This window comes from Takifugu rubripes, chromosome 16 (assembly GCF_901000725.2).
Source record: "Takifugu rubripes chromosome 16, fTakRub1.2, whole genome shotgun sequence".
Taxonomy (NCBI): domain Eukaryota; kingdom Metazoa; phylum Chordata; class Actinopteri; order Tetraodontiformes; family Tetraodontidae; genus Takifugu; species Takifugu rubripes.
In genome coordinates, this window is record NC_042300.1 from 3,167,553 (window position 1) to 3,446,225 (window position 278,673).

Consider the following 278,673-nt stretch of genomic DNA (forward strand, 5'->3'; position numbering starts at 1 on the left):
ACTCGGACGTGGACGATCTGGATGATGAAGAGATATCTCTGGGCAGCATGGATGAGGAAGACTTTGAAGATGAGTTGGAGGAAGAGGGAGGGATGTTCATGGATCCTGATGATGATGATGAAGGTCAGCTTGGTTAATAAATTATTAGAAGGATTTCAGCTGATTCTGTTATTAGAATTGGAAGAAACTGTTTTTTCATTTTCATTTTGAGTCGGTGTTTTGTGTAAAATTTAGTGTTTGTGGATCAGATTTTTCTAAAATATTCAATTTTGCAGCATATTTCATTTCATATTTCATTTGTTTACAGCTTCAAACCTTTACTTCTTTCTTTTTATAATTTAGTTCCTGAACTGGATGAAGACGATGATGAAGATGGTGGATCCCTCGATGGTGAGTTAAAGGAATTGCTATCCTTCTGAACAAAAGTGAAGGCAGGATTGTTTCGCACCACAGCAGCATTTAGTCTTAGCATAATTCACACTGCAGATTCTGATGACCAAGAGGCGGTTCCAGATTTAACCCCAAGGAAAAAAGGCAAACGTAAATCCTACGAGGAGCTCGACTTTTCTGGATCTTCGGGTTAGTTTCACTCTGGGTGATGTTTCATTTGAATGGAAGTGGCATCTCTGAAACACCTTCCTCCTCCTCAGATTTAAAACCAGGAAAGAAGAAAAAGGGCACGCCTACATTTGCCTTGGCTGAAGAGGTGAGGCCACGCCCCCTGCGCCCTTACTGGGGACATGTTGGAACTAAAAAAAAAATGTTTTCAAATTCTGTTGGGGTAATTGTTCTTTTGTGATGATTCCCATCAGTTTGGCGCCCTGCTGGACGAGAACGCCGGCTCTAAATTTGAAAACATCGGACTGAACGCGATGGCCAACACCGACAAAGCCGGTAGGAATCCTGGAGTGATCAGACCGTTCATCAGGACATGATTTTATTCATTCAGCTGGATTCCAGCAAAGTTCAACACTTCTCCCCAGAGAAGGAACCAAGACGCAGTTTTCTATCACATTTCCTTGGTTCAGATGATCAATACCAACAATTGAGTCCTTCCCTCACATCCTCTTGTCTCTTCTCAGGTCTGAAGCAGCTGAAATGGGAGGTTCAACGTGACGACTGGATCCAGGGCCGGGACGCCAAGTCCCTCCGCAGGAGGAAGACCACATTCAGGAAGAGGAAGATGGCTGGAGGAAAACACTTTGGGAAGAAAAAGTAGCTGCAGGCGCCGTTCCAGATCTCCATTCAGTCCTGTCTGGATGACCAGGCTTCGTGGTCCCGCTCCCGGATGCCATACACGCCTGCCCACTCATTGGACTTGTAGTAAACTGGGAGAAAAAAGAAAAGAAACTGGATTTGACAGGCAGCCAAAGTGCCGTTTGTGAATGAGAGCTTATTTTCCTCGTTAACAATCCAAATTTGACGTTCTGCCACCTCCTGATTCTTTGAGGAGGCACCTGTGGAGCACCCCACCATTGCCCAATGCTAACTAAATTAGCTTAAACGTTAGCCTGCTTCGATGGACGTTGAAGTCTTTATTCAAGAGTGAATAAGTTATTCTGAGATGGTCAGTTTCATTTTAACTGCTGCATCCTCCCTTCAGTTAATGTCCTGCTCACACGTGATAGTTAAAGGACACAAGGTGCTAAGCATCAGTGCTCATCAACTCTCACACAGATCTGCAGGATGATGCAGTTTAACGGTCTTTACACCTTCATTTTTGTTCACCTCATTACTTCATTGTTGTGTTTTTTTAAAGACATAGGGGCTTCAAGTTAACATTTTGCTTTCTTTACGGTCATTTTAACACACTAAAAGTTCCAGCAATAGGAGCAGAAATAAGATGCACAGACGCATCACCGTCGCCTCACAGCCAAGGCTGCTGGTTTGAAATCTAGGGGGCCAGAGGACAGACATGTGGCCTTTCCAGGGGTCAGTGAGGGAATTTACAACACGATGGTACAAAAGCTGAATTTTCGAGTTCATATAAAAATCAATATCTATGATGCAGTCACGGCGTTTGTGTGTAATATCCAGATTGACCTGTAGGCGGCAGTGTGCCTTTTAAAATTTCTTCACAAAATGAGGAGCATTGACTATGTAGCAACCATTCTTAAGTCTGGTTTGAAGCCATAATTCACGGTTTGTTTTCCACATTAAACTGGCTCCTCTTCTCCCTAAATAACCGTTTCTGCTTTCAAACCATTACTGCCAAAAACCACTGTTAATGACTCCTATACATCAAAATGGAGGATGCACATGGGCTTACCTTCTAGCACAGATGGGAATCTTCTGTTCATGGTGCTCCTAAATTCTGCAAAAGACAACTTCTTCAGCAACAGCGTTCTTCAGTGTATGTCTCGTCAATTGTTTCTTTTGTATCACCTTGACTTGTGTTCATCGTGTGAAAAAGGCTGTAGGCCCCCAAAACACCCAGCAGCTCCAGAGCAATTACTCCCTTCATCAGTTTATTGGCCAGCGGTTTGGAAAGCATCTGAGGAGAGATAAACTCAAAAATGCATCTTCATTTACACTTATGAGAAGTTTCTAGTTCCACAGGAATAAAACAAAATCCAAGTAACCAACGTCAAATAATTCCAATTCAATGCAACTAATTAGAACTAAAAAGTAAGAGTAAAAAATTTTTCGGACCTCTAAGTTATGTTTTGCTGTTCAGTAGTAAATATATATATATTATACAAAAAGGAAACCAAATTACACCCATGTCATTTCTATATATCCGTGTGACTGTCACTGTTAACTGTTTCAGTGCAAGCTGCCAAATGAAATTATAATTACATGAAATGATCAAATAAAAACAACGTTGTCCTAATCTCGGTATTATTTATGCCACGTTATATTGCATCTTCCTTATATTAACATTTGGTAACGCTTCTACATATTAGTGTAAACTGAGGGACGAAAAAGAAAGATAATGTGCATTTATTTAGATTTTTGGTTGGTAGACAAGCAGAAGGGTTGAGCTAAAACTGAGCACGTTCGCGACGTTATTTATGTCATTTTGTCTTCTCTCTCTCTCTCAACTTCCTCGTATCCCCAACTCTAACAACAGTAAAAACAAACCTTTAAAAGTGTGACAGACACCTTTAGAGCGATTTTAATGGACAGTAAACTGCTCCAAACTTTCGTCCTTGTGTTTTGATGAGGCACCTAATAAGCACTTCCGGTATACGGAATCTCGTTGGGCTCAAAAGGCTTCTTAACAAAACGACAAATAATTTTCCATCAGCACGCATGTTAATTACTAGTGATTAAAATGTGTGTTTTGCTAAATAGTTGGCTTTTTAGTGTTTTCCATTTGTTTTAATAAACTCATTTGTATATACTCGTTTATCGTGGCAGCAGGTGCCAGTTGTTCATAAACAGGAGGTCCTGGGTTAAAATCCCAGCAGTGCCTATATCGTCCTGGTAGAAGTTCTAGAAAATAGAAATTCTACAGTCTACATTAATTGTTGTTTCTGTGCTACATTGTTGTTTCCAAGCGCAAATTAAGTCTGAGTTTACTCAGTCGGATTTATTTAACGAATAGTAATCGTGTCCGTGTTTGAAAGCCAGCAGTGTCTCTTTCACGGGATTCGGCAGAGATGTGGCGTCTGAAATGATCCAGTTCCACCGGATAAATCCATACAAATAGCTTTTATTGAATGCAAATAAAAATGAATAAAAAAGGAAAAGTCCATAATAGAAATTAATATATTGAAAAGAATAAAAGAAAGAGGACTATTTTTCCATGACACAGAGATAAAAGATCATTTTATTATCAACATCAAAATTCAATTATATCTAGACAGACCCAGGAAGCTAAAGACTTATGTTAAAAGGCACTGCTGGGATTCGAACCCAGGATCTCCTGTTTACTAGACAGGCGCTTTAACCAACTAAGCCACAGCGCCTCCGATGGCTGTGACGTCACTAACCTGACTCAGCACTACTATTGGGGGGGTATTTGGGAATGTTCCAGTGTGTGGGTGTGGACAGGTGACAACAGGCCTGTGTGCTGAGAGCAGGGTGGTCCAGGGTCTCCTGTGTGTCCCCTGGCTCCTGTCAGAGGACGAGCAGGTAAATACTCACCCACTATAAAAACAGAAAAGACTGTGGAGGAGGAGGAGGATCCTTGAGCTCATCATTGCCACAGAGATCAGGAAAACCCACAAACATGGAAGAACATGTTAGTCCGCCTCCTACATTTATTTTTGTGCATTGTGTAATTTTATCATGTTTACCAGAGTCTCCACATTAATGCACTTAATGTGAATCTATGCACCAAATGTTCTGTGATTAACCTAAAACTCATGGCCGATCACTGCCCCTGGTGATCGACCTCAACAACCATGATATACAGCGGTGACCGAGCACCTTTTTACTGCCCATCGGCTCTTTGAAACCTTAAATCAAGTTTAATCTGAAGCCGCGCTCGCGCTCATCGAGAGGCTGAAAAAGTCACTCGGATCTAAAGGAGGCAGCTGATTGGACGTCGGCCTAAACTGCAGTAGCACGAGCGCAGGTGTCACGCGGGCTGAATCAGATTCTGTCCGGAAACGCGGAGCTGCAGCTCAGTCCCGGTTCTGATCAGACACCGGACACACTGGACCCGGTTCCGCTCACCTGTCTCGTTTTCTGGAGGTCGCGCTGTTTGGGGCGGAAAGATGCTCAGCGCCGTTAAAATGGAAGGACACGAACTTCCGGAGTGGAGCGGCGGGGGTTACTACGGAGACAGCGAGGTCAGAGCGCGAGGAGTCCCCACGGTTCACGCGCACAGCCGCTCGTTCGTTATAGCGAACATATTGTTAGAATTTATTTATTAGCATTTATTTATTAGCATTTATTCAGCTGTGGAGACTTTAGCTTCTATTCCAAGGCTGCCTTTGAACGTAAAGTGCGTCATTTGTTTAGACGCGCTTCCTTAAGCTACATCTTTACAGTTAAATGTCATAAAGTGACACTTTCGACTTTTAACAGTTTCAGCGGAGAAACAGATCATTATTTTTTCAGCCGGTAAAATCAAACTTTTGTGTTAGAATAGCTGACTGCCAGCTTTTCTTTTTTAAATGAGATTTTTTAAAAATATATTAAAAATTAAAATAGCAATAACGACTTCGTGGTTCTGCGTTTTATTTGAAACATATTATATTATTTTTCATAAATTAGATTAAATTAGGTTAAAAATAGAGGTTTGTAATTAGTAGCCAAAAAGAGCGTGTTTTGATTTGTCTATTCAGTGTCCCTTGTTCACCCAATTATTTAGCTGTAATTTGTGTTAAATTTAGGTTATTGTTATTATTGTTTGCCAGCTGAACATTTTATTTGCCGTTGATGGAATCCGCAATAATTTAAAAGCCGTTTTCACATCTTTTACTTTATTCATCGGAACGGATTTAGTTAGTTAGCGTTAGTAAAAATCTTGATTTTTGAATTAAATTTTAATGGAATGAATAAAATTGAATACGTTTCATTGCACTAATCATTTCGTGAGGATAAATCTTGAAAGCGAAAAGCCTAAACTTAAAGAATTAATGAATAACCAAAAACATTCACATGGTTCAAACTGCTTTTAGAATAAAAACGTATTTATTTAGAATTTGACCATCTTAAATAAACAAACGGGTTGAAAAAATAATGATATATATAGTGACATATTGTGCCGGCGCATTTATCTCTACATTCTGTGACGTGGCGCTTTTTTTTTTTTTTTTATCTTTCCATTAAAATAAACTTCTGCGCCGCTCACATTGTAACTTGTTATAAACTTGACATATTTCTGTTTTGTCAGTGTTTCAACATGAACACCTGCTACATGAGCGCGCCTGACATGAGCGGCACAGGCCACATAAACGCGCACTACCTGAACCCAGTGGTCAACCACTCCTCAGTGCCGGCCGCTCTGTCTCATACCTCCGGGTCCATGGTTCCGGCAGGGGTCGGTGTAACAGGCCTGAGCACCGCGCTGCCTCCGTGCATGAGCCCCCTCAGCCCACCGCCGTACGGAACCATCCCGGTAGCGAACCCGGTGTTCGGGCAGACCTGCAGACCCAGGGACCAGAAAGCGCACCGGCGGAGCTACACGCACACCAAGCCGCCGTACTCGTACATCTCTCTGATCACCATGGCCATTCAGCAGTCCGATAGCAAGATGCTGACCTTGAACGAGATCTACCAGTGGATCATGGACCTGTTTCCTTTCTACCGGCAGAACCAGCAGCGTTGGCAGAACTCCATCCGACACTCGCTGTCCTTTAACGATTGTTTCATCAAGGTGCCTCGATTACCGGACAAACCGGGAAAGGGTTCCTTCTGGGCCCTCCACCCGGACTCGGGGAACATGTTTGAGAACGGCTGTTACCTCCGGCGGCAGAGACGCTTCAAGTGTGAGAAAAAGCCCGGTTCAGGTGACCGGGAGGAGGCGAGGAATCCGGACTCGGACGCTGGATCGGGCTCGAGGAGCAGCGGCTCGGACTCCCCGCAGTGCTCCTCTCCAACGCCATCAACCGATCGAGCTGTCGGGCTGGACGCCAAACGGAACCGGGAAGAATCGCTGCCCTCCAGCCCGTTTCGCGTCCCCTCGTTAGCGCACAGCCAGAACCTGTTCGCGACCCAGCAGCACCCGCTCCTGCTGCAGGAGCCCGCACACCCGAGGATCGAGCAGCACCACCCGCAGCACTACTTCGACCACCCGTTCTCCATCAACAGCATAATGTCTGAGCCGCAGCATTATAAATTCTCTCCGGAGGCCATGTACGAGTGCCCGGTATCGGCGGCCAAAGCGGGCCTGGAGCCGCCAGCTGGAGCCGACAGCAGCTACCAGCGCGGGGTGTTCAGCAGGCCGTCGTGAGCGGGCCTGCGGCACCAGCGGTGGTTTTCTACATGTGCGAAGACAGAAAACATTTCTAGCAACGCTTCTGTCCTTTTCTGATAAATAAATGGGCCTCATTTCTGAAAAGTTGCCTTTAATGGATCAAAAATATCTGCATGAATGACAGATCCATCACATGTCGAACTTTGCAGTTTCCATAGAAATACAGAAAAAAAACACATTTCACAGAAAAATGAATCATTTGACAGTAAAAGTCTGGAGTTTATATGACTCTTTGATGGTTTCCTGAATTTATCTTCCTGAAGTTTCCAGCTGACAGAAGATGATTGAGATTAAATAATGAGGTCAGACTGTTTTGAGTTGCTGCTGATTTATTAAAGCGTAAGAAACTTCTATTGTCTCTGTAACTTAGAAAGTCTCCGACGTTATACATGTTGCTGCCCTTTGACCTCTGAGCTCAAACTAGGTTTCAGTAATAAACCTGAAAGAGTTCCAAAACTAGAGGTCTAATTCTTCCATGTGAGAAGAGGAATGTGGGGAAAGTTCCTCCATCAGCTTAGGTATCAAACATTGCAAACCATCAAAAGTGTCCTTCTCTCTTCATCATGGTCACATATTAAAGGTCCTGCCTGAAGGTGTGAGGGTTTTTTTTAAAGTCTATCGGCTGTGCTGAATAATCGTGACCTGAGCAGATCCACGTACGAGAGGTTCCTCCTGACTCCTGAACTGCAGCATGAAGCTGGCGTTAGCATGAATGAGACAGGTTTCACCCATCACGTCTCTGCTCCCTGATGTCGTACTCTTGAAGATGCACTAGATGCTCCTCGGCCCCTGAAGATAATAAATAATTCTGGTTAATAAAAACAGCCGAGAATGAAGGTACCATCTGAGCCACCTGGATCAATCACAGGCTTCCTTCAGCGGATCAATGAGGAGGGTCTGCAGTTCAGAACATCATGTTTGCTTTGAATTAAGACTGAAACACAAAGAAATGGATGACAAGATCTTCATTCAGCACAAAGTTAGTTTAAAATTAAATGAAAGGGTTCACAGATAAAGCCCAGAGAAAAGACGAGAGCAGTCCCTCCCCACAGCTGGAACAACTCCTGCACAACTGGATTTCTTTAAATCAGGAGGTTCTGTGGAGCAATCACATCATTGCTAGAGAACGTCAGCAGAAATTCATATTTTCTCGTCTGACTGGAGGTTTCAGGGGGGATTTAAATCTTCAGGTGAAAATAAGTGATTGAACATTCAAATCTCCCGTCATCCGTTTCCACGTGTGATGAGTCAGTTCAGCTTCTCGGAGATGCTGAAGCTTCAGGACAAAAATCCATCGTAGATAAACAGCAGTTTTCTTTCATGGGCGTCTACAATGACGCTTTCTGAAGGTGAAAGGAGCTTAAGTGTCAATCTGGATGCTTTTCAGCCCCCCCTGGAGGGCCACCCAGAGAGTTGTGGCTCTGGGAGATCAGGGTGGGGATGGGGAGGGACTGGAGGGGCAATGGTCAACTACAGCTAAACGTCACATTTATTGGCCCAAGTGGCTTCATTCCCTCACGTCTGGACCGCTCCCGGCCCTCGGGCCTGACCTTCGTGGTCGGACCTTCCACGCGCAGCATCAAGCAGTCAAACAGCCAAAGAGGTCAGCTGACAGGCCCAGCCTGGCCGTACATAGTCCGGACCGGGCCGACAGCAGGACCGCATCTGATACACCACCTTGATTCATGGGAACGCCGCAGCTCTGCCTTTGTGGCTGCTCCTCCACTGAGCAAATACTCCAAACTGTTCAGTCCCCGCCGGCCTTTTCTCTCCTCCAGCACATTGTTTCTGCCCTCACATTTCTTTCATGGTGCAGGAGAGGGGGGATCGCTGCGAGAGCCACTGAGCAAACAGTGGAGAAAGGAGGCTGCCATCTTTACCCTGTTCCCAGGAGAACCTGCCTTTTTATTTTTTTATTTGAGCCCCAAGCTGTCGAACTGAGCCCAGAGTTTGATGTCAGAAAGCTGAATTAATAGCTTTAAGCCAAAGGGGGCTGGCCACCCATCACCAAACAGGCCCTGAAATGTTTTATTGGAGATTATTAAAGCTTTCCCTCGACAACACAGACAAATATTGGGCAGCCAAAAGCCTCCAGCTCTGCTTTCACTCCTTTATTGATGGTTTAAAGTGTCCCAGACAAAAAGGAGCTGCCTAACCCGGTGTCATTTACTGATTTGATGGATCATGTCCAGATGATTCTGTTCTTTCCAGAGAGGTTCAGGTACCAGAAAAAAACCAAAATACACTCTTTAAACACACCTAAAATAAAGGTGTACTTCATCATTTAAAAGGCTTCTGGATTTGAGTTCTTGGGTCTGTTGTTAACAGAACCCTCGAAACATGACGGATCTTTGTGGGTTCTGTTCATTAAAACCTTTGAAAACTCTGAAAGGTCAGGAGGTTTTGAATGGATGGGTCTGTGGTGTCTCCGTGGAACCCCTGAGAACAGTTCTACTAGAACCAGAAGGACAATCGTGGTCAACAGCTGCTGTTTCTGACCCAACAGGTGAATGTGTTTGTTTCTGCTGTGATCTGTAGATTATGTCTCCTTGTTACCACAGCAACACTCATCAGAAATACTGAAGAACCTGAGAGCAGTGCATAAATGTGACTCCTACGGGGTTAAACATGAGATCAGGCCAGCAAAATAATTTACAAAGTTCCCAAAAATTAAACTTGTGTGCACGTCTGTGCACGTCATCTCTATCTTCGATTCAATAATGTAATTATGTATTTTAATTTTAACAGAAACGGAGTTTGTCAGAACTTTAGCGCCACCTGTAGGAAGAAATTAAACATCACAGCCTCACTACGGTAAAATCCGCCCACTCCCTGACAAAACAGATAGATTTAGATGTAAAATGTCTATAGTTCCGGTGATTTAATAAATAGTGAACATAACGATAGACTGAGAGGAAGTGATTGAATAATCCATTGGATCCGCTCATTATCTCTCCTTCTGCATTCAGCAGCATGATGTCGTCTGTCTGCATCCAACTGGGAATCTGGGGGAGAAATCCCTCCTAAATCTGAGACTTTGAGGAGTGATGCTGGGTGAGATGGGTCGTCATGGCGACCAGCTGCTGTGTCAGGCCTCCACGCTGAGACTTAATACGGGTAATTTCCTGCCAGGCAAATCGGGTAAATTTAATGCCTGACACTGTGAGCCATGATGAGAAACGTGCATGTTCAATTAACGTTAATTACCATTAATCACTTAAATGTGAAGAAGAGAATTTGTCGTACATTAAAAGGAAATTATAGCTTAGAAATAAAACAGAAAGGGCCTTTTTCCATCATGAAGTTGATTATGATGACGTGTGCAATCACTAATTCTTGGCTACCCCTGTTTATAGATTTATATTTATGTTATATTTGGAGAAAACGCAACAAACCTTCCTTTTATCCAACACCGCCCCCCTCTGGACCTTTTCTGCATTACAAGGTATATCTGTCTGTGTAAATTCTCAGTCATCCAGGTCATTGTATCCAAGGTAGTTTTCTCTGTCAACTGGACTGGGTTTCTTCTCTTGAAGACGTTTCGCCTTCTATCCAGAAGGCTTCTTCAGTTCTGAAATCGCTGGGGAGAGAGCTTGAAAATATATAGCCCCTGTGGACCATTAGCATGCTAATGATCTGGGTGGTCACCTGAGAGTCGTTAGCAGGGTCGTTGGTCGGGTATATCTGGCAGGTTTTCTTGAACTTTTAATAAAGTATTATTTTTATTACATTAAGTGAACAAATTATTATTGGTTTCAGCAATCCAGATAATAAGCATAACAACCGTATAAGAGCACAGTTTGATTAGTATTGAATTAAATATTCTGCAGAGCTCAGGAATAAATAATAACCCATTAAACAAATATTCTTTGAAAGTAAATAATAGATCTTCTAACCAAAACTGAATTTAATCAACAATCTTTTTTGTATTTTTTTCATTGGTTGATAGTCGCTGTCATCATCCATCAGGTATTTACTACGTCAACGCGTGGTGTAGTTCATCAGACGGACAACAGGGGGCAATCTGAGCTCAGCTTAGAGCAAAACGCTCAAAAATATATTTTAAAAAAACCAAATCTTTAAATCAAATCAAATTTGACTTTTCAAAATATCTCTTGAATTGACTCAAGGTCTCTCTTTTAGTGCCTTAAGTGTCAAAATTTTTATTAGATGATAAACATATTCACAATTGTAGATGCAATTATTCTCTGATTTTATGCGGATCATTGTTTGACCACTTTGGTGTCGCTCCTCTCTCTTTAGCACACGTGTGTGTGTGTGTGTGTGTGTGTGTGTGTGTGTGTGTGTGTGTGTGTGTGTGTGTGTGTGTGTGTGTGTGTGTGTTGTCATGAATGTGTAAGTGAGCCTATTGATGACAGCAGTCTAAATACCATGACAACAACCAGCAGCCTCACATGTATTTCCACTGTGTGTGTGTGTGTGTGTGTGTGTGTTTTGCATCCTGCTGGGTGGTCGATCTTTGCAAACACACGACGAACTGATCGTCACAAAGACCGCACAGCCTGCACATTTATCCCATTTATTCCAACTGAGCACTTTATAATAGAAGCGCGCGCGCGCACACACACACACACACACACACACACACACACACACACACACACACACACACACACACACACAAACACACACACACACACACAAATAGAAAAAAAGAGTTACACTTTACCTGAATGAAGTTTTCAAATCAATATCAACATCAGCTGTGAGGAGAATAACAGCATCTCTGAGCATAATTATGAGGAAGTAAAAGAAATATTCATTGAAACATTATTCAACAAATAGAATGTTGTGGCCCTGCAGGATGGAGGGATGAACCAGCACCAGAAACTGTTGTTCTTCACAACGTAAGGGAATAAATATTACTAAACCCTTTTGTTTTCTCTCTGTATTCCTTGATCAAAAGTTCAATCATATTTATTAGACACTTCAGCAGATTTAAGAGCAATAAAGTTTCTTGATTTGAATGTCTGTTCCCGGCGAAATTAATCCTCAAATTATTAAAACACACCACATATTTGGCAAAACTGCACAAAGTTTTCAACAGTAGCTAATCAATAACTATATCATAGCGTTAAAAACTAAAAGTAACCGGGTGGCGAATTAGTCATATATTCGCGACCGGCGCCACCTGCTGGTGGACATGAGGAGTTCAGGTCCTCGAGAGTAAAAGAGCAAGAAAAGAATCAAAAAAGAGAAGAATAAAAGACAGATTAAGCCACATGATCTCACAGAGCGCGTGCGTGTGCCCCATCAATTTCTCAGAGTAGTTTAGAAGAGGTTTCTAAAGAATAAAATACTTGAATCCTATTTTCGCCCTTTTAGTGCAGGAATGATGAAACGATTCTGTTTGTTCCGCAAGTGTGAAAGTGTGAATAATCTTTCACTTTAGTGCTCCATCACTTAAACCTTCACCTCCTCCGAATCTCCTCCTTCCTTTCCTTTAACACTTGACCCTTCAGAACCCTCCAGGACCCTACAGGACGCGCCCCCGGACTTTAAAGATGGGCGGAGGAGTCGAGGCAGCTCCGTCTGCTCCGCCTCGCCCTCATTGATGGACCGGAACCCGCCGCAGTCTCCACTTAAACCGCGGAAGGTCCCGGAACTTTCCTCACTTTTGTCCCCGCTTAACGCGCGTCATGTCTGCGAAAACTGGATTCTCGGTTCGTGACATTCTGGAAATGCCGAACCAGAGGGGGGGGAACGGTTCTGGGACCAGAAAGTCGGAAGAGGACGAGACAGAGGAGGCTGCAGAGACGGGGGAGGTGCAGAACCTGAGATTTATGGGCCGGAGTTTAACCGAGCGCGACAGGTGGATCCGCGAATCCGGTAATCTGCCCCAGAACCTTCCATCCATCCATCCATCATCCATCCATCCATCATCCATCCATCTGAAGGTGTTGATGGTTTATTCCCCTCCAGAAAAAAAATGTTTTCCAGCAGCATCTTTCTGTTCTTGTCTTTCGGGTCCAGTCTGTTTAGAGTAATCGGATTTCTCCTCCTGTCTCCCTGTAGTTCAGGCTCTGTCCCCGGAGTCCACAAGCGAGTTCAGACCTCCTGGACTCCGTACAGAGGGGGCCCCTGTCGCGGTCCGCAGCCCAGCGCAGAAGAGCCGCGGCCGGAAGCGGCGCGTCCTCTTCTCCAAGGCGCAGACCTTCGAACTGGAGCGGCGCTTCCGGCAGCAGCGCTACCTGTCTGCCCCGGAGAGGGAACACCTGGCTGGGCTCATCCGTCTCACCCCGAACCAGGTGAAGATCTGGTTCCAGAACCACCGCTACAAGATGAAGCGGGCCCGCGGGGGGCAGAACCTGGACGCGCTTCAGCTGCTGCCGCCCCGCAGCGTCGCCATCCCGATCCTGGTGCGGGAGGGGAAGCTGTTTGACAGACTGACAGCGCGGGACCTGGAGGCGACGCTCAGGTCCGGCCTGGGTCTGCCTCTGTGCACCTTCTCCCCTCTGCTGCACCCCGGGTTCGGGCCGGAACAGGCCGGGCTGCCGGGGGTGCAGCAGCTGGCGCACATGCCGCCGTGGAGCTGGTGAAGCAGGCGCGTCCCCGGAGGACACGAACAGCCAAGTCCACGTTAAAAATGTCTTATTCACGCACTGAAATAAAAAGACACGTCCATGTTTTGGGCGGAGATGCGGCCTGTCGGGAACATTATCGTCCGCGCGACAGTAGGTATTTAAAGCATGAGAACATTTGCAGCAGCCAGAAACTCCTGATTACTTATTTAAATGGTTTCTGTCTTTTTGGTGACGTCACGGTGTTGCTGTTGGTTTTAACGACGAGACGAACGTCGAAAACTTTCTCACAATCTGTCAGAAAAGACGAAAAAACCTCACTTTCTCGTGGGTTGTGTGTTTTCTGTCACTTTAATTGTTACGTTTTATACATTTATTTATAACCTTGAGCACTCAGATGATTTGTAAGCTGGATATTTATGGTTTGAATAAAGGTTTTTGTGTCTGACATAATTTGATCCTGCAGCAGTATTGACGATCAATTTCTGTCTTTATCAAATATTGATGGGAAATGTGACTGACGTTTAACATTTAACATCGTCATTTGCATCAAATTTCAACTAAAATTTCAAGAAGAGAAAAAAATAACGTCTATTTACAACATTAAATGTGTGGATTTGTCAGAATTTGAATCCCTGTTGGAATGTGGTGACTTTCATACTTGAGTTTTACATTTACAGTGATTTTATTATTTTATTCTGAATTTGTCCAACTGTCACTGATCTGAGAGCAGCACAAATATTCATAAGGTTTTATTTACCTTTTATTCGGCAGGAATGAAGGAGGCGATGAAGGAGAAGAAAAATCAGAGGATGTGCAAAAATAAATCACTCACTTTTGTGAGCTGAAGGTTTGATTCAGCTTCATTAAGTTTTTTTTTTAAATGTCAATTATCCGCAGCAGATTCACGCGCACCCCCGTCACTGCGGGGGTGCGCGTGTGCGCGTGCCTGTCGGTGTGTTGCTGTGTGCCAGAGGTCAGCTCATCTGAGAGGATGATGCTGGGGGTCAAAGCTTTGACAGTTATTCAGCGAGGATGAGAAAAGAAGAAGAAAAGGATGAAGCAGCAGAAGAAGCGCGGAGAGATTATCGGACTAATCTGCTGCTTTTATTTCTTTCACTTTACAGAAACTTCAATTATTCATGTGGCAGAAATAATCCGGGTCAAAACATTTATATGAAGGCGGTCGGCGTCCGTCTTTTACATTCATGGAAATAAAAAAAAGACATTGAATTTTTTGTAACCATATAATAGTCAATAGATGAACTGAAATTCGGATTAAAAAAATATCAAATGTGATTCTTAATGGTTTGAATGTTAGAAGCAAAATTCCCCTCTAATAAATGGTGGAATAAAGCCTTTCAGAGAGAAAGAATAAAAGATTATTGTTGTCACACAGCAGTGTAACAGGAGGAATTATGTGGAAGCCAAAATACAAAAAATGTAAGGGTAATTAATTTAAAATTAAAGAAACAAGCAACAAGAAAAATCAGAGGTTTAATGTTCAGAAAAGAGTGACTGAAATAAAGAGGAAATGTTCTCAACGATTTTACTGACGTTGATCAAAATTCTGTACCAAAAATATATTGTTTTTTATTAATGTTATTTTAGTATTGGAAATTCAGCTTAAAGGACATCTTTATGAATCAAGTTTTCCAGTAAAAATCAACACTACACATTTTACGCATCTTTCTTTTCTTTTGTAGATTTGATTAAAATTAATTTCTTTGGGTTATGATAATTATGAATGTGATTATTTTTGTTGTTGATTTTATCATCCTTGATTTATCCAATAATATATATTTGTTCAGATTTTATATATTTACAGACCGGTGGGTCGTAAAGTCGCGCCTGCAGTGACACAGATTCACCTGCAGGTGGCATCAGATGACAAACGGACACCGTTTGGGTTCCGTCAGCAACGTTCAGGTGTTACTCGCAGATTGTTGTTTATTTGAGTTGTTCAGATGGTAAAGTTGCCGTTTGTGGACCGAAGATTATGACTCAATCTGGAAAATAAAGCTCCTTCTTTTCAAGGTCAAACTGTCACATGAAGATGAGCAAAGATAAAAGACGAGACCTAATTCAGCAAATATTCCGAACAAAGGTTATTTTTACAGTGTCTGTAAAAAAAAAAAAAAACAAGAGACTGACCTCCCCAACAGGAAAATCCGGAGGAAACCCCGACCAGGACCAGGTTCATATGAGGGTCCCTCTTGCTGTTGGGGGATAGCAAAGGAGAGCGAAAGGGGGTGAGGGGAAATGACCACTTCCTGTTGAAAAAGACAGGAAGTGTCAGGTGTCGTTTCACCTGACAACAACATTTACGGTTATTTACACTGTAAATCTGAAGTAGACTGACCCCTGGGTGGCGCCCCAGAGCTACCCTGTTTGCACGCCTCTCTCTCTTACATACACACACACACACACACACACACACACACACACACACACACACACACACACACACACACACAGCTGCTAAGTGGTGCTAGGCTGCACACTGATGATTCCTGAAGATCACTTCAGGACGAGTGACCTTTGACCTCTCTCTTCCACTGTAATAGTCAGTCATACAAGAGACCAAAATGGAGAATAAACACGAGTCAGGAGCTGATTTCAGTCCCCGTCTGGCCTGAGAACCAGAATAATATTCATGTTTTTACCGCTGACAAGCGTTAAAAGTTTTCAACAAACTCTAAACCACGCTTAAAGTATCTGAACAGCAAATTGTTTAGGAACATTAATTGGAATCCTGTGGTTGTTCTGCTGCCTCACAGTGAGGAGTTAAAGGACCTTTTTCTGTTTGAGGAGCCAGCTGGTCTGGACTGGCCCCCGGTTTAAGTGGTTGTCCTTTTAAGAGGCCTCCAGGGGCCCCCAGCTGCCCGTCCTGGAGCTCCTCTAGGATTAAAGACAGGAGACACAGGAGCAGCAAAAGAACCCACAGGAGAAGGGTCGGGTCACGCTTCACCTGAGACCAAGGACAAGAACCTAAACAAAGAAACAGGAAGTAAATCTTTAAATCTGGCAAAGGCGGAGGCCCAGAAGGGACAAACCGCGTGGAGGATGTGACTCAACCCGATGTGATCAAGTCTTTTTAAACCATCAACCAAAGTGCAGATCACCAAAGTTTCTAATCCTGATGGAATTCAATCCCTTGAACATCTTATTTAATCTCAAATCAGATTATAACTAACTATGATTCCTGATGGCCCAGTGACCAATCAGGAGTCTCCTCGCCCTGTAGCTCCACCCACCCACAATAAGATGTCTTTGTCTTACTGATGATGAACTTCCTTTATAAGAATAATAACAAATAATGAAGAATCTGTCTCCTATAAGAAATAATGTGGCCAAAATCTAAAAAAAAATCAAAATGTTCTAATCTTTAAAACCCTCCTGTTGTCCTCAGGTAAAAATGACCCGCCACTGCATTAAAAACCGAGAGAGAGGTCTTCTCATCAAAGCTTGCCTTCACGCCCACTCTAGTTTCATACCTCCCAAAGACAAACAAGAATGTGGTTCTTCTGAGCACACTGCACACAGACGGTGACATTAGCGAGCGTGAGGACAGGAGGCCAGTCAGCATCCTGGTGTGAGAGTCTGGCATGGAAACGCTGAAGAACAAAGACTGAGAGTGAAGGGGAGGCAGAGCGGAGCAGGGGCAGGGAGAGCGGAGCAGGGGCAGGGAGAGAGGAGCAGAGGCAGGGAGAGAGGAGCAGAGGCAGGGAGAGAGGAGCAGGGGCAGGGAGAGAGGAGCAGGGGCAGGGAGAGAGGAGCAGGGGCAGGGAGAGAGGAGCAGGGGCAGGGAGAGCGGAGCAGGGGCAGGGAGAGCGGAGCAGGGGCAGGTGGAGCGGAGCAGAGGCAGGGAGAGAGGAGCAGAGGCAGGGAGAGAGGAGCAGAGGCAGGGAGAGAGGAGCAGGGGCAGGGAGAGAGGAGCAGGGGCAGGTAGAGCGGAGCAGAGGCAGGGAGAGAGGAGCAGGGGCAGGGAGAGAGGAGCAGAGGCAGGGAGAGTGGAGCAGGGGCAGGGAGAGAGGAGCAGAGGCAGGGAGAGTGGAGCAGAGGCAGGTGGAGCGGAGCAGGGGCAGGGAGAGAGGAGCAGAGGCAGGGAGAGTGGAGCAGAGGCAGGTGGAGCGGAGCAGGGGCAGGGAGAGAGGAGCAGGGGCAGGGAGAGAGGAGCAGGGGCAGGGAGAGAGGAGCAGAGGCAGGGAGAGTGGAGCAGGGGCAGGGAGAGAGGAGCAGGGGCAGGGAGAGAGGAGCAGGGGCAGGTGGAGCGGAGCAGAGGCAGGGAGAGAGGAGCAGGGGCAGGGAGAGAGGAGCAGGGGCAGGGAGAGAGGAGCAGGGGCAGGGAGAGAGGAGCAGAGGCAGGTGGAGCGGAGCAGGGGCAGGGAGAGAGGAGCAGAGGCAGGTGGAGCGGAGCAGGGGCAGGTAGAGTTGAAAATTCCTGAGGCAGAGGGACAGGAGGGAACTGGGGGAATGGAGCTGTGACACTGTGCTGCAAGTGTAAGAAATATATCTGCAAAAGCTGTGCACTTGCATACTGCCCTCCATGTGCTGATTAATTGAATGGGTTATGTTATTTTTCCTATTTTTGTATTGTACATTGTCTTAAATTGTTCACTGGAGAGAAAAAAAGAAGACAGAAACTGAGTCATTGGGATGATTAAAAATGCATTCAAAACTCCTTTTTGCACATTTTTTCCCCTTTTCTTAAGCTATAGAAATACAAGTGAAGAGGGAAAACTCAGGTATTAACACATTTTGTGGTGAATAACAAGTTGTTTCTTCAAGCAAGATGAAATTTGGTGTTTAAAACTCAATTAAGCTGCTTATATTGAGGATTTAGTGAAGACGGGTCATTTTGACCCGGAGGACACAGAAAACGAGGACAACAGGAGACAACTCACCGGCGCTTCCGGTGTCTCTGAGGCCGAATAAAGACAGACGGTGTCCGAAGTCCCTCCCAGATCCCTAACTAGTGCACTAAATAGTTCACTCAAACCAACCTCTAATGTGGTGAATAGGGAACGGGGCACAGCTTTAAGCGCGCACGTTAAAGTTTCGGGACGCGCTGCTGGGAAAAGGGTCTGTGACGTCATGTGATGACGCGAACAAGTCGGCGGCTGATTGGCTGCTTGAGGGAACCAATCAGAACCTGCAGAAACGCGACTAGTTCCCCAAGTAGAACCAGAGTGGAATAAACGTCGCAAATGTTCTCAAACGTTTTGGATCAAATTCTTTCGATAAATACATCTGGTGGGGATATATTTAAATGTTTCATAAGAAAGAAAATCATTAAATCAGTCTGTTTAACTCACTTTGTTCCACAATATTTGTGTTTCCGACGTTCAAAAAAAAAAAACAACTAAAAATTAAAACATTGATCTAGAAAGACAAACCACATAAAAAAGAAATGTTATTTGAAGATATGGACTGGGATTGGCATTAATACAGTTATCTACTAAATAAAATTTAAGATGCAAAAAAAAAAGTAGCCTTATTTAGAAAATGATTATTAATAATTATTAAAATAGTTACTCTGGAATGGAGTAAAACATTCTGAAAACAACAGATAAACAAGAAAAATAAGATTTTCGTGGTATTTATGAATAAAAAAATAAATTATTTGTGATGTGAAACTTCGATAGTTCCGATTATAAATCCGATAATGAAAACCAAAGTTAATTCAAAATTACGAAACAAATTCTATTTATTTAATGGCCCCGAAGAAATGAAGCGCTTTAAAAGGGGAAAAAAACAATTTAATAACAGGGCAAGGTAAAGGCCTCAGGTGGGAAACATCTGAGATCTCTCAGGGAATTTTCCTTCATGGAGCTGAAGCTTCTATCCAGAAAACCTTGAAACACCAGGTGGGTCCAACCAGGTGAGTTCTGTCCCCCCAAAAGTTTAAGAGAGCAGAGAATAAACACAGATTCCATCACTGTGAGGAGTCGACGCTGCCTCCACATTAAAGTTTGTGGAGGTTTTTAATGTTTGAGTGGGGATGAAATCTTTTTTTTTGTACCTCCAACATCAGCCGCCTTTGTTGGCTGCTGCCCGCGTCGCTCCGCCCCTCCCCAGTGTCGGAGTCCGGCGGGATAAGGACGAGCTGGTCTCCTCCTGCAGCCGATCAGCTGGACCTGTTCAGGGAGGCAGAAGCAGCAAGAAGCCGGAGGGAGGGAGGGGGAAGCAGGCAGAGCCGACCTCACAGAGCCCGGGAGTGGCCGCATCATGTCCTTTAGCCCCAAACACTCCACTCCCTTCTCAGTGTCCGACATTCTGAGCCCGATGGAGGACAGCTACAGGCGGTTCGGGACTATGGATCCCGCCGCAGGTTGCTTCAGCTCCTACCGACAAGCGCAGGTCTCTCAGCCTGGTCTGCAGCATCAGCAGCAGGTGCAGCAGCACCCTCAGCAGCCACATCTCCACCACCACCACCACCACCACCACCTGTCCTCATCTTCCTCCTCTTCCTCAGCCGCCGCCGCTCTCGGACCCGGTGGGGCCTATCACCTCCCCCACGGAGTGCCGCAGTTTTCCGGTGGCTTTTGCAACGGCGGCATCGGGAATGTAGGAGAGCTGCCGTCCTACCAGGACACTGTGCGGGGTGGAGGAGCAGCCTGGTACAGCAACCCAGAGCCCAGATACCCGACAAGTGAGCGCAAGTCCGGCCTCTGACATCTCATGTTGGGACGCTGAAATTAAATTTGACTTAATTTTTTTTTTTCCAAATTTGAGAAGCTTTTTAAAGTTTTTAAATATTTTAAATGTGGTGATAAATATGATATATTAAGAAGGTAATTTTAGGTTAACCTTCTTAAAGGTTACAAAAACAATTTCATTTTTAAATACTTTTAAATTGTAATAGACATCATTTTAAAAAAATGATTACAGGTTCGGTTCAAAATCATGTTGGTAATAATGTCTTTATTTTCCCGTGAAGTTTCCAGATACATGGGGCCCTCAGCCGGGATGAACATGCCCGGGATGGTGGGCGCTCTGGCCGGGATGGACTCCGCCAAGTCCATGGTGACGCTGCACGCCGCGCCGCGGCGGAAGCGCCGGGTGCTCTTCTCCCAGGCGCAGGTGTACGAGCTGGAGCGTCGCTTCAAACAGCAGAAGTACCTGTCGGCCCCGGAGAGAGAGCACCTGGCCGGACTGATACACCTCACCCCGAACCAGGTCAAAATCTGGTTCCAGAACCATCGCTACAAATTGAAGCGGCAGGACAAGGACAAAAGCGCGCAGCCGCTCCACCAGGACGCAAACGGCGGGGGCGCGGGAGGACTTCAGTGTGCGGGGACAAACCGTTCCTCCTCCGTGTCGCCGGTCCTAAAGAAGGGCGCCAGCGGGCCCCATCAGACGGGAAACCGACAGAGCAGCGGCGCGGAGGTGCTGAGCGCGCCGCCGCAGCGGCAGCTGAACACGCTGTCCTCGGCGGATGAGTTGGAGGACCTGTCCCCCAGCCCGCCGCTCGGCCTGCACACCCACATCAACATGACGCAGACGGACGCGGCGCTCATCGAGTACACAAACGGCATGATTAGCTCCAATTTACTGTACGGGAGGACGTGGTAGGTCCGCGGGAGCGGCGGCTTCGGACCTTCTGGCGATTTCTGAGGGAAATAATCCGTCATCTGAAGACTCGAGAGACAAAGTGAACTGTGAGCTTTTAGAGCTCCCAACATTTCTCTGCCTCTTCAAAATTAACAGTTTCAAACGACTTTAGAATCGTGGCTGCGCGCAGATTTAAAGTAGAATTTAATTTGAGGGTCGAGGACGCGCTGAGCTTCCACAAATTAAATTATTGCAGCTCTGTAAAGGAAGTGTTGAAATCTTAAGGTTTCCGACGGATGTCAGCAATTATTTGTTACTCAGATTTTTTGTTTCCAGTTCTGAATAAAATATTTTCATTTTCGACATTTCAGTGTTTTGGTGGTTAAATTATTATTTTTTAAAATAGAAAATAAATTAAGTTTATGGAATATACAGTATTTTAAATATGAAAATTAGCTACATTCCGCACTGGAAAATGTTTGAAACGACATCCAATTTAAATAGTTAAAATATTTAAAATGGAAAATTTTACTTTACAATATTAAATTTTGAAAGATTTTAGTGTTTTGTCATTAGTCTGAAGATCTAAGAAATAAACACAGGACACTTTGTCCTTGACTCACTTATATTTTAACAAGTTTTGTCTTAAAAATCACAGTACATAAACATTGCTTGACCAATTAAAAAAGAGAACAATAAAATGAAAAAACAGAAAGATGAACGGCGCCTGCCCCCCAGGACTTTAATTCCACTTGTATCTCCTGGAGGGTGGAGGGAGCGGGTAACCTCTGGAGCTGTAACCCTGAAGCACACAAACACACAAGTTCTCAGTCATTAAAACGCCCACTGAACTAATTAATTTCCACCTGAAAAATGAAAACAAAAATGTTTTGCATTAGATAATTATCTCTAAATTATCTGAAGCCAAAGGAGAAACCAAAAAAAAAGACTTCATTTTGATGAGTAAATAAAGCAGTGAGCCACACTCCCTCTGGGCCCGGCCGAGGCCGAGGCTGCTTTTACCTGATGGGGGGGCCCTCGGCCATCTCTGCCATCATCCCTGACGTCGTCCCTGCGATCGTGCCACTCGTCTCTGTGGTGATCGTAGCGCTGCTGGTAGCCGCCGCCGCTGCCGCCGCCGCCGCCGCCGCCGCGCCCGCGGCTCACGTTCTGCTGGTACGCCGACTGCTGCGACTGCACGGCCCGGTCCCATCCATGACCCCCCCCGCCTCCTCCATACTGCTGCTGCCTGCAGACACCAGAGCACAGCTGCTCAACACTCAGGAGGTTTCAGACTCCTTCCGTCTGTTTCATGTTTCTCTAAATGTTTGGGAGGAAGCGACGGCCACTTTGATGCTGCAGCAAAGAGAAAGTTTATCCCACAGAAGAAATATTTGACAATTAAAAAAAGACACAAAACCTCTCAGGTTTCTCAACATGTCAGATTTAACTCTGAAAAACAAAAGGACGCAATCCCGATGAAGAGACGATCTGGATCCCTTTTAAATCTTGAGTATTTCCTACACCAGAGCCCCCGGCAGCACAGCTGTTGTTCTATTCACTGAATTTAAGGGTGATTCAGAAATGAATCATTACCGAAGAGCAAATTGTTTGACGTTTTTTGGAGTGTGATGAATATTTGTGAGAATTTAAAATTCTTGAAAAGGTCAAAATAAATTCCAGGATTCATAATTTCATCCGTTATTTTGCCACTAAATAATCTTCCCAGTTAAATTTGGTTTTTCTTGCAGATGAAACTTCTGGAGATTTTACAGCTAATCTAAAGTGGCTTGTTTGAATAAATAAAGTCATTTAGCAAGGAACCGATATTAGAGAACAAAGTTGTCAGTCATGTAAAACCAGAAGAAAGGGGCGCTCAGGCGTCTTCACGTCCGACGCAGCAGATGAGAGGCGGTTAGTGACCTTCTGCATCCTCCCATCCATGCCTTGTTTACTGAGGACTCAAGTTCTCAGAGATAAACCAGCCTCTCCTGTCCGATGACTCCCTCCACTCACGTCATTGACTTTGCTATAAACTCTGACAGATTCACATATGGCTGGATTCGCCCTCGCAGCCTCAGGGGGAGCGGGCGAGCCATCCCGCCCTGGAGACAATGTGTGGGACCAACGGCGGCATTAGAGGTCTCTTCTCGATAACAATGAAGAACGGAGGGAGCTGGAGAAGCAGCCCCATCCCTCATTACTGAACCATGTCACACTCAGGACGGAGCTGGACTTAACGGAGCACTGGAGTCCATAATCCCTCCCTCTCCGCTCCAAGTTTCCTGCTGCATCTCATTTGGTCCCAGAGCAGCTAAAGAAACAGTTTTCAGTGGTCACTAATAACTACTGACCTGTGGCGACATAAGGCCACAATGGGCCTGAAGAGTCGAAGCTGATTAAGACTGTGGAGAGGCTGTGGAGCCCCCATCAATGGGCGGCCTGTCAGGCAGCGGCGCAGGGAACCACAGTCTCCGACTGCATCAGTGCTGCCTCATTAAGCTGCACAAACCTCCTCCACAGAACTCGGGCGGGAAGGAGGCCCACGTCTGCACCGAACCAGGCCCGACCTGGCGTTTGCTCATTTGCACCGTCACGCCGCCGTTCCATGGACCCCGCCTGACGGAACTCACCTTGAAAACTGCGGCTGCTGGTGGAAGGACGGTGGCGCTCCCAGCAAACTGTTCGGTCTGGAATCTGTGGGAAAAAGAAAAAAGGCTGACAGAAACTGTACTGCTGAGATTCTCTCAGGTTCCATCGCTGGAGAAGTGCATTATGGGTCCTGTCATAATTATCAACACACTGTTAGACAGGCACTGTTTGACATCAGGTCACATATTTTAAAAATGTGTATTGCATCTAAAAATGTTTTGGGATCAAGCCTTATAATCAGAACTTTTTAACCTGTAACCAGTAAAAAAAAAAAAAAATGTGCCAATGGTTAAACAATGAGACAAAATACTGATATTTCACTGTCAAGAGGCCAAAAGCCTCCAAATTCCCACTAATCCAGTTACCAAAAATAGCTTTTATTTTTGTCAGCGATTCAGCGGAATCATGATAAACTTAAAGTCTTTTAAAGGGTGGAGCTAAGGGACAATGGAGTGCCAACATTTGCATTTTTCTCTTCAGAAAATGAAATAAGCATTCAGCTGGCAGCTTTGTGGACACCTCAAGTACCGCGGTTCCATCGCCGCAAGCCCTTCAAAAAGACACACTTAAAAAAAATAGCTAACGGTTTCTTCCAGATTCTCTGTTGCCAAGGCGATGACCAGCTGCAGCCGCAGAGGCTGTTTGTTTATAGGGGCAGGTCTGAGATGGGGGGCGAAGGGACAAGAAGAGGAGGAGGCAGAAGGAAAGATCAGAACCAATAAATGATTTTAGACTCAACCCGGAGTCAACACCGTGGGGCCAGAGGTCAACAATAACATTCCTACCAAAGCCCCAACAAGAACTAAACTCCACCATCGACCAGTAAACACAATTTATCAGATTTACTGGATACTTTAACCTTCAAAAGCATACAAAAGACTAAAAACACGAGAAATAAATACCGGCTTGTTTTACTGCCGGAATGGTCCGAAATAAATCGGGTCAAACCTGATGCTTTAGATCTTTATCACCACATTTCTGTCCTGTTATCGCACAAACTTCTGTCCTTCCTGACGTAGACGTGTGACGGGGAAAAAAAAAAAAAATCATTTGAAGAGATGCTGAACCAGAGACGAGCGTGCAGCAGGACCACCGGGAGAGGACACATTTGGGATTTGGATTCAGGCTTTCTGACATCGGCAGAATGACAGAAACCATTTCTATGACCTTCACTGAACCAAACGAGTGAAATCCTGGAGGACAGACAAGGTCAAAGTCAGGGAATAAATAAATGATGCTACTACATGTGTGATGCAGCAGGTAGGACGCGCTAGCAGCAGGGACAGACTGCTGCTTTTCTTTTGCTGGCCCAGTTTTACGTTTGATTATCTCGTCCGCCAACAAACTTAAGTGGACCACCCAGTCGGGCTCCAATTATAACTACGCCGTTCTCTGGCCTTCTTTTCCTCCTCTACTGATGAGTCAAAGGAGAAAATCACGAGTGGACACCTGTCAATCTCCTTAATTAACAATGATCTGAACATGTATAGACCTCCAGTCTGCACCAGACAAAAGCCAACAAAGGATTACGCTTTAAATCCTTAAAACACGCTGCCTGCACTGTATTAACAGAAGGATTACAACCGCGCTAAACAACTAAACGTCTCTCTCCAACCTTTTTCAATTAGATCAGCGACTGTTTGACTGGACTGCTGTCCAGCAGGAGACACCAGCAGCAGGACAGTAACTCTGGATTCAAACACAAGCAAAAAAAGAACCTGGAACCAAAAGATAAAGTAGAATAACAGCAACAATTTTACAGCCCAGATGCTCACCTGACAGATGTTTTCTGACTCAAACATTCAAATGGATCAACTGTTAAATGGAACACCAGCAGATACTAATATATCAGGTGATGTCCATGAGTGTCTGCTCTTCTTTGGTTTTTGATCCAGCTCTTCTTTTTCCCTGCAGGCTGTTTAAATTGATCTGGAAGATCAGATGTGGGGACCATGAAATGATCCCTGGCCTTCCATGACAGAGGTCATGAATGTTGTTGTCACACACAGCTTTACCACCCACTTAAAGAACCAGTTCCTCTACTGGTCAGTGCTCTAAATCTGGTCATGACCCATACCTTAGAAACTTTACTGAGAACGCGGCCGCTGTGACACGCCAGGCTGCATTTTTGTAGTCTTTGTTGCTGGAGTAAGCCTGGCAGCCAGGCTGAGCAGCCATTATGTGCAGTTGTTATTCTGAAGTGGCCCTGAGTTGGGAGGCTTATCAGCCACTGTGGTCGCTGGATGATTCTGTTACTTTTCTGCCCTGGTTAAAATTTGGTGTCAGGACAATAATGGCCACCAGCAGAGACTCCCCGGCTGGTTATTAAACACCAGCTGGTGTGGGGGTCCGCCACAAAGCCCCTCGGCTTGTTTCAGAGGCAGCGTGTTGACTCGTCACTGCAGGAGGGAGAAGCAGCGTCAAAGGGGGAAGTTAACTTTGGTTTCAATCCTCTCCAGAGTGCAGCGCACACCCAATCAAACGGGATCCTCCGGATGCTTTTATCAGAGGGGCCACTGTGTCCAGCACAACCACTCCACAGTCTCATTACAGCCCAGGTCTCCCACCACGTTAATCAGCAACCAACCAATACCACCCCCCCCCCCCCCCCCCCCCACCAAAAAAACCCCACACAAAAGCTCAGAGGAGCAAAGCCTGCAGTGATTACTGGCTGAGCGGAGGATTGGCCCTGAGAAAAGGGTTTCTGGACAAAAGCAGGGCTCTGGGCTCCTGCAGCAGGAAAAAGTCCACTTGTCTGGCCGATCATTCTGGTCCCAAACAAAACAAAAAAGTGAATTATTTGAGCCGATTAAATTCAAACATAACATTTTCGCACAATGAGGACTTTCTGAACACTTGTGATGTTTAAAAAGGCAAAAATGAGCTTAAATTAAATATAATATTAAAGGTACGACATTTTCAATGGGGGCATTTGATGGGGAAAAAACCCTGCGATTGTGTATTATAACCTTGACAAGCAGAATGCATTTATTCCCATTTGATGATGTCATCTCCCCAGCATTGATGGGGAATAAATGTAGAGCAAGCGAGATGATAAAACAATGTCCAGGGCTAATAATTGGCAAGTACAACATTAAGAACGAGCATCAGAGGCCATCGGCGGTGCCATCGCAATCCGGTGGAGCCAAAAAAACCCATTTGCATCAAGTGCTATCAGAATAGCGACAACTCCCCCGCGCGCCATCAGTGGGCCGAAGAGATTATTCATCTACTTGCAAATTAGCAAATCAAAGTCAAACTGGAGGAGAGCTGGCAAAGGACCGCTGGGCCGAGCGTGATCAGGAGCTAGGAATAAGATTCTGTCTCCATGTGTGACGAGCCACTCCAACAGAAGAAGAAAAGCGCCTTCAAACACATAATGTACGCTGCTACATTAAAACAAAAACACCCTTTTATTTAAATACAAGCGTCTCTACTTTGGGATTTTCATGCTGTTTGTCATAAAGTAGTCAGGGAGCGACTAATCATATTTCCCAAACATCAGCTTTTACTGAAACTCCAAGCCAGAATGAAGAAAACATTAAATATAATCAACCTGAACCTCTTCCAACAGTAATATTGAAATCAATGGAAGTAGTGGATGCAGCACAGCCACACGCCACTGTGGAGCAGAAACTGGCCTCATTTGCTGGCTGCCATAACAACACATCCATGTAAAGGAAATGTCAGCCCACAGGGAAGTTTCTGGCAAAAAGAGCAGTAGTAAATCATGATTAGTAAACTGCTCAAACCCAGGTTGGTCAAGTCTGAAGCTCACAACTCACAGCTGAGCGAGATCTCTTCATGCAGCAGTCAGACAGACAAAGTACCCTTATTTACCCTCAAAACCTTCATCCACTCAGACAAAACCACCTGCCTCTGCCTCAGACTGGTTGGCAGGGAGGAAGCGTTCAGGATTTTGTATTTAAACCTCTGATTCACATTAGACAAAACATAAAAACACCCGGAACACCAACTGTTGCAAGGCTGCAATTGAGAGGCAGTTTTTAATCAAGACAAATGTTCAGATGAAGCAACCTTCACCTGAGCCTCGACAAGATAAATACATGTGAAATGAAGGTCTGAATTATGTAGTTATGTATAGAAACGTGCACTCAAACTCTGCCACCGCCGACAGTTCACACCCATAAAGACTGAGGTCACCGTTAAAAGACACCGACTCAACTACCGCGTCTGCATCCTTCAGTGGAGATGTTGGACGGTTGTCATGGTGAATCCAGCTCTGCGCTGGGAAAGCAGGAAATGGGAATTTTCCCACAGCTGCAGATTTTCACCCCGTTTTTCAGCGTTTCACACACGTCCCTGTCGCCAACTTAAAAATACACTCGACATCCCAAAAACCTCCATTTACACCTCACATGGCCTCAGGACACAGGGGAAGAACAGGGAGGTCATCTGAAATGATTCTGCAATCTGGTATCAATCTGTCTGTTTAAGTGAGGATGGAGCTGCTATCCTAGATTTTTGGTGCTCTTATTGGAGAAGGTAACTCAGAGCACCGTGGCACTCGGGCCGTCAAGTCTTCACAGAAATCAGGCTCAGTTCAGGTTGTGACCTCTGTGAGACCTCTAATCTGCAACCTGGCTCGTTTTTCAGCTACCTTCATGATCAAAATCAGAGCAGTCGTGTGCGTGTTCGTGCGAGTGAGCATGCGTGTCTTACGCTGGAACGACTGGTGTCTGCCTCCATGAGGAGGTCGGTAGTTTCCTTGGTGGTAGCTGCTTGGTGGGGGTGCGCTGCTGAAGTGTCCTCTGCCACGTTGGCCCGTGTTCAGATTGTGACTGCAAGAAGAAAAGAGGCCGTTTTTCCTCCAAGAACCCCTGATCAACATTCACTGAATCTAAAGATTGATCATTGTGATTATTCCCATACAGAGATCAGGACATTTCCCCCATTCCTTAAAAACACTTTTCCACCTTCTACCGCAAGTTCTTTAATGGATATCCAGCATTTTCGTTACACCCCCCCCTCCCAGGATCAGATTTTAGACCTTAATTTGTGGTTTTATGTTGATAGGTAGACTTACAACTGTTGGCTGTTAGACTTACAACTTGGGTGTATAATGTTTTGAGAACACAAATCAGTTACAGGACCAAGACAACACAACACAATGCAATTACAAGCCACAGAAGGTTTTAGCAGCTGACTGTTTCATTACAAAGCTGTGCGAAGTAGGAAATTAACGAAGGGATTCAGCTGAGAAAAACAGGCTAAACGCAGTATTTAGATCCGTGCATAATTAATTTACAGCCATGTGACAGAGGCAGATGTTCAGTTGTGTACTCTTGCTTAATGATAACTTGTGGAAGAGGTATGTGGAATCATCATCAGCAAGGTTGGTTCAAGGGGACTGTTTACAACATTTCTACACATTTACCATCTCTCTTTAGGAAGGGCTTAAGAGAACTGGAAAGATGCCATTATTCTACTTTTTATGCATCTTCAGAAAGGGAAAATGGTGAAATTTATGGGGGTTTTGCAAATGTATTGCCCGGGCCTTTTAGGCATTCACTTTATAAAGACTTTTTTCATACTAAAGAGGGTTCAAGTGGACACAAAGATGTCGGGTTCCAGGAAAACTCACCCCAGAGCTCGGAAGGAGGACTGGTCCAAGTGGGCCTGCTGTCTGTTGGGGTTGAAACCCAGCTGGGGCCTCCAGGAACCCCTGTGCCCACCCCTTTCAAAGTCTTCTGGCTTCAGAACATTAGTTGGAATCCTGGAGAGAAGACACAAATCAGAGTTGGACTGAAGCTGACTTTAATGTGAGGACACCTCAGTGATGGAACCCCACCTGAGGAGATCTCTCATTCACCAATAGAGGATCACAAATTGTAACTCATAAGCTGATTATTTTCTGTTATGGTGAACTTGTGGTTCTCTAAAGTTTACTGACTCAAAGCTGACAGAAAATGATTTGGGCTTTTGTAACAAAGGTTAATAATAAAAACTGTTTTGAATAAAAGTATAAAACTAAAAAAATGGTTTAAAATTGAAAGGAAAAACTCACTTAGCTCTGGGAAGGAGTGTGGCCTTGAACACAAATCCATCAGGATACTGTGGATCCAGAAATTTCACCCTGCAAAGAAGAAAGAATGAGCTGCAAGAAAGGCTGCATATTTATTAAATTCCTGAGGGGAAAATCCCCGCGACAGTTATTGACGTGGAGGATTACTCTGAGCGATGGTCAACACTTTACTCTTCAATCTGCCATTTGGCTGCAAACCGTAACAAATTCCAGGTGCGACAGAGAAAAAGGCAGTGGTGACCTCACAGGACACAAACTGCTACACAAGGAATCAAAATAAAAGCCTGAAATCCCTGTAGAGATGTTCAAATACACACAAACACACAGCCCGAGAGTTCTGAAATCAGGTTCCCACTAACCATGAGCTGGAAAACCACATTAGTTTGGTTAATGACTATTTCCCAGAAATCTCTTAAAAGGCTGCTTGTGTCTTCATTTATTCCAATTTGGACTTCTTTTGTCACATTGATCTTTTCAACACCTCAGCCTGGAACAGTTGCTCAAATGAAGGGGAAAAAAAGCTATAATCTCTGTTTAACCTGAGTTTTTGTGTGTTCTTACCCAACTGAGTTGTTCTGTGTGATGTCCCGAAGTGTTGGGATGGGGGACATTACTGCCCTGAAGGAAAAAAAGAAAATCACATAATCTTACATATAAACAGATGACAGTGTTCACTTCTGACCAGCTCTACCTGCTAGACAAACACTGGGACCAAATGTACAAAAAGTAGAAATAAAGCCAGTATTCCTTACTTATCTGGTAGAATAGGGTCGTCATCAAGATTTAAAGTACCTTGGATTCCATGGCACAAATCTGCTGGGATCTCAGTGCCCTGAGGGAGATTAGCACGGAGCAGGAGGGGTCGATGAGATTCCCAGAGTTACAGGAACTATTTTACACAAGTCAATTAGACCAAATCCATACATACACCTACTGAACAGGAAAAGAGCTCAGCGTCCTTTAACTAAGGTAGCTTTAGGAGATTTAAGTGTTTTATCTTCACTTGTAAAACCTGTGCTTGGATACATCAACACAACGTTCCCAAAAAGTCCGACCAAGACACACGTCTGCAGCTCAGACAGGAGAAGAGCGGTTACCTCAGTGGCCTCTGTACGGTACAGCTCTTGGATGAAATCGTAGAGCGGGTGGGCCTTCCCAAGAAAAATGAAGTCGCTGCCGAGGCTGTTTCTCTTGACTGCAGGACAGGAGAGATGGAGGAGAAAACGGTGAAATACTGAGGAGCCTGAAAAGCTGATTTGGCTAAAATAAAGCAACTCAAGGAAGACTTTTATATTAAGATGACAATTTTATGATAAACAAACAGTAAATAAGTCATTTAAATGGAAGTAAAGCAGGAATTTATCAACTTTTCTGTCAATTACACACAGAAAAATCACATGATTTAACGACAGCTAAAATTTATGAATAACACGCGTTCAAAGATGTCAGCATGGAGACGATATATCTCAGGACACATGAAAAAATAATTCTGTTTTAGAAAGATTTCTAGCTGCTGCTACAACACATCACAGCCAACAGTGGTGTATGAAACAACTGGAAAATGAGAAAAGCTGCCTGGAGACTCCGTCCTGTAATTGCATGTATGCAAAAGAGTTTGTTTTTTGAAAACATTTGTTTGCTTTGCTACCTTCTTCAGGTGTGAGGTCGGGATAGACGTCTGCCAGCGCTGCTCTCAGTCGACGTTCATCCACAAAAGGTAAAAGGGCCACGCCTTTAAGATTAAACAAGACCGATTAAGGCAGGTCACCGAGTTTCAAAAGCACGTCCTAAAACTCTTGAACATTCCAGCTCTGTCCAGTCTTGGTCCTGAGTAAACTAAAGCATTGTTTAACCTCAGTGACATATTTCTGGTCACAACACTCCAACATCTGGAAGTGACAAGGAATCCAAGCAGAAATACAGAAAACAGATGAGGAAATTCACTCACCCTGCCACGCATACTTCTTTCCATTGAGATCAATAGCAAAATCATCTGGGTAGAAGTCAATGATGGACGAATCCTACACCACAAGACGTGCTTAGTGAGACAGACGTACAGTGCATATATACTTAAACACGATTCTAGACTCCACACTCACCGGACTGCTCATCAGGTTTCGCCATGTTTCAGGCAGGAAGTTGCCGCTGGCAGCAGGAAACACACTCATCAGTTGCTCCAGTGGTTGGAACTGCACAAAAATTCAAATGAGATCCAAAATTCTCACCAGACAACATCGTAACCAGGCCAGATGCTGTCGAGCCAAACCTCCTATATTTCACCACCATGTACCATAGTTTCATTTCCTTTCACCAAACTAATCAATGTCTAACTGTTCAAATTCAAACACGTTGAACCAGAACCTGGTAAAGAAGATGTTGTGTGGATGTGACACAAGTGTGTCGGTGAATCTGTAGCTGCATTTGGTTAATAATCTCTACAGACAAAAGGAAAAACAGTCACGTGTTCTTTAAACTGATATTTAATATTCATCCTCCCAAATACACGGGGAGGCCTGATTGGGTCTCTCACTGCAGGAGGAGGACAAAAGCAAATAGGACAAAAGCATCTGCACACTGACTAAAATGGAGATGTTTAAAAAACACAACGGCCTTCGGTTTCCCTCAGAATGCGAAGGAAATTAAGACAGAAGTGGTTTCCATCTTACCGGTTTGGTGTCTTTCTCAAAGTCTGTGAACATTCCTTTGATGTCCTTGAAGTCGGAAGCGAACGGAGCGTAATGGAACGGGAAGTACCACTTCCAAGAGGCGCAGCCCTGCAGGGATAATAACATCTATTTATATCCACCTGATACTAAGCAAGTATAGATGTCAATTTTTTAAAAACATTTCCTTTAGCTCAATAACTTACAAAATAACCAACCTGTTTCTTTGAAGGAATCTCTCAGTTCTAAAATAGATAAACCGGCTGGGAACAATTTGGAATCAACTATAATCTAATCTACATGATGCACAAGAAAATAAAACAGCAGCAAGGAAACATTTTGTTCCCTTAATTGCTTTTGGTTTGATTAGTGAATCACAATCACAAGCATCAACATCATGTTGTAATCAGATGCTCTCATATCTCCAAAATGATTCCTCCCCTTAACTCTGCATTTCTGATGAAAAGCTGGGGCGAAGAAGAGCAGCAGACATTAAAGCAGGTAGTCCAGCAGCTCCAGCTTGGCGCCACTTATCCTTCTCTGACAAACAAATGTCAGACCAAAGGACCTTCGCTCCACACAATCCACCTCTGAGAAGCCCTGACACCTCAGCCAGTCTCCCCACACTATTATAAATGATGCTCATTCAAATGATAATATGGGACTTTACCATGATAAACGGGAGAAGATCAAAAATCCTCTGCATTTAAATTATCGCAGATGTTTGCAGCCTTCAGCAGAGACACCAGAAAAACTACATTTACTTGCCGTTTCGCATACGCTGGCAGCACAATTAAGGACATCGTTTTCAGGCTTATTTCCTAATCAGAAAATCGCTTCAGCTTCATAATATACAAACAATTTTAGAATCAATGGCAGAAGACTGAAGAACACTGAGCCCCTGTTGGGAAGGTTTTACGCTGGACTGTTGGACGAGGCTGGTTAGGACAAGTTCTCTGGCTGTAATTAAGAAATGATAAAGGTCTAATTCGTTTTTAAGTTAATGAATCAAATAAAACCTGAAGAGTTTTAAGCTCCAAATGATTTAAAAAAAAAATGCATCAGTAAAAGGAATTACTCTAGAAAAAAGTCAAACTGAACGAGGTGTGAATGGATTTATCCTCTGATCATTTAGTGAGGTGTGCATGATCATAACTCAGTAGACCGAAGCCTGAATGTGCCACAGCATGCAGCAGACACGTCCTCGTGTGCCCAGGGGCTCACTAATCAATTCACCCCCCAAGACAGGCTCAGATGGGCCAACATGTGGAGCCGGAGAGCTTCACTACTGACGCCCAAATCCTCTCTAGCTCTTCTGAAGAGAGCCCAAGGCTGCTGACTTCATTTCAAGATAGAGATCAATATTTCAAAACAATGAAATGATTTGATGTTGTGCAGATACCAGCCTGTAAATGCTGCAGCTCAGCACCACCCAGCAGTCCGATCTGGTTGGAATTCTTCTAAACCAGCTTGTGTCCAAACCCAACAGGAGTCAACGAGTCCCTGACTTCAGCGATGAAACCCCCAACTCAGGTCTAATAACCTGGGCTGTTTTTCCCCACAGTCAAATTCTATTAGAAGCGATTTCTCCTTTTATTATTCAACACTTAAAAAATAAATGATTAAAGGACTCGTAACGAACACACTAGTGATTTTGCCTTTTCAGAACTGGAGTTAATAAAATAAATTAACAGCTTTTATACCTCAGGATGAAGATGGGACCTTTTAATTATACCCATTAATGCCACAGAAAAAGAGAGTGTGGTGGTGCAAAGAGTAGCCCTATTAAAGAGTTTTTAAAGGTCATGAAGACTCAGCCAGGCTGTCAATCATGTCACATCCAGTTTTACTGGTCAGGAAAAACTGGTAACTCAAACAACCCTTTCATTCAGGTGACTGGTCTGAAACAGCCAAAGTGCTTTTTTCTGATATTTATGTTAGCTTCATCATCAGAACAAAAGGACAATTCTCAGTTCAAAGCATTTCAGGTGATTAACCCATGGATGAGGATACCTGGTAATAGTAGCGTAGAACCCAACAGAGACCCTCCACATACGACTGGACCACCTTCTTCCTGAAATCCTCGTCCATCACGTCCACGTCAAACTTGTTCTTGTAATATCTCTGCTTCCAGCCCTCCTCCCAGAGCCTACAGAGAGAGCGCAGGTTTACGCACTGAAGACCAACTTACAGAAGAGTTTAGATTTCTGCAAACTTAACTGCAGTACATTCAATGAGTTTAAATAACCTTCAACTAGACACACAAGAACAGTCCAGCCTCATCTGTCAGCTAATGATTAGCATCAGACTGCTTGCACATTACTGACACTGTAACCTTGAAATGTGAATGTTTACTGGAGCAGACAGCTGCATTGAAACATATTCACCTTAGAAATCCTTATAAAAACTATACGTTGTTCTTCTCTTGAAAGCTTTAAAACTCCCATAACTTCCCCAGCGCTACTGGAAGAGTTTAATGGCTTTGACTTTGCTCACATAATCACGGCTGTCCAGCATCTGTGCTCTGAATCTTTGGAGCGGCCTGTGGGGAGCGGCGCTCCTGAGAGGAAAGCCGCCATGAATACCAATTTAGCCCGATGGATTTAGCAGCTTTGATGAGTGTGTCAGAGGAATTTACTCGAATATTCCTACTTTCCATATTAATGATGTAGAGGAGGAGGTGAAAGCTGCTCAGCAGAGGCGTGAGTGTGTGTTTAAGTGTGTGTTTGTGGCAAAGAGTTAAACAGCTTGTGCTGCAGCGCGCTGGCATTAATGAGTCCATCTCTCTGGGTGCGTTTGTTAAAGCCATCCTCCCTCAACTGGAGCCAGCCTGGAAAGATTTTTTTCATGTTTGCTACAATTGTTTTTACTTCTGCAGATTGTTTTGAAGCAAATCTGTGACAGCTTACCCAAATACTAGTTATTATTTGGCAAAATTCCACTGTGATTACTCTGCATAATTGTGAAATATTCAACATTCTGAATGTCAATGCTGCATATCTGACCAAGCAGGTAAAAGTGGAGCTGAATCAGTGTAAATTAGGTCAAATCTATACAAGTGCTGCTGATAAGCTCATACAAACATAATGGACAGCAGCACATTTTTTCCACCAATTTAATTTGATATTATCAAGAGGGAGTTTGCCCTTGATTTGAGGCCTGCCCATGGTGTGTGAAGCTTTACCTGACATTATCTTCGGGCTCTGGTTCACTGTCGCTGTCCTCGGCTTTTCTCTTTGCCCCTCTGCTCTCTGTGCTGTTGTCTGGGCAAGCAGAGGACTGGAGAGAAAATAAAGAAATGGAATATATTATAAGAACATATAACCTGCAGCCATCATAGCGGGAGTGTCAAACTTGAGCCACTCTGTTGCTGGATATGTTGATTTTCTACATCTGAAGGAAGCTGATGGAAAGAACCCACTACCAGAGCTACTCCGTGTTCCCTTTTTATGAAGCTTTTGTGCTCCTTCATTCATGTGCTAATGTATGGCTGCCAACTGTTTAACACCATACGCAGCTTAACGGGATTTCAATAGATTCATGACCATGAACTGAAGCAAAAGATGACGCAATTGAAGATACTGTTCAGCTACAATTCAACTGATCCATACAAGTGTTAAAACAAATAACATAACGCCACATTTAACAGATCCACGACCATGCAAAAGGCTTGAGTCTTCATGAAAACACTGCACCAATCTTCTACCAAATTGTAGAGAAAATGTATTTTTCCATTAAAAATAATCAAGCACACATTACACTTACATTGCCCCCATTCCTCATGGCAGCCTTCAGTGACTGAGCAGCATCCTACAGAAAAAAGCATCATCACTGTTACACCGAGTCTTTCTCCCTCATTTCATCTGAAGGCACAGCGGGAAATCAATGTGTAACCACCATATGCTCAGTAGTGTTTATGCATGTCGCCAAAATTGGATCCAACCTTCAAAAAGACTGCTTGCTTATTCTGTAGAAACCAGATAATCACCAGGAGTTGTAAGTGGATCAGTTCACGACAGAGTCCACGGCAGACCATTATTTCATTGGAGTCATTTTTAACAAACCACAGTTGCTCATTCAACCTTTTATTTTTATCTTCCTTATTGTATTATTAAGTCTCTGATCTCGGCAGGGAAGCCCGGACCCTCCTACCAGGTCGTCACACAATACACACACCACACATGCTAAATCTAAAATGGCTCCAGCATGTCCGAACGTCTGCCCCAGCTAAAAAAAACAAAACAAGAGTCTTGGCTGCACCGAGGACGTGCACAGACCCCTTCTACTGGGATCACTGGATCCAGTGGAGCATCAGCTCTTCACTAAACTGCTGTCTGGACTGAAAGTGACATCTATTTGAACTGTTTCTTACAACACATTATTATACATAAATGCAATGCAGGCTTAAATACCTTGCGAGATAAACATGTGGTAAAAACAGATTAGGCATAAAGCAACTGTACCTTGTTGTTCCGCTCCATGGACTGCTTCCTCATCTCATAGGCTTGGTGCCGAGCATTTTGGACCGCCTCGGGTTGATTTCTTCCCCCCAGGGCGTGGGGAGTAAACTGGCCTGTGGTCAGGTAGGCAGGGCCCCGTTGCTCCATCTAAGACATCACAGTACTCTTAACCAGTCACTGTCATCGAAGCCTTCATAAAATAATATGATGTTTATGTACCTTCATTCTCTTTTTTTTCTCTCTCATTCGTCTCTTAAAACCTTCCTGATAAAAACAAAATAAGAAAATTACAGAATTACCAAAATAGAGGTTCCAACAAGAATATAGGACTATTATAAACTAAGTGGGATAAAACATCAGTATTTTAAAAAGCCTGGCACGGTCAGAACCTTCTGAAAACACAGAAGAATGTTAAGTGAGAATCAAAGTGATTAATTAATTCTATCCAGGTCCCCAGAAAACTGGAAAAACATGTTTCTTTACTACATGTAAAAACATTGGAGGTATTGTCATGTAAATTAAATCTTTTTTCTAGACCTGCTTATTCAACTACAATGCTTTAAAAAGAAAAAAACAAGACGTAATGACAACATATGTATCGCCCTCTAGTGGCACTGTGTCCACATAACTTGGCATCTTTACAAACAGACTTACAGCTTGATCAGCACTATAAAGTAGATAAATTACTGTGTCGCAGTAAACAAAAACAGGTGGAGAACCAACTGAATTTGAGAAGGTTTTATTCCCCAAGGCAACACAAATAACTGACATTTCCCCTCAAACTTTAATGTAAGGACGGTGTTAAAACTTACATCGTCCTCTTTGCGTTTCTTAAAGATGTTGTCCTCAGCCACACCCACTGCCTGCATGATCAGTTCAACTCGCTCCAGTTTGACGTAGCCGTTCTCTGTCAGATAGCCCTACGTTCAAACACAGAGGGGAGTTAAAAATTTAAAAAAATACTGTAATAGCAGAAACCAAATGAGAGAAACATGCCGTTAAACTCACTCCAGTTTTGTGCACAACATCTTTGTAGATGCCGACGAGTCGATCAATAGCTCCCTCTCTGTTAGGAAACAATAGAAGTGTTTCAGACGTGAAAGCACCAACAGTTGCTGATTTTGTCTCCATTTCACAGACCTGATTTCTAAAGATGGCAGGTGCGGAAGAAAGTCATTTCCAACAAAGAAGCACATGAAGACCCAATCGTCCACACTCCTCTCAAAGTCAAAGGGAAAGGGCAGGCTGGCCATGGTGAGCTCTCGGGCAAGGTACTAAAACAAGGTTCATTAAAAAACTCTGAAGCGCTGCATTTAATTATTTCAATAAATAAAAAACTGTAAAATCCCTAGAATGACATTAAATAGTCCACAATAGAACAGAAATGCCGCTGATAAAAACGTACCTCACGCAGCACACACAGCCGGATAAATATGAACTCCTGCTCTGAAACTGGCATGGAGTCTGCAAACTCATCGTGCTGAAAGACAGAAAAACTTGATTTTAGCTCACCTGCGTTATCAGAATATCAGCATGAACAACAGATTTGGGTGAGAAGAGCTCACTTCTCCTTGCTTCTCTCTGGCCGTGCCCTGACAATCCTTGATATCATGGCCCAGTTGTCCACAGAGTGCACACGGTCGGGGTTTGTTGGGTTTAAACTCCTCTCTGATGATGGTGAAGTTTGGCTCATGGGTAGCCAAGCCCAGCATAATCAGATCAGCTAAAATGAAATCTCTTATTTTAGCCATGGCTGATGATTGTTGGCTTCAGGCATTATAAATGTATTTTATTAGAGATTCTTCATTTCAGGAGTTAAAATCTCACCATCGGCTCCGCACAAGCAGTGGTGTGTGTTGGGGTCGTGGTTAGGTTGAGCTGACAATATGAAGAAACATTAATCACCATTGGCAGTGGAAACTACATTCAAACTGGCAAATAGGAGAGAGATGCGTCAGATTAAAAGCATTTTATGTGAAGAAGATGAAATTGCTTCTTACATGATACGTGTTCATAATACTACATTATCGTGTACCTCTCTGTCTGCGGATGAAGTCCATGATCTTGTGCTCCCCCTCACCAGGAACACTGGCATCAGACAGGAAGACCTGGGTGAAGGTAAAAGGATTGTAACATACCACAACATATTCAAATTTGAACTGACAATAGCCGAGACCTAAAGAGAAAAGAGCATTTTCTCTAATAGTCTCATCTGTACAGACAACAATAAGGTATCACTGCATCCAAATGCTCTCACAGTAACATTCCTCCATCCTGGATTATTGTTGAGTCTGTCAGCAATGTAGTACCGAAGACATTTGGCCAGGTTGTCCATGAATTCTGTTCCCTAGAAAGGCAAGAGTTTAAATACCGTAAATCTGCAGCTTTAGGCAACTACACAAATAGAATAGAAACAAGCTGTGGTCATAATATATACACTGGTATTTCTTACATGCCTACTTTTATTATGGTGACATCCACATTGGAATTACCCTACAATTTTTTTATATATAATTTAAGAAAACAATTTTTTTTGTTAAGTGAATGTGGTGCTGACCATACGTACCGGAGTGATGCAGTTACTGTCAAACCTTTCTTTAATCTCCTCAGGTGGAAGATAACCACCTAAAGACAGAAATGCTGGTTTTAACACTTCATAAATGAAGACAAACAAGCTCTAAACTATAAAATGTTTTACTCATACATTCTACAACTCAAAAATGCATGAACTAATTCTAAAATGATCAATTGTGATGTAAAAATGTACATCTGGTTGAGTGCAGGTGCTTATTGTTAGGTTCAGGTGCACATCTGAGTGCAGACCACCCACCTCTCTGGATGACCTCCTCCCTGATGCGTTTCTTATCTTCAACTAACTCTGCTCCTTCTTTGGAGGCACGGAACCGCCGTGAGCGCTGCTGGTTCATTTTGGCGCGTGGAGCCTGGTAACAGTAAAATGGTGCAAAAATATTTTTTACTGGGACTATCAATAAATCAAACACACATAGAAAAGCTCTTATGCTGAAATTTTCTGTTGTGTTAAGTTACTTACCACTCCATCGATGGCCATATAAAGAACTCTCCTGGGCCGCACAATGTTGAATAGCCGGTCAATATACTCAAAAATGGCAACCATCATCTCATCTTCATTTTTGGGAGCAGCTCTGTGGAGAACACAGTTCAGAGTTGCAAACACACTTTAGTCCATTAACATAATTCTATTTCATAGAATTATTTTTCAAGATTAATTCAAATTATCATGGCGTTGCCTGTAATTTATTCTCATCTCTCAAATTCTCTTGTTAAGTAGAAACAAATAGGATTCAGCTGTAGGTATATTTGCCTTGAGAGTAACTTAAATTTCTGACTGAAACCTCAAAAACCCTCACCAAATATCAACACTGACCTCTTGCACTAGGGGTGGCATTAGGAATTTATCTCCTTTCAGCAGGTAATAGTCACTGCAGCTTTAGTATCAAGGTCAAGTTGATGTATACAATGTGGCAGAGACCATAACCAAATACATGTGTTTTACGTTAGTATTAATCCATGAAACTGTTCTAGTCAGTGGAGTTTTGAAGTACACAAACTGCTATTATTTAACAATATATCCAATTAACACATTTAAATCCAAAAAACCCCAAAACAACATATGGAACGTGACCAAAAACATCCTTACTTGTCTTCTGGATGTGTACATGGATGGATGATGCCGTTCATGTCCAAGTACAGATTATCAAATTCCACCTCATTGGGGTTTGGTCTGGTTGTGTCCACAGGAATCCGGACCCCATTACATTCCTTTCCCTGTGAAAACAGATATTTGTTTTTGTGAAACCATCTAAATTTCTGCCACAAAGGTGTCCCAACCGTTACGCATAAAGAAAAACATATCATTACTTAAGGAGAATCTATGTTACTAACTTTGTTCGGAAAAGGGATAGTCTATGACTCTGCTAATTCATTCCTGTTGTAATGGCACTCCATCTTCAATTAACGTACCATTTTTAAGCTGCAGACACAGTAATTCTTCACTCGCATGACATGAGATGTAATTCCATTTTAAGAGTCTTTATATGAATTCCAAACGTGGTGGTAAGAAAACTTTGTGCTCCCGTATCTAATGCAGCTCACCTGGACTGACGCTGCGCATGCTCTCTAAGTCAATCTCAGGGAGCGTCATCCAAAACTTTACATCAACAATCCTTTTTATATGAGTTACACAATAACATGTACCATGCATCAAACAAATACAAATTGCAAACATAAATTGCACGTCATTGCTCTATGGCTCTTACACCTGTACAAAAACACTTACAAAAATGTTCAGCATATAAAAGGACCGACATCCATTAGCCAATGTAGCATTTATGTTTCCACATCGCATTAGCTTCCTAAATGTGTTTACTGCTAAAATTATCAGAGTCATAACTCCCGAATACAATGGTGACGAAGGTCTAAACGTTGGGAAGGCTCTAAATCCCCCGCCTGCACAATGCTTTTAAAGCAAATAAGTACCATAAAACTATGCCTGCTATCGCTAACCGACAACCATTTAGTAGCTACCTTGCTACACACTTACCTTCTCCTCAACACAATGTACGATTATTGAAGGATATTTGCGGCTTAGCCAGCGGAAAAACGCAGGGACCCCCATGTCCGGCGATAAACCGGTAGAACAGTATCTTACAATAAAATACAAACAAGTAACCAGAGGGTAAAAGTTATTAATAAAATCAAGAAAAATCTCTGCGACACTATCCAAATACGTTACTGCATGCTGTTAGCCAAGACTTGTGTGTATCATTTCCGGTTAGCTGTGGAGCATTTCCGGGGCACTGAAGATGGCGTTATAATATTTCGCAGCGACCTTAGTGGCCACGAAAAGTACTGCAAGCTTAAAATATGGTTCGAAAACGTAAGTTTACGCCTGATAATATTTTTGTATTTCACTCTAAAACACCTATAAGTCTTTTTCCATTTCTATTTTTAATCTCCAAATTTCTTTGTTCTCATGCGGAAAAAGAGCTGAATTAGGTGGCAAGAATATAACTACTAGTGACCCGTGCACTAATATGAAACATCGAGAATATATTTTTAGAAAATATAGTCATAAATAATTTTTCCACTACTTGATGTTAATAGCGTATCCGACCAATAATCACGTGAGTGCTCATAACGCATCACATAATACTCCTCTACTGTGGACATTCTGAACACGTTTCGACCCTGCAGCGTCAGATTTAAGGAAAATTAGAGGGTGGGGGCCATTAGCCCCCCCACTTCAGTCTGTGTGACATGCACACTGCGATGTTATTGCTGCAGAGAGCCGCTGATGGAAAACACTTAGCCTGCTGAAGCAGGTCATTTCCATAAACATTTACACTGGAGCAGCGGGTAATGACACCAGCCGCCGTTTCTCTGTTTGAGGAGATGAAAATGGGAAGAAATCGGATGTAAATGAAGGAGTTCCGCATCCTCCCAGCTCAGGAATGTCTACTGATCCTTTTATTATTTTATTTGTGCCGATCTTCACCTTTGCACGATTTTTTTTTTTAAATTCTCTGAATCCTTCTTTAAAGTTTATGAGCTAATTTTTGCCGTTCCTCGAGGCAACTGAAGTTACCCAGAATGGAGAACGACCCCTCCTGGTTGGTTTAGGACATTACATCAACCTGCAGAATACGTTTGTTAAGCTATTTTTGTCAATGTTATTATTATTTCTTTTAAATAAACGTTTGATTCTAAGACAGAACGAGGTGCCATGACAGCTGCTCTACACAGGTCAGTGTCTGTTTGAGACGTCAAAACCAGCTGTTTGATTTCACTCATCTAATACTTTGTTTTCCTTTTCAATCGGGTGATCATGACATTCTTTTATGTCACACAGGAAGACTGGAAACAAGTGAATGTGGGTTTGTCAATGTTTATGAAAGAAGCATCAGGTGCACCCTCGCGTGTCTTTGACCGGAGGAAACAATATTCCAAAGGTTTAATCAATGAATGACGATCATATGTGATCGGAAAATAATCAGCAGTATGTTCATGACTCAAGTTCAGTGACAAACAGGAATGAAAATAATCTTTTCCAGCTGTGCTGCTGCAGCTTCTCACTAACAAAGATGGAGGCTAAACACCCATTTGATTAGCTGCTGCCTTCTGCCTGCAAATCAAAAGCTCAGCAGGAAGTCACATGGTTTACTACGTAAACGTGGGTCTCCTGGGTCGTGATGTGTCCATGCCGAATGTCTTCGTATCTGAGCCTCTTTGAGTCGGTTCCTACCCATTGTGCTGGCGGAATAAAGACCCACCAGGTTTGCTTTATTTACTCCAGTGAAACATGCAAACTAGATCTGCTCTTTTAATCCACCTGCAGTTTACAGACGCTGATGTTTCTTTGTGGAAATACTTTCAAACGCCGCCCCAGGAACAATTTACTCTTCCCTGAATCATCAACTGTGGATAAAATGTTAATGAACTCAGCTTCAATCAATTAATCGCCTAAAACAACTGTGTTATCTATGAAAAAACAGCACGTTCCAGAAACCAAAAACACAGAACTGGAATAGATTAAAACACACACACACACGCACACAAAATCCTAGTTTCGTTTCGATTAGTCGCGTTTTATTTTAAATGACGGGTTCGACTCAGATGCAGAATATATGTTGCTAAAACAGAAAGAAAACTATTGCTAATTAATTTATCTTAAATTAGTTTGAACGGTAGACGGACAGACACATAAGTAGCCAAAAGCTACTTATTACAAGTTAATGTTGAGAACTTTTAGAGCCGCAACCTTCGCGCCGCCGCTCGGAGCGGCTCAGATGTCCTGTCTCGTGCTGCCACCTATCGGTGACCAGATGAACTGCCACCGAACGTTTGCTGGAACGATTCCGTTTGGTTGTCATCTCGCACCTTTCTTTGTTTTTCTACTCATTTTTATGTGTGACGTGGAGTTATAAAGATATTATAAACTCACACAGTTGCCAGGACAGGGTGAATTATTCTGTTAGACGTATCAGAGGATACAACCTGTCATCAGAAAAGCATCAACAAAGAAATGAGTTAATAACTGTTGATACTGGGCAAAACTCTGACCCTTGAACCTGAATTTGGATTTCATTCTTTTGTTGAAATTGAGCATTTAAATCCCAGAGGCAACCACAGTGAGATGCACAGAGTGCACATTAAAATAAAACACTCCATCTAGCAAGTTCAGACGGACATATTAATAAATTGATTATTAGGGCTCATTTTTTTCAGACTCCTGTCTAGAAAAATGGCCACAGATTGACAGAAAACCCTCCTTTCAAGTTTTCATTTGATTGGAAATAACCCTGCAGCTCTTTATGCGACTGTTGACGAATGTAAAAATGTTGCAGTCAGAATGGAGGAAAGTTGCTCGAACTTCCCTCTGCAGCGACGGCAGCAGCGCAGCCGTTTTGATCTGTGCTATCCATCCGCCCCCTGCTGGGACATTCAAACAGAGCTGCCCATCATTAGTCTGGCACATCTTTGGCTGCGACATGAAAGCCGTCTGACTGGCGGCAGCGGCCCCCCGGGGAGGAGAGCTGATGGCATGGCAGCACTGTTGGACATGCGAAGGTCTGCCACCGTCGCCACAGCTCCTCTGCTTCCACAGCCAGGAGGGTGTTCAGCAGGCGAATTACAAACGAGCGGGCCGCTTCTCGTTTGAAGTGAGGCGGAGAGGGGGCGTCTTTAACAAGGAGCGGGGACCCGGTGCTGCTCACACAGCTCATTACAGCCGACAGAGACGGGGGGGACAAAGGGAGGCAGGGAGGAGGTGTCACTAATGAGCACAGAGAAGATGCTAAATGGAGGAATTACCAAGCTCCTCAGCAGCTTCTCTGCTCATCATCTGCCTCCACCAGAGCAGGAGGAGCTTCACCTGATCACAGACCTGCAGGCTCACGCTGCATGTGAGAAGTCCACGCTCAAACTTCTCAGCTGTGGACACATCTAAGGGACTGGGTCAACACAGACCTGAAAACTGCCACCTGTGGTGGATCAGAGGAGACCTCAGCATTGGCCACCAGAGCAGCTCAGGTATCAAAGCTGTCCTGTCAGCATCAACAGCAGATGAGATGAACTCAAGTCGTTACTGGAGTCTCTTCTAGCCTGAATGTGGACAACCACAAACCTAAACCCAGCTTCATTCCACTGGGGACCCTCAGGAAGACACACGGAGACGTCCATGTCCTGCTTGTTTCCTCCGCGTGTCTCACCTGTGTATCAGTGATGATGAGGAGGAGAAGGACCTGTGGCTAGGTTGTCATCTGTTGGAACATGCTGCAACATCTGCTACACATCTGGACTACAAGCAGAGGAGGGACAAACAGGAACTGAAGAAAAGCCCAAAGTTTGCTGGAGTTTGTGCCTCATCTAGATGAGATGTGTGTGTGTCTGCTGAAGAGATGTTAGAAGAGACAATAACGAGCCCTGAGCTGACCCAGGGGGTAGGGGTGGGGGGCTTCTGTCAGGGACTCCTTCACTCATGGTAATCAGGCAGGAAGCTGAAAAATCTCCATCATCTGTGATGAACTTTAAACATTTGTCCATCTGGCAAGAGTTTGAACTTCTGCAGCTGGAAGAGACTTTTACTGTGAAAGATGTGCACAGATCAAAGTCCAACTTTGTCCCAGTCAAATGTAATTGGCTCCTCACAGCAGGGGTCCGGCAGCAGGAGCTGCTGGGAGTCATTAACAAACAACCAACAATAAGGCCAATGCTTCCAGGGATGTTGGTGGAAATGGAGGAGAGTGTGAGGAACAGCATCCTGGATCTCTAATCATCTGGACCACATGAAGACGCTGTTTAAAGAGATGGAACCGTGTTGAGAACGTCTTTAAATCAAAAGGATTTTCACTCCAGAGTCTCACTGCCTTTCAATTTATCAGCAATGAGAACTAGGGGGGCGGGAGGGTGGTGGGGGGTATAGTATATGTGTGGGGGTGGGGGGTTAGGAGGGCTGCAGGGACCACCAACACTTTCCAGCCACCACGCTGAGCGTTCACAAAAGCCCAAAGCTGCCATGGCGGACTTTGTTACCCTGCTCTCATGTTCTGGTCCAGTTCAGTAGAACCTCATCAGCAAAATTCAGCTGAAATTTCAACAGTCTTCATCATCTCTGCTGGGCTTCATCGTCTCTTCAAGCCAATTTTCAATTTTCCTGTATATATTTTTGATTCGTCATTGACCTCATCCACTCTATCTGCTAACTCAACAGAAATCTCATTGATCATTTGGGTTCCAGTTTCCACACCAGACACCAGTCTGCTCCCAGAACTCTTCTCTACATCCTGTCCGTCTCAACACCATTAGTTCTGTAGCTCTCAGTGAGGTTAGTTGGTTCCTTTATACTTGTGTCAACATCTTGCTTCGGGCGTGGCACGCCTCCTATGGCCTTCTGCACATCCTCGTCCTCTTGTCCTATTGTCCAACGTCTCAATTTATGTCCCTCAGTCACTTTGGATAAATTCAGTACAACTGAGGTTGCAGGAAGTGTAGAGTTCAGTTTTGAGGAATTAAAATAACTAGCCGGAGACTTCTCTGTGCCTCAGTCCATGCGCTTCTTTTTAAATTTTCTTCCCCTTCTCTTCTCATCACACACACCTGCCTGCAGCGACCCCCAGGTTCACACCTGGATTATAGAACATAACAGGAAGCTTTAAGTCAGCCAAACTGGGGTCGAGGGAATGGGTCAGGGAGATCTTGGAGGTTGGCGAGGACAAGGAGGAGGACAGGGCATTTGTCCCAATTGTCCATGTGTATGTCTGTCTGCCGTCATGTTGTGTTGCTGTCTTCTCTGCCGCCCCTCCTGTCCACTCCAATTTTGCACAACATTCTGTGTTTAATTTACCATTTAAACAAAGTCATTCTTCCATATATCCAAATGTTCCACGATAATCAGCTCGGCCCTTCGTAAAGTTAATGTCCCAGCATTAACTGACAGGGGGACTTTGGCTCTGCAGGGTCACTGATTGGTGAGCAGACTGTGGAAATTGTCTGAATCAGATTTTTTCCATCTTCTTCTTCTTACATATGTCAAATCAAATCAAATCAATCTTTATTTATATAGCGTCTTATACAATCAAAATTGTTTCAAGGCGCTTTCCAGAATCCCAGGGCCTGACCCCAGACAAGCAACAGTGGCAGATACCATCTAGAGTGATCATGTGATCAGCATTATCTGAAAGACATCTGCTATAGTAAGACTGAGCTCTGAGCATAGAAGAATCCTTAATCATAAATGTAAAAGTGATCAAAGAATGGTCTGACAGGAGTGGGTTCTGAGGGAACACTGACACATGTTCTACCTCAACACCATAAGTCAGAACTAGATCTAGGGTGTGGTTGAAGTTATGAGTTGGTTGGTTTATCTGCTGGAGGAAACCAACTGACTCAAGTAATGAAATGAAGCCATTTCTAAAGCTGTCATTTACAACGTCTACATGGATATTAAAGTCTCCAATGATAATGACTTTGTCCGTTCTAAGGACCTAGCCGGCTGCTCAACTGCTGCCGGGGGACCGCTAGCTGTAGCTACGCTAGGCGGCTCCGCAGCAGCTAGCTTCTCTTGGCTACCTGACGCAACTCCAGCTAACTCCAAGCTGCGGAACCGCGTCTCAAGCTCGCTAAGTCTCGCCTCCATAGTCGTAAATAAACTACACTTTCTGCACCTATTCCCTTCACTAAGGGAGGTAGAGGAGTAACTCAACATTTCACACGCTGAACAAAGACACCGGGTGAAAGACGGTAAGGCCATGCTAATGCTAATAGTCGGCTGAGCCCTGTATTTGTTTAATATGGGTTGTTTCTCACTGTTGTTATCAGGTGACTAGAATGTCCCAAGTGTTCAAATTTTAAGTAAAGTAAATACAACACACCAAGTGTTCAATATTAAGTGAATACAACACACGGTGCACAATGCAACCAACGAACGATTGAGGAGACAGGAAGTGACGCAATACGTTACGTCGTTATATGTGTAACCATTATTGACCAAAGCACGTTGCATTCACAAAAAAATGCCAAAAAAGATGACAATTTAACCTTTTATTCAAACATATCCTGCGCTCTAATAACAGCAATGTGCTCCGTTAAAATGTGCTTCACTGTCTGTACTTGAAGAGCTATTATTCAGCAAGCTCTTAAATTGGCTGGTATGCAACCACGTTGCTCCTTCAGCGATCATCACACCTGTGTGAGAAGCTTGTAGCACCTGGTGTGGACCCTTCCAGCCATTCCTTTTCCTGGTGCTCAGAACCTTCACCATGATCCAGTCACCTGGCACAATGTCATGCAGCGGTTTGGATGCAGGTGATGGGAGCTCTGCCTGAGACAGGTCAGAAGACACATTTTTATAATGTTTATCTTCACAAACTGTAAGGGTGTTTTTGTTTTTGCATTCATAACAGTACAGCAGTTCTCCCACTACAAAAACAATGATATTTTAATAAATTAAAACCACAAAATGTAATTCAAAAAGAGTCAATAATAACTCCTGAATAAGAACAACATCACATACAAGCTCAACAAATATTGAATTTGTGTCATAAAAAATATGTTTTGCTGTATAAAAACATGAAAATCTGCAATTTACCTCTGGAATTAGGTTTGGGAGTTGCCTTGGTAACGACACCTGCAATTCTTCCCTTTCTCCGGACTGTTGAGCTGGAACCTGGACTGTGTTCACCACAGATTCCCTGTTTACATTTATTGTGTGGTACATAAAGTCAACTCCAGAAGGTAGTAATGACAACACGGATGCACCATTGTGCAGAGTTGCATCTTTGGCATCATCGCGTGTGTCATCCAGATTGCGACGGTCCCTCCACCTCTCATTCAGATCTTTCTTTCTGAGGTCAAGGTTCACACCGGGTCTCGATTTTGGAACACATCTCCTCAGAAGGGGAAGAAGTTCTGGTTGGTTTCTTTGGAAGTTGGGGTGGAAATAATGATGAACGTTGTCTCTGTTTAAACGCTGGGATTTCCTGAAGCCATACAAATTTAGCTGGCGTGTAAAACTTGAGAATTTGGAGGTTCTGAAGCCATTTGAAGACAAGAACTCATTGTCGATTAGATTCCCATTGATGACGATCCCGTCTCCTTGGTGGTTCCAGGTGATGGTATTAATTTTGCTGTCATTGATCAATCGCCACAACTTTGTTGGGAATTTTTCATTCAGTGAAACTCCCAGTGTTTGCATTTTTGATCTTTAAAAAGATAAAATGTTGCAATGAAAGAAAAGAAACATAAACTGATTAGATTTAAACTGCAAGATTTGACTTGTTTGGAGTGTTCTGTCGCCTCTTAGGTGCACAATATTTGTCTGAACCTCATTTTCCAACCTCATTAACTGTTTTCTTTGAAACATCAAAGAATCAAAGGCATCTTACACATTCTTTAATCTTCAATGCACAGGCTTCTGTTTTTGTTCAGTTTTCCTGCTGCCTTTGATTCTTTAATGTTTCAAAGAAAACAGTTGATCAGACAAATATTGTGCACATAAGAGGTGACAGAACACTCCAAACAAGTCAAATCTTGCAGTTTAAATCTAATCAGTTTATGTTTCTTTTCTTTCATTGCAACATTTTATCTTTTTAAAGATCAAAAATGCAAACACTGGGAGTTTCACTGAATGAAAAATTCCCTACAAAGTTGTGGCGATTGATCAATGACAGCAAAATTAATACCATCACCTGGAACCACCAAGGAGACGGGATCGTCATCAATGGGAATCTAATCGACAATGAGTTCTTGTCTTCAAATGGCTTCAAAACCTCCAAATTCTCAAGTTTTACACGCCAGCTAAATTTGTATGGCTTCAGGAAATCCCAGCGTTTAAATAAAGACAACCTTCATCATTATTTCCACCCCAACTTCCAAAGGAACCAACCGGAACTTCTTCCCCTTCTGAGGAGATGTGTTCCAAAATCGAGACCCGGTGTGACCCTTGACCTCAGAAAGAAAGATCTGAATGAGAGGTGGAGGGACCGTCGCAATCTGGATGACACACGCGATGATGCCAAAGATGCAACTCTGCACAATGGTGCATCCGTGTTGTCATTACTACCTTCTGGAGTTGACTTTATGTACCACACAATAAATGTAAACAGGGAATCTGTGGTGAACACAGTCCAGGTTCCAGCTCAACAGTCCGGAGAAAGGGAAGAATTGCAGGTGTCGTTACCAAGGCAACTCCCAAACCTAATGCCAGAGGTAAATTGCAGATTTTCATGTTTTTATACAGCAAAACATATTTTCTATGACACAAATTCAATATTTGTTGAGCTTGTATGTGATATTGTTCTTATTCAGGAGTTATTATTGACTCTTTTTGAATTACATTTTGTGGTTTTAATTTATTAAAATATCAGTTTTTGTCGTTGGAGAACTGTCGTACTGTTATGAATGCAAAAACAAAAACACCCTCACAGTTTGTGAAGATAAACATTATAAAAATGTGTCTTCTGACCTGTCTCAGGCAGAGCTCCCATCACCTGCATCCAAACCGCTGCATGACATTGTGCCAGGTGACTGGATCATGGTGAAGGTTCTGAGCACCAGGAAAAGGAATGGCTGGAAGGGTCCACACCAGGTGCTACAAGCTTCTCACACAAGTGTGATGATCGCTGAAGGAGCAACGTGGTTGGATACCAGCCAATTTAGGAGCTTGCTGAATAATAGCTCTTCAAGTACAGACAGTGAAGCACATTTTAATGGAGCACATTGTTGTTATTAGAGCGCAGGATATGTTTGAATAAAAGGTTAAATTGTCAGCTTTTTTTGCATTTTTTTGTGAATCCTTTGTGAATCCTTTGGTCAATAATGGTTACACATATGTAAGAAGAAGAAGAAGAAGAAGATAGAAAAAATCTGATTCAGACAATTTCCACAGTCTGCTCACCAATCAGTGACCCTGCAGAGCCAAAGTCCCCCTGTCAGTTAATGGTGGGACATTAACTTTACGAAGGGCCGAGCTGATTATCGTGGAACATTTGGATATATGAAAGAATGACTTTGTTTAAATGGTAAATTAAACACAGAAAGTTGTGCAAAATTGGAGCGGACAGGAGGGGCGGCAGAGAAGACAGCAACACAACATGACGGCAGACAGACATACACATGGAGAATTAGGACAAATGTCCTGTCCTCCTCCTTGTCCTCGCCAACCTCCAAGATCTCCCTGACCCATTCCCTCGACCCCAGTTTGGCTGACTTAAAGCTTCCTGTTATGTTCTATAATCCAGGTGTGAACCTGGGGGTCGCTGCAGGCAGGTGTGTGTGATGAGAAGAGAAGGGGAAGAAAATTTAAAAAGAAGCGCATGGACTGAGGCACAGAGAAGTCTCCGGCTAGTTATTTTAATTCCTCAATATTGAACACCGCATTTAGGCCGTTTCCGTGCCCTTGCCTGCTCCTTTCATGCCGTGCCCAGGTGAACCTGTTATTACTTTTACTAGGTAGCTGAAGTAAAAGTGAGATTCTGCCTCTTACAGACACAGAACAGCTCCCATTCTAAAGATTCTAAAGGTTGTAAAGCACACGAATAAACAGAAAATCAGGTTCAGGTTCCAAACAGAAGAACTCATTTTATTTCAAACATTAATTTGGAAGAGGAAAAAACTGTGTGAACAGTCCCCCCAACACACACACACACACACACACACACACACACACACACGGATGACGAGTGTGTGGAGGTCAAGGTTAATCCTGTGGCTCTGACTGGGGGGTCAAGTTAGTTTAACATCTATATCCAGGGACCCCTACCCCTGCGAATTTTATTCTTTTAGATTATTAATCTCATTTTTGAGCTGTGACTTTAATCAAAGAACATTCTGAACTTTTCTTGAAGATTTATTTCCCTTTCTTTTTGAGAAAATATAATCTTTTGTGTGGAACTTTACAAAGGGTCAAAGGTCATTTGAAACATAAGGGGGAATTGTCTTCTGTTCTCATCTCTAAACTGGGTCCAGAAGTGGACTAGCAGCTCCTGGACACCTGTCCTCTTGTCCATCCCTCTGCTGCCCTGCAGGTGGACCCCCTCCCCACTGAAACCCACCTTTACTATGGTGCTCCTCCTTAGTATGTAGTGATGGCCCATTGGACCATTGCCCTGATGACAGCACCCACGGACCCCGACCGAACCGGGCCGCATGGACTTGCAGGGACGAGCCTGCTCATGTCTGACAATACTCACGCACGCACGCACACACGCACGCACACACACACACACACACACACACTCGACTGGGATTGTTCTGATCGGAACAAACCCAGTTGAACCCACCCACGAGCAGGCGCGCTCGTTGACTTGTGAATTCCTGGTCTTTTGGTGCCACCTGCAGGCGTGTTGCTGCAAAACAATTTAACAGGATATTCATACTTCAAAATTTTCTCAACCCCAGCAAAAACAATAAAATAGACTTTTGTATATCTCGTATTTATAAACAAAACCAAGTTAAAACTGATTTGACAATGTAAACAGTTGTTATTCTTTAGTGAGTTTAAATAGATGCAGTGGCCCGAACCTGCCGCTAGATGACGCTGTGGGTTAAAAATAAATCTGTAACGTCTCATTTTAAACATGAATGTTTCTAAAGGAAAGTCTTAACGGAACATTGTTAGAGACACAAGCCGGTTAAATTCAGAGTTTTCCACGATGAATTCCGTTAAAGCATCAAAATACTTGGCTCCAACGCTGAAGAGCCTGAACCTGAGCTGCAGGACTTTTATGTTCTGGAGGAGCTCAGACGGTCTGAAAGGCCTGAGGTTACATCTGAGGGTGGAAATCACAGATTACCCTAAGACCTGTAGATGTGTTTTCTCCATAATGTTCCATGCACCAACGAGCAGATTAACTCCCTGTTGACTCTCAGGTTACAGCATCCATGACAACAGCCTCCTACAGGAGAACATCCACGTACAGCAGAGACTCACACTGAGGACCCGAAGCTCCACATATCTGGGTGGGAACCAGAGGGTTTCTCCTTGTGAGGGAGGGCTTTCAAAAGCTGAGCACAGACCCATCGCCCTCCAACTGCCCTATTTGTTCTAAAATGTTACTAAAATCAGCCAAGTCAACATTTTCCAAAATACAATGTTGTCGGAGAGTTAGCTACTGACATTAACATGCTAGCTGCAGTGAAAATGTGTGACTTTCTTCGATTGTAGGTTGGGGGGCAGATCCCATAATTATTCAACCAGAACTCACTGATGAAAAACACGGCTCCCTGCTGTGATCATTACTGTGATGAAACTGGTTCCCTTCACCATCAGCAAAAATCCTGCTGCTTTGTCTTTGGTTAAGTAAAGCTCCGCCCACTCACAGACACCAAAAATTGAACCTTATTAAAATGTTCTTCAACTACAATTTAGAACTGAACAAGGATGAAATCGAACTTTTACACTGGATTGTTTAGAGAAGCTTCCCTTTAATAGGATTTGAGTATTTAATTACTTCTTTGGCTTGTGTGTGTGTGTGTGTGTGTGTGTGTGTGTGTGTGTGTGTGTAAAGTAATTAGGACCAGAAATGAACCCAAACTGTGGCCGCATCTCCAAATGAAGGGGCAACAATAGCCGGCTGTCAGAGCCAACACTGTCATGCATGACAGATGTATGTGGACGCACCAGACAAAGACACGGCTGGCCGATCGTGTGTGTGTGTGTGTGTGTGTGTGTGTGTCCAGGGGTCAGCTTGCAGAGGAAGTGTCGGAGGACCGCTGGTGGCTCAGCTGCAGCTTCGGAGCATTGTCTGCGTGACGACGCTGATGTGGTGAAAACACAAACTACACCAACGCCCATAAAGTTGGAATTGAAGTTTCTTCTGATGAATGTTCCTGAAAATACACTTATGTTTATCTCCGTATACACTTGTGTGTACGCGTGTGTGCAGCAGAGCTTCATGAGGGCTGAAGCTGCTTGAGCGCCCCCTGCTGGGCGACTGCAACAAGAACACAGGCTCCTCCCAAGAGTTGAATCATTTTATCAAAAAGGTCATCGTCTATCCATCAGGTTACAGGCGGCTCACTCAGGGTGTGTCAAGAAAGTCTTGAACAAGCTGTTCGAGGAGTTCAGCCATCATTGTTGCTGCTGTCAGTGTGTGTGTGTGTGTGTGTGTGTTGGTGATGTCAGCAGAGACACTCAGCAGCATGTTGGAATGACATGTATGGACATGTCAGCAGCTGCAAGTGTCAGGTGCATCATGAGAGCTCTGCGTGTGTGTGTGTGTGTGTGTGTGTGCGCGCGAGCGTGCGTGAATCTGCGTGTGCACGTGTGTGTCAGGTCTCTCTCTGAAGTCTCCAGGTTGTCCAGGCTCAGGAATGTTTGGACACTCGCTATAATCACCTCTGGCACTCAAAGGTCCAGGTCCTCGTGGGGACGTCTGATTAAAGAGCAGCGCTGCTGTTTTGTTGTGACAGCTCCAGCCTCTGTCAGCCTTCACACCTCCATCTCCTCTCACAGATCAATCCCTCCTCGATGCTCTCCACCCTCACTGGAGCACTGGGGGGCTTTCAGGCTGAAATGATGTGCTGGTGCTTCAGCCGCTTCACATGCAGACTTGAGGGTGTTGTCATCCTCCCAAATTGCTGCTGGGATTGATGCACTATTAGCGCTCCTCTTGGTGAAGACTCCAGCCATTAAGACTCCAGGCGGGTGGAGCGAGGACGAGGCTGCAGATAGGGAAGATGGACGATGAGCCTATTAGAGCCGGGTGGGCTTCAAACTCCCCCACTGCAGGTGAGCTGATGGGCGGAGAAACACACTGCAAAAAACACACCTGGAGCCAAAAAGACTGCTGTTGGTTGACGACAGAGTTCCCTTAAAAGTACTTCAAAGCTCATTTAAAAGGTAGAACCCTTTTTGAGAACCCTCATGGATGGCATGATCCATCCTCACGCTTGTCACTCCTGGATTTTCACAGTTCCTTTTCTGCTTTCAACTTTTCTCATTCCTTGAAAATCCCTGTGACCTTCTCTGGCACCTCCTCAGATCATTGTGGCGACCTGCAGGGCTGCACTTGTTCTGAGCTCAGCAGCCGAACATGCTGTCAGGCCTGCAGGCTGCGGAGCTGCAGAGGGCGTCGACGACCTGACGACGTGGGGTTGAATCAGAAAATGTCTGTTTTTAGCCCTCGTTCCTCCCATCCTCTGCCTCCTACCACCAGATGAAGGTCCGTGAGCAGCCTGGGCTGATATTTTTTGCAGTGTGTGTGGTGAGAAGACGCGGAGCAGCTGGTCAGTTAGCGGGCCACATCAGCGTCAGGCCGCCTCACTGATAATGGGATTAGTTAAAGCCAGGATGGTTGGGTGGGGGGGAAGTGTGTGTGTGTGTGTGGGGGGGGGGGGATGAGGGGGCTCTGGGGGGGCTCACTTCCCCCTGAAACCCCACAAAGGCCCCGAGAGTAGACTGCAGGTATGCCAGCCATGTTTGGTCTCATCAGCATCAAGATGGAAGAGCTGTAGACGCATCTTTGTTTGTTTATTTGTTTTTTGGTTTGTTTGTTGTCTGTAAACTCAGAAGCTGTCGCCTTCAGGAAATGCCACCAGTAGCCATTAAAATGAAACAGGAGAGCGAGAGTGTTTCCTGTTAGCTGGAGGACAGCAGCCGTCGCTTAGAACCCCCCCCCCAACACTGGGGCTGTGCTGGTGATGTCAGCTGTCCTGTGGCTCCACTCTGAACCAACTCTGATTAATAATTTATGGATCTTACCATTATTCCACTTTACACAGTTCAAAGGCTCCACATTTGCATCCCAATTTGTTCACTCTGCTATAAAGACACGCTCAGGCTTTTTGCATCAGTATTCCTCTTAGAAATGGAATTTGGGACAGTCTGTCTTCACATCAGCGGATAAAGAAGATTAAAGTGTGGGCATCCAGCCACCCCCTCATCTCCTGCGTGGCTTTGATGGTCTCATGGTGCTTTGATGAAGGCAGACATGAAATACAACAGTTCCATCAGAGGACAGACGTGTGCAGCATCAGGTTGTGGAAAGTTTGTTTTTTCCCTTCATTGGTTGAAAAAAGGAGAGAAACTGAAAGAAAAGAGCAGCTTCTTGGATCAAAGCAGCTTCTTGGATCAAAGAAGCCTTCAAACAGTGCAGCTGATTTATTTCCCAACTACAAAAGGACGTTTCTTTAAAACAGGAAGTGAAGCTCCTCCTTGCTGGAGGCTGATCAACCTGACGGTTCTCCACTCGTTTTATTGGTATTTCAGGCTGTTTGGAGGCACCATCAGGACAGACTAACGGCCGCGCCGCTCCGTGCATGGCTTGGTGCCGCTCCGCTCCCTCTGACATGGTCAGATATGTACAGTCTCCCTGGCTCATTTCAATTGGCCTCCATCTGTTTTGTCCAACCATGAAAAGGTCTATTATGATCCTCTGCTCTTTGTACAAATGGACTCCTAAGAGGATAGAGACCCCCACCACGTCCTCCCTACAACCCCCCCCCCCCCCAGCCTGAAACATGAGATTCCAAGGAGTTTGTGCCCTGCTCCTGCTTTAATTATCCATCGCTGGTGGAGGGGGGTCTTAATTTTAACGACTTTTAAAATGCTCCGCCTTCAGATTCACAGCAGAGGAGGGGGGGGGGGGGGGGCACTCTTTATTAACCCTAGACTGACTAGCTAATGTGATTGAAGTGGAACCACCTGGCGTGGGGAACTGTACCGTCAGCTGCTGCTGAAGGCCGACCAATGGGGAGGACCAGGTGCTGCAGCCTCCTGATTGTTGCCATGTAATAGTTTGCTTCAGTGCACAGTTTGGCTTGGGGCTGGGATTAAAAAAGCTGCTGCTGCTAGCACACAGAAGTCCATTTTCATACAACTAAACTCCTTCAGTGGGAATAAAGAAGGGAGAATGTGATGAAAGAAGGCCAGGAGTGCTGTTGTTCTTAGATGAGGAGACAGGAGGAGCCCGGAGGAGCCCGGAGGAGGCCATCTGATGCCGTCACTATGTGTGACACACAATCACTGTGTGCAGGTTTTTGTGGACTCTGTCTGCTTCCGGATGAGAAAAAAAGCTGCAGGATCAGGGAGATGTGTTTGTATTGAGTGGATTCAGTGAAACCAGATGGCCTAAAGAAACAAAACCAGGAGAGAGAAATAGCAGCAGCTAAATACTCAACTGTACCAAAACACACACACACACACACACACACACACACGGCATTTGTAGTGTACAGAGTGGAATGTAGATAGTTCTGTATCAGCAGGTTCCTCTGGGTCACTTTAACAGCGATAGTTCTGTGGACGTTTCAGCTCCAGACTGCTGAGCTGATTCTCCTGACTGAGCCACAGATGCAACCCTGCGAGGATCAGCCTGAGCCGACTGCCTTCAGGGACGTTCAGCCTCCGCTGGCTGCCAGGTAACCAACCACAGGGGCCTGATCTCCTGCAGGACCCAGGGGGCCGGGAGTGGCCTGGTTGTGACTGAAGCAACAGCAAAGGGATTATTGCACATCCATGAGAGTCAAATGTTTGGCAGAGACTATCATTTCATTTTCAAAGTGAAAAAATAGTGAAATAGTGATGATGAAAGTCAACAAAAACACTTTAAATGCCATAAGAGGGTTTTTAACACTGAGTTTATGAGTGAAATGATGCAACAAAGGAGCAGAAAGGAGACCAGAACTCCCATCAAATGTCACCTGAACCTTCAGATGAACACATACTTTTGAGAGATGAATGGAGGGAAAACCACAACACGGCACCTCATCCTGTTGGCGCTCAGCTGCCTGTGAGGGGACGCAGCTATAAAACCTCTCAGGTCCGGCGGGAGAAGAAAGGCTCTGTGCTAATGCGGCTCAGATCAAGGACTGAGCAAGGACCAAAGTGGACCAGCGCACCGGCCACTGGGGAACATCCTCAAAGTCTTAATGCAAAGCCCGTCTCACATTATCTCCCTTTAGTTCAGGCCCTGGCTCATAATTCCATGTGGTGCTTCAGGTCTCCGGCTCGCTGATCCTAAAAACATGTAGAAATGTTCAAAGAAGAACTTGGAGAACGTCTTTAGTGATTCCTGGCTTCTGAATCATCATGTCATCATACAGTATTATGGTATTAAACTTTAAGTGACATATTTGATTCCTGTATGGTATTGTTTTATTTCCAAAAATGCATCATAGATCCACACTTCCTGGGGGTGGGGGCAGAGGCGGAGGTGAAGGTGGCGTTGTTGATGACTCCATAATGGCGCTACATTTAGCTTGAAAATGGAGTCGTTTGGTGGTTAAACTCAAGCACAGCAGCCCAGGAGAGTGTCTGGCAGATTTGTGGGGGTTGTGCAACCATCTGTGACCCCCCCACTCCTCACCAATCAACCGGCAGGTCCCATGTGGGCGAGCGGGTCTGCCGGGTGTCACCCTGTTGTTACTGTTTTGTTGATATTTATTAACAGGAGCCGACAGACGAGACGAGGAGGCCGAGGTCGGGCTGCTGCCAGCAGACATCACTGTCAGTCATGTGACTGCTGAGTTTGGCATCAGGTCAGTGTCCGGTGGAGAGGTGGTGGAGACAGAGGGCCGGCAGGACGAGGCCATCTGTGGGACAGACAGACGGACAAGCGCTGCCAGACACAGAAGCTTCCATAACCTGAACCTCAGAAAAGAGAAAGCATCACATCTTCTATCACCTTGTTGTGGAAGAGTTCCCCAAATTCTTCTTTTATAGTTGCACTTCTGCCACAACAAGTATAAGATGAAGGTGGAGCAGGAATGGTTCCACCAATGAAGGACAAACTGAAGAGAAAAGATGAGAGATGGTTCGATTTATAATGAGACTGAAGCAGAAATAACCTGGAACAAACAACCCTGCACGATGAGTATGTGATGTTGAGATGAGAAGGAGAAAGAACCATCTGTAGGTGCACAAATCCCAACCACAACACCACAACATGTGACATTTTTGTGACAGCTGACATTAAACCCGACGACCCTTTTTGTATATGAATGTATTTTGAACGCTGATATTTCTGTTTATCGGTGCAGAACTGGGACCTGAGCATAATATTGGTGCAAGTGTTGACTGGAGCACCTAGAGAGCCTAGAACCCAGAACCACCCGGCTGCTTTAAGTTACATCCTTTTTGAAGATAATTGATATGTGTTGATCTGATAAATTTGTAGAATATTTTGGTAGTTCTCTGTTTAGAATTCTTTCTTCTTACTGGATAATCACACGTTAGCCAAGAAAAACTAGTCATTATAATAGTTTTGATGTTTGAGGGCTCTAAAGAGCATTAGCGCACTTGTAAATATCCTGAGAGCAGGATGCTCACGTAAGAAATCATTAGATCATCGTGATGAAGGAGCACCTACAGGATGTACCAATCAGAGACAGTGAGAAGGTGGAGGAGAACTTCTCTAGAAACCCACCACGAACACCTCCAACGTCAGCAGAGCAGAATGCTGATGCAGAGTGTGAGAATGTCCCTCAGGTTCATTTAGAGAGCAGCCACAGGTCGTCTCAGCCTTGATTAGCTGCCCGCTGGAGCAGACGCTCGCTCTCCGCAGGCTCGGTGTGGTCACTGGGTTGTGTTAAAGCTCAGGGAGATGTGCTACCATCCTCCCCAATGAGCCAGCGCTCTCAGAACTCCGAGGCGCTGCCTGTGATTGGTTGATCCAGGGTGCGCACATCCCAGCAGCCTCTGCACAAACATTTCCTATCGTTGGCACCAGGGTGGTTAATGAGGGTGTTGGCGTGTCCAGACAGGGAGGATCAGCAGCAAGCAGAACCCCAAGGACGAGTGTTGGGTGTTGAGCTGCTACCTCATCCGACTGTCGATTCATTTCCTGTCTTGATGATGAGTTCAGGATGGATGAAGGTCACAGACCTCCACACAGGTTACTTCAGGTGTTCTATAATTATATAAAAGTCATGTGAAAATGTTCCTGTTCCTGGGTAGATTGTTCAAATCATTACTTTGTCCTTTATTTATTAACAAAAGAAAGAAATCATCCAACAGGCCTCATGTCTCACAGCTTTTTCCAATGCCTGAATGCAGATCAAAATCTAATTCCATCAATTATTTGGATAATGGAGATGGAAAGTTGATTATTCCGTGCCTGAGCTCGGACCATCTGGGACGCTTGGAGTTCCAAAAGACCAAAGATGAAGGTGGACGAGCGAAACGTTGTAGGTCTTCTAACGGCTCCACTGCATCAACAGAGGGTTCTGGAAGAAAAAGACAAACCCAAAATCAGAATACTGAAGGGCAGAATTCCAACAGAGACAGTTTGCAGACGCGATGGAGGTGGTGGAGGTGCTGTTTCTTTCCTTCACAGGTATCGCTTGAGTTGGGAAGGTGCTGCCGACCTCTGCTCCTGAGAGCCCCTCTGCCTTCATATTTACCCAGCATCATCTCTCTGAGGTGGGGTCTGTGTGACCGCAGGCGTCCATGTTGGTGAAGGTCAGCATCATCAGAGGAAGCTAATTAAGCAACAGCCGAGCCAGAGACCTTGGAGTGCCAGTCAGCCGGCACTTTAGCCATCAGAGGAATGTCTCCTTGCCTCCAGTCAAGGACGTCTCAGCTCCTCCAAGCGGAGTCTGAGTCCCAGAGCAGGCTGGAGCTTTTGCACAACCACTTCTTCTTGGATGGGACTGCTCATTTCACCAGCTGCGTGTCAGCAGCTAAAAGGAGGCTGGAACAGGTGCCAGATGATTCAAGGACGGGGGAAAGAGAAGATGGTACCGACAACCCCTCAAAGGCAGGGCTCTCCTCTCTGCTTGCGTTGTCTTTGGAGGAGAGCGACTTCTCGTCATGGTCTGTCATTGCAGTAATCCCTTTGCCCGCAGCTCCATTAGGCGGTGAAGCATCTTGTCCCACTGTGGTTGGAGAGTGTTAATCTGCCAGCAGCTCCTGGAAACGGGCTCAGCTGCCATCCTCCACAGACCTTTTCAAACCTCTGACAGTGTGTGGGGACTTCAGGCGAGACTTTTTCCCTGACCCTTATTGATCCGGGTCCGCAGCCTGGCCTCTCCACCCCCACCCCCACCCCCACAGCCTGTTCGGAGCCCCAGCCCTCCAGCGCCGGGGCGCCTTAACGTTTCAATTACTGATGGATGTCATTGTTGGGACATGACAGGAGGAATCTCGGGGAGCCGCCTGGCTCGACGGGCCGACATCAGCAGAAAATAAATCTTTGAATCGAGCAAAATGTTTTGACTTCTGGGTCTTTGCTGCTTCGGTTCAGCAGAGAGCTCAGATCAACTATTTAGCTGCAATGTCATCAGGTGAAGAAGAAACAAATCCAAATTCTGAGGCAGCTGGATGGTTTCTGACAGCAGAGACAGGAGAACAGATCAGTTCTTTGCAATCATATTCAGTTTTTAACTTCCCCAAACCACATGGGATCATTTCGTTTTAGCTTCAGCGGAACCTTCAATCAAATCGCATCACTTCCTGCGCGGTGAGTTTGCTCAGCTGCTACCTGAGACGATCGCAGCAAAGCCTCTGTAGGACCCTCAGAAATGCTGTAAACACAGGCCGGAGCAGCAGGACAGGACTGGACTCACTCAGTCTGAGGGGCCTGGTGGACTTTCTGCTCCCCCCTCACCTGCTGCTCCTCCATCCGACGTTTGTGTGCGTGTGAGAGTGAATCAGAAAAGCTCCGTTTCTATGGCAATCAAGGACCTGGGTTCACTTTCAACCTATTGCATCAGTTACCTGCAGGCATGAGGGGAAATATTCCTCTAATTGTTATTTTTAATACTCAGAAGGTTCCACTGTTACGCCTGAGCTCTTCAGATGACTCAGGACATAAAAAACAGAACCATGATGCATTTCAGCTCGGTACAGTGATCTTTTTGTTTTGGAGTGGGCGTCCTTTTTTGGGAAATGGTAGTGTGTAGGGTCCTTTGGGCTTTTTATCTAATTGAAAAACGTTTTAATGCGCAACATTTTTGTGTGCAGATGAATGAATAAAAGCTTCAGCGTAAACCTCAAACATCTGAAACATCAGCAAGGACAGACCAATGACAAGGACCTGCAGGGACTCCACAACCATCAGAAACAGTCCAGAAGGACACACACTCACAAACACACACAGAATTTACTCACTCTCACTCACTCATTTTCTACCGCTTGTTCCTCCACTGAGGGTCGCGGGGGGACTGGAGCCTATCCCAGCACAATGGGCGGAGGCAGGGTACGCCCTGGACTGGACGCCAGTCAATCGCAGGGCTAACACATATAGACACACAACCATTCACTCTCACACTCACGGGCAATTTAGAGTTTCCAATTAGCCTAATCCCCAATCATGCATGTCTTTGGACTGTGGGAGGAAGCCGGAGTACCCGGAGAAAACCCACGCAGGCACAGGGAGAACATGCAAACTCCACACAGAAAGTCCCCAATCAATCCCAACCGGGGATCGAACCCGGGGCCTTCTTGCTGTGAGGCAACAGTGCTAACCACCACACCACCGTGCCGCCACCCCACACAGAATTTAGAATCCTAAATTTAACAGATTTAAATATAATGAAATATGTGTTGATGCTTCTAAACGGCCTCCTTCATTTCTGTGTTCCGTGTCAGGATCTTCTGTCTCAGACTGTCACTGGCAGATGGTGGAGATCAGAGAGGATCCTCATCAAAAACCACCACAAAATGTGCTCTTTTTTTTTATAGCTAAATTAAATCATGACTATAATGGAGAATATTGATGGCTTTTTGTATGCCGGTGTGTGTTTGGGTCAGCAGATAGTCGAACCCCTCCCTCTTTATTTGGTCACACCCCCTGGCCGTCGGCTCAGGTGCTTCTCTGCGGCCTCGCTGAGGTTTCTTTCACCGATTTGTCACGCGTCAGAACAGGCTGCTGCGCTGCAACGTGCCAAGTTTCCAACTCACCAAGGAGCCACAGACCTGCTCGCCAGACAGCCTGGCTGGTCCGACAGCCTGCTGCTGTCTGCCAGCGGCCCCGGAGTCACCATCAATCCTGGCACCCACTCCCTGACCCACCCCCAGCACTGAGCTACACAATACAGCAGCATCAGGCCCTCAGTCAGCTCCTTTTCTCTGCAGGCTTTTCATTAGCTGCAGTCATCAGAAGGTCACACACACACACACACACACACACACACGCACACACACACACACACAGACATACACACAGCTGTGTCAAAGTGATTAACTTTATTGACCAATCAATACACAGCATTTAAGGTGTTGGTTTGAATCCCCAAAGAGCCACTCAGATGACTAAACAGAGACAATAACTGTAAAAGATTATCACAGAACACATTTCAGACCGAGGGTGTTGCGTGAGGGCTGGATGCTAAGGCTAAACTGCGGGATGCTAATGCTATCCTCCCGTTGGAGGAGAAACCTGGTCGTTCTCAGGCCTGGTGGTTTCTGAAGCTCCTAAGGGCTGCTTAGAATCACTGGTTCTGTTGTGGCTCAGTGTTTGTTAGCAGAACTTCACCAGAATCAGAACCAGTGAGAGGCCAGTTCGTTCATTAGAAATTCCCTCTGAGAAGCTTGTTGTAATCTTTGGCCGCTGGATGTCTGAATAGATTTACAAGCATTAGGGTCCAGGCATTGTGCGGGGCATGTGTGGAGGAGGTCCTGCTCCCTTTGTGCTGCCAGAGCCCTCGACACAGCTGACCCCACCCCCAAACAAACACACACACACACACACACACACCACACACAGCCTGCCCCACCCATTACTTCAACCTGGTGAACAAAGAGAGTGCATGGAGGCTCTGCAGGTTTGCAGGAATTACAGAACAGATGCAGAAATCTGTGGGCCAGGTTTGCTTCTGGCGGGAGCCCTGTGAGGGGCCCAACTTGTCACACAGTCACTCTGTGTGAGTGCTGGTACAAGAGATAAACTACAGAATCCATCCAAAAGGCTGACGTTAGTCAGTGTGTTTCCTCTGGAAATGAACCTGTTCAATATTGTTTCAATGCTAAATATAAACCTCGATGTTCCATATAGGATCTTCTGAACGTGTTGCAAGTTTCCTAAAGGTAGGGTAAGGTAGGGTTTCCTAAAGTGGTAAACTCAGTGGTTTCCGAGGACAGACGGATTTCATTCGAATTCATTTCGTCTTTTTTAAAGATGTAAAACCAGACCTTCCAACAGCTTTTCTGCTGACTGTCTCCATCTGAGCTAATTAGCCGTCTCACTCAGAGAGCTTGTTAGGACAAGATGATTACGGTCTGACGTGATCCTGCTAATCAGAGGAGATGGTATCACAGCCAGCTGCGTCCTGGTCCGATAAGCTGATCTCCAGTCAGCTGCAGACCCTGACCTTGGAGATGACGTCACTGCTCAGACTGTGTGACACACCAAAAACGCTCATCGATGGTCTCCAGCCAGGAGAGCCCTCAGCGTTGAGCAAAAGTGATGATTGACCTGTTCAGCAGTAGCAGGTGAGCACAACTGACAGGCGCTGAAGCTTAACCGGGACTTAACACACACACGTGGACGTGCGCCCACACACACGCGCACACACAAAGGTGTGTTTACCTTAGTGCAGCCTACAGAGAGGCTGTGTTTACGCTCCCTGCGTTTCTTAGCTGCATCGTCTTTGTTTGAGAGTGCTGGAGATAAGAGACGCGTGCAGAGAGGCCGTCATGATGTCGCGTGAGGAGGAAGAGGAGGAGGAAGAGGGTAATTTAGCAAGTTAATGCAAGAGATGATTGAAAAAAACTGCCAACAGCAACCAGCATCATCATGATGAAGGTTGGCAAGTGCTGTTACTGAATACCTGCAAGTGGGATGATGGGAAATGTAGTTTCCAGGGTGTTTATTCTACTTTGCTTTTCTCTCGTGGATGTTCAAAACCAGCAGAATGAATAAAAACGTAGAGCGCTACACACATGTGTGTTCTCACATGGCCCAATCCTCTGAGGTAAATGGATTAGAGAACAGCTGAGGCCTGATTAAGCCAGACAAATTGAATCATCGTTTCACTTTCATGTCTGATAAGTGGAGCGACGTGAAGAAAACGCACGGCAGAAACTGATGAGGAGGCATTAATGTCGGCCAAGACGCTGAACATACGTGATCAGAACAATCTGCCTGTTGTTGCCGTGAGGAGCGGTGATGTCAGTGTAACATGGTAAAGAAGATGATGACGCTCAGATTTCTGAACCACCAGGCAATATCTTGATAAGGTGGACAGCAGATTACACAGCTGATCAAAATCTAAACTGGTTAAACATTAAAACTCTTTGGTTCTGGTTTGTGTTTTCTGCTGCTTTTACTGCAGTCGTCTTCGGTCCATGACGGTGTGTGTGTGTGTGTGCGCGCGTGTGTGTGTGCGTGGGTGAGTGTTATCTGTAGCTCTTATCTGCAGCCTGTTGTCCAGCTGGCTTACACCTGTCCCTGTGTGTGTGTGTGTGTGTGTGTGTGTGTGTGTGTGTGTGTGTGTGTGTGTGTGTGTGTGTGTGTGTGTGTGTGTGTGGTAAAGGGTGACGGTTCCAGAGGAAGTGAGACAAAAGGTTTGTGTCCAGATGTTGCAGCACATTATGGAGGCTGAGAGCATCAAGGACCAGTTAACCATGTGACCATCTGCCTCCTTTCACAGCAGAAACGATTGAACAATTTGTCTTCCTGATGAGAAAATCTGTTTAAATCTGTTGAAAGGAAATATATGAAGTCAAAGAGTGGAATGAAAAACTATCGGTTGTTTGTTGAATCTCTGGTTTAATTTGAAACAATTTTAATAATAAAGTGTTCCCGGTAAAGCTGCAGAAGATCCCGATGTCACCACACATCAGGAATGTCTTTGACAGGCCGAAATGTTTTGTCTTCTCTGGTGACCTTTGACCCCTGGTAAACACACGCCGCTCACACGTTAACCCTGTTACACTGAACACTTTGGACTAATCAAATTTCTAGTCAGGTTTGGTGACGTGAAGCTGGTGGAAGAAAGGAACAAACCTGGGTGGAAAATCAGGTCCTCACATCTTTTGCAACTGTTGATTCTGAAACCGATCGGATGAATAAATGTTTTAAATGATAATGAAAATGTCAACCTCTGAAATATAAAAGACAAATCAAAATATTTTCTCAGTTTGGTTTTTATTGTTTTTGGACATTTAGCAAAACATCCAAAGCAGTGTAAGAGCTAACGGTCACACTGGAACAAAGACACCAAAGCAAAAAAGAAGAAAAAACCCAATAAATTAAAAATGATTGCATTCGTTTGCTGATCAAACTCACTGATTGCTGTAATGTCACATTTCTTACATCATATAAGTTAAAGAAATTGCGCTACATCGTAACAAAACACAGATCACAAAGCACACAGAGCAATAATTTACACAGATAATTTAATAAATACATAAATAAATAAAAACCAAATATATTGTATAATGTGATACAGGAGACTTTGTAGAAAATAAGCATTATAGCCAGCAATAACCTAAAACAATCAGGTCAGTTTAAGGCAGTTTTACAGCAGGAGGGTCTAATCCAAAGGCAGTAACGGCTAATCTACATTTCTTTTTCATTTTCAGGCAACAGCTACTGATCGGCGGAGCCACGTGCTAAGTTAAAGCTAATCATAGTGATGAGAGCAGGCCCGTGATTGGTGGGTTGATCTGGGCTACAGGTTGTCCCCTCTTAGGTCTAGAAGCTAATAGCACTTGTGCAGAGATGCTAGAAAAATAAATGAACAGTCTAAATGTTGAAGGATGATGTCAGAATCCTCCGGACACACACGCAGGTACGCGCGCTTGCACACGCGCAGCCTGCTGATGTGTCCACGAGCAAGGCACTGAATCCCTGCTGACCTCAGGTGAGTCATGTTGTGTTGCTGTGAGTTTTACTGCAAAAACACCAAGAAGGCGTTTAAGGACAATAAAGAACAAAAAATAAATGTGAAAACAGGCAAATGTGTAAATATTCTTTGACTCTTTCACCATCGTCCAGGTTTCCCCCACCAGTGTCCTCAAAGGTCTTCCAAATATTTGATCCAAATCTGTTGAAGTGATTCCTAAAAACATGAATGTGACCTGGCCCTGGTCAAATCTGATTAGCCAGTTTTTTGTTTTTTTTTAAAATAACCTTTTAACTGATTATTACTTTGAACAAAAAAAAAAAATCAAAACTTGAAGTGAATTTTCCAGAAGTGCCACAAATTGTAGCGGTTGATTTTAGAAAAGCACAAACCATTTGAATGTATGTCAAACCGAGATGTTTTGCAGCTGAACTCTATAACTGCCCCAACCGAGCATGACTCGCCGGTGGAGACGCGGCCGAGGGTCCCGGATCAACAGGCGGGGCGCAGCGGCATCTGCAGCAGGATCACCTGCCGGTTCTCGGACGGGTGGCATTTGTTGATGTGTCTGGTGAGTCCCGGGGAGCTGTAGAAGAGGGCGGGGCAGTATTTGCAGGGGTACACCTGCGCGGAGTGCAGCAGGCGGACGTGGCGCTCCTGGCTGCCTCTGTTGGAAAAGTTCTCCCCACAGATGGGACATAGGTGGCAGGCGGAGGCGCTCAGATTGAGCGGCGCAGCGCTCTGCTCGCACGCCAGCGCGTCCTCGTCCTCTTCGTGCGTTGGGGACCCGTGCTGAGAGGACACGTGCTTGCGCAGGTACGCCTGTCGCTTAAACCTCTTGCCGCAGTGGTGACAATCATACAGCCCTTCTTCTGACCCGGCTTCGGAGGGCCCGGGGCTGGATGTGTCCCTGTCACTAGAATCCTTCGCGTCATCCGCGCTGCCGGACGCGGCGGCTTTGTCGCTCTCCGTTGGCGCGGCGGCGGCGGCGGGGGCGGCGGCGGCTGCGCTTTGCCCCTTGGGCTTGTGCCACCGCCGGTGCGAGGCGAGGTTGGCCGGGCAGCTGAACACCTTGTCGCACTCGGGACACCTGTATTCAACCCGGACTATCCTGGAGCACTTGTGCTGCGCCAGCGCGAAGGGGTCTGCGTACGCTTCCCGACACAGCTGGCACACGAACTCGCCCAGCGGGTTGCTGTCACCACCGTGCGGCTGCGCTCTGGGAAGCTTGTGGTCCAGCGGTGCCTCTTTTATCTTGAGTCCGAGAACGGGGGACGTGGTGACATCATCCTCAAACTGCAGTTTCCGGATAGCTTTGGTTTTCTTGGACGCTGGTTTCCCTTTACGGTCGCTCTCGCTGGATGGCCGCTTGGTGCCGACAGAGGGAAGGACCGCGGGGGACGCGGTGCTGCTGCTGGAGCCAATTTTGAGGTCCACCGGGGCGAAAAGGTGGTCCAGAGAGGTGAGCGCTGCTGGTGTGGGGAAGGACTCCGCAGACACCGGTGATCCGAGATTGAAGCGACTCTCGAAGCAGGAGCGGTCGTGGTCCTGGCTAACAGGGCGGGTGGGGCTGTAAAGAGCTTTGTACACCGCCTCTGGGTTCCCGAACTGCACGGGTTTTGCTTCACGCCCCGGAGCAGTAGCCGCCGCCCCGCAGGTAGGTGTCGGCGTCAGTGCGCGCACCGGGAGGCAGGCGAGGGGCGCGTCAGCGGACAAGTGCTGCGCTTCTGCCGGCTGTTCCGTCTCCTCGTCCTCGGAGCGGACACGGTACGAAACCAGGGTGGTTTTCTTGTTCCGTTTGACCAGAAACCCCCTCGGCATGTTGGTGGCTGGACGGAGAGTTGAAGGCACTTTGGACGCTGCTGCTGCTGCTGCTGCGGGAAGTAGAAAAATTCCACTTTCACGCAAACATTTGACGCGTCTTTTAGCCGCCTCACTCTTGATCCCCTGCGTTGATCCGGAGGTGCTTTCACCGCAGCATAGCTGCACTCTTTTTAAGGCGATATGATGACATTGTTCTGACCCCCCCTTGTTGTCTCCTACTCGTCCAATCAGAAGGAACCGAGGTCTCCCGTGGATTCGAAGAGTGAAGGGTGTGGGAGGATAGAGAGGTTGATGACGGGAGGGGTGATGGAGGGCGGATTTTCAGATTGCGAAGCAGATGTACCTGAGGGGTTTTTTATCGCTGCGCCCCCCCCCCCACCCCACCCACACACACACACACACACACACACACACACACACACACACACTCCCTTTTCTCCTCCTCGCCTCCACCCAGGCACACGCCAGGAGCCTCCTGCTTTTACGGTCTGATGAGTTTGTATAGAAATCTACACGTGTCTCGGCTTTATGTGTCTCCTCCTTCGGGTAGTGTTGCTACTTTGGGTTGATGGGGGCTTTGATTTCTCCATAAAGGAGAAATCCATCTGCCTCAAGAAAAAAAAAATCCAGACAAATAGGGGGTAAATAAATCAGGGAAAAAAATAGTAGATCAGATTAGAATTTACACTAAAGATTTTTCCAGCAGACACTTTTAGAAGTTGAATTCTGCATCAGGTCTGGGGGGGGGGTGTTAGCAGGAGAATTTTAAGAAAAGATAATATAAAGTGGGGGGTGGGGGGGCATGCTTTACATCACAATGGCTGCATTTGTGCAGCTCAGTCATGATTGAAAAGGAAATTGCACAGAAAAAAAGAAGTGTGTGTGTGCATGTTTTGGAGGGGGCACAGAAGCAATCTGGCCCCCAGATATGCCGGCGCGTGCTGTGCGTAATCAGTGGGCCCTTTTTCCTCCTCGGCGTCTTCAAATGGGGGCAACCCGAGATTATCTGCGCGTTAAAAACAGTGAAAACCTCAATTCGGGTGAGGTTGGGGTCTGACCTGGACAGGCGGATATCAGTGTCTGTCTGTCTGTCTGTCCTCCAGCATGGAGGGTGAGGGACGTCAGGGTGGTGGGTGTCTGAGCTCCGGATCAGACTCAGTGATCTCTTCTCACTGCTGACGTGAACAAAGGAGCCTGACATCTGAATCACTTTCATAGTCCAATGTTGCGTTTTTAAAATTGAATCTGAAATGAGTGTTTGTCAAGTTTGTGACAGAGGCCACAAAATCAAAGAGCATTTGATCTGGTTAAATAAAGGTGAAATCAAAAATACGCAATGATAATTCGGTTGTATAGTTTATGCTCTGTTAAGGGGTCATGTGTCACACTAACCATATTCTTCAGTCTAATTGTATTATGAAGAATTTTATTATATACAGTTACATTTCAAAATCAAAAGATTGTTCAAAAATATAAAACATTGAAGTCCATAAGGGGAAAAAAAGTAATAAAAGTTTTACTTGCTTAAATTGAAATTCCCTTTAGATTTGAAGAAAGACTGTGACATAAATTTCTGTTTTACAGAGATTTGGAACTACAGAAGAAGAGCATCAGCCTTAAGCGCTGAAGATGGCTGATCATATATTGTTACACTGAAAAACAGCTGCAATCTTTTCTCTCAAATTTTCCTGGGAATGATCGTTCGAACATCTCTGAATGTGGAGAATGTGTGTTGGACACCAGCCGTCCTGTCAGCCTGCAGGCTGTTTGTAGGTGCCGACATATGCTGTGGTGTGTGCGGTTATTTTCCCAACAGGCAGCAGCCTCATTAACATACAGCTGTAGGGTGACACCCTCCTCCTCCCCCCCCCCCCCCCCCTCCTCCTCCTCCTCCTCCTGGAGGCTTTTATCTGCAGCCGATATCCAGGCTGTGTGATTGGTCACGCTGCCAGAGTCACTGAGGTCAGAGTTCACACTTACAGTTGGACATGCTGGGGAATATGAACGTCCAAAACTGCTGTTTGCATCAAGATGATGATCAGCCTAACAGAGATTATTATATACAGGTGAGGTAAAGGAGATGCACCTGTCTCATGTTACCAGGTGACCTCACAGCTGATCCACAGAGGGAAACATGGGCAGCAGGTTTCTGTTGAAGGACAGAAATTCCACAGCTCGTCTCTTCAGAGTGTCCACATGTCTGTCCTGATGGAGGGAGCGGAAAAGGAGTCCAAAAAAGAGCAAAATCACAAAGACGCCAATGCCTCGCCTTCAATTTGCTGAATTGTCGGTACTTATGGTTCTGTTTTGATAGTTCTCACTTTCAAATAAGCTCTTTCAAGGAAAGAAAGAAAAGATAAATGCACAAACCGTAGATGAAGTGGTCTGCTCCAGCTCCTTCTCAAAGTCAGAGAATCGGTCGTGATAAATGGCCAAACACCAACTCTGTTTGAAAAAACTGCAGGACACACACAGATGTACACACACATAAATAAAGACACAGTTATTACTGCTCGATTCCAAATATGAAACAGTTGCTCTCACTAAACACTCAAAGACTCGAGGCCTCCGTCGCTCATCGACTCTCGTTTCCTCTGCAGGTCTACTCAGATGTGACCAAAGATGTGCATATTTACAGCAGCCTGAACAAAGACGCATGTCTGCACGACTGTTATCAGACAGCTGAAATGAGCCTTCAAATAGAAGCTGCCTGGATCCATCACAGCAGAAGCTTTGCTAACGGTGTTGACTGAATAACCTCCAGCAACCACTCGGTCAATCAATTATGCTAACAGCCACGATGGCCCGTCAGCCTCTACAATGACTTTATGAGTCAGCTCAGCGAGTGGCGTGACGGGGAATGAGGCTGTCTCTGTGGCAGGGAGGCTCGGGGCTTTGTCTTGGCCCACCGTGGCCACAGAGACAGATTGGGGGGCTGCATAAACAGATTAGGAGGTGGAGGACAATAGACGTTCTATATCTGGGGGTCATTTGTGTTGGAAGCTCAGAAGCAGGTCACCCGCTGTTTGGCAAACATGCTGCAAAGTCACCTCAGCCAACACACAGACCTGAGGAGGACAAAGACCCTGAAGAGGGGAAGCAACCGCCCCACACGGGAGCCTTGGTCAGAGAGATGATGGGATGTATGTTCAACACATAAGCCCAAACTAAACGCATCTCCTTCACTATAACTCAACAGCATTTGTTTACCTCCTGAGACACTTTTTACATTTTCTTCTATGACCACACAGCATGAATGTTATGGTGTTAAAGCATGGCTGTAAATTTATTATTACCGCTAACATTTTCTCTTTGACAGGCTGTAGTAAGCATCAATATTCTACTGACTGTTCTAATGAGCTGAGAAAGTGGAAGGCTGGTTTGGACCCAGATTTTCTAAAACCTTGTAAAGATCAATGCCAGACTTGGCTGTAGTTCTCTCTCCCACCTATAGAGGTCAGTGATCAGGCCCTGTTGATAGCTGCTGCTCAGCTGACCCAGGAGCTGCTCATGTTTGCCGAACAGACACAGGTAGTTGGACACAGGTAGGGCTGTTGCTGACAAACAGGTGAGCGCCCCCACCAGTTTGTACGAGTCCAAACGTAAACAAAAGTAGTTCCCAGTCTCCACTCCTCCTGTCACAATGACGTCCTCCTGCATCAAAGAGAGCACAAATGTCTATCTAAAGTGGGTGAAAATATGAAGTATTGATTCTCCAGAGAGTAATGATTCTCATATCAAACTACAGTAACGTTTGTCATGCATATGGTGGCTTCATATGGTGAGGGACCATAGGATGGAAGCTGTTTGGTATGTCGATAAATAAATCATTATTTACAGTACAGACATGAGTTCATTTCAATAGGAGGATGCTGGTATCTCAGTGTAATATATGTGTATTTTAACAGGAAAACCTTACTTGATCGGCTGTAGGAGGTTGGTTGGTGGCAGATGGTTTGGAAACGTGCAGGTAATGATATCCTCCAGGTAGCTTCCCACCTGAGGGGAGAAGAAACCTTTATTACATCAGAACGGAAAAGAGAAATCTGGCTCTAAAAATCTTTGGAATCATCTTTCTGAACACCTTCTCCACCCACAGAGGTGCCCTCCGGGGGCTCTGTTCCTTTACAATTGGTTTAGAATCTACACAAGCTTGTACGTCAGAGCAACATGAATGACCTTCACAGCAACATGAATGACCTTTAGTTGGTGCTAGGGCTGATTGTAGGGTAATGTTTGTGACTAGTAACCCGTGGACAGTGGGTATTGAGTCATGAACATCAGTGAATTCATTAGAAAAAGAACAATTCAAGAGATTATGAAAATACTAGGAAATGCTGATACTGGTGTCACTGGTAAGAGATAGGGGTTTTATGACAGGCAAATATGAGCAGGTTCATCCTTTCGGTACTGGAAAATGAAGTGCAGACATCAATACTGAGGCGACAGCAGCTCATAATGCTTCACTGTCAGCATCCAGGCAGCTTCCAGAGAATGAACTCAGATGACAGCCGGTGATATGGACATTGAAATTCCTCTGAAAAGTTCACGTGTCCTTCAGCTCACCGAGAGTGAAGCCGAGTGCCTGTTGTGTTTACGTAACCTGCAGATTGGCCTTGATTCATGAATACACGGCGGAACAATGCAGCAGCATCACGTGTCGGTGAGGTCTAAGTGTCCGCTGCAATAATGTGGTGGGATGAGACACTGGATACATTCCACAGACAAGAATTCTAATGGAAACGGGATGAAATCACCGTACATACATAACATTACTGTTGGTTTCATCACAGTCGGATGCAAAACTGACAGATAAGACATTAAATGGTGTTTTTGTTGTCGATTCCTTGTGTTGCTCTTCAGCGGAGGCCACATCTCCACGAGCCTCCTTAGAGAAAAGGACACCATTTTGCCACATGTAGCTGGAAAAGAGGCTCCACACTGTGCTTCCCCCAGGAGGAGCAGCAGGCGTTGGATCCGACACAGTGGGCAAACTGTGTAATTAAACTGTCATGTGCCGCCCACTGACCCAAGATGTCCCATAATGTTGGGAAAAGGCTCAATCGTTTGTTTGTATGCCTGAACTGCTCCGTTCGCTCTGATACCTTCAGGCAATGTGTAATTTAATCACGTGGATCTAATGCTGTTAATGCTAACGATGCAGGGGTCATTGACGTCGGGGGCTACCAACCTATTGGTGTTCCTTTGAGCAGTGTGAGTCTAGAACGATGGTTTAGCTTTGATCAGGAGAGAAGTGTGAAATGCTTTTGTGACCATAACTTAGTCACATGATTATCTAGCTTTCTAAGTTGAGGAGCTTTGTTTATTAAAGTGAAAAGTGAATATTTGTTTTCAAACCTTGAACTTTTGCCTGTCTGTACAGCGGGACAAGACGATCCAAACCAGGCTCTGTCTCTGCTGTCGGGTCAAACAGAGGCAGCAACGTGGCAGCCAGTTCCTGACCCACTTCTTTGGAGCTGAAATGGGCGTGTGACCACTCGTCCACGTGGTAGCGGAGGGAGAATTTGGTGAGAGGACCAGCAGCAAAGATCGAGGCGTCATTGGTGCCAAAACTGTTGTTTATGATCAGCCTGTTGTCAAAGACCAGGAAGGAGCTGTTGATGCTCTGGAAAGCATCGTAGTCAACTCCTTTGTTGGAGAGGTTAATGAACACCTGAGAGAACAAACCCAAACACAACTGATTCATTATTTGTTACAACAATAATTGTTACATTATTTGAGGGAATTGCTGCGGGAGGAAAAAAAACAAACCCTGATATCAGACACTTTGAGTTTGAGTTTTTAAGAAATCCTACTAACTAACGAGCACGACGCGTGTGCACGAATCACAGAAGCTTCGACTCACCCCACATGGAAGATGTAGAGGCTCGCCGCTGGTGGTGAATGACACAGAGGTGAGCTGGACGGGTCGTGGGTCTCCCTGGTTCATGAGGGCCAGCAGGCAGTGATGATGAACCTGAACCTCAGCCTTCTCCAAGGCTGCCATTACCACCTTTTCCACCTCCGGCTCACCGAAGCACAACACGCCGGGCTCAGGAGCAGTGAGGACCACATGGATCCGATGTCCCTGGACACCAAGTTCCTGCAGCGTCTCCACAGTGGTGAAAACATCAATGCTGTTGCCATAGACGACGGCGTTATCTAGACCCAGACAAGGACCAGTGAACAACATGCAGCGCTGCACAACTTCAGTCTACTTTAATCTCAGCTTTATTGGATACATTAAAAGTGAGTTTAAATATAAATTCTTAGCATTTTAAACACAGGACATTATGTGAAGTGAGCATGGAACTGATATAAAAGAGAACATGAGGTGACTATCATTGAAGTCATGGGGGTGAACTCTCAGTCCTGAAGCAGACGTGCATGCTGGGAAAAACAACTCATTTAAACACTGAATCTACATTCACGAAGCAGTCTGTTGTGTGACGATAAAGACAGTATGTGCTGCTCATGTGCGCTGTTTATGAATTTATATTTGTTTTTGTCAGTGCGTTTACTCATTTAGTCACTTGGAGCTTTTCCAAGGCTGCTTGCTGAAATAAAGCAGCGCATCCACTTTAAAAAATAACTGGAATTACCCATGTTTTCAGGAGAGATCTTGTCTCAGTCTCATCTTGTTCAGGAGGATCAAATGAGGCTGCACAGAAAATTCTTCCCATTTCATCAGAAAGCTCAGTTGTGTGTTATAAGGTAAACACTCATCTGCCCCAAAACAAGGGAGTAGATGAGTAACAAATAGTTCCCTTGCTATTAGGAATCTTGACTGTTAAATTAAGATATGACGAATTTAGCACCCCCTGGTGGCAGGCAGCAGATGACATAAGATTATCTTGTATTATAAATCAGATCCCAAAATCTTTTCTGAATGTATTGAGCTTCCCTGTAGGAATTTAATTTAATAATAATAAAATAATGATAGTTTAAATTTACAAAGTGCCTTATGTAGTGTAAGACGTTTAACATGCACACTGGTGGACATTGTCAGATGCAGAAGGGTTGTGGTGAGGTTCAGATTCCTGAGGTCATCCCCAACACTCAACACATTCCAGCTGAGGCCTTTCATACAAGGCTGGAGAGACTAAATCTGTGGGAAGCTAAACTCACTATACAGAAATGGACACCCAGCAGGATTAATGGGATATTTAATTTCACTACAAGTTCTCGAGGAACTCCTTGAGGACTACAGTGATGCTTTTATTAGACTTTGGATGTATTTCTTTAAACCTTTGCAGAGGGATTTGGTGTCTTCCTGCCTCTGTCCATGGTGCTGAAGCAAAGCTGTGCCTGAACCAACCAGGCTAGGACCAAAGGATTCTGATCATTAAATCCTTATTTTGCTGCTACTTCATCTCCTATGTCTGCTGTCCCCACTTAAACCATCCAAAGAAATGAGTAGTTTATTGTTCAACAGAGGATCCTGAATGAAGCAAGCACCTTCCCACGTTATGGTCCTGGGCTCCTCATGGTGATCAGTAGCCACTTTTTAGTCATGTGGCTGCTGGGGGAGCTTCAACATTCACAAGGAACCATTTTGATCATTTTTATGCATGCAGAGATGAAGAGGGGGTATTTCCTCAAGTATAATAGGACTGTTTACCAGATACTCCAGGTCCTCAAACTCTCATCTGTTAAGGCCTTTTGTTAAAAACTAAAACTAATACATTTGTATGTATGTCTCTCCCTCCCCCTCTCATCACTTAGAAGAGATCCTAGATGAGTACCGAGACTGAGACAGATCATCACCGGTATCAAATAATCTCTACGTATAAAAGCTGTGCTATTATTCTGAGAGCAGAATAATTGTGCTTAATGACTGTGTGTGTGTGTATGTGCCTGTGTGTGTTTATCTACCCTGGAGTTGTAGAAAGTGGGCGCACAGCCAATCACGTGCAGCCATGCAGTCCGTGGGGTCATTTAGTGTGAAGAGGTTGGCAGGAATGGGCCCAGTGTATCGGTGCCGAGCGTGATTCTGCAGCTGGCTGGTTGTGATTGGTTGGCTCAGGTCCACGCCAGTGGGACAGGTAACCTACAGCAACGTAGGATTTCAGTGCTGGAATTTACCTGCATGCACTCAGTCATGCACGAATACCTTCAGTATTAGAAGGACTTGTAGTACTTCATAAAGATAGCACTAAAGTATAAGGTTACAATAAACATTCAGATCATTACACTTCTTCTGAAAATTTAGTTACTCATTAACTTAATTTAGTTTCAATTTAAAATGTTTTCCATGCATCTGAAATGTCCAAAAATGGTGAGAACCCTGGTGGACAGGTAAAGCTAATCTGCCTCACCTGGTACTGCAGGCCTGTACACAGGATCAGGTGATCATAGGACACGCTCCTGCCCCCAGACACGCGCACAAATTTGGACTTCCTGTCAATGGCCACCATCTTTCCGGTCACCGTGGTGACGCAGGAGTGCAGCGGCAGCTGGGCCAAGTCTCTACGGCTGTAAGCATGGCTGAACAGAGTGAGGAGAGACTTTCATTAAAGAAAAAAAAAAACCTGCTCTCAGGATTCGAGTCCATTACCTTTGTTTTGGTTTGTTGAGAATTTTGATTTTTTACACATAGTGAGTGATGATACCTTGTTGACAGGAAGCCGACGTCCTCCCATGTGTGTTCGCTGGAGAAACCATGTGTTGAGATGAGAGTCAGGTTGTTGAACTTCAGATGAGGGCTGTGAAGGAACACAGAGAGGAGGACACATTAAGGACAGTGTGTGGATGTTCTCAGGTGAAGAATCTCAGCTTTCACTTCATGGAGAGGATCTGTTGGAGAGGATCTTGTACAGAAACTTATAATCAGGTGTTGGAATGTTCACACTGGTGATGTCAGTGTTACTGATAGATGTGAAAATGTGAAAAATCACCCATTAGGTCAGTATGATCACCACCTCCCTGAAATCAAGTCAAGCTAGCCAACAATGCAGACAGATCCAGGCTGAATCCCACATCTAAATCTCTCTCTCTCTCTCACACACACACACACACGCACACACACACACACACGTCTGATCTCTTCAGAATCTAGATACCTCAGTCATTATCATCATTATCGTCAACATCATCATTATCACCATCAGCAAAACTCCCTCAGCACATACTTGAAACAACTGAGCTGCAGTTTGTGAGGACTTTGTTGCTCTGTTGTGTTGCTGCCCACAACACACAAAATCTGTTGTGATGCAAATGGGTTCTTTTGTGCTGTGCTGTAGGAACATCACAGAGCTGATAAGAGCAGCTCCAGCTGCAGTAAAGAGCAGAGCCTCTACCTTCAGCCTTATCACACCGACGCCTCCGCCCACCTCCGCTGCTCTTATCTCAGTTCCTGCTAAATTAACACCCACTGACACACATCTATAATACCAGCCAATAGTTCGAAAAGGGCTGTTTTCTATCACTACTGGAACTAGAAATGACTGAAATACAGATCCCATGAAATCAAACCACCTAAATAACAACACACATATGTGTCTTCAATTTTATGAAGCTGGGGGGTAAAAGAGGGGCCTCACTGCTCGTTACTGCATCATTGGCTGATTCTGGCGTGGTAACAGAAACAATAAGGACCTAAAGTTCCCTTGTTAATTTGTGCCAGAGGCTGAATTTATGCCCCAGCACTCCGACATGTTGCCTTGGACCCATTATTGGTGTCTGAATGTAACTAAGTGAAAAGGGATGGATTTGTTCTGTTATCAGCTGGTGACAGACAGCCGTGGTGACCCTGCAGTCTGACCATGGCAAGCAAGGGGCCGCGCTGGCCCAGACTTCTTTATCTGTCTGGCCCCATCCCAGTCAGGAACAGAGTTTTGGGGGTGGGTTATTGGTCCTGGCGCTGCTGAAATGGATTCAGTGAGCACATGGAAATCTTTGCTTAGGTAGGGGGCCGTTGCAGCGGAAGGGGGGGGGGGGGGTGGCCTTTGGGCAGGGCTGATAAAGGGGGCCTCAGGAGGCCTCAGGAAACTGACCCACTGCTCACCCTCTCCATGCGTGGCCACCCGGCCATTAGTTCAGTGGAAACTAACAGGCTCATTAGTCAACTCATTAGTGACAGCAAACAGCAGAGATGGCTGACGGGGGCACCAACAGTGCAGTGACTAATTAAAGGGGGCTGACACCGGCCCCCACAGAATGCCTGGCCCCAGACAGCTGCGTGCCCATCATCACCACCGTGCCAGCCTTACGCGCCAGCCTTACAACACGGCTGGTTGCCTGGATGCTATCAGCATCAGTAGCAGAACGGCACTTATTATCTGTCACAGCAATTAATCCCACAAAGGACAGATGAAGGTAAACCTGTAAAAGAGTCAGGAAAGAGTCAAGTGACATTTGCAAAGCGTCCATGGAACAAAAAGGGGACACAAATGTTTATCTGTGGGATTACAGGAGACTAACTGCAGAAATATTAGATTTTAATGCTCCAAACTCAACATTTGAACAGCGATTAGAAACATGTTTATTGATTTCATGTTACGCTGGAAAAGTCTCCCACATCTGTAAGTTATCGGAATCTTTTTTTTTTTGGAATCATGGTTCATGTTGCTGGATGGATTCAGTCCACAGATGCTGAATATGTAGGAGAATCTGAAACAACTTACCAGAAGCTCAACACCTGAAGGAAAGATAAACCTGTGTCTGATGCCCCCACCACCACTATCCTGCTGTTCACCACAAGCTTTGGCTCCAAGCTTAATTTCCTGCTGATGAGGCTGAGAGCAAACGGGGCCTGTGAGGAGAAGACGGATCACACATTCTAGAGACACAGATAACAGACTGGCTTTTCAGAATTCAGCAGATGGAAATCTCACAGTCCAAACTCAGGTTATATTCTGTTATCAACTATTCTATTCAAGAGAGAAGAGTTTGATCACAGCAGTTAAAACAGCCTTTGTAATGTTGTGGAGGAAGGTCGTAAAACTTCGGACAGAGTCAACTCTTAATGCTGACTGCTCTAAATGGAACCTTTCGCAACACCCGATGGGCGTGGCCAGAGCCAAATCTGTAACCACGCCCCCCCCAAACAGTTTTACACATTAATTAGATCCCTTTCACTGCAGAAAATGACTTTAATTCAACGTTAGAGTCTACACCTTTCATGTTCTACTCAAGGTCGATGAAGGATGAAGCTTCTGCCTACTGATTAAGAAAAACGAAATGTCTGTGGAAAATGTCTTGTTGCGCTCTGTATTTCGCTGCACATGACATATACAAAGCTCTCACCCAAAGTACTTGTTTATTGAACTGTATTTATGATTAAATTGTGCTTAAATAGGTGCTTGTAAGGAAATTAGAAATTGCAATAAGAGCTGCTTGAAACTGTAATGAGATGAAAACAGGGATCAAACGTGTGACTGAATCCCATAGGAATTAGCCCAATGCTGAGGACTCATTTCCCATTCCTCCGCCGGCAAAGCATCTCTGTCCTTGTCCTGCCATCCCAGGCAGCTAATGGCTCCTTCATCATCTATAATTAGGCAGATTGGCCCCACAATGCACCTTGTTAGATGAAAACAGCATCGAACAAAAATTGGGGGGAACCCAAGGGTGAAATTAACCTTTGTGCAACATTCAAATCATTTCCATGAGGGCTGGCGTGCCCGACATCTGTCCCATCCTGTGAGACAGCGCAGCTACAGGAGAATAAAGAGCCTCTGATGAATGAATGAGTCCATCCGTGCATCAAAAAACCAAGGTGGTTTTTAAAAGCAAGCATTTTTGACAAGCGCACATGTTTCATTTGTGAGCGAGAAATAAGAAAAATGGCCAAATCTCCCAAAGTTCTGATGGTGCTGTATATTTTTATCTTTCCTGTATCTCTCATCTCAGAGGATTTCAGAATTTCCACAACCTTGTAAATTACCCTCTGAGGCTTAAAGGCTCTTCATTTGCATCATGCACAGATGATTGTAAGGTCACGTGAGCAAGCTCAGATGATCAGAGGATGATGCCCTTCCTGTTTTTACTCTTCTCTAAACTGTCTCTGACAGTATTAATGAACAAATTTACCCTGGTTGCAGCAAGAATCCAACTGAGTTCAAGCTCAAAGAAATTAAAAAATCTAAACGTCACTGGTGTCGTTTCTTCATGTCCTCTACAGCAACATATACTGTATTATTACCTGTTACTGGAAAATATCGCTGATGACACGACAAGTCTTTGTTTGCATCAAGAGCAGATTAAACGCTACATTTAATCCACGTGAATGCTATAGGAAACAAGCAGATGCAGCCTTCAGGTGAACAAAGCTGCCATCTGTATGATGGAGCAGGTGCTGCAGCTCTTACAAGGCCTGCAAACGCCTCACCTTCACTGAGGACAATGGCTGCAGGAGCCTGCGTGTAATATGATCCAGTATTGACAGAAAGCCAACAGGTGCTTTAAATTTGATTAATCAACCCAAGGCCGACATCAGGAGGCGCAGCTCTTATCTGCACGGAAGCCTGGAAATCATGAGTGTGCCGTTACCAAGGCGAAGGAGGGGTGATGGAGGGAAACGAACGTGTGGGCGTACGCTCGGGTCCAAAGAGCACTTCTATATACGTGTATTTGAATGGCTGGACATTAAAATAAATCACAGCAACTTTAAGATAGGTAGGCAGGAAGTAAGCAGCTGCCAGATGTGAGCCTCAAAATATCCCAAAACTAGCCACACTAGACAGAATATAGTAAAGGTAGAGTATAGTACTCTCATTAAAGTAATTACCACGGTAACGGGCATATGTACATTTATAATTGACTGTTTCAGCGCCACAGGATTACTTACACTACTACTACTTTACGTAGTAAATATGTAAGTCAAGAAACATCCAAACATGTTTTGGTGTTGCAATCTGAAATTATTACTTGTTACAAGGAGCAACAATCAATGACATGTTTGACCGACTTGATAGTGACGCCTCAGTGTTTGGGCTGTTTCTTTTAAAGCAGCGCCATCTAGCGGCCACCGTAGGGTCCTTGCAGGCGGTCAGCCAACTGCTGCCGAACGCACCTGGTCCTCGGTGATCTGCCTGGACGGGATGTTGATGCCAAGCTCTTCCAGTGGGTAGATGATCTGGCGCCGTGGGCTGACAGGGACCACACAGTTGAGGACAGAGTCCAGATGGTGGATGCAGGAATTCTGGAGAAAGAAAATGGGGGCATGTTGTCAGTAAAGAGGCTCAAGAGGGAGGGAAGAGCTGGTAGAGTGATAATGAGATGATGGAAGGTTTCTGGAAGACAGCACAGGGCTTCAGGCAGCACCTGATCAACACTAATTCTCAGTTATCCTCAGTCATTATTCTGTTTGCACAGGCTCGTCTCCCAATCTGCTGCTTGTTTGTAGAAGGTAATTAGCAGAGGAAGTGGAGGCCTCTACATGTAGAGGAAATGTCTTATTATGGCATGGAGAGGTGGAGCTGGCAGCGCCGCTGGCACCTGCTGCCCCGACCCCGGGGAACGCAGTCTGCTGAGGGCCAGGCTGCAAACAATGACTTCCTCTGTCTGCCTGACATGTTGTCCTCTTCACCCAGTCTATAATTTGAATATTCAACTGCTGAAGGTTTGACGATAACCTCTGTAATACTGAAGAACATCCAATAAAAATACTAGATTTGCTACTTTTTGTAGTGTCGAATTGTGACACTAATGCCAAAGTGTGTCTGAGCGGACATGCAAGGATGCTGGGCCAGTAGCTCCCAGTGCACCCACCTCCTGGCTGTGTTGGGGGGGGTACATCCTATAGTACAGGCAGGATTTGTGAGACAGCCGGAAGACCTCCTTGAACAAGTGCTTGGTGAAGTGCTGGAAGGGGTGTCTGAGGACAAAGTGGCGCATCCGTGCGTGCCCTTCGTAGCGGTGGTGGCTGAAGTAGATAAAGTTCTCGATGTTATAGTGGGCCCGAATGTACTCGATCTCCTGAATAAGACAGAAGCACCAGAGTGAGCACCAGGGTGAGGAAGAGCAGATGCTTGGTGAATACAGATAGGGCAGCTATATGTACATACATTCACTTCATCCATATAACCGTCTAATGAGTCGATGCAGTTTGGATTTCTAAGGACTCCCTATTGATCCATACAGTAACAGGATACCTACCTGCTCATCTTGAATGATTAGTATGCCCACCACCAGACCGTCCACCTGGGCCACGAATGCCTGCAGCGACACCCTGTCCTGACCAACAGAATAAAGAATTAGGAGAACATGTGAGGTGAATCTGCTGCCATGCATACTCATGAAGGGGCTGCATTCTCATTCCAGAGGTAATTATCAGTTCTGGAGCTGCAGCAGTGACAGCTGGGGCGTCAGTTAGAGAGAGAGAAAATACATTCAACCCAATTCTCACCAATCTGGTCTCTGGCAAATGGGAGATATTACTCATTATTCCATGGAAATCACTGGAAGCTTCAGTACAAGACTGTTGCAAAAGTCCAAATAGACCCAGTTAGGATTTCACTCTCCACATTTTCCCGTATATTGTTATCCAAGGTAGTTTTCTTTGTCAACTTCTTTGTCCCGCTTCTCTTTTGAAAGAGAAGAAAAACAGTCCAGTTGACAAAGTAAACTACCGGTACCTTGGATAACTATGACCTGGATGATTGAGAATCTACACAGACATCATGTGTATTGTTGTTGCTTTTAGACGACCGTCTGCACTGGCTGTCTTTTTTACCAGGCTTTTAAGGGTCAGGTTAGCTTTGGTACGACTCTCCTGAGTGGGTTCTAAAGAATGCCCTCCTAAAAGCACCTTTATAAACAAGAGTTTGCGTGTTTGGGACGTTGTCTTTTTCAAACTTATATTGTATAGTTTATTTTACAGTCTGTCATTTTTGTTGTTCTGCTGCCTTTAACTTTCTTGTCCCTGAAACACATCAAATATGTACAGACTCACCAGGTCTCTGCATGTCTCATAGTAAGCGTCCAGGTCACGGAGGAGGGTCCCACCGAGTCTCAGCCCTGTTACCAGGTCAGAGACTGCCGTTCGGTCTGCAGCCACGGCCCATCTCACCTCCACGCTGCTGCTGCTGGAACATATGAAGCATGAACACATGGCTGTCAACGGCTGTCAACTCTGTCACGTCATAATGTCACACCTGAGTCCGGAACGGTGGAACACGTATCCCTCCTGGAACTGTGAGTTGGATTCCAGCCGGACAAAGCTCTGCAACAGCTGGAGCTGCGGGGATGCTGTTGGAATGGTGATGAGGCAGAGGTCTCGCTCCTCAAAGACACCACACAGGCCAAAGGTTAATGGCAGCATTTCACCAGTTTACACTGGTGACATTCTGTTCAAATGCTTGATGGCAGCTGAAGGAATCTGATTAGTGTCGGTTTTATCATGAATAGTGACCTAGGAGTTAAAGCCAGACTCTCTCCCTAGATAAATGGTGACAAGCACAGATGATACTCACAGGGAAAAGGCTGAACACATATGGAATAAAGTCTGTCGATCTAGAAGGGAAAGAAAAGGAAGTGAAAATATGTCTGTGCCAGCATCAGAAATGCAGCCAAATCTTCTGATGACTGAAGATGAAAGCGCTGGCCTAACAGTCTGGCTGCCACCTGCAGATCAACGTCTCGCCTTCAGCTTTGTCTTGCTGTCGCTTAAGTAGAGCTCTCATTAACAAGGCGCTCAGTCCCAGGAGGACAGAGCCCAGCTTGATGTGCAGCAGCAGCTGGGAGGTAAGTTGGATGTGAAGAGAGCTCAGCGGGAGCCAACTAACTCTGGACAGCTGCCACCATAAACGCCTCCAAGACTTGCAACTCTTAAACACTGAGCACTTTAAAGTACATCATGACATAAGGCACGTTTCATTTCTCAACTCTGCAGAGCACGTGTTGAATATTATAAATCTAATTACTGCAGAGAAGGAAACTGGTGCCATTTGTAAAACAACTGTTTGATTTTAAGGGGCTTCTTCTCACATTTTTAGTGTCCTTTTTCTGACTGGGATAAATCAGATTTGTATATTAATCTCTTAATTTTGATCTCTTAACTAAATTAAATTCAAACTCTCAAGATTTGGTACATATAGTGTGTTACTGTCTAAAACTAGACAGTAACATATTTCTTTTTTCTCTATGATAACACTGACATAAAGGAGCGGGACGCCATCTCCCGACAGTTTCTGGCAGCTCGATCACACCAATGTTACCTCAACTCGTGATTCTTGTCAATAACAAAGAGCTGAATTCGGAAAATGGTTTTTTCAAATGGAAACTTTCCTGGTCTGGTCCTTTGTGTTTTCACCTGTTGGGAAGACGATGAGAGACCTGCATCACGTTTTTCCACGTGAAGAGAATGTTTTCATGGTGCAGTGGGGTTACCTGTCGTCTCACTCCTGAGATGCTGGATTTCATCCGTTTGTAGAAGCGATCAAACTCACTGAGATCAAAGTCCTGCAGCAGTTTTAAGTCCACGCCACAGGTGACGCTGATGAACCCAACGATGACTCCGTCGCTCTGTGGAAAGACGCCATGAGCAGGTCATCCTGCTGTCGTCGTGGTCTGTGACAAATGTTTATTCCTTCACAGGCAGACGAGGAGCCTCTTTACTGATACAGGAGACCTGCCTGCCAGGCCTCATACAGACACACATCAGTTGTGGATTCACCTTATTCTAAATAATAATGACCAATTTGGAAGATTTTAGTCTTTTTTAATTCAGGAAATTCTGTCAGCTGATAACAAAATAACTGATTTGAGTGTTAGAGAGGATCTGCCCTCTGAGTGGAGAAAGGTTTTAAAAATCTGGACAAACCTCACAAACAGCCATGTGATTCTGCTCATTCTGTGCTTCCAGGAGCTCTTTCCTGATGGTTGAACCATCGAGCAGATCGGTGAATTGTTGATTTGTCTGCTCCTCCAATAAACCCACGATGTCCCCGTGATCTTCAGCTCTGTCAAGACAAACAATCAAACCACCTGAAGGGACCTGAAGCGACTCTCTACACCAACCACATTACCCATATTCGGCAGTGGAGCTACTTTTCACTGGGAGGTTTAGATTCACAACATAATTTTCGTGCTTGTTTTATTTTCTGCATTTAACCGCGTGGTTGAATCGGTTCTGCTTCCTTTTACCTTTACATGTGTAAAAGATGGTACTTCTCGATCTAAACTTCTCTGAGCACCAATAATATCTTAAGAATTCTACAATAATGATAATTATAAGTGCTTCTGTAATCCTGTGCGTTACTACACCTGGCTGGGCGTATGTGCAACCTGGGGCAGTGCTGCTTTCTGTGGCAGATGAACGCAGAGCACTGAGGTCCAGACTGGTCCAGATGCTGCAGAGGCTCAAACGTCTTGCTCAAAGCCGGGTCTGCACAAAAGCACCTCAGACTGGTCAACCCTGCGGACGGTCAAACTCATCTAGGAAACATGTGTTAAGCAGCTCTTCACCTAAAACGCTTGTGTTGGTGTTGGGAGTGACCAGACAGATAAATTCAAGTTCTTGGACTGCATTAAAGGCTACCCTGCAAAAAGAAAAGGGAATGATCACTCGCACGCACACACACACACACGCGCGCGCACACACACACGTATTTATAATACACACACCCACAGTAAACATTGATCTGTGTACCTCAGAATTTCATTTACACTTGCTGTAGCAAAATCTGGCTGTGCCACAAAAAGGTGGAGGAAGAGCGTGTTCAGAGGCTTTAAAGAGAAGGAGAACAAGATACAGTTGAAACTGAATTTTGAAAGTTATCAGGGCATTTATATGAGATTATAATGAGCTATGAAAGATACATTTTTTTCCTAGATTCTTGCTGACTTGCTCTCCTGGAGCAAACATCATCATAGCTGGATCTGTTTCAGCTTACAGAACATTTACAGCAGTACACATTCAATAGAGACAATTTAAATTAATAATATTCTACATGGGTAATATTGTTACATGTACTTTCCATTCTTGCCAAAGTCATTTTTTCCTTTAATAATAATGATACGTACCGTACATTGTTGCACACCAAAGCTTTTCTTCAGGAAGGTTTCCCACTGAGACTGATCCACTAAACAAGCAACAGGATGGTCGAAGAAGGAAGCGTGGGCCACTATGTTATCCGTTTCATTAGCCAGAGTCACGGCCAGATTCGCTTTCTCTCTGCAGGATAAAGGACAACAAATGGCATGAGAGGACTTTTGCTATAACACTGGGAAAAAATGATTTAGCCTTGTTCTGTTGTTCTGTTCATTAAAATCTGTAAATAATCATTTGAATTTTATTTGTTTTCAGTCAGGGATTGTTCTCATAGTCTAAAAATCCAGAATCAATTTGAAATTGTTACTGTTTTCTCAGGTTTCTAAGTGTCTAATATGCTGGCTTTTTTCTTAGAGGTCAGACAGATGATAGAACTGTGACTCAGGCTGGAATTAAGAGTCCTCAGACATGAAAAACCCAAGTGTGCAGTGAAAGGCTGCAAAGATCAATTACTGTTCATCTTCTACTTTATATAAGCAGAAAACATTTGGGTTGAAATCGAAAATCGAAAAGTTTATTGGTAGTAGATTGTCATTGGTTTAGAAGAGTCTCTTCTCACAGAAGATGAAGAACACAGACTCTTCCAAACAGAGCCAGAGCTGCTGGGTCCATGAGTCTGTCGATCCCTGGAGCATCTGCTGATTCGCTCCGCCTGGTGATCACCGTTTCCTCTTCACCACTGGATGACGTTAAAGTCCTCATCTGTACTGGGAACTTATGTCAACAGAATGACAGTTTCATTCATCAAACACACTTTCACACTGTCAAAGCTTAAGAGGTTTTAAAGGGATTTCAAACTTCAGCTATAATAAGATGTCCCAATTTCACTGACGCAAAAAACTTTCCAATTTTCTTTATTTGAAGCCTCATAATCACAGAATTAGCGAGGCAAGTCCACAAAAATGTTGTCAGTGTCTCTGGAACCCGTCTACACCTAACCTCTCACCAAACCTTCAGTTTTCAAACAAACCTTAAATCAAAACTGCCCAATATGATTCTTCCGCTCTGTATTCGGGGGCATCGACTCCGAAACAACCGTAACAGGGTAACTATGGAAACGGACGCTGCACTAGAGCATGATGGGAGTTCTCAAAGCATTGTGGGTAGTGACATGGCTGCCGGAGGTGGACGTGTGTAAAGACGTATGATTAGCCGCTACAGCTTTGTCGTGTCAAAATACTTTCATTTCGTCGGTGAAGTTTAGAGTAAACCAGTCGGCAGGATGGCGTCCACGGCTGCGGGGAAACAGCGGATACCAAAAGTGGCGAAGGTAAGAAAAGGTTTTGTAAGAAGAGAACGATGAGCTACTTCGGCTAGCAGCATCGTGCTAAAAGAGCGCTAACTTTTGCGGAAATCTCTTGGAGCAAAATTGCGGTTGTATTTTCCCTTTAAAGTATTTGTAATGTGCTTTAATATCTAGGTCGTGCCAGAATCTTCTTCTAACTCTTGCTTTATAAATTAAAGTCCTTGTCCCAGTCAAGTTCTTATGTAAATAAGAACTTGTCTTTTCTGCGTGATTTATGAGAGCAAACTTCTTTTCTGATGGAAATTATTACATTTTAATATTACTTTTATTGATTCCCAATGTCTGGCAACGTAGGGATGATCTAACATAGTTTTCTAATTCCCGCAAGACTTAGACTTAATCAAATGTATTTTTTTGATGGCTTTTACTTTTTAAATTTTCTATTTTAAGGGTCATTGATGTGTCGTTCTGTAATTCTGTTTTGAGTAAAAAAATAAATTATGTATATATATATTTCGCAGCTAAATCTTCCATGAATCAGTTCAGTCCATGACTTGACTCAATAATGAATACAAACTAAATGACTAAAGAAATATAATTAGATCTTTAGTCCCTCAGAAATGTCTAGTTTATGTTGCTTCTGTCTGGAACTAAGTGACAAGCTGTTTCAGGTGAAGAACAAAGCTCCTGCAGAGATTCAGATTACTGCTGAGCAGCTGCTGAGGGAGGCCAAAGAAAGAGAGCTTGAACTGCTGCCGCCACCACCAAAACAGAAGATCACTGACAAAGAGGAGCTGAATGATTACAAACTGAGGAAGAGGAAGGTAAGGGCCACGTGTCTTCATACTCTCCAACATCATCACATGTCCAGTTTAAATCACAATATCTACAACTAAGAAGCCTGTTTGACCTGTTGCCAACCAATGTTCTCTTTCAGGCGTTTGAGGACAACATCAGAAAGAATCGAACTGTTATCAGCAACTGGATAAAATATGCGCAATGGGAAGAAAGTCTGGAGGAGGTCCAGAGGTATCGTCGCGAGTTAGGACTCTTGTTGCCAGAGTTCCTACAGGAACACGGACTCACTCATAGATCTTCCTCCTCTGGTTTCAGGTCTCGTTCTATTTACGAGCGAGCGCTGGACGTCGAGCATCGAAACGTGACACTGTGGCTGAAGTATGCAGAGATGGAGATGAAAAACCGCCAGATTAACCACGCACGCAACATCTGGGATCGAGCTATCACCATCCTCCCAAGAGCCAACCAGTTCTGGTACGACTGGCATTGTGTTGCTGAATCACGTGACTGAGCTCCGTCTGTTAGTGGTGATGTGAGGACGGATGAAACGCAGCTCGCTGCATGTTGCTACAGTGATCAGTGAGTGGACTACAACTGTCTAATGAACAATGGGTGTGTTTTATCTGTGAAGGTACAAGTACACATACATGGAGGAGATGTTGGGGAACCCAGCAGGTTGTCGGCAGGTGTTTGAGCGTTGGATGGAATGGGAGCCTGAGGAGCAAGCGTGGCATTCCTACATCAACTTTGAGCTGCGCTATAAGGAAGTGGACAAAGCTCGCACTATTTATGAGAGATATATCCTATTGTTGACAATGCTTATACCTGAGGAGGTGTCTGAGACAAACTCTAATTTAATCGAATGTTTCCAAATGAATTGCAGCATCAGTTACTATGGCGATGAATGATGAGCTCTCTGCTTTGCACTGCAGGCTTCTGTACCTCTACTTTGTTTTTCTGTCTCAACTCCTAACTGTTAATTCCTTAACTCTGCCATACTTGTGATGGTGCATCCTCCAGTTAAAAACTGGATCAAGTATGCTCGTTTCGAAGAGAGACATGGCTACATCGCTCATAGCAGGAAGGTGTATGAACGGGCAGTGGAGTTCTTCGGAGAGGATCACATTGAGGAGAACCTCTTTGTGGCATTTGCCAAGTTTGAGGAGACCCAGAAAGAGGTTTGAGCACAACAGAGATCCCGGCTGTACTCAAGACAGTGCTGTCCTGTCCTATTGGCACGAGCCTGAAACTGTCTTTAATATAGCCGGTCTGAAACATTTCTAAGAATGGAGGTCAGAACTGAGGAGAACTTCAATAATTGTCTTTTTCTCCACAGTTTGAACGTGCTCGCGTGATCTATAAATACTCTCTGGACAGAATCCCTAAACAGGAGGCACAGGAGCTGTTCAAGCACTACACCATGTTTGAGAAGAAGTTTGGAGACCGCAGGGGGATCGAGGACGTCATTGTCAGCAAGAGAAGGTTCCAGTACGAGGAGGAAGTGAAGGTAAACAATGACGAGCTTTCTCTGGGGAAGTCTGAAGCTTGTACAGCAACACCGACTGTCTTCTTGTCTATCCAGGCAAATCCACACAACTATGATGCTTGGTTCGACTACCTTCGTCTGGTGGAGAACGACGCCGACCCTGACACGGTCAGAGACGTTTATGAGCGAGCCATCGCCAACATCCCACCCATCCAGGAGAAGAGACATTGGAGACGATACATCTACCTGTGGATCAACTATGCTCTGTATGAAGAGCTGGAAGTCAAGGTCACACTTAGAACTTTAATCATTTCTAAAACAAATGTGAATAGCATTTTATTTCAACTTTCTGTAGTTTTATTTTTGTTTCTAAGCATATAAACCTCATTAATAATGTAATGGTCATGTAGAAAGGCCAGATCAGTAGCACCAGTCTGCATTTCTCCAAATGATGGAATGTATTTTTTTCTGAATATCACTAATGGAACATTTAAATGTCATGTATCAGGACCCGGAGAGAACACGGCAGGTGTACCAGGCCTGTCTGGACCTCATCCCCCACAAAAAGGTAACGTGGAATTGTTTCTCTAAACTAACAGTTCAATAAGATGACTGGAGTAGTGCCAAACTCTCCTGTGAAACTGCTCCTGGCATAAGAATGGTCGGCTAGATCCTCAGTTCTTTTTCCTTCAAATGTAACAATTGTGAATTCTGTTTCGTTTCAGTTCACTTTTGCCAAGATCTGGCTTCTTTATGCTCAGTTTGAGATTCGGCAGAAGAGCCTACAGGCAGCCAGGAAGACTATGGTCAGATTCCAAACTACCACATCACTTTTTGACACCGAGAATCAACTCTGAAATGTTGAAACTCCAGATTTTTGCTAAGAGCTTCTTCACTGGACAGGGAATGGCTATTGGCAAATGTCCGAAGAACAAACTACTGAAGGGCTACATCGAGCTGGAGCTGCAGCTACGAGAGTTTGATCGCTGCAGGAAGCTGTATGAGAAGTACCTGGAGTTCAGCCCAGAGAACTGCACCACGTGGATCAAGTTCGCCGAGTTGGAGACCATTTTGGGAGACTCGGAACGAGCCCGGGCCATCTTTGAGCTCGCCATCGGACAGCCGAGGCTGGACATGCCAGAGGTGTCAGAAATAATGATCTGTTATATAATATCAGAGTAGCTCATGCAGTAAAAGCAGTAAACCGTGGAACTAAAATCATGGTGCTCTTTGCTCTGGATTTTTCAGGTATTGTGGAAGTCCTACATCGACTTTGAGATCGAGCAGGAAGAGTATGAAAACACCAGGAATCTCTACAAAAGGCTGTTGCAGCGCACTCAACACGTCAAGGTGAAACTGTTAAATTAATGCAGAACTCAAGCAACTCTGAAAGACAACGTCTAGTTCTCTGCTGACTGCTTCCTGTCCCGCAGGTCTGGATCAGCTCTGCCAAGTTTGAACTGTCGGTGGAGGACCCAGAGCGGCTCCAGAGGTGCCGCCAGGTCTTTGAAGAAGCCAATAAGAGCCTGAGGAACTGCGAACAGAAGGAGGAGCGACTGCTGCTGCTCGAGTCCTGGCGAGACTTTGAGAGAGAGTTTGGCAGCGACGCCACGATAGAGCGTGTGAGAAAACTGCTGCCAGAGAAGGTGAAGAAGAGGAGAAAGCTGACAGCTGAAGACGGGGTAAGAGCAGTCCTGTTCTGTCAGACTACTACGGGATTTAAACCAATATTGGAACTTTGGCACCTCATGAAAGCTTAATGCACAAATTAAATCATGTAGAAATATAAAGCTATTCCAGAAGGATCACATTTAAAGTAAAATTTTGATGAATGTGGGTTTTTGTAAAGTTTACAGTCCAATATTTTTTTTAAAATTCTAATTTGAGTCTGTGGTTCTTCCAGTCTGATGCTGGTTGGGAGGAATACTACGACTACATTTTCCCCGAGGATGCAGCGAACCAACCCAACCGAAAGTTGCTGGCCATGGTGAAACTGTGGAAGAAGCAGCAGATAGAGGAAGATGCTCCTGAAACGGCTCCAGAGGAGGAAGAAACATCCACAGCTGCTGGCAAACAGGCAGCTTCCCCGGACACGGACACAAACGCAGCACAGGAACACAAACCTGAGATAACGTACGATGATCGGGACGATGAGGGCAGCAGCAGCAGCAGCAGCGAGAGCGACAGTCGTGGTGAAGATGGCGGAGAGAAGGAATCCAAACCGAGCGAGGACGTACAGAAAGACTAAACTTTTCAGTAAATGGCGTTTTTCTACAGACACAAATGGCAGCCAGCGTCTTTATTGTACGTTTCCTTTATCTGTGCCATTAAAACAATTAAAGGTTCATTTGAAATTTACAGGAAATCAAAGTGGATCCTTTTATCATTTGGGGAAATAAAAATGAACTGAATGTGCAGAAGTCAGTGGCTCTCTGAGATTACGGTAGAGATTATGTACAGTGTCTGACTCGGGGCGATCAGAGAGCCACCAACTGCTGTTATTCGATGTCCTCTGGTCTGACGGGGTGGGGCAGCGGGATGATCGACTTCTTCTCTGTGTCCCTGGACAACGCCTTCCTCATGTCTGAAACGGGATATACACACGCTCAGCTGTGCTGGTGCTATGGCGCCCCCTACTGCCCCCTTCGACTAATGCAGGGATCTTTCAATAAGGTGCAGCTCAGAATCCAAAACTTTGCTTCATATATTAATGAGCAGCACAGATGATTCATGTCTCAACTGAAATTCAAAACATTTGTAAATAAATTGACAAACTTGGGCTCACTAAACTCGTATGTACAACAAATTGTTGCCATTAACAACATTACCAACCATATTCCAGCCACCTAATCTGACTCACCATAGGCGTCTTCGTCTGGTTCTCCGTTGCTGGCTGAATAATACTCGATGACGGTCCTGTAGACGCTGTAGCCCAGACGTTTGTACATGTTGACCGCTACCTGATTGGACACTCGGACAAAGAGATCCACAAAGAATCCACCCTTCCTAAGGGACGAGGCAACATTCAGAATTTTTTGAACTCATCAGAGGAAGTGGGGGTGTTAATGGATGCCACACAGCAGATGTTACCCATGTTGGGAAGAAACTCCAACACAAGGAGTAAAACTATGAATGATTCTGAAAGATCTGGACCTAATTTACAATATGAAAATAAAGGTATTAATCTGCATTTGTTTCATTTAAAGAAAATCTTTCTTAAACAGTATGGAAAACATGGAACGCTAAATAATGACAGCACTTTATATATTGATATTTGTGCCAGTAAAGAAAGTATATTCTGCCAACCTCTCCGAGATTTCTTCCAACATTTCCATCAGTTTGGCAGCGAGTCCGAGTCGCCTGAACTCAGGGGCCACTGAGAGGGCAGTCACATGACCGTGCCACTCCTCACGAGCCACAGATCCCTCCGCCTTCCCCATGACTGCATAAAAACAGCATCAAAAATAAATGTCACTATCTAAAAGTAAATAAAACACTTCATGCTTAAAAGTCCCACAACTTAAGGCCTTTTCCATAAAACACAATGATTAAGAAAGGGTATCAAACATTAACGAAATGTATTAGAGCAGAACTTACTGTAGCCCATCAGTTCACCACCCGGAGCCTCGGCTACAATGAAGTACTCCGGCCAGTGGGCCAGGTACTGCAGGTAAAATGGGATGCCATACTGGAGGTCAAAGGTCAAAGGAAACTGCACATATCTCATATAACATATCTCAGCATTTATGTTAAAGTGCATCAGTTTTAAAACTGCATCTTATGGCTACATCACTACAAAGGATACAGTTTCTGTCAGAGGATCCAGGTTTCTGTTTGGAAAAAAGATAGAAAGCAACACTTTTCACTGTCCACATTACTTAAGAAAGATAAAGAACAATTGTGACATCAGAATTCTTTACTGTACAATAGTGAAGTAGATTATATTAGATTAGCCCTTATTCTAACAGCAATGTGACAGAAACGTGATATTACATACCAACAGTACATTTGTACAGTTAAACAGTACAGTTTAGTTAGTCACAGTTACTAGCATGGTAGCACACCTTTAAGCGTCTATATGCTACATACAGTGGTCTGTGGTTAGCATGCTAGTGCAGCTAAACACCATCTAAAACAAGCAAGTGAAAATTCGCAAAAACGGAAAATTGCACACGAAGAGTTATTGAATAAATGGGGAAAACCCCCACTCACATATTGTTGAACTTAAATAAATCATCACATGTAAACGGTCTCAATGTTGTCATCCTGGCGTGTTGCTGGGGATCCTTTCGCCTCACAGAGGAAACTCCATCAGTCCAACTGAAAAGCGTTGGCGCCCCCGTGTGGACAGGAGGACCGACACGCGTTAGACAAGTCACCAGCTTTGAGACTTTCGATTTCGCAGGGTCGTAAATGCCTTTTAGGTCCTAAAGACATATATTTACTCACCAAATCACCCTTAAAAGCTACAGTTTTTTATTGGTGGTTGTTGTGGAGGGGGGAACTCGTAGTGATGGTGTTATGGGAAATTATCTTCTATCACTAATGCGACATGAATATCATTATTATGATACAAGAAAAATAACGTGTAATTAAGGAATCAGGCCCAATTATGCTGCTGACTGTGTTTGTTTTTGATTGAGCATCTACCAAGCTGGCTTTCAATCCTCTGGGTTTTATTTTGATTCATGCAATTAAAGCTAAAGGTGTTGAATTTTGATTGTTAAATGGTTTTCCTGCAGTACAAATATGTTAAATATTCTTATTTGGGCTCAAATTTACTTCCTCCCACCTTCTCATGCATTGCCCCTGTGTTAGTCTTTCTTTACATCATGTTTGGCACAAATTTCAGGTGACATCATAGAGAGCATCGATGGCTTTTCTAACTATGATAAAGAAGAGAAATCCAATATGATGGAGAGAGAAATCCAATATGATCTAGCAGCAGTCGTCCGCATTCATGCCAACAATGGTCAACAAAAGTGCTGCCAGCTGCGTTTTGTAGCTCATTGACAGTAAACTATTTGTAATAAAGAAAAGATCTAATCTGCTTTTATGTCTTCCAGCCGCCGGACCCCAACGCTGAAATGTTGGATTACAAAATGGCTCCATAAGGTCCAGATTACTTCCTCTGTATGTCCCTCTTGTCAATTTCCCACAATTTCTACTTTCAATAAAGACACCAAATTTATTTTATGAATTGTGTTTATTTATTTGTAAAAGCATCGTGTTTGTTTGTTGTTTGAAAATTTTGAAGATCAGGTGCTCCCCTCTGCATCTCTATGCAGTCTTTCCTTTCACCTCCAGGCTTTGCTGGATCCAGTCAGAGAAACCAGAGTCCACGTCTGTGATCTCCAAACCTGAGATAACGTTCTGATATTTGGGCTCCTCCATGTTTCTGTCTGTAGGCGACACAAACTGAGCCTCTGAAGCTTGTCCTTGACCTACAAGGGACATTGTACATCACAAAAAAGGATCCTCATTATTCAAAGTTAATGTGGAATCTTAATCACATATTTATCCAATGGAGGACCTTTAAATGTCCAGGGTGGAAGAGTTTAAAAATTAATTAGAAACCCCTGACACGCTTGTTTAGTGCATAATTTAGTGCATAATTCAATCAAGAACGTCTGAAATATGGCCGTGAGCGTTTGAATGTTGGTTAGTTTAGGTTGATGCAGCCTCGATTCTCTCCTGCCGCCAAAGTTTACACACCAACATCAGCTCCCCACATGATGCAGTTTAAAAAAATATATATATATTAGAACAACTTTTGAAGGAAAAACCTGATCTTGTCCTGCAACAATTCACTGGAAAGTGCAGAACTCAGCCATGTCTCCAAAGTTGTTATAAAAGCGGAACCCGGCGTGGAGGGGCTGAGTGAATTCCATCTGGATCCTGTGGAGCAGCGTCATGGTTTGGGAGACGCTGTAGAAAGACAAAATTCCGGCGCTGTGATCCAGATACACCCCAATCCGGTTGGATCCAACCCCAGACACGGCATGTGGGACACTGTTGTGATAGAACGTGCACGTGCCTCTCTCACACAGCAGAGCCCATGAATGTTCATTTAAGCCAAATCCGCTTTCCTTGATGCATGCCCCTCGGAGAATGGAGCCGTACGACATCGCCACGTACACTCTGCCCTTCCTGGACACCTCCCAGTAGCAGCGTCCAGCCATCCTCTCTCTGCTCAGGACCTGGCAGCAGTACAGGAATCTCTTGAAGTGACTGTCGCATTGCTGAGCGTAGGACATATAGGTAGCTCTTCTGTTGTAGTCAGATAAAACGATCAAGGTGTGTGCCGAGTTCGGATCCAGGGTCAGGTTGCAGGAATACACCAGGAATTCTGCTCTGCTCTTGGGCTGGGGCATCGGTGCTGGCGAAAGCTCCGTCGTGATCGCCGTGGCCGTGTCTGCAGTGTTGGACCAGTCCTCACCCAGAATTCTTTGTAGCTTCTGTTGGACCTTTGACAAACCATCTGTCAAGTCCTCAAAGCACTTCAGAGGGCAGATTTTAGTGTTGGGTGAATCTGCATGTTCTCCGGATCCTAGCAGCGATGGGTATATGCGGAGAAAATGGTTGTGGTCCTCTGTGAGGACGAGTTCCTTCAGCTCATCGTTCCTCTTCTTCAGCTCGGTGATTTCCAGCTGCAGCTTTTCCTGGAGCCCTCTGGCTTGGCTGACTTCGTTGTCCTGCATGATTCTGACCTGCCGCCTCCCATCAGAGCATCTTTGGTCCAGAATTCCGAGCAGATTGGTGAAGAATCTGTCGATATCTTCCACCGCTTTCTCAGCGGAGAGATTTACTGCCTCCACCTCCGCCTCGAGGACCTGGAAGTCTTTCTCTCGCTCCTGAAGTCTCTGCTGAATGTTCTCCTGGACCTCTATCAGTTTTTTCTGCCTTTCGGTTCTCTCCGCCGCCGCTGAAACAGTGTCGTGGCCTCTGTGCTCTTCCACCGGACAAATATAACAGATCAGCTGCTGGTCGGTGCGGCAGAACATCCTCATCACCTCGTTATGATGAGAGCAGATGTTCTCCTGCAGCGTCTTGGACGGCTCCACCAGCTTGTGTTTTTGAAAGGTGGCTGATTGGTAATGAGGCTGGAGGTGCTTTCCACAGTAAGACACCAGGCAAACCAGGCAGGACTTGATGGCTTTCAGCTTCACCCCAGTGCAGACGTCACAGGCCACATCGGTCTCTCCAGCGTAGCTCCCATCGGGAGCCTGGCATCCCAGCTGTTTCAGCTGCTCCACCACAACCGCCAGCATGGTGTTTTTCAGCAGCGTAGGCCTCGGTGTGAAGGCAGACCTGCACTGAGGGCAGCTGTGGATTACCTTCTCCTCCCAGTAACACTTGATGCAGCCCATGCAGTAGCTGTGTCCGCAGGGGATCGTCACCGGATCCTCCAGTAGGTTCAGACAGATGGAACAAGAGAAACTCTCCTGGTCCAGCTCGACGGCTTTCTGTGCCATTTTAGCTCTGTGGTGCAGCGAGCGACTTAGTTTCACTTCTGCGAAAACAGTGCAGGAAGCAGGAGGAGCCATTGCCTCTGACCTATTCCTGGAAGAGGAGGGTCCTATTTTTGTTTTTACAAACACGAATCCAGATATCTGAGACGTCGTCACAACAACCAATAAACACCCATGGGGGGAAAAATCATAATGAGTAATTAGATAAAATTACAATAAAGAATGAAATAGTCTATCGAATAAAGCGGGCGTCTACTGTCTGCGCCTCATCTATGGCGCCTTTTACCGTTTTTAACTTTTTTTATTTATTAATTTCCTTGTCACGATCCCACCTCAAACCGGCTGCGATGCTCTCAAGCCGACAGACTTGGTCCTCGGTCCGATCTTCTGTGTTTGCGGCAGGTTTCCTTCCATGGCGCAGCTCCGGACGCGCCGCCTCAGCGCGTCCTCCCGTCGGAGCCCTTCCCCGCCCCAGGACCGTCCAGGGAACCTTGGCCAGGACGTCCTGCCAGGGCTTTCTGGACCGATCCTCGATGAGTCGTCGGTCTGTTGTGCTGGACCAGAGATGGATCAGTTGATCCAACAGCTGATCACCTGTCGCAGTGATCCAGGTTGCTCCACTGGACGTTGGATCTGTTTATAATGAAACGTCTGATTTTGCACACTTATTTATCTTCATTTCTGAGTGAGAGCTGGTCTAAGTATTGAAGGTGTTGATCTCCACATTGAGACGTCCCCATGATGGCCAGCTGGTCCTGTTTGAACCTTGTCTCCAGGTCTCCTTGTGTCCTTAAAGGACTCTGCAGGACAGCAACATCACTCCTGTCCTGCAGAGACAAAAACCCTCCTTGAAGTTCTCCAGTCTTGCACAGTCCTCCAGGAATTAGTGATTCAAACCGTTAGATCCTTTAAAAACATTTTTTTTAAACTTTCATTTTCCTTTTGTGTTTGTGAGTCCTTTCTGTGAGATGTGCTGTATAAATAAACATTATTATTATTATTACTATTAGTAGTAGTAGTAGTAGTAGTAGTAGCGTTTAAGAATGTGAAAAATACAAACCAGAATTTGTAATTTTGTAAGGTTTGAATAGGAATTATTTATAATTCTTGACTTGACCAGTTGCATTTGGACAAATACCTTCAAAATCATAACATTTGCTCAACCCAGAGTTTAATTCAGTTTAGTTCTTACTTTAGTGTCTCTCCTGAACAATAAAACAAGCATAAAGCATAAAACTTATTCTTTAGATCACTGAACATTAGATTAAACTGATTTAGAGGAAAATGCATTTTTAGTAACCACATTTATCAACTACACTATGATCATTAACATCTTTGCGCCAAAAATCTTCAGACATTAAATGAAAACACACTTAATTTTGTCATTTTATTTGATTACCTGTGGCATTCCTGTCATTTATCACCACTTACAGCTGAAGCTGTGAATTACAACCATTTTCTCTGATATTTAGAAAAGAGATAAACGGGAATCTTTTATTCGTTAAATCCGTTCAGAACTGATTGTACCAAGTTTTATGATTTTAATGAATGTTTTTTTTGTTTGTTTGTTTGAAAAGAGCCTCAGATTTCAGTTAGAAACAAAAAAACCTGTCAACTGGAAACCTGCAAATCTCCCAACACACCCAGTTTCAGGTGCTAAACAAAGCCCCCCCAAGGGCTCAGGTAAACCGACACAGGTGATGCTCTGGAGGAGGAGGTCAGGTGGGCGTAGCCATGTAAAGGTATGAAGTCTGCAGCTGTCAGCAGTTTCCAGTGGTGAGCTGCATCTCCACAGGTGAACTTCACGATGACGAGCGTCCAGCTCTGGAGGCTCCTTGGCTTCATGGCGATCACCTCCACCAGGAGCATCACACACAGGTAATCACACCTCAATCATCCTCACGCTGTTATGAGTTGATTATGTTGTGGACAACCAATATTTGGTCTTCACAAACAGTTTAACATTCAGATCTTTAGGTTCCATTTTGTCTTTTCAGCCACAACCATCAGCCCTGTTACCTGCTGCTGGCCCCCACATCCCTCCACCCTGGCGCCCACACATCCATATCAGTCACCATCCTGAGCTCCTCACCCCACCTCGTATCTGCTGACATTATTCATGGAGACCAGAAGGTGGCCATGAACTCCACCACCATCAAAGGAGGTCAATGCTTCTCAACGTCATGAGCCAAACACAAATACAACATTTAACTATTTGAAACTAAATGATGTTGTTTTATAGGCTCAACCCAACTGTTGACTCTGCCACCAGTGAGTAAACCAACACAACCAACACCTATGATCAGAAATAATCATATGTATCCAGATCTTCCTGAACAGAATGTTGTCCATTGTAGATCCAGCAGAGTGAGTTCAGCCACAGTATTCCTTACTACCTGAACGTCAGAGGTTACGTCAACAATGTTGAGGTTTTCTCCAACAAGACGGAGCTGCACTTCGACCCCAAATGCGTCTCCACCTTCATTCAGATGGACAAACCCAGCTATTGTCCAGGACAGGCGGTCAGGATCAGAGTGGTGTCCATTAAACTTGATGGGAAACCCAACAATGGCTCCGTGGACATCGCAGTCAGAGTGAGTGGTAAACCAACATGCACAAGTAGGCTCCAACATCCTGTCAGACGAGTTTCGATTTAACTTGAGAAGTTCTGCTGACGTGTGTCAGGATCCGAGAGGAAATTTGCTCAGACAGTGGTTGGATGTGGAAGGCGTCCACGGAGTCGTGTCCAAAGAGTTTCAGCTGTCTGAAAACCCACCTGTGGGTCCGTGGAGCATTGCTGCCAACGTCGCAGTGAGTGTGTCGCACATTTGAGAGCCGAGTCTCCAATTATGGCCAGTACAAACGAGCATTCATCTACAAAGAGCTTTTTTCCCCAGGGTGTTTGGACTGAGAAGCATTTCACAGTGGCTAAATATGGTGGGTTCCCTTGGAACTGACCTTTGACCTTTGATCACAGATAACTACAGATAACTAACCTTTCCTTCATCGTGTGATTACAGTTTTGCCAGAGTTCAACGTTAAAATAGAAGTGCCAAAACGGGTTCACCGCAACGATGTTCTGAAGGGCTCTGTTCACGCAAAGTCAGAACTCATTTTTGTTTTTATTAAATCTTCTTTACTTTTATGTGATGGTGATAATATTATGGTCTGGGCAGGTACCTGTACGGTGAAGCTGTCCGTGGACACGTGAACGTGACCTTCATCTACCATCTTCATGGTCGCGAGGATGCCTTTTACGAGCACATGCAGGTACCGGTGTTTAATCTGTGGTAGGCAAACAGAAGCAGACTGATGATCACAACAGTCTGAAATTAAGGGTTTTTTAGATTGACGGAATGGCCGACTTCATGTTTGACATTCCGGCGCACCGGCACATGGAAAAAAGCCACCTGGGAATGGCGTTTTACGATGGATACACAGACGATGAGGCTGTGATTGTCGTGGTGCACGTGACAGAACACCTTACAGGTAACACATCCAACATCTGTGTATGTTGTCTGTTTCACCATCAGGTCATTAAACATCCCATAATCAGACAAACCATGATCTTCTTCTCATCTTTCAGGCTTCACGTGCAACAGTGTCACAACAGTGTCCGTTGCAAAATTCAGATATGAAATTTGCTTTGAGAGTTACACCAAGATATTAAGACCAGCTCTGAACTTTGTTGCCACGGTGAGCACAATGTTAATCTTTGTCATGTCATTGTACAAATTTAGCAGTGACATTGTGGTATTAAACATCTGTAAATCAAATCCTTTCTCTCATGATTTGTGATTCACTTTCCAATCAAGAGATACTTTAACAACTAATCTTCAGTTTGGAATATAATATTATCCTATCATGGACAAGAAAATGGATAAGAGAGTGTCATCTGCATAGACAGATTACATTTTGCACATTTTCACCTGTTTTCTCTACTTTTGTAGCTGAAAATATCTACATTTGACAACAAGCAGTTGTCATTGGAGGATCAACAGAAGTCTGTTCGTGTGTCAGTGATGCAAAAAATACAAAATCCCTGGAATTGGAAGGTGGATGAGATGGTGGAACTGGGTGCTCACACATTGAACTCATCAGTTCTCCCTTCTCCTATTGAGGCAGAAGAAATGGAGTTTCCCATCTCCGCTGATGGACTTATATACCTGCATATTCCGATCAAAAACAACACCGAAATGCTCACAATTGATGTAAGATTACTTTTTAAAATCACATCAGTCTCTTTAGGCAACTAATTGTAGAAGAGTGTATAATTGGACCACCTGCATTTACCTCCGGAAACATGGTCAGTCACACACATGTTCCTTCTGTGTTCAGGCTTATTTTGAGGACAGTCACAACAGCCTGCAGCTCTACAGGACCTACTCCTCCCCCAGTCACTCATATTTGCAGATTCAGAAGCCTCCCACACCTGTGCAGGTAACCCAGAGAGACTCCTAGGAGACCAAAGAGCCCTTTTATGATAGCCCTGTTCTCTATCAGGTAGGCTCACCTGTCACCTTGCACATCGAAAGCAACTTTCCAGTGTCGGAGATTCACTACTTGGTGAGTAACACAGTGGCACTCTGAAATCATTCTCTCATTTAAATAAAAGGAATAAATCTTTTATTTGTGTATCCTTTCATCCCAAAATAATCAATGTTAAAGCCTAATATGTGGGAAAAGGGCCAACTTTGTGTGTTCTGTGTGAAGGTCAAGGCCAAAGGTCAGGTGGTTTCTGCTGGGACAAGTACTGCGAATGTATCTCTGGTCCCAGAATTCAGCTGGGCTCCGCTGGCCTGTATCCTCGTCTACTGCGTCCATCCAAGTGGGGAAATTGTCAATGACGTGATGCAGCTGCCCATCACTCAAACCTTTAACAAGGTGAAAGGTACATTTTTCACCACCGACCTGAGATCAGCTGTTGATAGATCGTCTGCTCCATGACCGGCAGGTGTCTTTGAGCTGGAGCGACACTGAGGTGGAGCCTGGAGAAGACGTGGCACTGAGGGTCACCGCGGCGGAGCCTGCCTCTCTAGTTGCGGTACTGGTGGTTGACAAGGCAACAAAGAGGGAGGGTTCACACCACAACATCAACAAAGATAGTGTGAGTCGTTGTTTGCTGACCTAAGCTAACACTAATAGCGTTGTCGCAATGAACATGTTATGTTGAAAAATTAGCCGAAGCTCTTCTTCAAACATTTCCACACTTGCCAATAAGAGTTCCCAGCTAGCTAGCAGTCCAGCTAACTGCCTCGCCTGCTGCAGCAGGCTGTGATACCAGTTTGACACAGCAGGGGTTTGGATCCTCAATTTAGCCCAAAACATACTTTAATTCCACAAACAAGGTCTAAAAACACAGCTGGGTCATCAAAGGAGGGTGCCACCAAAGAGAGACGACATTCAGAGGCATGAAATGATTCCGAACAAACCAGCAGAAGGTCCCCTTTGGATGCATGAATCAACTGAGATGTTCCCGCTGCTCTCCTAGGCTGAGGAGGATGATCAGCAGCATCGTTTACAGGGTGGAGTGTCATTGTCCCACAAGCTTCTTCAGGCTCCTCTGGGTTTTATTTTTAAGAGTAATTTTCCTTTTACGCCCAGGTTTTCCTGACAAAACGTCCCCAACAGGTTTGTGTGAAACCCAGTCTGCATCCCAGTATCAAGCCATTGTGAATGTGGCGGGCTTGTATTTCAGCTGGGTCACAGAGGTTTTCAACAATAATGCTTTACCGCTCTGTTCAGCTTCAACAACAGATGCTGCCATAACGCTGGTGTTGGTTTCACAGGTACTTCAGGAGATGGCGCACTATGGGCTGCCATCACTCGAGGCTTATTTCGGTTTCAGAATGGGTGATCCGTACTCTGTGTTCAAGGTGGGTTCTGGGTTCTGTGTTCAAGGTGGGTTCTGCAGAAACATCCTTTCGATTGGTTGTTTGTCTGAACCCGCTGAAATCGTCTACTGTGTTGTGAAACCTGTGCAGATTTGTGACCTGGTGGTCCTCACTGATGCCACTTTGCACGCACAAAATCATCGCCCGAATCCCGAAGTGTTGCGTAAGTCTTAAGGATGAACTTTCAAATGTTTCAGTGTGATCCAGCAGTATTAAAGATGAACCTTCTCGTCCTCTGAGCAGCAGAGGATGGACGAGTTCACAAGGAGGAAGGAAACGGTATGGAGGAAGATGAGAACATCTGGGGACACGTTCAGGAGACGTGGATCTGGACGGATGTCAACACAGGGTGCAGCCTCCATGATCAAAACCTTAGAAAAGCCTGTCAGCTGTGGTCATATTGCTCCTGTAATGAAGAACATACATTTTGGGGGTTGTTTTTGCAGTGATTCGGTTTCCTCAGCCATCCAGGCGATTGTTCCAGACAGATTGACCACGTGGGTCGCCACTGCCTTCGTTATGTCTGAGAACCTCGGTTTGGGATTTGGGGAGGCGCCTGTGGAGGTATTTAATCCTGCTCTAGATGAGCTTTTCGTCTATTCTTCTACCTGCTGAGGTGGTTTCCTCCTGCTTTTTCTGCAGCTCACAGCCTTCAAGGATTTCTTCCTGTCCTTGAATCTTCCTGCCTCCGTTATCCGAGGAGAGGAGCTGCTGCTGGGGGTGGTTCTGTTCAACTACCTTCCACATGACGTTGAGGTTAGTCTAATAGTCACACTGCTTCTTTTAATCGGCACAACGACTGAACTTTAGCCTCTGCATCTGCAACAAGAGCAGTAAAACTAGAAATCCTCCCTCCCCCTCTTAATTTGATATTTAGTTACAACAATCAGCTTTTGTGTCCCTCTCTACCATCTTTGTGCAGAAAAACCTGCATCTCAGGTGATGCGGGTGGATTTTCACTGCCTTTGTTGTCAGGTCACAGTGATTGTTGCGGAGAGTGACGCGTTCCACTTCGTCTTCCCGGACCGCGACGGCCTCACCGCGCCCATTGTTAACCGTGTGTTTGTGGAGAGTCAAGGCGGGGCATCCGTCCACATTCCCATCAGACCGCTGGTCCTTGGAGAGATTCCCATCTCTGTGAAAGCCATGACGCCGACAGCGTCCGACTCTGTCCGCAGGACAGTGACCGTCAAGGTGCCTTTGGAATTACCAGACACAGTTGTGAAAAAGTGAATAATTCAGTTCAAAGAAGTGTTGAAAGGTGTTGTAAATGGCCAATATTGCTGGAGGAAATCTCATCTCTCAGTTTGGTTTGCACCAGGAGTGAAAATATTTTGGAACCGAAGCACGAAATAAAAAGGGAAATTTGATGTTTGCAGCTCTCTGACAGGCATCTGTGTTGGGTTTGTGCAGGCTGAAGGACTGGAGCAGTTCTTCTCCACCTCCCTCTTGTTGGAGGTGTCCTCCTCACAGCCCAGCCTTTCCAGACACGTGACCTTCAACTTTCCGGCTGACTTTGTGATGGGCAGTGACAGGGTGTCAGTGACGGTCGTGGGTACGTTCACAGTGAGAAAGAACCAGATCCACTGAGATCTTCTGTCCTCTTGGGTCTGTTGGACTCCAGCGGCTTTCAGCATGTCTCAGTCATTACTGTTGCCGTCGGCAACACTGACGTTCTGCTGGTAAGTTTAAGTCTAAGTTTAAGTTTAAATCAAATAAATTGTGGTCTGATTTGTCCCAAAGGCGACATTCTCGGTCCATCCATCAATGGCCTGGAGGATCTGATCCGGATGCCTCACGGCTGCGGGGAACAGAACATGATCAACTTTGCCCCGAACGTCTACGTGCTGCAGTACCTGAACGCCACAGGGACGGCGGATGCCGAGACCACAGCCAGAGCCATCGCGTACATGACCTCAGGTCCTTCTCCTGTGCAGATGATTTTTTCCGATGCGTTGTCCACATCCGATGACGCATGCGTTCCTCACCAGGTTATGAACGAGAGCTGACCTATCAGAGGGCCGATGGCTCCTTCAGCGCCTTCGGCAACAGCGACGCAGCTGGAAGCACCTGGTGCGTCTCACACGGTTGCACCTGTGGAAAAACACCTGCGAAACACTGACCAAGGGTCTCTGCAGGCTGTCGGCCTTTGTGCTGCGCTGCTTCCTGCAGGCGCGGCCATTCATAAGCATCGAAGCCAACGTGCTGGAGACGGTGGCAGCCTGGTTGATCTTCCAGCAGGGAGTCGATGGCAGATTTGAAGAGCATGGCAGAGTAATCCACACAGAGCTACAAGGAGGCCTGGACGGTCCCGTTTCCCTCACAGCCTATGTCTTCATCGCTCTGATGGAGGACCAGAACATCAGCGTGAGGAACACTTCATCTTTATTCATGGGCTGTATCTTTACAACATTTACAACGTCTTTACCACACAGGAGAGCTTCAGATAAATCAAATAAAGCCTCCAGCATTTAACCACAGAGAGAAGTTTCATCTGGAAGCTGTTGGACCTCACAAACCCGTTTCCTGTTCTCACCTGTCAGGGTCAGTATGGTGCTCAGGTGACTGAAGCTCTCATGTTCCTGGAGACCCGTCTGGCACTGGGCATCACCAGCAACTACAGCCTCAGCCTGGTCGCCTACGCTCTGGCTCTGGCCGGCAGCTCCAGCGCCGAGACCGCACTGCAGGACCTGATCGGACGAGCTGAGCTGAAAGGTAATTATGGGCTGTCCATTCCAGATTAGTGGCTCTACTTTCCCCAGTCATCGGGATGTGCTGTTACATTTAAAGAAGTAATTCCCAACACGAGGTCAATTCTCTCCGGTTTTGTGTGGATGCAGATGGCGTTCCCACGTGGTCTTCCCCCAATGCAGGCGCGTCGTCGTCGTGGCAACCTCGCTCTGCAGACATCGAGATGACGGCCTACGTATTGCTGACCCAACACAAACTTGGTCTGATCGCGGAAGGCGTGAAACTCATGAAGTGGCTCAGCCAGCAGCGCAACGACAGGGGGGGCTTCAGGGGCACTCAGGTGAGACACGGAAACCCGGAACACAGACGCAGACCTTCCCTGGAAGAAGAGCAATCGTGGGATTTAAAAAAGAAATGTAAAGATGGCAACTGGGGTTACCATGGCAATCCTCTGACTTTCTGTTGGTTAGGACACGGTGGTGGCGCTGCAGGCACTGGCCACGTGGGCAGCACTGAGCCAGTCACATGACATCGACCTCACCGTGAGGGTGGACACGGATGAGGCCGCCGCTGTCGCCGTCTTCTACATCGACCACAACAACTACCTGCTTCATCAGAGTCGGCAGGTCAGACCAGCTGCATGCCCCCAAACGAGGCCATTTATCTCAAATTAGCTTCATTCTCTTTTAGATCGAAGCGGAGGAGGGGCTCCACCTCCAGGTGACTGCAGAGGGGCGGGGCCTCGCTCTCTTTCAGGTAGGACAGAAGAACTTTCAATTGCGCCGCCTAGTGGTCAATATTCACGTCATCGTATCTGCATAATCACTGTGGTGACAAGAGATTACATGACCATTTAATTCAAATTACATTTTGATTGTCATTCTTGTTTAGAAATATGCTTATATGTATGGTTTTTACTCTCATTATTTTGGTTTTATTCCCTGTTTTCAGCAAAATTAAGAATTTAATTCTTGTTTGCACATTGTGAATATGTACATATTTGATAGCATTGTGGCTTTTTTCTTATTTATCCTGCCAGCTGAACGTCTTTTACAACGTGTGGAGCCATGGGCTAATGAGGAAACGGCGAGACACACATGAAGCCGAGGCCTTCCATCTGAATGTGAAGCTGTTTGACTTGGACTCACATGCTGCTCACCTGTTCATCTGCTCCAGGTTTGATCTCTGCTATACTGTGGCGCCACCTCAGGACACCTGACATGAGCTAAACTGCTGATGTTTTGGCTCAGGTGGCAGGTTGAGGATATTCTGTGTTTCATTCTGCCGGGTTCTGCTGGTACTTGTGAAGAAGCTGAAGACATTTTCTAATTAATGTTTAACTTAAGCGGTGTAGCGTTGTCCTGGTAACCACCTGACTGACATTATTTGGAGTCTCAAGTGGGTGATATTTCTGCTTGTTCTCTCGCCTCGGCAGTCTGGTCAAGGGTCTGTCTCTGAATGCTACTGGGATGGCCCTCATGGAGGTCGGACTGCTGAGCGGCTTTGTCTTGTCCCCAGACGGAATTCAAATCAACGACATTGTTAAAAAAGTGGAGACAATGCCAGGGAAAGTCATCGTGTACCTGGACTCTGTAAGCTTGTGGATTTGTGGTCTGTCTGTCTGTCTGAGTGAGTGAACAACCGAGAACAGCGCGAGATGCGTGTTTCCAGGTAACGACTGAGGAGATGTGCCTGACCCTCCCCCTGATCATCGAGAACAAGGTTGCCAGAGTCCAGGAAGCCAGCGTGATCATATATGATTATTATGAAACATGTAAGGAAACATTAATTCTTTTCAGATATCAGATATCAAAAATGGCCTCAAACGCTGGATAGATTGACATTTCCTTAAGAGTTTCAACTTTACCAAAGTATTTTATGTTAAAGCTTGAGTGGCAAGCTGATCTTTGACCCTGTCTGACAGCTCGGAGGACAACGCAGACGTACAACTCAGACTGGAGGAAGGAGCTGACCTCCAGTGACCTCTGCAGTGAACTGGAGGACGACTGCACTGGAAGCATCTTTGATGACGCGGCGACGCTGAGCAGACACGGCATCCTGCTCAGCTGTTTATGGCCCGCTCTGTTCCTCGTCTTCTTCAACTGCTAGATACATTTCAGAAGTGTAAACTAGAAAAAAAAATTCACTTTGTTGGTCGAAAAGAATCAACTGATGAATCAAGATGAAAATCAATGGATTGATAGATATAGATCATGATTTTAAACTGGCACAGCTACCAGGAGGAATTCATCCACAAATTACAAATGAACAGCCTGATTAATACACAGCAGAACTGAAGCCTCTTAATTGTTACTATAAAAAGAGTTTTCAGTGTTCTGCTTTGATTCTGATCAGTTTTACCTGACACTAGAATGTTGAATAAATATATTGAAATTGAACATTTTACTTGGTATAATCTGTTTTTCATGGTGTTTCCTTAGTTTAAAAGAAACTATATCTATTTATTTTATTTCTTTATTCATTCATCTCCCCCCCATCCCGAACAACAGCCACCAGGACCTTTTCTTAGTCAGAATTGTTGTGTCGGCATTAATCTTCTGTGCGTATGACAATTATCCGAACGCATCAAGTTAATGGATTAAAATCAAACAGGGTGTTTATGAGCAAACCTTCAATATTGTGATTTACTCTCCCCATGTTTAGCGCATGCAGCAACAATTAATGAAATGTATTCAATGACTTGTCGTAAAGGGAAATCTGGTGTCATACCAGAGTTGGCCACCAGGGGGCATTTGGAGCTACAGCCCTGCACAACATACACATTATATGATTTTGTGTTGGAAAATGTGATGTATTTCAGTACTGATCTGAGACCCTGCCACAGTCCACAGCAATTCTGCTGACTGAGTCCACAAAGCAACCGACTAGAGGACAGAACCTGAGTTGCTCTGCAGCAGGCGGGCCCAGAGCGCACCAGTGAACACCTGTGTGTTACAGGTTCAGCAGAATCCCCATCAGTTCATGCTGCTGCAGAGACGAGGTCAGAGGTCAAGCTGCCCGCCTGATGTTTGCTGAGAAGTTAGGTGGAAGTTTCCTGTTCCTTGTGTGACTGTGTCAGCCTGGGCCTGAGAACCAACTCTTGTTTTCCCTGTGAGAATGGAGATGGTTCAGATGATTTGGGCCAAATCAAATGTGAAAGATCAAAGCTGCAGCAGTTCACTCATCGTTCAGCCGTGACAGAATGTCAGAATGTTTCATCCTTGCGGATTCGTCTCCAAACACGAGCCACACAGTCAACACATGTCCTGCAGACTCATGCTGGTGGACATCAAAGGACGCAGGAATGTCACGATTACACAATGTTGGCCACAGAGGCAGAACCTTTGGAACCTCTGGTACATGAGTCAGAACCTGTAGCTGCTGTCATCTGGGTTTGATCAGCTGAAGCTTGTTTCTCTTGGACCTGAATCTGACAACACGCTCACAGCTGCTGAGGACTTCCCACAGTTCCAACTGGGAAGAGTTTGATTTTATATAGATTTTTATGTCAGTAGAGAAGAGGAGGTTCTCCTCTTGTGTCAATGTTTCCAGGTGTTTAGAACCCTCCCAGAACTGCAGAACAACGTTTTCAGGAGTCGGCTCAATAATTTCACATGTTTAATGACCTACAAGATCACCCGTGTTGGTGTGTGATGATTATTAGTACACACAAACAGGCTACAATAAAGTCGTCGTTGACCTCGACTGACACTCCTGCTGACATTTAACCTTTTCACCTTCAAGTAGGTTGTCCCTAATGTCATCCCCTACTTCACCAGCAGGTGGCAGACTTGCTTAGTGCAACGAGAAAGGCCCCCCAAACCTTCCTCCAAGCTTTCCAACAACTTTCCATGACAAAAGGCAACAAGGGGAAACTTTTTATGGAGGTTTGAGTGAGCGCCTGGCTGCCACTGTTAATGGGAGTCAGATGGACCTGGAGCTCCGGCTAATGCTAATGAGGGAAATATAGAATCAGTGTTTTATCTCACTTTCTGCCATGAAGGTGTTTTTGTCCTCAGAGGAAAAGACTCGACTCACTCTGATTTGATGATGTGAAAGTAGAGATGGTCACCAGTTTCAGTCAAAACGATGGAGAGTCTGTCCCCCTGGTAACCATCTTTGCTTGTTAAAATCAACGTCAAAGGTGTTTGTGTGAGCTCCGTGTTTAGGGTGGATCCGTGTCTGAAGTGGCTCCTTTCTTCTCCCATTTGTGTCTCAGCGCTAAATTCCAGCAGCCAGCAGCGATGATGTCATCTGAGCAGATGAGCGCCGGTCGACGGTCAGAGGTGTCGGCGGTTTCGGGAGACCTGGATCGGACCGACACCGATGAGTCTCCGGCTGCAACTGGCCTCCGTTTGTTTTTGTGGGGCCAAGCTGGAGAGGAAAAAGCGTCTCTGATCCTGAAACCAAAGCTGTGTGTTGTTTGTCGGAGCGTTTGGGTCATAGCATCATCGTTGTTGGTTGGTGGTTTTCAGGAGCCAAAACAAATGTGATTCCTGCTTGTTGAGGTCAGGATGGTGGAGAAGGTTCTGGAGAAGTGCTCTGCTGGTGGGTCTGCTCTGTCCCTCTGAAGTTCAGGCTGAATCTTATAATAACCAGCTGACGCTGCAGAGAATCACCTGATGGAAACTTGGGCTCGAATCTGAGGTTTACGGCCACATTTCAGACTCTCTGCTTGGTTTCTGGGGGTTGTTCTTCTCCCGTTACATCCAATCAAGCTTGATCAGGTTTCAGCTCAGCTTGGAGGTGCTGCTGGAGCACCTCCATCTCCCCAAAACAGGCAGCAAATACACAAGAAAACGCTTGAGATTTAGATTGTTCTAATCTTTGATGGATGTGAAGAGTTGTGAGATTGTGATCTCTGAGTGACATCAAAGGGTTTCTGAGGAGACCGCATCACGCTGATGATCTGCTGCGATGCTTCACATCGGCCAGAGAAGATGAAGATGCTCAACTCCTAGTAAAACACAACAGGCTGCGATTTATTAGCTGTTCTGGCAGCAGTCGAGGGACTCTGGGACAGTTCCCCACCATCAGACACTGGAAGTCTGTCTGGACCCAGCAGGCTGCTGGAACTTCCTGTCTTGGGTCCAGAAGAGGCAGGTTTGAAGACGTTTTGGAGCTTTGCTTTCAGACGTTCTCAAGTCTTTCATTTGCATCATTACTGATCTGTTATTCTTGTCAAGATACGTTTAAACCTGAAACTGAAAAGGTTTGATCTGATTATTTTTAGAGCCATTGCACAGCAGGTAATTAATCAGAGACTTGATGGTTCTTGATGATGGTGATGATGATGATGACGATGAAGGCGTTAACCCCAAATGGTAACAGATGGTCTCCAGACATTCCGGCTCCTCATTGGCTGCTGTGTTCACGACGCTCGTAAACAAATCTTCATGCTCCAGGTCGAGGGGTCTGACGTCAGTGTTTGGTCTGGCGGACGGACACATGGACGCCTGTGAGCTCCTGCAGGTGTGCTGATGATGGAAGGTTCCATGCGGGATCAGAGCGGGGGCCACATGTGAGGGATCAGATGACAGAGGAGCTGATTGGTTTGAGTGTTTCTGTTTGTTCAGGTATGACAGCAGGAATCTATAGTAACTCTTGAGAAATGCAGCCTTTAAAACAGGCCTGTAGTTCAGAAGGTGGTGGTTTCATTCAGACTCCGCCTCCTTGCCATCCCTGAGTTGGACTAAACTAATAGCCCAGACCAGAGAAAATAAAAGAGAAATAAAAACAACCCATCATAAGGTTACAAAGATTACTGCCTAAAATCCACGTAAACCCACTTGGCATCTTGATGAACTTTCATAACGTTTCTGAATGATTTGAGTAAAGGTTTGGGATCATCTGAAAGCAGACAGATTCAAGGTTGAGGTGGGGTAAATCTGGTGGTCATCTGACAGGCGTGACACTGTTGTTTCCTACCTGGTGTTCTGACCTCTGTTGGTCACGTTTACAGCGTAAAGCAACCAGGATTCAAATAGTCTTTTCTGAATGCATCTAAAATTGTGGTTGTCTGGGATAACGTGTAAAAAGCCAACAGTTTGTCCCCCAACAGCCACCGTAGTTTTCTGTGGCTCCTGGAAACATCAGGCTCCAGTTTGAGAGCCAGACTGTTGAAACTGAACTTTCTCTTGGACCTTGAACAGATTTTGACTTCTGTTAACATGGAAATATTTCAGAATGACCATAAAACTTTTTTTTCTCCTTCAGCAAAACTTTAAGTTTTTAAGAGTTTGTTGCAACAGACAGACAGAAACTTTGGTTTATTGGAAGTGTCACCAAAACCTTTATTATTATTTTCTAATGTAAAAATCATTTTCCCTTAAGGCAGACGGCAGAATTCCACGAAACCGCCTATGATGCGTTTATGGAACGAACTTTGCTCGACACTGGCAGCGTTTGTGGCCCTTCCCTGTGGCATTACAATGGAAAAGTGTCTCCCGGGGGGACGGGCTGGCGTCCATTAACCTATAATCCACTGCAGGGAAGAATAAACATTTTTAAACGGTCTCAACTCAAACCTTCAAAGAATGTCGACTGGTAGCCGTTATTGTAAAGTCAGCAGACGCTGAGGTCTGATTTATGAATGAAGCTGTAAAATCCAGAGAGCAGGATAAAACCTGCAGCTGACGGGGTCAAAGGTCAGGCTCTGGGCTTCCTTTTAATGTTGGCCTGAACAACGAGCGCGGGTGGTGCCGTTGGGATGAGTCCACCAGCTAATGTATGAGGGTGCAGTTTTGGACTGGTTAAGGTTAGAGATAGATCGAGTTTCAAGCATTTAACTGGTTTAATAAGAACATTCTCAAGCCTAAAAGGCAAAGAAGGGACCAAATTTGACCCGAATAAACACTTTTTATTCTGTCCGAACCTGTCGCACATTTAAAAAGCTGGAATTCTGCGGACTTGGGTTGGTTTAAAGCAAAAATACCAGAAATGCTTTCGAATTTTAGAGTTTGTTACAGTAAAAATCATATTAACATTAAACTTTATCTGGATGAGTTTTTTTGTGGGATGATGAATGAAGATTTAGAGCTTTCTTGTGTGGGACCGAATAAACGTGCGCGGAGCTGAAACACTGATAATCTGGACGGTCCAGAGAAAGAGTAGCTGGTCAAACAATGCAACCAGAACCATGAGGTGAAGCTGGTTCCTCCCCTTTGTGGGGGTCAGGTCAAGAGCCTTCAGCTCTTGGGTGAGTCTGAAGCCATTCATGAGGATGGATGTTAGAAGAAAAGAAACAGCATCATTGATCCTTTGAGGCAGATTAATGGAGAAACCTGCAGACGTCTGTGGAGAACCTCCAGGTCCAAACATCTGAGTGTTGAAGGTCATGACAGGAGAATGTTGCTGGTTTAGGCTCTAAGTCTCAACTGTCCCCTCGTGTTTTCCACCTGTGTCTTCGACTGGCCTCACCTGGGTGGAATTGTTCCTCAGGCTCCTGTCGGATCTTTGTTCTCTGAGTTGTTGGAACGTCCTCCCTGCTGCCTTGTCTTGCATTTGATCATTTGTTTTCAACATTGTTGGTCTTTGGTTCTGGAACTTTCTGCGGCTCCATTTCTCGGATTAGAACCAAACATTTGGACTCAGGCTTTGGTGAAGCCGACCGTATCTGGATGATTCTCAAATGCTGAGGGTAGAAAAATAAATGCCTGTAGTTCCCATTTTGAAAATCCTCGTAAATGTCAGAATTGTTTACGAGTGTCCTTGAGCACAGATTATCTGTCCTTTTTGTCAAAACATCTGTTGATGGAAGACGTCAGAAATCTATTAGCAGCAGAGCCAGAGCTTCCATTTATGTGGAACCGTGCATTTCAATAAAGATTTATAGATCAGTAATGTAAAGCAGCACTGCCCTGGTCACGTGTCACCAGTCTGTTACTGGCCGTGAAGAACGGGGTGAAAATGGGTTCAAACAGGGACATTTGCTGCTGCCGCCTCCACCCATCTGTCCAGATTTCCAGTTGAATCCCAATTCTCAGTGGAGATTGAAGCTTTCTCAGTGATCAGGAGGTCAAAAAATGTGACAAAGGTTCAGGAAAACAATGTTAAAGCTGACGTCTGCGTTAAAGAAAGAAGCCCAGCTCATAAGGATTTTGTATAATATAATAAACAACATTTAAAAGGAATGTAGTACGTCTTAGAGGTCTTCAGCATCATAACTGTTTGACAGGTTGAGAGGGGTGAATGGGAATTATTCATTTAGCTCCAATCATTTGCTTCCTCCCACAGAAGCTTTTGGCTTTTTTTGTTGATCTCTTTACCTTATTAGATGGATCGACCTTCGTCTTTCTTTATTTTTGGATACAACTCAGACAGTCGCGTGCCGAATGTCTCCCCATAGAGCTGAAAACTCACCTTAAAAAGGTACGGGTGCCCTTTGAAGACGAGCGCAGACCTGGATGCTTTAGTTGCTGTGACGGCATCACGAACGGCATTTCAGAAAACAACAGGGAACGGGGACAAGGAGAGATTAATGTGGAGGTCAAAGGTCATCGTTTGGAGGACAAAAAGCCACCAGACAGAGCTGAGTCATGTCCAGCTGAAGAAGCTGCTCAGTTTCATCTTTGACTTCTTTACACTCGTGAGTTGCTGATAAGAGAGAATGTTTTAAATTTTAATCTCTGACAGAAATGAGAAGATCTGGTGATTTCCTCCCTGAGGTGATGGATCTCCTCATTATTTGATGCTCTTTCATCCGGGGCATCTCCTGCATGTGTTTTCCTCTCACCACCTGCAGAGGAAACCTTTGCCCCGATGGTCTCTGAGACCTTTGCAAGTCTCCATAATTCACCTGTAGGTGAACCAGCTGGAGGTCGGGCGCTCAGTTAGGGTGGTCATCCGGGGGTTGTGATGCTGCGGGGGTTCTCTGATCTTCTGGACACGGTTAGCCACAGGAGGGTGAAAGCGGCGAGGACTTTTGTTTCTTCATTTTTGAAGCACAGATTTGTCGATAAAAAGTTGCTCGCTGTGTTTTTCTTCTCCTACCCCGAGTGAAAAACGCTCGGCAGCGTGCTGACTGAGCTTCAAGACCGCTGGAGCCACAAATTGATTTCACAAACACACGAGCGCCATGTGGAACGCTCGTTTTCCTCCCGCCTGAATCATTTTCTTCCATCAGCAGTGACTGGAGGCGTGCCACAGGGCTTAGTGATGGAACCTCCAGCCAACTGAGGATGAGCTAAATCTCATACGTTTGACGTTTTGACGTTCATGGAAAGTGAAAAATCCAATGTTTATTGGTGGAGGTGCAACTTCTTCTCCCTTCCCCCGGTAAAGCTACTGAAGTGTTTCATCACAACCAACACGTATCCCCATGGTTCTGTGAGAGCTGAGGCTCCTTTAAAGGGCCAGAGATCCTGAGCAGAGGCTGCTGCGTCCCCTCCAAATATGTTCGAATTCCTCCTGTTCTGCCAGGGTCGGGCCGTCAGACGGACCTTCAGCTGTTCCAGTCTGTGCTGGTTCCAGCAGCTTATTATTGACCGGCCAGTGGCGTGAACGTGCACGCTGCTGCAACACCAAAACTCTGGGAACGTTAGTACGCTTATGGTTTTATTTGTGAAGAAAGCTCGACGGTGTTCTGGGATCATCCTGAATCTCCAGAACCATCCATTTCTGACTTGCAGAAGACAAAGCAGCAGCGATATTCCTGAGAAGGTCGGGTCTGCAGACTCCTCCAGGTCAGACATGAATCCGGATCAGACAGCCGATCTGGGTTTTGGGTTCTGGATGATGTTTATCCGCCAGCACCGACTCCAGGCTGGAACCACCTGTATGAAATCCTCAATGAAGGAAAACTGGACCTATTTATTTACCACATGATGTGTCACATGATGCAGGAAGAAGATCTCCAGCTGAGGAAGCCGGCGGGAGCTCCAGGAAGACGAGACGTCGGCTGAGACTGAAAACTCAACGACCCGCCATTAAATTATTACATAAAACCGCTGACCACAAAGCAGCTGCTTATTATTTGTGAGTGGCTGCTGAGAGGATGGTAAATGAAGCCTTTTCTACTTTCAGTTTCAGCACACATGCTGCTCTCCCCCCAGAGAACTCATCAGTGTTCGGTCACATGACTCAGCAGTGACAAGCAGCTTAATTCAATACTGTTATTAATGAAAACAGACATTCCAGACGCTAAAATTCATCCACAAGAGGTGGAAAAGTTTGAGCAGAAGTGAGTAACATCCTGGAAAAGCTGTGGGAGCTGTAATCTGTTTACATGCAACACAAACATGTGACCCCTTCAGTCCCACCATTAGCCCTGAGTTATTATTATTAATATGATTATTATTATTAGTTCCTGTTGTCTGTCATCATCCCTCACAGTAGAATCTCTGTCAACATGATGAACACAAATGACGTTGTGCTGCTGAGACATGCTGGCCTGGTTTAGGCAGTGGATCTGTTGTAAATCTGCTCTGATGGTTGGTCAAAGACGTTCTTCATGTGTGGGCTCTGATCTCATCTTTCTGGGGTTTGTTTTTATTTACCGCACATCAGCATGGAACTCTGCAGCTACATAAAAGATCTGTTTCTTGCGTTTTAACTGTGTGACGCAGGTATCTTCACTGAAGTTAGCAACGAGCATGCTAAAATGCTAAAACGCTGGCGTCTCCTGGCGCCTCTGGAGGCGCTGCAGCCTTCAGCCAGGCCACCAACTCCACAGAGCCGAGCTTCACGTCGGTGGTCACATAAATCACAGCTCAGTATTAATGAATCTGGCTGGATTTAGAGATTCAAATGAGATTTAAAACAGAAGAGATTGTCCAACTTCCTGAAGTCTTCAAATCTTCCCAGTCCAACTGGGAACAAATCCAATTCATGTAAATTTGTCCCTGTTATTTCCATAATCCCACCAGGAGGGGTTCATAGATCCGAGTCTTTGCTGGTATGAGAAGCACATAAAATATCACCTGGTCGTGTCTAAATCTATCACAGCTGGGGCCTCAGCAAAGCTGCTAAATCACCAACTTCACTCATTTCTTATCAGTAAAAAGGTTAAAATGGACATCTGGACATTCCATCACACGGCTGGAGATGAAGCAAAGCTACAAAATATTCAATTATCTCCAGGCAAAGTTTGATAAATGATCATGGAACTCTTAATGTATTCACACATTCACACAGTATAACCATTCTTTCCCTCCCAGCATAACCAGTCCATGAGGTGTCATTGTGGAGGGTTTGGGTCAGGACATTTTCTCTGGAACTGGTCACCATCAGCATCAAGTTGCTCTGAGCTCCAGGAATCCACCTGGAATCTCAACTGATTTTTCTTCTGTGTGTTTTGGGTCAGGATGATCCAGACTGGACGAAGATTAAGACCTTCAGACCGTCTTCATCTTCCAGGAAGACTTTGGAGACGACATGGAAACATCAAATGTGTCTCCAGCATCACTGTGGTGAGTTATGTAGCTGAAAAATCTTGGAATTCGGTCATTTCTGATTTGATCTTGGAACTCTGATAGATAAAGTAGTCGGCAGATCTGATGTCTCTGTTTGAGGTCAAAGGTCACATAGCTCCACGTTGGTCAGGCGACTTTAAGGTGACGCCAACTTGACCAGTGAGATGCTTCAGTCAAATGTTCCTCCGAACCATATATGTGATTCAGGCCAGACTGGAGCACCTGGTCTGATCGAGAAGGATCTACTGAGTCGGACATTAGAGTTGATTTAAAATAATTCAGTGTGGGACGCACAGAACATCACTCACTAGATCTTGATGAGAACACTTTTATTTTGAAGACACATCTGTGTACTGAAGGTCTTGCAGCAGAAAAGTTTAAACCAAACCCTGTGGGCAGAAGATGTCCAGAGCTCAGAGACTGGACTATACAGAGGATTTGAAGAACTTTTCTGCTGCTCTCAAGATTCCCAGGAGCTCAGTGGCCTCCATCCTTCTGAAATAGAAGAAGTGCCCAACCAGGCTGTGGAATCTGGAGAAAAGAGGATGTGGTCTCTCTGAACTCCAGAGATCCTGTGTGAAGATGAGAGAAGCTTCCAGGTCAACCATTACTGCAGCACTAAGCTGAGCTCTCAGGAAGAAGTTTGCTGAAGCTTTAATCTGAATCTTTGCCCTTTCTCACACTCTCCATGAACAAATGTAAAAAGATTTACTCCCGTTCCTCAGTCAGGAACCTCCATTTGGACCTGATGATAAAGTCATTCTGACAGAATCTGGAGGTTGTTTTCCACATGACGGCGGCCTGTAAGGGGCAGCAGAGCTCTCTACAGCGGTCCTAATCTTCATTTTCCATCAGTTTCTTCTAAATCCACATCGCTCCAACAGGCAGCAGCAGGACAGACGAGGCAGATTTTTCCACTACCCCATTTCACCTCAGGGCGACCGCATCTGGAAAGACGATATGTGCCGAGAGGTCACCAGTCAGAGCGAGCAACACTTACTGTAACCATGGAATACCGACGAGGAGGGAGAAACCTTCCGAATGAACATGTGTGGAGAGAGAACCTGTAGAAATCCAAACATCCAAACAATTCTGTTCATTGACTGGTGCCCCTGCAGGATGCAACTGGAACACAATTCATCCTCTGTTGCCAATCAGACGTTCCAGACGCTCAGAGGAAGGATGACCTCAGTGGAAGGACAGATGTTCCAGCGCCTGACCTGGAGCTGATCTGTTACTGACAAACGTTAGAAACGCAGAACTGTTCAGATGTGATAGTAAAGTTCTGCAGCATCATCCTGCAAACCTCACCTTTGATGGACAAACACCTTTTCACATCAGGATACTTAGGTTAGCTCATATCCTGGCTGTGAATGGGTAGTGCTACACACACACACACACACACACACACACACATCCACTGTGTTGGAGACCCTTTTGGCATTAAAAGGTGATGAATGCTGGAGTCCGTGGAGCTGAACCATCTGCCTCCTACTGTGTGTTCAAGTCATTTAATCAGTATGAAGTGATGTTTATGTTGGAGGGGCAAAGGCCACTGGTGTAAAGGAGCCTCATCAGCATGCGGGACCAGCTGGATCTGTGACATCAGAGATGTTCTCTTTTTTGATTCCCCATCATCAAATCTCATTTTCCTCGGGGCGTTGAATGAAGCCTTGCAAAGTTATCTCTTAAGTTTGATGGGAAACTAAAAATTTGAGGTGACGCTGCAGTTTGTCTCTTCGAAGGCTCCCAATTTTCCCCCAAGATGGTTTGATTTAGTGAAAAACAGAGGAGGGGCTTAAAACATGTCGACTTTAGGATATCTTCGTCAGGAGAAGGAAAATGGTTGTCTCAACAGAACTGGTACTATTTGTCCTCTGAACACATGAGACTCATGTGTTTTAAAAGTCTGCTTCCATCCGGGTTGATTTATTCACGTTAATAACACGCGCAACCATAAAATAAAGAGGCCTTTTAGCGCTGAGGGATGTTTGCAGACGTCACATCTGTGAATGAGACACAGACCAGACACACAAAACACAACAAAAACACAAATATAGGCTACATGTGACCATAAAAACAGCTTTATCACCTTTGGAACTGCTCTGTTGCTTAATTAGCTAAATGTTATGCTAATGCTACCATTAACGTTGATTCGAACTCTAAAACTTGCATCTCGTTTTTCATTCCCTCCTGACAGCTGACTTTTGCTGTGGCTGGAGGCTCTCTCGCTGTTCTTGGCGCTTTTGTGCATATTTACTATCGTTATCGGCTGTGGCTCCATCAGGAGACCAGCACGTCTTTGTTCTGGAAGGTTTAATTGGAAAAAGCTGAAAAGGGAAAATCAAGCAAACGTGTCTGCGGCTGTGAATGTGGCAAACGTCGCAAACAGCCTCATGTGAAATATATGTTTACTGACATCTAATCCTGGAGCAGTAAACACTGCGACGTTCCATCATCCTGGAGCGAGATGCAGTAAATCATTTGTTAGCAGTAGAATTCTGCTGGGATGGGCACTGAGGTGAGGTCTCATTAACTGCGACACGATGACGAAACCGTGGCGAAGGTCTGCAGCTCTGCTCCTCAAGGCGGCAGAGCTTGGGAAGGCATTGGGAATTCTTTCCATCTGAAGCAGGGGATGTTCTCTGGTGTTTGCCTTCAACCATCTGTCTCTGTTTTCACTGTCGGTAAAGCTGATTTATCCTCGGCAGCTTAATTCAGAAGGTGTCTGAACTCAGGACCTCAGCGTGTTTTCTGCTTTCCTCCATGGAATTGGTCCATATATTCAGAGGAACCCCTGGAAACTGCAACTGTCGTCCACAAATGCTTGTTGTTGTGTGAAAAAGGGAAGGAATGGGATCCAACCTACATCCAGACCCACTTCTCAGAACATCAGGTCTTTGTTATCAGTTGTGTTTCTGAGACTCCAGAAGACCCAATGGATTAACTGGTCTTTGGCTGCAGCAAAGCGTCCCGCTCTCGGTCATCTGACCCCAGAACCCCCCCCCCACCACCACTACTACCACCAGCTGCAGCACAGTGAGCTTCTCAACACGTTCTCCAGCACAGTGACAGGACCCCGTCGATGAAATAAACATTAAGTTCAGATAATCTGGTTCTTATGTTCATCTGTTGATCATCTGATGATCCTAAAGATGGTTCAGCATGAAGTTAAAATGATTCTGCTCTGCCTCGTCAGCAGAAGACGTCACGGAAACAAACAGGACATCCTCAGCGGGAAAATAACAACCAGGCATCAATTAAAAATTACAGGTTCTTCTAATATCGGCAGCCATGTGGCGCAGAACCTGCTGTGCTGAGTCAGTTGATGTTAAAATGAGGAAGACGATGTCCTAATTCACCGACAGGCAGCTGCTGATGTGTCTCGGCTCCACAAACATCTGGACAGAGTTGATCTGGAATCAGCTGGTTGCTGGGTGGAGTTCAGCTCTCCATCATCTTCCGCCTTGACTGACTGACGGCTGTGAAAACAACCACCTAAAACACGTCATGAAAGATGTATTTGACGTTTCTATTTTGGTTGCTAGCATGAAGTGGGAGAAGCTTCAGAGCTGTTTTGCAGTGTGTATTTGAGTCATAGTTGCAAAATCCTGACTAATGACCTCAGTATTGATCAAGAACACACATTCCTCTTGCATGAGTCACACTTACTCATTAGAAAAGAACAAGTGTCATGAATATTAATGTCCCACTTTAAAGCCCATTACCAGCCGCGGAGCTCCAACCTTCTCTGGGGTCCAAGTTGAGAGAATTTAGGGCTGAAGCATCTGGGAACTTTTACTTAATGCTGTCACAAACACACTAATGAAGACATAAACATGGGGAGCTCTCATTAACTTCCCTTTATCTTCCTTCAAACACACAACCTGCAGGAAAACAAACACAGAGCTGCAATTTCCTTTTGTCATCTTCCTACATGGTGCAGAGCTTCACCACGTGTGGCGTTTTCTTCATTTACGTTGAAGCTGTGGACACTTGAACCTAACTTGATCTGCTTTGTTCTCATAATCTTAATCTATGGTTTTCCCAGGAGAGACTCTTCTTTGGCCACTATTATTACACAGTTATTAGTGTTTAAGCATCTACGGAAGCTGAAGAATTTAGCATTAAAAAACAGATTTTTAATATTTCGGACCTATAAACGACCTCCTCGGACTCAGTCCCAGATTTCAGCTTCTCCTAACAGCTGAATAGAAGCTCTTGATTTCATCGTTTACATCTCAGCAGCTTCACAGAGTTCCCGGAATAAACCAGGAGAACAGGCCAACGTTCCGGGGCCGGAACCTTCATCCTCTGCACGCTGACGCTGTCCAGGAACTCCACTCCTGATTCTGGAATCTTTGACCTTCAAATCAAGCAGTTTGATAGCAACACTGGGGCAAGAGGGGGTGCTCTGATCGGCTCTTCAGACAGGCAGAGAGACAGACAGGCAGGCAGACAGACAGGCAGGCAGGCAGGCAGGCAGGCAGACAGACAGGCAGGCAGGCAGGCAGGCAGGCAGATAGATAGGCAGGCAGGCAGGCAGGCAGGCAGACAGACAGACAGACAGGCAGGCAGGCAGGCAGACAGGCAGGCAGGCAGGCAGGCAGACAGACAGGCAGGCAGGCAGGCAGGCAGGCAGATAGATAGGCAGGCAGGCAGGCAGGCAGGCAGACAGACAGACAGACAGGCAGGCAGGCAGGCAGGCAGGCAGGCATTCAGACAGACAGACAGACAGACAGACAGACAGACAGACAGGCAGGCAGGCAGGCAGGCATTCAGACAGACAGACAGGCAGGCAGGCAGGCAGACAGGCATTCAGACAGGCAGGCAGGCAGACAGACAGACAGACAGACAGGCAGGCAGGCAGGCAGGCATTCAGACAGACAGACAGACAGACAGGCATTCAGACAGACAGACAGACAGACAGACAGACAGGCAGGCAGGCAGGCAGGCAGGCAGACAGGCATTCAGACAGGCAGGCAGGCAGACAGGCAGGCAGACAGACAGACAGACAGACAGACAGACCTGTGCACCCTCACTGATGCTCCTGTGGTCCAAATCAGTTTTAACATCTGGTGGAAAGACTGAGGCTGCAAATGAATGTGTGAGGATTTAGGATCACATGAGTTTATTCACGTGTCCTTCACCAGGATAAATGCTGACGTCGGTTTTTTCCCGAGCAGAGACACCAAACGCAAACTTTATTTCCCATTAATGTTTAATTTAGACTTTCTAATGTGGGACTTTAAGGAAACCCAAGTGGCTGTTGAGGAATGTTTTCTGGGTCGTTTACAGAACTGCCGACAAAAACAATGCAACTTATTTAAAGAGTTTCTCATTTTATTCCTAAATCTGCTGGAATAAAATGACAGAGGATGTTGGAAATACACACCCTTTATGTTTGTGTATTCCTGCTGACACGATGAAGCTCCTCACTCAACATGGTCTCTGCTGCGTCACTGTTGCTCCGCTTTCACACCAAACCTCTCATCAGTGTGGCTCTGAGGTGAATGCGGGATCTCTGGACTCCACGCAGCGTTTCGCTGAATCTGCATTCATGGAAACAGACCTCAGGGTCCCTCAATAGGATTCTGCTCATTCAGACGCCAGCGTTGGAGCTTTGGGACACATTTCAGTGCATCAAACACACCTCAGTCTGGACTGGTGTGTGTGTGTGTGTGTGTGTGTGTGTGTGTGTGTGTGTGTGTGTTTCTCGACATCACAGAGTTAAATAAAAAAATGACATCATGCTGCTGATAGATCTCAGGCGTAAACATGCATGAATCACGTCTCCACCGAAGCCCAAACTGCTATCACAATAAGCTTCCTGTTATATCCATCATCCATCGGTGTTTCTAATTATCGACTAATAACCCAGCAGTTATTTTGCTTTATCTGTCGGCTGAAATACAATTTCTTGCACAGAAGAAATCGCTTCATGATGGTTGAGATAAGCTGCTGGACTTTTCCTGCACGTGTTCCTAACGTGCAGCTCGCAGGCTTTAAAATCCACTCACACATCTGAGCTACTGAGAGCCCCTGAGGAGGTGACCCCTGACCTTTCAGGATCCCAGAAACGATTGAGCGGGATTTCCTGTGCCTGAAGATGATCCGTCTCAGTCCTGCCCTTAACCTCAGGTCTCCCACAAAGCTGTTTTATGGAGCATAAACCTGTCACCTGCCACAGCTCCCCAGGTAACCAACAATCACTCACCTTTTTCATCAACTCTAATTTGCATATGAATCTTGGTTTGGACTGAAAAAGTGGTAAAATGGTGTTTGCCATTTTTCAACTGGATTTTTTCTGTAAATAGATCTAAAACTGCAGACCGACTGGAATCAACACAACACAGGCGCGAGATCCAAACAGCACAACACTCTATGAAGATTAACGACATTTTCACCACATAGGCACATTAATAACTGTGATGGATCAAATGACCAAATGACCTTGACCAAGCTTCAGCTGGGGGGGAGGAGGAAACCCCTCCGAAAGGCCCATTTGCTACAAACGTCACTGTTTCCACTGACATCATGTCCACTTTGAAAGTCAGACGATCTGTTTCCACCATCTTGTTCAATCAGCCTCACTCGTCGGGCCGATGTGAAGCAGCTGTTGGCTCGTCGGCCCCTCTGCTGAGAACCTTTACCGCAGGTCCAACCTGTAGGTTGTCGTCAGGAAAACGGCTTCTCTGCACAGCAGCCAAAGAGGCCCAACGCAGGAATAATGAGCTCATCATGTTTGCTTCCGTGTGCAGGGACCATAAATCACAGCTGTGACTGGACTGTGATACATAGATAACACGGGTGAACTTTAAACACGTTTCTGACACACACGCTGAGGGGGGGGCTTTACACCACATGGGCCAGAAAAACAAACCTTGCTGAATCGTATGTCATTTATGTTTCATTACAGGCTTCACAAGTAGGAAAAACACCTCTTGTGAAGAAAAAAAAATCGTATAAAAGTCCAGATGACACACTTTTGAGTTTTATTCTGCAGATGATGTCATGGACGTGGCAGGACTTCCTCCGTTTATGGTGATTTATTTTGGCTGGCTAATTATAAAGACATTGTGCTGTGTGCTTTTAGGAAACAAACCATTTATAGCAGACTTCGCTTGCCAAGCGTGGTAAAGTAACTCGGAGGTGTTAAACAAAACAAAGGCTTGAAATGAGCTCAGCCTTAAACACCTGCAGCACATTAAATGAAACATACTGACACATCTGTAGAGTAAGAGTCGTTTCTGAAAGTTACTGGAACGGTGCAACATTCATGTCTCCACGAATGACGTTTGCATATTTAAATGACAAACTTTATTAACCCATCTAATTAGTTCGCTACACACCTTCCGTGTTTTTTTTTACTTTATTTAAAGTGAACAGCCACCAACGCCTGTTTGTCCGATACCGCCTCTAGTGGCGAGGCGCGGTATCGCGACTGGTCGGCGTCTGCCAGGTAAGTCGTTAAGACCCTAATTACGGCCCAAAAATAAGTGAACTTTATGTGTGTGTCCTGCCCTCAACCTCAGGTCTCTCTCTCTCTCTCTCTGTGTGTACATACACACACACACACACACACACACACACACACACACACACACACACACATACATACATACACATAACAGCTTAAACAACAGCAGTGTTGTGCTGCGGCACTAATTAGCAACAATTCATTAGCTGATAGCACCGCAGTTATGAAGGGATCAAACTGGGCCGTTTCAGATGGATGAACGTAAAGATGTGGACCAGTTAACCTTTGGAAATCAGAAAGAACGCAGGTCGACAAATGTGAGTAAAGTCAGAGTACTTCGTGGTTGTTTAAATAGTCCCCATGGCGATGTTAGCTAGCTTATGAGCATTGGCCTTTGACCTTGAAGTGTTCTTTGATGCTTCGATCGTTTTTCACTACTTCCTTTGTTCGTTAATGTGTCTTTGCTCAGCATCCCTGTTTGTACAGTAAAGCTTGTTTAATTAATTTGTTGTTTAGTGCATCTTAACTTTGTGGTTAGGGGTAGTTTGGTCTTTAGAGAGATCATTATTGCCATCATGCAGCTGCAGACAACAACACAAGCTTTATTGGATTTTATACGGATTTTTGATTTTGTTATTTGTGCTGGCAGAATTGAGGATGTTTGTGTGATTCATTCCATTCCAAATGTCATAGGGTTATTATGATGTTCTGTATTGGGTCAAATATCACATGTCTGTCACGATGAAAGGTTTCCGTGCTCTTTTCCTCCCCCAAAAGGTTTATTTTTCTCATTAATGGTTTGACGTGAGAGACCAAGGACGGAGAAGAGACGCCGTCCACTGAGGGAACGATGAGTTTGGCCTCCAGAAACCCTTCTTGTAAGATTTAAGCTGCAGTTTAGTGTGTCATAAATAATGAATTCCAAATGAAATCACTTTCCCATTTTGACAGTGTTTGTTTTGTTTTGGCTTAAATTTGTTCTGGGCGCCAACGTTGCTGCTCTCTTTTCTGTTTCAGGCTCTTCTTTGGTTGCATCAAACGCCTCGACGGTTCTTCCTTCACGCTTCAGTTTTTACGTCGGATAAAATAACAAGTGAAAGAAGAGACAAAGTGCTACGTGTGTGCGTGCTGACGAGGGTGTGTGTGACACTTCTGGGTTCCGTGGAGGTTCTGCAGCAGGTCTGTACATTGATAATGTGGTTAGCGTTCCTAAACGTTTCAGCCTGCAGGTGTGTTGATGACTTTAATCCTCGGGTCTTTGTGACGGCTCCTCGCTGAAGGCTTCAGTTACATCAGGAGGTTTTAACCTCGCTCAAAGCCACATTCCTTCAGCTGTTGCTTAACTGAGTGGAGCGGCTCAGTCCCGCTTCTCTGGACCGCCCCTAAAAATGACCTCATGTACACATGGGCTGAGGCCCGGTTCTGCTGCCACAGACATGTGGACGTCGTCTTCGGCAGCATTTGGATGATGCTCCGAAAGCGCCTCCTGATCTGGCGTGTTTGTAATCTGTCCATCACAGCAGGATCTCAAACAAATCGGATTATTAACTGCAGCTTCTGGCCGAGGAATAATGCAATAACCTCTGCTTTGGCACTACAGCCAGACTTGGATCCCTTAAATCTGAGTAAACTGAGGCCTCTGCAGTCGTAGATTTGAAGTTTTAAAGCGTTCGCCAGCATTTCCTACGAGTGTTGAACTCGGCGAGAGCACGTGTGGCTCTTGTGAGGGGCTGAGAACCAATCAGAGCTCCGCATGACTCGGGCCACCCTAGAAATGCAGGAAGCCCAGATATGAGCAGGACAACAGCTTCCTGCTCTTCGCTCGCGCTTTGTTTGCGCCTGGCGAGTTTGGAGCGGCGCTGGTCGGCTGCATCGATACGGGTCACACACGCCCCGGTCTGGGCCCGTGTTCTGGCAGCCAGCTCTCCCACCTGGTGGGAGATGTGTGTGCAGGACAGAATATGTGTGCACGTGCGGACATGTTGATCAGGCAGGTGACACGAGTCCGAACGGTTTGGGCAGGTACCAGAACTGGACCTGAACCGACTGAGTCAGTGATGGACCAGCCCTGTTCCTGAGCTTGTTTGAGGTTTGGATGAAGAAAATGTCCCAGAGCTGGTGGCCAAGTTGATACAGGTCCAATCAGGTGGGAGGAGACGAGCACGTCTGCACGTGTTCCACCCCAGCAGAAGCTTCTCAGAACTGACCCTGACTGGCGAATCTCTACTCTTTGGGGCTTCGGTGCCTTGCTCAAGGGTATCTTGGTAGGTTCTGCTGACCGTCCAAATCCAGCCCGTCGGGTGCTTTGGTCACGCCGCTGCTCTTTGATGGGATGTTCTTCTCCATCAACACTTCTGATTATCAGATTTCTGAGTCTTTGCTGTTTCGCTTCCAAGACTAATCGTGAAATAATGTTTCGTCATCGTCCAGAAATCGAGGACTTTGATGATCAAAGCTCCACTTAGCTGAAGCCTGTTAGCTTAATGCTAACGGTCATCGGGATGTCGTTTCGTGACAGAGGTGCGTAAATGTTGCAGTTTCATGTTGGCAAATGTAGATTTTGAGGCGGTTTCATGAACATTTTCTGGAGGCAACAGTTAAATTAGTGTTCTTCACCTGTTTTTATTTGCACCAACATCAACCCCCCCCACGCTCTTTGACGAGGTCCAGACCCACTTCAAAGCTGCTGATAAGCCGCAGCGGTCAGAGCCCCTTGGTTTTAATTAAAGTGCAGGTTTCTCAGCTCGCTGTGTTTACGTGACCACCATGACCGAGACGCTGTGTTTCCATGTTGACGGTGTTTTCAGGAAAAGGATATCTCAGGAATTTCTTCAAATTTAGCACATATGTTCACATGGCGCCATTTTGAACAAGATGGTATCTACAAAGGTTTTTGGAGTAACTTGAGAACTGGCTGATGAACATTTATATCCTAAAATGTCAAAGGTCAAATGCCATATGATATCCAATTAAAAGGAGGCGGAGCCATAGATCAGTTCTGTCGACCTTGAACCTGAGGAGATTGATGTGACCATGACCATGTGACCAAGTCTCAACGATCCACAAACAATAAATGTGTATAATTCTTTTAAAAATAACAGGCCCAAGGTCCAAAAAACAAAGACCATAAATTAACTGTTGCCTCTGTGAAAGTGCGCCTCCTAGTGGTCACCTGGAAAGGAGCAGTTTGTAGACTGAAATCTCAAGTTTGGCGTTTTATCAAGTTGGTAATTTATTTTAGTTGGTACATTATTTTTAGTAATAAATCACATTTATTTCAGTGCACCAGACACCTGTTCCATCTCAAAAGGTTTTTAATGTCTTCTGTTTGGTTTTTAAGTGCTAAAGTTGGTGCCAGTTATGTTGTTATTGTTGGAACGCTCTCTCCTCTATGCCCCAGTATAACCAGTCCAGTCTGTGGTAGTTGTATATTATAATACATTAATGCTTTGTTGATTCTGTTTGTGGGAGTAGTTTCTCATCGTGGCGACGTCCTGAACCTTGACCGTGTATAAATTCAGGTGGCAGTAACACTAATGCTAGTGTTAGCCTAGCATGACATTAGCATGAGCGTTGGATTAAAGTAAACCTTTAATGATTGGCGATTCTTGTAAAATGGCTGACCGTGGACGGTGGGGAATGAGACAAACTGCAGTTGCATATTTTCAGTAGTTTTATTGAAAAATGCCTCTTCTGTTTTAGAAATAAATAAGAAATGAGTGTGAGGCTGCTGGAGTCACAAACTGCAGTAAAACATGAGGCAGCAACATCATTTCTGTAGCACGCTGACGTCTGACTGCATATGGAAACAATGACAAGTATATTCTGCTTAAAACAAGAGCAAAAAACTAAATATACACCAGACATGCAATTCCACGTTTGTTAAAATGAGCTGTGACAGAATAAACAGATAAATGTCACGTCTGCAGATACAAAATGGAATTTCTTTACTGCTGAAACCATCGATTATATCAAAAATGATGAATCTGGCGGACAGATCACAGCTGCACGCTGCTGAAAACGTGTTGCAAATATTTACAAGCAAAAGTGGGAAAGGAAAGCTCACAGGTTGATTTAAGCCCCGCCCCCTCCCCGACACACCTTCTCCCTCGCCACATAAATATTCACCAGGTTTTCCTGCTATTTTCTGCTGAATTTGAGGTGTGAAACCCAGAACGCCGCTTGTCTATGTTGCCTTCCTTGATAGCGATCTCTTTCGGCGCCGGTTCTGTGACGCGGTCTGATCCTGGCGCACCGGGACCACTCGGGTGTCAGGTTGAGGCGGATATTGACCTGCTTTGAGAGAGCGTTTGGGTCCGATTGAGTTGACGGTTCGGTCTCGGCATGCACAAGAACGAGACTGACGTGAAGCACTGATTGGTTGTGAGCAGCAGGGGCGTGTCTGCAGTCGCTAAAGTCTAAAGACTGGCTGAAGCTAACGCTGTTAGCTCAGCTGTGGTCAAGGATTGCACCAGACGTATTTGCTGTGTGGGGTGGTTTGAGCAGATTGAGTGGGAGGGGCCAGCCCTAGACACGCCCCTGCTGACTGTTACGCCCACTTTCTCCTAACAGTTAGAAACGCTGGAGTTAGTCCAAGTTTATTTATATTTAGCATTTAAAAACATGACCCCTCATTCCTCTCGAGTCCATTTGACCCTGAGCAGTTTAGAACAAAGACAGAAGAATAAAAAAAAAAATTAAAGTTATTTGATAGCATGCAGAAAGCTTTAATTTGCAGATGTTAAATTAGGGACTGAACATCTGGTATTAGTTCATTTACACTCCAGTGAGTTGCTGTTGTTGCTGTCCGTTAGTATTGTTGTTTGCTGCATGCTGCTCCTCTCAACACGTTTCTTTGGCCTTGATGAAGCGACCAGGCTGCCAGTCCCTGTTAGTTTCCCCTGGACGTTTATCCGTCAGTCAGCTGTACGAGTGAGTAGCGTTTGTTTTTCAGGGAGTCAGTGAAAGCAGCACAGGTGCTTTAAAAGTGCTACAGAGAACCTGGAACGGGCCAAAGAGGAGGTACGGAGTCAGTCGGCGAGTGTCAACATTCCAAACATGCGTTCAGCTCTTCAACATGTTGGGAAATCCTCGTTCCTGTCTGAAGGCCCATAAACACTCTGAAATTCCATCCAGCTATTCAACCAGTTAAACAGCAGGTTGACTTCAGTTGTCCTGAACTAGATTTACTGCGGCTAAAACAAGCTTGGATGTTAAATTAGTCCCTTTTAACGAGACTTTTTTAGCCTCATCACACACTGACTTGTCTAAAGTGGATGAGTGCTGATTAGTTCAGTGGATATGGGCCCTTGTTCTCAGGTCATGTGACTCCAGTGGCCACAGGAACTGAGAGCATCGGTCTATTTTCTCGTGTGTGCGTACCTCCGTATCCCTGCCCGTTGTAAGGAATGCCGACACACTGGGAGGAGTCACAGTATCCAGGCGGTCCGGGAGGACCACGGACACCGGCGTACCCTGGACGGCCAGGAGGGCCACGAGGTCCCGTGGAGCCTGGAGGACCTGGAGAGCCTGTCCTGCTTTCTCCTGGTGGACCTAAATATCAAAGATGCGCCACTTACGATCCAGACAGATCGTTTATTGATGTCGGCTCTCGTGACATGACGCGAAGTCAGGACTCACCAGCAGGTCCTCGCGGTCCTTTCTGGCCCACTGCCGACTCGCCTCGATCTCCTTTCTCTCCTGGAGGTCCTGGAGGAAGGGTGCGATGACATTAGTTAGATCATCAGCAGCTCTGAAGGACACGTGCTGGTCGTATCACGTCCTGGGTGCTCTTGTCGAGCGTTCCCATGTCAGAATTTCCCATTTTCCCTCTCACTACTCATAAGAGCTGTGAAATGTTTGACAGGAGTGTGGTGGGAAATGACCCGAGAGGTGGAATAATCCCATTTTTGGTGTTTGCAGACTCAGCTGTGAAGGGAAAAACAACCAACAAAGGATTCCTGGGATGCCTGTGGGGCTTTTTAAGGTACCTCTGTCTCCCTGCTGTCCAGGTAAACCAGGATTACCAGGGAAGCCGCTCCTCCCTGCTGAACCTGGCTCTCCACGGGGTCCTTGCCTGCCAGGCAGTCCAGGAGGCCCCGGGGGCCCTGGGTTGTTGCTGGAGTACATGCCGCTGGGAATCTGATTCAGTAAGGAGTTGACCCGGGTCATTTGTGCTGCAAAGGCAGATGAGAGGGAGCAGTGAGCGGAGTGTGAGGCCAGCGGGAGACCAGGCGCCGTTCCTGCTCACCGCTTAAGAGGTTCTCACAAACTTGTCTGGCGATGGCGCGCATCATGTTCTGTGGGGCGAAGTCACCCTGAGGATGGAGAGAGAGCAGGGTTAGGGTTAAGAATCAGGACAGAAGCAACGTCGGAACGTCCGGAAGCCGCCGTCGTTGTCAGGAAAGATTCTTTGTTGGTTCCCAGTTACTCACTCGCTCTCCTTTGTCTCCTTTTTGGCCAATGCCTCCCTGGAAGCACAGGACCCACATTCAGTTGCTAAAAATGCTGTGAGCTTGGTTTGTGACACCACTGTGACGACACTTACAGGAGAACCCGTGTCTCCGGTGTTCCCCGGTTTTCCTGCTGTTCCTGGAATTCCAGGAGTGCCTGGAGGTCCCTGAGAGGAAAACAGGAGCCTCAGTCAGTGATGGGATCTCCCTCAAACTGCTCATTATTCCAGCTTATCTGAAGCCACATGACAGCGCTGAGTTAACCAGTCAGAGCTCACCATGGGCCCTGGAGGGCCTCTGGGGCCAACTGCACCATCCTTTCCTTGAGGTCCCTGGAAGCACAAGAAGCGTTAAACTCTGCTCACATTTGAAACAAAAGGTTGTAAAAGCTGGCTCTGGTGGACCCACCCTCACTCCAGCTGGTCCAACGGGGCCGACGGCACCGGGAGCACCAGGTGAGCCCTGAAAGCACAGCAGAGCTCAACAACCCCTCTTCTCCGCTCATTTACCCCATTTGCGGTTTTACGGTCTTTGATGCTTTGGTGAAGCATTTACAGGGAACGTAATCCATTCCAGATTTGTTTTATTGGCCATTATGAAGCAGGAACTTCAAGTCATTAAATGCCTGTTGCCATGGCAGCAGCTGCACAGTGGTCACCTGCAGCCGTTCTGCTCCATCAGCACCATTCAGTCAGAACCAGCAAGCTCAGCTGGGGCTGAAGGTCCTTCCTCTGGCTCTAAGTGCTCCGGGTGAAGCCAGGATCTGATCAGTGAGCAATTATCTGCTCTGTGCGTGCTGATGTTCAAAGGCGTTCAAATGAGATGCTTAAAGGGATGTGGCATTTGGATGACACGTTTCCAGGATGTGAGGAAAGGCAGGGTTACAGGATTCTGGATCTGGTTCCTGAAGCGTCAATATTTGACTGATCGGGCTCCGGTGTCTCGTGCTGCGTTCAGGAACTCGGTTTAGGTGGTCGGCAGAAATTTAGAAACTAAGGGGAACTGGCAGTTTCGACCGGAGCTGCACCCACCTTCTGTCCAGGTAAACCCCCATCACCGACGTCTCCCTTTGGTCCAGGACGGCCCTGAACAGGGAACACACACCAGCAGGGTGTCGTTATTACAGCTGCAGCAGAACTGTCACCTGTGCACCATCATGACAACATCCTGCGGTGTCTCCTCCCCACTGGGTACCAGTTAACCAGAAGTTGTGACTGTGTGTGTGTGCGTGTGTGTGTGTGTGCGCGCGCTCACAGGCTCTCCTGGAATCGACAGTCCGCTGGGTCCTTGAGGGCCAGGCAGACCCATGGGTCCTGGTGGTCCCATCTCTCCACGTGGTCCCATTGGACCCTAAAAACACCACAGTAATGTTTGTTTGACCTGCAGATGATCATCAGCAGAGAAGAAACTGGAGGAGAAGCTTCACTGAGTGAAGTCAGATGTTCGAAGACGTCAGAAGATCTGCACGAGAAACTGGAATATAAATTAAAAAGGAGATGGTGGTTCATGTACTTACAACAGAGCCTTGCTCCCCTCTTTCACCTCGGGAACCTTTACTGCCAGGAGCACCCTGAGGAGGAGGAGGAAGAATCACATTTTCACCAAACACAGCAGCAAAGCAAACACGTCAACGCCCCACCCAGAACTTCTAAAAGAAAATTAAATGACTTATAAAAAGCTCCGATGACAGATTGGAGCTGTGTGGGACGGATTCTGAGATAAGTCACACATTTGTTCTTCAATCAGGCAAAGTCAGACTTCACATTATGACAAAGTATTAAGATTAAAATCAGAGGGACCATTTCCTCACCACTGGTCCCTGCGGGCCCGGCTGGCCGGAGGCTGCTGAGGTACAGGAGCAGGCGTTTGGAAGAGCTGGACACTTCAGCTCGTCTCTCTGGGAAAGACAATGATTATCAGGCACAGCAGTGGACCAGCGCGTCTGAGGGGGGAGCAGGGCCGAATATGAGCGGACTCAATGGTGCGGAGGGGCCCCGTCGCCGCTGCTCTCAGGACGAAGCTCTTGCTGTGTTACAGTGTCTCCAGAGATCAGCTGAGAAAGTCCAGAGTCCTGAAACTAGATCCCTGCTGCTGCTGGTCGCCAAATAGTTCAGAAACAGCAGAAGTGTTTCTCAGAAGAGACGATGTGGCTGCTTCTCCCGCCTCTTAGCCAGAGAACAAGCACCTCAGAGGACCTACTCCACTCTACCAGCAGCTTATTTTAATTAATATAATGTATAATATTACGCTCTACTTAGTCTCTCCTCTCTCTCTATCCCCCTACATGAGCCTGGTCCTGCTCAAGGTTTCTTCCTGTTAAAGGGGAGTTTTTCCTTGCCACTGTTGCTTGTTGGGGGTCAGGCCCTGGGATTCTGGAAAGCGCCTAGAGACAATTCTGATTGTAACAGAGGCTATATAAATAAAGATTGATTGATTGATTGCTCAACTGATGGAGATAACCAAATGAAAGATAACCAAAAAAGTCGGGATGGGAGCCAGAGGTAGCGTGCTGTCAACGCCAACATAGCTGCTCCCCTCTCAGATCTGATAACATCTGACTGAACTTTGAACTTCTATCTGACCAGTCTCAAATGACCCCTAGAGGTCACTGATCTTTAACCTTTTCAGCTCAGTCAGTTTGGGTCATGACTGGCAAAAATAAGCTTACTCATCATTAATGGTGCATTTTAACTGGTCTGATCCAAGTTCCAGTGTGAACATCTGGATTCTAAAGTCAGCGCAGCTCATTTCCATCAGTCGTGTATCGGTTATTGATCATGTGAGCGTGAACCAGCTGCAGCTCCTTTGAACCTGGCATGTTCTGCATTGCTGGGATGCGAAGCAGCTAAAGCTCCTGCTCATGTGCATCCCGCTGCTGGCGCTGAGTCAGCCCGGTGCTCTGAAGGCTTCGACGGGGGTCGGCCGCTTTCATGACGCAGGAAATAAATAACTCACATGTTCTGTGGCCCAGAATACATCCAAAGTTAAAGAGTCTTTTACCATGGATGGAAGGTCACAACATCTGTCCCTGCTGGTCCAGCCCAGGCTGCAGACGATATCAAACATCTGGAGCTGGAACTGTAGAGACATGAAGACGTACGTGTGTGTGACAGTGTCCCAGGCTGCTGAACCACACACACACACACACACACACACACACACACACACAATAAAGGGCCGTTTGTTTCACTTACTGTTGCAGATTCTCCTGTGGCACCTATGGATTTGGACATCCTTCCCAGAACCTGGTACCCGTCGCTGGACGTGTTTCCAGCAGCCTTTATTTCCTTCTCTGCTACTTCCTGGCAGTCAATGTTGAGTTTGATGCCGGTGGAAGAAACCAGGATGTGGAGCTTTGGAAAGAAAAGGAGGAAGAAAATAGATATTTATGGAATTTCTTTGTTCTGGGCCCAACTGTTGTGTCTGGTTTTGATCCTGACAGCCTGGAAATAATTAGATCCAAGGCAGTTCTGCTGGTAGAACCTGAGCTGATGTGTTCCACTGGGTTAATGACGGAAAACTGCCTTCCAGTTCAAAGGTGTTCTGTCAGGTTGGACAGGGATGTAGATGATTTGGATGTAAACAGCTTGAATGAGGGGAATGAAAGGCACATCCATTTCCAACACCTGCAAACTAAAATGACTTTCCAGATCAAACTTCCCAAGGGTTATTGCTGAGGTTACAAATGTGACCAGCTCAGAGCCAACAGCTAATCACTCCAAGCTCCACGTTACTACTTCCTTATAAAATATCCTCCCAACAAATGTTCGGTTTCCAGATGAAGCAGGATTAACTCAGGAAGTCATGGTTTGTTCCTTTTGGTGCAGCAAACGTTGGGAATGCTGCCCTGTTTTTACGGTGTGGTTGGAGTGGAAAAGAGCTCCGGACCCCCCGGTCTGGGCTGGAAATGTGTCACGCACGCACGTCACAGTGACAAACTGAACTTCCCAACAAGTGGAAAGAAAAACTGAGATTCTGCAGTTTTGGCTGAACAATCGGAGCTTTTTCCGCTCATTTGGATTCCAGGATTCCACACATTCCTTTTCTTTCCTTATTTGACACACTTGATGCTTTTGCAGGCCATTATTTGAGCGCTTGAAGCAGGAATTTTGCAAAGGAGATTTAGATCTCTGAGGTTTAAGATCTTTTTTCTTGATTACAGGAGGAATGAAACCTCTTCTTTAAAATGAGACGGCTGAAGGTGATGACGGACGGACACAAGACTCCATGTCTCCAGCTGTGGTCCACAGGAGCTGCTGATGTTGACAGATGCATTATGAACAATGTTAATGGTGATCCTGCAGCGCTCTGATGTGAGATATTGTCACCCTGAAATGACTCAGCAGATCAACCAGCTTAAGTGGGAGAACGTCAATCCTGAACAAGTCTGCAGCTGCCTGGAAAACCAGAAGTCATCTGTCAGGAACGTCTCCTGAGGTAAATCCACTACTACAAAGGCGATGCAGCAGGATACGATGAACTTCAGTCCCGTCGACGGGCCTTTAAATCTACCTCCTGATTCACGGCCAGACTGACCTCTGACCTTTCTGATTAGGGGCAGAGCGAAGAAGAATTTTACCCCAGGGTTGAATCCTGCACGGCTGTTCTAAAGCAGGACCGCGGCATTAGACGCGAGGCGTTCAGGTGCCGCTCAACAAAGAGCAAACGTCCGACATCTTCCAGCGGACGTCATGTTTCCACTCTCAGCAAACAGTGGGAATGGTAGCGAGGTCCTGGAGGAGCTGTCGTCAGGGAGCAGCAGGCCTAAATAGTTGGTTTTTGAGGTAAAAAACAACCAGACATCTGCTACCAGAGTGGACCGTGCCAAAACAAACGACCCCCCGCTGAGCAGAGAGCGATGAAGCTGGAGCTGATGTCATTGTTTAACGGTGGTGACCCAGGATTTTCCAGCTACGCCCTCAACAGCAGGATGTTGTCAGCTGGCTGGGAATCGTCCAACTCGGCTTTTCTGGCCGGGACCCTCAAACGTCCAACTCATCAGTGAGCGTCAACAATGAGAGGTCGGTCTGTGAAACGCTCGGCTCATTGTCATCATCACACAACTCCGCAAACGTCTCCGCATCTCCAGGAATACTCGAGACAACAGATTATTGCTCCTACTGGGCTGTTGTGGTCATCTCTAAAATCTGAATAATTCAGGGGGGTTACACGACCGCAGCCTTTAACGCTATTGTTGCGCTGTCGGAGCCGCTTCATTCCCTACAGCGTTGCCAACATTTCTGAAATTCCCTTCAAAGACATTCCTCAAGATTCCAGATAAACTACTGGAGTTTGAATCCTAAAACGACGATTAAAGGAGGAAGATCTGAGTCTGATGTTTATACGACGTTTACATGTGGAGCTCTCTCTGAAACATGTGACCTCCAGACGACCATAGATCAAAGCAGAGAGCCTTTAATCTCAGGAGCAATAAAATAAGTTCCTAATCCAGCTGTTAAAATGTCTGAGCTCAAACTTTTACCTTGTGGAAACTTCCGTGGAAGATTCTCTTGACTTGATCTCCGTCGAATACGACCCTCTGGGTCTCGCCACGTTCATCTTTGTTGTAGAAGGAGATGGTTTTCCTGGAAGCTGCGCACAGCAACAAAGGCTTTACAAACCCTGGCAACTGGTTTGTTCACGTGTTTCCAACACTGTAAATGCTTCAACACAACCGGTACTCAGAGATTTCCAAAAGAAGAGAGGCGGCGCTTACGGTTGATGGTGACGCCGGTCTCCGGTTTGTGATCCTTGCTGGAAACCTGCCAGATGTCGAAGGCCTCGGCGGGAGATTCGGGCAGCAGGCGGAACATGAGGATGATGGTGTAAGCGTGAGGAAGGCCGTCAGGGTGGATGTCTCTGCTCAGAGGGAAACGGAGGCTGCGTCTTATTATTCTGCATCCAGCAGTCAGAAAAGTCCAACTTTAGAGGAGACGACGGAGGAAGCTGAAACTAATCATGTTGGACACTTTACAGCTCTGGCTCAGAGGGTTTTACTGGGTTGGTTACTATTGAAACCAACCCACAGAGATAAATTTCAACTTTTATGAAGAATGGCAAAACCTAATGATCCAGATTTTACTAGATCATCAACATCAGAAAAAGAGTTTTGTGATTAACTCAGACACGACAGCGTCCGATAGTGTTGTTAGTTTGAGCTGTAGTTGATCCGTACGTCTCCGATTGTTCCCTCGGGAGTTTTTCCTGAAAGGACTTTCATTGTTTTCCCACCTCTGGACTGTGCGTCAGGGGGAACAAGAGGAACATTTCTGGTTCTCCTTTTGAGCCTTTTGGGGAGACAAACTTGGCGACGCATGAGGTGATTTCATATGGCTGGGCGGAGGCCAGTGTTAACAGTCTGTGGTCAGGCTTGGGGTGGCGGGGGGGGGCTGTTTTTACGGGCGACTTTGCAGAGTGCCATAAATCTACTGACCCAGTTAGGAAGGGAACAAGCGCGGCCCAGTCTGGACACAGCTGGAATCTGCAGCGTCACCAGGAAACCCAGAATTCAGCTTATTGTCTGCAGATTTGAACTGCAACTGATGATTTTAGCAATCAGAATTAAATCTGAGTGTGAGGAGAACCCGTGGTCCCCTAAAACCACTCGCCCAGAACCCAGTAAGCCCCCATCTCCCCGCCCCCGGTCTCCCTTCCTCCCACATTTAAACTACAGTGATGGAAATGAGGGAAGTCAGGCGACGCTCACGTTGACGGCTGCGTCAGGAAGGCGTTTTTGTGAATTCTGTAGGATGTGAAGCTGTTGAAAGAGCCCGGCTCCATGGAAACGCCTTTGGCGTAACTGTAGGTCTTCTCCGTGAGGTTGAACGCCTCCAGCATCCGGAATCCTGCAAAGCATCAACATCCCATCAGTCCTGGGTAATTCCTCCAACGTTCCGCCTCTTGAGCCGTCACTCACCGGGTGAGGTGAACCCGTTCAGGAAGATCAGCGGGCACGCTGCGGAGCAGGCAGAAACCGTGTTAACACAAACAGCTGATGGATCACGTCACCGGCGTCCTGGAAGTTTAGCCGACTTACACGAGGTCGCCGTCTCGCAAATAAAATTGATCAGATTTTCTTTGATGGTGTCAAAAGCGTCAAAGTCGTCCACCACAAAGACGTGCCTCTCGCTGGGTTTAGTGGCGATTTCCTGTAGCTCGTTGAAGTCCACGTCGGCGACACCGATGGCGAAGACGCTGTAACCTGGCGACGGCAGGGATGAGCGCTGTAGCCAGGTTCTGCAACCATTTCTCCTCATTCGGGAAACATCCGTTACCTGCTTGCTGCAGCTTCGCGGCGCTCTTCTTCACCTCGTCCTGAGAGCGTCCATCCGTGATGGCGACCACCAACTTCGGGACGTTTCTTCTCATCCCGTTTCCGACAGAGAACGCCTTTTCGTACGTGTGTTTGAGCGCCATTCCTGCTCCGGTAAAAAGAGCTTGGTAAGAGAACTCGCTGAGGTCGGGCTCTGCTCAACGCTGTGTAGGTACTGACCCGTCTTTGTGTTGCCTCCCTGGTAACGGATGAGATGAAGCGCTGCCATGGCAACGCCTTTGTCCCGGTAGGAGTTGAGTTTGAACTCTGTCTTTGCGTCGTCGCTGTACTGCACGAACGACACCTAATTAAAAAGAAGAAGAAGAAGAAGGAAGTTGGATCTGAGGGACAAGAAGAGTCTGTGAAACACTAACATCTGTTAAGATTTTTTATTTACTCTGTTTCTGATTTAAGATGCTTCTGCTGTTGTCATGTTTATGATTACACTTTAATCTTTTCATTGGGAAGCACTTTAACGAGCTACACGCTCAGCTTTATTACTGTATGTTCTCAAACACGATGCTTTAATCGTGCAAATGAAAGAGCAGCTGGGCCGTGATGTCAGAGCGCAAACGCAAACCTGCATTCCGGAGGGTCCGACGATGTCGAAGGCTCCGATTATTCCCGACACAAAGTGGATGACTTTGGTGAAGCTGTCCTCGCCGATGCTCCAGGAACCATCGATAACGAATACCAGGTCAGCTTTGGCACCTCTGCAGACTAAGAGTTGATGAGTCAGCAAAAAACAAAGTCCGGACAAAGAATTAAAGATTTCACACATCGTCGGCCAAAACGGACTGGGTCTGAATGACACACAGATGCCCTGGACTCAGTCTGATTCTGGTTCTGATCTGGAGCAGCAGCACGTGCGACAGCTGGCTCTGCTGCAGACAAGGCCGACCCAGGAGGGATAGCGTCCCTCCAGGGCGGAGCTGCCGCTTCGCCTTTGCTCAGACGTCCATGCTGAACCGTTGCGTCTCCATTTGTGGTGACACTTACCTGCCCAGGCTGGTGGGATGGTGGGTGGAGGGCTCGGCGTCGGGGGGAGCGTTGGAACTGGCGTCGGCTTCACCACTGTGACACACAAACACAAAGGTGTGAAGTAATCCTCATTTGTGGACGTGTCCAGATGTAACGTCAGCCATGCTCCAGCTCTCAGACACCTTTAAGGTTTGACTGCGTGCTAAAAATGGGCCATGGTGTTTCCTTTGATGAGGCGAGGGTGTCAGAACACAAACATTTGACTTTGTCCGGTTTAATCTCTCACATACGAACACTTGGACCTGGATCAAAGCTCTTACATGTTTTTTCCCTGATGCTGACTCCTGGACCCTCTAGGTTGGGCGTCTGCACAAAGACAGTGGCGTTGTATAAAGCATCAGAAGAAAGCCCATCGAAGCAGTACTGAGGCAGCCCGGCGGAGATGGTGATCTCCTGCTGTCCTCTACTGGAGGCTGCAGGAGCGAGAAGACGAGCAAATTAAGGACAATCTCACAAACAATCTTCAGCCCAGTACTTCGGGGTCTACACAGGTGATTTTAACTCTAGATACCAAAGGAAATTCAATTCTACTGCCTTTATCAGCCCTTCTATGGTTGAGAGCAAAGCATCCGAATATAATTGGGTAGATGGAACCACCACAGCAGTACTGTCGTCGGCTCAACTGCCGCCACATAAATAAACCTTGATGGCCAGAACAGTTTATTGTTCTTCACAAATGAAGCCCAGTTAGTGCAGCAGGAGGACTCTGGTAATGGGGAGGACAGATGATCCTGAATGAATCTGTCAGAGGCCTGAATCCAGCAGCTCTGCTGACGCAACCTGCTAATGTCAACAACTGAAGATAGAAGTGGCTTCACTTGAATTGCTGGGGGAAAACACACAACCCTGGGTCAGCTCTGCTCCAGAACAGTGGCTCTCCTTAGACACACAAAAAAGTTTCCCTGATGGATATCAGATGTTTATCAGATCAGAAGAATTATTGTTTCAGATTTGAGGCTTCGCTTCAGATACAATGTTGTGGGGAAATACCTCTCCTCCACCTCCTGCTGCACCTCTGAGTTCTGACTGGACTTCTCAGAAGGCTGTTGACTGGAAGGATCATAACAGCCTTGGGACTTACGGTTCACGGGGTTCAGTTTGATCCGGTATGACGTGGCCGATCGGTGGGGAGTCCATTTGATGCAGAACTTGTCATGGTCCACCTTGTAGGTCTCAATGTTGGTCACGTTCAGGTACACTGCAGAGGATAAAACAAAGTGTCAGAAGTCTCCCCCTGTCACAGGCCCCGTTTGGTGACACCGGTTCCACGAGCAGAGAAACGGCTCCAAGTGTTTTGAATGTGAGGGTAACGTGGGCCCTCACGTGTTGTTCCCTGTCCAGCCAGCGGTCCACTCTTCCCTCCCGTGTACTGAGCCACCGCCTTGACATCGTATGTGGTTCCAGGCTGAAGATTGTGCAGGGTGTAGGAGGTGATGTCACCCACAAACAGATCCACTGGTGGGCCTGCAGAACCTGGAGCATCAGAAGAACATAGAGGGAAGTGTGTGTGGTGAAATCCACTAAATGAAAGCTTCAGGACTTGGGCTCACCTGCAGGGGAATAAGATAATCTGTATCCCTCCACCGGAGCCGACACCGGGTCCCAGGCCACTCGGAAGCGGGTATACCACTCGTCTGACACTCGGAGGTTCCTCGGACTCAACAGAGCAACTGTGACACAGGAAACATGACGGAGACAAATGTTGTAATGGTCAACGTGGCTGCAGGTCCAAATAAACACATTAACACATCAGGGAAAGGTCCAGAAACCAGGCGACAACTCCAGCAGCTTGATGCTGCAGTCGCAGCAGCAACAGGCAACACAAGAAGAAGCAACTTCATCTGTTCTGACACCCTATTGACAAAAATAAACCCCCGACTGAAGGGAAAACATCTTTTAGTCTTGTTTATTGTGCGTGACCATTCCTGAATCTCCCATGTACGTGCGCGCACAGATGCAGCTGCAGCAAACCTTGATTTTGCTGCGTGTAGAGCTCCAGTAAACATTTGTATCCAGTTGTCGAGTATTTACTGCTTGTTTTTCTGCTCCTCCGTTCTCTCTGATGTTTGTAAGGAAGAATGTTGAGTGTGAAGAATGTGATGTTTGTTTTCACAACCTTGAAGATGTGCGTATCCTTGAAACGGTGACGGGGTGTATCTGACTCTGACCTGTGCGGCCAGTCCCGCTCAGCTCCGCCCCAGGGCCCTCCAGGTAGAGGGGCTCCACCGTGATGCTGTATGGAGTGTCGGGCAGCAGGTTCTCCAGCCTGGCGTTGTTTCTGTTTCCAGGAACTGAAGTCTGAGGATCACAGCCTCCGTTATTATCAGTCCAAGAAACAAGAGAATGTTGCTGCTCAGCTGACTGACAGCAACTTTTATGAAACATTTGTTGGCGCTGCATTATAAGGACTGCATTGTTTAGCGGCTGGTAGCTTCCTCGTCAGCATGAATCCAGAGAAATTCTTTCATCAAGGCTGATTCACACTATAAGATGAAGAATGAGGAACCACAGCTGGACCCAATCTGGCCTCCAACCATGCTCCCACCCTGACTGAACAATATTAATAACATCTTTATAGAGGAAACTGCAACATTTGAACTGAGAGAACCTAATTCACACACAACATTCTTGCCCATTGGAGAGGATAAGAAGGAAGTGTTGATTTTTAAATGTCAGAGGACGACCAGCCTGTCTCGTTTCTAACAACGATCATCTGATGACTCACAATCTCCACCCTGCTGTTGGCGTCTCCTGTCATGGGGCTGTAGGAGATCTTGTACTGCCTGACGGGACCCTCAGCATGGTCCCAGCTGAGGGTGAGGCTGCTGGTGGTTGGATCAAACACACGCATGTTCCTGGGACCAGCTCGTGGCACTGCAGCAGAAACAGGAGCTTATGAATGCTCATGTTAGTCCAGCTGTTCTGCTCACATCTGCCCATCTGGGCTTTCAGCTGCTTTGATTTAAAACTGCGATTTATTATGGATGGTGAACAAGTGCAGGATGCTAACCAGCGTTCTGTCCACATCCTGCCATCAGTATGTTACTTACATGTTTTACCGGTGTCTCTGACTGGTGACCCCTCCCCATCAGCGTAGAGAGCAGACACACTGACAGAATACGGAGTATCGGGAATCAGGTTGTCCAGGAAAGCACTGCGAAGATTTCCTGGAACCAAAATCTGTTCGAAAAAGAAGTGTTAAAAGTTTAAATCCAGCGTTGTCACTTTCAGAGCTTCATTAAAGATTTATTCATTACAAAGTGAAAATGTACACAACCACAGCTCAACACCACATCTCCCTCTGCCAGAGATTCCTTGGAACCAAACAATGATGTGTGTGTGTGGGCACCAAATCCCTGAGTAAGATTTAGTGTCTGCAGTCTAATCACATCCCTTTGTTTGTCTGAAGCTTCTCTAAGTCAACCCAGGCTGACATGATTTTAGCAGGAATAAATAAACTCAAACCACAACAGCAAAGGCCTGATCTGAGGTCAGATCTAATCTGATCCTGATCTAATGAACTGGGTGTGACGAGGTTATCTAGCTCTCTCCTGAAGGCACAGCTGATCCACAGACTCGGTGACTCAGGAGAAACAAGAGCTGCAGGGTTAATAAAGCTCAAAACTTAATTACATGTTCAACATTTAACACACAAATCTTAAACTTCAGCCCTGCAACAGTGGACGCACAGCTGAAACATCTCACTGATCCACCACCTGGATGATCTCAGATGACCACAGCTTTAATGACTCCACTGCTTAATGAAGAACCGTTCCTTTCTGACGCAGTAAATATCTCTGAATCCTCTTGCTTCGGGCTCATTTTTCTCTTAGTGACCTGGAGTTCCACTCACCGACTCGGGGCGAGCGGTTCCTCTCAGGGCCGAGTAGGCAACACGATACTGCTGAACCTGGCCCGAGGCGGGCTCCCAGCGCACCTTCAGGCTGTCGGGGGTGGGGTTGTACACCTGGATGTTCCTGGGTGGCGTGCGTGGAACTGGAAGGTCACAGAGGTTAGGAAGTAAAGTGAGTGAGGGATAATCAAGATATAGGAGGCAGAAAATGAGCAACATACTTTAAATGTGTAACTAAAGTCAGTGGATCACGTGATGAGTGGAGTGACTTTACAAAAGAACGTCATGGAGAAGAGAAGAGAATTTTGGGTTTATGCAAAAGCCTTTAACTTCCCTTTTAAACCAAAGCAGATGTGTCTTTGGAATTTAAAGCTCCAACCAATAAAAAAAAAGAAATGGATGCAGAAGGTAGATGCAGCGAAACCTTCCCTGTTCACGTTGTATAACCCACAAGGTCTCTCCAACAGTCTGTCAGGACCTTCAGAAAGAGAACCTGAGCCATCCCAGGTTGCACAATCATACGTAGACAGAACTGACTGACTGGGTTAGAACACCAGACAAGTTGACTGAACTGGGAATGGACAGGTTTTAGCTGTGAGCCGCTCTAAGCCAGAACAGCTTTGGAAAAGGAACAGTTGGACCTTAATAACTCAGGATAAGAAATTGATTAATGCTCAGGGGCTGTGTGACTTGTGATTCCAACTAGTTTGATTTTAGATTTTAGTCATCGAAATTAAACTAGTTAAAAGGTCATAACAGAGCTTCTGTGCCCAAGGATCAGTAATCAATAGCCAATAGTGACCAGAACATTGTAAATGACAACAATCAAGTTCATCCGCAGCACTCAAGTTTGATTTATGAACTTTCCATGCGGGATGATGCTCACTTGTTAATATCTTTGCCTAAAACAGATGATATGAGTCTTGTGGGAAGTTCGTTTTTGTAAAGCTGGGAGGAGTTTTAGATATTTCTGCCACGTCCTCAGACTGTCAAGACATCTTCAGTCTGTCTCTGAGCCTCTGTGAAGACAATGCTGGACTCACGTGTCTTCCCGGCGTCAGACTGGCGTAGGCCCTCTCCCTCTGGGTAAACTGGGACCACAGTCACGGTGTACGCTGTGTCAGACAGAAGGTTCCTCAAGACGGTGCTGGTGGTTCCGCCTGAAACCTGCTCCTGTAGGGACACACAAACTTATGGATCCTCATGTCACAGGAAACTGGACGTGGTTCAGCAGGACTCTCACCATGTCCTCGGCACCGCCGGCTGTGGGGACGTAGAAGATGCGGTACTGGCGGACGTTGCCTTCCGCTGGGTCCCAGCGCACCTTGAGGGAGCTGGTAGTTGGATCAGTGACCTGCAGGTTCTTCACCCCTCCCAGCGGCTCTGGCAAAAACACATGAAATGATCGCTTCAACTCCTGTTGCTCTCCTTAAAAACGACCCAACAACCCATTGTGACATATGTCGGTGCGTTTACTTGTTTTCCCATTGGCTGAGGAGCGTTTTCCTTCCAAGTCGGTGTAAACGGGCACCAGTGTCACTGTGTACTTGGTGTCTGGCTGCAGGTCTCTCAGCACTGTGCTGGTGGACATTCCTGATACCTGCATCTGTAAGACGCCATAAAACATCCATGGTTTGGTTTCTCTGGTAATGGCGATCCAAAAGCTGCTCCAGGCAGAGAACACACCGCGCGCTCTGCGCCTCCATTGGTCGGGACGTAGAAGATGTTGTAAGTCCTGACGTCCCCCTCGGCTGGCTCCCAGCGCACCCTGAGGGAGTTGGTGGTGGGGTCAGTCACCTGCAGGTTCTTCACACCACTCAGAGACCCTGAGAGAAGCAGAAGCCTCAGCTTGATCACACTGGTTCACTTTTAAAAAGAAATTAAAGTGCTTGTTTTGTTCTCTATATTCGCTTCCTCCTTGCGCCTGTTTCTCATTGAGGTTTTGAATCGAAGCGCGGCTCTTCTATTCCAGCAACTGTCTAAACTTTCTGGTATCTTATTAGACACAAACATCCCTATTAAGAATTCTTGGGGGGAGTTTCACGGCTGTGAATAATCTCCCAGCCATTGTTTCATCCTGCGTCGCAAATCTGATGGGTGGGTTTTCCACATCGGTGTCCAGATGTATCGAAGGGTTGTCTAAACTTTCTGGCATTTACTGTGTTCTTTAGTGAACCACAAACGTCCACATACAGCAGGTATTCTCACTCTTCAAAGGTCACACATGTTTGAGCTCATTAACTCAGGGCTGCATCTCACTTCCTCACTGGCAGCTTCGTGATGGACGCCTCAACGTGTTATTTTAGCTACATTCTGCTCAGAGGCTGTTTTCAGAACTGTCATCTTGGTGGTGAGAAGAGAAACCACAAAACCAGCTGATGAGGAATGCAAATTCAGCAGCTGCTCTTGTGCCAAACCTCCAACTGTAATGCAACGGGACACAAATTTCTTCTGCTGAAATGTTGAGCCAAAGAGCGAGCTGGGCCCAGAATATAAGCTGCTGTTACACAAAACATAAACGTGATAAACGGCAGCTATGTTCTGACCAAAAAGGAGCCACAACCATTGATTTACACTTTCTTATGGGCCTGATTTTCTTTGACAGCCATAAAAAATGCAAATGAAAACAGACCTCTGCATCTGTAGTAAGTTGTAAAACTGATAAAGGCAGCTTTATGGCAATAATAAAACAACTTCTTTAGAATAAAATCATTATGCAAAATGTTCTCAATCTCAATGCAGGAGCCTTTTTCAACACGTTTTCAGGAAAGTCACGCACGCTCGAGAGGAACTTCTACTGCAGAATAGAGCAGAACTTCTGTTTCAACAACAGCTTCTGATAACACAAAAGGCCAAAGATAACACAAATATTTGAAGGTTTCTTCCAATGAAGTCATAAATCCTGTTCAGTCCTGCAGGGCTCCACACATAAGGGACACATTTATTTAGGGATTAGCTCAGTGTTGGATTAAATCTGGATTTCTCCTGTCAGACAAAGAGAAGCACACACAAGCTCTTTTAACTGCAGCTCTTATTTTCACATGTGAGACTCACTGGTCTTTCCCTTCTCAGCCTGTCGGATTCCCTCCACGTCTGGGTAGATGGGAACTACAACCACGTCGTAAACGGTGTCAGGATCGAGATTCCTCAGGGTGGTGCTGGTGGTGCCTCCTGATACCTCCTCCTGTTCAACGAGATGTGAGCATGATTCTGTCCCGGTCTGTCCCGGCTGTAATAAAACCTGAGAAGAACTAAAAGGCTCCCCACCTCTTCCGTCTCACCGTCTGGATTGGCTGTGTAGAAGACTTTGTAACTGCGGACGTTTCCCACCGCAGGATCCCAGCAGACCTTCAGACTGTTGAAGGTCGGGTCGACCACCTGCAGGTTCTTTACTCCACCCATAGGATCTGAACAGGAGGAGGGGTCACGTCACTCAGGATGAAAGGACATTTTAACAGTTTTAACAGCGGAAGCGGTTCGTTTCTCCACGGAATCTCCATGGAAACGTGAAGAAAGATCACATCTTGCCGTCCTTCAGCCCCTTGTAACACTGGGGTGAGTGTCCAACTGAATCAGGTGCAGTCAACTCACTGGTTTTCCCTTTTTCAGACTGGGATATTCCCTCCATCTCAGGATACACCGGCACCACCGTGACTGTATATTCAGTGTCTGGATCCAGGTTCTGGAGGACCGTGGAGGTGGTGCTTCCTGACACCTGCGTCTTTAAGAACAGACCTCACGTGAACTCAAGGATTCACAGAACATCTAAGCGGGACATGTGAGTGTCATGTGATCAGAGTCTCACCACGGTGGGGTCTCCTCCCGTGGTCGGCACCCACGTGATGACGTATTCCCGCACATTTCCCTCTGCAGGTTCCCAACGGACTTTGAGTTTGCTGGAGGTGGGATCATAGACCTGCAGGTTTCTCACAGAGCCTCGTGGCTCTGAGCAGACACGTGACACGGGAAGTCAACGTCAATGCTTGATCTGCTATCTAGACAGACCTGACTGGTGTCCAGGAGGATGACTGAGACATGAGAAGCTTCTCTTGGACCGATTCTCTTTATTCGATGGGGTCGAACTTCATTTTAATAATATATTTGTGTAACAGCTGGATCTCTGGTTTCATCGGGATGGTTTTCATTTGGAGGATTCAATAATAAACCACATCACAAAGGTAGAGCGCTCCTAAAAATAACGAGCCTCCACAGTGTTAACCACAGGTGTGGAGTTTAAGACTCTCCCCTCTCGTATCTCACCTGTCAGGACTGATCTAGATTACACCGTGTACAGTTTTGTTCATGTCACGGTGAACGATTGATGTCTGAGCTCTCGCATCTTCAGCCATTTATCACCAGAGAGCAAACACATCAGTCCAACCTCTAAGAAAACATGTAGATCTTTATCTGCGTTCCTGTTCTGCCTTTGTTTTTTCCTCCTCTGTTCAGCAGCTGCGCCGACACAACATTTGAGGCCAAGCTTGTTATTATGACCAGTACTCACTGGTTTTTCCAGAGTCGGACAGACTGGGGCCGTCTCCCTCAGCATAGACGGGCACAACGGTGACGGAGTAGCGGGTGTTTGGTAGAAGGTTGCTCAGGACTGTTCTGGTGGTGCTCTCCGACACCATTTCCTGAAAACAAACCATATTTTGTTGTTTTAATCCCGTCTGCACAACTTGCCACGCTGCCATTATTGAAATGAGAAACAAATGAAGCCAAACATGACCAGACAGTCCATCCTGTTTTAGCACCTCCAGCAGAAACAGAACACACTTCAGATGATGACTGCACAATAAACCATCAAAGCATCTTTAATTGTTGGCAGGCTCCCTGAGGAATATAAATGTTCAACTGTCATCAATTTTTCTACACCACGAATGAAACACCGTGAGTCAAACTGGGTTTAATATAATCTAATTTTCCATTTTAGCTTCTGAATAAACCTTTCAAACCCAAATTATTCCAAAAAATGCTTCATATGGACAAAACTGTAAACTCATGCTAGTTTCCCAGAAAATCCAGTTAGTGTGCGACTCGTTAGTGATTTTCCTGCCTCTTGTGTGCAGTCAGTCGCACCTTTGCTGAACAGAAGTTCACTGAAACAACTGAATGTTTTTGCCTCACAAATTTGCCTAATACATTGAAGGTGGAATTTTCCCCTCAAAGGAGACAAACAGGTAAACTTGAGCTGTTTTTCCTGGACCGACACTCTTCTTCACAAACATGCAGCACCAGAATGAAAAGGTGCTCTCAGCCGTTAGGAGCTCGGTGATGTGATGATCCTGTCAGAGAGCATCACTGGAATCCTGCTGAAGGCTCTGATCCTTCTGAACAACAGCTTCTTTATTAACGTCTTTCAAACCTGTGACAAAACACGTCTGTCTGACAAATCTTGTCTGGGGAGAACCAAACCTTAGCTAAAACCTCTTAACACATCTGTTCCCAAACTCTGTCATACAGCTCATTTAAAATGTTTAATTTCTGTTATTTGCAGCTTTGGTTGGAGTTTGGAAGCGAGAGAACAGATAAGAGCTCACCACTACTTCTTCTCCTCCATCTTCTGGAACATAGATGACTTTGTAGCCTTGAACGTTACCGTCAGCAGGATTCCAGTTCACAGTCAGGGTGGTGATGGTCGGGTTGGTCACCTTCATGTTACCAACTCCACTCAAAGGCACTGGTGGAGGGGACACTCCAGGTCAGAGGTCTCGAAATTTGGTCCGTTTAAAGTTCTACAAGCCCACTCACGCGTCCTGCCCATCTCTGACTGGCGTTTTCCTTCCCTGGCTGGATAAACAGGCAGCACAGACACTCTGTAGGGAGTGTCAGGTGATAGGTTCCTCAGGATGATGTTGGTGGTTCCTGTAGGCACCTGTTCCTGTTGGCAGCATTGAGAATGAAACAGGGTGAGATGGGTTCCAAGTCTCAAACAGGAATCAGAAATTCTCACCATCTCCTCCAGGCCTCCAGTGACGGGCACATAGAAGACTTTGTAGAGCCGTACAGCTCCATCAGCTGGGTCCCAGTTCACGGCCAGAGACGTCATAGTGGGATCGGTTACTCTCAGGTTCTTCACACCAGCCAGTGCTCCTGAACGAGACCATACGTCAACCCGCTGGCTCACATTCATTTGTTTAAAAGCACAACAGGCAACTCACTTGTTTTTCCATTCTCTGATGCCGTCTTCCCATCCCCCTCGGCATAAACAGGCACCAGAGACACAGTGTAGACCGTGTCTGGCTGAAGGCTGCGCAGGATGGTGCTGGAGGTTCCTGCCGACACTTTTTCCTGTTGGATTAAAACCACACCTTTAACTGCATCCAAACCAGATACGATAAAGAGGAGAGGAGAAACATTTCTGAGCCTGGGCAGAGGACAGTGACCCTCCCCCCCAGTCTTACCACGCTCTCTGCTCCTCCAGCGGCAGGGGCATAAATCACTTTGTACTCTTTCACACGGCCCTCGGCAGGCTCCCAGCGCACGTTCAGGGTGGTCATGGTGGGGTTCAACACCTGCAGGTTCCTGACTCCACCCAAAGGATCTGACAGGGGTTATCACAGAGCCCTTTAGGAGCTGTCTCTAATGAGACCTTCTCTAACACTGAAGATATTTGAATTGTTTTAGACACTCTTACTGGTTCGTCCATCCGTTGAGATGTCTCTGCTCGCCCCAGAGGGATACAGGGCTGCCACAGAGACAGAGTACCGAGTATCGGGCTGCAGCTTGGACAGAACCACGCTGGTCTTCTTTCCTCCTATCTGGAGCTATCACAGAGGCAGGTTCAAGAGTCAGAGTCACATCATGTTCACATGTTTATTTAAATGGGGTTCTTTAGCTTTGGGAACCCGTCTGAGCGCTCCGCCCCTCTGCCTCTCCTCCTCATCCTTCCCAGCTGAACTAGTGAGTTCAACAAACATTTGGTGGTTTCAGAGGTTTTCTTCTCATCTTCTCTGAGGGATTTGCTGAAACTGCATATGTGCAGGCAAGAAGACGCATCAGGGTTTCCCATAATGCTTCTGGAGTCAGTAAGTAATGACTGGGAGGAGTGGGATGAAGAGAATGCAAGAAAGAGTCTCTATATTCATCATCTGGGGTGATGGAAGCTCATAAAAATGCACCTAATATACAGAAGTGCATCAGAGGCCCCAGGGACAGAGAAAGCTCTGCACCTCCCTTCTTAGACTTCCAGAGGGTGAAACCAGCCGAAGAGTCTCCAATAAGTCTTTAAGAAGCTGATAACTGTAAATAAGCGATGTCTGCTGTCATCACCGTCTCCCAAAAGCTTAACCAAAAGTCTAAAATGAGCAATAATCCAGAGTGTGTCATTCTTTTGGAACTCAATCTGCTGTTACTGACGACTGAATCAGCAAACCATCCCAGGTATTTATTTATGAGAGATTAAAGCCCAGTGGGCCTCTGGGAGAGCCCAGGAAACAGGCTGTAAACCAAGAGTCGCCTGACGAGCGTCAGTGGTATCACACACACGATGTTTGTTTATGGGAGGGGCTTAAACACGAGCCAATAGAGCAGCTGGTTGTATTATATAAGCGTCGTAAACACCAAGTCACGCAATTCACACATATTAAAAACACTTTAACCCTTTCATGGAAATCCTGTTTTCACCCTCTTTTACAATGTTATAAAATCTCAAATATAACTTGGATTTTACGAAGCTTCAGTTCTGGCCACTTTTTGATTGATTTGATGATTATTTTCAAAGGCTGAGTGCTTAAATGTAACCACCCTGAACGGGTCAGCGCTCATCACTCGTCCCAATCATCACACCAGCGCAGCTCATATTTTGAGCCTCATGAAGTGACCAACGAGAAAACCTTGAACTTCTCAGGGAATGACAGCAGGCCAGATGCTCTCAGTCGTCTGACACAGGAGGAGAATTAAAGGTCCATTAGGCTGAACCCTGCCCCCACATCACACGTCCACCCTGACAGGCTGTTTGAAAGAACGCTGCCATAACATCTCAGGAACACGATAAAACCTGAAAGTCTTTGAGCTGCTTCCCGTTTGGATGACCTTTGGAGGTTTTTCCAGGGTTAGGAATGCAAGGAGGAGAAGGAAAAAATAAATCTATCAGCAACCTCTGCCGCATTTATTAACCTTCTTTAATCTCTATTGTGGTTTCATCAGGGAAAGTGTTGATATTTTAAATAGATTTTAGAAGAAATAGGAGATTCAATCAATATTCAAAGGTGACGCAGATGCCCAAGTCCAGGTTATGGACAACCTGATCTGTGGGGCGAACACCAAGCCAGCTTAGCAGACTCGTCCCTCGTCAGAAACAGAATACTTTACTCTATGGAACCCCAGAGTAGTGGATTCGTTTGGACCTGGCTGTGCTTCTTTCAGCATCTCTCTATGAGTGGGCTTGGCAGTTTTCCACATTTAGGAGAGAAATTTAATGACATATTTAACAATTTGGGATGAAAATGACAGTAAGCACACTGGGAATATTTGGATTTATGGCATCCATCAAAATGACATTAATACATTTGTTCATTATCCAGTGACGACAACCCAGTCCAGATGCTCCCAGGGGTCCAAACACTCCTCAGGCTTCATCAACGAGTCCCAGAAAGAGAAGAACAAACCCTGACAGCTTTGTTTCTGGCTCATGAGGATGTGCTTCTGCTTAATCTCTAATCCATAAAGCCAGAAGAAAACATGCCCAGTCAGCGACGCTATCTCTGGCTACTATGTAGAGCCAAGTGTGTGCTATTCATCGTTAATTATCATTCTTTTGTGATTATTATCCAGTAATTCTTTCAGTTTGAGGGGCATCTTCCCATGTTTATATCTGAATATTACTGCCATCAACACGTGAGACCATATGAGATCTTACCATGAGAGGCTCTCCTCCAGGGGCGGGCCTGTACGTGACCCTGTAGCTCTGGACAGGACCGGGGGCCGGGTCCCACTTGGCCGTCAGCGAGGAGGTGGTGGCATTGAAAACCTTCAGGTTTCTGGGTGGTGCTGGAGGTACTGTGGGAAAGAGGATCCCAGTGAGGTGAATCTAAAAACAGGAGCGTGCTGATAATGACCATGGTGAGGATGATGATGAAAGCAGTGATGATGACCGTCCTGCAGGTCACAAAAGCTGGATGAAGATGTGAATGAAGCAGGGCTGGAGCTCATGATGGAAGTAACAACCTGCTTCTGTTGTTCCAACTTATGGAAACTTGCATAAATCAGAGGGTGTCACTGGCTGACCTCCAACCCTTGGCTGGAAGTGCAACAAAAACATGCAACAACCACCATCTGAGGCTGGACTTGGATGGATGAGCGATGAAGGGGACAACAATGGAATGAGGGCAGGTTACCATGACGACATGACAAAAGCGATGGGCAGACATTTACATAGATGATGGTTCATGGAGCGTCGCATTACAGGTCACCAGAGCACACTTTTGCATTCAGAGCTGCAAATCTAAGTTCACACCACAAAATTCTCACGCAAACTGTGTTGCCTGAGAAGTTTGAAGTATCTTCTGTAATTTAGGCCCAGAGAAAATTATTGGAAAGACTTTCTTAAAACATTCGGGATGAATCGAAAGGAAGTCTTTGGATCGTGGTCAGGGTGTTATTGATAATTAAATATTGCATCGGATTTATCTTTTCCTGCATTTACATCTGTGGTGTGAACGCAGCTCAACACAGAAACGCATAAACATGCAGAAAGGTTGAAAAGGCTTTTTTTTTGCCAATTATAACACGTTTAGATCATCATGACAACGACACTGGAGCCTCTGATGCCACCTACCCTTTGCAGACTTCAACACTAAAAAAGAAACAGCAGCATTAATTTAAAGTGGTTCCATATGTGACTTTTCAGGGGATTCGTCTCACAAAGAATTTGATTCCTCCACACGGCTAACTTACATGTGCGCGTGATACCCAGCAGGTCCTCGCTCTCCGCCTCGTCGGAGTAGATGGCCGTTACCTTGACATCGTATTCCGTGTCTGTGTCCAAGTTTTCCAGCTCGTAGGAGGTCTCGTCGTTGTTCAGGATGGCCTGCGAGCAGAAGAGCCAGAGCGTGAGCACGCTGTTGCCATAACAGGGAAATGTTTGTGGAGGAGATCCAGCCCGCCTCATCTGGTCAGAGGGCTTCCGTTTCAAACCTCAGGACCAGTGGGAACTTGGGGACTGGGCCATAAACCAGCAGGTCCTGCAGAGGACTCGGGAATTCTAATTTCAGGAAATTGCCGCAGTTTGAGCTGTGAATGTGAAGAAAGCTCATCCTCGATGCTCAACAGAGACCGGGATTTCCTTGAATAAGCCAAGTTCACACTCAACCTTCAGTTCAGCCCATCGACTCTTATGGGTCATGGTCAACCTTATCGACACGCCTCAGGATTCTTGCTTGGTCTCGCCCCCCCACTCTCTCTCCCACTCACATATTGGTAGTCGTTCTCTCCCCTCTTAGACCAACTTAGGCGGTAGAGGGCAACATCGGGGGCTCCGTGCTCCCAGCTGGTTCTGAAAGAGGTCTGGGTCACCTCAGTGAACTGCAAGTTCTTGGGGGCAGGAACCACCTCTGATCACACACAGAAAGTGTTCAGTTGAGCAGAAGGAAGGACACATCATCAAACTTCTGTTTCAGGAAATTTAAAAAAAAAAACAGTTGAAGGACAAAAAACTGACCCGTGATGGCATTCCCCAGCATCGGCGTTCCCGACCCCCCTGTGTAGACCGGGGTGACGGCCACATCATACTCAGTCTGGGAGATGAGACCAGACAGGTCTTGGGTGGTGACCTCACCGCTGACTTCAACCTGGAAGATAAGCATCAGCATTTAATCTTGGACAGGGCAGATTTACACCTTTGTTAGTTGTTGGATTTTACTCTGGCATAAAGGGTGAAGTCAGAGGAGGCACAGTGGGTAGATAGTTAATGAAGAGCTGGAGATAGAACAGAGCTACGGACTCAACAGGAGGGCGAAGCAGCGGCAATCCCTGAGCAAGAATTCAAAAGCAGGGATGCTTTTATATAATTGTCGAAAAAGCCTGGAACCTGTTGCAGATGATCCGTCAAAGCTTTCTGAAAACATCTGACAAGGTTCCCACTGAGGAGTTATGCTGGTGGGATGATCCAGACAGGCTGGGTTTGTGGTCGCAGCAGAAATGTGCTTTTCTCATAAAGATCAGCCAACAGAGCTGCTGTGAATCTGCCATTTTCCTTCCTTCCACTTTTCCAGAACAAAGATATCATTGCTGACTTAAACTCCCCCCTCAGAAAGCTCTCAGGGAGGTTTTGCCGTTTAAAAGCAGTTTTGATTGATGTTACATAGAATGCACATATTTTCTAGCCTGTCTCTGAAGCCTGAGTGAGGGATTAGAATGAATCAACAAGCTGGGAGGGATTCAAACACTCCCAGAGAGACTTCAAATACACAGAAGGTTGAAGCCAAGCCGCAATAGAGCCTGTGAAATCTCACACAAGTGCAACTGGATTCAAAAAGTAATCTGACAAGGAAAAGGTGTTTAATAACCACAAAGACAAAGAAGATGTGTAGCAGAGCGTTATTTAACAGGAGATGTGCGTGTCACCTCCTTCAGGTCGCCTTCATCTGGTTTGTAGGTAATTATGTATTTGCTGACTTGTCCAGGAGCTGGATCCCAGCTGAGCTTCATCCGGCTGTGGGTAACGTCACTGATTCTCAGGTTTCCAGCTGGAGGCACGGGCACTGACGGAGGACAAGAGAACCATTCAAACAGAACACAGAGCAACAGAAGATCTAGCCTCACTGGCCATGTTTTACAGCAATTGTAGAAAACACACTGACACACCGACATTTTGCTGCCAAAGCTCTTTTAGAATGAACAGAAGCTGATTTAATTCCTGAGTCACGGCTCCTGACTTGATCTGAAGACAGAGCAGTTCTGCAGCTCACGCACAGAAGCTACAGCTAAAGCCCACAAAATAAAAGTGAAAAACGAGCAAAATAGACTTGTGTGGGTCTTAAAGCTAGCTGATCCAGTTCTTTCAGTGGAAACACTGAGGGTCAGCAACAATCAGGAGGAAATGACATCACTCTTGGTGCAATGCGCCTGATTTTGGTGTGCAATACTCTCCTCGATGGCTGTATCATTCTTTCCACCATAAAAACGTGACAGTTTTATTTGAGACGTCTGAGGTTTTTTAACTGTAAAACAGTGGTTCTTCAGTCTGACTTTCAAATGGGGGTTTGATTAAATCAGACAAATTGACTTCATGCAGTGAAATATGTGAACTGTTGTGTGCTACTTACACGTGAGTCCCTTCCCTTCCAAAGGGTCACTGACAGCTTCCTCAAACAGAGCACGGAGAGTGATGGAATATTCTGTTTCAGGTGTCAGCTGCTTCAGCTGGATGTCAGTTGCATCCCCCCCAAGTCGCACCTACAGAGGGCAGCAGTGAAGCAGGGGTCAAAGTGCAGAAGAGGTTTCTCAGAACAGCTGGTAACCAGCGGTGCCTTTTATCTGTCCCGACCTCTGAGGACACATGCAGAGGCATGGGAGGGGAGGAACTGGAACTTTTATAGCGATTGAGGAGGACATGGTAATGTTAATGTGGATATCATCAGCATTCGGGATGACTTGATTGTGCATGCTTTGGCGCCAGTTTGAGTTTCAAACAACAGGAACTTTCTTATTTTCCACTGGTGCATCAGCAGCTGCTATTTGACCCTCTTCTGCTTGTAAATAACAGTGCCTGAGCAGAGAGAGAATGTTCCAGGAAATCTGAAATATACCGTTGGTTTAACACCTCAGAACTGTAGGTGACTTTACATTACCCCCAAGACATCATTCCCCTAACCCACTGGTTCTACGGAGCCCGGTCAGAGCTGGAGTCCATTTCCTGCCCATTAAATCTTTCTTGCCCTCTTTCTCAGTGAATTCTGGCTTGGTGGTAACCGATCAAGCAGCTGGATGTAAAAGCAGAGAAGGTCTACCTCTTTCTCAAGCTGAGGCTCATTGATGGGTCTGTACAGCAGCACATAGCCTGTGGCGCCCTCCACACTGCCCCATGTCACCCACATGCTGCTGGAGGTCTCATCGTAAACATTCATGACCTTCACTGAAGGCAAGGGCACTGAGTGGACAGACACACAGATGATCCGTTAACTGGAGATTAGCTCAATGCAGTCAGCATGTTACTATGAAAGAGTCACATTTTCAACCCAAGAAGATACTGGATTAAACAAAACTTCCTGTATTAAATGTGATTTGCCCAATCTGTCCGTTTAAAATAAAAAAATACTGCAAAACAGAATTTTACAACATGGGAAAAAATCTATAAATCAAGATCTGGCAGGGGAAAAAGATGCCATAAATATCTAATTATACGAGAGATCTACTGTTCAGGCTCAGGTGGGAGTATTCCCCACACCCCCAGTGCTTCTGAGCAAAGGAAAATGACGTCTCTGGAACTTATTTCAGGAACTTGTCACTGTGGTGGAAACAAACCAAATCCTTCCAGAAGCTTCTCATTCTTAGGGAAAGTATGCGTGATGGAAACATGGATGATTAAAACTCTAGTTCCCTGGCTCTACATCCACATCTCTGAATGATAACGGACTAACAAAGCACAGCTAAACAGGATGGAAACTGTAGTTTGCTCACAGGTGACGTCGATGCCCTTCAGAGGTTCACTTCTCGTCTCTCCAATCACGGAGTAAACGCTGACCTGGTACTCAGTCAGAGGAGTCAGACCATCCAGCAACACGGTGCTCGCCGAGCCGTCCACCACCAGCTGAAAGACAGACGGGATGTTTTATAGGCATATATGTTTTTTATATTTTGCTGGGGTTTTCCTGATTTAGTCCTTCCTAATAAATATTTGAGTGGGTGACATCTGTGCTTCTTTCAGCCCTGACCGCCTGTGTTACTGGCTGGAGATGCTTAACGAATCACAGCTGCAGTGAAACACTAAGGATGAGACCTGCGTTAAACATCCAGATTTCAGGTGTCACACGCTGCTCTGCACGTATGTAAACAGGTGTAGGAGACAAGGGCCCAGTGGGAGGTCTGTAACACATGCAGTGGAAACTCTGCTGGGCTTTCTGAAACCCAGATTATCGTCGCAGTAACAGCCAATAAAAATACAAAGGATGGAAAAGGCCTGTTGTCCTATTTTCAGAAATAGATCTAAACTAGATGCAGTTTTACCAGAGCAACTGGCCTCCAGATTTCAGCTGAGAGCCACATGCACTGAATAAAAGCTGCACCTGCAGCTCTGGAAAGACTTTTAAGAGCCCATTTAGAGCACAACAGAAAACCTGTCATTACTGAATAAAGGAGAGTTACAAACCAAATGAGAGCTGATGTGAAACCGCTCGGTGGTAAAAGACTTATCAGAGCAGAGAAACTGTTCATTTAGTTTTTATATTAGTTCTAAATGAGGAACTTATTCAGTGACATCAGACCTCTTGGACGGGTCCTCCAGCAGTTTTGGTGTAAGTGACCAAAAACCTTTCAACATGACCATCGGGTGTCGTCCAGGACACGTGGAAGGAGTGGTGGGTTTGGTCAAAGGTCACCAGGTCTGAGGGCGGCTCCAATTCACCTCCTGTAAAGTCAGGGAGAAGAGCAGCAACATGATCCGACATGTCAAAGTATTTCACACCCTGAACTCTGGCGCCAGAAATCTGAAGGTTTAGTTCAGTGTCTGCCAGTACAAATGGACAGAATGACCGTCCTGTCAACAAATCAGACGTCCTGGAAGACGCACGCACAAGTGAAACCTGATGCAGTACAATTCTGATGTTCAGGCTCCCAATCTCTGCTAAACCAGTCTGACCATCATACCTGGACCCTTGACACTGTTACACAGGTTGTTGGTGACGTCGTCAACGATGTCCACCAGAAACTTGAAGTCGTTGACGTTGTACATGTGGATCTGATCAGGGTCAGAGGCAATGGACCTCAGCTCGTTCTCATCAGCGTTCTTTATACCTAGAAGAGAGATGCAAATCTCTCACAGCTATGCAACAAATATTTACAAAAGGTTTCCCAAAAACACAACTGTGAGTGTGGTGGGTTGGGAAACACAGCCGGACTCACCGATGGCGTACAGCTCAATGCCGCTGTCTCTCAGGTTCTGAGAGTTGAAAACAACGTCATCCTGGGACTTTCCGTCGGTTATCAGGACTCCGATTTTGCGGGCTTCTGGACGCATCCCAACGTTGGTTCTGAAGTTGTTCTGGAGGATGTAGTTAAGAGCCATTCCTGTGCATCAGAAACAAAAACCCAGTTACTCCTACTGGGAACTAGAGCTTCGCCCCCCCTAATAATTAATACAGTCATTGCTAAAGGAAAACAAAGCAACTGGGAGCAGAATAACCAGGTCAATGTTCAACATATTCTTGCATAGAACTTGCTCTTTTTTGAAATAATAAAATCTGGTAGGAGGAAGTCCCATTAACTGGTTTGGCCACCCTTCTATCACCTGTCATAGTGTTGCCCCCTTTGTACGGCAGGTTAGAAACAGCTTTGAGCAGCGACTCTCTATTTGGGTGGGCGTTGAGGTGCCACTCTGTCTTCGGGTCTCCGCTGTACTGAGCCAGACCTGCAGAAACAAAGATTTTAGACGATAAACCAGAAAAATCTTTTTATTCAAGGCTTTAACGTGGTTCATCCATTAATGCCAATCAACAGTGATGGTGTTGGTGGCAGCGATGAAAGATGATTACCGATCTGGACTCTTTGTGGGCCGATGTCAAACACGCTGACTGTGCGAGCGATGAAGTTGCGAATGGTTTTGAAGTTCAAGCGGCCGATGCTCCAGGAGCCGTCCACCAGCAGAATGATGTCTGCCTTCGCATTGGTTTTACAGCGAGCGTCTGCAGAGACGCGGGAGGAACGATCAGACAACGTTCAGCTGAAAACATCAAATAAATCTGCTGACAACAGTCACATTAGCATGGATTCGAGGAAGATTAGCAGAGTTAAAGAACACAGGGGAGATACAGCAGATTTACAGGATGTTCATACAGCACAATATGTCACAGAAACTTCTGCAGAACAGTTCAGTGGTAACATCTGGATCAAGAGCTCTTCCTCAGTCCTCAGATTTTTACATCTAGCAGCAGCCTCCTGCAGGTCTTCACACCTCCCACCTCAGGTGAGATAAACGTCCACAGAATTACTGCACATTCCTGCCGGAGTCACCTGTGGGTGTTGAAAAATGTCCCTCCTTCCTGTGAGTGTAATTACAAATATGTTAAGAAAGGAGCCGAGGATGGAGGCAGCGACCGTAGCCTCAACCTGCTGCTCCTAACTGCTACCGGTGGCTGGCTTTACTGCTAACATAGTTAACTTAAACAACACTTGACACGGTGCAGGTGGCACCCTAACATGCATGGAAGCGTGTTATAAAGTTCAGATTTCATGGCCAGCTGTCATCACGTGTGATGGATGACGTCATAAAATATTGTTTTCACTGTTGAAAGATAAATATGATGTTTGATAAGAGAAGAAGCATACAAGCAGCAGCTAAAGGTTGCTTCATTCTGATTTTTTGCATTTTAAACACAGTTTGTGTCCTGTCAAATACGATTACGTAAAACAAAAATGTCCACGCTCCAGGCTTGTAAAGGTTCTGGTTTTACCAGAATAATCAGGAAAAGGTGGGTCAGGAGCATCAGAGAGGGTCGTCCTCTCCTCTCCTGCCAGCGGCAAGCTCTGCCCTCCTTCAAACATCCCAACCACAGCAACCGAGTACTTTGTTCCTGCCCTGAGAGCAAAAAGAAATAAATCAGTTTTCGAGCAGGTGAGATATTGACAATGTAAAAATATAAAAAGAAACAATAATTTAACTGCAACTCAGCAGCTGCAGATTTTTCTGTGACATTTATTTTATAAAGGTCAGACTTTTAAGTAACTATTCCAGTAAAGGATTTACAAGGGAGAGGAGATGTTTCTGGCTTTGATGACTGAAATGTGACTATTCGATCTTGATACTCTTGTTCTGGTGCTTCACTGCAAAAGATCTGCTGGCTCAGGTCCCTCGGAGGACCAAAACACATTAAAATACATCCAAAGGTCGCTGAACCTTACCGGAGCTCCTCTAGAACAACAGTGCTATCATAGGGGCCAACCAGGAGTTCCCCTAAATCCACGTCATTCCCCATTGGGTGAAAGGTCACTTTATAGCCTTTAACATCTCCAGGTGCTGGGTCCCAGGAGACTCTGAAACTGGTCTTGGTGGGCTCAGATGTATGGAGGTTTCGAGGTGCCTTGAAGGGAGAGACTGAAAAAACAAACAAGAACTTAAGACAAATTAAAGCATAAAACCACCCTGAAAGAAAACACCCCCACTCCAGCTCCTCATTAGTTCATAATACTCCCAAACCAGTGTGTTAAAGCCAGTGTCATGCTCAGATTAGTCATGGTGAGAAATGAACAAGCCTGTTCCCTTAAAGATGTATAAAATATCAGCATCAGCTGTTAAAGTGCACGCAAGCCTGTTTATTGACCCCTGTGCAGCCAACTGTGGCTACCGGAGGTCATAAATAGATCGCTTCAAGGTCACCTGTTCTGGACCAACAGGTGAGTGTTTAGTCCAGTGTGAACTCACCTGACGGAGCAATTTCATTACAGCGGAAATGTGATAAATGAGAGGAAACAGCACGGTGAAAAGCTTGTGTAAAGCCAGAAGGACTGTTTGTCGGCAGGCTGGAGGAGATGTGTGTCTGTGGTGGAGGCTCTGTCAGACGGTTGAATTATGGACCAACGTACGTGTCGTTCCTACTCCTTGCCTTGCTTTTCCTTCCCCGTGTTTGTAGATGGGTTCCACGGTGATGTTGTAGGTGGTGACAGGCTGCAGGCGCTTCAGGACGGCAGAGGTGACACTTCCAGGAACCTTGAGGACCACTTCCTTCCCCCCACCACCGGGGACATGTTTCAGTCTGTAATGGCTCACCCCACCAGGCGCTGGTGCCCATGTGACTTTCATGGTTTGTTCAGTCTCGTCTGACACAACCAGCTTTTTATGAGCAGCAGGGGCTGAAAACAAAAGTAAATGATCTGGTCAAACTCACCAGATTAGATGAAACATCAAACTGAAAAAAATGACAGGACAGACGCAATAAGCCGTTTTCTTCTCCTTAACCTTTGACCTCTGTCCTGCATTCACAGCAGTGTTGGCATAAAGAGGAACAGCTGATTTTAAGCAAATACAGTTTCAAGTGACAATGAGACAGATTTGAGGTGATACCATCAGTGGCCTCTCGTCCCGTGAGAGCTTCGCTGTCTCTGTCCTCATAGTTGGCGACCACAGAGACCTGGAACAGAGTCTCTGGACTCAGGCCCTTCAACGCGGCGTTTGTAATATCGCCCGGCACCATCATTTCTCCGTTCTCCTCAGAGAACATCGACTTCCATTTAACCTGGTACATCTTGACGTTCCCGGGAGCAGCTGTCCAGGACGCCGTAAAGCTGGTGTCCGTGACGTCGCTGGTGACCAGGTTTTTGGGTGGGCCCGACGCTGAGGAGGCGGCAGAGACATGAAGGTTAGTGATGATTCTTTAGATGTGAGAATGTTTATCAGTTTATTAAATTAAGAAGACGACCAGAGGGGCCCAACATGCTTGAAGCTACTGTTTGTTTGTGCTTCCTGTTTTTTCCCAGGACTCTGTGGTCAGTTCCCACAGCGTGACCTCTAAATCTGATAAACACTTGAGAATAGCTGATGGTGCTATTTCCTCTGCACCCCCGCTGGCCAAAATGTAAACATCTGACAGGCCCGGTGACATTTCTTCTCTTGGCAGCCTGCAGGACACTCCGCCGGCTCTTGATTTCATGTGCCCACAATAATCCTGTCTAACTTAAAACTAAAAACGAGAGGTCATACCATCAAAGATTCCACAGATGTAAAAAGAATTTAGACTTGAAAAGAACCTGAAGCCTGACCATGACCCAGAAACCCTAAATTCAACCCGTGTGGAGGTGACCTCACCTTACAAAAATATGCCATGTGAAACTGCAACAAAGGCATTTAATCAACAACATACACAGAGTTTGAGCGTCTTCTTGACCTCTTGCATGACTAAACCTCAGTGCAGTTGATCACAGCAGCAGACAGAGAGGAGGAAGAGGAGGATTATATTCAATTATGATCAGATCCAGTCATGAAGGTGTGATAAAGACCAATTTTCCACTGTTTAATTACCACAAATCCGATTCAGCTACATAAACAACACTATGACTAAGAAATAAATCATGTTACAGATCTGACTGAGCAGTGAAGACCAAAGGAAAGCTCTGACATTTCCAGATGTTTGTGATTGAAGACTTTTGCATTCTGATTCAAAACAACAGGATGCTTTGTTCAAGTCTCTGCACACATACACCTGCATGTTGTTAATTTCAACTCATTTGACTTGGTATCCAGGAAATTGTCAATTAAGATCCTCTGAAATGTGGAGAGCACGTGTGCCAGCAGCAGAAAGCCGCTCACTCAGTTTCTGCCCACAACCTTGGATGGATTCTACTGCGTTTGAGGCGAGTCGAAATTTATGTTGTGACTGTTCTTTTCACCATCATCAACCACCCAGCAGTCCAGAGACACCACTGCATCCGCCATCAGCAGGAAGCCAGGAGCTCTTGATTAAAACCAGAGGCTGCGTTGAAAGAGGAGCCACTCTTGACACGTTCTGCATTCTGCAGACGTTACCTCACAATTTAGTTTCCACAGGAAACCATTCAGAGAAATATTAATGAACCTATAAATTGATCCGCATACCTTCAGTGTTTCAACATCCTCTTCACAATCGCAGAGTTCGAAATTTATGAAGCCGTTAAAGTTTTTTGAATAAATGTTTATTTAGTAGAAGAATTCAAAGCTGAGAGGGAGTCAAACATTCTGATTTAACCAGGCCTGACATCATTAATGTGAATCACTTTACACATTAAGTTTTGATGCAAACAACACATGATGGTCCCGTCCTGGCGGGTTGAGTAAAGTGTGCGTGGAAAAAAGGTCCGAAAATCACAGGCCAAACACGACACGTTGCTGAAAGGCTAGTTTCATTTTAAAAAGATTCCAGATGGAAAGTTTGGAGAGCCGACCAAGACAAAAGGGAGCTGATGTGCACATCCTGCAATGATTTCCACTAAAGCGCGACATGTTTTGGGTAAAAGACATTTTTGCTGATGTTAGTGAAGATGCTTGTATTGAGGTTGGGTTAAACAGCAGTGACAAAAACAGGTATCAAGCCTGGAGGGGAAAGGAGAAGCTAGGGGCCGCTCAAGTCAAAAAAAGAAAGGAAACAGCGTGAAAGCTTTCCAACAGAGAATTCAAAAGACAGCAAGACACTGACTGAAGGGGTCACCTGAACAACATCAGCCTTTCAGCCAAAACAGGGGCTGAAATGGAAAGAATTACTGAGTTAAAGTGATATTTATGATGAGCTACAAAGCCAAAGGTTTCAGCGTGTACTCTGGAAGAGAGATCGCCATCTTTGTCCAATGTGTTAACAACTACTTTAGAACAGCAGAAGTTACACAAATGAGAGGCCATCCCACAGCCAAAGATGGACTGAAGCGTCCTCAGGACAGAACTGAGCCAGTCCCTGAATTATCAATGCTGGGCCAGAGTTCTTGTGTTTTTTGGTCATTTCTGCTTTGAACCCCTGATCCAGCTAAATGAAAGACCCAGAAACATGGACACAGCTGGCCGCATTCATCACAACACCACCACACCCAAAAATGTGTCCTCGAAATAAGACCATCATTTATAAAATAAGACATGATCCTGCCCAGTGACAGCGACTGTGAACTTATTAGGAGTTTCAGCCCTGGATGAATCATGACTACAGCCCATTCAGTTCCCCTAACAGTTATTAAATCTTTATTCAGTCATTATTTGGCTAAAAAAAATATGTTTCCACTTTAAAGTGAGCAAAATCAATGAGGAGAATCACCACAGGAACACTGAAGGAAGCAGTTTCACTGAAGCCAAAACCTTGAGGCTTGAACGAGAGAGCTGAGCAGAGTGCAGGAAACAACCATACATGAGGGTGATGCTCCCAACTGGGCAGACGTGTTGGATTCAGTCCTTATTTATTCATTACATCCCTGCTCGGCTGCCCAATGCATTTAATCCTAACTGAAAACAAGCGCACAAAGTGGCCAAAAAGGTGTTAATGCTCTGAGTACAAGCAGCACCTCTCTTAATTTAAAATGTGTGGAAAATCTGCAGTGATGCTGCCAGAATTGTGTGAGCATTTATCCCGCATGAGCCAGGAAATGAGGTTTTAGTTTAATGGACACTTGGGAGGACGTTGAGCCGAAAAATATGAAAAAATAGGACAGAATAATTGTTTGGGAAGATTCCGCGGAGACACCTCATCATTCATCATTTTATGTCCTTGATTCTGGCTCTGGATCTCTGGAAACCAAATGAAATTAATCTATTTAAAGATGCCCCATCATCATTCAGTGTGGCAGTGTTCCATCAGTCCAACGGTAAAGATTTTCCATCCCAGCATCACCCTGAACAGCTACAGCCCTGGTAGTTGTCCCATTACTCGGACTTTCCTCAACGAGCAATAAACCCGAAGGAGCAGTTGAAGGCGGCCAAAAGCAGCTGCAGGATATTTACATTTATTACATTTATCGACTAAAGGTGGGTGAAGAGCAGCAGATATGTTAATAACTGAGGACCGTGTCAGAATCAATCCAAACTTGAATAACACCCAAATGCTCCGACCTGGAAATTTAGTATATCCAGCAGGAAATTTATTAGAATTCCATTTATGGGAACTGAAAATCTCCCAAATTTGGAGTGCTATGAAGCATAAAGACACCCTACTAGCCTGACTGGTTTTAAGGTACATACAGAGCTGGTGTATGACCATCAGTCTACAGTGGATCTGATGGGGAAGCATGTGTTGATCCACTACAGATCAAAGACGGTTCAAAAAGAAAGAGGAACGTAGATGAAAGAGACGTGGTGAAGGACGGAATTCCTCCTGATCTGTCAGCTCAACTGCACTAGGCTTGTATTTATATTCCTCACCTTGCAGGATAAGTGGCTACATGCTGTGTCCATGGAAACCATGTGACCAACAGAGCCACAGATTCATCTGAGCATGGCCTCTGTTAGCATAGGCTCTCCAATTCCAACAGCAGCTCCTGCTGATCTACTCCCCACTGTAAATCTCTAAGATTAACTAACCAAATATTTAAAATGACCTTTGGGGATCTAGTTGTTTTAATACATCCATCAGCTCTGGCTCTGTTTATTAACACGCTGCAGGAACAATAAGTCCACCCTCGAAGCCACTTTAGATACCAAGAGGGCGATCATTTGTATTAAACTCCTGCTGATTGTCTGGTTGTCTTCCAGGGTTTGCTCAGAGAACATCAGGTCAGACCTGGAGCACTGATGGTGCAGACAATCGAACAGTATAATGACTCTGGATGCATCAACGGGGGACGGAACACCAGCAGTAAGAGGAAATGAATACCTCGCGCTGGAGCATTTTAAAGAAAAACACTCTCGACATCCATTCACATGTGGTCGAAAGTGTTCCTTTACAAACTCGGGTCACTCGGCTTCATCAAAAGCAGAACTTACCTCCTAAGGTGGTGCCTTGCCCAGTCAGAGCCTCGCCCAGTCCAGAACGGTATCGTGCACTAACAGAAATGTCGTACTCTGTGCCCGGCTGCAGCTTCTTCAGGACAGCAGCCGTGTTGGTGCCCTTCACAGACACTTCATGCCTGGGGCCCCCGCTGGAGGGTCGGTAGGCCAGGCGGTACTGGAGAACATTCCCTGGTGCTGGCTCCCAGGAGACCTTCATGGAGGACACAGTCTCGTCAAAAACCCTCAAGCCTCGTGGGGAACCTTTGGCTGAAAAAATAAAAACAAAACACAATCATTTACCCTGTTTAGATCCTGATTTTACTGTTGAATCCTTTCCTTCCAGTCACATATGTGACATGATTCCACTGGTGTTAATGTCTAATTCCCTCTGCTTCATGACCTGCTTTCATCTGCAACACACTTGAGATCTTCCTGCAGAGTCACCTGGATGTGTAATGTTACTAAGGGCCAATCTGGGATCCAAGCTGCTGCTTTCAATAAACTATTGGGGGGAAAAAAATGCCTCGAGAGGAAAAGCAGATGGAAAAACCAGAAAAGAAAGGCTGCGCAGATGCCATCACTGTGGTGCTTGTTTACGCCCTGGTGTGTCTCTGCTGTTTTGCATTAAGCAGGTTTGTAAATACTTCCAGAAATGGCCAACATCAGCAGCACCAACAACATATCTATGAGGGTTTTGGAGGGTTGTTGCATCCTCTGGCTCTATTTCTTCCACTTCTTGCCCCCCCCCAGTGTTCTGTGCTTCCTTCTGTTTCTCATTCCTTCCCCTGTAAGGCAGGATGGTTCTGATGAAGGGCTGCAGGTTGCACTAAATCCCTTCAGGTCAAAAATGCTCAGAGCTCTTGGCACTTCCAGGAAAGGTTGGAATGAAAGCCTGAACTTGTTTAAATGAGGCTAACAATGAAGGAGGATGTCGAGACCATTCATCGCTCAGACTGACGTTTTTACTGACCCACTGAACAAACACAATAGTCGTTTGCAGCACCTGCTGCTGATCACAGAGCAGCCTTTTGGGGATTCTTCCAGAAAATGTTTGGAATTAAGTCCATTCTGACTTCACGACCTGTGAATTCCTAAACGTCCTCACAGATTATTGTCATATTTGGGCTGATTAGATAATGTTCCTGTGATCCTTTCTGAAGATGCTCTGTGATGTTTTCTAATGCTCCATCATCTGCTGGTAATGGTGAACTCCCTGAGTGGACCAGGGATCTCAGAACTCTGGGTGTAGGATGCAGCTGCACTCACCTTCTGTAGTGGTGCCATCGGTCTGCTGCGCTACTCCAGGGCCACCTTGATATTCAGGGGTGACTGAGACACGGTAAGTGGTCTGAGGTAGAAGGTCCTGCAGCACAACTGTCAACTCCGGGCCGACTGTGAAGGTCTCCAGCTTTGAGCTCTCGTCACCAGCAGGCTCGTAGGTCAGTTTGTAACGAGCAACGTCTCCTGGAGCCGGTCGCCATGACACTCTGAAGCTCTGCGCACTTTCTTCTGTTACTTTTATGTTCTGCACAGAGCCTCGTTCTGCAGACGATGGCAACAAGTTCAAGATTCAGAGATTCAAAAAGAGGTTCTTGTAAACGTTGACTAGCATACCTTCTGTTGTAGTCCCATAGCCCGTCACAGGTAAGCTGGTTCCACTTGCATAGTGAGCGCTAACAGAGACTTCATAGCGGGTCAGGGGGGTGAGGTAGGGGAGGAGAGCAGTGGCGACGTCCCCGGGTACAGACATGGACACATAGTGGGTGTCTTCCCCTTCCGGCTTGAACTGGACCAAATAAGATTCAACATTGTCGGCGTTGATCTGCCAGGAAGTCCTGAAGCTTCTGGGGCCAACATCTGAAAAGGACAGATCCTGCGGCTGGACCAGGCCTGAAGGGGGGAGAGGTAAAAACAAATATTAATGCTAACCCGAAAAATGACATATTTAGAACAAAACCAAACCGAATCCAGCAAGAAGGTCTTTCTAAAGCTTGACTGGAGCCCTCCTGTGCTAACATCAAGTGGTTAGCTCTGATTTACGCAGACACACCCTGACTGCAAACGGTCTCACAGCAGACAGTAAAAAACCAGGAAGTCTCTCCAAAGGTTGTGTCCAGTCAAAGATCTGGAGGAGACTATAAAAGCATTCCCAAGAGGTTCCCAAGAGCTCACTGACCTCCGTCCTTCTGAAATGGAAAAAGTTTAAAACAACAAGGACTCTTGCAACAGCTGGATCTCCCACCAGACTAAGCAATCTACTAACTCCATAATCACTCTTGCTGAGCTCCAGAGAGCTGCGCGAAGATGGAAGGAAGCTCGAGAACTTCCAATCGAGGTGAAGGAACATCTCAAAGATGATCTAGATTGCTCCTGAGGACTCCAAAGGCTGACATTTAAGTATGCTAAAATAGTCTGGACACATGTTCAACAAAAAGGATGAGTGAAGAGACATTTTCTAAAGACCATCTCAGCTCTCACAATGACTTTATCCTTTTAAAAAGTGACTCTTCATCTCATAGAAATCCAGTACTTCTCATGTGTGTCAACGCAAAGTTGTAGTAAAATCACAGTGACGTGACAGTAACATCTTATAGACGAAGCTGCTGGGACAAAGTGAAACCACAGTTGTGATCGGCTCCTGTTGTTGGCTTAAAATAGACTAGCAGATGTTTTTGGGAGGCCAATGACTTCACCAGCAAAACACAAAAAGTCCACTAGTGTTTACAGACACATGAAGGACAAAGATCTCCGCTCTGTGTCCCGTGCTACTAACTGAGCCATATGGTCTGCAGCTCAACAACAGCATTACATAGTGTTTGACCCAGTTTTTATATTTCCATGGGAATCATCTCCAACTTGCAGAGATCAAAAGGTGAACATCTGGAAAAGAAAAAGGGGGGGGTTTGAAGCAGACTCACATGGAGAGGTCCAGGAAATAGTTTAGTTCATGTGGACAATTGTCTGGAAGTCTGCTTCCACCCTCAAGTTCTAAAAATCACTGTTCCTCCATACCAACACTTTTCTGAACAAGTTACTGAGATATGGCACCAACGTGCACATCTCAGCGCAAAAAACGAGGTCATCCCCGAGGATTCGATGGTGGCTTTTACAGAATGAACTTAAAACAATGGCAGCAGCAAAGATGAGTTCTACTCACGTCTCTGGTTGATGAGCTGGAGTTCCTGCTCAATCCTCAGGCAGATGGACTGTGTGAGCTCTTTGGAAATCCTCTGGAAAGCATCAAAGTCTTCCACAGTGTACACGTGGGTCTCCGCGGGTGCGTTGGCGATGGCCTCCAGCTCGGACCGTACGGCATCCTTCACACCCACAGCAAAGATTTCCACATCGGTATTCCTCAGATTGGCCGCTGGCTCCTGGAAGGTGTCGGAGGACTTCCCGTCTGTGATGAGGATGGTGACCCGGGGAACGTTTGCACGCGCCCCTCGGTTGGTCTGAAAGACCGTTTTCCTCACATAGGTCATGGCCTTGCCCGTGTTGGTGGACCCGCCCCGGTACGGGAAAGTCCTCAAAGCCGTGATGACAGCTTCTAGGTTGTTATGAGTGTTCAAGTAGAACTCCGTGTGGGGATCCCGACTGTACTGGACCAAACTGATCTGGACTTTATCTGGCCCGATGTCAAAGGTGTTCACCAACACCTCCAGGAAAGCTCTCACCTTAGCAAAGTTAGCCAAACCAATGCTGTAGGAGCCATCGACAAGCAGGACCACATCAGCCTGAACATCCACCCCGAGGGAACATTCTAGATGAGAAAAATGAGACGTTTGACTGAGCCATCACAAACACGTGCACAGCTAATGTGTACCTAATGCCTTGATGTTATCCATCATTGAACGTGATCAGTTTGTGGATTTAGGCCAGCTCTCTTTTAAACGGAGGTGGGGAAAATGAGGAGAGACGCATCCAACCCTGATATTTCCTCACCCAGTGATACTTTAACCGGCTCCGTCTTCTGCATGACTGTGATGGGCTCGCTGGGCGTGAGGCCCTTCAGGGCGTACAGACTGATCTGGTACTCCACATCTGGAGAAAGGTCTCTGACCACCACCGAGGTCTGGCCCACACCCACGTACACTTCCTGCCGCTTGCTGTCAGCCATCATAGGGATCATCTGCACCTTGTACCCGGAAACTTGTCCGATAGAAGGATCCCAGGTCACCCGCATGGACTTTGAAGCAACCTCCAGGACCTGAAGGTTCGACGCTGGCTCAATAGCTGCAGAAAGCAGAATTTTAGTATGAAAATGAGAATGTGTGAGTGAGATATGTCTCGCTACCACGTCTCTCACCTTCTTCTCCGCTGACAAGCGAGTTGAGTTGCTCTTCAACACCTGCACACACCTGTGAAATGAGCTCCCGCTGCACCTTCTTGATGGTGTCAAAGGTGGCGACGCTGTAGATGTGATTTCTGTAAGGTGTGGAGGCAATCAGCTTCATTTCTGCTTCATCAGTCTGTCCGACCCCTAAAATTAACAAATTATTGATGACAACCTTCTAGCCCTTCGTTTGTTCTGAGCTCAAAGAATCACGTAGGTCAGGATGATGTTCTTCACTGACTGAAGTTGGAGACATTCCCGAGTTAAGCATTCCTACAACATCGTGTACTGCACGTTGTAAATGTAGGACAAAAAAATGTGACCACGCACCGAGGACAAAGACCTCCACCCCTCGACTCCGGAGCTTCTTGGCGTACTGCTCCACTGGATCCTCTGATTTACCATCTGTGATGACCACCAGCACGCTGGGAAAATCTTTCCGGGAACCGGCCTCTTCGGTGAGAGAATTCTCCAGGAGAAAGTTAAGGGCTTGTCCTGGGAAAGGGAAATGGATGAATGCTGTGATGATACTCAGATGCACTTTTAACCAAATTTCCATTTTTAACTGCCAAGTTTTCAAATTCACACATATAAATGATAGATTTCCCAAGTCGGAATAGAGTTAAGTGTTGTGGGAGTGATGCTGGTTACCTGTCATGGTGTCTCCACCCTTGTACGGCAGAGAGCCAATGGCGCGGAGCAGAGCTGGGCGGCTCAGGTGGGTGTTCAGGTTGAACTCCACGCGAGCGTCGCTGCCATACTGGACCACGCCCACTCGGGTTTTGTCCTGCCCGATCTGAAAAGCGCTTGCTGTTGCCGAGATGAAACTGCGGATGTATTTGAAGTTGGCTCTGCCCACGCTCCACGAACCGTCCACCAAGAACAGCACATCGGCCACGGTACCAGCAGAGCATTCTGGGAGAAATATGGAGGCAAACGTGGAAGAGAAGGCAGTAAAAACCATGATTAAATACAGCAAAGTGGAAGATTCTAAAATGTAGCCAAGTATTTGAAATATTCTGCTCCCAAAAACTGAATTTTATCTGATTCTTTGGTTAGATTCTGCGGTTTTGAACTCTGCAAGGCTGAGTGTTGGACTCTCAGAGGCTCAAGGCTCTCTGCAAGTGCTGCTCTGACTTTCTTCTCACGCAACAGAGGGAAAAAACAGTCCGCATTGGCTGGTTGTTGTGCACGACCAGAGCAGCAGTTCTTGTAACTGAGCATCTGGAATAGTTTGGTCTGCTGTGAGCTTGCCCACCGAAGACCCCCAGACTGAGCATGTGCAGGTTCCTCCATGAAGCTGGGAGGAGGACAAATTGAAGACCAAAAGCTTCAGAGTTATAAGAGCCCTAATCTCAACCTAGCTGTACAGGGGGGGTGTTGGGTAGTGATGGACACCCCCCAGAAGGAAAAGCTGAGGTACAACAGTCCACAAATCAAGACATATGACTCAGTATCCTCAGTAAGATCCTTCAGTTAAGGCTTTAATACACAAAAGATGAGGAACTTACTGATCTGATCCGAGACGTCTGGTTTCCGAGACGACCCCCTGGTGCTGCCCGCTGACTCCACTGAAAACAAGCAGCAGGCAGATCAACAAAAAAGTCATGACAGATCTTGACAGACTGTCAAACTGATAGATTAGGATGGATCCCTGCTGCAAAAGCAGAGCAGCTGCCAGAGAAAGGCCCAGTAACTCACGCGTGATCTGGCCGGAGATCGGCAAACTCTCCTCGGATCCAGCAAAGGCAGATATTGTTACAACATAATCCACATCTGCACTCAGATCAGAGATGGAGGTCTTTGTTGCAGATGGTGGCAGTGTAAATTCTTTTGTTGGTTCTTCTAGAAGAATTCAGAGGGAAGCCATTAGGAACCTGTGGCATGGCTTCAGCCAACACCAGGTTGAAAACCACCAACTGTAGACTGGACTGGTACCATGACTACATGATGCCAGACCATAAACTCTGCAAATAATAGACAAATATTCATCCAACCCTTCTATACCTCACTGACATATAGGCACGATGATGCTCTGCAAAATAATGTCAACTAAAATGAGCAATAATGAACCTATCTGATCAGACTGGACTGGTAAGCGCAGTAGAAAATGTTATCTCGCTACTATCAAAGGCTTTGACATTTTTAAATAACTCAGATATTACTTATGCCAATAGATGTTCTAATTTATTGGCTGTTTCCTCTACACTGGCCAGATAATCTTTGAATAATGTAACCAAACGAAGGCTCTCAATGTTAAGGTGGATAAAATAAACTCCAGATGAGCTTACACCGAAGAGTATGTGTCCTTTTAACACTCACAAATAAATAAAATACAGATAAATACCAGCTGCTCGAAAAGAAATAATAAATTTAAAAGAATCACTGGTGCATGGCTAGTGCTAACTGCTAGTTGGCTGGCTAATTACACTTGCTAACAGCACGAAACCTACAGGAAAACCCAACGTTTGAACGTCATAGCAGCTAATTAACTGCTCTCTGATCTATAATCTTCATCTGTCAATCTTGTACATTATGGATCTCCAGCATTTTCGCCGAGTTTGATGGTCTTTAATGGCGTTACTGTAATTCGGAGTAGTTGTACATGAAGTTGAATGATCTATATGTTGGACTCATTGACCTTTACAGCTGGTTAACAGACCATTTCCATGGTTAATTAGGTTTGACAGGTCTTCACGTCGGATTCTAACTGATTCTGACAGCACTCAGAATTTGCTCTTTTCTCGCTTTTACTAATTAATGTTGGCGCATCCAAACGCGCGTAAAGCAGCCCGGTGTCGAGGCTTGCCCCGCGCGCGCAGCCCTCAGGTGTGATGACGCACTCACCTGGACCCCCGCTCACTTGTATCCGGTAACCCTGAATCCTGGAGCGGGGTCTGTTCCACGACATCTGCACCGAGTTCTCCTTTAAAATCTTAAACCTCAGGTCTGACGGTGGTTCCACTGCACAGCACAAAAACACCACCGTTAGTTCCGCAACACCTGGAGCGCGTGTATGTCAAAGGAGCCCCCAACAGTCTGCACTTCCGGGTGAAGTTAGACGCTGAACTGTTGGAGGAAGAGCTCAAAACAAGGTTAGAGGAGTCATTTTTCTGAGGAAAAATGACTGGTGGTGTTAAAAACACAGAGACAAACACAACAACAACAGCTTCACTGACCTCAATATTCAAGGAAAAACAGGTGATATTGTCTTAAATTCCAATTGTAATGAGGCTTTAGAAGCCACTACATCCGATTTGGATCTCAGAATCTGACACGACGATCCCAAAGAAAGTGAATTGAATTGATCCAGTTGAATAGATCAAAGAAGAATTCATGTGTACATGAAAAGTTTCTTCCATATTTGATGCTCTTGGTGTTTATAGACGTTTCATATTTAATCCCAGTGAAGACACATGGACCAACTGTCCTCCAGACTCAATCCAACACAAGAGGCTGAATTGATTGAACACACGCACACACACACACACACACACACACACACACACACACTCACACACACAGCCTGCAGAACTGGTCAGTATTGATTACACAATGGACAACGATCAGGTTGATCCTCTCTGTTGTCTCCATTGTAACCAGGGTGTGAGTGAAGGGCTGTTTGGTGTGTTGAGGGTCCTGACTGGTTTAGTGATGACAATTATGGCGTGAAGACACATTCCAGACGTTCACTACCGTCAGTGGTGCTCGGGGGGGGGGGGGTCCATGCAGGGTGTGTACATGAAAGTTGTTTACAACAACTTGGAGCAAAACAAACAAAACAACTCATGTACACAAAAAGACCAAAGGTTATTGACGCTGTAAATATTTGACAACGATATTCTTCAGGTTGGAGGTCACAAACATCTCACATATTCACCTTTAGTTCACAATCAAAGCATCTTTAGGTACATCCGACATTTAACTTTAGCTCAAACACTGTTGGACCACAGGGGGCGGGGCTTATTTAACTGCAACACTGCTGCGCCAAACCCTCCGCGTTAAGATAACCATTAACTAATCCGATCTAGTTTGACCTAGTCTGATCTAGTCTGATCTAACCTGACCTAGTCTGACCTAGTCTGATCTGATCTAGTCTAACCTAGTCTGATCTGATCTAGTCTGACCTAGTCTGATCTGATCTGAACTAGTCTGATCTGATCTGAACTAGTCTGATCTAGTCTGATCTAACCTGATCTAGTCTGATCTATTATGATCTGGTCTCATCTCTGATTCTAGATTCAATGTTAGTAAAACATTCAACATTCCCTTTAATCCACCAACCAGTTTGATCTGTTAGTGTGGAGATGAAGAATATCGTTGTCAAATATTGTGGTAAAGCCTCAACTCGGGGTCAAGGCTTGACTGGACGGACGGGGGGACAGGATGTCAAAAATGGAGGGACACCAACCTGGTGAGTCATATGGAGAGTCAAGGACGATGCTTCTGTTTCCAGAGGGCCAAAAATTCATAAACAGCTTCCAAAAATAACCAAGAGGGGCTGACACGCACGCACGCAAGCACGCACGCACGCAAATGCTAACCTGTTGATTGATTCCATTCTCTGTTTCTCTCTAGCAGGTAGAGCAGTTCCACATTCACACTCTCCCCCTCTCTCTCCTCCTCCCCCCTCTCTCTTTCCCTCTCCCTCTTTCTCTCCTTCCCTCTCTTTTTCCCTCTCCCTTTCTCTCTCTGTCCTTCCCTCTTTCCTCTCCCTTCCCCCTCTCTCCCCTCTCTCTTGCTCCTTCCCTCCCCCCTCCATCCTCTCCCTTCTCTCTCCCCTACCGTCTCCTTCTCCCCTTCTCTCCCTCTCTCTCCCCTACCCTCTCCTTCTCCCCTTCTCTCCTTCTCTCTCCCCTACCCTCTCCTTCTCTTCTTCTCTCTCCCCTACCGTCTCCTTCTCCCCTTCTCTCCCTCTCTCTCCCCTTCCCTCCCTCTCTCTCCCCTTCCCTCTCCTTCTCCCTTTCTCTCCTTCTCTCTCCCCTACCCTCTCCTTCTCCCCTTCTCTCCTTCTCTCTCCCCTACCCTCTCCTTCTCCCCTTCTCTCTCCCCTACCCTCTCCTTCTCTCCTTCTCTCTCCCCTACCCTCTCCTTCTCCCCTTCTCTCTCCCCTACCCTCTCCTTCTCCCCTTCTCTCCCTCTCTCCCCTACCCTCCTCTTCTCCCCTCTCTTTCTCTCCATCTCTCTCTCCAGGAGATCTTATATCAACAGTTTGACTTGCTGGAGAACTTCTCATCTACAATAACTGAGGCCACACTGTTTTTGCTATTCTGCTCAGATGTTTTTTCTTTCTTCTTTCCTTTCTTTAGAGAGGTTTGAGTGAATTTATCTGCTGGAAAATAAGGTGAAACTCATATTTTTGTCTTTCCGTTCCATCAGGAGAGAGGACGCAGGGAGGAAACTTGAGCACGAGCCATCTGGATTTTTCCTTTCTTTAAAAAAACAGTTTATTACAACCGGTGAACGACAGCGGCCTCCAGTGGTCAAACGGCAGGACTACAGGGGTCGCCTGAAAGTCACCGCACAGACTGAGCTGAATTCAGAAAAAGTTATTTTGTCTCTGTACATTATTCCTACAAACCAGAATGAAAAACAATTAAACATTTCTCGAATTTCTAGATTTTTTTTCCTCTGCTGGTTTCATTTTTCTTTTTCTTTCTCAGTTCAGAAGAGCTTTGGAAAGGTTCAAACTAACCAGATCTGTTTTAATGTTCAAACTGTATTTCTCTGGCATTTGTTGCCTGAAATATAGTAAAAAACAAAATAAATTGTAGGCCAAAAAAAGTGTAAAGTTAAATGAGTACAAATCAATCTCAAAATCACACACGTTGGCTTTTCATTATGTGATATTTTTATTCATATGAAGGAAGGAGGGGAAGTGAAAAGAGATCAAGTGTGAAGGTCGCAGAGCAGAGATGATGGGGGTGAAGGAGGAGTGGCTTTACCTTGATCCTGAGCCCGTGAGGAGGTGGAGAGCAGCAGCGCCAGCAAGGCAGCCGCCGCCAGAGACACCGTGCGCTTCATCTTCAGCTCCGGCGGCTCAGAAGCGCATCAATAAAGCTGCGAGGAAGACGAAAGGTCCGGTTAGAACAAGCAGATTCACTGCAGGCCGAGTCCTCAAAACCTTTCCGAAACCGAAATCCCTTGTGTCATCTAATTGGATTTTAGATGTTCATTTTATACATATATATTAAAAAGTTGGAACCAAAGAGCCAGGCCCCAAGAACAAATAAAACGCACCAATTTAGAACTTTAGAAGCCGATATGATTTTTGAAAAGTGAGAAAATGTAGATCAAAAACGGCTCTTGTCTGATCAGCTCGAGTTATTCATACAGCGGTGGGTACTGTACTGGGTTGAAAATGATCCCAATCAGAGCCAAACAGCGTTAAACGAGCTGACGGTCATTCCACCCTTAAGAATCGCAGCGCACCTCCTGGCGCCGTGCGTAATTACGCACCGTGGTGCCAACAGATACTCCACGAGCGTTTGGCGAAATATCTCCATGTCAACAATAACCAAATAATCAAAGCTAAAATTGTTCTGATAAATCAAGTTCCATACATCACAAGAAACAAATATAAATTCATGATAATATATAACTGACCTAGTTCGGCTGAATTATTAACATTAAACCAAAATGGAAAGTGAGATGGTCCGGTGTGGAAGTCAGGGAGCTCCGGGGGGTTCTGGTCTTCACTGACGCGTCTGCGAGCCTCTTTCCAAGTGGGAAGACTCCCCACACCATCCGCTACTTAACAGGGGGCTGCTCCCAGCTCCGCCGGCCCCGCCGCGCGTTCATACGACACCACCCGGGAGCGAATAGTGAAGTCTAATCTCTCCGAATGCTCGCGCGCGCGCACACACACACACACACACACACACTCACATAGAAAGCTAAATAGTTTTCAGCATTCCTTTCCGGTGATGGTCACGACGCGTCTCTATGCGAGGGGAGACCGCAGCGCAGACCTTTTCGCGGAAAGGGGGACCATCGGGGACCCCGAAGGTGGGGGTAGACAGAAGCTCCCCCGCCTTTTTTTTTTTTTTTGAATTTGATGAATCAACGAGGAAACTATTGCGACGAGGAGTAAACTGAACCCTTATGTCAGGCATTTCTTTTGTAATGCATCATTCCACTTCCTGTACGCACATTTCTGGGGTCTTCGGCGGGGTCTGAATGTTGAACAACCGATATCTTTGAATGTTGCCGGCCGTCCAGGTCAAAAACGCTCCTCTTCAGCTTGATCAGGTCAAATGGACTTTGCGGATCCTTGAAGACGTTTCGCCTCATCAGTGTAAAAGCTTCAGCGCTTCCCACCAGTCAGAGAAACGTCCTCAGGAGATCCACACGGAAGCGCAACTGACCTATTCCGAACTTTGTTGGATTCAAGTGTCCATCACAAAACTCCTGATCTGAGTAAAAACAGGTTTTAACTGGAAGGTTAAGGTTTACAGACTCATGATCCAATGGTGGAAGCACTAAAATCTAAGGGATACAATCACAGGCACCCACATTGAACCGAGGTGATGGCACTCTTGACTCTGGGTGTGGTTCCGACGCTACTTCTCTTTTTGAATATATCAGGAGGTCTGCACGGAACTTGTGTGAATGGGACTGATCTACATGACTAAAGTTTGTGGTCTCTGGTCACCTGGTGACCACTGGCCCATTCCGTTTAACGATACCAGCCCATGGACGGCGAGGGATGGATTGCGGGTGAAGTGATGAGAACAGGCCCAGACGCGCTTCTGTCCTCTGCCATTAATCCAATCCTACCGGATGAGCACGAGTTATTGGCAGGATCAAATATAATCACTTCGGTGTCCCTACAGAACCGACAGCAGTGATTCCGGTCAAATACACAAAGAATGTGAAGACGTGTTCGTCGGGGGTGGATTTATCGGTAAATGGCGCCCCCTGGTGACCATCGACGGATCACACAGCAGCAGGTTTTACACGTCATATTTACTGTAAAGGAAACACAGGTAACAATGTCCTGCAGGAGTAAGTCATGAGAAAAATTTATTGATCCCCAAGTCATCAGAGATTGTACGGAATAAACGTTGATCCCATGAACACGACATCCCAGTCAAACAGGAAACAGAGGGTGAAGAGTTATTATTGGTGGTGGGTAAACAGATGCAAGGTCATCACTTCTTTTGAGGAAACGCCGCTTTCACCAGCTCGTACACGACATAACCTGCACCTGAGGAGAGACACAAGTCCAGGGTCAAGCACTGTTCTAGTGTGGAATGTTGCATGTTCTGCCGCTTCAAACCACAACAAAAGTATCTGAAGTGTTCTTAAACTTTGACACTCTAAAATCAGCAAAGTGAGGGAAATGTAGTGGAAATTTGTTTAAAGCTGGTAAATTCCACCAAACTGACAGCCAGTTTCCAGCCCACCGTAACAAGAAAAACCCAAATATGACTGACATCAGCGCTCTGTTATAAAGCTCAGCCATGGTTGACCTTCTGGAATCTTCTCTCAGCCAGTCTGACCACCAGGCTCTTGTTCACATCTCCTTTCCTCAGTCTGGTTGGACAGTTGGTTCTGAGATGTTGTGGTTCTTCTAAACTCAGAATAATGAAGACCACTGTACTCTGGGGATCCTTCAGAGCAGCAGAACCGTCTCCTCCAGATCCTCCATACAGCCCCATCTCTGAGCTCTGAGTCAGTTACTATACACTCTGGTTTGCTTTTAATGGCGGATGATGCTGCTTCTGTAGACTGGGTGTGTCTTTATAAATTCGATCAAATTAATTGTGATCGCAGGTGAACTCCAAAAGTGAACACAAAGGCTCGTTACTTTGGCTTCATGGTGACATTAACTCAACATCTGTCCCAGCTCCTCACTGTCCAAACCAACCGCAGGACTTAATCCTTACCAACTGAACCTGACATGGTGGAAATTTGTGAATGTGCTTACCAACGATAGTAAGAACCATCGTTGATCTGTAGAGCAGAGCATCAGCGGGGCCTCCTTTTAAATGAACCGGCATTCCATTGTCCTCCTGCAGCATGCAAGGACATATAATATAGATATTATTATCTCAGATATTTATTTATCTATATCTATCTCATTAAGTTATCTGACATTTTGATTCCTTGATTAATTAAAAGCACTACACACACACACACACACACACACACAAGCCATTTACTTTTTACAGTTTTAGAGTTTAAAACATCCAGCCTAAAGACTGTCTTAATGTTTGGATCCAAACAGACATCCTTTTGACGGCGCAGCTTTTGATTCAAAGAGCTGTTAATATAAGGAAAGCAGAAATGGAAAACTGGATGGACTTTTCAAGTGGGGGAAATAAGTACATTATAATACAATCAGCCATTTTAGGTTCCAAACCCTAACCATACAGTAGTTGGTTCTGTACTGACTGAAAGGAAGGTTTAAAGACCAGGCCAGGCCAGGACCGTGCGGTTTTACCTGAAACAGCTTCTGTTTCTCCGGGACTTTGTTGACTTGTCTGGGAGCAGAGCTGGAGATGGTGCGTCGCGCCACCTGCTGGAGCGCCTGGAAACAGCATCAACCAGCAAAGTCACCACACGCAAGACACCGACCAATTTCCCAGAAATGTTACGCACAGTAATGTTTCGCCAAAAAATTGTAAAGGAGAAGCTGAAAGAATAGATAACAGTGACAGCAGCACTGAATGAGGCGGTTGGGAACTCCAGTGAATTCGGAGCTGGTTTTTAACCCCGTTAGCCGGTTAGCTAAAAATGTTGCTGGTAATGTCGCTGGTCTATGCTTCCTGGGACATACGTAGGTATTTGAATTAAAGCACCAACAGCAAACAATGAACAAACTCTTGAGAAAGATCAAACTTACAAATATGTGCCTGTTCATCTTGACAGTTTCTCTTCGCACAAGGGCACCGGAAGTCTATCTACTTCTGGTCAACCGTCTTCTTCGTTGGGAAAATTAGCGTCAATTATTGTCTCTGTTTTGCTCTCTTCTGCCACCTATTGGTTATACTGTTTTCGTCGCTACACATTTTCATCATATCAATTTATGATTTTATTTCGTACCATTTAGAAATCCACTATTTTATTATTTCATTGTCTGATTTATGCCGATAACACTTATCTACATTAATATATGTAGGTTGATATATTCTTAATTTACAATGTAAAAATTGGCCAACCCAAAGAGATTTAACCTTTTCATCTGGGTGACCTCCAACCCACCAGCAGATGGTTGTAGCTAAAAGTTGAATGAATTATCAGAAGCTGGTAAAATTGAGGTCAGTTTAAGTTTTTGCTTTTGTGTCTTAATTTCTCAATCCATCCATCTTCCACCGCTTGTCTGGGGTCGGGTCGCGGGGGCAGCAGCCTAAGCAGAGAGGCCCAGACTTCCCTCTCCCCAGCTACTTCTTCCAGCTCATCTGGGGGGATCCCCAGGCATTCCCAGACCAGTCGAGAGATATAGTTTTATTTCTCAATGTGTTCAAATTTGTAACCAGACAATAGTCCAAAAAGGGAAGCTCAAAATAAACTTTATTATCTACAAGGGAAAAAACATTATTTCTGACCCGATGTACATGATAAACAATATTTCAAAATCAATCACAGACAAACTGGTGAGGGAACAAGAGTAAAAACATATTTAATATGCTGATGGAGCAGTCATATTTAAAATCTGCTGGGTGTGCATCCGGACATAAAGGCTTGTCTGTGCCTGAAGGTTCTGACCCAATACAGTCTAAAGCTGCCATTTTTTAAACAATTTGTGAAAAGCAATTCAAGTCTGCATGTGAAGACGAGTTTTTAAAGCAAACCCGTCATAACTGAGGCTGCAGCCCTGCAGGTCTATCGATACCGTGAAGCAAGATATCACAAAAGGACTCCAGGTTACGTGTTCTGTAGAAACGTAACCTGGTGAATCTTGATTTTCACTTAAATAATTACTGATTAGTAAAGCGATCCTCTCCCCCACACAAACAGTGGATCACCACAAAGCAAAGAGAAGTGAAGACTCTGTTATATTTTGTGCCGTTGAAAAATTCTGAAACATATTTATCATATATACTGTTGTGTTTGCAATAGTTTAATCATGAACACATGTGGTGAAAAATGCCGTTAATCCAAATGCAGTGTTGTCAAGTGTTGAAGTTCATAACACATTTAAAATTTGCCATTGCAATTACAGTCCTCCCTAAAGGGAGTCAACCAGAGCTTCAGGGTCCAGATGGAAGTTTGGCTGCTTCAAGTTTTCCCTCCTGTTGTGGAAGCAGAGCTGCAAACTTTCTGCTTCCTCAGCTCAATCTTCATGGAGTGGTTCTCAGCCCACGACTCTCTGGACACGGACGAGACGCCCAGAACCGTCTTGCTGCCGGGTCTCATCCCTCTTGACAAAGGGATGCGTGTGGAGCTGCTCCTGGGCTGCACATCCGAGCATGACTGAGAGGAATGCATAAGATTGTTGGTGATCACCATCATGTCCACTGACTCTGTGCTACGTCTGAACGTGACGAGTGCGTGTCAGCAGGTGTAGCGACTCACCGCTGCCCGTGTGGGCCTGGAGGCTGCAGAGGTGACCGGCGTGATGGTGATGCTGCTGGTCATCTTGCTCGGCGTCGTCTGAGTGGTCTTCCCTGTTGAAGACTTGTGCGTCTGGCGTATAACTGTTCCTGTTGAAGCGTCTTTGCTGATGTCAGGTCTCAGGCACAGCAACGACATCGGACCGCCGCGACCTTCGGGCGGCCGTTTGAACTGTGGACCCAAGTGGATGTGGATCTTGTTGTCCTCTGTGGTGACGATGTTGCTGTCGTGGTTCCTGCAGGCTGCCTGTCCAGCCTGTTTGTCCGGAATGACCTTGACCACGGTGCGGCCTGCGGTGCCAGAGTGAGGTTCAGGTGGAGCGCACGCCTCTGCCACAGGTGTACTGCTGACTGTGATGATGGACACAGGAGACGCAAGGCTCTCAGAAGTGGTTTCATCAGGACACTTGGTCCTGGAGATGGTGGTTATTGTGACTGGAGACTTGGCCTGAGCAGGACCTCCTGCTGTGGTCACAGATGTGGGCTTGGGGACTATCGTGATGCGAGGGTTGTGGGAACCAAGAGTCGGGATGATGGTTGTGCTGGAGAAAAAGTCTTCAGCTCCAGGACTGGTGATTTCCAAGGTGGCGGTGGACTTCCCGTTGTCTGGAGTGACTCGAATGCGCAGAGGATGTCCATGCTTGGGGGGCGTGTTCATGTTGGGCAGGCTGAGGAGCGACGCCCCGCTGGTGTTCTGGTGGGAGGTCTGAGTGAGTGTGATGGCGTCCTTCCTCCTCACACAGGGGATCCAGGATTTCCCCGTCCTGAGTTCTGCTGCTGACGGGGGGTATCTGTCAAGCATGGAGGGCACTTTAAGACCTTGTTGCTGCCTGAGGTTGCTCATTAGGTGGTTTTCCTCCAGGACAGATTTCCTGATAAAGCCAGCCGTCGTATCTTCCTCAGCAGCCATCAGGTCTGTCTGCACTGCTGTGGAGGTGACTGGAACGTTGACCATCCTGCTTCCGTTCATGCTGGGCCTCAGGCTGCGGCTGTAACATTTAGTGGCCTCCAGCTCCATCGTGAGGTCGTCAACGTCCTGGCTCATCGTCTTATTTCTCTCCTCCTCTTTCATGAACCGTTTCTGAAGAATTGAAAAATCCACCTGCAGCTGAGAGAGCTGATCCTCCTTGTTCATCAGTTCATGGATCTTCTCCTTCAGGGCCTGGACATCTCCCTGCAGCTCTCTGCTTTTGGATTCCTCCATTTGAAGACGAGTTCTCAGCTCGGCTTCCAGGCTTTTGACCTCACCTTTCTCAATGGCTTTGTTTCTTGCAATCTGACTCTTTATTTCTTCCAGCATCTGTGACAGAGCCTTTGCTTTATCCTGCTCTGTTCTGAACTTCTTCTCCAGGAGGTCATACTCATCCTCTGTTTTCATTAAATCTCCTTCCACGACCTCCAGCTGCTTCAGCCTGTTCCTCAGTCGCTCTATCTCCAACGTCAGCTCTTTGACCTTGTTGTCCTGGTCCGGATTTCTGTCTTTGACCCACTTTCTCTGCATTTCTTTCTCCGACAACTCAAGTCCATCAATTCTCATTTTCATGCTGTTTACTTTGATCTTTAGGTCTTGACACCTTTCCTCTTCATCTGCGGCTTTAGTCTTCAACTCATCTCTCTCCTTCATCAGATCTGCGACTTTATCCTCCATTTCTGATTTGTACTTGAGAAGTTTTTTGCTCTCGTCGATCAGCTTCTCCGTGACTTCAGTGACCTTTCCTTGTTCTACTTTAAACATCTCACTTAAATTGTCACTCTTCTCTTCCTCCTGTTTGAGCCTTTCTTCCATATTTTTCCGCTCTTCCACCAGTATAACTGTGAAGGACTTCAGCTTCATGAGATCATCTTTTAGGGTCATTTCTGTCTGTTCAATCTTTGACTCTGAGCTCACAATCTCTTTCAACTGCTTCTTCACCTTCTCTAGTTCTCCAGCCAGATCTTTCAAGGCGTGTTTTTCCTTTTCCAAGTTCGTCTGAAGCTGAGAGCATTCGCTTTTGCTTCGACTGAACAATCCCTCCAGTTTTTCCAGGTCAACGATTCTCTTTTGCAGTTTGTCCACCTCCAGCCTCAGCTCCTTGCCTTGGTTCTCTTCATCCTGCAGCTTCTTTCTTAGCTCCCTGCACTGATTCTCCATTTTTGTTATCTCCTCGTCCTTTCCCTCCATCTCCAGCACCTTCTTACGGAGATTCTCTAGCTCAGCCATGAGCGTGGAGTTCCCACACTCGCCTTTGCTAATCTTCTGCCTCAGCTCCTGCAATTCCTCCTCTGACTGATGCAGCAGCTTGTTGTGTTCCTCCAGCTCTTCAAGCTTGCAGGACAACCCCTTCAGCTTCAGCCTCAGCTGCCTGCTCTGGGACTCTTCATTGGCCAGTTTGGTGCTCATTTCCTTGTGTTCCTGTGCTGACTTGGCTGCTCTGTGCTCCATCTCAGTCTCCAGCCTGAGGATGGTTTGGCCGTCCTCCTTGGCACCGGCTGTGATAGCTGCCAAACTCTGCTCCCTCTCCTGCAGTTTCTGACTCAGATCCTGGATCTTATGGTTCTGGTGATCAATCTGTTCAGTGTGTAGCTGGTGCTCCTCCACCAACATCAGGGCAAAGGACTTCAGCTTAACCAGCTCCGCCCGGACCTTCTCCAGGGTCCTGTTGTGGTCCTTGTCCCTACAAGCCTGGTAGACCTTCTCCTGCTCCAATAGCTTCTTGAGTCTAAGAAGGAGAATGCAGAGAATCCAATTATTCATTATCATATGGACAAAAGCTGCATTTCAATACACAAAGGGTGAGTCAGACGATGAACCTGTTTAACAATGTCTTCAGTGGTTGAACCAGGAAACACTCACGGTAGCTCTACTATGACAGAATAAACCATCTGACTCTGGGATAAAGAGCCCAGGGGAGTAAAAAGCAATGTGGGATCAAGCAAAATAACAATCCAGCAGACAACAGCTTAAACAGGAGTAATTCTGCCTGAGATCCGACCCTGCAGCTCAGCGAGGAGAAATGTGGCTCAGGAACGCTACATCCAGCTAAAGTCCCAATCATCTCCGCTCCATCTCCCCACACAGACGACCGAGGGAACCCTGTTTTCCCGGTGAACCGCATACACTCACTGCTTACAGACATGAAAGCTCTTCTACTAGGTCAAACATAATGATTGCCCGTGTCAGCTGTGGTCCACCTGCAGGTTGATGGTTCCTCCTCCTGCACCGTCACACCAGGCTCATCTCCATCAGACAGGTTTCAGTCCACAGGTCTAAAAAGAGTCCAGTCGATGCTTCTGCTGTTGTTGCTCAGAGTCCAACTCCCCCATCAGCTGGAGGGCAGAGCAGGTGGAGCAGCTCTGTAATCTGCTCGGACTCTACTGGGAACACACCAGCAGAATAGAGCTCTGAGCAGAAGCTTTCATCTGCTGATGGCTTCCAGCCTCCCATACGGGGGGAAGAGGAAGGGGAGGGGGAGGGGGGAGGAAGAGGGAGGAGACGGAGGCGTGACCCAGAACAGAGTAGAGGTCCACAGGAGGCAGCAGGTACGACTCAGCTGAAAATGACCTTTAAGTCCAAATATACGTATATGTAAACATAAGGGGCCTGAGAGCTGCCAGGGGTGTTTCCAGAGAAACAAGAAAACCCTCAAAGATGAGTGTTTTTGTGGGCGAATCACAGAGGCTTTATGATCATAATCCTCCCGTTTCATGCAAAGAGACCAACATGGATGAAAATCTTTAATCCTTAGTGAGCGCGTGTGTGTGTGTGTGTGTGTGTGTGTGTGTGCGCGCCGCAGGGTCGGCACATTCTACTGCTTATTCAACAAGTTTACACCATATTATTGCCATAGAGCCACATCAGCAGAGAACCTGCAATGCTCCAGCAGTCAATCAGCGTTTGTCCTCTCACGTCTCCAGAGTCCAGATTCAAATATTCAGATGATCAGAAATTCAGATGATCAGAAATTCAGATGATCAGACATACAAACCTCAACAGCCATATAAAGAGATACTCTGTCCTGTTTTAGTTCTTTACAGGTGAGATGTTCTTCAGAGCTGTTCCACAGAAAAGTGAAGATACAGAACTCTCAGGATCTGAACTTGTTATTAAAAATAAATATAATATAATCTCATATAATATAGATATAATTTTTATCCAAATTTGAGAATTCCTTGATTAATTAAAAGCACACACACACACACACACACACCTCTCTCGCTCCTGCTCCAGCAGGTTGGTGAAGTCGTCACTCTTGTTCATGAAGTCCATGTGCTTGTGCTTCTCCTTGTCCAGCTCCATCACGGTGCGGCGGTGACACTTCTCAGCCAGCAGCAGCTGCTCCAGCATCCGTCGGTACGTCTCCTTCTGTTTCAGCTCCAGGCGGTCCAGCTGTAGCCACACGCCATCACGCCACCGTTACCGACACACATCCAGGCAGCATTTTCACTCAAGGAAAAATAAAAGTTTTCTTATGGGTTGGACGTTAGTCCCAGAAATAAGATTTTCTTTTAATAGAAAACAAAATATTTTAAATGAAATTGAATCCACTTTATTCTCATATCAAAACTGTCAGCTCTAAAATCATTCAAATTGTTATTAGTTATTCTCTTCTTCCTATTTTCCCCATTAAAACAACTTGTGGATTTATATGTGCTGCAGCTTGATTGGACCTCCTGTGTTTTAAAATGTTTAAACAGCAAACTTTGTTCATTACCATGACAACCGTGTCCTCTGTGTTAGAAGTACAGCTGTAGTTAGTAGGGGGGCGCGGGGCATAATAATTTCTGCAAACACTCATGTTTTCCCACATTTTAGCACTTGGAAATTGGAGGTTTTTCCTTCCAGGAAGTAGCTGATGGAATACTCTCAAAGATGCAAACACACAGCTAAGAGCTCTCACTCTTCACTATTTTTTTTAAATTATTATTATTATTATTTTTTTTACCATTTTACATAACCTTTTGACCCTATGGGAGCTCACCTCAGCCATGGGTACCTCGTACACATCTTCAATGTTTTGGGGCCCAGCAGTCAGGAGGCCATCTCTCTGCAGGGCCTGCAGGGGTTTGATGGGGACAGAGGAACCATAGTGGGCTTCCAGGGTCTCTGGTCCAGTTCGGTCCGACTTCAGCAGCACAATGACGTCTTCTCTGGCCTGGTGGGAAACAACACAGATCTTCTTGTTTGGGGTTTTCAAACTCTAAACATTGTACCAGTAAAGAAAAGAGGTTCTTCATCTACACAAAGACTTCCAAGTTCAGACACAGTATTAATAATGAAAGATTAGTTCTAAGAATTTATTTCTAAAATGTTTACTATTTAGTGTAAATTCTAAGTTGCAGGGTCATATCTTTACCACAAGGTGGCGTCCCATCTTAACAAGTGAGTAAGATGTGTGTGTGAGGCTCTTCCTGTAATCATCGGGTGGTCTGGCTCTGGTGGACGTGGCTGGTTGTTACCTGGACTTCTCCTTCCATGACTCCCAACAGGTGCAGCAGGTCCTTCTTGGACAGATCCAGGAGCTCCTCCATCTTGCGGGACCTTTTCAGATCTCTCTTAACTGATCCACATGGGTTTTTCTTCTTGTCCTTTTCCTCCTGGGGAGCTTTTTGCCTCTTCTTCCTGAGCTCCGATGTGTTCTCCTCTCCCTGTCTGATGAATCCTGTAGTGGGCTGGTTGCATCCCTCATCTGGACCTTCCATGGGGCAGTGTCTGGAACGCATTCTCCTTTATCTGTGTAAGCAGACCAAAAAAAATATTCATTCATCTGTAGATAACATTGCCCTGCTAACACACACACAGAGTTTAATAAGTGTGTTGCTCATGGTGACCACAGGTTCTGGTTCCCTCTCTGAACTGGTCCGTCCCTGAGGATTGGGATTATTTACGGAGCCGTTTGGTGACAATTTACAGGATCAGAACACAGATAAACCTGCTAAAGAACGAGAGGAACTGCTACCTGACAGACAGCTGATCATTATGGGCTGGATCAGATCCGATTGTGAGTCAGCCGGGGAGAATCCTGGCAGTGTGTTGCTTGCAACACTGTCTGTTATTAATAGTTGTTTTGGAGGTGATGCCCGAGCTCCTGCCACCACAGCTGATATGCCGACCCATCATCTGAACTGTCACACTGAGGTTCTGACGTCATAACTGATCAGCTTTGCATCATTCTGAATGAACATTCAAATATTCTGCTAGTGTTTAACAGACGAGATGAGAGGAAGAACCTTTGCAGGACCTGGAAGAATAATATCTGCTGCTTTGCCAGCAATCCTCAGATTTAATGTACCTTTTTTTTAAGAAAACAAAGATTTAAGAAACATCTCCATCTATGTAGAGGTGGAGAAAAGAGGGACAAAAATAAACCCAGCTGGAAAACTGAGGACAGAACATCTGTAAATACAGATGTTCCACTTCCAGTTTGTGTAGAAGTCGTCGTCCTGGTTGGGCCGAGTCTCAATGGGAGCCTCAGATAAGCAAATCAGGACTGAGTAAACAGATGTTGACAGAGTGGCCGGACTGGAGGAAGAACACAGAACAACTGATGGGAGTGCTGGAAGCTGCAGCCTGTGGTCACCACAGGGGCGACCAGCAGGTGTGCGTGTTGGCTCTACTTGTTTTCGGAGGTCCATTCCAGCATCCGCTCCTGCTGAGTCTTGCCTGTATTTGCATGATATCTGATTCTTTCTGAAAATCAGCTTCACAGCCACACTTTGAAGGATCCTTTATGATCTGAAGGGGTTAAAAAGTCTGTGTTCCATGTTGAGGGCCGCTGAAATAACTATCACGTCAATGAAATGGCCACCCGATAATGTTTCTTTGAGCTATTTCTGGGGTGGAAGCACAGCAGATGCAGCTGTTTGTGGGCTGAAGTGTTGGTGTATTTTTAGCTCCTCGCTTGTGTCCAACGTGGGGAAACTCCATGGATCATTTAACCGTCCATCAGCGACGTCACGAATGCAGCACCTCCATTTTCCTCCCACCCAAACATTACCTGCTGTAAATAAACAGCTGTGAGAGTTGACCTGGTGATGGCCTCATACGGTTGATCCCACAGACAGAAACACCAGAAGAATCTTAGCAACCAAGTTCATGTTTCCTCATCAACACTGTTAGCATATTGTATCTTTTGACACAACTGATGACAAAACGGAACCACGTTGGCCTCTAATCATCTGCGAAGCCCTTTGAATCAGTGTCGTCTGCAGCTCAATATTGAAAAACTCCACAGGAATTCAGACCTGCTGAGGCCGGTTGGAGCTAACTGAGATGTTCAGCCGCGGACTCGTGTATCTGGAGACTGATTCCAGACCAGCTCAGGTTGGCCAACGTGTGCAGAACGTCTACTTTCAGCAGCATGATCAATCGATCTGGAGGACTGATAAACACCCTCCACATCATTTCTGGACTTTCAAAACCTTCCAGAACCTTGACATTACAGCTTGGGACTGAGACCTACACCTGCTGAAATGATAACAAGATCATTTGTGTCACCTCATCTCACCGTCACAGCTGGAAATGCTACCATCCACTAAAACAACACACTTTGAGGGAATGCTTAACCTCTGGGTTACCTTATCGATGACTATAGTTAAACCAGAGTCTTAGATCATCTTTAAACACCTGCGATTGGAGTTTAAAGCAACCTGAAGACAAACAAAACAACAGCAGCTGATGGGAAATGTGTCTCTAGCTGATATAAATGACAGGAGAAGCAGGTTTGTAGTCAGTGTCATGTTGCTCAAAGCCTGCTCCCATTACCTGCCTCCTTATAGGGGGGTCTTAAGCTTCCACAGACCAGTGAGTTGCAGGGTGGCGAAGAGCCTGCTACAAAAATAGAGATTACATGTGGAGATCTTTGTAAAAACGGCACATGAAATGTAAGTGAGGGGTCATTTCCCAGAGCTGAACACACTGTAAGTGTGCACACCAGTGGGTTCTGTCTGGCTCTTTGGCCGGTTCTGTGCAGAGTTGGGTCACAACAGCCAGTTTCAGAGGCTTTTGCTTGTCAAGCTGCTCCCATTTTGCGGCGGTTGACGAATCGATGGTTGTAACCTTCGTTAGGCTGAAGCATGTGTGGTTAGCTGGGCACTGCACACACACACACACACACACACACACACACACACACACACACACACACACACACACACACACACACACACACACACTGTTGGGTGCAATTGTTTGCTTCATTAAAGGCTTTTTGTAGGAAGCTTGATGAAAACCATCAGAACACCAAATGACTCGGTGCAAGTCTCCTCTGGTTCCGACCGTGTCCCTCCACCACGTCAGGCAGACGTTCAGGCTGAGCCCAAGCAGGTTTTTATCCAGCCGGTGGTTTGTGAGAGCTCTAATCAGCGGTGACCGGTCCAGAAGGCTGACATCACTCCCAACATGAGGCTGACCAAACTGCCGGGTCTGGCACGCCTTTCAGATGGAATGAGCATGAAGTCACTTCCCTCATAAACTCTGGAGTGCAGGGAGGAGGCCAGGCCAGGACCCTCTGACCACAGCTTATTGTCATTGTACACTTTTACAAGCTATTTACGTGCTCCTGTGGTCAGCCTACCAGGCATTTAGCCCATCTCTGAAATGATCCATGGAGGAAAATGGTTGGAACATCCCATAATAGACCTCAGAGGAGTCTACCCAATAGGAACTTGGTTAGTGCTCTGTTGTTTGGGGACCATGCCATCACCCCTTCAGCCTCTCTGGGTTTCTTTCTAAGTGCTGAACTGAACCATGACAGGATGAAGCTCCAGCAGCAACGAGACCACCTCCTGGACTGTTGAACCCCCCCGACTGTTCAAACATTACTCCACCCTGATTCCTGCCTAAAAAAAAATCCTCTGACTTTCCATCGTGATGTTATCAACAGCTCGTTCTGACTTGGTTGGAACACAGAATGTCACCCAAACACACGCCCTCTGCTCTGGCCTGGCTGTTATGCTGCCATGGAAACAGCAGCCAAACAGGCAGGGTGGGGGTGGGGGGTCCCAGTCCCACCATGAAGCTCCCAGGCAGATTACTGAGCTGATTTAACAGGGTGACCTCATGGTTCCTGTCTTATCTGCTGGCCTTGGGCTGGAAGACACGGTCACCCTGTAACAGAGCAGCTGCTTCTATTTTTGAATCTGGTCTCATCAGAACACAAAAAGAATCATTTTTCACAACAAAAAGTCAAAACAAAGTAAGAAAGCCCACGAGGCCTCGTGTCCCAGAGCAGTAGAGCAGCATATTCTGGAACGCTGCCACTGCTAAAGACATCAGACCGTGCGACACAGCGAGTCCACTGCGACCACCTGGAGCTGATTTCCTTCGCTGGTTTCCATGTTTTCTGACCTGACGTTTGGCCACTCGCTGACATCATTAAGCAGGAAATTAAAAAACGTTCATCAGCTCATGGTGAGGACAGACATCGTCCCAGACTAAAGGCTGTTGTAGTTACACTAACAATCGTGTACACATGGACAAAGGTCAGACGGGGAACAACAGTACGATCATTTAATTGTGAAACGTTCACACAGCATTTGTACTTGTGATATTTAATCGGAAAATGCGTCATTTCTGTTCCTACAGCACATTGAAATCCAATAAGAATCTCATTCCCAGATCTGGATCCATCCCTAACCTTTTGGCGAGACAGACGCAACGGACCAAAGTGCTGACAGAACGTATGTTTGGCCGAGACATTCACCCCAGCTGGTTAGCATGCTAACCTGTGCTAGCAATCTTAGCGCCGAGGCTAAAGGAATCTGTATTTTCATGGATATTGAGTCCTTCAGCTGAAACCAACTGAGACAACAGCTGAAACAGCTGAATGAGGGGCTGTGACCTCCGTGAATCAGCTGGCACTCTGGTTACAGGAAGTGATCCACCTTTTGACCTGCGTGCTAAAGCTGTGAAGCACCACCACCAAGAGGTGATGATGATGATGATGATGATGATGATGATGATGATGATGATGATGATGATGAATCTATCTGAAACGTCTGGGAGAGAACGCTGGTGTGTGTTAAACGTGCTCCGTGACCTTCAGGGGGTTTTTCACTGACGGATGATTCAACCTTAATTTCATCACAGTCACCACATCTGCCAACAACATCAGCTATGATGTTTCCCAGATGTAAATTCATTGAATGATTTAATGGACAATGAGCAAATTCCACTGCAGCAGATCATTCTGAAAATGGGACTTTCACAATAAACCATTTCTCTTTTCATCAAATGGACTTTTTGTTCTGGCCTTAATTAGAATCCTCATTGAAAAAGATGATGAGGATGTCAGCAGACTGACTTACCTGCTCTCCTCAGGCGTCTCCTCAGATGTCTGCTCTGGTGTCTCCTCAGATGCTCCTTCGGCGTCTCCTCAGGTGCCTCCCTAGATCCTTCCTCAGGTCCTTCCACAGAACTCATTCATGAGATCTTTTGCCACTCCCTCCACTCCAGGATGGTTCCCTCGGAGACCATCAGATGTCCTCTCTGCTCTTCTTCTGGACCGTCTCTCTGTACTTTAACTGTGGACGCAGATCGACTGAGGCTTCAACAAACGCTAACAGCTGAAGAAGAAAAGACCACTCCCCTCCTCTCTTCCTCCTCCTCTTTCTCCTCCTCTTTCTCCTCCTCCTGCTCCCCTTTTCTTTCTAAAGATTTTTTTCTTAAATTCTTTTATCCAATTATGAAAAATGTAACAAAATTTTGGAAAAAAGACAAGAAACTGACGTTTATAATATTTCTTCAAAAACACATTTATTTATGAATACTTGAGATTTTACAATAAAAGTTTGACCTTTTTCCTGCTCTGGCCAGTCTCCTTGTTGGTAAAGCCCTCCTCTAAAACTCTGTGATGGTTTCATATCTGAGGGAGGTTCCTCCTGGATCTTTCCTGCAGGTTCTTCTTCTCCTTGTCTTGAAGTATCTCCTCCTCTTTCTGTCAGGTTTTCAGTGAAGCTGAATGATTCATGTGTCCTTCAGCTCCTCCTTGAGTTGATCACTGCCCTTCTGAAGGTTCTAAACATTGAGAGAATGCTGGTTTCTTCAGTTCTTCTACTTGGTTCCTAATAAAGAAATGTCGGCCTGGGGTCACATCAGCAGACACAACACAGCTGAGGTGAGGAGGACCCAGCCAAGCTGGCTCGTGCTGGAGGTCACACTGCTTTCTGCTCCCTGGAACTTTTTGAAGTTGTGAATCGTGATCTGAGATGGGAAACATCTGCTGGACACACCCACACCTCATCATTGAAAAAGAAATAAAACTGCTCTGTGCATGAGTTCCTATGAGACAGGACAACAATCCCACATCCAAACCTCCGCCAAGGTCGGAGCGTCCCCCTGAGGACTGTATTTAAATTCCTGCACCATTAAATCATTTCTTGGAATTGTTTTGTTTTCAACTCTGTTCATTTTATAAAGTTTTTTTTTTAAAAGTGTCTGTTGATTTGCGCTGCTAACAACTTACATTTAGCATTTCCGCTGACTTATTTAATGTATCCTGATACAAACACAGACGAGTTCCCTGATGGAGACACTTTTAAAATGTAAAAAAGCAAGATTAAAGCATTTACACACAAGCAAAAAATAGTTCACAAACTAAATAAACATAAAATACACAAATAAATACAAATAAGAAAAGTGGAAGAAAAATTGAATGAAAAAAATTCTGAGTAAAACTGAAAAGCTGATAAGGATTTTTGGATATCTTCTACATATTTCAGGGACTCAAGTTAAAATTTCAGTTCAGTTAAATATATAATTTACCGGCTGTTCAATGACGTCACCACACTGCCGTAGTGTGGAGGAACAGCGCCACCGAGTGGCCACTACTGTCATCATTCATTTATCGGCCTACCACAACTGCGGTCACGTGATCTCGGCATGGTTCAAAATATTGTGAAAATCTTCTGCATAAATTTGTGAATGAATCGGCTTTTTAAATATCTTTAAATTCCTTGTTTGTTATTGATTAGATACATTATCAGTCCAATTAGAAAGTTAACGTGGTTAACAGAGCTTGTTTTGAAAGTTCACTCTAATCACACCAATCAATTTCCGAAAATAAACTTCAAAATAAAAATAAACTTATATGTAGCTATACATAGACACCTATGTAACTATTTTATCATAAGGGGAATTTACAATGAGAGTAAAGATACCGAATTTTTAACTATTTTTAAATCAGCTCAAGCTCCTTAGCTCCAACAAGAAACTTTTATGTTTGAAAATATGACAGCGCGAAATATTTATTTTGAAGTCGAAACCCTTTTTCCGGTAGCGCGTCGCGTTTTTGCTGATTTCCTGTCAGCTCATGTCGGAGCAGTGGGGCCGTTATGTTGAGTCGTGGCGGCCGCCTGGGTGACTGATAAGCGCCGCTATCATCCGCCGAGGACCATGGAGTGAACATGGACGACAATAGGAACTTTTTCTTCGATGGTAAGACGTTACATTGCGCTCCACCTGCTCCACCTGACCAGCAGCCATTTTAGCCGCGCGCAGTCTTCAGGCTCGGCCGAGGCACTTTTCTCCTCCTCCGGTGTTAAAAACACATTTGCTCCGAAATATTCGGGATCATAACGGGGACGCACGCCTGACGACCGGGCTAGTGTTCACCCCAGACTGCCTGCTGAGCTATCAGCTTTTTCCTCAGCCAGCCGGGGATGAGGCCAACGCTGCCAGGTCGGTGACGGGGCTTCGGCTCCGAGGCGAAGATCCGAATCCTGGCCCGAAGGTCCGGTTCGGGACATTTGTTTGCGACGTGCATCTTTGTGCTGACCGAGCTAGCTTTGTTAGCCCCGATGTTAGTTGGATGGAAGCTGAGTGTTGTAGCAGAGTCGGGCCTTTCTGCCATTGTAGCTCCCTGACTGATGCTTAATGTTCATACACCGGTCAGATAAACACACGTCAACACTTGGACCTCACACAATATGTAAACAAATGGATAGATACAACTTTAATTCTATCTTGACAGCTACCTACTGCTACCTACTGCTACCGACAGCTAGCATGCTAACGTCCTAGCATGAATGAGGACTGGCTAACTTAAATGATTAGTTTGTCAGTTCTAAATCTTTGACGTCGTTTCTGTCAGGCCTTTTGTGTCGTCTCTAAATAAATGACACCATATAGGAGCTAAAGTTGTCATATTGGGGGCACGACGGTCATTTTAAAGGTTCAAGTTAATATGAAGAACTACCTTGCTCAAAGGTAGCAGGACTCTACAGTCAAATCCTGTTATGAGTTAAACATGAATACAACAGAGAAGATATTGCTGTAGGAAAACTTGATATTGCCATGGCAACAATCACTTTTGATCAATGAAATGGCTTTATATCTGTTTTTATTTACATATTGGACATGTGAAGGTTGTTAAATGACAAGCACTGAGCCACAATATTGGAGCTACTGATGTTTTCCTTCACGCACACGCACACACACACACACACACACAGCTAGTACTCAGGCATTGCGCATCTCTAAGAGGAACCATTGTGTCATTGCTAGTTATTTGCTTCGGCACCTTTGTTCTTTAGTTCCGCTGATTAAACTGCAGCAGTTTAGCCACCAGCAGAGCCTCTTTAGTCATTTCAGACTTTTTATGTGAGATTTCCTCCTCTTCTCATCATGAATGTGGACAAATGTCCAATGCCACGTGGTGGTGGTCCCTCTGCTTTGAGCCACATCACAAAGATGAGTCTGGTTACAACATTTCTACTGGTTAGCTACTGGTTGCCTGGAGAGGTTTATGACGAGCCTTTAGCCTTGCGGGGTAGAAACGTTCATCTTTAGGGGTTTGTTACTGGGATGCTCAGCAGAAGTTTCCTGGCTAAATGTTCTGACTTGGCCGCTGTGTTTGCTGACTGACGTGAGTCTGGTTTATCGTCCTCTTGAAGCCCTGGGTAGGTCAGAGACCAGGCGGGACAGAGGGTACAAGCACTGGAACTTCTTCTCTGATGACAGTGAGGAGGAGAAGAGACCTGAGTAAGCACCTCTCCAGCCTCGCTTCCCTTCTTTATCTTTGCTTCAAGCTTTGCATCAAAGACCCCGTCACAGCCCAGCCGATGAACATCTGCCCCAGATCTGAGCGCCCCCTTCAGGTGGAGCCTGTTAGGGTTGGACCGATATGTTGTGTCCTGAGGACCAAATCTACGGGAGATAGAAGGATTGTCCTCTACTGTAAATGTTTTAATGCTGACGATGTCTCCCGAAGGCCGTCAGAACCGATAATCTGGCTCTGATGAAGCAGCATTGAGGGAAATTTACATTTATTCTCTCAGGAATGTGGAAAATGGAGGATTCTCCTCAGAGCAGCCGACCAGTGGGTTTAGGGCAGATGTGGGAGATTTGGTTGGTTTCTTGTCGAATTGGTCATTTTCAACGTTCAGCAAAGTAAAATCACTAATCTCATTCTCATATCGGTCAAACTCTACGGCCCACTTCATATTTTTCCTTTATTTTCCTCCAGCATGGATACAAACATGTTTCCATCAGGAAGGATGCTGTTTTTATTTTTATGTGTATTTATACTTTTGTAAATACTATTGTCATTATTCCTGTTGTGCACTAATTTCATTTTGATGCAAATCTTAATGACAAAGACTGTCTATGTCTAATATTTAACACACACACACACACACACACACACACACACACACACACACACACACACACACACACACACTTGTCCGACCTCTTTGCTTATTTCTGTTTTCAGTGAGAGTGTGATGAGTGTGGAGGAGATGGAGGGGCAGCAGCCCACCTCCCCGGGGGATAAAAAGGTACCACAATGCAGCTGTCAGCACTCTGACCGCCCGCCCGCCATCGACCAGTTCATTTACACCATGTGTGACGAACGCTGAAGGAATTAAGTGTGTGATGTCTGACAAATGGGAGCTGTAATGACATCGCCGTCCGATAGGGGCAGCAGCGTTCAGGGTTTTGCCTGTTACATTGAATGTACCGTAACCACAAAAATCCGCTATTTAGTCTCTTTGTTTTCCACGTCTGCAATGTTCTTGTTTGTTTCTCCTCAGTATTCAGGTCTACGGCACCTCGCCTCCGAAACTCTGAGAACTTATGAAAACAGGCCACATATCAGGTCTCTGAACAAGCTGACACCAAAGAGGCTCAGGTACATCTTCTCCCCATTGATTGATTTGTTTTACTGTATATTGTGTCTCTGTAGGTCTGCAAGTATAGTGTGAGAGGCTGAATGTTGTAGAGTTTCCCTGAAGAACTTTGAGTTTTTATAGATACACACACAGTATTTGAGTCGTTATCTGTTGCCCCCCCGCAGCGGTGCGCCGCTCGCAGTGATGACGCCCTCCCCCGTCTCCAACTATTACATCATCAGTCCAGCACCGACGCAGGGGATCGTTTTACAGGGGCGGCGTTTTCAGCACGCACAGACGCCAACAGCTGCTCCGGTCCAAAGGTCAGAAGCCGTCACCCTCACGTCCATCCCTGAAATCTTCTCTGTCGTCACCATCAAAAACAGATGATTTATTCACATTTAAGACCCGTGGTTCCTGGTAAACGACTTCCTGTGTTGAGCTGCTCCAGTCAGCGGTGGTTCTGCTGACTGTGCATGTGAAACACTGATTCATTGGTTCTGACAGATCCGATGCTGGTTCTGGAAACTGGAAGGTTTGGATCTGTTGCTTTAGACTGATCAGCTTATCATGATCTGATCGAAGTTTACACTTTGGCCTCGGAAATGATTTAGGTGGCTTTGAAAGTTGAGTGGCTTCTGTTTTCTCTGTGCAGCCTTGATTTGAAGCAAAGGTGAGTAAATGGGACATTTATGGATATCGAACATTTATTCATCAGTTTGATCAGTGGTTCACTTTCTGTTTGGGCTTCCAACATTGAGCCCAAATGTCCACGATCAGTCCGGATATTGATCACCTCCCCTTCACTCCAGTATTTTCATACTGTTGTAAACAAACACGGGTCCACTGACCTTTGACCCACGTCTTTCCAGAAGTCTAAAGGAAGGATACCCGGTTAAATCATTTTGCACACATTTTCATTCTTTAAAAGAGAATCTTTGTCTCTGTGATAGCTCTGTTATCTCATCAAACATTGCTGTGGAGCACCAACAAAGATGTCATCCTCATCTTTTACCTACTTGTTCCTAGACCGTCCAACTGGGTCTCATTGGTCAACAAACCTCTCTGACCTTTTTTGTCCGCAGAAACGATTTCTCCACCAAGCAGGAAACTGTAGAGGTGGAAAAAATCATCCTCACCTGTCCTGAAGTCCCAGGTAGAGTTCACAGGTGCACACACAGCCTGCCTACAACAGCAGAAGAGCGTGCGTTTGTCATAAAACTGTCGGTGCGACATCCCGGGAGGCGGCGTGTTGAGTAAATCCCGAAACGTGTCTTTCAGAGGAGGAGACCCCGAGCATCAAACGGCGAGTGCAGCAGAAGAGGAAACCGGAGGACTGCTGCACCTTATCTTTGCGAGCCAAAGCAGCTGAGGTGGGCTCGCTCACCCGTGTTTGTCACATGCTGTAAAAACATTTCATCTCATTAAAAACATCAATGGATGCTGGAATGTGGAGCTTCCACTGAGCACAGACTCATCAGGACACAGTTGCTGACTCAGAACCACCCATAAAGTCACCTGACAGCCGCGCCTCCGTGGTTCCTGGTTCTGTCCTTTTGATTTGATTTGTTTTTCCGTTTGCAGCCTGTCCCTCCGACAGTTTATCAGACTGTTTGTGTCAAGTGCAACAAGCCAAGAGAGGAGAGCAACAAGTGCCAGAACTGTGAGAGTGGCGCCGCACTGCTGCCCTGTCAGCAGGTCACATTGTCATCGCCGACCCCTCGGCCGCCGATCCGATCCCAGCCGTCACCGGGACCAAACAGCTTACAGCAGAACTTTTACAAACCCGGCACGGCGGTGAGGGCGACTCGCATTGACGCCCTGCCAGTACGGATCGCAAACACTCGCGGAACCCCGCTGCCGCTGATCAACGGTAGAACCCCTCTGCTCGCTGGGACGTCGGGCTGCTGCGGAACCAGAACCCTGTCGAAGAAGAGGACGGTGGCCCAGCAGCCTGAACTCAATGACCCCAGTGAGTAAAGCCAGACAAGGACTCCGCGCTGAAGTCCTCCCAGGACCGGCTTTAACCATCAGAATTTTGCTGTGTCCTCCACAGTTGTCCTGTCAAGTGATGAAGAGGAGGATGCCGATAACGCCAGCACAGGAAGTGCCAACCAGCTGGACAGCGTTTCCCCCCGGCCTGCAGATTCTGCTCACTCTTCGCCGGCTCCCTGCGGCTCTGGAGGGAGAGTGGAGGCAGCGGTGAAGGACACCCTGGAGCAGGACGAGTTTGGCGTGGAGTTCTTTGAAGACGTTAACTTGAAGGTGACGATACCACGGCGAGCTCGGATGAAAGATCAGGTGAGAAAATATTCAGTTGATCTTTATGGAGAAGAGAAGTCACGAAATACTAGCGTTGATCATTTTTCGCAGTTTGGAAATCAACCACCCGAGCAGTGTCCCTCAAAGACCAAGAAGCCCAAGCAGCAGCCCAGTAACTGTGCCAGCATCATACTGGAATGTCGGAGTGTCCGAGTCGGAACTCTGCGCAGGATGGTCAAGAAGCCCGTCATCGTGAGTAAACCACTTTGACTTCCTGCATATTAAAATGTGTCTGTCGTATCTCCAAAACATCTGCAGAATTCAGACACTTTCATTCAGCAGAAAGTAAATTTAAGAGAAACAATTAAAGTCACACCGGTTCCGTTTGGTTGTTGCAGTTTTCCATCGATTACATCCAGCTGGAAACTGAAGGTATGAACCGATTTAAAAACTCAACTGGGATCAGTTCTGTAGGTCAACCTTTCTGTGGTGCCCTCAGGCTGTATACATATTATTAAAGGGGAAGCAGAGGAGAGAAACATACCAGATCTCAGAGAAGGAAAGGTTCTAAAAGATGTTCTGGGCTGTTCAGGTGCTGAGCACGACACGTTGGAGAAGGTGTGTCTGCAGTCGTCGGAGCTGATCGGCTGCGAGTGGTGCACCGCTCGGAAACTCCCGGTCTTGTTCTTCCAGACGACGGAAGAGGAGTGCGTCCGTCTGCGCTCGCAGCTCAACATGAGCAGAGAGGACGGCGGCAAGTGGTACGACTGTGCTGGAGACCGTAAGTCCGACACAGCAGGAGAAGAGCACCCGCGCGAGACGTTCACTGAAGGTGGCTCCTTTTGCCCGATCCAGAGTCTGATGAGAAGTACATCGTGCTGATCTTCGAGAATGGCCTCGGCATGAACGACCACATGATCCTGGAGGGGATCCTGACTGAGATCGGCAAGAACAACAACCTTAGCGGCTTCCTTTCCAAGTTGCACTTCGACGAGGCCAATGCGCGGCTCGTCAGCTTCAACAAGGCTTCCAAGCAGAAGGAGGAGAAGGTGAGTGTGAGAGGCGAGCGGAGGAGCCATCGGATTCCTCCTGAACGCCCCCCCCCCCCCCCCCCCCTCTGCAGGTAAAGCCAGCGCAGACCCCTCCCAAAGGAACGCAGGCCGCCTCCATGAGCCCGGGCTCCATGCAGGTACGCACACGGATGGCCACGCGCCAGCAGACCGGCTCGTACTTCGAGGACGAAGACGAGGACATGACCGACCTTCAGCCCACCTTCTCGGGACCAGTCATCAAGTGGGTCGCCTGACCAGGACCGCCCGGATGACGTATTTTCTGTGGTTGCAGCCCAAGAGTGATGCCGGTGCTTCTCTTTCAGGTTAATGGTCTACCCTCCTCCTCCTGCCAAAGGTGGAATCACAGTCACGAACGAAGACCTCCACTGCCTTAACGATGGAGAATTCCTTAACGATGTCATCATAGATTTTTATTTAAAGTAAGATTTTCACCTTAGTTTTCCTTCCTTTTCCTATTGTATGAGCACTGAATGCTCCTCTTTTCTCAGGTATTTAGTTTTAGAGAAATTAAAAAAAGAGGATGCACTAAGAATCCACATATTCAGCTCCTTCTTCTACAAGAGGCTGAACCAGAGAGAACGGAGGAACGTTGCAGATGCCGCCAACCTGCCGTAAGTACCCCGGTTACATCAGGACGCGCAGCGATGGAAGGATGCTTTAGCTTTTTTTGGTTACAAATTTCCAGAATCCATAAAAGGAAGCACAACCGGGTGAAGACGTGGACTCGACACGTGGATCTGTTTCAGAAGGATTTCATTTTTGTTCCCATCAACGAGGCGTGAGTCCTGAAGTCACTGCTGAGTCCTGCGTCCATGTGCTGTGTCTAACTGCTGGTTCCGATCTCATCAGAGCCCACTGGTACCTGGCCGTCATCTGTTTCCCGGGACTTGAACATCCAGTGTTTGAAAAAAATCCGCTGTGCTCCAGTCCGGTTCCAGACCTGTCATCTGAAGACTCCATCCCAGACCACTGCCGTCCTCTGTCCCCAGACAGAGACAGGCTGGCCAGCTCAGAGGACCCCTCCCCTACGGCCCAAGGGACATGCGCAGACCAGGCCAACGGAGACATGACCAAGGAGGACACCGTCTTCCGAGAAGGGGTTCTGGAATCTCCCTGTGCCCCCACCGGCCAGGCAGAGATGGAGCCACAGTACACCAGTGAGTCACTGAGCAATGATGCCTCCCACATGCTAACGTCATGTACGCCAGATTCTGTGAGCAAAACATGGGAATTCACTGAAGAAAAGCGCTTTTTGACTGATTTTGCAGGCGAGTTGCACCGAATCAGCGTCTGCTACGGTTCAGGAAAGGGAGATGAGGACACATGCACCTTCTCTGACGACCAGAGCTCCTGCCAGGTGACTTTACTCCTCCAGCCTGTGAGGGAAGCCCATGAAGAAGTGGTGGATGAGCATTGTGTTGTGTCTGCAGGATGACTGCAGCGAGGACGGGACGCTGGCTGAGGACAGTCTGAATTGTGAGGCCGTGGCCTCTAAACGCGTCTGCAGGCAGTGAGTGGAAGCACTGTCCCTGTTTGCCCGGTAGGGGGCAGCACTTCCCTGCTGAAACAGTGTTGTCTGTTCCAGGCCCTGTATCCTCATCATGGACTCTCTTCGAGGTCCAGCCAGGTCGACTGTGGTGAAGACGCTAAGGGAGTGAGCATCCGATGTGTTTTTAGGTGTGTTTGAGGCATAAACTAACACCTTTTTCTGCTGGTGACTGTGAGTGTGTTTGTTTTAGGTACCTGGAGGTGGAGTGGGAGGTGCGTAAAGGGACCGAGCGGAGTTTTGGGAAGGATGTGATGAAGGGCTCCAGCCCACGTGTGCCTCAGCAGGACAACTTCAGCGACTGTGGAGTTTATATCCTGCAGTATGTGGAGAGCTTCTTCGAGGTGAGAACTATCAGGGTGTCGGTCAGGAGGCCGTGGAGAAAAGACGTGAGGGGATTGTCCTTGATGCTCTCGCTAATCTTCACAAACTGCGCCTGTGTGTTTCAAACAGAATCCGATCCCCAGTTTCAGCCTGCCCATCAACCTGTCTGACTGGTTTCTGCAGCAGCGGATGAAGACAAAGCGCAATGAGATCAAGGAACTGATTCTAAAGATCCAACAGCAACAGGAAATGGACAGGAAGGAGCCCAAGAAGGCTCTGACCAGCTCCCCCGAGGAGCCAGAGATCCAAGAGACTTCCGAATCAGCAGCGCCAAATCTCCCAATTGGCCTCTGAAGCTGTCCTATGCTGCTGGTTCCACTGGGACTGGGTCTTCACTGACCACAGAACTCTTTGAATTTGTATGAAATAAACATGAAGTGTAAATATGTTGGAGTTCCTCCGCTGCCTTTGTAATTAACTTTACTGTTAACTTATGTTTTCATAGACGTTATTCTCTCCACGAAGATCCGTGCAGGAGCTATTGTTCTCACACTCTTGCCTCCTTATTTTTTATGTTTCCTAAGTTGTGTTAGAGAAGACAAAGCTGTCAAAAAGAGGATTTAGAAGAACATGCTGTTTGTGTGTTGCGGTTCCACCTGCCCTGGAGCTGCAGACCTCCAGCTCATGAGTCACGTGTGTAGTTCAGTGCGTGTTGTCTCTTCCATGTGGAGTGGAAACATTTTCAGCATTAAAGAGGAGCTGAGATACAAGAGCACTTCCTTTGTGTCCCCTCTTTATTAAATGTCTAAACACATTTTGAGCGTGGGGTGGAAAGATCTGGGTTCCTGGTGAAGACGCACAGAGGGATTTGACTGAGAATGAATCTGTCAGCTCCAAAATCATCTCGACGCTAACCAAATTAATTAAAACGTGGATTTATTTGTCACTGTTTGTGGTTATGAGGGAGGAGTTCTGGGTGTTTAGTTACAGGACACTGAATCATTGATGAACTCTAAACTGTCATTATTAACCAGCTCTTCCAGTCTCAAGACATCATTTACTCTGTTGTTTTACAGCGATCATATGTCAGGACAATGTCTTCTGATAGCTTGACAAGTCTGGCCAACTTGAAATGTATAGGAATGAATGAATTTCTTTATGGATCAGCGTGTATTTAAAGTTTACACGTAATCCACTTGTTCAGATGTTTCTAGTGTTCCTAGATTACAACAAATCAGTTGATGTCTTATTCTAAAGTAGTTAAAAGTTAGATATATCCAACAAGAATGTACATTTTAGCGTTTTAAATGGCACACAAAGAGCTGAGAAAAAAATGCAATTCACCTAAATAGCCACTAGAGAACGCCACATCTAAAGAACTGAATACATAATTCACACCAAAACACGTAGAAAACTTTCCTCACCTCAATTACCTTATGATATAGAGCTAGAATACTATAACACTATAACTAGAAAACTATGACATATACTTTGCGATATATGCGACGTATTACGTGCATGTGTGACGCTTGTATGAACAAATTCTGTAAAGTACTTTTCGTTTCGATGTGTCTGAGTTTCACAAGTATTTGGCCGTTTTAACATTTTACTCCAGTCGAACCGAGGGAACGTGAAGGATAAATATTGCAATAAACCACCTGCAACAGACGGGGTCGCAGCGGGGGGGCCGCGCAGCGCCCCCTGTCGGCCGCCTCCCTGCGCGCCGCACGATTTCTCCCGGTCGTGACGTCACGGGCCAATTTCCCAGGATTGTTGCGGGGAGTCGGAGGCTGCTGGGCGGGGAAGACTGTGGCCCAGCCTGCCGGACAGGACACCGATCATCTGCACACCACTCGGCTCGGCTCCGTTTGGGACTTCCTTGGTGGGATTTGTTTTTCGTCGGGGATCCGCGAGCGAGTGTGGAGAGTTCCAGCGCAGAGAAGGTGAGCTGTCCGCCCTCCGCGTGCATCCACCGGGAGCTTTTCCCCCGACAGCGTTAGCTAGCTGCCGGCTACAGGCGGAGCAGCTCCCCGGTGCTAACAGCGCCCGCCGCGGCCGCCCGCCGCGCACCTTTGACGGCGGCTGGAGCCCGTGACACGGTCGGAGGTGGAAGCGTCCCGCCGGAGACCAACACCACCTCCATGTTGGCGTCTTTCCTCCGCTCCGCGGGGTGAAAACGCACTGTTTTATCCCGCAGCGTGCGCAGGTCTGTCCGGCTTTGTTGCCCACTTCCATCCAGACACCTGCACGTAGAAGTTCCTCGATGATCGATCGACCACCGGTTTGCTCATCAGTATTGTTTTAATTACATTTGACTTCCATTCAGGAGGTAAGTACTGGACTTTACCCCGTTATTGCAACCAGGCGGAACCGGTTTCGCCTCATTACGACTTTGATGGCTGCACCAACAGCGAAAAGAACCTTTTTAACTTATCTCTTTGGACCAGTGTCTAATCTTCGGGTTCCGATGGATGGAGCAGCCCCCCCGTAATCGGAAGAAGTGATGATTCATTGTCCTGGGGTTGGATGCGAGGCTCTGAAGCCGTTTCATTCCGAATACTCAGGTTTTTCAGGGCGATTCGGTGACCGAACATTAGGCCCAGTTTAAACTGGGCAGGCTGGGCAGAACCCACCGGACCCACTGGTGCGGACATGACAACGAGAGGCAGCACCAGTATGTCAGATCTCTCAGTGCAGCTGCGGCCTTCACACTCACACACACACTCACACACACACACACACAGAGCTGCTGCTTAAAGAATCAATGAACATGAACAAACGATGCTGCTGCTGCTATTTCTGTTTCTTTGTGTGTAAAATCTCATCTCTGCGTCGCACCGGGAGCATCGAGGGCCTTGCTCACGGGCCCACAATGGTCCAGGGATGCCAACCAGTGCCTCCGGGCCAGCACTCCGTGACATCTTCTGTGGTTCCATCTGTGTTGCCGGTTACATAAGTGCTCCCAGTGCTGGAGCTGCTCCGGGTTTATGAATGGAAATGTCATTTGATGCACTCAGAATCTGCAGGAATCCTCTCAGTTCTGGGGTTTGTTAGCCCATTTCCGCTATTTTTAGCCGCTGATCTATAAATGTGCTGCTTGCTGCTGAGCTCGGGGAGGAGGACTTTGACTGTTGCTCCCTCCTCATCGCCGCAGGCTTTTATGGCCGTGTTGACTCAGGTGTGCGGTGTGGTCACACATTTAGGTCCTATTATAGCAGGTGGGATCAAAGTCCACTCTGATTCAGGCTTTTCTTCAAGTCCAACAGCCGTACGGGAAGGTCCATCTTTGTTCCCCTGAGGTACTGATGGGCGCTCCTGGAAATGGTCGTGATTCAACCGCACTACAGCTGTGAACAGGAAGTGGCTGCAAACAAAGTCGAGGAATTCCTGCAACATCCAGGAAGTGTGTTGAGAGTGCGTGAAAGCAGGCGTTCGATGAGACGGGGTCGATTTGTTTACTGCAGCCCATCAGAAGGGGGCAGTAAACACACTTTGGTTGTTGATTTAGCAGCTAATGCTAACCGTGAGGCAGCGTCTGGTGCAGGTTGGGGTCATGGGTGTCGGTTTACTGGCGGCGCTGCCTGAATGGAGGTTACGGAGCCTTTGTAATCTGGGAATGTGAGCTGAATTAGTCGCCCTATTCGCCGCGCCGCGCCAGGCACAGACGTCTGTTGGTGCTGATGAAGAGTGTCGCCTTACAAACCCTCACACACACACACACACACAGAAGCCAGGACTCGGCCACTTTCATCACTTGATGTCAGATTTTATCAGGTTAAACTGTGTCGTGGTCGTCTCCAAATCTGCAGCCTCCTAAACAGATGACATCATCAATCGGTCGTTGAAGCGCAGCCGTCCGTCACAGAACAGGAAACGTTACAATAATCACGTTTGTCCCGATGCGTTTCCCTCCCGCCTGTGACTGACGGCATGTCGGGTGGCGTCAACGAGCAAATGACCCGTCTTTACAAACGGCGAAGGCTGTAGCCGTGGTAACAGAGGGCGCAGTCTTTTATCCACCGATCTGGTCATGATGGTGCGCCGCTGACCTTTGGAGCCTCTTGGTACAGAACGCCGGCCGCCATCGTGCTCACGTGGTCGAGTGAACCTGTAAAGCTCACAGTTCGTCTTTCATTCCAAACAGAAGATCATTTGGCGTGTGTGTGCGTGTGTGTGCGTGTGTGTGCGTGTGTGTGCGTGTGTGTGTGTGTGTGTGTGTGGAGGGGTGCTCGTTAGCTTGAGCCGCGGCTTTACTCCGAGAGGACTTTGACCCTCGTTAATCCGGCTCTTTCGCACTTCAAATATTGGAATGACTCAGGAAAGCTCGGAGCTGTTGGCGGAATTCCTCCTCGGTGAAGAAAAAACTGTCCATCGCAGAAATGATTCCTTCAAATTCCTGTTTGGTCAGTGGTGGTGAACACAAAACAAACGGAATTCCTCCCAGTCATACCAGTTTATCCTAAAGCTTCTCTTCCAGTTGGACGCCTCCAGCTTTAGTGGGCTGGGTGGTTAGCGTCTGCTAGCATCAGTTAGCATCAGCTAGCATTGCTGTAACGCCTGTCTGGCTCAGGTCACAACGGTTACGCAACTGTTGCACTCTTCAGACTTCTGCTGCACATGAAAGCATGTGGGGTTTTCCCATGATGCCTCAGGAGGAGTGCTCTGTCTGCTCTTTGAGTGTCCAGAGAGGACGTTTCCTCCTGTCCTGTGAAGGGACACAGACTCCTGGACGGACCTGCTCTCAGTTTCAGAACCATCGTAGAGTTCACCCTCGCAAAACCCAGTTTTCTTCATCTAGTAGGTCCAAATTAGGGCCAAGCAGGACGAGGACAGGCCTCAGTTGGTTTATTATCTGACGCTTTCAGGGCTCCTGCCTCCTGGATTTTACGTTTCTGCTGTTGGGACGTTTTTGTAGGAGTCGAAATCTGATGCCCACAGTGGTGGAGCCGAAGACCCTCGGGGGTCTGAACGCCTCCAGACCACAGGAAGTGCTCGCACGGCGGTTTGAGACCTCAGCGGAGGGTTGACATGTGCACCTTTAGCAGCTCTGACACATTTTATAGAAGTTAGACTTCGGCTCCAGGAGGATGACTCCTGTCAATCTTTAATCTGAATTGTGGCGTTTGTGAAGATCAGCACTTCAGGAGAATCCTGCCTTTTTGCTGAAATCATCAGGGTCATATGAGCCTCTGCGTGTGTGTGTGTGTGAGTGTGTGTGTGCGTGTGTGGTCCTCAAACACACCCTGCCCTGGTTGGGTTGTGTGACGGGTGCGGCTGCAGCTTCAGACGTTGTTGAGACCTGAAACACCTGCGCTGCAGCGCATGACTCGTCACTTCCTGCAGCAGCAGAGCTCTTAACCCTATCATGAGTGTTTGAATGTGCACTTTCCTGCCTGTGGATGGATTTTAGTGCTTTTAACGTCACCGCCAGGCGACTGCAGATGAAAACGCACATTTATTTGCTATTTGTGGCTTTTCCAACCATGTGACATCACCTGCTTTATGAAATTGTACCGCCCCCTTTCAAGTAAATGGAGATAAAGCTTTTACTTTGAAGGAGGGCGATATTTTCTTAATATTCCCATCGGAACGTGCTGCTCGTCGACCGTCTGCCCCCAGGCGGGGTCATGTGACTGCGCCGAAGGAGGCCGACAGTCGGCTCTCAGTCGGCGACCACGCACGTCCAACAATCGACCGTTTGTGCGTCCCGGTGGGCCCACCTCATCTCAGATTCATCTCAAACCTCTGTAGGACGGTCGTGGCTGTGAGAGGCCCCGTCTGTGGGGCCACGCTGACCGGGAGCCAGACGGTAGCACAATGCTAAGCTAGCCTGGATGGTTCCTGCACTGTTTCTGATCATAAGGTTGGATTAGCAACCGCTGTCCTGAATCAGCTGTAGGCAGCAGGTGTTGGTGTTTGGGGGGTCTGGTGGGGCTAACGGACCGGTACCGCTCCTCAGCTCGGCCTTGCTAATCCTTCCTTAATGCGCCCGCGTCCCCGAGGAGGCTGACGGGCGTCGGCCGCTTTTAGCGCTCGGCTGCAGATGGATGCTTCTGTTTGAGGCTGAGAACATTTTAATGAGCGGCGCTGTTGAGGATCAGCCGCTGGGTTCTGTGTCGGGCCCGGCGGATCAGCCCGGGCTGGATGTCAGAGCAGACGGGGGAACTTTTTACACGTGGTGAGGGGGGAAAGTAGCGAGGCCGTTTTAAAACGGGCGGCTTGACCTGAACCAGTGGGAAGATGTGAAGTGATGGAAAAGCTTTGGCGCCGGGTCCGACCAGACCCGATTAACACGCCGTTCATGTAAAGACAGAAGAGGAGGGGTTAGAAATGAATACCCTGCTGCCATGGCAACCTACAAGCCAGATGATGGAAATTAGACGCTCCAACGTCCCGGGACTGTAGTTTGATGCTGCTGTCATCGTCAGCCTCTCCACTTAGACCGGACCGGGGCTGATGATGTCATGATGAGCGAGCGGCCGCGCCGTTGCCGTGGTTATTGGGTTTGAGGTCTGGCAGGAAGCTGGCGCGTGAAGAGGGGAAGCTGCTGATTCCCTGCTTGGCTCACCGCCTCACATCTTATTGGCAGTCGGGTTGCTGCTGGGTGGCGTTGCCCCGTTCTCACTGGGATTAAGCCGGTTTCCGTGGCAGCAGATTGATGTTTGATGCCTCGTCAACGTCGCCGTTGGAGCAGAACCACGGCTGAGAGCTGCAGCCGAAGGCAATCGCCGCCCCTCTGCCACACGTGTCTCCCTCGTTGTCTCCCTGTCCGTCACCGTGGAGGTAGCAGGAAGTCCCGCCCCCAGGAGGTGTTCCCTAATGTTCCCTCCGACTGCTGCAGAAATGCAAATATCTGCCGCTACATTTGCATGTTTTTCTGAATCTTCATCTTCTGGACGGACGCCATCTTCCCGGTGTTTTGTTTATTACACATTAATATTTGGGTGCAGCTTGAGGAATATAGAGCCTTCGTGGCAGGATACGGCGGCGGCGCTGGTCCAGTTGTTCATCCCTGATGACGGACGGTGTGTTTCAGGGCCGTCAGAGTGGAGCGATGGAGGATGGGAAGCCGGTGTGGGCTCCCCACCCAGCAGACGGGTTCCAGCTGGGAACCATCGTGGACATCGGATCGGACAGCCTGACCATCGAGCCGCTCAAACAGAAGGGAAAGGTAAGCGGGAGAGCCGGAACGCCGCGGTTTCCTAGGCTGAGACATTTCAGGTTTGTCCTGGTGACCCAGCTGTCCCGTCTCCGTGATCCACCAGTGGTTCTTCAGAACCTCTGTCTGCTACCAGGAACCTAGCTGGTTCTGGCAACCTTCAGGTTTTGGCATGATTCCTGTCACGCGTCTCTGATCCGACGCCTTTGATCAGTTGGGCTGAAAACACGACCTTTGTTGGCCACATGACCTCTGGTGACCCAGCAGAACCGAACCTGCTGCAGAGATTCTGAATTCTGAGTTCAGGCGTAAAGATTAGCCTGTAGAGCTGATTGTCATGGGTGTGAGTGATCCCTCGTGACAGTCAGAACAACGTTCCGTCCGTCCGGCCGGTACCACCGTCTGACGACACCGATGGACGCTGTCATGTGTCCGTCACAATGGGCTCCTCTTTGTTCTCAGATGTTGATTTATCTGCCTCGTGTGGAAACATCTGGAACGTTAACTGATCCGAACCAGGAAAAGCCAGAACTGAATGCAGGAACATCGAGCTGAACCGCTTGAGTCAGTTCCTGATAATGGTTCTTGTGTCGGAACCACATTTGTTAGCGCGTTAGCATGTTGGCAGCCGGCCACAGCGCGCCACAAAGGCGCCGATGAGCTGGGTGTCACCTCCTCCTACCTCCTCTCTGCTCGCTGGGATCTGTCCAGTTTGGGCTGAGAATGCTGGACATTCCTCCTCTGGAAAGACTGACTGGTCTTCACATCGCCGTGGCAACACAGCCGTGGCAGAAATGTCAAAGCGGAGCTCATGCAAACCTGAGGCGCTGAAGCAGAGCATGAATTAAAAGAGTCAGTAAGGCGAAGGCAGAGCCGGTTCTGGTCTGAGCCTCCAAAGAACCTTCCCAGTCCCAAACTCCAAGAACAGAAGGGAAAAAAAGATAAAGAATCTAGACAGGGAAGATGATTGAGTGGTTGGTTTCTGTTTTATTTCTGGCCAAACTGTTTAATGACGACTTATTTATTTGTGTTCAAGACATTTTTGGCTCCGATCAACCAAGTCTTTCCTGCAGAAGATGATGTCAACAAACACGTGGAGGATAACTGTGAGTTTCCACCTGGATTCAGATATCGACCGCGGTTGCCGACCGTTCCCTCATCACCTTTGTGTCTCTCAGGTTCTTTGATGTACTTGAATGAAGCGACGTTACTCAACAACATTCGCGTCAGATACAGCAAAGACAAGATTTATGTGAGTGCGCGGCAGAACCTTCTGATGTTTTACAGCACACACACACACCTTTGTTCACTTGTACCCACACAGTTAGCATAGACTACATTAGCATCTTGGCTTGAGCCTCTGAGTTCATTGTAAAAAGAATCCTGATGCAAAACTACAATTGAATTACAGTCATCTTATATCCGGAAAACACTGCACCTGGCATCTGATAATGATAATGCGTTATTATTAATATTACTGCTGATAATACGTGTGTAATAGTAATAAAACAGTAACTGTACAACACTGACACCTAGTGGTAGAGAGCAGAAGTGTTCGAACATTCTGAAGCTCAGTGGAACTGAAGCTGCATCAGATGTGAAGAATAAAAACAGGAATAAATACAATAAAAATGTTGACAACAACAGATAAAATGCAGAATTATGTATAAAAGGAAGCATCAAAGCTCAAACTGTTTCTAAAACTTCCAGAATACAGCGGTGAAAATACAATAAAAACAAAGAGTATATTTTACTGGGTATTATTCATGAATTTGGGTTAATTAGAATCGTGTTATTAACGAGTTCATTTGAAAACCCGACTTATTTTTGACATGTCAAAATTCCAGTTGTATCAAAACTGTTTATAGAAGGGCTGAGGCTGAGACCAGATGAAGAACATAGAACCTAGAATGTCCCAGTTCTGCCGTTCTGTTGCTGATGTATTTTCTTCTCTTTCAGACATTTGTAGCCAACATCCTGATTGCTGTTAACCCGTACTATGACATCCCCAAGCTTTACTCGCCAGACAGCATCAAAAAGTACCGGGGCCGCTCTCTGGGCACGCTGCCCCCGCACGTCTACGCCATCGGTGAGTTTTCCTAGCTGCAGGACCAGTTTGAAATCTTCTGAATATTATTATTTTCCGTCTTAATTCTTTGTGGATTTTCTCAGTGCTTTACTATTGTTTTATTTGTAATATTATAGACCACAAGACGCATCAATTCTCTCATGCAGTAAAGTTACAACGAAATGGTCACAATTATAAAAAATAATATATAAAGTGTTCAGGAGCGTTTGTTGCAGTGCGTGATGTGTCCACCAGGGTGCAGTCAGTTCTCGATATTGGGCCGACACTCGGCTCGTGAAATTTGAATTTGTGGTCAAACTGTGTGTGTGTGTGTGTGTGTGTGTTCTAGCTGATAAAGCCTACCGGGATATGAAGGTTCTGAAGATGAGCCAGTCCATCATTGTCTCAGGGGAATCTGGTGCCGGGAAGACTGAAAACACCAAGTTTGTGCTCAGGTGAGGACGCGTCTTTGTTGGAGCTGACCTCTGACCTCTGTCCCTGACCCGTGACCCCACTGATATGAGCGGATGAGTGCTGATGACCTGTTGTGATGGTCCTGACAGATACTTGACCACATCCTATGGAACGGGCCAGGACATCGACGAGAGGATCGTGGAAGGTGAAATCCGACATTCTGATGTTTAGTTCCTGTCATCAGTGATGTCATTATTCTGGTGGCTGATTTGGTGTTTTCTGAACCGGCAGCCAATCCTTTGCTGGAGGCGTTTGGAAATGCAAAGACTGTACGGAACAACAACAGCAGCCGCTTCGGGAAGTTCGTGGAAATCCACTTTAATGAGAAGGTGTTTAGCAAATGTTTAAGGCTGCATCTCAATCAAGACTTTACTGCACTTCTCTCCTCATACATATCAAATCCCATTTCATTGTCATAATGTGAATAGACGTCAGTTGCTTGGCTGGGTTTGGGATCGTAATCAGTGGTTTCCTCTCCTGACAGAACGCCGTCGTGGGCGGCTTCGTGTCGCATTACCTGCTAGAGAAGTCGAGGATCTGCACACAGAGTCCAGAGGAGAGAAACTACCACATCTTCTATCGCCTGTGCGCCGGAGCGCCGGAGGAAATCAGGCAGAAGTTCCATCTGGGCTCCCCCGACACCTTCAGGGTACCAGCTGTTAGATGTTCTTTGCATCTGGATTCAAACGTGTTTGTAGCAGATTTCTGCCATCCATCCTCTGTCACATCTTGGGCTTAGCCACAGACTCCTGGTATCCATAGCAACAGCCATGTCGCAGGTTTAGCCGACGCGACAGTTGGACTCGGATTCACTTCGTTTTACATCAGATTAAACATGTTGACTCGTAGCGCTGCCTGTGGCGGACAGCAGGGGGCAGCACCGAGCACCGACGACTGCTGCTCGGAGGTCTCTGATGCGGTTTTGTGCTGAGGAAGAAACAGACTGAGGAGGGAATTAGAACTAGAAAAGAGGCAGAAGAGTTGACAGAATTGAATAAAATGCCATCTGCAGTCTGTCGGGGATGGAGAACCTTAAAGCTTCTGTCCATCTGCTCGACCACCAAACACACCTTCATCCAGCCTCAGCTGGGAGCTGTGATGGTTTAGTCCCGCTGGGGGCGGCAGGTGGTGGAAGCCATTAAAACCACAGCAGGTTTCTCTCTCACAGTCTCACCAGCAGGACCTCCAGTCTGAACTCTTCGACCTCTTCCCTGTACTGGTGGTCATGTGACCTTCCTCATCCTTTCTTCTTGTGTTTCAGTACCTGAACAGAGGCTGCACTCGATTCTTCGCCTCCAAAGAAACTGACAGACAGATTCTGCAGAACCGTAAGAGTCCAGAGGTACGTCCCATCCTGCTCTCTGTCCCCCTGAAGCTGCTTTGATACTTCCTCCTCCTCTTCCTCCTCCTCTTCCTCCCCCTTTCACCTCCATTACAGTCTAAGCTGGTGACCTCTATAGTCTCTCAGATGGATGTTTTGTCCCTCAGCTGAGCCACTTTTAGTGTTTTTGATACTAAATCTGATCCGATAAAACAATGAACTCATTTTATTCTGTTTTTATTCACAACATTTAAATGATCAGCCTGACAGAAAAGCTCCTCCAGTGAAAGGAGCTCGTTCCTGCAGCTCTTTATTAACGATGCTATAAACTCCATCACTGTGGCCGGGTGTGGCGTCGTCAGCTAGTCTGAGCGTTACCGTGACAACAGAGTGCGTCTCTGGTTCACACTCGGAGCTCGTCGCCTTCTGAGAGACGAGTGGTGACAAATATTGATCAGAAGTCGGACGTGTCCATGGAGGAGTGAGTCTGACCATTAGTGTTGAGTGTGTCACTGGGTTTAAGTTTATTACTTGGGCATTTCCTCTTCCTGCTGAATGTAGTTAAATTGTCACACATTCGAGACCTTCAGATAAAGAAGCAGGAACCTCCAGATGATGTTGCGTATCGGGCGCCATCCCTGCAGGGCCAGGAGACGCGTCTAGCTGTAACGAGCAGAGATTTGTCCTGGGAAATTAACCGGGAAAGTTTGTTTGGCTCTGCCTTACCGTGGAGGCAACTAACGTCATCCCCATGGAGATGGCGGGTTCCAAAATAATATTTGCTAACTGTCGTCTCTGTGCTCTCGGCCTCGTGGCCGAGGAAGGGGGGGCCTCTTCGGCATGTTACCATGGCAACAAATTCAGACAAGATGATGAAACAAATATGAGGATTTGGTTTTCCCTCCATCTGGTGCCTCGGGGTGAAGAAAACAAAGGCACTGATTTTGTCCTGGCAGCACATACGTGTTGACCTTTGACCTCTTCATAAGAAACACTTCTAGTTTCCTCCTCTCCGTCACGCAGCACATGAAGTCTGGACCCCTGAAGGATCCCTTACTGGACGACCACGGCGACTTCTCTAGGATGTGCGTGGCCATGAAGAAGATCGGCCTGGACGACACGGAGAAGCTGGATCTGTTCCGCGTGGTCGCCGGCGTCCTGCACCTTGGCAACATCAACTTTGAGGAAGCTGGAAGCACCTCAGGTGAGCTGTGGCAACACACACTGAGCAGTGTAAATACCCCAGCCTGATTTCCCGTATTTTACTTTCAAACAGATTTGGAATGTGGTGATTTAGCATTAGCCTTTAGCGTTGTTAGCGTTAGCCCTAAGCTACTTTCTGCAGAGGGGTTTTCAACCTTAGCTGAAGTCATGAATCTGCATGAGCAGCAGACGCAGGTGTGATATCCTCTCCCTGCTCTGAAGGATGAGTTTCCACACGTCAGGAACCATCCCTCTCACTGGCTTCTGGAATTCTGAACTGGCACGGCGTCTGTACCAGAGAGACGGACGCCATTTTGATTCCGTCGCTCTGGAGTTTGATTGATGGCTGTAATATCGAGGTCCGGGCTCGGTGCAGTCAGAGATAAATGTATCTGTAATATTTGGGGTTTAGTGGAGCCTGAAAAGCCCTCGTGTCCGTTTGTTTTTCATATGTGATTAAAAACAAACTTGGAACCGACGTGAAGCGGCGACTCTTCTAGAACTTTATGGTCCAGAAATGGAAGCTTATTTTCTGCAGATGAGCCAATCAGAGCTCTGGGCTGAAGATGGCGAACGATCACAAACATCAGAGTCATCCAGACATTATATATTCTCACCATTGGGGGGGGGGGATTCACAGTCTGGATTCACACTTCAGGGGTTATTGTTTTAGGTAGTTTTTAGAGACTGTCCTCCACAAAGTTCGACTCCATCAGGTCATCCGGACCTTCATTAGTCATCTCCCATCAGAGAAGGTTGTCAGATAAAGATTAATCCAGATGATCATTAAGTCCCCGGCTCTGCTCTTTACTCACACAAATGATCTGATATCACTTCATTTGGCCTTCAGAGAGTATTGATCCTCATCATTGATCGTCTGCCCCGGTGTTGTCACCAACAACCACCCAGGCTGATTTAATTTTCCATTATTGAGCCGCTCCGGGGCGGTTTTCATGTTGCCCCCCATTTTTCTGCGCCACCACAGTCTGCCAGCAGAGGGCGCCCCCGCGGCTTCACGTTATAAAACGCTCTGATGTAGAAGTTAATTTAATTTGTGCTCTCTGCTCCTTCAGATGGATGATTCTTTTATTATTTCCTCTCTGCTCCTCCAGGCGGCTGCACCATCAAGAACCAGTCGAGCCAGACACTGGAGCACTGCGCCGAGCTGCTGGGCCTGGTGGAGGATGATCTGAGGGTTAGCCTGACCAGCAGGGTGATGTTGACAACAGCAGGGGGCGCCAAAGGGACAATCATCAAGTAAGACACTTATGCAGGCTCACACACGAATCCTGAAGTTCACTGCAAAGGCTGCGTCAGCGCCAGCTCTTTCACTCATGATTCTGCCTTCAAAATCTTCAAAGACAAGCAGATGGTTGATTTTCTCGTTTGGGTCTCGATCTGATTCACATCTAAAACGGTTCCTCATTAACTGCCAGGAAACAGAATATTCCCCCATCTAATGCGCTCGTGTGTTTAGTAGTAAACATTCGAGTTGTTTCCCCTCCTGCATTCAGTTTGAACCCACTCGCTCTGGAGCTGCAGTTGCTGCGCAGACAGCTCGGCCTCCGCGCCCGCTGCGCACGCCATCTGAATACCAACGCTCCCCTCCCACGCACGTTCGGATCTCCTCCGTCATCCGAAGGTCCCGTGAGTCCAGCGCCGCCTCTTATCTGCGGCTGTCACATGCGACTCGTCCGGGCGCCGTCAGACTGCCGATGATGTCACCGCGCCGTCACGTGCGTTGTCCCTGACACGTGGATGTTCAGCTGACGCTTGACGCCAAGGCTGATGGGAAAATCACTTCTGGAAAATGCGGATTCAGCAACTTCAAAGTGTTTTTGGGTCTTAGTGATGAGCCTTTTCCCTCAGGCTGATATTGAGTAGTTACGGGAACCAGCAGGGGGCGCTGACGAGCACGTGTGACATGAACGCACGCAGCACAAATGTTGTTGGATGTTCGGGCCCAGCACGCTGCTCGTCCTTCCGTTCTGAGTTTTCCAGAATCCCCAGAGTGCTCTGGGAAAAGAGGTGGACTTGATCCACAGTAGGTCAGTTCCTGTGGTGGGGAAAAGACCCAAGAGACCAGGATGAGACACGGGAACAGCTGACAACTGTACCCCCCCCCCCCCCCACACACACACACACACTCAGACCTGAAAACTTGTTACTTGTGTGATCAACTCCTGAGATCCAACAGGTGTGTCGATGCTACTCACGGGAAGTTAATAGATGTTGATGTTAAACGCAAAAGGACGTGTAATTAATGTGTAATAACGCAGACATATTTTCACCATCCATCAGGGTCACATGCAATACAAATACAAATACTTTCAGGCCCTGATTGTCAACAGAATTCATGAGTTTGTCTCCACGACGACGTCTTTTGTTTCTAAAGAATCAGCCGATGCATTTATTCATTACCAGACGTGACTTTTCAGCTGCGTCTTAATAGATTATTCATTGATTTGTTACACAGTTACACAAGGTCACAGTTGTGTGTGTGTGTGTGTGTGTGTGTGTTTTGGTGCAGAATACAAATAAAATCCTGGAGAATATTCAAGTGGGGAATGAAAACAGAATGTGAACTCGAGGAGCTGTTATTGGGAGTTCTAGAAGGGTGTGAGTGGTACTGGTCCGCTAGTGAACTGCTGTTGGTCTGAAGGTGATGCTGGGGGTCAGGGGTCAGTGTCAGGGGTCAGCAGGGTCGTCTCGCTGCCGCTGTTTTTGTTTGTAACACAAAATCTGCTGGAGGCAAATTGGTCACAGAACGGCAGGAGTTCTGACGGGTGTGTTTCCACTCCAGAGTTTTCCGTCCTGGTGCTAACATGACTCAGCTAAAGCTAAATGCTTGTGTGTCTTCGCCAGAGTTCCTCTGAAAGTGGAGCAGGCCAACAACGCTCGTGACGCGCTGGCCAAGGCCGTGTACAGCCGTCTGTTCGACCACGTGGTGACCAGAGTTAACCAGTGCTTTCCTTTCGACTCCTCGGCCAACTTCATCGGCGTCCTGGACATTGCTGGATTCGGTTGGTATCAAACCTGGGTCACGGTCAAGTCATGTGACTGGATGTTAGCTGCTACATAGAGAACTTTAGCAGCTCAGCTAGCAGCTAGCAGCTGTCTGTGATGTTTTGGTAAAAGAAGAGCAGATTTATGATATATGAGCTTCACGTGTGGAAACTATCCCCATATAAGATTTTAAAGGCTAAATCTTGTGCTGTGGAAGGTTCTACCCGTGTTCTGTGTGCTCTGCAGAATACTTTGAACACAACAGCTTTGAGCAGTTCTGCATCAACTACTGCAACGAGAAGCTTCAGCAGTTCTTCAACGAGCGGATCCTGAAGGAGGTGAGAGTCAAAGGAGGCGCCTGATGGAAGCACTCTCCCTCTGGAGTGTGACGCCTTCAGGTTTCTCCTCTTTAAAACGGAAACGATGGTTTCGTCAGAAAAGGTTGGAAGTCCTCCTTTTTTTAAATCGGCAGCCGTCGTGTTAATTAAAGACGTCTCATGTGAAACCACGACACCCCTCGACCTTCAGGGGGGCTGAAACTGCCACATGCAGCATCAGAGTGTCTGAATCCTTTAGCAGAAGATGCTCATTTAGCTTCAGACTTGAGGGATCTGAAACAGCCTCCAGGCGGAACCGTGGCTTCCTTCTCAGATCTCATCAGCTTCAGCTTTTTCATCAGATCCTTCAAGGTTCTCCTTTTAAAATGCTTCATTTGCATTCCAGGAGCAGGAGCTGTACCAGCGGGAGGGGCTGGGAGTCAACGAGGTCCACTACGTGGACAACCAGGACTGCATAGGTACGACCCTGAAACCACATGACTTTGACCTCTGACCTCTGCTCCTGCAGACGTTTGTCGTCTTTCTTTCTGTTTCAGTTGGTTTAAAATGGCATCAAACGGTCCGATTTTTCGGACTTTTTGTTTATCTTTGTTCATCTTCTGAGGCCTTTAGCGCCGGTCTCCTCTGGGCTGAACTAAACCTGATCTTGTTGAGGTATTGGCGAGGTTTAGGAGCCACGAGCATCAGCATGCTGCTCATTATGCTCCCCGATGTGTTGTTGGCCTCCAGCCTTCAGGTTAGCGAGCGCGGCGCTCCAGTTTCACCCTGGAGTCTCAGCTGTTTCATCACGATGCGCTACGTGACCTTCTGTGCACGCTGGAACGCGTCTTGATAAACACGGAGAGACGAGAGGTGAAGAGGCTAATTATGCTCTTTGCAGATGACATCGATAATGGATGTTTGGCTGCAGCAGAGCCGGAGTCAAACAAATGCCGCCTTTCCAAATATGGGTTCTCTTCCTGTTGCGCAACTTCTCTTTGTTCCCCATCGAACCGCAGAAGATTAAAATGACAGAAGATCAGAGCCGCGGATCCGTGTTAGCCTGCTCCCACCCTCTTAGCCTCCTGAGCAGATGCAGGAGGAGAGGTTGAGCTGGAATCAGCAGCGCTGACGTGACCTTCTGCTGCCACGGTTCTGTTTGCAGACCTGGTGGAGGCCAAACTGGTTGGCATCCTGGACATACTGGACGAAGAGAACCGTCTACCTCAGCCCAGCGACCAGCACTTCACTGACACTGTCCACAACAAACACAAGAACCACTTCCGCCTCACGGTGAGTCTGGCAAAACATTGCGGTTATGGGCTCTAATCCCGTCCTCCAATGATGACGACGTCCACATCAAAGAGGATCTAAACCCGTATGTGTGTGTGTGTGTGTGTGTGTGTGTGTGTGTGTGTTTCAGGTGCCCAGGAAGTCCAAGCTGACCGTCCACAGGAACGTGAGGGACGATGAAGGTTTCATCATCAGACACTTTGCAGGAGCAGTGTGTTATGAGACGGTGCGTCCAGGTGTGGTGAGCCAACATCTGGGGGAAACGTCCGACTTAATGAATCCCCACCTTGAAATCTTCAGACCAAATTTGTGGAGAAGAACAACGACGCCCTGCACATGTCGCTGGAGTCTCTGCTCAGCGAGTCCAAGGACGCCTTCATCCGAGGTCTCTTCCAGAACTCCAACAACAACAAAGACGTGAAGCAGAAGGCGGGAAAACTCAGCTTCATCAGCGTCGGCAACAAGTTTAAGGTAAAAACCCACGAAGAAGAGCTTTGATCCCGTGGAAACGAAGGAACGGCAGCACTGGTGTACAGGCGTGTGTCCGTTGCCATGGCGATACTGTCCACATGCTATTCTGCCTTTGAATCAAATCCTCAAAGTCTGATCTGGACTGTACTGGGTCACCTGACCGGCTCCTTCACTTCCTGCTGCTCCTCAGTCCCACAGGTCAGAATCAGAACCAGTCTGAGCTTCTGCCGGACCAACCTTGATTCCTCCTCAGTCATCTTCTCTTAGTTGACGCTGAAACCCCCTCACCATCTTTTTACGTCCATCCTGTAAAGATGAGGATGAACCGGACACCAGAGGAAAGATCAGTCCTGCAGGACCTGAGCCTGGAGAAGGAAACGTCCGATTAGACAGATTCAACGCGCTGCTGCTCGTCTGTCAGCTTCTAACCTTTGTCTGGACGTTCATCTCCTCCTTTTCTCCTGCAGATGCAGCTCAACATCCTCCTGGAGAAGCTGCGCAGCACGGTGGGACTTCTTCTCTGGTTCTTCACTCATTTACTGGGATGTTGTGGAAACATCAACACTGTGCTCATGCTCCCTCCTCTCCCTCTCCCTCTCCTCTCCTCTCCTCTCCTCTCCTCTCCTCTCCTCTCCTCTCCTCTCCTCTCCTCTCCTCTCCTCTCCCTCTCCCTCTCCCTCTCCCTCTCCTCTCCTCTCCTCTCCTCTCTCTCTCTCTCCTCTCCTCTCCTCTCCTCTCCTCTCCTCTCCCCTCCTTTCCCCTCCTCCCCTCTCCCTCTGCCTCTGCCTCTCCTCTCCTCTCCTCTCCTCTCCTCTCCTCTCCTCTCCTCTCCTCTCCTCTCCTCTCCTCTCCTCTCCTCTCCCTCTCCCTCTCCCTCTCTCTCTCTCTCTCTCTCTCTCTCTCTCCTCTCCTCTCCTCTCCTCCTTCACTCCTTCAGGGCTCCAGCTTCATCCGCTGCATCAAGCCCAACCTGAAGATGGTCAGCCACCAGTTTGAAGGAGCTCAGATTCTGTCCCAACTTCAGTGTTCTGGTCAGTCAGAGCGGTGACATCACTTCCTGTCTGCCCTCATCATCAGACAGTGAACTCCAGTGTTGGTTCTTTGCTCCTGGGATTTTAAAGCCAATCTGGTGGGTGAAGCTCCGCCTCTTCCCCTGCAGGTATGGTGTCGGTGCTGGACCTGATGCAGGGCGGCTTCCCGTCCAGGGCGCCGTTCCACGAGCTCTACAACATGTATCAGAAGTACATGCCCCCCAAGCTGACCCGCCTGGACCCCCGCCTCTTCTGCAAGGTCAGCCCTGCCTGATGGACGAGCTCCTGGCCTCCGTCTCCATCTTCTTCACTCGTCTCCTGCTCGTTTGTGTTCCAGGCTCTGTTCAAAGCTTTGGGCCTGAACGAGAACGACTACAAGTTTGGACTCACCAGAGTGTTTTTCAGACCCGGAAAGGTGAGACTTGACTTTAACCTGCCGGAAAACACACATTAAATGTCGATCGGGGTGATCTTTGATAGATAATCTGCCTGTATCCGTCTGGCCGGTTCAGTTTGCAGAGTTTGACCAGATTATGAAATCGGACCCGGACCACCTGGCGGAGCTGGTGAAGAAGGTGAACAAGTGGCTGATCCACAGCCGATGGAAGAAGGTCCAGTGGTGCTCGCTGTCTGTCATCAAACGTAAGGAACCGCATCAGCAGAGTGGATAAAAGTGAAGGAGGGAAACGTGAACACGCCTGTCTCACCACATGAGAGGGGACGGCACCTCCACCAGCCTCACTCACCTCCTCCTTCTCCTCCTTCTCCTCCTTCTCCTGCTTCTCCTCCTGCAGTGAAGAACAAGATCCTGTACCGGGCCGGCGCCTGCATCATGATCCAGAAGACGGTGAGGATGTGGCTCTGCAGGAAGAAGCACAAACCTCGGTGGGTGTGGTCACAGAAGCACAAATAATCACAACACATGTAATAATGTGAGAGATTAAACAGATTACAGATGTGAAGCTTAATCAGATGACTTTTAAACTGGACGTCCAGTTTCGTCGCTGCCGTGGTTGAAAATGTTTAGCCGCTTCTCTGCATGTGGGGTTAAAATCTCTGAAGCTTCATCATTCAGAGAAAGGATCGTTAAACCATCGTTTTAATTCTCATTTGATCATTTGATTATCTTTAAAATCAGGCTTGTTCCGCCGTTGGCCTGCAGGGGGTGCAGTTCCTCCTGCAGAGTTTGGTGAATTTAAAGGTTAAAAAGTGTTTTGAGCAGATCAAATTAATTTTCCATATCAAGGTCGGGTGTGTATCTCCTCTCCCATCTGAGTAAATCAACAATGATGCCTTCAGGAGCTTCGGTTGATCTCGCCACCCTGACCTTGTATGTTCCTCGGGTCCGTTCTCAGTCTCTCTGGACTAGAGTAACAAGTGAAATAAGCGTAAACACGTGGGATTATTCTCAGATTAGCCTCATGGGATGAACTCTGACCCCTCTCTGTTACGCACGAGGGTTGTTTTTCTAAACGCCGGTCCGCGTTCTGGCGCTCTTGTTTCTTCAGTATCGACGGGATGGTGAAGGTGAGGAAGCTGAAGAAGAGGATGGACCGTTTCAACGAGGTGGTGGCCGGCCTGAAGGAGGGCAAACAAGAGATGAGTCAGCAGGTCCAGGCTCTGGACGCCGCCGTCGACTCGCTGGTGGTCAAAATAAAGGTGCGTGTTTCAGGCGAGGAGTGAGACCTCCTGTCGGGGAGCTGTGACGGATCCACCAAAGACAAAGATTTTACCATGTTTCATATAGTTGGTGAATCATCCAGACTCATGATCATTAATCTGGACGACAGCTTCTTTAATCTGCAGCGTGATGTCTCGCTCCTAGTCCAGGTTCCGTCCTGAGCCTCCTCTTTTTGTTCTGTTCCGACAAACTGTGCATAAAGCTGATGTTACGCTAGCGTCGCTAACGGTTGCTCCTGTGTCCAGGGCACCCACATGGGACGCATCGACATCGACCACGAGTTCCAGGCGCTGGTGGTGCGCTCGGAGCAGCTGCTGACCGCCATGCAGAACAAAAAGAAGGAGGAGGAGGAGCGCGAGCGTCTGCGGCGCATCCAGGAGGAGATGGAGCGGGAGAGGAGGAGGAGGGAGGAGGAGGAGCAGCGGCGCAGGCAGGAGGAGGAGGAGCGTCGGCTGTGAGTGGCAGAGCTCGGTTTAACTTTGCTAAACCTCAGCAGGGATTTCCTAAACCAGATCGGAACTCCCATCTCGGAATCGCCGCCGCCGTTACCATAGCAACGGAGTTCAGCGTGTCGGTCCAGCAGCAGGGCCGTCCACCTCGGCCTGGTCCTCCTCGGGGTTTCTCCCTGACCAGGTTTGCTCTTCTTTCAGGAAAGCAGAGATGGAGATAAAGAGGAAGCAGGAAGAGGAGGCGAGGAAGAAGAGAGAGGAGGAAGAGAGGAAGATTCAGGTGAGGGACGGACACGCCCCCTTCGCCGGGAGCCGCGTGTGTTCTGGTGAGACCTGAGCCAGATGTTTGAGGGTCGGGGCTAACGTTAGCGGGCGTGTCGGGGCAGGAGGAGATGGAGCTGCAGCTGCAGATGGAGCGGGAGGAGGAGGCGGCCCGGCAGGCGGTGCTGGAGCAGGAGAGGCGGGACCGGGAGCTGGCGCTGCGTATCGCCCAGAGCGAGGCCGAGCTCATCCCCGAGGAGACCACCACCGATTTTGGCCTGCGCAGGTACAAACGGCTGCTGGTTGCCCGTCGCTCTTAACCTTTGACCTTTGGCTTTAATGCTAGATAATCAAGTCAAAGAGCAGTAAACCGTGTTTCACACTTCCTGTCAGTTTCTCGCCAGACGCTGACTCCGCCCTCTGGGGACGCGGAGGAAGCCCACGTCCTCGCGTCTTTAACCAATTTTTCTTCTTCTTTGTTTTTCTTCCTCTCAGCAACGGCTCGTCGGTACCATCGTCCCCTGAGAGAGCAGCGTAAGACTCGAAGATTTAATCATGTCATTCCTTCCCACGATCCCCTCTTGACCTTTGACCTATGACACCAAAGCTGCCCTGCATGCTCAATCAATTTGCCAGCACCTTCCTTCTGTAAACACTAACAGGCGCTAACAAACTAATTATCAGTGACCTGGAACGTATTTTCATCCTGAGTGACACCAGTTTTGACCTGATTTACCGATGGACGTTCATATTTATCAAACGTTTGACAGCAACAAAACTCGTGGATCCTCTTGTTAAGACTTTCAACTTGCCCGAATTATATCAGGTAGTTATGTGGATTCAGTTCAGGTCACTGAGGGATATAGTGAAACCGCAAAAGGTTCAGTCCCAGGGTAGTTCCTGGTTTAGTCCCAGGGTAGTTCCTGTGGTTCACATTATGTTATAACTGCCTTAATCTCAGGGTGGTTCCTGGTTTAGTCCCAGGGTAGTTCCTGGTTTAGTCCCAGGGTAGGTACTGGTTTAGTCCCAGGGTAGTTCCTGGTATAGTCCCAGGGTAGTTCCTGTGGTTCATGTTAGGTTGTAACTGCCTTAATCCCAGCATAGTTCCTGGTTTAGTCCCAGGGTAGTTCCTGGTTTAGTCCCAGGGTAGGTACTGGTTTAGTCCCAGGGTAGTTCCTGGTTTAGTCCCAGGGTAGTTCCTGGTTTAGTCCCAGGGTAGTTCATGGTATAGTCCCATGGTGGTTCCTGGTTTAGTCCCAGGGTAGTTCATGGTATAGTCCCAGGGTGGTTCCTGGTTTAGTCCCAGGGTGGTTCCTGGTTTAGTCCCAGGGTAGTTCCTGGTTTAGTCCCAGGGTAGTTCCTGGTATAGTCCCAGGGTAGTTCCTGGTATAGTCCCAGGGTAGTTCCTGTGGTTCACGTTAGGTTGTCCCTGTGTTAGTTTGAGGGTATTTTTCTTGGTAGTTCCTCAGGTTACTCCACAGGAAATTCCAGGGTCATTTCATGTGAAAGTAGCTTCAGTGCTTTACCTGAATAATATGTTTTCTTGTGCTGTTGCCTAGCAACTGTAAAAGGACCTTGATATAAAAGGCTTGTTTTTGAACAATCTGACCGATGAGTCTGACAGGAAGTCAGTTTGCCATCGTCTGATGTCGTCCGTTGGGTTCGGAAGCCTGAGCAAACGCCTTTAATCTGCTGCCGCTCGGCAGTTTGATGGATTCTTTGCTCTGATCTGAGGTCAGAAGGGTGAACGGAGGGGCCGGCGGCGGGTGGGGGGGTCAGCTCTGCTCCCCCTCCTCCTGGTTGGTTGGTTCTCCAGCCTTTGTAATCCTGTATTCTTTCTCCGCAGCACCGCGGGAGCAGCAAAATTCCAGAACCTGAGCATGTAGGTGTTCTGAAACAGCGCACATGTCACACTTATATTTAGACGGTGAATCACATGCACTCCAGCGCACGGCAGCGACCCCATGAGCTCGCGGCGGGGGGGCGGGGGGGGGGGGTCGTGCCTCCTCCGCTCGTCTCTCCGACGCGGCTGGAGCTAACACGCTAACGGCGCTGGAAACGGAACGTCGTAGCCTCTTCCAGCGCTCTAAACATGTCCTCACTTCCTGTCCTCACATTTTACCTACGTTACTTTACTTCATTAAATGTAAAAGTAAAGTATTAAATGTAAAAGGACAGGTCCAAGAACCTTTAGGGATGCCGTTATGATTCGTCACTAACACATACAAACGGAGTTCACTTCCTGTGATGCTAATTTAGCCTCCATCTGTGGTAGGAAGTGATGTCATGGAGTCACATGACACCACAGATTCTGGCTGCAAAAACAAGAAAGCTGCGTTCACGTCGACACAAACTAAAAGTTGTAAAACTTTATGAAGAAATCGTCTTTAATTATGTTATTATGCCCAAACAAGTGAGACTAATGTGTGAAAACCCGGCGTCCTGTTTTCAGGGAGGAAATGGCGAAGGAAATGACCGAACTGCTGGCTCGGTGGGTAAAGTCGTGCTCGCGGTGACCATCAGTCACCTCAGTGTTTTGATTTAAGATGAAGAACAAATCATCCAAATGTCAAATTCCCTGCTGATTGAGATGAAACGTTCGGCTCGGCGCTCCACGCCGTCGTCCTGGCAACCGAAGCGCGATGTCATGATGACATCACCGGCCTGTAGCTCTGCCGTCCTCGCTGTCTAACAGCTAACCTGACTCCCCTCTTCTTCCTCACTTTTACCTTCCACTCCTGCAGCGAAGGTCGCTGTTTATGGGATGGAGCTCTGGTGGGCGGGGCTTACTTTGAACTTACTGCTTTCAGCTTTGATGTGGCTTTTTGATTGGCTCAGTACTGTATACATCTGGTTTGTTGTTGTCTAGTAAGCCCCGCCCATCTACTTTCTGCTTGGTTCTACTTCCTCCTGTGCATCAGATCAGTCTGACGTAGCATAAGAGATCAAAGCCCTGTGGGAATCCCATAATTCTTTGTGCCTGTCTTTGTGGCTCACGTTCTCTGTGCTTTGGTGTCCTTCCTGTCTCAGAGGTCCGCAGGTTCAAGCCTCCAAAGCGGCCGCCGGCGCCAGGAAGTACGAGCTGAGCAAGTGGAAGTACGCCGAGCTGCGGGACGCCATCAACACGTCCTGCGGTGAGTGTTTGAGTCCGGCGGGACTGGCGCCGCGCCGTCCCGACGGGTCAGCGTGGGAGAACGGCCTTTGATTTCGATTTTTCCAAAACGCCGTTTCCGTGCCGCAGCTGCGCTTTCTCAAACGTCCCCAGAACGAAATCACAATTCCAGGCGTCCTTTGGTTCCTCCTGTTCCGCTTTTCCACATCTTCGGATTGTTGATGTTCTGTGAAGGACACGTCTGTCTCCTGGAGGCTCCCGCTGATGCGGCAGGCAGGGGGCGGCGCCGGCCCGCCGGGCCCATCCCGCCGCTCCGCGGCTGCTCTGCTGCTGGCGTGCAGCTCCGTCAGATGGAGGCTGAATACTGATGCCGTCACGTCTCATCGTGCTGCAGCGGCTGCCCGCCACACGGACGCCACGCCTCCAGCCCCGCCCCTCCCCGCGGCTCTCTGGCGCCCCAGTTCACCGCCACCATAATCATAATTGAAAACCTCTCAATTGTTTCCATCCGGAGAAAAGATCCGGCTAGGTTCGGAACGTCGGGCTGGTCCTAATGCTGTGGCTGCTGTGTGTCCGCAGACATCGAGCTGTTGGCCGCCTGCAGGGAGGAGTTCCACCGCCGCCTCAAGGTGTACCACGCCTGGAAGTCAAGGAACAAGAAGAGGAACACGGAGGCGGAGCAGCGGGCGCCCAAATCCGTCACCGACTACGGTAGTGTGGAGAACCTTCTGATCCCGCTCCGTCACGCGCGCCAGCGTTTCTGTGGCGGAGCTCTGCGGTGCATTCAGGGTCACCCGCAACTTGTCGGGTCATTGTCAGTCCGTTCGTGCGAAAACCAAGTGTCCCAGTTGTCATGACAACAGAGACCTCTCGTTCTGCGCCACGAGCGCAGCTCAACTCTGATCAGCTCTCGGATGAGAGTCGCAGTTTTGTTTTCCCACAGCCCTGAACTCATCACATCATCTGGATCAACCACACGTTTGACCTTCAGTGGTGAGAATTCCCACCCCCAGTGAAGGCGTCGTGAGGAGTTCAGGGTCTGCTGGACACCAATTAAACCATGTTGTTTTTTGGTTGTTTTTTTTTTTTTTTTACAAACTCAGGCAGCTGTCGAATAAGTAAAGGCAGAAAATTATTTCAAATTGGGAAAATTTCAGGTGCGGCCAGGAGTCGCCAGCTAAGACGAAGAGGGAGGGGCTAAGACACGATCCACCCTGGATTTGTGACCTTTTCTCGGTTTGATGACCCGATCCCGTCTGTACAGACTCTGTCTATAAACGATGTCACTGTCTCAGTAACACCGGGACAGCTCTCTGTGATGTCATCCTGTGATCTCTGCTGCTGTTGCATCACTTCCTGCAGTGTAACCTGGCATGTTTACTTTCAGATCGTGCGCCCTCCGTCCAAACAGCATGTAAGTGCTTCCTGTGTGTAAACAGCACTAACCGCAGCTCCGCCCCCTGCTGTGCCTCCACTAACCCCAGCCCCTGAAACCCCGCCCCCCTGACATGTAGCCGTCTGCTCCGGGGGTCACTGTTGTAGCTGCTTAGTCCCCCCCTTCCCTGCAGTGGAAGCTTGGTCTCCACGGCAACCTGCCTGTTGGTTTGAAGCACCTTGGTGCTTGGCTGCTGGTGGTTGTTCTGTTTCTGATGTTGGTGGTGACGCCGGCGCCCCGAAGCATCTCAGGACGGGTTCGAAGTGCAGCAGCAAAGGTTGATGGGAAAAATGGTGCTTTGTTTTTTCTTCCCTTTATGACGGCTGTTGGCTGGTGTAGCGTCTTCTGGCGGTTTAAGGGGAGACGTGGTGAGACATTCAGGTCCTGGCATGTGGTGATGGGTCCATTGCTGTGCTCCCAGATTTGGGCTTTTAGGCGCTACGGAGCCTCATGTTACGACGATGTCGCCACCATTGAATCGCATCTAAAATGAGTAGATTATTTACGTAGATAAACAATTAAAGGTTAATTACGTCAGTAGATCTTAGATGTTTTTGTGTCGCAGCAGGTTTTCATGCATGTTGTAAAGGAGCTTCCTCCCTGTTTTCCACCTGCGTATGAACGAGCTTTAACGCGACCAAATGAGCCGCGTCTACTGTATTTATTCCATTTAAATCTGTGAAAGGCAAAAGCAGCGTCCCAGTGCTGCTCATTTATCCTCAAAGTTGGGATGACGTGACGTGTTCACGCACAGGCTGCTCAAACCTTCCCCAGGCTGCATGGAAACGTGGCTGCTGACGCCTGATTGGCCCGTAACGAGCGGCCTCATGCTCTTTGTTTTCCGTCACACAGCTCAGCAGAACCCGGCTCCGCCCGTCCCGGCCCGGCAGTACGAGGTGGCCATGAACCGGCAACAGCGATACTTCCGCATTCCGTTTATCCGCCCGGGCGAGCAGTATAACCTCCAGAACAAGAAGAAGGGCTGGTGGTACGCCCACTTCGACGGGCCCTGGATCGCCCGGCAGATGGAGCTGCACCCCGACAAACACCCGGTGCTGCTGGTGGCAGGTCAGCGCCGCCATCTTGGCCAGATCCTCCGTTTGTCTGTCCTGCAGTAATCCGCAGCCTCTCCGCTCTCACAGGGAAGGACGACATGGAGATGTGCGAGCTGAGCCTGGAGCAGACGGGACTGTCCAGGAAGAGGGGGGCCGAGATCCTCCCCCGCCAGTTCGAGGAAATCTGGGAGCGCTGCGGCGGGGTCCAGTACCTCCGCGGCGCCATCGAGAGCCGGCAGGCGCGGCCGACCTACGCCACCGCCATGTTGCAGAGCATGTTCAAATGACGGCGCCAGAGGCCGGCAAAGGGACCAACGCAGCAGCGAGCCGACACAGATGGCGCCGGCGTGCCGACTCCACTCCTGACTGGCGGTCGGCGAGTTTTCCCAACTGTCCTTTTGTCTTTCTTCTGGCCTCTTTTTGTTTTTCGCCGGCTGTCGGTTCCTCCGCGGCGGCGAGCAAGAGGAAGGACTCAGTAAACCCTATGCAGAGTAATCCTCCAAAATGACGAAATCTGCTTCTTCTTCTTCTTCTTCTTCTTCTCCGGAATCTTGTTGACTAATGATCTAAACGTCGAGGCCTTAATTCTCCTCACAGGGTTTGAGCACCATCCTTGGGTTTGAAGCTGCAGCCTCCCCAACAACCGTTCTCCTCCTTCGTTCCCGCGTCTGGACGCCGCCGACGGCGTCCCCGTGGCAGCAGCTCGCTCGCTGGGGGAAACCCTGACTTGACTCCTGTTTACAGCATCTTCCCGCTTGCTTCCCGCTCGTTAAGGCTGAAACCGTCTGCGTTGCCTTTTCCACCCGTCTTTCCCATGGAATTTAACTTAATTTGCTCCGTGTAATAATTCCATTTTCCTGCCATGAAATTCGACCAAACTTTGCTCTCAGCACATTGTGTTTCTTTAATTTAATACGTTCAAACAGATTTATGCAAGAGAAAAACCACCTCTGATCTTCGCGCGCGTGTTTGCCGAAGCAGCGACTCCTGGGACCACGCTTTCGTGTACTTCAGTCCGGCACTGGCTCAGATTTTGCCGAGTCTCTGGCTCTTAACTGTGAACTGGACCCTGAACTTTACTGTCCCGCTTCTGCAGGACGAGCACAGCCGACGGGGGAATTCCGACTGGAAATTTATTTTTGAAAGAATGTTTTGTACTCCAGCGGCTTGGGTGTGTCAGGAGGAGCAATAATACACGTGCAGAGGAAAAGACAATCTGCTGCCCTGATGTCTCCGTTCACCTGCTGCCAAGTGTGTTTTTTTACATTGACACATTACATTAACACGCATTAGAAACAGAAACTGGCACATAAACCTCATTTCACACTCACTCACATGAAGGTTAGGCGTGTCGGAATGTGTGCGTCCTAAATCTGATGTGGGATCTTCAGAAAAAACCCACCAACAAGCGAAAGTTCTATTTCCAGTTTAGTGGGGACTCAAATGCTAAGCTAACACCTTTACAGCCCCCAGTCCATCGGGAGTAATTGCTACGCTACCGTTCCTTTTTTATGCCGAGCGGACGTTTTTCCAGTCGGATCAAACCTGAGTTTTGTAGAACCGTCGCCTAACAAATCATGCTATTGAATCTGGGACCACAAACTGAAGCTGGACGATTCTGTCCGATTCTTCAGACGATGTGTGAGAGACGCAGGCGGTCGGCAGCGGCTGTGATCTTGGCGTGTTGATGCCCCTCCCCCCCCCGACCATTGGTCCAACCTCTGCTGTGATCCATCTGTCTCTGTTACAATCATTCACTGCCTTCCTGATGATTTTCTAACACCGATCTAACAGACCAATAAAATGATTCCACGGTTCTCTGGCGTCCACTCTTGCTTCCAGGCTGCAGACGAGCTGAAATGAAGGTCTGGACTTCAGCAGCATCTTTTTATCTAGTTTATCTGAACATTTGAAAGGAAAGTTCACATTACAAAGATGATGCCTGAAGGCCTTGAAGTTTGATCCAGACCTGGTTCCTCAGAGGAGCTCTGGATCAAACTGGACCTGCTTCTGTGGGCAGACTTTGGAATATTCACAGGAAGTTACAGTCAAAATAAAAGATGGTGGTGACAAAGGTTTAGCAGGAGAGTGTTTCCAAAGAATTACAGACAGGAAGTGACAGTAACCCGGACGCGTGCACGGCGCGTGCACGACCTGAGCTCTGCAGGTCGGTCCTGTACTTCCTCTCGTGGTAATCCTGTAGTTCGAGCTAATCTAACCTGAGGAGACGCAACGTTCCCGCTACCATCACACAGATCTTTGCGGAGCTCGTGTTCTCGTGATGGAACCACGAGTTCTGTTCGCCGACGCCGTAGGTTCAAGCCTGAACTTTTGGATTTCAGGAGAGTCAAGATTTCTGTTCTGGAAGGTTCGACTCCAGCTTCAGATTTTTAGCCAACTTTCCTGATTTCCTGATTCTCCTGGGAGCAGATCCACATTTTTCCAATAGAGCACTATTTGCTACAGCGGAGGGATACAAAGCAGTTCTGGGTGGAACATCCAGAGATTAAAAGAAGCCTAAAATGTCCGTTTCCCCCTGAAGGAGATCGTCTGAGGGAAGGTCCATCAGTCTCCTTTTGGGCTCAGCTTCACTCCTCAATTTAGTTCCTGCTGCTGAGTCCAGATGATGGAGCCTGTGGAGGAGGAGACCATCAGAGGATGACGGGGGCCAGCAGATGTTCTGATTCACGCGCTGGTGCCGTGCCCCTCTTACCTTTCCCAGGATCCTCCAGTGTTGTCCAGTCCCAGAAGTTGTCCTAACTGACGAGACCTGGGAGAGGGACGCCGTCCCTGGACCTGTGAGGAGAGATGGGAGGGAGGTGTGAGATGTTCAGGAGGACCTTCAGCCCTTCGGATCTTTGAGCTACACGTGTGCCTCAAACACGTTCAGTGCGTCACCTTCATGGTTCCTCTCAGCAGGAGCTGATGAGGAACGTGCACGATCACCCAATATCTGATGATCTCATCACAAACACACAGTCTGTTGCCGCCACTCGACGATTAGTTTTAAAGCGGTAGCCATGGCAACAGCCCAACCACAACAAACCGAGACAAATAAGACGGAGAAACCCTGAGCGGGAGCACTGGGAGCAGATGGGGAACAGGCTGCAGCAGCGCCTCAGAGGTTCACTGAGGGAATCTGCTGATTAGCAAACGTTTATCTCGCAGCAGCACCACGACCACGACCACGACCACGCTTCCTGTTTGTGAGCTGTCAATCAGCCAAGTCAGATTACCTGCGCGGCATTAACCTGCTGGGTTCTGTTCAGCAGCATCTTCTGTTCTGTCGCCGGCAGGCCTGGATGCAGGATTATCACACACGCACGCACACACACACACACACACACACACACACACACACTGGAATCCGAGGCCCAGTGTTTCCACACGGACAGTAAACACCCGAACGTCTCTCCAGCCCCTCTGGTTCTCCAGAACCATTCGGTTTTTCAGTCCCTCGGGTGTAATTTTGAGTTCGGCACCAACACCAGAACATGACTGAACTAAACTGCTCAAACCCAAAGAGCACGTGAAGAACAGAGGAACCGCTTCTGGCCTGGCCGTGTCCAGGAGGTGGGTTCTGAGAGCTGCCGTACTGACCAGTGAAAGGAGCTGTGATGTTGTAGTTTTGGTGATTGGGGTGAGTGTTGGGCGTACCTGCAGCGGGCTCCGTGTTCAGGAACGATGTAACAGTCGCCCCCCCCGGCAGTAGTCGGGCCGCAGGTCACACAGACTCTGACAGGTCAGGCCGTCCACGGACACGTACCCGGGCCTGCACAGACACCGGGCCTCCTTGGTCCACCCGTTCACCACACAACGGGAAAACCGGTCGCACGCCAGGAACTTGCAGGCGTCGGCCTGATCAGCTGTGGGGGGGGGAGGAGCGGACATTAGTATTCCGGGAGTGTGCGCGCGCGCCTGTGCTGCCTCCAGGAGCTGCTGAGGAGTGTTTGATTTTAATGAGATCCTCAGCTGCTGGGCTGCATTGAAATGTACGATTTAGCTCCTGGCGCGGACGCCTTCCCAGACTAAACGCCGGACGCCTCCAGGGAAATTAGCACGTTTGGACGGCGAGGCCGGCGTCCGGCGGCGCACCGGCAACCCCGCGCGGACGCGTGTGACATCGTTCCGTCACCTTGGCGTTAAAGTGGTTCAAGCTCCTCTAATGGCGACGCGCGTGCAGCTTTTTATGGTTCCAGCGGTGCGCCGGGGCGATGATCTCAGCGTCCTGCGCGTCCTCTTTAAACAGGAAGTGGTTTCAACAGCAGCTCTTCGGCTCGTGGCAGCTCTCCTCGTCTTCATCGGCGCTCCTGCTCTCCTACCACGCTCTGAACATCCTGATGTAACCACTAACCTCTGCTCCGACTGTGAGAACGTTCCAGAACAAAGCTCTCAGCAGATGACACGCACACGTCTCTGATCCAACAGCGGGGCTTATTATGGGATGTAGTCTTTGTGTCCCCCCCCCCCCTTCCCACACACACACACACACACACAAACACAAACACACGCGGGTTTATTCCCACCTGGTTCGATATCTAAGGAGCGCGTGTCGATCTGGATGTGCAGGTTCTTGGAGGCGGTGGAGCAGAACTCCTCCAGGACGCAGCGGACGGCCTCCGTGACGTTGTACGGCACCATCTTGGCAAATTTGACCTTGCTGTTGACGACCACACTGCCCTGCCTGAAGTTCAGGATCTCCAGGTTCTTGAATCCCGTCAGGTTGGCCTGCAGGTATGGCAGCAGCTGCAACCAGCAGGGAGGGAACGTTCAGTCAGGAACCTCAGCTCACCACGCTTCTCTGCCTTTTTAATAAATCTTTCAGCTAAAATTGTTTGACAAAAATCCCCGCGTGGACAAATGTGATAACGTCCGATTCATTGATGGTTATTTAAATCAACCGTGTTCAGAAGGGTTGAACAGGAGGAGAGGAATTCCTCAGCTCCAGGGTTTGGTCATTTCTGGGACACATTCAGCCGGCCCCGTTGAAGTGATTGTGCATATTTTTTGTTTGTGTTTCTGTGCTCTGTGCCTCTCCTCTCCCTCTCCTCTCCTCTCCTCTCCTCTCCTCTCCTCTCCTCTCCTTCTCCTTTTCCTCTCCCTCTCCTCTTCTTTCCTCTCCTCTTTCCCCTCCTCCTCCTTCTCCTCTCCTCTACCTCCCCTTCACTCTACCTCTCCTCTCCTCTACCCCTCTCCTCTCCTACCTATCCTATCCTCTACCTGTCCTCCCACCTCTCCTCTCTCTTTACCCAGCCGGCCATCAGCAGGAGGGTCCCCCTACATGAGCCTGGTCCTGCTCAAGGTTTCTTCCTGTTAAAGGGGAGTTTTTCCTTGCCACTGTTGCTTGTCTGGGGTCAGGCTCTGGGATTCTGGAAAGCGCCTTGAAACAATTTTGATTGTATAAGACGCTATATAAATAAAGATTGATTGATTGATTGAGAACATCTCTGGAGGAAAACATGAGGTGTAATCGACATGTTCTCAAGCGCTTGAGGATTCGTTTCCATGGCGACCTGCTGCACATGGACAGAAGAGCAAATATGACGCAGCTGAACAGCTCCAGGTTCTGTTCATGATTTCTCATTCGAAAGGTTCCATGTGGAACCACGCAGATCTTAAACTACTCATGAGGATCTGCTCTGTTCCACAATATTGATGAAGAACAGAGAGATGAAGTAGAGAAATTAGGATGAACGCAGGATTGTGAACATTCCAGTCCAACCAGTTTTCCTGTTGAATTACTGGAACCTCATGTGAAGATGATGACATCACCATACATCATCATCCTGCTGATGACATCAGCAGGAAAGGTAGACCAGAACACCAGTTGTCATGGAGACGTGCTTGACCGCCATCAACACAAATTATGTAACGTTCACAATCTCTCACACTCAACATTTCCACGGCTCCTTCAACCAGGGCTCCTCACATCAGCGACAGAATCAATAATAATCCCCTGATCCCTTCAGGTGTTGACACTCACCAGGTCTAAGAAGGTGTTCTCCAGGGATCTGTACTCGGAAGATGTCCTGTTGAAAAGGTCCTCAGAGAACTGCAGGTTGGTGACTCGGAGGCTGAAGAACACCACCAGCTCTCTGCCGTGGCTGGCTTTGGTCATGGTGGGAGTAGTCAGGTATGTTAGTGGAGGTGGGGCGGTCACGGCAAGAGGCTCCTCCTCCACAGAGGTGAAGCCACTCCCCTGCTCCAGCAACTGGTTTTCCCATATGGCTGCCGTGTCAGTCGGATCCACCAGCAGGTCTGCTATGCTGATACTTGAGTAACTTTCATCTCTGTTCTCAGATTCCTCCTGGTCTTCATCAGCAGGAACTGCTGTTGGTTCCTCTGTTGGCTCCCCTAAAGACTCAAAGAGTCCAGAGTCGATGCCATGTGGTGTAGATACCTCAGACACAAGGACCAGACCCTGCAGGAGGAACAGGGAAGGCATCTGAATCTGGTGGCACTGTCACAGTGATGCTGCCTTCGTTAGCATCAGGTTGTTGTGTCTCTTCAGGTAGGACTTCTAGAAGGTTGAAGTCCTCTGATGAGTCCTGAGCGCTCACGCCTTTGAAGAAAACACAACATTTAGATGTTCTAACATTCCAACTCATGTTTAATTTTTCATACTCTGCTCATCACACCTGTTTCTCACCTGTTTTTATGTCCTTCTCCACCTGTGACTCTATGCTGATGACTTCCCGTTCTGTGGTGGGATATTCCTGAAGATTCTGGCCTGCAGGATCTTCAGGTTGTTGGAGGTGTGTTGGTATGATGGGTACATGTTCTTCTGGATGTGGTCTGGAGAAATGTGGATGAAGCAGCTCGTCTTCTTCAGCATGGTCATCGGTTTGTTCTCTGAAGTGGGGCCGATCCCTGCCGTCCACAGGCCTGCGAATTTTGATTGACTCAGCCGGAGGCTGAGTGTTCTCAGGTTCTGATTCTAATCCCTCAATCGCCAATTCTGGATTTTGTTCTTTACCCACTTCATCTTCAGATGTGGACTCTGAAATGTCCAGATCTAAGGTTGTGTCTGCTGCTGCTGCTGCCGCTCCAGATTCTGATGTCTGCTGGGTTTCCTGAATCCCTCCAAGATCCTCTGCCACTGGAACAGTGGCCATTAATTCTTCCTCTGATTTCTGCTCTTTCTCTTTGGTTGCTTCCGGCGTGTCCAGCAGACCTTCTTTTGGAGATGTAGCTTCTTGCTCATCTTCAGGTTCAGAAACCTCGGCTGTTGTTTCTTCTGATTCATCTCTAACTTTCTCTCCACCCTTACCAACTTCTGCCTGTACTTCTAATTCTATTGTGTGATCCAAGATTTCATCTTTTGATGGACCTGAACCACCCATATCTACTTCCAAAGTTGCAAATTCTTGATCTTCTAGAACTTTCTTTGGTTCTAAAGCATCAGTTACCTCAACCCCCAGTTCCAAAACTTTGGCTTCGTCTGAGTCTGAAGGATCTTCTGGTCCTGAAACTGTGTCTTCTGTTTGTGACACATCCACTCCTGGTTCTGTAAACATTTCTCCTAGTTTTGAAACCTCATCTTCTGGTTCAAAAACTTCTTGTACTGGTTCTGAATCAGCTGCTACTTTTCCCTCTGAAACGTCTGAAACATCTTCCCCTGGTACTGAAATCTCAATTACTTCTTTCTCTAGTTCTAAAACATTGTCCTCTGGTTCTGACACTTCAAATACTTCTTGTACTGGTTCTGAAACATCTTCAACTAGTTCTGAAACATCTTTCTCTGGTTCTGAAACTTCTTCCACTGGTTCTGAAACTTCTTCCTCTGGTTCCAAAACATCTTCCACTGGTTCTGAAACTTCTTCCTCTGGTTCTGAAACATCTTCCTCTGGTTCTGAAACTTGAATTACTTCTTCTTCTGGTTCTAAAACATCTTCCTTTGGTTCTGAAACCTCTTCAACTAGTTCTGAAACATCTTCCACTGGTTCTGAAACATCTTCCACTGGTTCTGAAACTTCTTCCACTGGTTCTAAAACATCTTCCACTAGTTCTGAAACTTCTTCCTCTGGTTCTGAAACTTCTTCCACTGGTTCTAAAACGTCATCCTCTGGTTCTGAAACATCTTTCTCTGGTTCTAAAACATCTTCCACTAGTTCTGAAACTTCTTCCTCTGGTTCTGAAACATCTTCCACTGGTTCTGAAACTTCTTCCTCTGGTTCTGAAACATCTTTCTCTGGTTCTAAAACATCTTCCACTGGTTCTGAAACATCTTCCACTGGTTCTGAAACTTCTTCCGCTGGTTCTGAAACTTCTTCCTCTGGTTCTGAAACATCTTCCACTGGTTCTGAAACATCTTCCTCTGGTTCTGAAACATCTTCCACTGGTTCTGAAACTTTTTCCACTGGTTCTGAAATTTCTTCCTTTGGTTCTGAAACATCTTCCACTGGTTCTGAATCATCTTCCTCTGGTTCTGAAACATCTTCCACTGGTTCTGAAACTTCTTCCACTGGTTCTGAAATTTCTTCCTCTGGTACTGAAACATCTTCCACTAGTTCTGAAACTTCTTCCACTGGTTCTAAAACTTCTTCCACTGGTTCTGAAACATCTTCCTCTGGTTCTGAAACGTCTTCCTCTGGTTCTGAAACATCTTCCTCTTGTTCTGAAACTTCTTCCACTGGTTCTAAAACTTCTTCCTCTGGTTCTGAAACTTCTTCCTCTGGTTCTGAAACTTCTTCCACTGGTTCTGAAACTTCTTCCTCTGGTTCTGAAACTTCTTCCACTAGTTCTGAAACTTCTTCTTCTGGTTCTGAAACATCTTCCTTTGGTTCTGAAACATCTTCCTCTGGTTCTGAAACTTCTTCCACTGGTTCTAAAACTTCTTCCTCTGGTTCTGAAACTTCTCCCACTGGTTCTGAAACTTCTTCCTCTGGTTCTGAAACTTCTTCCTCTGGTTCTATAACGTCTTCCTCTGGTTCTAAAACTTCTTCCTCTGGTTCTGAAACTTCTCCCACTGGTTCTGAAACTTCTTCCACTGGTTCTGAAACTTCTTCCTCTGGTTCTGAAACCTCTTCCACTGGTTCTAAAACTTCTTCCTCTGGTTCTGAAACTTCTTCCTCTGGTTCTGAAACATCTTCCACTGGTTCTGAAACATCTTCCTCTGGTTCTGAAACTTCTTCCACTGGTTCTAAAACTTCTTCCTCTGGTTCTGAAACTTCTTCCACTGGTTCTGAAACATCTTCCTCTTGTTCTGAAACTTTTTCCTTCGGTTCTGAAACTTCTTCCACTGGTTCTGAAACATCTTCCTCTGGTTCTGAAACATCTTCCTCTGGTTCTGAAACTTCTTCCTCTTGTTCTGAAACTTCTTCTTCTGGTTCTGAAACATCTTCCACTGGTTCTGAAACTTGAATTACTTCTTCTTCTGGTTCTAAAACATCATCCTTTGGTTCTGAAACATCTTCCTCCGGTTCTGAAACATCCTCCACTGGTTCTGAAATGTCTTCTCCTGGTTCTGAATCTTCTTCCACTGGTTCTGACACTTTGATTCTTTCTTCCCCTAGTTTTGAAACTTCTTCTACCTCCTCATCTAGTTCCAAAACTCCTGGTTGTGACACTTCTACTTCTACTGGTTCTGAAACATTTTCTTCTGGATCTGAAAGGTCTGTTTCTTCTGAAAATTGAAAAACTTCTTCTTCTGCTTCTAAATGGTCATGTTCTGGTTCTGAAAGGTCAACTCCCTCTTCTAGTTCTAAATCTTCAGATATTTTAAGCTCAGCTTCTGTATCTTTGTCATCTTCTTCTAGGACAAATAACTCAATTTCTTCAGGTACGGGCTGCAAAACCTCCAGAAGTTCTTCATCGGCTCCAATCTCTGAATGTCCCTCTTCTTCTAGTAACTCAACTTTAGTGTCCAGTTCTGAGAAGTCATCTGTTCCCGAAATGGAAGATGGAAGGTGTCCACCAACATCTTCTGGAAGATTGTTACCTCTATCTTCTTCCACGAGCTTGGTTGTGGTCTCAGTCGGGGGCTGACCCGTCACATCTGAAGAGGTGGTGACCTCAACTCCAACATCTGACACCTCATCTGCAGCAGGAGCTGTGGTCAGAACACTTGGTGGGGTTGGAGTAACACTGGGCTTTCCGCTGTCCTCGGGAGCCAGATCTTCTGATTCTGGAAGCAGGATAATGTGAGGAACATCTGATTCCACCGGTGCTTCTACAGGAGGACTTGAGCTGAAGTCTTTTACAAGTTCACCAGTTTCGTGGTGACGGATGGTTTTAATCTCATGTGTGATAATTAGCAATTCCTGGTCCTCCTTTGATGACTCAGACTCGTCTGGCGTTGATTGATTGGTGACAACATCTGGGTTTTGGGTCTCCTCCCTCCCGTCAGTCACCAAGATCATCTCCTCATCGCCCGGTACAGAAGCTGTGGGATCCAGCAGGGTCACAAGGTCGTTCTCCTTCTCCAGGGGCGTCAGTGGAACAACTAGTCGAGTTTTTTCCAGTTGCGGCTCTTCAGTGATAACTTGAAGGTCATTGTGTGAATCGGGCTCGCTGGACTGAAGACACAGAACATTCCCAACATGTAACCAACCAGGTCCAGAAATTCTCATCTAACTTCTTCTAATTAAGGAGATTAATGGTCAGTTGCATGTTTCTTTCTACTTTAACATTTACAGGGAATATTGAAGACTGTGGACCTTCTAACCTCATCCAGTAGCTCTACTGAGGAGGTTGGTGCCAGTGTCAGGTCAAACATTGCCTCTGTTAAAGACACAATCAAATGTTCAAACCAACTGGGAATGAGCATGGGATGGATTCCATCCTTCCATGTTACTGGATCTTCTGGGAGAGGCACCTCCTCCTCCTACCTGGGTCAAAATGAAGCGTGTCCAGATCGATTGGCAGCGAGGCTTCTTCCTGCAAAGCTTTGGTCACCATCTGCTTCAGCCTGGACTCCACAGGAGGTTCGGGAAGCCCAGTGGCTGCCTCTGCACTCTCAGAGCTGCTCTTGAGTGCGTTGACCTCAAAGGTGATGGAGTAATGGACAGAGATGCCTCCAGGCCTGCGGAGGAGAATCTGGTTTAGGGTTCTGTGTGACACAAGGACAGATCCCCTGGTTCTGATGGTCTCCAGAGCTGGAGAAACCAATATGTCCGTGTCATCAGAATAAAGTGGTCTGATGGGAATTTCAATGACCTTCTGGATTCTGTTGGAATCTGATGTTCTGGATTCTTTGTTGTCCTCACAGGATGTTCTGTGATGTTTTGGTGTCTTCAGCAGATGGAAGCTACCTTTCCTACATCTGTCCTCCAGCATTTCCACAGCTTTTGTTCCTGCTTCTCGCACACAAATTCAACCTTTACAAACCTTTTACAACTTCTCCTTCATCATCGTCTGACCTCTAATCACATTTAATGTGAACAGCTTGATTTCCACCTGCCGACTTCTCCACCAAATGGTCTCCGTAATAATTACTTGCCTCTGCTCAAAAGTTCGGAAATTCAACCGTCGATGGGAATGAAAAGGAACGACACCAGATCTGGCATCCCCACATGAAAATCAAAATGGCCACATCAGACAGGAGACAACCATCAGACATCCCACATCTCTGCTTCAGGATTCCTTTGAGCTTCTGCTCGCAGCTTTTATGTTGTTGGACTTAATTGTGTGAATAATCTCAGAGGTTCACATGGCGGTTACACAAAAGCAGGAGGAGATTAAGGGACAAACTCCCACTGAGCACTCGCCTTCGTGTTATTAGCTACGACAGCTAGACACCACAGGGGGAGGCCAATTAACGAGGAAGGGGGGAAGGGGGGGGCAGCCTAACCATGACCGCAACGCAAGGGCTTCCTGTTTTGGGGCTCACCTGACTTCCCTGATAATGAGACACCTCTGACAAACATGGATGGTTCCAGACGAGCTAATCTGACCTTCTGTACCTTTGACAAAAACAAGCGCTTTCTTGTAGCTGCGGTTGTTTGCGTGATCCGATTCACTTAACTCTGAGCAGATCAGACTGTTGGTACAGTTTAAGAGTTCAAAACACAGACTAAACATCACAGGCGGGGGAAGGGGGGGGCGGCATCATTTACCCGTCAGTGTCCTGGGACTCGCTTGCATTTGGGAGAGAAAAACAAAAGAGCTGGAATTAAAATCAGTCAGTCAGATTAGTCAAAAATGCTGCTATTGGACCAAGAAACGTCCCTGAGAGCGTTCCAGTATGGAGGCTCACCTGATCCCCAGCACGTGGATGCTTTGGAACCCTGACAGTTTGTCGAAGGCGTGCTGCATCTGCAAAACAAGAAGCTTTTAATCACCTAATTCGTCAGACAACAGACTTGGCCGTCCCTGCACAGAGGCTAGCGTAATTACCCCTGAGCTGGTGAATAACACTGGCAGAACACCCGCGTCTCTATAAAACAGCACGTCATGAATGAGGAACCTTCATTGATAGCTATCTTTGGGACACTTAAGCACCTGGACACACTTATGACATAATGGTCTTTAGGTCGTGTCCCGCTGCGGTTCTCGTGAAACCCCACATGATCCTGCTGCTGATTTAAGAGTCTTTCAAAGGGGAAACAACGCTGCAGGACTTATTCTGTCCCAGAGAGGAAAACACTGACAGAAACAGAGGACTGTGGGTAATCTCCCTCTCCCTGGCCCTGACCTTATGGCCATGTGCTGTAAGCTTCTTTACTATCAGGACAGACTGGGGACAGTGGACGGCAGCCACTGATCAACGTGCTGCAGCAGCAGGAAGAATCACAATATTCAGCAAAGACGGAGGAATGTTCTGATCCTTGCTGTAAAATCACCAACGCAGGTGGGAATAACCGGGGCTCAAAGATGGTTTTCCCTGGAAAAATGACTGTGTCCTCTGCTCTCCACATTTGAATGGGAGTGTTGTCAGATTAACATCCTTAAAACCCCTGTAACCAGTCTCACCTGTTCCTGCAGGTGATGAGCCAGGTCGACGTACTGAGGAGAATCAGGATCGTCCAGCAGCTCTCTGTAACCCGGATCCACCAGGTCAATGCTGAACTCCACCGTCTCCTCCTGTGGACTCTCAGGGACCAGGTTAGGAAGCTCCGTGTCCTCCAAAGCACACGGGAAACATTGGTCAGAACACGTCTCCGGCGGCTGGGTTTTACGCAACGGCTAACAGATGCTAACAGCAGTGCAGCAACATCTGTGTGCAAACACTCGTCAGTACCTCCTCAGGGGTTATTTGTGTGATCACAGGAATGGTGAAAGGCGTGGTGGCAGCCATTGTTTGGTCCTGGGGGGGTGTCTCTGAGGGGCTGATGGTCTGAAACTCTAGCAGAGTCACAAATACAACAATGAGGCTGTCAGACATCAGCTGCAACCCTCAACAGCAGAAGGTCTTAGATGTTCCACCTGTCTTTTCCAGGACCTCCAGGGTCTTCTGCGTGGGTGCAGGAGTCACCGCTCGCCTGTGAGAGGACAGGTGAAAACATCAGCGACTCCAGCCTGAATAGCTCTGAACACAGTCAGAACATCTTATTTATGTTTAAAAAGCCTTTTTCTCTCCAGTTCTTTGCTTGACGATTGCTTGAACTTAAAAGCGAATCACTGCATGTTCATTCTAGTTGAGTTGAATGTGGAAGGTCACCGCCTTCACAGCTGTGGTGAAGATGGCAGCACGTCAGGAGGCCCAGCAGGGGACCACCATAAAAGCACACATGACCTGCTAATGCAGAGGAAGATTGTGTGTCCTCTAAAGACAAAATGAAGTCCCCTTAATGGTCTTTGAACCTGTGTGGTAACAGGATGCTCGACTGTCTGTCACTGTCCATGTAATGCTGACAGCCGGGTCAAGAGATCAACCCGGAGATCAGAAGACGATCAATCGTTCCACAAACATGGACTAACAACAGGAATTGATGCTAAAAAATTCAGCAGGTGATGGAGGACGGTAATGGGAATATTCTCGATTCATTGAATATTCAACACCTCAGTTACTAAAGCTAATAAGAAACCGGAAGGTGCTCCAGCTCAGAATGACGGCAGTTCTCCTCGAACACTGGGAGACATCAGCTTAGTCTTCATCAACAGCTGCTGAAGTGAAGCTTCTGAATAACTGATCGTTTCTGTCCTGAAGAGTTACAGCTTTACACCATATTCATCACACACGTGTGCGTTCAGCAGAAACGTCCTTCAATTATTGAGGTCAGAACAACCAGCAGGCCGAGAAGACCTCCACACGTCTGCTGCATGTTAACGAGGTCCTAATGCTTTTTATTGGAGCGATTATGGAGCGAAGACTCGCGCCGTTAGATGTCTGATGGTTTCTCAGCCAGTTAGCGTCCTCATGGCCCTCACACACCCTCACACACCCTCAGGCTGCTGTCATCTGAGGTCAGAAAATAAAGAATCCTGTCCGAAGACACCAGATACACCGCAAACCTGGTCTCACACATAATCACCATGGTAACAACTGCTGAACACATTACCTGGGCAAGGGTACAAGGTGTCAGCATACACACACACACACACACAAACACACACGTGGGTTCATGTAGCTCAGCCGTACAGAATTGAAACAGCGTAAGAGAGTGTGTGTGTCTGTGTGTGTGTGTGTCTGTGTGTGTGTGTGAGAGAAAGAGAGAGAGACACTCACCCGTTGGCAGACGCCCCCCCCCTCCTCTGGTTCATCCTCTGTGGACACAAAACCACCGTTAACTGCAGATGCCAAACAAACACATTTACATACCAAAAGCCCTGAGATCATCGTCATGGTGACTGATCCACAGATATGGATCAGTCTTTGGTACCACTTCTTATGTTTGGCTGAACTTTACATCTTCTCCCCCTCCAGGATAATCCTGGAATCTGAAGTTAGTGTTTGCAGGAGCTGGATCTCCTTTAGCAGCCTGGTTTGTCACGCTGGCAGGATGAAGGAACGGGCAGACACAGGCGGACAGACACAGGCGGGCAGACACAGGTGGGCAGACGCGGGCGAGCAGACGCGGGCGGGCAGACGCGGGCGGGCAGACACGGGCGGACAGACACGGGCGGGCAGACTCGGGCGGACAGACGCAGGCGGGCAGACGCAGGCGGGCAGACGCAGGCGGACAGACACGGGCGGGCAGACGCAGGCGGGCAGACGCAGGCGAACGTCAGCCTGCTTCCTCCACAGCGGCTCAGAGTTCTGCTGCTTCATCGCGACACTTGCACTCAAAGAACCCTTCATATTAATTCCCTCTGTTCTGCGGATCGTGTTGTGTTGACCACAGCTCTTCCTCTTTTGGACAGACGTAATTATGGGACCCTTGCTGCTGGTGTTCTGCTGCCTCCTCCACATAGACCCAGGATCCTTAAACTGGCACAAACCCGCTCGAGATCCGACTGTTCTTACCCTCTGAATCAGGCTGATGTGCTCCTCGGAGCTGCTGAAATTTTTGCCGAGGTCAGAGATGCAGAGTGACTCGTGCTGACACGTGTGGACCCACATCTGATACTCCGACGTTCCCGGGATTCTGTCGAAGAAGATCCTGAAGGCCTCCCAGACGGCTTCCTGGCAAACTAACACACACGCTGCAGCTTCAGTCTTTAACACACTCCTGCGACAATCTCTCCAAACACCACTGGACAAACGGCTCTGTTTGTCTTTCGCTCGGTTTTAACACTCTTCCGTGCATCATTTGTGGAGTAAAAATAAATATTGTTACAGTATCTGATGCAAATTAGTCCTTTTTTCTGCTTTAATTTTGATGGAGAAGATAAAATCTGAAGGAAACTTTGGAGTTTTGGAGAAATCCAGAACTCAAATGTTTCCAAAAAGCATTCCATGTGGTGACGACACCCCGTCCCCCCCAACACACACACACACACACACACACACACACACACACACACACACACACACACACACACACACACACACACCACCAAGCTTTCATTCTCGGTTTTCTAGGCCAGTCTTTAAGTACCTCTGAGCTGGTAGTACGCCTGGTGGTTGGCCAACACGTCGCTCACGCTCTCTTTGGGGCAGATTCTAATTCCCGAGTGAAGAAACACGGAGCGTTTGGACCGGCGAGGAGCCGGCTCGAACCCTGAGCCCTCCAGCTGCACAGAGCCGCTGGAGCCGACGTCCTCTGTCTGGGACAGCGCCACCATCCTGAGGGTGTTGTCTGAGCCGGCAGGAAGTCAGTCAGTACAACAGTTTCCTGCTCATTTTCTCAAACATTAGCCTGACTACTGATGGTTGAGGCTGACTGGAGACCCGTAGAGGTGGAGACGGGATGGGTCTGCATCTTCCTGTACACACAGCTGTGCACAGATTTTAATTTTGGGCCCATTTTCATGCAGATTCCACCAAGAGCTGCCAGCGTTCCCTCTGTCTCAGCAGCTCTGCTGGTTTTAATCAGGCAGAGGGACACCAAGTCCTGCTTCTATTATCAACATAAAGGTTTGGGAGATTTGAGACTGGAGGAAACGTCCAGCAGCGCCAGATCCCTCCAATATTTACATCCTCCCAAAATAAATCTGAAGAGAATCGTATCAGTGGTTTATGAAGAACCAGCCAAACGCTGCCATTATCCTGTTTTCCCATCCCATCATGGAGATGTTGGGACACAATTGTGGCCGCTGGTGTGAATAAGTCGGAACCCAGAAGATTTACTGCATCTTTGTGTTATCTGATGCATTTAAACAGCCTCTTTGTATCACAGACTGAACCAGTGACAAACGTGCTCGTATTAGGCTTTGCTTCGAAGTGCACCGAACTTTTATCTACATTAAAATGTAAACTTTGGTGTGTGTGTGTGTGTGTGTGTGTGCATGTGTCTGAGAGCGAGAGAGAGAGACCTCAGGCTGAACTCACCTTTAACGACAGCAGCCTGTGGGGAGAGGAGGAAGAGCAGCATCAGTCCGAGCTCCCACAGCATCGTAGAACAAGATCGCTTCAATTATTAATGCAAAAGTTTGTCCAGTGGGATGGGGGAGATGGGAGGCAGGGTGTCCGCAGCCTCAGGTGGAGCTCATGTGTGAGTCTGCAGGTCAGAGGCTGAAGACGCGGCTGAAAGGCTCCTGAATCCCCGGGACCACAGCAGCTACCAGTGTGGCAAGAGTGACGAGGTTAAAAATGTCGGCACTGTTTCGGGAATAATCTGTTTATCTACTGCTCAGACATAATCCGTCTTTACCCCGCGGCCCTCGCTGAGGCGTCATCCTGTTAGTGGCTTTCTGGGGGCATCTGTGCACATGCTGACTGGTTGCTCAGAACAACCCCTCCCTGCCGACGGTGACACTTTACACGGACCTTTTCTTGTCTCAGCTGCAGAAGAGGGCGGCCCGGACAGGAAGTGAGGATTCTCTCCATCGGAAGCAATAACAGCCAGAGTCCGCTGGTGCCGACGGCTTCTGAAGCATCTCTGAGGTGAGGAGACGTCCTCAGCATCAGTGTGACAGCTGCTGCTCTTCACCCCCAGTGGAGGAAACCCAGGACTTTCACCTCCACCGCTGTGTCCTGCTGCCACCGCTGCTGACGCTGACGGATGCATGAGTGTAAATCTGTAACATTAAAGGAATATTCTGGGCTTCAAATCCCCCCAAAAGCAAATACGTCTCAGTCTTTAAGCCTCGATTTAAGAGATTTGTTTTTGTAAATCCTTTAAAACATCACTTAAAAGTGTTCTTCATTCAAACATGATGATTCCTCAGTGATGATGATGACGATGGTGATGATGATAATGAAGGATAAACATCATTCGATGTTTACAAGTGGGGGAAAGTTGAAGGTATTACGTTATTGTAGGTCAGCTGAAGCTCAGACATCACCAAGTTTGGCCATATCTGCAGATCCCAGCAAAAGAAGATTAGAAATTGCTTTTAATCTCTAATCCAATGGCTCCTTCACTGTCCAAGTCCGGTTTCCTGCCTCATGAGAGGAGTACAGGAAGTCGGATTAACGGTAAAAGAAGCAGGACTGTGGAGTCCTCAGACACCACCACAACAACAACAACAACAACAATGATACTGAGGTGTGGATAAATATCTCCTGCTGAGCTGCAGCAGCATTGTTGTTGTTTCTGTTGTTGTTGGTGTGTGTGTGTGTGTGTGTGTGACCATATCTGTGTTTTCTCTGTGATATTGCCGTTTTATTCATGAGCAGAAGAGGTGGAGCCATGACAGTTTCTTTGCCTCCACAGAATCACACGCTGTCCAAATCCAGACAAGAGTCTCTGATAATCTGATAATTCGTCTGTTGGGCCTCCATTTAAGCTTTTGCTGTTAAAAATAATAATCTTACCTCGGGTACAGACATCTTCAGTGGCAGTTTGAACACCTCCAGCCCGAAAATAAAACAAATCCCCCAGATGACATCACATGATTGTCTGATAGGAGGATAAATAACAATCTGAGACTTCCGATGAGGCCCGTGAGACTCCTCAGGTGAGAACATCAGCTCTGACAGGCGGACGTGACCTGTTTTAATCATTTATTAGATATCCGTGACCATCCGCTACAAGCACGATCAGTCAGAATGACCCAAACAGGAAGTGTTCCATAGCTTTAATCCTGATTTCACCAGCAATTATCACCATTTATTGGTCATCAACATCTTGTTTTCCATCTGACCAAACACCTTTTAGTGAGTTTGGCTGCAGAGGAAACATTAAGTCATGACTCCTGTTATGGAGGGAAATGTCAGAGTCCACGCTTTTCACATTTCAGCTCTGCTCAATTAGAACGGAGCTTTGGCTCGTTCTTGACCTGTTGTCGTGGTAACGGCTTCTTTTGGAGTGTCGTGAAGGCGGCTTCAGAAGCAGTAGTTGATCAGGAAAAAGCTCTTTTCCCTCAATCAACAGGCTTACCTGCATTAGTAAATCTTTTATAATATGAAAGTTGCGGATATTCACAAATCCTCATCAGACTTTTTCCATCTGCACATCTGAAAAAATGTCATTGTTCTTCTTTCTCTGATGCAACTCTGACCTGTGACTTGTTTTGATGTGAGAGCTGCTAATAGAAGATTTTACTGGGAAACCACTGAGTATTATCACATCAGCTCAATTACAGCGTAATCAGACTGAGCGCTGCATCATTAGCACATAATTTGCAATCTAGAAACTCCATATTTACTGTTTAACATGATTAATTTGACAACACGTTGCCCTCCAGTCCTTATCAGCACAGCAGGAGCGAGGCAAAGGGACAGACTGCATTAGCACAGAAAATGGATTCAGCACACAAGATAAACCCTGAGCAGAAGGCCCGTTTACCCATCAGCCCTTGCAACGACCCCGAGAGTCTGCGGGAAGAAATGGGAGTTTATTTCAGTTGTCCTCAAATATCTAATGGCAAAAACACTAAAAACACAAAAAACACAAATCTCTGCTGCTTTGACGGTTCCATCTTTTAAAAAGATGAAATTCATTACTTGGCTGATCTTTAACTCGGGTTGTTGTCATGGTAACCAGGTGGGACGCGTTCTTTATCTTTAAGACAGGAATGATGGACCTCTTGGTCCTTTTCAACTTAACGTCCCAGGACAAGAAAACAGGAGTAGGTTTATCAACCGTCCCACAGAGCAGCTGACCCGCTCTTCTTCATCCTCTGAGGAAGAGGAGGAGGGCCGACTCTTTCAGAACCTTCAGAACCTTCTGAGTGTTGGGTGTGAATTCCAGAGGTTTTGTCAGGAGCTTTCTGAACCCTCCTCCAGGCAGAAGGAGGAGAACTGTGGGATGTCTGAAGTGTAGGCAGATGTGCTCCTTCTGTGCTGGAAGCTTCTGAACTGTGATTAGAGGATTTTCTTCTGGTGTCCTGGAGCAGAAAGACATCTTTAAACTTGCAGAAGAACAATGCTAAATAATTTAGAACACACCCGTGTGACACGCCAGCGCAGCTCAGCAGCTCTGGGCTTCATGCAGCTCTCATGCTTCCTGATCTGGTTCTGGGCTCTCAACCGAGCTGGTCTTCACTCCAACAGCACGGTCACTTGTTGGCAACCTGGAAAGATCCTTTTACTGTGAGGTAGTGATCCAGTCCCAGTCTGCAGACCTCTCAGAGGCGCCTGAACTCAGCCACCATGTTGGTCTAGTCAGCCAATCACAGATGAATGTGTTTGGGAAGTATAAAGCATTGGTTACATCAATCCTGATTTCTGTAGCTGTTTTTGCTGCAATCTTTACCTTGTGTGGATGTTGTTGTATTCCCTGTCTGCGTTCTCTTATTAACCGCCTTATCACCACAGCTATCGCTCCCATGGAAAACCGTATGGCCGAGTTGTATCCCTTAATCAGCAGACAAGAGCTGGATTTGACTACAGACTCTGAAGACTATGAGGGACTTGAGCTAATTTTCCCCTGAGTGTAAATGTATTTGTGTTCATAAACATGACTTTAAAAATCTACTGGAAGAGGTTCTTAAATGACTATGAGAATTTGAAGCAAATATGTGATAAACAGGAGGGAAATGTTAGATCCATTATATTAAAGTTATCTCTTATTTGCTTTTACCTTGTTATATTCTTTATTCTCGTTATATTGTTTCTCATTACTTAATGTTTCCTATTATTTGCTAATGCTTAATGTTCATGATGCTTGATATGTCAACTCGAACTTCTCTGGTCAAGGGCGACAGAAATGCGGCGGCTGTTGGAGAAGTGGCATTGATTGGAGACAGAGCTGCAGGGCCGGACCCAGGAGGTGGGTTAGGGTTAGGGCCTGACCCAGGAGGTGGGTTAGGGTTAGGGCCTGACCCAGGAGGTAGGTTAGGGTTAGGGCCTGACCCAGGAGCTGTTCTTTTAATCTGTCTGATATGGAAGAATGTGCTGTTTGCGAGCTAAGCTAATCAAATCAGTGAAGGCCTACATATAATCTCACCATTATGATTTACAGTCTCTTGCTCTGTTTGAGACCTGCTATCTTGTGTTTCCCCCTCCCTTAGACACATTTGACTTCTGTAACTAGGGACCTCCTAATTTCAATAAAAGAAGGATGGCGGGAGGTGTGCGTCAGAACGTGTTGGAGATCTGTAACTGAGCACATCTCTCTATTCTCCTCGCTGCAAGTAAAATTCAAAACTGTTGTCTTTGCCTCATTTGTTTTTGTCATGTTTCAGGTCGTTTGAACCTAACAGCAGCCAAATGATGGACGTGTTCAGAAGATTCTTAGAGCTTCTACTGAAGAACCTTCAGACAGGCCGGATGGGATATGTTTTACACAGAAGGGAATTCCAAAAACTGCCGCAGTTTTAATCAATCCTGCAGGAACGTGTGAGTGGTTAAGAGCTCTTTGTCTCCTTTTCGTCAATAATCACTTTAAACAAGCTGAAGAAGTCTTTCCTGCAACAGCAGCATGAAGAACATCGCACTGTGATGTGGAGATAATTACTGCTGACCCAGAATTAAGATGGCACCAGCTCTATAATGAAGTGGATCAAACATCTGGAAGGAGAAGTTCATGGTTGTGTTAGAGGTGAAAGCAGACGCTCCAACAGGAAACAGAGGAAAAGTGACCTGGAATAATTTTAGATTATGCAGCAGAGCCTTCAGGACCCCCGGGAGGTGCTGGTCTCTCCGGAAACGTCTCCTTCAAGTCTCCGCTTCCATAAACTGAGATAAAGGAAAGTTGAGAGCCAGCTTGTGCCTTTGAAATAATGTTTTAAGAGTTTTGAAGTGGGTCATGATGTCATGGGCGTGTGTGTGCCTCGGTTCTTCCGTGTGGCTCCCAGCTCACCTCTGTCCACCCGTGACTGATGCTGCTGCTAACTGGGTTAGCTTAGAACACACACGGGTCGTCTTCACAGCGCGGTGGGCCGCTTTAACACCGGTCCCAGAGGTGAGTCTTATTCCATTTGTATTCAAATTAGATTTAAATTAAGGGTCAGTTGGGTTGAAACTGGACTTTTTCTACTTTTCAGACACAACCGTGTCGCAATTTCTCAACTTTTTCCAAACGTTCATCAAGAAATCTGCCGAAACTTAAGGATGAAAATAAGGATAATGTTGATGATGGATGGTTTCTCCCTTTCTTAGATTAAATGTTCTTTCGAGACGTCACGTTGTTGCACTTTTCCTCAGTTTAACTCATTAATGAGTCTCCTGATCTTCAGGGATACGCCGAGCTCGCCGCGATCCATCTCGCTGACTGTGCGCCTGTCACAGAGACAAATTACAGCTCCTCTGGGTGAGAGGCAGGAGGGAAATGTAGAAATAACCTACAGCCTCCTTTCAGCCCACTTTCTGCTCACCTCAGACAACTCGTTAACTTTTTTACCTGGACGTCTTCCTGCTGGAGTGACCTCTTGAAGGGGAACATATGGAGAACGTCAGCTTCTTTTTACTGCAGGAGACGTATCCAGTCAGCAGAAACTCTGCAAGAAACAACCAGATTTATGGAATTCACATCAACTGGAACCACATCTTCATCATTTGGGTCCTGCAAAGATCACAGGTGATCCTCAGGTCACTTCCTGTGTGTATCTGTGAGGATTTGTCAGGGTGACCAAGAGAAAAGTTTAACAGGGCAATGAAGTGAAATTCTGCTGTGATTCAATTATAAAAATGGAAAAGTTTAGGACCAATACTTTTGTGATTTTATCCCATGAGACAACTAGTGAGTATTTGGAGGATGGTAAGAAGAAGCTGCAGCCTTTAACACATGCTCTCTCTCTCACACATACACACACACACCCTGGTACTTCTGTCTTTATGAGGACTTTCATAGGCATAATACTTTACATACAGCTCTTTTCCCTAACCAATGTTACTAAACCCCAACCTTCACCCTGTCCTCTGACCTTAACCCAATTTTAATATCAACCTTTAAAACAGGTCTTGACCCTCAAACAGACCTTTGAGGTTGTGAGGACCAGCCAAAAATGTATGTCCTCACTTCCCAAAACGTCCCCACTCAGCTAGTAGAATGCAGATTTTGGAACTCACTCACTCACTCTCTCTCTCACTCACTCACTCACTCACTCACTCACTCACTCACTCACTCACTCACTCACTCACTCACTCACCTAATCAATCAATACTTTCTTTTTCAGGGGGGCAACAGAATCAAGCATGATTCTCAGTGAGGTTGCTGCACCTTCATGATTGATCCCTGGGGAAACACACGGTGGTCCTGGGATCAGCACAGGGATCACTTCCTTAAACTTAGCTACAGCATTATCTGAAAGACATCTGCTATAGTGAGACTGAGCTCTGAGCATAGAAGAATCCTTAATCATAAATGTAAAAGTGATCAAAGAATGGTCTGACAGGAGTGGGTTCTGAGGGAACACTGACACATGTTCTACCTCAACACCATAAGTCAGAACTAGATCTAGGGTGTGGGTTAAAGCTATGAGTTGGTTGGTTTATCTGCTGGAGGAAACCAACTGACTCAAGTAATGAAATGAAGCCATTTCTAAAGCTGTCATTTACAACGTCTACATGGATATTAAAGTCTCCATTGATAATGACTTTTTCCGTTCTAAGCACCAAGTCAGATAAGAAATCAGGAACTCTGAATGTGGCCCAGCAGGGGGCCGATATACAACTACAAACAGAAGTGGCTTTTCTGTCTTCCAGTTCAGATGAGTGATGCCAAGAGTCAGGCTTTCAAATGACCTGGAGCCATGTTTTGGTCTAGGATTAATTAATAACTTGGAGTGACAGATTGCTGCCACTCCCCCTCCTCGACCAGTAACATGAGGAATATGATAATTAAGATGGGTAGGAGGAGTAGATTCATTTAAGCTCACATACTCCTCCTCCTGAAGCCAGGTCTCAGTAAGACAAAATAAATTAATGTGATGATCCGCTATCAGGTCGTGCACTAACAGGGATTTACACAAAAGAGATCTAATATTTAACAGTCCACACTTAATTGTGATGTTAGTTTCTCCAACTTGTGCTTTGGTATTAATTTTAATAAGATTATGGTGATTGACCGCTCCCCTGCTCTGTGCTTGGTGAACTTTTAACTGTGGAACCGTGGAGACTACCTCTATAGTGTTAAATATGTTATTGTTGGTGGATGAGGGAAGCAGCAGAGAGGTGTGTAAGACTACAACTCTGCGTCCTGGTCTGGACCCTGGATTGTCAGGTCACTTTGGGTCTAATAAAATTAGCCAAATTACTAGAAATGAGAGAGGCACCATCCCGTGTGGGATGGACACCGTCTCTCCTAATCAGACCAGGTTTTCCCCAAAAAGTGCTCCAATAGTCTATAAAGGCCACCTGGTTTTCGGGGCACCACCGTGACAACCAGCGACGAAGCGACGACATGCGGCTAAACATCTCATCGCTGGCCAGATTGGGGAGGGGACCAGAGAATGCTACGGAGTCCGACATCGTTTTTGCGTAGTTGCACACCGACTCTATGTTAATTTTGGTGACCTCCGACTGACGAAGCCGTGTGTCGTTGGCTCCGACGTGAATAATAACTTTACCAAATTTACGTTTACGTCTCTCCAGCAGCCATAAATTTGCTTCTATGTCGCCCGCTCTGGCCCCCGGAATGCACTTGACTGTGGTCGCTGGAGTCGGCTTCACGTAGCGCAAAACAGAGTCGCCAATTACCAGGGTCGGTTTCTCAGCGGGTGTGTCGCCGAGTGGGGAAAAGCGGTTAGCCACGGGTGGTGGTGCACCGTGGGCCTTTGGTTTGGGCTACGCTTCCTACGAACCGTCACCCAGCCGCCCTGGCTAGCCGGTTGCTCGGATGCTGCCGGGGGACCGCTAGCTGTAGCTACGCTAGGCGGCTCCGCAGCAGCTAGCTTCCCCTGGCTATCTGACGCAACTCCAGCTAACTCCAAGCTGCGGAACCGCGTCTCAAGCTCGCTAAGTCTCGCCTCCATAGCCATAAATAAACTACACTTTCTGCACCTATTCCCTTCACTAAGGGAGGCAGAGGAGTAACTAAACATTTCACACGCTGAACAGACAAAGACACCGAGTGAAACAGACGGTGAGGCCATGCTAACGCTAATAGTCGGCGAAGCCCTGTATTTGTTTAATATGGGTTGTTTCTCACTGTTGTTATCAGGTGACTAGAATGTCCCAAGTGTTCAAATTTTAAGTAAAGTAAATACAACACATCAAGTGTTCAATATTAAGTGAATACAACACACGGTGCACAATGCAACCAACGAACGATTGAGACAGGAAGTGACGCAATACGTTACGACTGTTATATGTGTAACCATTATTGACCAAAGCACGTTGCATTCACAAAAAATGCAAAAAAGATGACAATTTAACCTTTTATTCAAACATATCCTGCACTCTAATAACAACAATGTGCTCCATTAAAATGTGCTTCACTGTCTGTACTTGAAGAGCTATTATTCAGCAAGCTCTTAAATTGGCTGGTATCCAACCACGTTGCTCCTTCAGCGATCATCACACTTGTGTGAGAAGCTTGTAGCACCTGGTGTGGACCCTTCCAGCCATTCCTTTTCCTGGTGCTCAGAACCTTCACCATGATCCAGTCACCTGGCACAATGTCATGCAGCGGTTTGGATGCAGGTGATGGGAGCTCTGCCTGAGACAGGTCAGAAGACACATTTTTATAATGTTTATCTTCACAAACTGTGAGGGTGTTTTTGTTTTTGCATTCATAACAGTACGACAGTTCTCCCACTACAAAAACAATGATATTTTAATAAATTAAAACCACAAAATGTAATTAAAAAAGAGTCAATAATAACTCCTGAATAAGAACAATATCACATACAAGCTCAACAAATATTGAATTTGTGTCATAAAAAATATGTTTTGCTGTATAAAAACATGAAAATCTGCAATTTACCTCTGGCATTAGGTTTGGGAGTTGCCTTGGTAACGACACCTGCAATTCTTCCCTTTCTCCGGACTGTTGAGCTGGAACCTGGACTGTGTTCACCACAGATTCCCTGTTTACATTTATTGTGTGGTACATAAAGTCAACTCCAGAAGGTAGTAATGACAACACGGATGCACCATTGTGCAGAGTTGCATCTTTGGCATCATCGCGTGTGTCATCCAGATTGCGACGGTCCCTCCACCTCTCATTCAGATCTTTCTTTCTGAGGTCAAGGGTCACACCGGGTCTCGATTTTGGAACACATCTCCTCAGAAGGGGAAGAAGTTCCGGTTGGTTTCTTTGGAAGTTGGGGTGGAAATAATGATGAACACGTTGTCTCTGTTTAAACGCTGGGATTTCCTGAAGCCATACAAATTTAGCTGGCGTGTAAAACTTGAGAATTTGGAGGTTCTGAAGCCATTTGAAGACAAGAACTCATTGTCGATTAGATTCCCATTGATGACGATCCCGTCTCCTTGGTGGTTCCAGGTGATGGTATTAATTTTGCTGTCATTGATCAATCGCCACAACTTTGTTGGGAATTTTTCATTCAGTGAAACTCCCAGTGTTTGCATTTTTGATCTTTAAAAAGATAAAATGTTGCAATGAAAGAAAAGAAACATAAACTGATTAGATTTAAACTGCAAGATTTGACTTGTTTGGAGTGTTCTGTCGCCTCTTATGTGCACAATATTTGTTTGATCAACTGTTTTCTTTGAAACATCAAAGAATCAAAGGCAGCAGGAAAACTGAACAAAAACAGAAGCCTGTGCATTGAAGATTAAAGAATGTGCAAGATGCCTTTGATTCATTGATGTTTCAAAGAAAACAGTTAATGAGGTTGGAAAATGAGGTTCAAACAAATATTGTGCACCTAAGAGGCGACAGAACACTCCAAACAAGTCAAATCTTGCAGTTTAAATCTATACAGTTTATGTTTCTTTTCTTTCATTGCAACATTTTATCTTTTTAAAGATCAAAAATGCAAACACTGGGAGTTTCACTGAATGAAAAATTCCCTACAAAGTTGTGGCGATTGATCAATGACAGCAAAATTAATACCATCACCTGGAACCACCAAGGAGACGGGATCGTCAACAATGGGAATCTAATCGACAATGAGTTCTTGTCTTCAAATGGCTTCAAAACCTCCAAATTCTCAAGTTTTATACGCCAGCTAAATTTGTATGGCTTCAGGAAATCCCAGCGTTTAAACAGAGACAACGTTCATCATTATTTCCACCCCAACTTCCAAAGAAACCAACCAGAACTTCTTCCCCTTCTGAGGAGATCTGTTCCAAAATCGAGAACTGGTGTGAAGCTTGACCTCAGAAAGAAAGATCTGAATGAGAGGTGGAGGGACCGTCGCAATCTGGATGACACACGCGATGATGCCAAAGATGCAACTCTGCACAATGGTGCATCCGTGTTGTCATTACTACCTTCTGGAGTTGACTTTATGTACCACGCAATAAATGTAAACAGGGAATCTGTGGTGAACACAGTCCAGGTTCCAGCTCAACAGTCCGGGGAAAGGGAAGAATTGCAGGTGTCGTTACCAAGGCAACTCCCAAACCTAATGCCAGAGGTAAATTGCAGATTTTCATGTTTTTATACAGCAAAACATATTTTCTTATGAGACAAATTCAATATTTGTTGAGCTTGTATGTGATATTGTTCTTATTCAGGTGTTATTATTGACTCTTTTTGAATTACATTTTGTGGTTTTAATTAATTAAAATATCAGTTTTTGTCGTTGGAGAACTGTTGTACTGTTATGAATGCAAAAACAAAAACACCCTCACAGTTTGTGAAGATAAACATTATAAAAATGTGTCTTCTGACCTATCTCAGGCAGAGCTCCCATCACCTGCATCCAAACCGCTGCATGACATTGTGCCAGGTGACTGGATCATGGTGAAGGTTCTGAGCACCAGGAAAAGGAATGGCTGGAAGGGTCCACACCAGGTGCTACAAGCTTCTCACACAAGTGTGATGATCGCTGAAGGAGCAACGTGGTTGGATACCAGCCAATTTAGGAGCTTGCTGAATAATAGCTCTTCAAGTACAGACAGTGAAGCACATTTTAATGGAGCACATTGTTGTTATTAGAGTGCAGGATATGTTTGAATAAAAGGTTAAATTGTCAGCTTTTTTTGCATTTTTTTGTGAATGCAGTGTGCTTTGGTCAATAATGGTTACACATATGTAAGAAGAAGAAGAAGATGGAAAAAATCTGATTCAGACAATTTCCACAGTCTGCTCACCAATCAGTGACCCTGCAGAGCCAAAGTCCCCCTGTCAGTTAATGCTGGGACATTAACTTTACGAAGGGCCGAGCTGATTATCGTGGAACATTTGGATATATGAAAGAATGACTTTGTTTTAATGGTAAATTAAACACAGAATGTTGTGCAAAATTGGAGCGGACAGGAGGGGCGGCAGAGAAGACAGCAACACAACATGACGGCAGACAGACATACACATGGAGAATTAGGACAAATGCCCTGTCCTCCTCCTTGTCCTCGCCAACCTCCAAGATCTCCCTGACCCATTCCCTCGACCCGAGTTTGGCTGACTTAAAGCTTCCTGTTGTGTTGTGCTATAATCCAGGTGTGAACCTGGGGGTCGCTGCAGGCAGGTGTGTGTGATGAGAAGAGAAGGGGAAGAAAATTAAAAAAGAAGAAGCGCATGGACTGAGGCACAGAGAAGTCTCCGGCTAGTTATTTTAATTCCTCAATATTGAACACCGCATTTTGGCCGTTTCTGTGCCCTTGCCTGCTCCTTTGGGAGGGTGGTGGGGGGTATAGTATATGGTATATGGGGGGTGGGGGGTTAGGAGGGCTGCAGGGACCACCAACACTTTCCAGCCACCACGCTGAGCGTTCACAAAAGCCCAAAGCTGCCATGGCGGACTTTGTTACCCTGCTCTCATGTTCTGGTCCAGTTCAGTAGAACCTCATCAGCAAAATTCAGCTGAAATTTCAACAGTCTTCATCATCTCTGCTGGGCTTCATCGTCTCTTCAAGCCAATTTTCAATTTTCCTGTATATATTTTTGATTCGTCATTGACCTCATCCACTCTATCTGCTAACTCAACAGAAATCTCATTGATCATTTGGGTTCCAGTTTCCACACCAGACACCAGTCTGCTCCCAGAACTCTTCTCTACATCCTGTCCGTCTCAACACCATTAGTTCTGTGGCCCTCAGTGAGGTTAGTTGGTTCCTTTATGCTTGTGTCAACATCTTGCTTCGGGCGTGGCACGCCTCCTATGGCCTTCTGCACATCCTCGTCCTCTTGTCCTATTGTCCAACGTCTCAATTTATGTCCCTCAGTCACTTTGGATAAATTCAGTACAACTGAGGTTGCAGGAAGTGTAGAGTTCAGTTTTGAGGAATTAAAATAACTAGCCGGAGACTTCTCTGTGCCTCAGTCCATGCGCTTCTTCTTTTTTAATTTTCTTCCCCTTCTCTTCTCATCACACACACCTGCCTGCAGCGACCCCCAGGTTCACACCTGGATTATAGAACATAACAGGAAGCTTTAAGTCAGCCAAACTCGGGGTCGAGGGAATGGGTCAGGGAGATCTTGGAGGTTGGCGAGGACAAGGAGGAGGACAGGACATTTGTCCTAATTGTCCATGTGTATGTCTGTCTGCCGTCATGTTGTGTTGCTGTCTTCTCTGCCGCCCCTCCTGTCCGCTCCAATTTTGCACAACTTTCTGTGTTTAATTTACCATTTAAACAAAGTCATTCTTCCATATATCCAAATGTTCCACGATAATCAGCTCGGCCCTTCGTAAAGTTAATGTCCCACCATTAACTGACAGGGGGACTTTGGCTCTGCAGGGTCACTGATTGGTGAGCAGACTGTGGAAATTGTCTGAATCAGATTTTTTTTCATCTTCTTCTTCTTACATATGTCAAATCAAATCAATCTTTATTTATAGCGTCTTATACAATCAAAATTGTTTCAAGGCGCTTTCCAGAATCCCAGGGCCTGACCCCAGACAAGCAACAGTGGCAAGGAAAAATTCCCCTTTAACAGGAAGAAACCTTGAGCAGGACCAGGCTCATGGAGGGGGACCCTCCTGCTGATGGGGGGCTGGGTAAAGAGAGAGGAGAGGAGAGGAGAGGAGAGGAGAGGAGAGGAGAGGAGAGGAGAGGAGAGGAGAGGAGAGGAGAGGAGAGGAGAGGAAGAGGAAGAGGAAGAGGAAGAGGGAGGAGAGGAGAGGAGAGGAGAGGAGAGGAGAGGAGAGGAGAGGAGAGGAGAGGAGAGGAGAGGAAGAGGAAGAGGAAGAGGGAGGAGAGGAGAGGAGAGGAGAGGAGAGGAGAGGAGAGGAGAGGCACAGAGAACAGAAACACACACAAAAATACACTATACAACGGGTCAGCGGGGCCGGAGGTCATCATGCAGCTCCGAAGGCGGCGATACCTGTAAATGAATACAGAAGGGGGGGGGGCAGAAGGGGGGGGGGGCAGAAAAACTACACAAGAATCAGCATAATTAGTCTGCTTGATGAGGAGGAGGAAAGGAGAGGAGAGGAGAGGAAACCATGACCCAGTGGGGTGACAGAGGCCTGTCAGGTGATCATGTTTCTGGACCCAAGCAGCCTTGGCCTATAACAGCATAGCTAAGATGTGACCTAACGATTAGACGACCCCCTAAGTATGATTTGTCTCTGTAACTGGAACTACTGAATTAACAACAATACGCTTTTTCAAAGAGGAAGGTTTTAAGCCTAATCTTAAAAGTAGCAATGGAGTCAGCCTCCCGTACCTGGACAAGGAGCTGGTTCCATAGCAGGGGGGCCTGGTAGCTGAATGCTCAGCCCCCCAATCTACCCTTAGAGACTCTGGGGACCACAAGTAGAGCAGCATTCTGAGAGCGAAGCGGTCTATTGGGCTGATAAGGTATCACTAGCTCCTCCAGGTAGGATGGAGCTAGGCCTCTGAGGACCTTGTAGGTCAAAAGAAGGGTTTTACAAATTATTCTAAATTTAACGGGCAGCCAATGAAGCGACGCCAGTACAGGAGTCATGTGATCTCTTTTGTCAATACCTGTCAGAACTCTGGCTGCAGCATTTTGGATCAGCTGGAGGCTTCTTAAAGAGTTGTTTGGACACCCTGATAATAAAGAGTTACAGTAGTCCAGCCTGGAAGTAACAAATGCATGAATTAACCTTTCAGCATCATGCTGCATCAGTAGTTTCCTGATCTTTGTGATGTTCCTCAGGTGAAAAAAGGCACTTCTAGAGACTAATTTAATGTGTGGTAAACTGGTATCTATCAGATAAGTATGATCTAAACCAGTCTAGTGTTGTCCCTTTAATCCCAATCACATGATCCAGTCTCTGTAACAGGATGCTGTGATCAACTGTATCAAAAGCAGCACTGAGGTCCAGCAGAACCAGCATAGAGACCAGTCCATGATCGGAAGCTATGAGAAGATCATTAGTGACTTTAAGAAGTGCTGTTTCTGTGCTGTGGTGAGCTCTAAAGCCTGACTGAAACATCTCAAACAGGCTGTTCCTCTGCAGGTGCTCCAGTAACTGAGTCACCACCACCTTCTCAAGAACTTTAGAGATAAAAGGAAGGTTGGATATCGGCCTATAATTTGCTAACACATCAGGATCCAGTGATGGTTTTTTAAGCAACGGCTTAATCACTGCCACCTTGTAGGACCGGGGTACATGACCTGACACTAAAGAACAATTGATCTGGTCCAGGATAGAACTGCCTATCAATGGTAAAACATCCTTCAACAGGTGTGTTGGGATGGGATCTAAGAGACACGTGGTGGACTTGGATTTCTGAATTAGCGATGACGTCTCAGAAAAATATATAGGGCTGAAGGAGCTTAAGGCTCGTTGGAGAACCTGTATGTTCCCACAGTCAGCACATCTGGTGATGGTCCAGTTGTTGGGATGGCCTGGTTAGCTTTCTCTCTGATAGCTAGAACTTTATCAGTGAAGAAGCTCATGAAGTCTTCACCACTAAGGGAAGAAGGGATACGTGGATCTAAAACACTGTGACTCTTGGTTAATTTGGCCACAGTGCTGAAGAGAAACCTGGGGCTGTTCTTATTATCCTCAATTAAAGAACAGAAATAAGCTGTTCTAGCCTTGCGGAGGGCCTTTTTGTAAACTAATAGACAGTCTTTCCAGGCTACATGATAGCTGTCTATTTTACAAGAATGCCACTTCCTTTCCAGTCTTCTCACTTTCTGCTTGAGGGTCCTGATATGTGAATTATACCAGGGGGCACACCTCCTCTGATTTATTATTTTCTTTTTCAGGGGGGCAACAGAATCAAGCGTGATTCTCAGTGAGGTTGCTGTACCTTCAGCAACAGAGTCAACCTCAGCAGGGCTAAGATTCTAATGATTGATCCCTGGGGAAACACACGGTGGTCCTGGGATCAGCACAGGAATCACTTCCTTAAACTTAGCTACAGCATCATCTGAAAGACATCTGCTATAGTAAGACTGAGCTCTGAGCATAGAAGAATCCTTAATCATAAATGTAAAAGTGATCAAAGAATGGTCTGACAGGAGGGGGTTCTGAGGGAACACTGACACATGTTCTACCTCAACACCATAAGTCAGAACTAGATCTAGGGTGTGGGTGAAGCTATGAGTTGGTTGGTTTATCTGCTGGAGGAAACCAACTGACTCAAGTAATGAAATGAAGCCATTTCTAAAGCTGTCATTTATAGCGTCTATATGGATATTAAAGTCTCCAATGATAATGACTTTGTCCGTTCTAAGGACCAAGTCAGATAAGAAATCAGAGAACTCAGACAGGAACTCTGAATGTGGCCCAGCAGGGGGCCGATATACAACTACGAACAGAAGTGGCTTTTCTGCCTTCCAGTTCAGATGAGTGATGCCAAGAGTCAGGCTTTCAAATGAACTGGAGCCATATTTTGGTCGAGGATTAATTAATAACTTGGAGTGATAGATTGCTGCCACTCCCCCTCCTCCAGTAACATGAGGAATATGATAATTAAGATGGGTAGGAGGAGTAGATTCATTTAAGCTCACATACTCCTCCTCCTGAAGCCAGGTCTCAGTAAGACAAAATAAATTAATGTGGTGATCCGCTATCAGGTCGTGCACTAACAGGGATTTACACAGAGGAGATCTAATATTTAACAGTCCACACTTAATTGTGATATTAGTTTCTCAGACTTGTGCTTTGGTATTAATTTTAATAAGATTATGGTGATTGACCGCTCCCCTGCTCTGTGCTTGGTGAACTTTTAACCGTGGAACCGTGGAGACTACCTCTATGGTGTTAAATATGTTATTGTTGGTGGATGAGGGTTCTAAGGAAGCAGCAGAGAGGGGTGTAAGACTACAGCTCTGCATCCTGGTCTGGACCCTGGTTTGTCAGGTCACTTTGGGTCTAATAAAATTAGCCAGATTACTAGAAATGAGAGAGGCACCATCCCGTGTGGGATGGACACGTCTCTCCTAATCAGACCAGGTTTTCCCCAAAAACTGTTCCAATTGTCTACAAAGGACACTTGGTTTTCTGGGCATCACCGTGACAGCCAGCGACGACATGCGACGAAATATTTCATCGCTGGCCAGATTGGGGAGGGGACCAGAAAATGCTACGGAGTCCGACATTTTTTTTGCGTAATCACAGTCCAGCGAAGGGCATGTGTTCCTCTCTTCTCCACTTAACAATGTTGCTGCTGTCTCTCTCCTGCCACTGAGCGGCTGACGTTAACATAACACCATGATGAACAGTCCTTTAAACACTACATTTAACCCATATGTACCCTTAAGTTTCGCCCATAAAACCTTTAAAACAAAAACCAAAAAAAACTAACCAATAAATTAAAATGAGAGCAGTTATTTACAATACAGCCTCGGTTTAAGATGAGTGGGCTTTGAGATTTGGCTTTTCCCTCCATTTTGTCATTTTCCATTGAATTCTATGGGGGAGAGGAGAGTCTACTATCACACAAACTAAAGTTTTCTATTGTTAAACTTACCAGTTGTTTATAAAATGACAACGGGTGACAGAGGGCTTGTGGGTAAAGGGATATCATGTCTTTGATCTTTGAACATCATAGACAGACAAATATATTTAAAAAAACACTTTGGTGCTTTGGTATGAAAGGACAGAGTCTAACATATGTCATTTATCCAGTATTATTAGGGTAACAGAGAGACCGGTCTACAATTTGACATTACATGTTTGTCAGGAGGTTTTAAGATAGGAATAACTTTGGCTGTTTCATTCTGCTTGGAAATATTCTGGTTTGTAAAGTCATAACAAACACCTACTACTCAGCACTACACAAAAGATGGCACACGGGTAAGTTTTGATCAATTCAATTATTTGGCAAGGAAATTTACATTAGCTAAAAATAAAATGTCTATTCTTGTAGAGATTGCAGGTTGTTGACAAAATGGTGGACCTGATTGACTTTCTCTGGAATGATTTTTTTAGGGTCTGAGCATTGGACAAGTTATGTTTTTATTCTATACCCTTACCCATGCACAAAAAATCATGACAATTCGCACACACATGAGATGTGGTGAAAAATTTGATATTGTTGCTTGGAATTGAACATGAAATAATTTTATTTTGAGAATAGCGTGACAGCAGATATAGGTAGACAAAATTGGCAGACAAGATCTACAAAAATGTAATCGTAACCCATGTCCCCAAATCAACTGGTAGTCCTGTATATCCCTTTTATTGCTGTTCTACTGCAGCTTTATGAGTGAAGTGGTTCATAACGTTTCTGCAACAAAACTAGAAATTATGGGTTATTTTAATGGTATAAGGGCAGAAATATCAGGCATTGTATATCTTTGGATACAGTTGTTAGGGTGGCTTAGTCCTTTGGTAAATGGGGCACTGGGCAGTGAGGATAAGCTTAAGGTGATCAATGATACTCAAGACGACCTTAAATAATTTCCTGTTATGCTTGATAATCAATAATGACTCCAACTTGTCATGAGATAAGTGTTTCCCTAGAGTTTCTGTACTCCATTTTGATTTAAAGGGAGATTTCTCTTAATCATTTTTCTTCTCTCTTCTAACATATCAGCTACCAACATTTGGGTCCATCCGCATACGAGCACAACACAGTGGAAATTGGAAGCATACTCTTTTCCAGACAAACCAATTATCTGGTGCAGTCCATTCTGGGAGAGGGTTCATTTGGCAAAGTAGTCAAATGTTTAAGACTGAAAGACAACAAGACTGTGGCAGTCAAGGTCATAAAGAAAAAAGGAGATTACTATGATCGTGTAGAGAAGGAAGTATGTAATACCAACTTTGTTCATATTTGCCCTTGTATGGTGTTTAATTAAGGTGAACCTTGACATTTGTCTCCTTAGATACAAGCCCTGCTAAAGCTTAAAAGTCTGGATCCAGAAAAATACAACATTGTCCAGATTCACGCAGCCTTTTATGACAGAGGAAATTTCTGTTTCGTTTTTGAGTACCTGGAAAAAAGTCTCTTTGACTTCATGGAGGAGAACAATTTTTGTCCTCTGCCTCTAAAGGAAATCAGATTTATTGTCCAACAGGTAATTTGCTTCTTCTACGTCTTGCTGCACTTCATTTTTCATTAATAGCCCTTCAATCTAATGTTGAAAAGGTATAATGAAAGTGTTTTATTGGCTTTAAGCTTGCAGTTGCACTTCAATCTCTGAGGAGTGTGGGACTAACACATTGTGACATAAAGCTGGACAATATTATGTTAGTGGACCATGAAAAGCAGCCTTTCAAAATCAAACTTATTGACTTTGGAGTTGCCAGGGTTGCATCCACTATACCACAGGGCTCAGCTATACAGGTCCTCTGTTACAGGTAATTATTTTTACAAATGTTTAAAATCATGGCAATCTATAAATAACCAACTGTAAAAAGCAAATTAACACCCTTTTATAGGTCTCCAGAGGTCCTTTTGGGTCTTCCATTGACAGAGGCTGTGGACATTTGGTCTCTGGGCTGTGTGGTTGCAATGTTACACCTTGGTAATCGGCTGTTTGATGGGGACAATGAGTTTGACGTGGTAAGTATATTTGTACTTTACTTCATTCTTTTCTTTGAACTTTTCTGCCACATAAACCTTTTTTTGGTGAATATTGTGACGTGGCATTTTCTTTACCCACAGATGAGGTACATAGTGGAGCTATTTGGTCAACCTCCGAATCGAATGCTAAATGCAGGCATAAAAACTAATCAATTCTTTAAGCAAAGCATGTGCGCATGGAATCGATCATGGAAACTAAAGGTATCTGTACCTAGTTTGTCTAAGATATTTCTTACGGACTCCCAAATTCACAAATTAATAGGTAGGAATGTTTATTTTGTTGTGCTTAACTCATTTTCTGTTATCTGTTCAGACAGGCTACAGTAGAGAGGAAGCTTCTGGATTCTCTGGATGACATTTTAAGCGTATGTTTTTCCAGTTTTAATTTGTTCTTCATATCAATGTAACAACACTTTCTCTATAGCATAAAGAACATATTTACAGGGTAATTAGCTACTTTAAATCAATTTTTATTGTTCCAGGCCTTCCCTTCTAATGGCAGCGAACATCCAGAACTTAATCTTTTTGTTAACATGCTAAAGAACATGCTTGACCTTGATCCTGCTACACGCATTACCCCAGCTCAACTGCTGCAACATGGTTTTCTGACAAACACTGAGTAAGTCTACACAAAGATCATTCATTTCAGTCCTAAAACCCTTGATTTATCCATTTGAAAAAATTGCAGGATTCTCAGATAATTATTTAAGTCAAGTATTTGTTGTCTTGAAGGGTGGGGGCTACCTCTAAAGAGCCAGAGGTTACTGCCAGCCAGGAAAATGGACAAACTTTACAGACGCAGTGTGAAAACCCCCAGCAGCACCAAGAGAGCCACTTAAAAACAGGGCAGAAAAGAAATCGTGACTCAAAAGATGATGACCCAACTTGTCACGACTCCAAGCGGCCTAGAATACAGTCAAGGGTGACACCAAGAAAGTACACACAGATAAATGCTAATAATTCCAGTGTTCAGAGGAAGCTGCCTGACGGGAAGGATGGTGGGCCTCATCGCTCCACCTCGATGGCCGGGCCCAGGTTCAGCCAAAAAGCTTTGAAAGAACAAGGCGATACACAGGCAGTAAAGGAGGGGAAAAGTAACTGACTCCCTCAATACCTACAGTATGTGTGGGGTACAGTCCCATCTGGTCTTTCAATCACATATTCACTCTGAATTACAATAAAGGAAGCTGATTTCATTATGTTAAACATTAGTATCTGTTTTTTGGTGCATTCAAATTAATATAATTATTATTTGGGAACCTATTCCCTTGTTTTGTTGTGCCTGAGGAAAAGTTGACCGATTTTTACTTTGTCCCATTTACTCTGCCTATTGTTGCGCAAAAGATTAGAGTAACACTATTTTATATGTTTTTCAAATATTTTATTCTTAGAAGATAATAACATTACAAAACTAACATAATTTAAGGGGCAAAATGTTTTAGCCCAACTTTCTGGGCAATAGTGATATATAGCTGATCTATAAGTAGTTTCTATACAGTTGCTAAAACAGACAGGAAACAGCTAATAACTGCTAAAGATATGTTTGATAAAGATACACAGGATATCCCCAAACTACTTGTAACCAACTATTTTTAATCATTCCTGCACAATCATCAACACAATCATCCTTAGCAGATGTATATGTTGCTCTCACCAGTGTTTTCAGTGTAAATCAATAATTATACAGAAAATAATCAGCCACCTTCTCTCGGTGTTTCTTTTTTCATCTGCTGCTATAAACTAAAATCTGTACATTTTCCATCCCTGTGAGACAAGTCCCTATCACAATTAATGTCACCCTCACATGGACATGGAAGAATTTTGCAATCAATCCATCAATCAATCTTTATTTATTTATTCATATAGTATCTGTTACAATCAAAATTGTTTCTAGGCACTTTCCAGAATCCCAGGGCCTGACCCCCAACAAGCAACAGTGGCAAGGAAAAACTCCCCTTTAACAGGAAGAAACCTTGAGCAGGACGAGCAGGAGTTTTAAAAATTATTCTAAATTTAACGGGCAGCCAATGAAGAGACGCCATTACAGGAGTTATGTGATCTCTTTTGTCAATACCTGTCAGAACTCTGGCTGCAGCATTTTGGATCACCTGGGGGCTTCTTAAAGCATTGTTTTGACACCCTGATAATAAAGAATTACAATAAAACTTTTCAGCATCAGGTCACGTTAGTAGTTTCCTGATCTTTGCAATGTTTCTCAAGTGAAAAAAGGCCCTTCTAGAGACTAATTTAATGTGTGAGGTAAAAATATATAGCAAGTACAAGAATACACACAGCCAAGAGGCTAACAGTTGCTCGAGTTACCATTAGAGATAATTGTACAGATGGCTCATGCTTTGCTCCTGCATATGTACTGATCAGAGTTGGACACATGTGAATCATCTTTGATGACGAAGCAGACGCATAAACCTCACATTTGTCCGCTTTGGTTGATGTCATCAGGCCGTGTCAAAAACAGAACCCAGAACAAAGACAAATACATTTTCACTGAATCCTTTAGTTAAAATCTTTCCTCTAAATATCTGATTTGCTCCCATAGCAACATTTGCTCTGAATGTTTCAATGTGATCTTTTCAGATTAGCGCTAATCTTAATATTTACAAATATCTTTGATGTTCAAGCTCATTTTGAGCAGATTTTATTCTGCACTTTGTGAAAAGCTTAGATTAATAGATTTCTTAGTATTTAGTCGCACAGCTTATCAGGAGTTGTTGTGATTGATAGATGATTATTCCAGAAGTTTGTGTGTATTCACCGACAAACGTGAAGGTTCTGTGGACGTTCTGCAGATGGCTGTGACCTCTGCTTCTGTAACGTACCGTAGATCTGAGCCAAATTCATCCAGCGTATACATGTGTCAGTCCGGATCTCTGGAATAATGAGTTCATTATGAAGAAGCAGCTGTGATGACGGTGCAAACACAAACTCTACCGATTCATTTGCTTGGAGATGGTCTCTGATCTGTTTAGTCACACACAGACTATGTGATTCAGCAGTGTGGGACAACCCCGGCATCATCAGAGCTCCTTGCAGACTGCAGCTAAAACAATTAGCGCGTCGATGTCGCTGCCGCGACACATCCATTCTTCTCGCTGTCCATCTTCCCGAGTCTGGCCGATGGGAGCCGAGCAAACGGATTGTCGCTGATGGAGATGTAAATGTGTTCTGACTGGTTTTTTTTAGTGGATTTATACCTATGTGACATGTGTGGCTTCAAGATACACAAGTCTGAAGGTCTGAAGACCCAAACAGGGACGTTAGATGTAAAACTACTCACGTGCAGGTTAGATGAATATGAAGCAACTGCAGCAGGACGTCTCCTATCAGAGCCGTAAACCACCACAGGCACGCCGAAGCTGGTGTAATTGCACCAGCAGGTCTGCATTTTCAGTTTTGTCAGCGGAGAACCAACAATTTACCAAAGAGCCTCTTTTACCGGGGATGGAAGAAAAAGAGTTTTTGCGGAGACGGGGAAATGATTTTTCTTTCAGGGGCTGAAAATGGACCCGAAGATTGCGAGATGACTCAAATTCCACTTAATTCGTGTTTATTTTCCTGTTTTTGTCAATCATCCTTTGACCAAAGTGTTAGGTTTTGCTTCAGATGTCCACAAAAAGGTGAAGTGTTTTCTCTCGCAAAAACTATTTTGCTGCAACTTTCCCGACCTGAATGTTGCCATTAAAATTCAATGTTTTCCTCCACATCTGCACCAACTGTGTTTGTGTGTGAGCCGTCACCTCGCAGCTAAAGTCTTTGTGTTCTCTGGACTTTGAGCAGATGGATGAAAACAGGCGTGTTGACGGGCAGATGTGCTGGAACAGCAGGAGGAGCCTCAAGATGGCTGCCAGAGTTAGAACAGAAGACTGAAGATCTGCTTTATCTAATGCTTCACTGCCGTGAATAGTGGAAGGATGGCTGCATTTTCATCACATTTGGAGGAACCACTCAAACCAGTGACGCATGAATGAGGCTGCAAAAAGAGACAGAAAAACTCAGAGGACTTTATGAAGCCAATAATTCCAACCATCAACACCTCCAAGACTTTGGTTTCTAATAAAATATTGAAGTTAGAGCCAGAAGACGAGTGTTTGGCCTTTATTGACAGAAGACAGAAACGCTTGTGACAGCTGCCGCAGGACGCAGACAGGAAATGTAATTCTTGCTTCAGTATTATTAGATATTCTTTTTTTTATGACCCAAAGCTGAAGACAAAATTCTGCTTTGACGTAATGTTTTCATGCAAATGATCGCGCAGGTGCCCGACCTTCATGCAGTCGGGGGACCTTACCGAGATCACAATCATGAGGCTGGGAGGCTCCAGTGCAGGGGCGGGGCCTTGTCCCACGGCAGGATCTGGTTGGGTGGGGCCTAGATCTGGGAGTGGGGCTCTTTGATCGGGACGGATGATGAGAAAGGAAAAGCAGCCGCTGCAGATGTGATCACACAAACCAAGGTGTCAGATCCATCATAACCACTGGGGAGCATCTCATGTCTTCATCCTCATCTCCATCACGGCGGTGCTGTCCTTCACCGCTCTTCTGTTTGCCTTTTTCTCATCCTTGACTCATCCTTCTGTTTCTGATGCTGATGCCGATGCTTCAGCGCTGAGAGCTGTGAGCTGCGGAAAACACTTCAGCGCAGTAATTAAAGCATCAGCAGGAGGACAGAGCGCCGTGTCCACCATGTCCGCCCTGTCCACTGGTACAGGCACGGACCGACGCGCATGATCGTCCACGTTCACGCGTTTTTTTGAAATATCAATTTAGTATGAGAGGTGGCGCCATATATCTGAAAACCTCTTTGCAAGAATATGATGATGATGATGATATCTGCAGCCTTTTAGATGTGTAAACTGTTGCTATGGCAACAAATCAGCGATTGAACACAGACCTCGTGTGATAAAATCATAACAGATATCTGTGGAATTGTGTGCGTGTGTGTGTGTGTGTGTGTGTCTGTGTTTGACGATGTACGATAATATAAATGTGGAGTTTTTAGCCAGCCCACCTGGAGTGGGCCTGTTTCTACCTGTCTTTTCTCTGTTTCTTCATTATCTCCTCCTGCTCAGCCCCGTTTTGCTGCCATCTCTTGCAAACATCAAAGAAGATAAAAGCTCCTGGCTGAAGACTTGTTCTCAGAGCATCTCTGGTGACATTTGCCGTCCAGATTCTCGGGATGCTGCGGTCACGGCTGTGCTCCTGAGCGGAGCTGCAGATAAGGCAGCAGCTCTTTATCCAGGCCTGAGAGCTGCGGAGCTCTGGGCCGCCGCCATTGTGGAGTCCTGCTGAATCACCCAGGACTTATCTCCACCTCAAACAGCTGAGGAAATTACTCTGTGAAGCTGAGAGAGGGGAAAAAATGCTCAATTTCAGCAGTGGAAAAAGCCGCAGGTAACGGGTTTTTTTCTCTCCTCGTCCATCTGGTGTTTGCTGGTGTGAATTGAACCTGCAGCAGCAGAATGATTTCATTGTTTCGACAGTGAAATTCAAGCATATGCGGGGGTCAGAAGTCAAACCTGCCAGGAATAGAATTCTTGGATCTAACAGAGTCAGACACGTTTTTAATTTCAATAATTAATATTAAGGAATTCATCTTTTCTTCATCTGTGAGAGGAATTAAATATTCTCTCAGAATAGATGAGCTGTACTCTGTTGCCTTCTGCTGTAATGAGCATCATCATCTGACGGACGTCAGCGGTCACCTGACCACCAACAGGAAGTGCATCGGAGCAGTGACGACTCAGCTCTGTGGGACGTCTGATCGGATCTCGCTGAGCCTCATGAGACCCGGAATCAACGTTGGGGTGAAAAACGTGACGCGATGATGAGTTGCTGAAGTGAAGTAGAGCTCGTCCTCCCTCTGACGCCTGCACAGCAAAGATCTGATCAGCTGACCTGGAGCTGCCTGGCCAGGCTTTTGTTTACCCAGAATTCCCTGAGCTGAACTGACAGGGTCACTTCGACTGGCAAAGCACAAAACTCAGGAGTAAAAATTGAGTGGAGACCTGGGCTGTTTCCGAAACCACCCCCTATACCCTACATAGTGCACTCAATAGTGTGGACGCCATTTTGAAATAGTGTCCGAATTGTTAGTGAGCTTCGCTGTACCCTATGTAGTGCACTCAATGTATCCCACAATGCACTGCGAAAAGTAGTGTACAAGCGAGCACCCTTGGATGTATTGGATGTGCATGTGTATCGGAATTTTTTAACGTAATTTCTATTGTGCGGTTTGACATATGAAATTTTTGGAAATAAGATTTTTTTTCAGTAGGGGTCCAATATGATCATCTTAAAATATTAAACATAAAACATACCGGTAAATGTGTAAAAAAAAATCAATCAATCTTCACTGATCCCTCACTTAAAATTGTTCTTCGGAATCTTCACTTCCTCACCAGGCGACAGAATCTCAGTAAAAGAATATTTACAAAGATGAAAAGTAGCTCTGGATCCATTTTTTGATGAAAAATTGCTTTATTAAATGTTTTCACTACAGCGGAATATGACTTGAGAATGTGCCCTCACGTCTTGGCTTGACAATGTCAAGAGACACTAATTATTTTAGGTAATAAGTAATTATTATTGTATTATTATTGACATTAATATTTCATTTTATTATATAAAGTTAACTATAGGGTAAAATATTGCATTTTGATAAAATGGCCGCTGAATGTATTTCTGATGGGTTAAAATAATTAAATGGACCTGGCCACTTTTCCCGGCGACCGGTTCATAATTATTATGCGACACCATGACGTCACTTTACATGCACCATAAATGACGCCGTTGTCCTAATACTAACTTTAAATTGAGTGCGCTACATAGTTCACTCAATCCAGGTCCCCCATGTAGTGAGTAGGGAATGGGGAACCAGTGTGTGGTTTCGGAAACATCCCAGGTCAGCAAGACAGCAGGTATGACCTCAACAGGAAGTGATTTCCCCTCACCGCGTTTCACTTCCTGTGTCCAACTGTTCATATTTTACGTGATAATGCTCGCCTCATGTTTACCTTCTACGTCTGCTTTGACCCGCTCTTTTCTTCTTAAACCCGTCTGCACCTGCTGAGAACAATCATCTGCTGTCTGTGGCAGATGAGCAGGAAAATCAGGACGGAAGGACAGAGGACAGAAGGCAGGGGGGACACACACCTCCACAGACCCTAACATCAACACCCCTGCTGAAGGGTGAGGTGTGCTCGCTGCTGCATCCAGAAGATAAAAAGGTTCCGCTGCCTGATACGTTTCCAGTCCGGAAAGTTCCAGCTTTCAGGGTTTGTTATAGAGGGAAATCAAAGCTTTGTTCTCTGTCTTCTTTCCTCATTTGTTATTTCTTGGATTCATTTTATGTCACGATTTCAAATGTTTGCACGTTTGATCTGGTCCGAGCGAGGCTAGCGGAGAATGATCCTGTGTTTGGTTCTTCTCAGCTGCTCGGGCATCCTCACAGGAGGAAACGAGAATCAACTGAGCGTATTTGGAGGACATTTCTTCTAACCAGCCGGGCTTCAGGCATTCCTGCTCACTTTCCGTGCCCGGATCTTCTCCAGCTGCTCCTAAATTTGATCTGGCAGCGTGTCCATGTGTGGCAGCCTCCCTCCTCTCTGAGCTCCAGGCTGTCGCTGACAGAAACTTCAGCCCTTTGCCAGCAGCTCTATCAGACACACTTTTCTGTTTTTATTTGCTTTTGTCCCCAAGAGGAGGGTGTCGGCGCTCTCTTCGCCCTGCCCGGTGGCCCGTCTCACACGCCGCCTCCTCTCTGAATCGCTGCTTCTGAATCATCCAAAGTAGGATTTTGTTGGTTGAACTGAGGTTTCGACACACTGGAACGAAATCCTTTGTGTTTTTGTTTCAGTGTCGGTGTCATCCACGAGCACCATCTGACTCAAAGTGCACGTGCACGCGAATCACAACGACATCAAATGCAGCTCTGCAGGAGGTCATCGGCCACACGGCGCTGAGGTCGTCGGGCTAAATTTGCTCATTTTCTTTGATGTTTGAGGCCGTCTGCTGTGATTCAGTGATGATAATGATCAATGTCTTCATATTAGAAGAGGCCTCACCCACTTCTAGACAGGAAGTGAATTGCTTTAAACCATGAACTGGGCGCCGTTGCCCAGACTCGGCCTGGCTGGTGTTTGACACCATCTTCTGACCTCTGATTGGTCTTTTGTGTTTAGCGATATTCTGTAAGATGTTGCTCATTTATAGGATAAATGTGATTTTCCTGTTCTGTCCAGCCTGTAAGGCTAAACTCCCACTGAACAAGGCATTATGTCTCACTGTTCTCTTTCTCTGATTTCTGCTGTCAGTCTGAGCATTTTAGCTGTAAAGACTCTAAAACTCCTCCTTTCACCGTCTCCCTACTCTTCACCATAAAGACTGTTCAAACATGGCATCTCTCCTCCGTCTCTCGCCCAACAGGAGCTCAGATTCCTCCTCCAGATTTTGAATTATCATCTTAATAGCAGCTGCGTGCTCCTATAATGCTTCTGCTGTCATCTTCAGTGGCATGACAGGTTCTACAGAGGCTGCTTCTGATGCCGCACAGTTTAGCTCTGCAGGCATCTGGGACAACGATTAAGACAGTCATGAGTGTAGGAGGAAGAGGATGAGGAGAAGAAGACCCTGTCTCATTTAAATAAAAAGATTTTAGCAGGTTTGATTTTAAAAACACAACTTCAGCAGTATTATAAGCATTAGCCAGTTTGACAGGAAGTCACTTTCCCAGGTTTTGTTTTTGATGAATTAGGTGCTAATTGACTTTCCTTTTTGCCTGTTTGTGATGTCACACACACATTATCCTGCTTCAGCTCCTCTCTGCCCTCTTCATCACCATCACACACTCCCCCGTCAGCGAGTGAGCTCGTGCGCTGCTGGAAAGGGTCGACTAGATTCCCTCCACGTGTGTTTCTGCTGGATTGTTTGGAAGTGGGATGTTTGGCTCTGCCTCGCCTACACACACCATCACACACTCTCCTCTTCCTCTCTGTCGCTGAGCTGTTATCAGCAACTCCACAAGAACTCAGAAACAGAAAGGAACAGATATTTCAGCTTCATCTTATATATTTTATGTAAACATTCATCAGAGAAACAGGAGATCTCTTTGTCTCTTCTTCTGTACTGTCAAAGTCAAGCAGATTCCTCTTTCTCCCCCTCTGGTGGTGGGTTGCAACACTGCTGATGAATGTTTGTGGTGTCCTGTTGCCCCTCCAACCAATAAGTTGCCGTGACACAGATATGGTGATCATCAGGATTTATTTTAGTCCAACCAATAACAGAACTAAAGGGAGTGAACACACTTTTTAAAGCACTGCAAGGTTCCACCAACATGTGTTCCAGATCCTCATCCAGAAGAACAGAAGCAGTCCGACAGTTCCTCAACCTCTGATGTGACAACGGAGCTCCTGAAGCAGCTGAGCTGGAACCCCTGACAGAGTTGATCTCCTATACAGGTGCAGGTTTGAGGCTGCAGCTACTGTTACGGGATACAGAAAAAGATGGAACCGAACGGCAGAAACAGACATTTTTGTGCTGTCAAACAGTGGAGAGAAGATGTGAGAGGAGGCTTTATCACAACTCTCACATTCACTTTCTATCAGTGGATTCACAGTCGCCTCCGAGGCCAGAAAAACGGAAGTGTGATTCCACAGAGAGGTAAAAATCTGAAGAGCGAGAGACACTAAAGCTGCGAGGAGACGACCTTTTCTTCCTCATTTCCACTGTAAAATAAGGCTCATCTGCATGTTGACAAGAGTTTGATTTGTGCTTGAAATTGTTCTCTACAGAACAGCCTGGAAAATAACATCTGCCAGCATTTTCCCTGACAGCAGGACGCTCTGACACGCATTTGTGTTTGAGGTGGCGGCGTGGGGACGTTTATATCAATCGCAGGTTCAGAACCGGGTACGCCGATATGACTCCATCTATATTCCACTCAACATGTTTATTTTGGCTTCTGCTGTGCCGCCTGTTGCCAGCAGAGAATCGATTGCCGGGGCTGAGCATCACGGTGATCAGACGGCCACGGTAAGTTCGGACAAAAAGGGTAGACGTTGGCTCTGAGGAGAGCTTCTTCACTCTGATGATGGTTGTCCCATAAGATGGACGCAGGTGATACACAGTCCTCGGGCTCACTAGTTAGCATGCTAGCCTGTCCTGTGGCTGATCCCGAGTCAGTCTTCTTTGCTGGTTCCTGTCAGCTGCTTCTCGGGCGCAGAAGAAGGCTTTGCTGACGCTGATCCCCCTATCACGATTCTTGATCGCACAATTATTGATCACGCTTCCCCACCGGCGACAGAAGACAGTCTCTTTACGTGACAACACCAGAACGGACATTTTAAAGTGCGTCTTAATGCTTAATCATCACAACTCATCCTCACAATTGCGACACCATGAAAGGCAGCGGTGGAGTGAGGAGACACCGTCACGCACATTAAAGATTAATGTGCGTCACAGAGGACACAAACATTCCGCAGCAAAGCCCAGAACGAAAGAAGAGGGTGCGTTTGATCAGACATTCAGAACTGACATTTTCCTCCTCGCTGCATTTTTCCGCCAGTTGGCTAATTAAGGTGCAAATGGCCGCAGCGCATTTAATCGTGGCGGAGCAAATACCACCACAGATCCTCGCCACGATAACACAAATGTCGGCGCTCTCGTGCCTGTCGCAGCGCTTGTGCCTCCCAATCACAAAGTGTTGTATCAGGAAAATGTGCCAGACCGTCACAACAGGCCATAAACTGATTTTATTGATCTTTTTCTCTGTTTTTTTTCAGCGGCAGCGGCAGCAGTGTGGCTTTAGCGCCGCTGCTCATGTGTGCCGAAGCACCGGACGGCTTCCTCTGACTGACAGAGCCACCAGATGAGCGGATCGATACCGTAGAGCACGGCTGTTCGCCACAGAGCTACAGCCCAGCAGGACGGCCACAGTCAGGCCAACATCCAAGATGGCTGCCTGAGAACACGTATGTCACCGCGCTCGCCAGTCTCTGGCAGCCATCTTGGAAGTGATTCAGCAAACATGCTGTCGCTGCCTCTGCTGCTGGAAATACCTGCCTGAATTTGGGCATCTAACCTTTCATTTTATTAAAAAAAAAACAACAGTTTTCCAGAGAGAATGGTGAAATTAATGGTTTGAGCTTCAAAAGCTTTGTCCTTCTTTCTGTGGGAAGGTTGAGACTCTCATGTCTGTAGGTTAAATACTTGCAGGAGTTTAAACAAGAGGTTATGATGTGAATTGATGGATTTACTAGTCCCGTGGGCTCCTGTAAAATGCTAGGTTATTGCTAACAAACACAATATTGCAATGAGAGATAAGTTGATGATGCCACCTGTTACATCCTTAAGTTACTACACTTAGCTTTATTGCTAAGGTTATTGCTAGCAAAATCCCATTTCAGTCTGAAGTGCAGCCCACCACCAGGGGGCGACAGAGATGCTTTGGTTTCACTTATGGGATGAGCAGAGATGCTGTTTAAACCTTCTTCGTGTTTCTTCCAGTGATGTCAACTACAAATATTAGCACACAGGAGCAAATAGTTAGCTAATCAGGCTTTATACTGCTAGCATAAGACACAGGTTATTACTATAACCTCGCGTTACTATATTAGGTTATTGCATTGTGGGTAAATTTGTTGTCCTCGCTCTGTTTTTAACATACAGACATGAGGGCATCTGTAACTGTGGTCGTTTCCTCTACCGGACTGAGGAGAAAAAAGAATGGACGTGAAAACAAACTCGGTTGATCGTATTACCGGATTACTTAAATCATTGCATATTTCGTGCAGGGCTGTAGCTAAGAAGGACCCAAGGTCATCAAATCTCTTAAACGGGCTAACTTTAACGATATCGCACTTTTAGCTGGCTCTAAGGTGTAAATGATGCCGACCAATCAGAGCAGACGGTGCTGTGTGTAGGCGGGGCTATAAAAGGAAGTGTTTATTTGGCAGTTAACAGTTAATATTTCTGGTTCAGAGATTGAAGCCACAACCCTGCACGTAAACAAGCTTCCCATCTGCAGTATTTCCATCTTTTTCCACGCTAAATCATCTGGTGACCTTTTTCCTCATCTTCCTCATCAGAAATATGCCTGCGAAGGACCAGCAGCAGCTTAAACCTGATATTTAACATGTGGCAGCTTGTGTGGAGGTAAAGTGTGAGTCGGATGGGAAAATATGGAGATTCTTTTACTGTTTGAAGATTTCCATCTCCGCTTCTCTTACTGAAGACTCAACTGCCACATTTCCATAGACGGTCTGCAGGAACATCTCTGCTCAGCGTCTCCCGGGGCCACATGTGACCATGTCATGAAACATCGACGCTAATATTAACAAACGGAAATGCACCTTCATCAGGAGCACAGCTGGCTTTAGCACGAGTTTACAGTGTGACGCCCAGCAGGCTGATCCAGACTCTTCTGGAAATGAGGGAAAGAATGTTCACAGATTCAAACATCTACACGCACTTTGGAGCTACAGCAAGGAGAAGAAAGGAAATACATACACCGGCCACGTGAATCTACCACAGCCTCACTGTTGCCTCACGCCAAGATCCGGCTCTCATCTCCATCCAGGCCAGGCACATCTGAGGAACTGAACGCAACTTGTAGGCACCATTATTTCCCATTATTGACCCAGGAAAACGAAACAGGAGGGTTGTTTTTTTGCCCGAGGGGCTCGTGGTAGCTTCGCTCTCAGCGCTTTGTGCTTACAAGCCAACTGGCGTGGACTGTCAAACTCATATGGCAAAGGGAGTCTGCGCAGTGGGGGGGGGGGCGCCCTACAGTGGGGGCTATGGGCTTTCTCCAAGTCACTGATAAAGTCATCAAACAGTCAGTGATCATATCCACAGATGTGTTCGCACATATAAAGACACTGAAAATATGGAGTGATGGTGGAGTTCTACAGGTGTGTGTGTGTGTGTGTGGGGGGGGGGGGGGGGGGGGGGGTCTGTTCAGGCCCTGCAGCACTTAAACCGTATCAGTTTGTGGAAAGCCTGCTTGAAGTCCTCGTTGGACATGGTGTAAATGATGGGGTTGATGAGCGAGTTGAGGTAACCCAACCAGGTGAAGCTGTCGAAGAGCTCCGGGTAGAAGCAGGACGGGCACACCGGCACCAGCAGGGTGTAGATGAAGAAGGGCAGCCAGCAGACGATGTACGCTCCAAGGATTATTCCCAGGGTTTTGGTGGCTTTCCTCTCGCGCGCGGCGGAGATGCGCTTCTTCTCCAGCAGCGCGTCGGACACGGTGACCTTCACCTGGCCGATGTTCGGGGACGAGGTAGTGTCACAGGAGGAGGAGTCGTTGGTCCCGTAATTGAGGGAGGTGGTGGACGCCACCGAGCCCGGGGAGTTGGTGATCAGGTGCGCAGAGGTGAGCCTCTTCCCCGGCTTGTTGTGCGACTGTTTCAGGATCCGTTTGCGCGCCTCCACGTAGATGCGCCCGTAGAGCGCGATGAGCAGCAGCGTGGGGATGTAAAAGGCGCCGAAGGTGGAGTAGATGGTGTAGAAGATGTGGTCGCTGTTCACGTTGCAGCTCGTCACCTCTTCCGCCTTCACCTGGCGCCAGAAGAAGGGCGGCAGAGAGATGGAGATGGCGATCACCCAGGCGGTGGCGATCATGCCGGCCGCGCGCGCTGGCGTGCGCTTCTTGGAGTACTCCACCGCGTCCGTGATGGCCCAGTAGCGGTCCAGCGCGATCACGCACAGGTGCAGGATGGACGCGGTGCAGCAGGTGATGTCCGAGGACAGCCAGATGTCGCACATCACCTGTCCGAGCGTCCACGTCTGGCTGACCGTGTAGAGCGCGCTGATGGGCATCACCAGGATGGAGACCAGGAGGTCCGTGACGGCCAGCGAGGCGATCAGAAAGTTGGCCGGGGTGTGGAGTTTTCTGGACTGGTAGATGGTGGCGATGACGAAGGCGTTCGAAAGCGTCGTGGCGAAAGTTATGAGCGCTAAGGTGACGGCGACCCCCGCCTGGACCGCCACGTTACCGTCGCTCCCCGCCGCTCCGGGCGTCAGATTGGCGTGCGTGTAGTTGCGGGAGATGTTGAGCAGCTCGGGCGCGGGTCTGAGCTGGCTGGCATCCTCCATGCCTCCACCTTCCGAACCGCCCTGTCATCGAGCTGCAGGACAGCCGGGACCAGACAGGTGATTCTGCCTCCCCCTCTTCATCTCACTCTCCTCATCCTCGC

At 46.4% G+C, this 278,673-nt stretch overlaps 19 protein-coding genes, 3 long non-coding RNA genes and 1 other non-coding gene across 42 annotated transcripts in view; 11 read left to right on the forward strand and 12 right to left on the reverse strand.

Annotated features, from left to right (window-relative positions):
• Positions 1-2,639, forward strand: part of cebpz (CCAAT enhancer binding protein zeta) — a 7,159-nt gene extending 4,520 nt beyond the window's left edge. The window contains exons 13-18 of one of the 3 annotated variants that reach the window (XM_029849565.1): positions 1-123; positions 343-390; positions 454-579; positions 651-706; positions 813-894; positions 1,083-2,639. The exon at positions 1-123 is cut by the window's left edge and continues 41 nt beyond it. In XM_029849565.1, the coding sequence (XP_029705425.1) occupies positions 1-123; positions 343-390; positions 454-579; positions 651-706; positions 813-894; positions 1,083-1,219 (572 nt within the window). In that variant the 3' untranslated portion in view covers positions 1,220-2,639. The remainder of the gene's footprint in view (positions 124-342; positions 391-453; positions 580-650; positions 707-812; positions 895-1,082) is intronic. The other 2 variants (XM_029849566.1, XM_011611804.2) reach the window with 2 other exon arrangements.
• Positions 2,640-3,840: 1,201 nt separating this feature from the next.
• On the reverse strand, positions 3,841-3,914 carry trnat-agu (transfer RNA threonine (anticodon AGU)). The gene has a single exon. It is a non-coding gene; the product is annotated as a tRNA-Thr (tRNA).
• Positions 3,915-4,550: 636 nt separating this feature from the next.
• On the forward strand, positions 4,551-6,953 carry LOC101061289 (hepatocyte nuclear factor 3-beta-like). Its single transcript, XM_011611846.2, has 2 exons — positions 4,551-4,742; positions 5,792-6,953. Exons 1-2 carry the CDS (start codon positions 4,668-4,670, stop codon positions 6,848-6,850), a joined length of 1,134 nt encoding a protein of 377 aa, XP_011610148.2. The 5' UTR covers positions 4,551-4,667; the 3' UTR covers positions 6,851-6,953.
• Positions 6,954-12,500: 5,547 nt separating this feature from the next.
• On the forward strand, positions 12,501-13,977 carry nkx2.2b (NK2 homeobox 2b). The gene is made up of 2 exons (XM_029849604.1): positions 12,501-12,724; positions 12,911-13,977. The coding sequence occupies exons 1-2, from the start codon at positions 12,535-12,537 to the stop codon at positions 13,432-13,434; spliced, it is 714 nt and encodes a 237-aa protein (XP_029705464.1). The 5' UTR covers positions 12,501-12,534; the 3' UTR covers positions 13,435-13,977.
• A 1,380-nt stretch (positions 13,978-15,357) lies between these two features.
• LOC115252965 (uncharacterized) lies at positions 15,358-18,446 on the reverse strand. Its single transcript, XR_003891262.1, has 3 exons — positions 18,324-18,446; positions 15,571-15,635; positions 15,358-15,425 (listed from the first exon to the last, which is right to left on the reverse strand). It is a non-coding gene; the product is annotated as an uncharacterized lncRNA (long non-coding RNA).
• A 1,078-nt stretch (positions 18,447-19,524) lies between these two features.
• nkx2.4b (NK2 homeobox 4b) lies at positions 19,525-21,181 on the forward strand. Its single transcript, XM_029849596.1, has 2 exons — positions 19,525-20,071; positions 20,360-21,181. The coding sequence occupies exons 1-2, from the start codon at positions 19,648-19,650 to the stop codon at positions 20,992-20,994; spliced, it is 1,059 nt and encodes a 352-aa protein (XP_029705456.1). The 5' UTR covers positions 19,525-19,647; the 3' UTR covers positions 20,995-21,181.
• A 399-nt stretch (positions 21,182-21,580) lies between these two features.
• On the reverse strand, positions 21,581-41,619 carry xrn2 (5'-3' exoribonuclease 2). Of its 3 annotated transcripts, XM_029849567.1 has the most exons (31): positions 41,377-41,618; positions 40,474-40,601; positions 39,847-39,958; positions 39,625-39,736; positions 39,361-39,419; positions 39,052-39,141; positions 38,830-38,902; positions 38,622-38,672; positions 38,360-38,517; positions 38,200-38,274; positions 37,935-38,068; positions 37,803-37,860; positions 37,607-37,714; positions 37,014-37,058; positions 36,798-36,941; positions 36,100-36,144; positions 35,519-35,613; positions 34,348-34,483; positions 32,338-32,445; positions 31,771-31,860; positions 31,620-31,692; positions 31,320-31,403; positions 30,769-30,866; positions 30,424-30,503; positions 30,233-30,289; positions 29,654-29,722; positions 29,231-29,362; positions 28,309-28,427; positions 23,607-23,670; positions 21,997-22,222; positions 21,581-21,775 (listed from the first exon to the last, which is right to left on the reverse strand). In XM_029849567.1, the coding sequence occupies exons 1-31, from the start codon at positions 41,449-41,451 to the stop codon at positions 21,716-21,718; spliced, it is 2,958 nt and encodes a 985-aa protein (XP_029705427.1). In that variant the 5' UTR covers positions 41,452-41,618; the 3' UTR covers positions 21,581-21,715. The 3 variants fall into 3 exon arrangements, with proteins under 3 accessions (XP_029705427.1, XP_029705429.1, XP_029705430.1); XM_029849569.1 differs by lacking the exon at positions 36,100-36,144; XM_029849570.1 differs by lacking the exons at positions 21,581-21,775; positions 21,997-22,222; positions 23,607-23,670 and adding an exon at positions 27,996-28,014 and having other exon boundaries at positions 28,200-28,427; positions 41,377-41,619.
• Positions 41,620-65,841: 24,222 nt separating this feature from the next.
• On the reverse strand, positions 65,842-68,682 carry insm1a (insulinoma-associated 1a). Its single transcript, XM_003971398.3, has one exon. The coding sequence runs from the start codon at positions 68,379-68,381 to the stop codon at positions 67,053-67,055; it is 1,329 nt and encodes a 442-aa protein (XP_003971447.1). The 5' UTR covers positions 68,382-68,682; the 3' UTR covers positions 65,842-67,052.
• A 1,600-nt stretch (positions 68,683-70,282) lies between these two features.
• cfap61 (cilia and flagella associated protein 61) lies at positions 70,283-87,426 on the reverse strand. Its single transcript, XM_029849558.1, has 25 exons — positions 87,350-87,426; positions 86,939-87,093; positions 86,352-86,502; positions 85,978-86,054; positions 85,794-85,867; positions 85,593-85,713; positions 85,150-85,288; positions 84,717-84,851; positions 84,545-84,639; positions 83,801-83,840; positions 83,483-83,610; positions 83,281-83,413; positions 82,485-82,562; positions 82,098-82,304; positions 81,400-81,528; positions 79,010-79,137; positions 76,997-77,089; positions 76,703-76,871; positions 76,260-76,434; positions 74,251-74,546; positions 73,743-74,058; positions 72,304-72,383; positions 71,833-72,038; positions 70,755-70,842; positions 70,283-70,589 (listed from the first exon to the last, which is right to left on the reverse strand). The coding sequence occupies exons 2-25, from the start codon at positions 87,079-87,081 to the stop codon at positions 70,494-70,496; spliced, it is 3,297 nt and encodes a 1,098-aa protein (XP_029705418.1). The 5' UTR covers positions 87,082-87,093; positions 87,350-87,426; the 3' UTR covers positions 70,283-70,493.
• Positions 87,427-87,452: 26 nt separating this feature from the next.
• Positions 87,453-92,264, forward strand: crnkl1 (crooked neck pre-mRNA splicing factor 1). The gene is made up of 14 exons (XM_003971426.3): positions 87,453-87,649; positions 88,297-88,449; positions 88,563-88,654; positions 88,739-88,897; positions 89,055-89,221; positions 89,423-89,601; positions 89,760-89,930; positions 90,006-90,197; positions 90,418-90,477; positions 90,635-90,715; positions 90,813-91,052; positions 91,158-91,259; positions 91,343-91,591; positions 91,813-92,264. Exons 1-14 carry the CDS (start codon positions 87,602-87,604, stop codon positions 92,155-92,157), a joined length of 2,238 nt encoding a protein of 745 aa, XP_003971475.2. The 5' UTR covers positions 87,453-87,601; the 3' UTR covers positions 92,158-92,264.
• naa20 (N-alpha-acetyltransferase 20, NatB catalytic subunit) lies at positions 92,193-94,264 on the reverse strand. The gene is made up of 6 exons (XM_003971396.3): positions 94,122-94,264; positions 93,715-93,739; positions 93,507-93,597; positions 93,216-93,351; positions 92,770-92,915; positions 92,193-92,493 (listed from the first exon to the last, which is right to left on the reverse strand). The coding sequence occupies exons 1-6, from the start codon at positions 94,172-94,174 to the stop codon at positions 92,408-92,410; spliced, it is 537 nt and encodes a 178-aa protein (XP_003971445.1). The 5' UTR covers positions 94,175-94,264; the 3' UTR covers positions 92,193-92,407.
• An 832-nt stretch (positions 94,265-95,096) lies between these two features.
• On the reverse strand, positions 95,097-97,452 carry LOC101079386 (tripartite motif-containing protein 16-like). Its single transcript, XM_003971425.3, has 2 exons — positions 95,696-97,452; positions 95,097-95,353 (listed from the first exon to the last, which is right to left on the reverse strand). The coding sequence occupies exon 1, from the start codon at positions 97,382-97,384 to the stop codon at positions 95,717-95,719; it is 1,668 nt and encodes a 555-aa protein (XP_003971474.2). The 5' UTR covers positions 97,385-97,452; the 3' UTR covers positions 95,097-95,353; positions 95,696-95,716.
• A 67-nt stretch (positions 97,453-97,519) lies between these two features.
• Positions 97,520-108,365, forward strand: cd109 (CD109 molecule). The gene is made up of 33 exons (XM_029849541.1): positions 97,520-99,259; positions 99,379-99,545; positions 99,624-99,652; positions 99,739-99,975; positions 100,067-100,192; positions 100,279-100,318; positions 100,402-100,483; positions 100,558-100,651; positions 100,729-100,870; positions 100,968-101,077; positions 101,332-101,592; positions 101,720-101,821; positions 101,885-101,947; positions 102,095-102,265; positions 102,336-102,488; positions 103,171-103,257; positions 103,366-103,438; positions 103,519-103,624; positions 103,722-103,839; positions 103,918-104,031; positions 104,251-104,469; positions 104,689-104,830; positions 105,019-105,195; positions 105,267-105,348; positions 105,414-105,642; positions 105,819-105,990; positions 106,116-106,306; positions 106,437-106,592; positions 106,657-106,722; positions 107,006-107,142; positions 107,402-107,558; positions 107,638-107,740; positions 107,891-108,365. Exons 1-33 carry the CDS (start codon positions 99,189-99,191, stop codon positions 108,073-108,075), a joined length of 4,362 nt encoding a protein of 1,453 aa, XP_029705401.1. The 5' UTR covers positions 97,520-99,188; the 3' UTR covers positions 108,076-108,365.
• Positions 108,366-124,789: 16,424 nt separating this feature from the next.
• Positions 124,790-136,784, forward strand: LOC105417522 (uncharacterized). Of its 3 annotated transcripts, XR_003891256.1 has the most exons (6): positions 124,790-124,839; positions 125,012-125,174; positions 125,635-125,735; positions 125,875-126,036; positions 135,472-135,746; positions 135,865-136,784. It is a non-coding gene; the product is annotated as an uncharacterized lncRNA (long non-coding RNA). The 3 variants fall into 3 exon arrangements; XR_965145.2 differs by lacking the exons at positions 135,472-135,746; positions 135,865-136,784 and adding an exon at positions 132,696-132,807; XR_003891255.1 differs by lacking the exons at positions 135,472-135,746; positions 135,865-136,784 and adding an exon at positions 132,696-132,807 and having other exon boundaries at positions 125,109-125,174.
• Positions 128,513-177,311, reverse strand: col12a1b (collagen, type XII, alpha 1b). Of its 5 annotated transcripts, none has more exons than XM_029849522.1 (78): positions 177,040-177,311; positions 176,379-176,493; positions 173,281-173,397; positions 172,135-172,275; positions 171,945-172,004; positions 171,085-171,348; positions 170,764-170,928; positions 170,407-170,580; positions 170,043-170,333; positions 169,258-169,860; positions 167,715-167,990; positions 167,367-167,642; positions 166,095-166,367; positions 161,730-161,999; positions 161,252-161,518; positions 160,571-160,763; positions 160,123-160,247; positions 159,205-159,354; positions 158,961-159,080; positions 158,576-158,740; positions 158,321-158,467; positions 157,939-158,081; positions 157,136-157,265; positions 156,466-156,605; positions 155,782-155,911; positions 155,081-155,217; positions 154,176-154,305; positions 153,929-154,068; positions 153,413-153,545; positions 153,294-153,311; positions 152,376-152,515; positions 150,153-150,282; positions 149,920-150,059; positions 149,677-149,806; positions 149,469-149,608; positions 149,267-149,396; positions 149,056-149,195; positions 148,020-148,149; positions 147,321-147,460; positions 147,107-147,236; positions 146,783-146,922; positions 146,570-146,699; positions 145,202-145,341; positions 144,992-145,121; positions 144,759-144,898; positions 144,559-144,688; positions 143,516-143,658; positions 142,713-142,842; positions 142,388-142,536; positions 141,831-141,960; positions 141,213-141,332; positions 140,986-141,135; positions 140,744-140,860; positions 139,923-140,075; positions 139,621-139,695; positions 139,202-139,341; positions 138,802-138,925; positions 138,584-138,727; positions 138,346-138,510; positions 138,226-138,264; positions 138,016-138,154; positions 137,026-137,168; positions 136,792-136,901; positions 134,504-134,662; positions 134,310-134,387; positions 133,120-133,206; positions 132,826-132,879; positions 132,564-132,659; positions 132,341-132,394; positions 131,718-131,771; positions 131,588-131,641; positions 131,405-131,476; positions 131,292-131,327; positions 131,108-131,174; positions 130,848-131,033; positions 130,498-130,566; positions 130,240-130,410; positions 128,513-129,153 (listed from the first exon to the last, which is right to left on the reverse strand). In XM_029849522.1, exons 2-78 carry the CDS (start codon positions 176,455-176,457, stop codon positions 129,044-129,046), a joined length of 10,935 nt encoding a protein of 3,644 aa, XP_029705382.1. In that variant the 5' UTR covers positions 176,458-176,493; positions 177,040-177,311; the 3' UTR covers positions 128,513-129,043. The 5 variants fall into 5 exon arrangements, with proteins under 5 accessions (XP_029705382.1, XP_029705381.1, XP_029705380.1 ...); XM_029849521.1 differs by having other exon boundaries at positions 128,513-129,150; positions 172,135-172,278; XM_029849520.1 differs by having other exon boundaries at positions 172,135-172,278.
• A 1,121-nt stretch (positions 177,312-178,432) lies between these two features.
• cox7a2b (cytochrome c oxidase subunit 7A2b) lies at positions 178,433-180,424 on the reverse strand. Its single transcript, XM_003971395.3, has 4 exons — positions 180,284-180,424; positions 179,882-179,968; positions 179,366-179,450; positions 178,433-178,642 (listed from the first exon to the last, which is right to left on the reverse strand). Exons 1-4 carry the CDS (start codon positions 180,299-180,301, stop codon positions 178,587-178,589), a joined length of 246 nt encoding a protein of 81 aa, XP_003971444.1. The 5' UTR covers positions 180,302-180,424; the 3' UTR covers positions 178,433-178,586.
• Positions 180,425-180,938: 514 nt separating this feature from the next.
• filip1b (filamin A interacting protein 1b) lies at positions 180,939-192,538 on the reverse strand. Its single transcript, XM_003971422.3, has 6 exons — positions 192,279-192,538; positions 187,431-187,704; positions 186,953-187,126; positions 186,182-186,360; positions 181,957-184,693; positions 180,939-181,854 (listed from the first exon to the last, which is right to left on the reverse strand). Exons 2-6 carry the CDS (start codon positions 187,692-187,694, stop codon positions 181,660-181,662), a joined length of 3,549 nt encoding a protein of 1,182 aa, XP_003971471.3. The 5' UTR covers positions 187,695-187,704; positions 192,279-192,538; the 3' UTR covers positions 180,939-181,659.
• A 1,723-nt stretch (positions 192,539-194,261) lies between these two features.
• On the forward strand, positions 194,262-203,061 carry senp6a (SUMO specific peptidase 6a). 5 transcript variants are annotated; one of them, XM_029849559.1, is made up of 24 exons: positions 194,262-194,406; positions 195,864-195,951; positions 196,685-196,748; positions 197,004-197,101; positions 197,267-197,404; positions 197,737-197,754; positions 198,167-198,237; positions 198,363-198,454; positions 198,666-199,053; positions 199,138-199,382; positions 199,455-199,595; positions 199,742-199,775; positions 199,936-200,124; positions 200,199-200,392; positions 200,467-200,636; positions 200,719-200,835; positions 200,905-201,027; positions 201,102-201,194; positions 201,266-201,573; positions 201,685-201,773; positions 201,847-201,926; positions 202,002-202,070; positions 202,156-202,306; positions 202,416-203,061. In XM_029849559.1, exons 1-24 carry the CDS (start codon positions 194,376-194,378, stop codon positions 202,638-202,640), a joined length of 3,216 nt encoding a protein of 1,071 aa, XP_029705419.1. In that variant the 5' UTR covers positions 194,262-194,375; the 3' UTR covers positions 202,641-203,061. The 5 variants fall into 5 exon arrangements, with proteins under 5 accessions (XP_029705419.1, XP_029705421.1, XP_029705423.1 ...); XM_029849560.1 differs by lacking the exon at positions 194,262-194,406 and adding an exon at positions 194,472-194,649; XM_029849561.1 differs by lacking the exon at positions 197,737-197,754.
• Positions 203,062-204,053: 992 nt separating this feature from the next.
• On the forward strand, positions 204,054-230,439 carry myo6a (myosin VIa). Of its 6 annotated transcripts, XM_011611798.2 has the most exons (36): positions 204,054-204,229; positions 209,323-209,457; positions 210,482-210,551; positions 210,624-210,697; positions 211,405-211,534; positions 211,863-211,968; positions 212,077-212,132; positions 212,219-212,316; positions 212,472-212,636; positions 213,249-213,329; positions 214,332-214,512; positions 215,624-215,768; positions 217,377-217,534; positions 217,764-217,855; positions 218,241-218,313; positions 219,000-219,127; positions 219,258-219,353; positions 219,428-219,598; positions 220,066-220,104; positions 220,536-220,629; positions 220,758-220,888; positions 220,967-221,044; positions 221,142-221,271; positions 221,424-221,514; positions 222,138-222,288; positions 222,556-222,764; positions 222,961-223,039; positions 223,146-223,306; positions 223,516-223,554; positions 224,867-224,902; positions 225,473-225,511; positions 226,051-226,154; positions 226,712-226,843; positions 227,520-227,546; positions 228,420-228,635; positions 228,710-230,439. In XM_011611798.2, exons 2-36 carry the CDS (start codon positions 209,341-209,343, stop codon positions 228,907-228,909), a joined length of 3,897 nt encoding a protein of 1,298 aa, XP_011610100.2. In that variant the 5' UTR covers positions 204,054-204,229; positions 209,323-209,340; the 3' UTR covers positions 228,910-230,439. The 6 variants fall into 6 exon arrangements, with proteins under 6 accessions (XP_011610100.2, XP_029705412.1, XP_029705413.1 ...); XM_029849552.1 differs by lacking the exon at positions 227,520-227,546; XM_029849553.1 differs by lacking the exon at positions 225,473-225,511.
• On the reverse strand, positions 230,161-235,174 carry LOC105417521 (interphotoreceptor matrix proteoglycan 1-like). Its single transcript, XM_011611797.2, has 5 exons — positions 234,606-235,174; positions 233,149-233,368; positions 232,280-232,488; positions 231,336-231,418; positions 230,161-231,255 (listed from the first exon to the last, which is right to left on the reverse strand). The coding sequence occupies exons 1-3, from the start codon at positions 235,065-235,067 to the stop codon at positions 232,298-232,300; spliced, it is 873 nt and encodes a 290-aa protein (XP_011610099.2). The 5' UTR covers positions 235,068-235,174; the 3' UTR covers positions 230,161-231,255; positions 231,336-231,418; positions 232,280-232,297.
• Positions 235,175-264,797: 29,623 nt separating this feature from the next.
• LOC105419780 (uncharacterized) lies at positions 264,798-265,639 on the forward strand. Its single transcript, XR_966322.2, has 3 exons — positions 264,798-264,826; positions 264,944-265,080; positions 265,194-265,639. It is a non-coding gene; the product is annotated as an uncharacterized lncRNA (long non-coding RNA).
• Positions 265,640-277,424: 11,785 nt separating this feature from the next.
• LOC101078030 (5-hydroxytryptamine receptor 1B) overlaps positions 277,425-278,673 on the reverse strand; it is a 1,942-nt gene continuing 693 nt past the window's right edge. The window contains exon 1 of the mRNA XM_003971419.2: positions 277,425-278,673. This exon is cut by the window's right edge and continues 693 nt beyond it. Coding sequence (XP_003971468.1) covers positions 277,433-278,572 — 1,140 coding nt within the window. The 5' untranslated portion in view covers positions 278,573-278,673 and the 3' untranslated portion in view covers positions 277,425-277,432.
• The window catches only part of mei4 (meiosis-specific, MEI4 homolog (S. cerevisiae)), a 20,722-nt gene continuing 20,547 nt past the window's right edge, over positions 278,499-278,673 (forward strand). The window contains exon 1 of the mRNA XM_029849888.1: positions 278,499-278,629. The gene's annotated coding sequence lies outside the window, so the exon portion shown is untranslated. The remainder of the gene's footprint in view (positions 278,630-278,673) is intronic.

What these genes read in the sequence shown, in the direction of transcription:
- LOC101061289 (XM_011611846.2), top strand. Translation starts at nt 4,668, where the DNA reads ATGCTCAGCGCCGTTAAAATGGAAGGACACGAACTTCCGGAGTGGAGC. An exon ending in GTTACTACGGAGACAGCGAG is followed by an intron (nt 4,743 to 5,791) that starts GTCAGAGCGCGA and finishes CTGTTTTGTCAG; the next exon opens with TGTTTCAACATGAACACCTG.
- nkx2.4b (XM_029849596.1), top strand. Translation starts at nt 19,648, where the DNA reads ATGTCCTTTAGCCCCAAACACTCCACTCCCTTCTCAGTGTCCGACATT. An exon ending in AGAGCCCAGATACCCGACAA is followed by an intron (nt 20,072 to 20,359) that starts GTGAGCGCAAGT and finishes TTTCCCGTGAAG; the next exon opens with TTTCCAGATACATGGGGCCC.
- nkx2.2b (XM_029849604.1), top strand. Translation starts at nt 12,535, where the DNA reads ATGTCTGCGAAAACTGGATTCTCGGTTCGTGACATTCTGGAAATGCCG. An exon ending in CAGGTGGATCCGCGAATCCG is followed by an intron (nt 12,725 to 12,910) that starts GTAATCTGCCCC and finishes GTCTCCCTGTAG; the next exon opens with TTCAGGCTCTGTCCCCGGAG.
- cox7a2b (XM_003971395.3), bottom strand. An exon ending in AGAAACAGAAGCTGTTTCAG is followed by an intron (nt 179,451 to 179,881) that starts GTAAAACCGCAC and finishes TGCATGCTGCAG; the next exon opens with GAGGACAATGGAATGCCGGT. An exon ending in GATGGTTCTTACTATCGTTG is followed by an intron (nt 178,643 to 179,365) that starts GTAAGCACATTC and finishes GTCTCTCCTCAG; the next exon opens with GTGCAGGTTATGTCGTGTAC.
- LOC101079386 (XM_003971425.3), bottom strand. Translation starts at nt 97,384, where the DNA reads ATGGCACAGAAAGCCGTCGAGCTGGACCAGGAGAGTTTCTCTTGTTCC.
- senp6a (XM_029849559.1), top strand. Translation starts at nt 194,376, where the DNA reads ATGGACGACAATAGGAACTTTTTCTTCGATG. An exon ending in CCTCCCCGGGGGATAAAAAG is followed by an intron (nt 196,749 to 197,003) that starts GTACCACAATGC and finishes GTTTCTCCTCAG; the next exon opens with TATTCAGGTCTACGGCACCT. An exon ending in GTACGACTGTGCTGGAGACC is followed by an intron (nt 200,125 to 200,198) that starts GTAAGTCCGACA and finishes TGCCCGATCCAG; the next exon opens with AGTCTGATGAGAAGTACATC.
- cfap61 (XM_029849558.1), bottom strand. Translation starts at nt 87,081, where the DNA reads ATGAGGACTTTAACGTCATCCAGTGGTGAAGAGGAAACGGTGATCACC. An exon ending in TAATCATTCAAGATGAGCAG is followed by an intron (nt 82,305 to 82,484) that starts GTAGGTATCCTG and finishes TGTCTTATTCAG; the next exon opens with GAGATCGAGTACATTCGGGC. An exon ending in AACCTCCTACAGCCGATCAA is followed by an intron (nt 72,039 to 72,303) that starts GTAAGGTTTTCC and finishes TCTTTGATGCAG; the next exon opens with GAGGACGTCATTGTGACAGG.
- myo6a (XM_011611798.2), top strand. Translation starts at nt 209,341, where the DNA reads ATGGAGGATGGGAAGCCGGTGTGGGCTCCCCACCCAGCAGACGGGTTC. An exon ending in CGCTCAAACAGAAGGGAAAG is followed by an intron (nt 209,458 to 210,481) that starts GTAAGCGGGAGA and finishes TTTGTGTTCAAG; the next exon opens with ACATTTTTGGCTCCGATCAA. An exon ending in GGACAACCAGGACTGCATAG is followed by an intron (nt 218,314 to 218,999) that starts GTACGACCCTGA and finishes TTCTGTTTGCAG; the next exon opens with ACCTGGTGGAGGCCAAACTG.
- insm1a (XM_003971398.3), bottom strand. Translation starts at nt 68,381, where the DNA reads ATGCCGAGGGGGTTTCTGGTCAAACGGAACAAGAAAACCACCCTGGTT.
- naa20 (XM_003971396.3), bottom strand. Translation starts at nt 94,174, where the DNA reads ATGACAACATTGAGACCGTTTACATGTGATGATTTATTTAAGTTCAAC. An exon ending in TGGATCCTCTGACAGAAACT is followed by an intron (nt 93,598 to 93,714) that starts GTATCCTTTGTA and finishes TTTGACCTCCAG; the next exon opens with TATGGCATCCCATTTTACCT. An exon ending in TGGTGAACTGATGGGCTACA is followed by an intron (nt 93,352 to 93,506) that starts GTAAGTTCTGCT and finishes GTTTTTATGCAG; the next exon opens with TCATGGGGAAGGCGGAGGGA.
- xrn2 (XM_029849567.1), bottom strand. Translation starts at nt 41,451, where the DNA reads ATGGGGGTCCCTGCGTTTTTCCGCTGGCTAAGCCGCAAATATCCTTCA. An exon ending in CCAGAGAGAAGCAAGGAGAA is followed by an intron (nt 38,275 to 38,359) that starts GTGAGCTCTTCT and finishes TCTGTCTTTCAG; the next exon opens with CACGATGAGTTTGCAGACTC. An exon ending in CAGACACCAGTCGTTCCAGC is followed by an intron (nt 23,671 to 28,308) that starts GTAAGACACGCA and finishes TTTTTCCCACAG; the next exon opens with ATTCCAGACCGAACAGTTTG.
- filip1b (XM_003971422.3), bottom strand. Translation starts at nt 187,694, where the DNA reads ATGCGTTCCAGACACTGCCCCATGGAAGGTCCAGATGAGGGATGCAAC. An exon ending in ACGAGGTACCCATGGCTGAG is followed by an intron (nt 186,361 to 186,952) that starts GTGAGCTCCCAT and finishes GTGTGGCTACAG; the next exon opens with CTGGACCGCCTGGAGCTGAA. An exon ending in CCAGGCCCACACGGGCAGCG is followed by an intron (nt 181,855 to 181,956) that starts GTGAGTCGCTAC and finishes CATTCCTCTCAG; the next exon opens with TCATGCTCGGATGTGCAGCC.
- LOC105417521 (XM_011611797.2), bottom strand. Translation starts at nt 235,067, where the DNA reads ATGCCTTCCCTGTTCCTCCTGCAGGGTCTGGTCCTTGTGTCTGAGGTA. An exon ending in AGAACACCTTCTTAGACCTG is followed by an intron (nt 233,369 to 234,605) that starts GTGAGTGTCAAC and finishes TGCTGGTTGCAG; the next exon opens with CTGCTGCCATACCTGCAGGC. An exon ending in CTCCTTAGATATCGAACCAG is followed by an intron (nt 232,489 to 233,148) that starts GTGGGAATAAAC and finishes CCCCCCCCACAG; the next exon opens with CTGATCAGGCCGACGCCTGC.
- cd109 (XM_029849541.1), top strand. Translation starts at nt 99,189, where the DNA reads ATGACGAGCGTCCAGCTCTGGAGGCTCCTTGGCTTCATGGCGATCACC. An exon ending in TCACTCAAACCTTTAACAAG is followed by an intron (nt 102,266 to 102,335) that starts GTGAAAGGTACA and finishes CATGACCGGCAG; the next exon opens with GTGTCTTTGAGCTGGAGCGA. An exon ending in TGCTTCATCAGAGTCGGCAG is followed by an intron (nt 106,593 to 106,656) that starts GTCAGACCAGCT and finishes ATTCTCTTTTAG; the next exon opens with ATCGAAGCGGAGGAGGGGCT.
- crnkl1 (XM_003971426.3), top strand. Translation starts at nt 87,602, where the DNA reads ATGGCGTCCACGGCTGCGGGGAAACAGCGGATACCAAAAGTGGCGAAG. An exon ending in ATGAAGAGCTGGAAGTCAAG is followed by an intron (nt 90,198 to 90,417) that starts GTCACACTTAGA and finishes GTCATGTATCAG; the next exon opens with GACCCGGAGAGAACACGGCA. An exon ending in CGAGGCTGGACATGCCAGAG is followed by an intron (nt 91,053 to 91,157) that starts GTGTCAGAAATA and finishes TGGATTTTTCAG; the next exon opens with GTATTGTGGAAGTCCTACAT.
- col12a1b (XM_029849520.1), bottom strand. Translation starts at nt 176,457, where the DNA reads ATGAAGCGCACGGTGTCTCTGGCGGCGGCTGCCTTGCTGGCGCTGCTG. An exon ending in AGCCTCAGCTTGAGAAAGAG is followed by an intron (nt 155,912 to 156,465) that starts GTAGACCTTCTC and finishes TGCCCTCTGTAG; the next exon opens with GTGCGACTTGGGGGGGATGC. An exon ending in GGGGTTTACCTGGACAGAAG is followed by an intron (nt 131,772 to 132,340) that starts GTGGGTGCAGCT and finishes CTGTGCTTTCAG; the next exon opens with GGCTCACCTGGTGCTCCCGG.